Raw genomic sequence first — 288,358 nt, forward strand, 5'->3', positions numbered from 1 at the left:
AATAATTTCCAAAATACAGAGAAAAGATTAAAATTTAAATTAGCAGCTTTGGTCCAGCTGGAGAATGATAACATTGGATCGTTCTTTGTAATTATCAGGTTTTCAAATGTATCTCAAATTTTAAATGAAATCATGCACCTACCAGAAGAATACATGGATAAATCCATCATAATCTGCGAGTTGGGAAATCTTACTATGTTACTCAAAATCCAGAAGCAGCAAATAAGGAATAAAGATAGATACATTTTTTATATTTTTAAAAGATGTGTGATAAGAAACAAATACTACATGTAAGTTAAAGGGCACATTCCATATGGAAAATAAAGAGTCATACTAATAAGGCAAACAAATCTGAATTTTCTTAAAATAGAGATTCAAATATAGAAAAGAAAAAAGCCATCAACTTTGCAGAAACAGAGGCTAAAGAAATAAACAGAATTCACAGAAAAAGAAATGAAAATGACTTGTAATCATATGAAAAGATGCTCAAGCTTGTTTATACAGTGAGGGAAATGTAAATTAAAATTATAATGAGATATTATTTTCAACCACCAAAATGGCAAAAAAAAAAAAAAATCCTCCTAGTTGCCCAATATAGCCTGGTACGAATCTGTGTGGTGTAGGCACTCTCCTACAGCACCAGCAGAAAGCAAAGGGCTCATTCTCTTTGGAGGGGGACTTTGGCGATACCTAGAAAATTACATAGGCCCATTTACCCTTGGACCCAGCAATTCTACTTCTAGACTCTCTCCTGAAGGTACACACTACAGTAATTACAATTTTATAGCTTAAAGACTTGATCTTGTTATTGAATGGCCAAATAAAAAAGCAATCTACCATAATATCACAAATTAGCTTTTTACAAATATTTTAATACCATCTTTCCTCATTATTTCAAATTCAGAATAAAACAAGTATCACTCCTAAGGGTGTATGTAGCTAGTGTACTTCTTAATATCTCTGACCCACATCAACCCACAAATACAGACATTTTGAGAATTCTTAGACTGCACGTGGGAATCTATCATCGTAGGGCAAGAGAAGGAATGATCTGGGTTATGCACCACAGAAAAGTACTGTAACCAGTGAGCTGAGGACCATGGATAGAACTGAGGTTACAGGGTGGCTGGAGAACATTCATATAGCCTTTCTGAAGTGGAGGGAAAAGGCAGTATGCCCTTCTGTTAAAAGAAAAATGTATTTTTGGTCTCCATTATCAAGCATGGCTCTTATCCAAAATCAACTGAATACATTTAAATCTTATTTTGGTTGTGTGTTGTCCTAAGCATTAGTTTGGGTCATAAAAAGTTAATGCTAGGATTATGGAACCTACCTCCTTACTATATAGATGACTACAACCTGAACTTGGGCAAGTGAAGCCCTGGGGGGCAGCACTTAAGGAACCGGTGCTCACAGTATTATGAAGGTGCAGGGCCAGCCCCAAGGTGAGTGCCTTCTGTACTTCTGCACCTTGAGCACTTTATTCATCTTGCCTTAGGGTGAGCTCTAAAACGGATGCCCACAGAGACAAAAGGCTTGCTCAGCTCATAGCTCATATGGTTAACTGGTGACAGCAGAATTAACACAAGTTCTCTAAAGAAGTCTGGAGTCTGCCACCTCCACCCTTGCCCCTGTTCCAAGGAAAAGCCTGTAAGACAGAGTGGTCAGCCCCTCCGTCTGCATCAGACCACAGGCTCCTACTTGGTATTGGCAGAGTGACCAACAAGAGCACACCAAGACTTCATCTGCAGCAAGACTGTCACTCCATTCCCGTAGTAGGACAATGTCCATCAGGTGAGTCAAGTAAGCCAAAAGAATATGTGTCATCTACATTGACAGCCAAGACACTTTTTAAAGTGCTAATGAAATTATTATGAACAGTGACTTTGCTAGTGAACAAACCATTCCTCTCACTGATCGAAACACATGGAAAAATCTCCTGGGAAGAAAGTACTTTCACCTTTGAATATGGCCTTTGTTATGAATTTAAAAGAAATAGTTGTGCATTTTCAAGAATATGCTAAAACTTGGAGATCTCAAGCAAATAGATGCAGCAATCCTTATTTACCCAAGAGAAATGAAAACTCGTGTTCACACACACAAAAATCTGTATATGAATACTTATAGGGTCTTTATTCTTAATCACCAAAAAGCCTGGAAGTAACGGAACTGCCCTTCAGGGAATGAACGGACAAGCAGATTCTGGCACATTGATATACTGGAATACCACACAGAAACAAAAAGGATTGAACTACTGATGCTATATGAGACAACTTGGATGAATCTTAAGTGCAACACACAGAGTAGAAGAAAACTGACCAAAAAGATGACATTGTAGAACAGAAAAAAATTCATAGGAGAAAAGATAGACCAGTGATCACCACGATTGGAAGCTGAGGGAAGGATTGACCACAAAGAGACTGGGGAAGTTCTTGCATTGATAGAACCGTTTCTTACATCTTGTCTATAGTGTTAGTCGATGGGCTGAATGTATTTGTCAAACATCACAGAATAACAAGGATACCTTTCATTGTAGGGCACATTTTGATAACTTCTTTAGTATAACTGCTTTCTTTTGTAGTTCTGTATATTTCATTTCAGACATCTAAAACAAAATACGGTGAGGGGCAGGTGTTTGGCACACTGTTTAAGAAGGTACTTGGAATGCCTACATTCCATCTTGAAGTGTGCGGGTTTGGCTCCTGGCTCCATGTGCAATTCCAGCTTCCTGCCATTTCAGACCCTGGGAGGCAGTAGTGGTAGCTCAAGGACTTGGGTCCCTGACACCCATGTGGGAGATCTGGGTTGGGTTCCTAGCTCCTGGCTTCAGTCTAGCCCAGCACTGGTTTTGTGGATATTTGTTCAGTGAAACAATAGGTTCTCTGTCTTTTGAACAAATAAATTTTATTAAAAAAATAAAAATTTACTGTGAGAAGAGCTCCATGAAATTCACCAGACTTTCAAAAGGGTCCATGAGGGGCAAAAAAAAAAAAAAAAAAAAAAAAAAAAAAAAGTAAGAATCTCTGTAAAATGAGGCATTGTCCTTGACTGCTACCTTTGGTGGTGCTGAGCTCCACCTTCCACTCCTGTCAACTTTGCTCAAGCTGAGCCATTTCTTAAGAGATGCACAGAGGAGGAACATGACGTGTACGTGGGTGTGTGCATGCATGTTGAGGTAGATTTGTTCTGAGAGGAGAAGTGTGGTGGGGGCAAGAGGCGCGGAGTCACCACATAGACCCTGGGAGTCGGGTGAAAGCAGGCCAGAGGAGAGCAGCTTGCACACTCGTTTATTTCACTTGGCACAGCAGCTTATATAGCCAAGGCAGCCAATCAATCCAGTCAAGGGGTGGTTTATGCCCTAACCAATCACTGCCTATTGCCAGGCAGGCTCCTTTGCCAGGTGGGTTTCAAAGCCATTCCTGAGTAACTGATGCTCGCTTGCCAGTGGCCACCTTGGCATGGCCTTCTCATTCCACCACATTTCCCCCGTTTCGTTTATTTTTGAGCAATGGGAGGCATGATTTTTGGCCATACCATTGTTGACCCCGTTTCCATGTGGTCTCCGTATGCAGCTGTGCCTGACTTAGGTTGTCCCCCAGGGGATCTTACCCGTCATTGACTAACCAGCGCTCAAAACAGGAGACCACAGGAGTGCTTGCTCAGATGGGGGTAAGAATAAGGAACAATGGTAATCAGGAATAGCATGACTGCACACAGGCTATTGGCTGTTTGAATGACTGACCAGAGCTAAGTGGGGTATAAAGCAGTAGTGGAAGTGGCTATGGGCAGTCCCTCAGGGTAGGATGACAGGGCAGCAGCTTGACAATTGGTATAGGTGTGTCCACTAATAAAGCGGACTCTCAGTCTTGTTCAGCTGGTTCTGGTTGACTGTCAGTTGCAGGCTTGATGTTTCTGGCTGGTACCCAAATGGGCTGTCCCGCATTCTCCGGAAAGACACAAGCATATCCTCAGCCCTTGGTTAGCAGAAGCCTTTTTACAGGCATTGGAACCCAGGGCCTGAATTCTGCATCCGCTCCTACATTAACGGCAAACATGCAGGTGGGATGCGGTCTAGCGGCTGCCCTGAGGGCCTGGGGTGCCTGGGGACTGCCACAAACGTGGGAATCCTCACTGGGTGTGGATGGAATGACCTCGCATGGGTTATCATCTTGAGGTCGTCTAAGTTCATCCCACAGGTATTTGGGAGGTGGCTGACTAGGCATTGCTGCATTGTCTATTGTCATGTCATTTTCACTGTCAGGGCTCTCTCTCCCTAAGTCAACTGTTGCCTGTGAGGCAGAGGCCTGGAGTGACAGGCTCTTATCACTCACAGATTCATTATGTTTGGTAATCTGTGTGGGCTTCTGAGAGGGGGGTATCTTTCCCATGTTTGAGCACTGAAGACTGGCATGCCATGCCAATTCTAGCCAAAGGAAAGACACTCACAGCACTTCTGCCATAACAAAACAAATTCATAGCACCTCAGTGGCTGATGGCATTATGCAGGGAGTCCCTACGTTAGACGGACAGTGGTGTATCAGATTGTAAGTATGTCCTCTGCTTAGTGGGGGACGTCCTTGATTCATTAGGTCAAGGCCGTATGCCCACACGGTGTCTCTGGAGAGTCACCTCTCTCAAGTGAGGGAAGATGACTTGGTTCTGAATTCTGAGATGATCAGTCCCTCATGTGAATTTGCCGGGCGAACCAAAAGTAAAAGGAGGAACCGAGAAGCGGTGTTACGCTTCTGGGCAGTGTGTGCCTAACCTGGGGTCACTTCGACTGAGGATATATGGGATGCCGGCACTGCAGGTGGCAGTTTCACCCACTACGCCACAGCACTGGGCCCTCCAGTCTTCTGAGTTATTGTAAGAGAAAATTAATTTAAAACATGCAATCTGCCCTTGCATAACCATGTGTTAATGGTGTGTGAGACAATGCCACAGCTGAGAAAGATCTTCTAGGATCAGTCCCATTGATAATAGCTACAAAAAAAAATCAAATATCTTCAAATAAATTTAACCAAGGATGTCAAAGATCTCTATGATGAGAATTACAAAACATTAAAGAAAGAAATAGAAGAAGATCCAAAAAAATGGGAAAAATCTTCCATGTTCATGGATTGGCAGAATCAATATCATCAAAATGTCCATTCTTCCAAAAACAATTTACAGATTCAATGCAAAACCAATCAAAATACCAAATATATTCTTCTCAGATCTAGAAAAAATGGTGCTGAGGGGCCAGCCCTATGGCTCACTTGATTAATCCTCCACCTGCAGCGCTGGCATCCCATTTGGGTGCCAGGTTCTAGTCCTGGTTGCTCCTCTTCCAGTCCAGCTCTCTGTTGTGGCCCGGGAAGGCAGTGAAAGATGGCCCAAGTGCTTGGCCCCCTGCACCAATATCGGAGACCAGGAGGAAGCACTTGGCTCCTGGCTTCGGATTGGCGTAGCTCCGGCTGTAGCGACCATCTGGGGAGTGAACCGACAGAAGGAAGACCTTTCTCTCTGTCTCTCTCTCTCTCACTGTCCAACTCTATCTGTCAAATAAAAAAAAATGATGCTGAAATTCATATGGCAGCACGGGAGACCTCAAATAGATAAAGCCGGGGTATCACAATACCAGATTTCAAGACATACTGGAGTAGTTATAATCAAAACAGCCTGATAGAAAGTACAAAGACAGATACACAGACCAATGGAACAAAACAGAAACACCAGAAATCAATCCAAACATCTACAACCAACTTACATTTGATCAAGAAGCTAAATCAATCCCTGGAGAAAGGACAGTCTCTTCAACAAATGGTGCTGGGAAAACTGGATTTCCACATGCAGAGGTATGAAGCAAAACCCCTACCTTACACCTTACTCAAAAATCCACTCAACATGGATTAAAGATCTAAATCTATGACCTGACACCATCAAATTATTAGAGAACACTGGAGAAACCCTGCAAAACATTGGCATAGGCAAAGAGTTCTTGGAAAAGACCCCAGAGGTACAGGCAGTCAAAGCCAAAATTAACAAATGGGATTACTTCAAATCGAGAAGTTTCTGTACTGCAAAAGAAACAGCCAGGAAAATGAAGAGGCGATTGACAGAGTGGGAAAAATTATTTGCAAACTATACAACTGATAAAGGATTGATAACCAGAATCTACAAAGAGATCAAGAAACTCCACAACAACTAAACAACCCAGTTAAAGAGACAGGCCAAGGACTTAAACAGACGTTTTTCAAAAGAGGATATCCAAATGGCCAACAGACACATGAAAAAACGTTCAGGATCACTAGCCGTCAGGGAAATGCAAATCAAAACCACAATGAGGTTTCACCTCACCCCAGTTAAAATGGCTTTCATACAGAAATCAACAAACAACAAATGCTGGAGAGGATGTGGGGAAAAAGGTACCCTAATACACTGTTGGTGGGAATGCAAACTGATAAAGCCACTATGGAAGACAGTCTGGAGGTACCTCAGAACCCTGAACGTAGTCCTACCATACGACCCAGCCATGCTACTCCTTGGAATTGATCCAAGGGAAATGAAATCAGCAAATAAAAGAGCTATCTGCATCTCCATGTATTTTGCAGCTCAATTCACAATAGCTAAGACACGGAATCAACCTAAATGCCCATCAATGAATACTGGTTAAAGAAATCATGGGATATGGACTCTATGAAATACTACACATCAATAAAAAAAGATAAAATCCAGTCATTTGCAACAAAATGGATGAATCTAGAAAACATCATACTTAGTGAAATAAGCCAGTACCTAAGGGACAAAAATCACATGTTCCCCCTGATCTGTGACAACAGACCACCTAAAAGAAAACCTGTAGAAGTTACATTTACACTATGAGAAGCAGTGACTTGAACAGCCCTTGTCTTGACTGTTGAGAAACCGTTTATTATTTTTTTTACTAGTTTCTTTTTCTACTTAATACTATTGGTTGAACTATTATTTAACACAGAGGAGGAGGCCGGTGCCACGGCTCACTTGGCTAATCCTCTGCCTACGGTGCCGGCACACCGGGTTCTAGTCCTGGTCGGGGCGCATTGCCCCTCTTCTAGTCCAGCTCTCTGCTGTGGCCCAGGAGTGCAGTCGAGGATGGCCCAAGTCTTTGGGCCCTGCATCCTCATGGGAGACCAGGAGAAGCAACTGGCTCCTGGCTTCGGATCAGCGTGGTGCGCCGGCTGCAGCGGCCATTGGAGGGTGAGCCAACGGCAAAGGAAGACCTTTCTCTGTGTCTCTCTCTCTCTCTCACTGTCCACTCTACTTGTCCAAAACAACAACAACAACAACAACAACAACAAAAAGGCAGAGTTATACAGAGAGAAGGAGAGGCAGAGAGAAGAGAGAAAAAGAGAGGTCTTCCATCTGTTGTTTCACCCCCCAATTACCACAATGGCCAGAGCCATGACAATCCAGAAATGACTGCATCCCACTGGAACACGGGTCTTCACCTGATATCAGGGCAAGCCAACAGACTCCATCCATAGGCACCGGCCTGGCTTTCCAAGCTCTTTGGAGGGGCCTGGGTACATGAATAGCTGTCCAAATTGCTGTCTCTGCAAGGAGATTCTTGCTCAAGCATCTTATTCAGCCACCACCTTACTCCACCCTCCTAGAATTCCAAATTAACTGGTTTTTATTTTCTCTCTACACTTTCAACTGATGATTCTGCATTATCCTCTTTTCCATTATTTATGCTGGGACATTATCTGTTAGCCTTACTGTTGCTCCATTAATGAAAAGACTGCTATTGTAAAGATCAGTCTTTCCCATGGTTTCAGGGTGGGGTGAGGGGGCTCCACAGGGCATGGCTAAGGCAGTGAGATGCTGTGTGCTATAGCAGCAGTGCTTACCATACGTTATGTATTTGTCATAACTCAAAACTATACAAAGGGAAAACTCTAATTTAAACTATGGGCTTTCGGTCATAAAAATGTGTTGACATCTACCCACTGTTGTAACACACGTTCTACACAAATGCAAAATGTTAATCACAGGGGAACTGGAGGGAAGGAAGGGCAGTAAATGGGAACCTTGTACCTTCCGTATGATATTTCTGTAAACATAAATTTGCTCTGAAAAATATTTTTAGAGTGCACAAAAGACTTGACCAGACACTCCAATAAAGATGATATAAAGATGCTAAATAAATACACAAAACATGTTCACTGATATTAGCCATTAGGTAAATGCAAAATAAAACAATATAGACGTATAAAAATGTCTTTAAAAAAGATGTCTACTGTTCTATCTTGAAATAAGAAAAAGAAGAATCTGGAAACACTCAGGATAATGTGATCCCATCTTTTTAAAAATCTGCATAATTTATATTAATGTTATATAAGAATATACTTATAAGAATACACAATAAATTCAGCATTATCTCTGAATAGCAAATTTAAAAATGTCTTTAGGAAAAAAAATTACTGGCGATGGCAAGAGCTAACAAGGATGTGGAGCAACTGCCAGTATCACACATTGCTGATGAGCAGGTGAATGCAAAATGTTACCGGCCCTTTGAAAAGAGTTGGACAGTATTTACAAGGATAAACACACACAGTTTGTTCCCACAGCTCCCCTTCTAGGTACCAACTCTATGATAGTTTCTAAACATTTTTTAAAAACAACATTCATGTGTCTCTTTACAGAGCTTTGGTGATTATTCCCCCATGAAATTTAATACTACAGATGGACTGTGCATCAGTTTATGTACCTATACAAGGCACTTTATATATAGGAGGAGTATGATATTTTTTGCCTCCTAAAACCAATTTTCCACCTTGGGATTATCCCTTTCTTTGAGAACATGTGTTCTAGAAAAACACAAACTCATGTTTGTACAAAAAAAAATCAGTTCATGGACAGTTGTAGTAGTTCTATTTATAATTCCTAAATAATGCAAATGCTCTTCCATGGATTAAAAAGAAGTTAGGGTACATCTGATACAACAGAAGGCTATTCAACAAGTAAAAGGAACAAGCCACTGATATCCAACATGTATTAATCTCAAGATACTAGGCTGAGTGGACTAAATCAGACACAAGACTGAATCACGTATGAGTCTCTCTAGTGATCTCAGAAAGATAGAGTCACTGAGACAGAGGATGGAACACTAAGTGCCTGGGATTAGAAGTGGGGTTAAATGGACGTCCACCAAGGACACAGACACTTTGGGGTCAAGATTACCCTGCTTCCTCACCATGTTGGTGGCTTCTGTACACCACAAATCTTAGCATAGAGAAACTAAGAAAACATTTTCAACTGACGAAAACAAAAAGGATTCCACACAAATAAACTCAAGACAAAGCATTGTTAACAGGTCTAATCAACAAAAGGTATTCACAGAAGTTTTTGAGACAAAAGGAAATATCACTGGGAAATTCAGGGATAGAAAAAATGAAAAATCATTGGACATGGAATGAATATCTGTAAAATATTTTCTACTTATTTTCAATTTAAAACTTTAATTCACTTAACTTTAATTGCTTTTCTTTTACTTACTGTCATCTTAATTTATGTATATTTTTACTTTACTTTTATTTAATCATTTTAATTAATTTTAAAACATCAAAGATATCTGACATTCAAAGGTAGAAGCAGTATTAATGTAAATGTGTTTTTTTTTTTTTTTTGACAGGCAGAGTGGACAGTGAGAGAGACAGAGAGAAAGGTCTTCCTTTTCCGTTGGTTTACCTCCCCCCCACAATGGCCCAAGCACTTGGGCCATCCTCCTCTGCACTCCTGGGCCACAGCAGAGAGCTGGACAGGAAGAGGAGCGACGGGGACAGAATCCGGCGCCCCGACTGGGACTAGAACCCAGTGTGCTGGTGCCGCAGGCGGAGGATTAGCCTAGCGAGCCATGATGCTGGCCATAAATGTGTTTGTAGTATGTAAAAAAGTAAAATATATGAAAACAATACCACAACGGGTGGTGGGGTATTGGGAATACCTAAGACCCCTGCTCTAGAGTGCAGTGGATATGTTATTTTAAGGTAGACTTAGATGCATTAAAAATATACATTTTAAATATTTGAGTAACTCTCAATATACCTTAAGTGGTATAAGTAGTAAGTCAACAGAGGACATGAAATCCTCAAACAACCCAAGAGAAGTTCAAAAAAGAGGAAAAAGGAAAAAGAACAAATGGCTAAAACAGCAGCAGGAGAATAGATATGAAGCCAACCACACCGGTAATCACATTGACGGTGATTAGGATATGTGAGTTACTTAAAAGAAGAGATTGTGAAGTTGAATATAAGGAAAAACCCAAGTACTGCTATCTGTACAAAGTCTAGTTTAAGTTGCCACACAAAAAAAGTTAGAAGTAAAAGGATGAAAAAATATGCACCATGGCAACAGGAACCAAAAGCAAGCTAGAGTATCTACGGGGATTCAAGGAAAGCTTATTTAAAATCAAGGGATATTATCAAGGACAGAGATGAACATTAGTTAAAGGTATAAAAAAACCTTAATTCTCTAAGAAGACGTATGAACCCTAAAGGTATGTGCACCTAACAGAGGTCCAAACCGCACAAACAAAAACTGGGAGAACCAACATGAGAGAGAGAGAAAAAGCAGCAGGACCTCAGTGGGAACACTGCTGGGACCCGAGTGAAGGCTGTGGCTGAGTTACGAATACTGGGCCCACACTGACTTAATGGTTTGGATCAGGGCACCACAGGTGGATGAAATAGCAGCATTAGGAGAAGGGAAGTGAAAGTTATGCAGAGAGAACATTTGCAGCTCTTCTGTTAAGTCTGAAATGATTTCAAAATGAATTAAAGAAAAAAACCAATACAGAATCTAATAGTATTCTATCCTGGAAAAAAAAAGGCCCCTAGGTGGATGGCCTGTTTTGTCTTCCTGTGTTGCATTATCTCCAACCGTTCGTCAAACCTCCTGGCTTCAGTATTTGAAGATTACAGAAATCCTTCCCTCACTCTGAGTTCCTTTCTAGTAACTTCCCAGTTGGGCTAAATTCCATTTGTCAAAACTTTTACCCAGCTGCATCTAGTTGGGCTGCTGCAAACATGAATCCTAAGTCTCACCAATTTAAAAATAAAAAGTCAGCCTTGCAATGGTTTGTTACATCTGTCATGGCATTTGGGTGTCGCGCAAAACAGAGTGACTCTTTTTCCTCCTAAATCTTCCAATAGCCATTCCCTTTGTAATCCATCACACATGCCACACATGAGACACGAGTCTCATTAAAACAATTTTGTTTTGTACTACTGTGGGACGTCGTGAGACTTATGGCTTAAATGGTGTACATGTATTTACATACTGTCTTGTATACTTTATTGCATGTGTATGCTTTTTGCTTGACTTGTGATTAATCCTACAGTTAACGTTTCCAAAACGCATGCAGACAAATTCAGTGGCCTTTCTCTGTCTCCGCTTTTGAGTCCATCCAGGTCCTAAACCCCATCTTTGTATGGTTGTAGAAAAGTTCTTCCAGCAAGGAACCTTATTCTCTGAAGAAGGTACCAGATTGAAGAAACCCATGATCAAAAGGCTGAGGAAAACTAGTGCACTTTTATATTCGTTTCCTAGAGATTTTAAAGCACATTGAAGACCACAAAAAATCAACAGAAAATATGATTATTTAACAGAGATGCTAAACTTATTTTCCTCTTAACTGGGGAAGCCACTTTGGAGAATACACAATAAGGGCCAGACTGCAAAGGTACTATTTTAGGCTGGCTTGTGTGTACATAGTGACAGAAGAAGAGAAGAAGGGGCAGGCATTTGGTGCAGCACTTACAAGCCTGGCTGCTTCTGATTCTAGCAGTTGGCTAACGTGCATGCCTGTGGTGCCGGCATACCCTACGGGCACCAGGTTCTAGTCCTGGTTGCTCCTCTTCCAGTCCAGCTCTCTGCTGTGGCCAAGGAGGGCAGTGGAGGATGGCCCAAGTGCTTGGGCTCCTGCACCCGCATGGGAGACCAGGAAGAAGCACCTGGCTCCTGGTTTCGGATCGGCATAGCTCTGGCCGTAGCGGCCATTTGAGGGGTAAACCAACGGAAGGAAGACCTTTCCCTCTGTCTCTCTCTCTCACTGCCTAACTCTATCAAATAAATAAATAATAATAATAAATGTGCCTTTTATCCAAAACAAGGAGAAAGAGGAAACCGAGTAGGGGAAAAATCAGATGGGACATTTGAAAATGAATGGTATGGCAAATTTACACTGAAACATATCAATAAACACATTTGATATTAATGGTCTAAACCTGCAGCTTTCCCACACAAACAGAAAGCAGCACATACAAGATTGGAAAAAGCAAGATCAACATATAAGCTGACTACAAAAGAACTTTAAAAATACTGACCCAAATAGGTCAAAAGTAAAGGGTCAAAAAAATATGCCATGCTAAATAGAAGAAATAAAAGGAAGCCAGCTATATTAATATTGGGTAGATTTCACAGAAAAGAATTTTATCAGAGATAAATAAACTTCAATATGTTTCAGGGGTCAATTCATCAAGTATATATAAGTATATATATATGTATATATATGAGTATATATATATATATGTGTGTGTGTGTGTGTATATATATATATATAAAGCTAAATACTTACACACCTAATAAAAGTGATCCAAAAGATGTGAAGCACAAAAGCCAATGTAAATGTAAAGACAGACAAACCCACAAGTGTAGTCAGAGCCTCCGTACCCTTCTGTTGACAATGGATGAAACAGCTGGAAGAAACTGAGTGTGGAAGACCAGGGCAGCCACACCAAGAGTCTGTCCTAGGTGCATCTGTCTGACACTCCAGCCCGCAACAGCAATGCGTGATTTGTTTCCAGGCACATGGAACCTTTACCAAGATGGGACACAATCTTGGCCACAAAACTAGTCTTAAGACAATTAAAATGACCAAAGTCATGCAAAATGTGTTCTCTGAACACAACAAAATTATATTTGAAAACAATAATAAAAAATAAAATCCCCACATAGCTGAAAATGAAGGTCTAATTTCCCTCTAAGTAGTGAATGGGTGGAATGGAAATTCAAAGGGAAATTAGAGATCACTCCAAACTTAATGAGATGAGAATTTGATAAGTCAGAATGTATGGGGCATTGCAGGAGCTACTGTCATGGTATAGTGGGTCAGGCCTCTGCCTGCAGTGCCAGCATCCCATATAGGTGCCAGTTAAAGTTCAAGCTAGGCCCCTGCAACCTGTGGGAGACCCAGATGAAGCTTCTGGCTCCTGGCTTCAGCTTGACCTAGCCCTGGCTGTTGCAGCCATCTGGGGAGTGAACCAGTGGATGGAAGATCTCTTTCTTTCTCTCTCTCTCTCTCTTTCTGTAACTCTTCCAGATAAATCTTTAAAAAAAAAAAAAAGAAAGAAAGGATAGGATATTGCCAATGCTTACAGTGCTTACAGGGAAAATTGTAGCACTAAACATTTACATTAGAAATGAAGAAAGAGGGACTGGCATTGTGGCGTAGCAGGTAAAGCTGCCGCCTGCAGTGCCAGCATCCCATATGAGCACCGGTTCGAGTCCCGGCTTTTCCAATTCCAATCCAGCTCTCTGCTAATGGCCTGGGAAAGCAGTGGAAGACAGCCCAAGGCCTTGGTTCCCTACACCCACATGGGAGACCTGTAGAAGCTCCTGGCTCCTGACTTCAGATCAGCACAGCCACAGCCATTGCAGCCAATTGGGGAGTGAACCAGCAGGTGGAAGAACTCTCTCTCTCTCTGTCTCTCCTTCTCTCTCTGTGTAACTCTTTCAAAAATAAATAAATAAATAAATAAATCTTTGAAAGAGCTCAAACCAATGACTTCAATTTCTACTTTTGGAAACTAGAATAAGAAGGGGCTGGGGTTGTGGTAGAGTGAGTAAAGCCACCACTGGCAATGCCAGCATCCTATATGAGCATATATGACCTAGCTGATCCACTTCCAATCCAGCTCCCTGTTTATGGCCTGGGAAAAGCAGTGGAAGATGGACCAAGTGTTTGGGCTCTTGCCACCCATATGAGAGATCCAGATGAGGCTCCTGGCTCCTGGCTTCTGCCTGGCCCAATGTGGGCCATTGTAGCCATCTGGGGAGTGAACCAGCAAATGGAAGATCTCTCTCTCTCTGTCTCTACCTCTCTCTCTGTAACTGATTTCAAAATAAATAAAAATAAACAAATAAATACATGCTTTTAAAAAAGAAGAGAAACTAAAGTCCAAAATAAGTGGAAGAAACATTGGCAGTTTCTTAAAAAGTTACATATTCATATACATTTGCCACATGATCTAGCATTACATGAGCCACAACTTGCTCCCACCCAGAGTGTGCGTTAGTAGGAAACTGGATTCAGGACCCAGTCATTCTGACATGGCATATAGGTATCTGATCCACTAGGCCAAATCTTCCCCTAACAGTATTGGAAACATATGCTTTATTAATGAAAGCATTCATAGAAGCTTGGCTTGAAATAGCCAGAAAATAGGAACAATCCAAATGTCCACTCATAAGCTAAAAGATAAGAAGTATATAGATATCCATGTAATGGAATACCATGTAAGAAAATACATGCAATACAATGAATTACCGAAACAGTTATAAAGCTTAGATAAATCCAAAATAATTATGCTGCAGGGATGGAGCCCAAAACATCCCTACCCTCCAGAAAATCTCCACCTACTGTATTATTCCATTTACAGGACATGTAACAAATGCTAAATGCATAAGCTAACAGTGACAGAAAATAGATCAGTGCTAGAGATAAATGGTGACAGATGGTGTAAGTAGTTGAGTGTGTCTGGGAAGGTTAACGAGGAACTCAGGAAGCCCCCGGAGGTGCTGACATGTTCAAGACCGTGACTGGGGTAGTTGGTTTCACAGGTGCACACATGTCGAACCTGGTCAAATGCTGCCCTATCAACAGGGACATTTTCTCATATGCCAACTAAGCCTCAAAAGGCCTGTTATTAATATAACAACTAGAAAACAGGGAAACATCTTCAAGACATGAAAGAAGCAAAAGTATTTTTAAGACACAACATAAATCAATAAGCTTTGGACAGAGTAAAGAGTAATAGGTAGAAGCCTCAGAGTGTAAGGAAATATCACACAACAAACACAGTAACCACAAAAAGTTTATAGAAAATGGAATTAAAAGATAAATATATTTCGGTTTTGAAATGTATTTTGGAATTAAAAGATAAATTTATTTTGAAATCCATGCCTCGTTTTTTATATAATTCATTTTCCATAAACCATTTGTGTGAAAATAACTTGCCTTTTTAAAAAAAAAATCATTTGCGTGGCAGAGAGAGAGAGAGAGAGAGAGAGAAGAGAGACGCACACATAGTGAGCTCCCATCATGCCCAAGCTGGGAGCCAGGAATTCAACCCAGATCTCACGTGTGTGTGGCAGGGACCCAACTGCTTCAACTGTCGCCTGCTGCCTCCTAGGATCTGCCTCAGCGGGAAGCTGGAATCAGGAGCCAGGACTCAAGCCCAGGCACTCTGACATGGGATGTGGCTCTCTTAGGTGCTAGAAATACCCACCCCTATATTTAATTTTTAACGCCATTTTCCATGAACTTTTCAAAGCACCCTCCTCTAGTGAACAAACAGACATATCCAAAATACATGAAGAATTCCTTAAAATCTTTGAGAAAAACACTGACCATATAACAAAAATGGTGGCAAGAGGTAATTTTACTGATTCTGTGATGGCCATATAAGCTACTGCTGGAGTCACGCAGCCTGCAGATAACAAGTCTGCCTTCCTTGAAGCTTAATAGGAAAAACACAGAAACAAAATCACACAAAGGCACCGGAGAATGAAGAGAAATGCGCCGTATCTGGAAGGGACTTCAAAATTTGGGAAACAAAATAATACAACCAGAGGGAAGGGCAAAGTTGTGTGGGCAGCTAAAACTCTTAACAGTTAAGAGGATGTTTCTGTCCTACAAAGCCCAGGACAGATTGGAGTAACCACAGCCACTACGACTTGATTAGGAAAACCTACCCTCTCCCTCCACCAAAAAGAAAGCCAGAAGAGGGAGCACTTTTTCAAACAAAAAGCTAAAAAGAAGCAGTTTAAATGTTGCATGAACCAAACTCTCAACCCCAGAGGTAGAGAACAGACTCAAAGCCATAGCGATAGAAAGTTTTAGAAACTGAACTGTTGGGGCTGGCACCGTGGCTCACTTGGTTAATCCTCGGCCTGCAGTGCCAGCATCCCATATGCCGGGGGTGCCAGGTTCTAGTCCCGGTTGCTCTTCTTTCAGTCCAGCTCTCTGCTGTGGCCCGGGAGGTCAGTGGAGGATGGTCCAAGTGCTTGAGTCCTTGCACCCACATGGGAGACCAGGAAAAAGCACCTGGATCCTGGCTTCAGATTGGCGCAGCACTGGCCGTTGCGGCCATTTTGGGGGTGAAACAACGGAAGGAAGACCTTTCTCTCTGTCTCTCTCACTGTCTGTAACTCTACCTCTCAAACAAAAAAAGAAGAAAGAAAGGAACTGAACTCTTATTGGAGTCAACAAACAAAGAAACACAGTTATCAACTGAGGTACAACCTAGTTAATATTCCTCAGGGGAAAATCTAAAATCCAGCATCTCCATATTAGTACAGGATACCGTGAAAACAAAATGCAACAAAGACCAGTGAACAGTGACCTATTCTCAAGAGACAAAACAATCAGCTGAAACTTTCAGATCCCAAGATGATTTCGATACTGAAATTAGTAAACAGAGGTACCCAATTAGCTATGATAGTTATATTTCATAGATAAAGGAAAATGTGCTCATACAAGTAAAAGTTATGAAATGTAATCAGAAAATGGAAACTACACAAAGAATCTGAGAGGGCATTCTACAATAAAAATGCAGTATCTACCATTAGGGACACACTGTGTGTTTACATCAGAATAGAGATGAGGAGGACTAAGTGACCCTGAAGACAGGGTAATTGCAGCTATCAAATATCAGGGATGGGGGGAGATTTACAGGAGGGAGAGGTGGAGGCAGAAGTGTACACACACACACACAGGAGAGAGAGAAGAGAGAGAACAGGGAAGGGAAGTTCAGAATAAAAAAAATGTTGGAGATGAAGTTTTCTAAATGTTTCAAGTTTTACTGACATCTAATGAATTGTTTAATTCCATCTGTGATGTGTGATTGATACCTATTTTTAAGTCATCTTTCTTCTGTGTCCTACATCTGGATGAGCAAACAGGAAAGTCCAGGTGTGCTCTCTTTTTGCACCAGGGAGTGTTCAATCCATGCAGGATCATTCATCCTGGCCTTAATCCCTCCACACAGTAAAATACCCAAGCCAATCCCTTGCCTTGCTCTTTCACGTCATTTCATATCTGCTTGGGAAACCTGCCCTACTCTCTCCAGAGAGTTGCATTAGATGAGTAATAAATTCAAACTCCACTGGTGTGTGTTTGGCATTATCAGACTTCATACATGCACTAGTTTTGTTTTTGTTTTCAGATGGAGACTTCATTCCACTTCTGTGGGGAATGACATCATGCATTTACAGAATTAATAAGCACATTTAAACCAATACAATTTAAACTCTCCCCCTCTCTCTCCCTTCTCTCTCTCTCTCTCTCTCTCACACACACACACACACACACACACACACACAGACTCCTAGGAATACCAGCTAACATGCTGAAACAAAAAAAGGGAAAATTTTAAAGACATTCAGAGAAAAATAACACAGTACATATGGAGAATACTGATTTGATGACCACGATGGAGTTCAGAAGACAGTGTCAACACATTTTTAAATTTATGAGAGAAAAATAATATCAACACAGAATCCTACCACTTTAAGAGTAACTATAAAATACGCACATTTTCAGAGGAAAAGGTAACTAAGAAAATCCACTGGCACTGGATCCCAGCTAGAACAACTACCACAACTTTAATAGGTGTGCACCATCAACATTTAGTCTTTAGAATACCAGGGTGGTGCTAAACTCCCTACAAAGCACAGGACAGTCACAAACAAAGAATACCCATCCAAAATGCCAGTGGCAGAAACACTGGGTATCACTAAGTTGAAACCTTTGTGATGGTAGAGTGGTGGTATGAGCAATGACAGATCAATTATGTTAAATATTAGGCTTAGTATCCCACTAATCTCTATGTATGCTTTCACTGTCATGCAGTTAAAAATAGTTTCCAATGTCTTCAACATGACAAGTGGCTTCTATGGAAACCCTACTCCCCATATCATACTCAAGGATGGGAGACTGAATGTGGTCTCCCTAGGATCCACAGCAATGCATAGATTTCAGCTCTTGCCACTCTCATTCTACATTGTTCTAGAAATTATATCCAGTACTATCACACTGAAATAAGCTCTATTCACAGTGGAAAACAGATGTAAGGCTGTCTTTATTTGCATGTACAATCTCATATATGGAATGTTTTAAGAAACACAAAGTGACCAGAACTAAAAATAGAGATCAGCAAGGTCTCTGAGTTCCAAATCAGTATATAAAAATCAAGGTTAACTACATATGTGAACAATGAATAATCCAAGTGTGAAATTAAGAAAACGATTCTGTTCACGACAGCACTGAAAAAAATATATGAGAAAAATAAATACATTCCTATACAGACATCCTTTAGTAACTGTGGGGCATTGTTTCCAGGACTTCCCGAGAATACTAAAACCGTGGCTGCTGAAGTCCTTCAGTACAAGGGCATAGTCTTTGCATACAACGTATGCACGTCCTCTTGTATACTTTGTCACTTCTAGATCTTATATTACCCAATACGATGTAAATGCTATGTAAACAGTTCTTGGACCATGCTGTTTAGGGAATAATATAAAGGAAAAACACTGGACATGTTCAATACAGTGCAATTTTGTTTTGGCAAATATTTTCAGGCCTTAATTGATTCAAGTCACAACTGCAGAATCCACAGAAGTTGGAGGACTGACATGGAAAACTAAAAACATGACCAAAGGAACCTAAGAAAGACATGAATAAACTAAGAGCCACTCCATGTTTATGGATTGGGAGACTCAATATTGTCCAGATGCCATTTTACCAAAAATGATCAAAGGATTCAAACAATCCCTAACCAAATCTAGCAGAACTTTTTTTTTCTTTTTTCTGGAAAACATGGCCAGTTTGTTGTAAAATCATACAGAAATGCAAAGAACCTAAATAGGCAAAATAGGCAAAGCAGCTTTGGAAAAAAGGAACAGTTCTATGCATATAATAGATCCTACTAAAATGTGTTCTAAATTGATAATGAATTTGGATGCATGCATACGAGTAGTCTTTCATAACAAAGAAACTAAAAATAAAACAAATTCACATTAAAATTCTCCAATTCCATATATGTCTTCTGGGAATCTGCTACATGCCAGTTCATCCAGGTGCTGGAGTTACAGCTGCGAACCACACAGACTAGGGCATGGTTAATAAGCAAATAAATACCCACCACGTCAGAATGTAGGAACAACAGGAAAAATAAAGCAGTGCAAGAGAGACTGGACATTATTTTAAAGTAATCACCTGGGAAAGGTTCTCTCACAGAGAAGTATTTGAGCAGAGAGTTGATGACAATGGGAAAAGGAGCCATTCAAGTGCAAGTACAAGGAATATTCAACAATTTCAGAGCAAGTGCCTATTTATGGTAAAATTATGCATGGGCTCCAAAAACTCTATGCACCAACATTAACTTTTCTTGCATTCCACTGCTCCAAGAACATTTTGAAGGACTCTGTCTGTATGGGGAGAAGAAGCATCCCAGGCAATAGAACAGCAAACAGCCAAACGCCAGAGGTGAGCCTGCCCCTGGGGAAGGACTGCCCTGACTCTGGAAGGAAGCAGGGAACAATGGTAGGATGCAGCAGAGGAGCACATCACGAGCCTTCTGAGCTAGAGCTGAATCAGTCTCTGAGAACAGGTTATAGGTGAAATAAAATGCAATCTAGAAACTCCGATGTGTCTGTCATCTAGAAGCCAAAACCCAAGAACTTCCACTATGCTTGGTTTTATGGAAAACATATTCATTGATGTAGGATCCTCAACTTGGGTCTTATTCACTGGAAAGTCAGTAGTTTATTTATTCTAAAGACAGAGTTACAGAGAGAGAAGGAGAGGGAGCGGAAACAGGAGAGGGAGGGAGAGAGAGAGTGACTTTTCACCTGCTAGCTCACTCCCCAAATGACCACAACAGCTGGTGCTGGGCCAGGTCGAAGCCGGGAGCCTGTAACCCCATCCAGATCTTCCACGTGGGGGACAGCAGCCCAGGCACTTGGGCCATCCTCTGTTGCTTTTCTAGGTGTGTTAGCAGGGAGCTGGATCAGAAGTGGAGCATGTGGAACTCAGACCAACACGCATCTGGGATGCCAGCACTACAGGCAGAGGCTTAACCAGCTCTGCCACATACTGCCCTCCTCCCTTTCTCAACAGTCCACTCCCACCACTGCTTAGGGGAATAGGCCTAATTAATAATGCATCACACATCTGCCCCTTGCATGGTCACTGGGGCTCTGTACAGAAACACAGGACAAAGGCAATCTCCATCAGAATATAGTACAATCATGTGTTGCTTAATGATGGGGATATACGCTGAGCAATGCATTATCAGGCATTTCTTCATTTTGCTGTCATCACAGAGGGTAATCACATGAACGTGGATGGGATAGGCCAACCACATAAAGTGATCTTTTGATGCAGTAAAGAGACGTGGTAACTACAAGATGTATGAAGCTGCAACAAGCCCAACACAGCATGCTATTTTAAAGATTCCTTTGCAAGTCAAAGGAGTACACTTTAAAACAGTGTATGACATAGTACATAAATCAGTAACATGGTCGCAAATTTTCATTATCAGTATTATGCACTGTAGGGACAGGTGGTTAGCACAGCATATCAGATGTCACTTGAAACTGCATTTGATTTCTTATAATTGTACCTAGGAAACACATGAAATCTATTCTCTGTGTATTAAAAAACTTAAAAATCAGAAGAAATAAAAAGAATAAATAACTAAGTAAAAATGTAAGCCAAGGAAGGAAAAGATGGAGGGAGGGGGAATAAGCAGTGCCTGTATAATGCAATGAATCATTTGAAAAATGCTCTTGGAGAATAAAAGCAAGTCTTTAAAAGAGGATGTCCCTGGGAATGCCCACATCCCATATCACAGTGTCTGGGTTCAAGTCCCATCTCTACTCCTGATTCCAGCTTCTTTTAAATGTGCACCCTTAGAAGCAACGGGTGATGGCTCAAGTGGTTGGGTCCCTGCCACCTACATGGGAGAGCCAGACTGAGTTCCCAGCTCTTTCCTTTGGCTCGGCCCAGCCTTGATGTTGCACACATTTGAGGAATGAAAGAAAGGAGGAGATAGCTCCCCCTCTCTCAAATAGAATGTTAAAAATTGTATATACTGTACACAATTGTGCTGTACAACTGGCAGTGCAGTAGGTTTAGCTATACTGGCATCATCACACACACACGAATAATGTGTTGCATTCCTATGCTACAATGGCTAAGACACCAACAGGTGATCAGAATTGTCGAGCTCCATTATAATCTTGTGAAATCCTGGTACATAATGTGGGACTAGAATTGCTTCAGACATGAGCAAGAAACTCAAGTCAGTACAACACGACACAGGGAACACACCTTACTTGTGTGAGTGTGTGTGTGTGTGTGTGTGTGTGTGAGAGAGAGAGAGAGAGAGAGAGAGAGAGCTGGCAATCACTGGGTCACTCCTCAGTGCCTGCAATAACCAGGGGGCTGATGCCAGGAACTGTAAACTGACACCCTTTGAAGTTCCCTGAGGAGGAAGGCCCAGAGCATGGGTTCTGTCTCAGGACCCAGGACCACATGTTGGAGAAGATGCCCATAAATGTCCTTTCCAGAGAAGAGCTGTTCTGGAAGGCAAGTTGGCAGCAGGGAGTAATTCTCAAACATGTCTGGAACCACTGCTCCCCTAACTTCACTGCTGAGGACTTACTGAAAGGAAATCACAAAACTCATAAACAGAGATGTATTTCAACATTGATCTTAACAGTGAAACCTCAGAAAGTAACTAGAAAGGACAGCAATGTGGGATTAGTTAAAGAAATTACAATGGGGATAAATGATTGAAAAACTATGGCCCCATCAAAAATGACGTTTACAAAGAATCTTTAACAACACAGGAAGATGTTGCTGATGGAATTTTAAACAAATCCCAGGACATGAATCTAAAAGCACAGAGAGATCTCAACTGTTTTATCTCCCAGTTGATGTCTTCATCTCACTTAAAAACTCATTGGAGATACCTAAAAGTTGTAAATAGTGGTTCTTGCTAGATTCTGAACGTTTGGTGAGTTGAGAAGCTCTTCCGTTATTTTATATACCTTGCACATGATCTGTAAAGGAAGTGCAATGCTTTGATAACCCGAGGGGAAAGCATGCATCCTTTGGAACAAGGCGTAGGTCTCTCTCCCCTGGTGCATCTCTCACGCTGAGTGGACTTTCCTCTGCAGCCAACGCTTTCCCCAGCTCTCAGAAAAAGGCATTTAGAGGCCCTATGATGTGGCTTCTCTGAGGTTCTTCAGGACCTGGCTCATGGATTGCTCTCTGCCTTCACATGGTCAGCTCACCTGCTCACTCAAAGCACTAGCTTGCAGCGTGTTCAGAGCTACCAAGATGAGGCAGTGACACAAACCTTCTATTGAAAGTGGTCTTTAATCTCAAAATGGACACTGATGAGACAAGGGTTGCACCTCCAAGTGATGTCCTAAAAGTTAAAATATATGAAGTGTCAAGCCTGGGTCCATGGCATCAGTATCACCCAGGAGCTACTGAAATGCAAGTTCATGGGCCTCACCCCAGACCTACTGCATGAATCTGCATTTAACAAGCTTCACAGGTGAATCTGCACACATTGAAGTCTGAGAAACAATGGAGGTGGCGGTAAGGCACAGAGGGTTAAGCCTTTGACACCTGCATCCTATATTAGAGTGCCGGTTAGAACGCTGCTGCTCTGCTTCCACTCTAGCTCCCTGCTAATGTGCCTGGGGTGGCAGTGGAGAATGGCCCAAGTCCTTGAGCCCCTTTCATCCATGTGGGAGACACAGATGGAGTTCCAGGCTCCTAGTTTTAGCCTGGCCCAGCCTTGGGTGTTGTGGCAATTTGGGGAGTGAATCAGCAGATGGAAGACATGTCTTTATCTCTCTCTCTCCCTCTCTCTTTCTCTTTAATATCCTATCACTCTGCCCTTCAAATAAATAATAAATCTTTTCTTAAAAAAACTACAGTTTCAGAAACACTGCTCAGCGAGATAAGTGTGTAACAACCTAACATCCTAACACAAACACTGGGGAGATGCTAACAGCACACCTCACCGTTGATGCCAGCTCTGTAATCAAAAAGCTACACGACCTTGAAAAGTTGACCATCTTTGTCTAAGGGAGATAAACTAACTATCCAGCTTTTAAGCTTGTGCATCTGCAAAATGGGAACAATCAGATATCTCCATCCTAGGATTCATATGGATTAAGTTAGGCAGCCTAAAACCCCTAGGATACTCGGTGGAACAGAGTAAGAATTAAATGATTTTTATCATCATGGCAAAGATTACGTATGACAGCTGTAAGGATCAAATGAGCTCATGAGTACACAAGGCTGCAGATGAAGAAGATTCCTGCACAGATATGCAGAGAGATTGTCTTGCAGATGTGCAGAACCATTCTTTACCCAGAAAGCCAACTGTGAAATGACAGTTGGAATAAAGAGTGAAAATACAGGCTTCCAAGAGGATTTGGACTCCGTGAGCCTCACTCCATGGTATCAGCAAGGGCCGGAGTTCCGTTTCCCTCCTTATTCCACTTCTTCCCTCTCAGAGAGAAGGCAAAGGGATCCTTTGTTAGGAGACTTAGGGGAGGTGTGGTACATCTGCTCTGTCACTCCCCCAGGCATCATTACCAGGCAATCCCTCACCTACAGCAACTGCTGAGTCATTTTTGAAAAGTTTTCCCATTTCCAGATGTTAGGAGGCTCTGCTTTTGTGCCACTGACCTAGGAGGAAGGGAAGTCAGGGCTTTCTACCTGCAGCATCAGCTGTCAAGCAAAGTGATTGACAGCCTTTGATGGAGAAATAGGTAAGAGGAAAGCTTTCAGATGGTTCCCATCACCTTGGCCTTGAACAAATGCAGCAGGAAGATGTCCCAGGGAGACACAACTGAGCTTAAAAGGGGAAGAACAGAAGGGGCCCAGGGTGGGGAAACGTGAAGAGGGTCAGGGAAGGAGCAAGGAAGGAAACCCGTGGGGCAACAGGAACCTACTGTCCCCCTGTGGATTCGGTTCTTGACCATGTGAACAAAACTGCAGTTACGCTGATCCGAATTCTGATGATCACGAAGCAAACTGACTGTGACGTACATGGTCCTTAACTTTCCAAATTCTTAACAACATTCGGTTGTCTATTAGCCCATTTCTCATTGCTATACTGAACCACTGAGGTTGAGGAACCTTACAGAGAACAGAGAAGCACTCACGGTTCTGAGGTTCCAGGGGGCGGTGGCAGCACTGGCTTTGCTTCAGGGAGTCTCGTGGCAGATGGCATCACAATGCAGGGATGCTTGGCAGAGGGAGAAACCACATCAGGAGACAGGAAGCCTGAGAGAGAGTCAGAGGTCATGTCAGGCTTTAATGACAACTCATTCTCACAAGGACTCACTCCAGAAAACCAGCATCCTCAGGCCCTTCCATGTAGCCTCACCTGTTAAAATTCCATCGTACCCTGGGAGCTAAGCTCCTAACACATGAACACTTGGGGGAAAGCACAATCAAACCCGGGCTGACTGCTCTTCTGGTACATTCCCTAGACAGGGCCTGCTGTGGTCTCATTTAATGCAGCACACAACACAGGCTTTAAATGTACATCTGGGGGCCACGGTTGTGGCATAGCGGGGTAAGCTGCCACCTACGGGCACAGCATCCCATGTGGGTGCCAGCTCAAGCTTTGCTGCTCCACTTCCAACCCAGCTCCCTGCTAATGCACGTGGGAAAGCAGTGGAAGATGGCCCAAGTGCTCGGGCCCCTGCACCCACGGGAAGACCTGAATGGCATCCAGGATCCTGCCTTTGGCCTGGCCCAGCCTTGGGCCTTGGCAGCCATTTGGGGGATGAGCCAGCAAATGCAAGATTCTTTCTAACTCTGCCTTTCAAATAAATAAATAATAAAAATCTTTTTAAAAGCAAACCAAAATAACAATAAGCGATGCAGATAGAATGTGGCTCTCAAAAGCCTAAAATATTTTATAACTGCTTCCTGCCTGATCTTCCTCTGACATGGAACCTACTCTTCATAGCTCCCTCTCCGCTTTGTCCTGGCTGCCCTCATATCCCTTCAACTGATCTTCCGTGGACTTTTTTTCATCTGGCCTTTGCTGAACTGGCCTGGAGCCTCCTAGAGTTTCATTATCTACTCTCTTCCAGAGGTCAGACACTCCAGGTCAGGAAAGGAAAATGAATGTGGGAACAGGTCAGAGGTCAATAGGGGTTGGTATGCAGCTTGGAAAACTGAGACTAGACGTTCTGCTAAAAATAGCTCAGGTTTCTTTTTTCTGGAGCCATGTTCTGGGCCAGATTTATTCATCCCCGAAGTCTAGCCTTTGTCCCTTCAAATGTCCAACCCCAGTGCCTGTGTCTCAAAAAGGAAGCGAGCTTCGGTTTCTATGCAGGTCCTCAGGACCCCACGGGGCCTGCAGGTTGCACAGGAACAAGGGCACAGCTGTTAGATTTGTCTCCGTTTTCTTTGGCCATTGGGCTGCACTGGATGAGGCCTCATCCCAGTTTCCTCTTCATCTCAGTTGGGCCTCCTGATCATGGTGGCAATCAAGGAGAATCTAGTCCCCGAGTCACACTGTGAGCCATGGATGGCAGATGCCTTGGGGTTCTGCACTGCCCCCTCTGGCCTGTCTCTCAGGCCAGCTACCGGGGTTGGCTTCCTGCAAGCTCGGCCTCACCTTGCAGAGCAGTGCTGTCCTTCACACAGGAGCCAGCACCTCTCAGCTCTGCTGCTCCGCCAGGGCCGTGCTGCATATCACAGTTCCCTGCTGCTCAGGCCCTGTGTGCTCAGCGCATGTGGGCACAGACAGAGGCACAGGGAAAGGCGCACTTTCCACCTCCGTCTCCTGATTCGTTTCCAGGTGTCACTCAGTCATACTTGAGACTCTCCTTGGCCCCTGGAATATCAAGTCTCAGAAGCTTGTGCTTTTACCTTCCTTTCTTCTTGGTCCACCTGGCTGATTCCAAGTCACATCTCACACAATTCCCATCCAAAGCCTCTCCATTCTCGCACCTCCTTCTGCCATTCATGTTCGGTTCTGTCTTTGTGTATTCTTCCCTAGACTTTGCCAACAGCAATGCACTTTCTATTTTCTTCTCTTATAATCAATAATTTCTCATTTTCTCACACCCTATTAGAAGGTTTATAAGGGACAGAAAGCTTGCCAATCACCTCTGTATTTGCATTCCTAGTGTGACACAAACAGCGAACACAAACATTTGCTGAATGACTGAATGAAGGTACGAGTGGTTTGCAATTATGCTGAAATCCTGCTGTCACCAAATATATCATTTTGCATTCAAATATTAAAATTAGTAAATACTTTCTGAGAATTTATTTGCCACATAGAAATCATTCAATAAATGCTGAACCCTTATATAAACTTCAAAAAAGATAAATAATGGCACCAAGGGTGAAGCCACGGCTTGCGATGTCACATCCCATATTGGAGTTCTGGTTCCAACCTGGCTGGCCTGCTTCTGATCTAGCTCCCCGCTAATGTGCCTGGAAAAGCTGTGAAGATGTCCCAAGTACTTCAGTCCCTGCCACCCACGTGAAAGACCCAGGCGGAGTTCCTCACCCCTGGTTTCGGCCTGGCTCAAACCTGGTGGCTGTGGCCATTTGGGGAGTTAATCAGACCCCTTTTTCTGTCTCTCCTATCTCTGTCACACTGAATGTCAAATAAACAAATAAATAAAATATCTTTTTTAAAGCTACCCAATGAAATCCCTCAAGAGAGTGAGGGAAATGAATACAAATGCAACAAACCTGACTGTAAGGGTTTTAATTATTTAAAAAGTCAGAGAGTGCTAAGTACGTGACTGATGGTTTCATGGAACCCATGGGGTTGTGGGGGAAAGACTGGAGTTGCCTAGAGACCAACTGTATTAATTTCAGGCATACTTATGGTGTGCCTGGTTAATGTCAGGTGAAGTATGTGATAAGACTGAGCTTAAATGATGAATATCTCAGTATTCATCAGGCAGTAATTATTTTGAAATCTATTCATTTGAATAGATTTTACAACTTGTGATCTCCTAAAGCTAAAATCTGAGTTCAGGGTAGTAGGAAATTCTAGCAATCAACGGTACCCAGTTCCATCTTGGTCTTGGGGTGAACACAGGCTGCTTAAGTCTGACTTCTCTCTGCTTCATCTGAACCTTAAGTCAGACCTCTAAGGATAATCCTGATAATTAACTAGTAGGACCGATACCAATTCTGTCTGTGAATATAGAAGGAACAGGGTTAAAGCACCTAAGAACTTTTTTAATCCAAATCATGGATTTGTTACTACCTAGTCTGAGCCCTCAAATCATGTTTACAGAGGCGGATCTGCTCGTTTTCTATTTGTGATTTGGGGGAACTAGGCAGGAAGATTATGGAGAAATATGTGAGTGGGGCTTTCTGCCAGCCCTGCACTGTAACTCCATCCCTTCCCTGTCAATCTTGTACCCCACTTTCTCAGGGTGCACCTGTGTCCCATCCAGAACCAGGAAGAAGACACTATGATGACCAGGTGGAAGTTAACCTACATGTGGAGGTGCCAGCGAACTCTCAGAGAGCCTCACTCAAGCTAAACTCCACCAGCCCGATCTCAGGAAAGACACTGATACTGAGAGGGCTGCTGTTAGCCCTTTGACCGTGCCCATGTCCTCTCTGAACTCCTCCCGCCCTCTCTCCTCACAGGCAGCTCTCTGCGTGACAGGTATCTGTGTGGAGTAACCACACTCACCTGTGAATGCACGCACTCTCTCTGTTAAAGGAATCCTGCTCTCACTGGGGCACTGTATATATGGCTCTTTATGACACTTGAGTCCTTATCTCTGTAGGGTCAAGAAACTGGAATAAAGATTAAGAGACCTAGGCCTGTAACATCTTCATCACCTGTCACCTTGGGCTATGTCTGCAGAGGCAGAATGTGTAAGGGGGAAGTCATAGGCTTGGGAGCCCAATGCAGTTGGACCTTCATTTGCGTGCTTAGCAAACTTGAATAAATTGCCTTTCCTTTTTGGAAGCCAGGTTTCTTTTACTGACATACAGAGGGAAAACTGCTGCTGCCACAGAATTGCAAGAGAAAACAGAGTGGCTTGGATGGGGCCTTAGCAATGGGCCTGCCCAGTCACACCTTTTCCCGCCAACAGAATCAAGATTCCTGTGATTGGGATCCTTTACACGGACTGCTGAAGTTCCTGGCATTTCTCCTCCCTTCTGACTCCTCTGGCCAAAAGAGTGGGAGAATTAATGACACAGCAATGTGGAGCCAAGAATCCAAGAATGAGAATCCCTTGTCTCTTCCTCGTACTTCCCAGGTGCCCAGAGCTACACAGTTACTTGTGTGAGCTAAATGTGGTTTGAATAAGAGGCTGGGTGTCCTGCAGAGACCTGGAGATTCTGGAATTTTCCCTTTGGGTTATATAAAATGAGATTTTTTATAATGGATGTATAAGTGTCCATTTGTTATTACAATCTTTCACTTTATCTTCATTTCTGATTGCTGTTTAATCAGCAATAGCTTGGAACAACTGAACTTTTAGTTTCGTCCTCTGTTAAGCAAGTAATGATGTGTAAACAAACACTTAAATAAGTGCTACTTCAAGGGACCTTTTTTCCCCTTTGTAATGTTAAGAATCCTTATCTGGGTAAATGAGTCCACCCTCTAATTTGCCAGTAGGATATTTCTGGACTCCATTTAGCTATTCTGTTTCAAATTTAATTACACATGAAGGTAAATGGTTTAGACTGGGCCAGACCAAAGCCAGGAGTCTGGAATAATATCTGGGTCTCCTACAGGGGTGCAGTGGCCCAAGGACTTGGGACGTCTTCCACTCTATCCCAGGCATATTAACAGGAAACTAGGGGCCAGTGCCGTGGCCCAGTAGATTACTCCTCCACCTCTGGCGCCAGCATCCCATATGGGCACCAGTTCTAGTCCCGGCTGCTCCTCTTCCAAACCAGCTCTCTGCGATGGCCTGGGAAAGCAGTAGAAGATGGCCCAAGTGCTTGGGCCCCTGCACCCACGTGGGAGACCGGGAAGAAGCTCCTGGCTTCAGATGGGCGCAGCTCCGGCGGTTGCGACCATTTGGGGAGTGAACCCGCGGATATCTCTCCCTCTCACTGTAACTCTACCTCTCAAATAAATACAATAAATTAAAAAAAAAGAAAGAGGAAACCAGATGGGAAACAGAGCATCCAGGACTTGAACTGGCATCCATATATGATGCCAGCATTGCAGGCAATGGCTTAATACACCATACCACAACACCAGCCCCAGAAGTTTCTTAATTTAAACTGCTTATTTCTTTATATAGTTATTTATAAATTTATCTTACTTATTTATATTTAAATATTTGCTACAGCGTGTGGTAGTTGTGTAGACAAAATCTCCACTACTCATTGCAATCATTCATTTTTGGGAAATACTGAGGGTTCATCATGTGCTCAACACCGATGTGACTATGAGAGAGGCAGCAGCAGACTAGCTGTGCCCGTACCTGTATTCACAGAATTTACACTCTCCAGCCCTGGAGAGTGGCTGGAGTGGCTGAGTGGCTGCACAGGTACAGATGTCCCAAGTGTGTGACCATCAGGAGTGATGCCCACGGCAGACAGCTGCTGGACACCATGGGGCAGGTCCAGAGTTAGGTCAGGGGAAGGTGAACGCTAGGGCATCACCCCTGCTTTCCCAGGGAAAGTGCTCTGCTGCTTTCCTCAAGCTTCAGGGTTCAGTGGAGCCAGCTCTGGGAAGACAGATAAATTTAAACAGGAAGACTTAACCAGAGACATCAAGTTTTATCTAGGGTGTATATGAGCTCCATATCATTTAAAATGCATAACAAAATTCTGTCATGCATAGGACTTTGAGTAGGCTACTGACTTGAGCACAGGGGTCGAATGCCTTTCTCTCCATTAGAAGGACTGATGGGTCATAAACATGCAGAAAATTTTCATCAGCCCTGGGTTGCAATCAAAAGTGAAAAATCAACTTGAGAGATTTACAAGCTACACCTTATTGTCACTGAGGGGAAAATAAAGAGGCACGCCTGCATCTCCACAGGGGCATCACATGGCTGATACGGCATTAGTTAGAGTGAGTTGAGAACATCTTGGCTGCCTGGGATTTTCAGACTCCAAGAGAAGGGAGTCTCACACCAGAGGGAGAAGGGTAAAGAAAGGCCCCATGCCCAGAAATGAAGCACAACTGTCCTCATGAGGCTGGAGTATGTGCCCCTTACCACCTCAGAGAGAGGCAAGCCTAGGAGGCAGGAACAGCTAGAGGCAGCTCTCCTGTTCTGTTTCTTTTCTGTGCTATGCACCCCCAGGGCCATGAACTTGGAGAAAGCAGTCCGTATAGGCAGTGAGCAGCAGAACCAGCAAGGAGGACCCCCCAGCCAGCACACACTCCATAGGGACTACCAGTGATGCAATTCAAGGGAAGCCGACTGAGGCACGGACTTAAGTAACTGCCCAGTGGTCTCTAGTGAGATATTCAAGGGGTCTTCAAAATTTTCATGGAAAGTAAGTTTCTAAAAAAAAACTGTGCCTAAGCTGCAAAATTTATTTGCACCAAAATAAATTCATACTAACTTATTATACTGTGCCTGAGTACAACCTAGTTTGAGGCCCTAGGAAAGATCAAACATTTGAATCAGGCACCGAATCAGAGCAGCATGGATTCTGCTAAAATTGAGGCAAGAACAAATGCCAAGTTTATGAAGGTTGGGGAGAATGGTGAAATTAAGACAATGCTCCAGTGGAATTAGCAATTTACAAATGGTAAATTATTTCAAAAAGGGACAAGAGGATGTTGAAGATAAGCCCACAGCAGAAGACTACACACATCAATCTGCAAGGAAGCAATTAAACTTATTCAAGCCCTACTTGACGAAGACTCACAACTGACAGCAGAACCAGCAGCCACCACTGCAGACACCTCAACTCGTTCAGCTTAAACAGCTCTGGCCCCAAAAAGACAGTGCAGCAAACTTTCCACTCAACAGGTGCCAGAATGTGGCATCCAACTCGGCTGCAGACAAAAGCGGAACTTTCAGTGGAAACTTTAAATAAGCGACACCAAGATTCTGAAGCATTTCTTTGAAGAGTTTTAACAGGAGATGAAACCTGGCTTTATTACCTGAAGGACTCTGAAGACAAAGCACAGCTAGAGAAGTGGCTACCAAGAGGTGGATGTGGTCCAGTCAAAGCCAAAGAAACCACTGTGTTCTGCATCTAACAGTCCACCTTGCATATGACCACGTTTTCTATTTCCAGTCATCAGCTGATGGACATCTTGGTTGAGTCCATTTCTTTGCTATTGTGAACTGATCTGCAATTAACATGGGAGTGCAAGAGTCTCTTTCATATGCCGACTTCTGGGTGGAACTGGAGATCATTATGTTAAGGAAATAATGCAGATGCAGAAAGACAAATATCACGTTTCCTCTCCTATGTAGAGGTTAATACACACACACACACACACACACACACACACATAGGAGAAAGAAACAATTAAAACTGGGTATCATATTGTTTGGTCCATAGTTATAAATATTATCTCCATTGAATTCAACCTCTACAATTTAATAATATACCATTACTGGGGCTGGAGCTGTGGTGCAGCATTTAAACACGCCACCTGCAGTGCCAGCTGGTCTGAGTCCCAGCTGCTCCACTTCTGATCCAGCTCTCTGCTATGTCCTGGGAAAGCAGCAGAAGATGACTTAAGTCCTTGGGCCCCTGCACCCAATGGGAGACCTGGAGGAAGCTCCTGGCTCCTGGCTTTGGATCAGCACAGCTTCAGCCATTGTGGCCATCTGGGGAGTAAACCTGCAGATAGAAGATTTCTCTCTCTCTCTCTCTCTCTCTCTCTCTCTCTCTCTCTCTTTGCCTCTCCGTATTTCAAGTAAATAAATAAATCTTTTTAAAAAAAGAAATAAGGAATCTCCAGACTGATTTCCATAGTGGCTTAACCAGTTTGCATTCCCACCAACAGTGGGTTAGTGTCCCTTTTTCCCCACATCCTCGCCAGCATCTGTTGTTGGTAGATTTCTGAATGTGAGCCATTCTAACCGGGGTGAGGTGGAACCTCATTGTGGTTTTGATTTGCATTTCCCTGATTGCTAGTGACCTTGAACATTTTTTCATGTGCCTGTTGGCCATTTGGATGTCCTCTTTTGAAAAATGTCTATTGAGGTCCTTGGCCCATCTCTTAATTGGGTTGTTGGTTTTGTTTTTGTGGAGTTTCTGGAAATCAGTCTGGAGATTCCTCAGAAACCTGAAGATAACCCTACCGTTCGACCCAGCCATCCCACTACTTGGAATTTACCCAAAGGAATTTAAATTGGCAAACAAAAAAGCAGTCTGCAGCCTAATGTTTATTGCAGCACAATTCACAATAGCTAAGACCTGGAACCAACCTAAATGCCCATCAACGGTAGACTGGATAAAGAAATTATGGGATATGTACTCTTTAGAATACTATACTGCAGTAAGAAACAACGAAATCCAGTCATTTGCAACAAAATGGAGGAATCTGGAACACATCATGCTGAGTGAAATAAGCCAGTCCCAAAGGGACAAATACCATATGTTCTCCCTGATCGGTGACAACTGACTGAACACCAAAATGGAAACTTGTTGAAGTGAAAGGGACACTATGGGAAACGGTGACTTGATCAGCATAGCCCTGACTGTTAATGAACAACTTAATACATTAAAAAAAAAAAAAAATAGACCATTATTTCCTCACTTGTGACAACTGTTATGAATCCTACATCATGTGATCCTTGTTTTCAAGAAAAATAGTAGGCATGTGTATGATCTCTACATGCGAAGTGAACATGGAAAAATGTTGAAAAGATTAAGTCTAAGAACATAAATATGATATTTAAAATACATAGACACTTGAATACATTATATAACTCAAAGTAATTCTGCACCAATGGAACATTACTTCCTATAGAAAGAAGGCTAAAAAGTAAATATTAAAAACATGAAATTCAGAAAAACAAGTGGACTGATCAAAAGCAAAGATCATGGCAACAGTATTGGAGGTGCTCAAGGCACTGTGCTGTTGACTTTTTGGGGAATAAAGCGGGGTGACATCTGCTTCTTACGAGGCTGTTTCGAGAAAGTCACCCAAAAGCTTAGCAGAAAAATGCCCAGGAAGCTTTACAAGAGAATCTTCCACGATGACAAAGCTCCTACTCATGCCTCTCATCAAAGAAGGCGATTTTGTGAGAGGTTCAGTGGAAAATAGCTCTGATTTGCTCCTTCTGAATTCTTTTTGTTTCCTAATTAAAAAAAAAAAAAAAAAAAAAAAAAACATTATGGAGCCGGTGCTATGGTGTAGTGGGTAAAGCCACTGCCTGCAGTACCAGCATCCCAAATGGGCGCCAGTTGAAGTCCCAGCTGCTCCACTTCCGATCCAGCTCTCTGCTGTGGTCCAAATCCTTGTGCCCCTGCGCCCACGTGGGAGACCCAGAAGAAGCTCCTGGTTCCTTGCTACACACTGGGGCAGCTCTGGCTGTTGCGGCCATCTGGGGAGTGAACCAGTGGATGTAAAACTCTCTCTCTCTCTCCTTCTCTGTAACTCTGGCCTTCTGGCCTTCAAGTAAACAAATAAATCTTTTAAAAAAATTTAAAAGACACCAATGTTTCTTTGTTTAATAATTAAGTAAACTGAAAATAGATCTTTGTAAAAATTAAGAGTGGGAATGTGAGAAGGAAGGGTTGGAGCACAGGCAAGAGGAAGGTAGGGGGCGCAGTGTCACTACGTTCCTAAATCTGTATCTAGGAAATACACAAAATCTGTATAACTCAAATAATTTTTTAAAAAAAGATTTACTTATTTATTTGAAACTCAGAATTACAGATAGAGGGGGAACGACAGAGAGAGAGAGTCCATCTGCTGGTTCACTCCCTAAACAGCCAAGACAGCCAGGGCTGAGCCAGGCTGAAGCCAGGAGCCAGGGGCTTCTTCAGGGTCTCCCACATGGGTGCAGGGGTGCAAGCGTTTGCGCCATCCCCTCTGCCTTTCCAGGCACACTAGCAGGGAGCTGGATAGGAGGTGAAGCAGCCGGGACTCGAACCGGTGCCCTTATGGGATACTGGCACTGCAGAAGGTGGTTTAAACCCCGGTGCCACAATGCTAGCCTTCTGTGTTTCTTACACCACACTGTAAAGTCCAGTCTGCTAGTCCTCAAGGCCCAGATCAGTGCTGGCACACACAGATAATCAATGAATGTAAAGTTCCTTTGACCTCCTGTTATCAGCCCCCAGCCTCTCTCACAACTACAGCATCTCATTTCAGAAGATCTGAAATTCAGAGTTGAGTTTTCCTAACTGAAGGAGTCATACCACCCCATGCCACCCTGGCTCTTTTTAAATGCATGCATAATGTATACATTATTTAAATGTATGTATAATGCCTCTTTTTAAAATGTATGCATTTGCTGGCCAGCACCATGGCTCACTTGGTTAATCCTCTGCCTACAGTGCCAGCATTCCATATGGGCACCGGGTTCTAGTCCCAGTTGCTCCTCTTCCAGTCCAGCTCTCTGCTATGATCCAGGAGGGCTGCGGAGGATGGCCCAAGTGCTTGGGCCCCTGCACCTGCATGGGAGACCGGGAGGAAGCACCTGGCTCCTGGCTTCGGATCGGCACAGTGTGCCGGCCGTGGTGGCCATTTGGGGGGTGAACCAACGGAAGGAAGACCTTTCTCTCTGTCTCTCTCACTGTCTAACTCTGTCAAATAAAAAAAAAAAGTTTGCATTTGTTCAAAGAACTGGAGGGGAGGGACAGCATTTCACAGTTTTGTTCCAGCAAAGGCATGTTGGCTAGGTGTCTGAATGCCATACAACAACAAAACGCATGGGGCCAAAAACTGGGTTCTGTTCAAAACTAATGGATCTACTGTGCAATTCCAATTTTAGAACAAACTTGAAATGACAAAATTTTAATGATGGAGAACAGACCAGTGGTTGCCAGAGTTAGGGTCAGGGGGAAGGTGTCATTATACAGAGGTTGATTGAACGAGTTCCTTTGCAGTGATGGAGAGTTTTGTGTCTTGATTGTGGAGGTCTCAACACTGATTTACACCTGTGGAGAAACCCCACAGTATTACATACCAGCAGCAGCAACAACAAAAACTGATGAAAACCAAACAAGTGCCACAGTTTAACCAATAGTATTGTACCACTGCCAATTTCCTGACTTCGAAAATACGCTCAGGGATATAAGGTGTTGCTGGGAAAAGCTGTGTGAGGCACACATGTAAAATTCCTATGTGATTTTTGCCTCTTTAGTGGGTTTTAAATTAGCTCAAAATTTTAAAAAGTTTTAAAAATGCAAAACGGAAGTGCACTATTGGTACAAAGGTGAAGATGCTGCTTGGGATGTCCACACCCCTAGTCAGAGTGCCTGGGTCTGAGTGCAAGTTCTACTCCAATGCCAGTTCCTTGCTGATGTCCATCCTGAAGGGAGCGGGTGGTGGCTCAAAGCAGCTGGGTCCCTGCCACCGATGCGGCTGACCTGGATGGGGTTCCCAGCCCCAGCTTCAGGCTGGCACAGCCCTGGCTGCTGTGGACATTTGGGGAGTGAAGCAGCAGACGGGAGCTTTTTCTCTGTGTCTGCCTGTTTCTCTCCTCTCTCTCTCCCTCCCTCTCTCACAAATAAATAAAATAAATGAATTTAAAAATGTATATACTGTATCTGACAGACCATGAATTGAGCAAATAGGAAGAAAAGAAACTCCATAAAATTATTCAACAACTCATGGACTCACCTTCAAGCTGGCCATGAAGGGATCTGATTCTGCTGAGTGTACAAGAGATTTAGAACTAAATCAACCAACGAATCATTGCCCAAGTCTCAGACTGACCACAAGGTGGCACACATGTGGGCTAAATCTGAATCACAGTCCAAAGAAAATGAGTTGAAGCTTGTGGTAGAAATGCAGCCTGGTTATCCGCCTTTAAAAACGACCCAGAGTACAAAATATAATATTTGTAATATTCAGGAAACAATCCTGGATTATGCAGCACTGGAGAATCAGGAAACTCTCAACCTGAGTGGGAAAAGACTATTATTAACAGGCACAGACGCCAAGATAACACAGATGTTAAAATGACTTGGTAGAGACAGTGGCACAGCTATTGTGCAAATGGCCCAACAAGCAATAGTAAACACTCTTGAAAAAAAATGACAAATCAGAAGGCTAGCAAATAAGAATGTGTAGGAAGAATCAAATAGGAGTTTTGGAACTGAAAAAAAATTAACAACCAAAATGTAAAATTCGTTGGATGAAGCAGAGAATGATAACAGAGAGAAAAGAAAAGAAAAAAAAAGAGTGGGAGGAAAAGATGAACAGAGTTTTGGTGATCTGCGTGACCACAATGAAGAATTCAGGCCACTAGAATTCTAGGAATAGACAACTGACAAATATAACAGGTTTTTATTTTACAAGATTTATTTATTTATTTGAGAGTTAGAGTTACAGACAGTGAGATGAAGAGACAGAGAGGAAGGTCTTCCATCCTCTGGTTAACTCCTCAAATGGCCACAATAGCCAGAGCTGTACTGATCTGAAGCCAGGAGCCAGGAGCTTCTTCCAGGTCTCCCACACGGGTGCAGGGGCCAAGGCACCTGGGTCATCTTCTGCTTTCCCAGGACACAGCAGAGAGCTGGACCGGAAGTGGAGCAGCCAGGACTCAAACTGGCACCCATATGGGATGCCAGCGCCTCAGGCAGAGACTTAACCCATTGCACCACAGTGCCGGCCCCAAGAGGTTTATAAAATGGATTCAATGGGGGCTGGAGCTGTGGCATAGCAGGTAAACTTGCCACCTGCAGTGCCAGCATCCCATATGGGCACCGGTTTGAGACTCGGGTCTCACAGAGAACCCTGCCCTGGAGCAGGAGTATCACGGGGCATCATGGTCACTGAAAGGCCAGAGTGGCTGAAGCAGAAACTGCAGTGAAATTGTACAAAATGAGACTGGGAATTTAGAGCCAAATACAAAAGGAACTGCCTCTTTTTTAAGAATATTGGCAAGGCAGAAAGAGAGGGAAAGAGGGGAGAGAGAGAGATCTGAATTCTGAAAAAAAAAAAATATTTTGGCTGCAGAGTGGCAGCCAGCTTGGCGAGGAGCAAGGGCAGGTGCAGGGGAGGCTGAGGCAGCTATGCCAATGTCCATGGTAGGAGAGGGGGATGATCTCTTGAGTCAGTGTGCTTGGACGAGAGACAAGGCAACAGGACGGTAAGTTATTTAGAAGATAAAGTCAGCCGTGTGCTGATGTGTTGACCACGGGAGACAATGGAGAGGAGGACCTCGAATCAGATCCCCACACAGATTCCTCCTCTTGTAATTCAGTGGGTGATGCGGCCATTCACTGACTCAGAGAGCAGGGGAAGGGTATGTGATGGAGAAGAGGGTGGAGGTCTGCTCTCAGGAGATTTTGATCTCAGTTCTGGACAGATTGGTTTGCAGGGACTTGCAGGCTTCTAAGAGGAGATATGTATTGCAAGTCTGAAACTCAGAGGAGAGATGTATGCTGTCTGCCTATTGATGATAACCAAAAGTCATGTTGTGGAAGAGAATGTCCAGGAAGAAAAATCTGAGTGAGTTGAGAAATGAGAGCCTGTGATTGAATTCTGAGAACGCCAACGTCCGCTTGCTGCGTAGAAAGAAGGAGTTCAGAGAATAAACAGAGAAGACGTGTCCAGAGAAGTAGAGGAAACGCCAGGAAAATGCTGTCGTGTGGAAGCCAAGGGAAGAGTGCTTCGAGAACCACGAGTGACCATTATACCAAAGATGTTGCTGAGAGTTTGAGAAGCAGAGCAGGTGGGCGTTCGATGGGCGGGTCAAGGCACTTCTTCAGGCTCCTGTGTGCCGTATCCGAGTGCCTGCTGCAAGTCTGACGATTCCACGTCCCACCCAGCTCCCTGCTAACACACACCCACACCCTGGGATGTGGCACATGATGGGTCATGTACTTGAGCCCCTGCTACCCCCCGCAAGGGAGACCCAGAGGGAGTCCCTGGATCCTGGACTTGGCCTGACCCAGCCCCAGCCCTGGCTGTTGTAGATATTTAGGAAAGTGAACCAGCAGATGGAAAATCTACATTTTTAACATTTAATAGAAGAAAGAGGGCACTAAGAAATATCTCTCTTCAGCAGAGTTAACTGGATGTGAAATTATGGGAACCAAAACCACACTGGAGTAGTTGAGGAATGAATGGGGGATGAACAAATGAGAACATTTTGAGAAGTTCAACGAACGAAGCAGGGAGACACCGCAATTGCTAGAAGGAATTTGTGGCTAGGATTTGACTTGTACTTAATGGAAGAGCTTGAACACAATTTTAAAAGCCAATGGGAAAATCTAGTTAACAGGATGAAGCTATGGATAAGAGAGAGTACATATAATTAATGTGTTCCAATGCTCCCAGGGAAGCAGAACTGAATAGAATCTATTATTCAATATGAGCTGTGGCTTTAGCTCCTGCGAGAGACGTCTCCCATACTGCAAGGAAATTGAGACACACACACACACACACACACACACACACACAGAGAGAGAGAATGCAGATGCAAGTCACTGGCAGATCTGGGAAGACAAGCAAATTATACAGAAGCTATAATTTCAATGTGGTTTATTTCTGTGTAATGGATCTGGAATAAAACGACTTGAGCCAGGACTTCGGCTTCTACATGGCAGAGCAGATGTGCCTTCCCGCCCCCCAATGACAACTTGGAGCCCTGGATATCACATAGGGAAAATAGAAGACTCTGGAAGGTGGAGAGATGGAAGGAGACTGGCTGGACCTTAGGCTGTGAGGAACACATGTCAGATGAACCCCCCAGGTTTTCTATTTCTCTTTAATATCCTGGACTCGGAGCTGAAGAAGCACACAACTGGGCAACACCAAGGGGCACAGAGCAGCCCCTCCAGCAGAGTCCTATTCTCTGTATCCAAAGTACTAGGAAACATGCAGTCTTGCAAGACAGAAAACTGGTAATAATAACTGTTTCACTACGGCAAAAATTACAGAGAAAGGACCATGGCCCACCCTCACCTGCACCAACAAAAACCAAGAGGCAAGCTTAGACGTCCACCTTTGTGGCACTCAAGTGAGGCTTGTCTCCAACTAGGGCGCTCACAGAGAAGGGAAGGATGAAAATCAGCCCTCTCCATCCATAACTGCCAGGGCAGCGTCAGAGGCATCGTGGTGGGAAACCAGACTTTTATGACTACCCATCAGGGGTAATGAGCAACCCCCCTCCCCCTGCCCCACATCGTGGTGTCCGTTAGGACCCAGGGAGGAGCTGGAACTTCCATGTCCAAGCACAAGTAACAAAGAATTCACCAATTTTGGATCTCAATGGAGGCTGAGCAGGGAATGTGCACCTCTACCCCTTATGTAGCAGTAACCAGGCAGCATCTACACCTTTTCCGACCAGAGCAGAGAGGTCAACCACACAGAGGATTTCATAATCCAGGGCACGTTTATCGCACAGTGGGTTAAGGCACACTAGGGACACAGCCACCCCATATAAGAGGGCAGGCTTGCGTTCTGCCACCTGCACCTCCAGTCCAGCTTCCTAATGCAGCCTGGTTCAGGATGCAGTGCCCACATCCCGTATGGGCACCAGTTCGAGTCTCAGCTGCTCCACTTCTGACCCAGCTCCCTGCTGATGACCTAGGAAAGCAGTAGAAGATATCCCAGGTGTTTGGGTCCCTACACCCACATGGGAGACCCAGAGGAAGCTCCTGGCTTCTGCCTTCTGATCAGCCCAGCTCCACCCGTTGAGGCCATTTGGGGAGTGAACCAGCAGATGGAGGACCTCTCTGTCTGAAACTCTGCCTCTCAAATAAATCTTTCAAAACAAACAAACAAACAAACAAACAAATAAATAAATAAATCTGGTTTCAAGAAACAGCTAAAGTAAGAAAACTGTGTGGTGTATGTAGATGGGTACGTGGATAGACGATGAGAAGAGAATAGGGAACTAAGAAATAAAGCAAAGATGTTCAACTTATTTTGACAAAAGTGAAGAGCAAGTCGACAGCAGAAAGGTAGACTTTTTACACTTGATCTCAGTGAAAAGGCCAAGAAGCGATAAAGGTAAGATTTTTAACAAATAGTCCTGGAGCAACAGGCTACCCAGAGGAAAACAATTAAACTCAACCTAAGTCTCACAGCTTGTTTAAAACGGAGCTCAAAATGAATCACAAACTTAAATATAAAATGACAAAATGTCCAGAAAACTATAAAGCAGTAAAGAATGAGGTAGGGGCCGGCACCATGGCTCACTGGGTTAATCCTCTGCCTGCAGCACCGGCATCCTGTATGGGTGCCGGGTTCCAGTCCCTGTTGCTCCTCTTCCAGTCCAGCTCTCTGCAGTGGCCTGGGAGTGCAGTGGAGGATGGCCTAAGTGCTTGGGCCCTGCACCCGCATGGGAGACCAGGAGGAAGCACCTGGCTCCTGGCTTCGGATCGGTGCAGTGCCGGCCGTAGTGGCCATTTGGGGAGTGAACCAACGGAAGGAGGATCTTTCTCTCTGTCTGTCTCACTCACTGTCTATAACTCTACCCGTCAAATAAATTTTAAAAAATTTAAAAAAAGAATGAGGTAAATACTTTAAGACATGTATTTACAAACAACACAGATGACAAAGGACTAGTATCTAGAAAATGTAAAAGACTCTCACAACTGAACAGTAAAATAGCAATCCAGTTAGAAAACACACATTCCACCTAAGAAGTATGCAGTCGGCATATATGCCCATGAAAAGATGTTCCATGTCATTACCCATGAGGGAAATGCAAGTACAAACCACCCTGGGATGTCAGTATAGACCTATCAAATTGGCTCAAATAAAAATCACTTAAAATATGCAATGCTAGCAAGGATGTGGAGAAACTGGATCAACCCTACCTTGCTAATGAGACTATGAAATGGTACAGCTACACGGGCAACCAGCTTGGTAGTCTCTCAACACTAAATTAATAATAAATTAAATTAAAGTGCCAGAGGTTTTTATCCCTCAAAAATTAATTCCTACATTCATGTAAAATACTTCATGTCTACAGCAGCTTAATTTTTAATAGGCAAGAACTGGAATCAACCCTGATGGACCTTAGTGGGCAATACCAGACCATCCATCCCACGGATGTTAATACAAAGGATGGAACTATGGGTACACACAGTGACCTATAGGAACTATGGGTATGCACAGTGACATATAGAAACTATGGATACACAGTGACCTATAGGAACTATGGATACACACAGGGACCTATAGGAACTATGGGTACACACAGGGACCTACAGGAACTATGGGTACACACGGTGACCTATAGGAACTATGGATATGCACAGTGACCTACAGGAACTATGGGTATGCACAGTGACCTATAGGAACTATGGGTATGCACAGTGACCTATAGGAACTATGGGTATGCACAGTGACCTACAGGAACTATGGGTATGCACAGTGACCTATAGGAACTATAGTTACACACACTGACCTACAGGAACTATGAATACACAGTGACCTATAGGAACTATGGGTACACACGGTGACCTACAGGAACTATGTGTACGCACAGTGGCCTATAGGAATCTCCAGAGACCCATGCTGACTGATAAAACCCAGTCCCTGGGGCACCTACTCTGTGTGACTGCACACAAATGACATTCAGGATGTGACTCAGTCATGGAGCTGTGGGACAGACTGGAGCCTGTCAGAGGAAATGGGTGTGGCTCTACGAGGATGATGTGAAGTCTTGTGAGGTCCAAAACATTCTCTCCCTTGGTTGTGCCCATTGTGGTCTCCTGGCTTTGGAACTGTACTGTAACTCTGAAAGAGGCTGGTTCTGCAGGAGACTGGATACAGGGTCCAGGGACCCTCTCTGTACTGTGTCTCACCCCATTACGTGAACTTATAGATACTGCAAAATAAACAGGAAAGTTCGACTTTAGAATTACTGAGTGAGGGAGAAGAGGCATGCTTCCGCACATTAAAAGTGTGAAAACTTTCTAGGGATAGTAAAGGAAAAGTCAGCCCACAAGTTCTGGTAGGACCCCTGCTGTCTTGGAGATTGGTGATCAGGAATTTAGAATGCGGCAATCTGCTCTGTTGTGCGAGTTTTCATCACCTGTGCTGTGCCGTCTGGGTATAGAAACAGAGAAAACAGGTGGTGGGGTTTGTTCAGGACAGGGGCATGACAACAAGGTGCAAGAACAATAAGCAACCAAGGACAATTTTTCTCAAATCCCTCTGTTCTCTCCATGCTGCTTGGGCTCAGAATCCTGTTTGCACTTCTTATATGGGCCGAGTGTGTGCTCAGGGCCACACGGGTCCTTGGTCTCTGCCACACTGCACTGTCTGCCCTCAGCGACCGGAAACTAGCCTGGGCTCAGTCCTCCCGCCCTGTACTGCTACAGGTGCTGTGGTTAAGGATGAAGATGAAGGGGGTCACAGCGACCCAGGTTGCAATGTGGACTGAAGCAGGGAACAGAAATTCTCCTAGTCTCTACTATCTGATTTCATGGTGTAGTGAGAACTAAATGATAAAACACACACACACACACACACACACACACACATGAACACAGAGCCAATCATTATTGAGTCAGCCCCCAGTATCTATTGACCCAAAGGGCTTGAATCTGGCCCCACCCCCACTGCCACACATCCCTCCTGGGTGGCCGTTCCCTGATTCAAGTTTTACAACCAGCATCTGCGTAAAACAAAGCCCTGGTTTATAGTGCCTGTGGATCTCCATGGTGTACGTGGCCCGTACAATGTACTAAAGTGACCACACATAAACACACCATAGGCTCTTGTGAGTTGTTAGCAGCAGGTTCCAGCACTGACAGTGGAGCTACCCTGGGCCACAGGTTAAGCCCTGCCTTGGCCCTTTCCTAAGAATTCCTTACTAGCCCATGCCCAAGAGGCCACCCGAACATGATCTGTTAGAAAGCTGCCCCCTTTTCTCTCCCAGGGATGACTCTGGGTAAAGGAGGCAGTAGTGTCATCTCTAGACACAAGAGAATGCCAACAATTCTGATGGACAGAGAAACACAACCTCAATTATAGCCAGGGGTCATCTCATTACTTGGATGGCCAACACTGCCCTCTGGGCTCTTTATACCACTTCTGTTTATCTCACAGTTGCTAGGAGCACCTGTCTGCAACTTTACTTCTCATAAGTTGTCCCAGGTCTTCCCTTTCTACTAAGACCAACATTTCCAAGAACAACAACCAGAAAAACTGCATGAAACAAAAGCATCTGGTTGCAGGTTATTTGGGAGCTACTGAAAGATCCAGGAGTTGAGGGCCACAGTCCCATGGAGAATGGTGTGAGGTGCTTCCCACTGGCAGTAGCCACTTTGGTCTGAAGCAAGGAGCTGAGAAGCCAGCCAGAGAATGGACCAGAAGCCAAGGGAAGATCATTACCCAGGCAGAGCTTTCCACATATCAGAACCAGGGGAACAAAAGGTGGAGTTTGGGCCAATGAAAACATCCAGATCTTTTCAATGGTGATGTTTACTTATTTCAGGGAGCTGGGAGAACTCCCATCCATTGGTTTATTCACCAAATGTCCACAGCAGCCAAGGATGAAGCTGGGAACCAGTATCTCCATCCAAGTCTCCCTTGTGAGTAGAAAAAAAAAAAAAACAATTATTTGAGCCATTATCACTGCCTCCCTGGGTATGCCTTGAAAGGAAGCTGAAGCCAGGAGCCAGAGCCAGCAATCAAAACTAGATACCGTGACATGGGATGTGGGCATTTGAGCCACTAGGCTAACTGCCAGTTTCCAGCATCTAGACCTTGAGGGACCAAAATCCCGGAGAACAGCAGGTCACAGTAAAACACAAGCAGACCAGATGCCAGTTTTCCTACTACAACATTAGGTTAACAGACTAAGACGTAGAGGGGAAGAAAGAATGGGAAAGAGGAGTGCAGGTTTTGGTCATTTTAGTAAGAGGCCAACTTACGGTTCTGAGAATCAGCCATCAGGAGGCGTTGGTAAACGTCGCTGATTTTCACTTGGGATCCCTGGAGGTCCACAGCCTAGGGGTGGAGACGAAGCCAGACTCTTCTAAGGAAGGAAATGCAGACTCGAGACAGGGCCACCCCAAAAGATTGAGTTATGACCCTCATGCTATTTTCCTGGTCTATGATAGAGTGAATTATCTCTGGGCAATGAGATTATCATTCTGAGCCTTCATAAGTTTTTAATACAATGTCCAACTTTCAATAAGATGTTACCAGGCATGAACATAAAATAACCTCGCTGGCATCTAGTCCAGCACACTAAGGAGCTTGTAGATCATCAGTTCATATGCGTAACAAGTGAAAAAACACTGCACAAACTCAAAACAAAAACAAAAACTTTTCCTAGCCTGGTCGGAGAAAAGAGCTCACAGGGTAAATCACTCCGGACCAAAATTTTAGACAAAGCAGCAGGGGCAGAGAATCCCAACCTCCATCAGGGGCTCTGGAGAGGAGCGGGATGGGAAAAGTCTCCTCACTCTTCATGAGCTTACTTCCCAGAGTTCTACTATGTGGGCCATGAACATATTAATGATTTTGAAGATTTATTTATTTACTTATTTGAAAGTCATGGTTAGAGAGGGAGAGACTGAGAGAAAGGTCTTCCACCTGCTGGTTCACTCCCCAGATGGCCAGAATGTCCAGGCCAGGGGCAAGGGCGAAGCCAGGAGCCTGTCTCTACCCCTGTCTCCTATGTGGGTGTAGTGGCCCAGGTACTGGGGCCATCCTCCGCTGCTTTCCCAGGGGCACTAGCAGGAGCTGGATAGGAAGTGGAGCAGCCGAGACTCGAACCAGAACCCAGATTATATTAAATTTGGTGCAGGCTCTTGTCTCCTTCCAAGACAGAAACACAAAATGCAGACCGGCCCCACGTGCAAATAGGAAGGAGGTTATGTAGCACCCAGGAAACACACACACACATTCAGGCCCAGGATGGGCTGCCCCGCACAGAGAAATGCTCAACAAGAGCGGGCCAAAGAACTGCCCGTGGACAAGAAAAAGAGAAAAAAACGAAAATGGTACCTACGGTTTGGTTGGTCCATGCACACGTCGGAGATAGAGAGCAGGAAAGCACCAAGGTGGACGGCTCTGCACGGGGAAAAGCACGCACAAGCGGTCCCTGGCTCCCGGTGTGCAGCGCTCCGCGGAGAAAGAGAGAAAACGGCAGCCTTCATCCGCGCTGGAGGTGCAGCTCCTTCCGGCTGGTGCGCCCTCCGAGTAGCTCCACGAATGTGTTGGGGTGCGAGCACGCATCCTGGACCTGGATGTGACAGGTGCATTCTGGGAAGGCGGATGTCATCACACTGACAGTTAAAGACACAGCCTTCCACTGCAGGAGAGGAAGAGTTCCAGGCCCTAACCCTGACTAGTGACACCGTCTCACCGCCACGTTCTCTGAGACTTAACCCACTGCACCACAGTGCCAGCCCCAATAGGTTTTTAAAATGGATTCAATGAGGGCCGGTGCTGTGGCATAGCAGATAAAGCTGCCTCCTACAGGGCCGGCATCCCATATGGGCACTGGTTTGAGACCCGGTTGTTCCACTTCCGACCAGCTTTCTACTATGACCTGGGAAAGCTGTAGAAGATGGCTCAAGTCCTTGGGCCCCGGCACCCATATGGGGGACCTGGAAGAAGCTCCTGGCTCTTGGCTTCAGATTGGGGCAGCTCTGGCCATTGCAGTCCTCGGGGAGTGAACCAGGGGATGGAAGGATGGAAGACCTCTCTCTCTCTCTCTCTCTCTGATCTCTCCTTCTCTCCCTCTGTGTAACTGTGACTTTCAAGTAAAATAAATAAATCTTTTAAAACAAAATTGATTCAATGATTGAACCAAAAATTATAACATTCACCTGATGAATTTTTAATGTGGATTGTTGGGATATGTGGAATATGTAAGAAAACTATGACATAGAAGAGAAAAGAAAGGACCTACCTGATGGTAAAATTTCTCCCTGATACGGCAAAACTGTTACGAGCCTATGAAAAAGAAAGTGTGTGTTATAATTCTGAGGGCAGTCACTAACAATCTATAGAAACAGATAATGTATACATCACAACTGATAAATTAAAATGGAATGAAAAACCATGCAAGTCACCTGACAGCAAGAAAGGAGAAACTGAAATAAAGGAGTTCAATGTCAAAAAACAGATGATGAAATTGGGCTAAATCCAAAACTATCAATGAGTATGTTGAATGCAGCTGGCCTAAACACAGCAAGTGAAGGAGAGAAATTTTCAGAAAGGATTTTATTTTAAATGACCCCTCCTGATGCTGTCTATGACAAACTTACTTCAAATACATTGAAATAGATAAAGTAGTAAAAGGGGTAAATAAATACATCCTGTGCAACATTAATCCAAAAAATTTGAACGACTGTATTAATACTAGAGAAAGTACAATTTGGAGCAGAGAAAATTAGAAGGAGTTAGAAGGGTCATGGCATGTTGCCCAAAGGTGCAATTAAAAAAAAAACAATAAAATGATTCTACATGCATATTACATAGCAACATAACTTCACTATGCAAAGTTGACGAAAATTGAAAGAGAAATAGAAATATTTACAATTTTATTTGTAATTGTTGACGCATCAGTTAGTAACAGATAGGACTAGAAGACAATCAGTTAAGGATATTGAAGAATTGCATCAAACTTTCAATCAAATGGGTATAATTGATGTTTTTAGAATACTGCACCCAAAAATAACAGAAGACCCATTTTTTAAGTCCGTAAGGAAATTCACCAATGTAGCCCATTTCTTCATCATAAAACAGACTTTCAAAGTTTTTTAAAGAAACTAAATGCTATAAAGAATGTTATTAGATGTAAATTTATTTAATTTATAAATTAATACTACAAAGATAGCTGGAAAACTTCCAATCTTGGAGTAAAACAACACACTTCCTTTTTTTAAAAGATTTATTTATTTTATTTGAAAGGCAGAGCTACATAGAGAGAGAAGGAGAGGCAGAGAGAGAGAGAGAGAGAGAGAGAGAGAGAGGTCTTCCATCTGCTGGTTCACTCCCCTATTGGCAGCAACAGCCAGAGCTGAGCCAATCTGAAGCCAGGAGCCAGGTCTCCCATGCGGTGCAGGGGCCCAAGGACGTAGCCCATCTTTACTGTTTTCCCAGGCCAGAAAGCTGGATACGAAAAGGAGCAATCGGGACTCAAAGCGGTGCCCATATAGGATGCTGGCATTGCAGGTGGCAGCCTTACATGCTAGGCCACAGTGCTGGCCCCACGATACACTTCTAAATCCCTAAGTCAAAGAGGAAGTCTCAAGATAAATTAGAAAAGGATATAACTTTAAAAAATTTAAAATGCAGATGTATCAGAGTTATACAGATGCAACTTAAGCAGTATTTGGAGTAAAATTCATAGCAATAAAGGCATTTATTAGAAGAGAAGAAAGATATCTATTCAACAATAATTTTTAGTTTAAAAAAATAACAAAGAACAGCAAAATAAACTAAGCCAAGCATAAGGGAGCAACTAATAAGTCAAAGAGTGAAACAGATTAAAATTGAAAACAAAACAAAAAACTAGTGAACACAAAAACTGCGTCAGCAAAACTGATATATCTTTATTGCAATGATAAAGAAAAAAAGAAGACAAATTATGGAGGTGCCACACACCACATATACATTAGAAGGATAGTAAGTGGGGCCAGTGCTGTGGTGTAGCAGGTAAAGCTGCCTGCAACACTGGCATCCCATATAGGTGATGGTTTGGGTCCCAGCTGCTCCTCTTCTGATCCAGCTCTCTGCTATGGCCTGGGAAAGCAGTGGAAGATGGCCCAAGTGCTTGCACCTCTGCACCCACGTGGGAGACCCAGAGGAAGCTCCTGGCTCAAGCCTGGTCCAGCCCTGGCCGTTGTGGCCATCTGGTGAGTAAAGCAGCAGATGGAAGATCTCTCTGTAACTCTGACTTGCTAATAAATAAATAAATATTTTTAAGAAAGACAGTGAGCTAAAATTCTGCTGAGCTTTATGTACTTAACACTTTATCTGAAATAATACATTTCCCTGAAAGCTATAAACTATAAGCTTAAACAAGATGAAATGAATTAATGATTCTTATAAATATCAAAGCAATAGAATTTTTAGTTTGGCAAAATCTTCTGAAAGATAGCTCTCTACTCCCTGATGGTTTTAGAGGTGAATTATGCCAAATATTCAAAGAAATGACAACAATTATACACACTGTCTTTCAGAAACTAAAAGAAACACTTTCTAAATCATTTTCTCCCACTCTGTGCACTAACTACACAGGCACAACAGAGAAAGGAATATATTTAAGAAGTGGCAGACAAGAATACTAACATGACTTTTAACTTCAATGCTTCAATGAAGGTGCTTGCATCTCTATGCAGTAGCTGCTTAAAGCAAAGAGGTCAGGCCCACATATATGATTGTAGAATCGTTACCATAAATCAAATCTCCATTACTTTATATGTATGTTACTAAAAGCAAGGATATCATAAGTTATTTCCTGCAATCAATTTTCATGTATGGTTTCCACTCATCAAAACACAACTAAACGAAACCGCTGTCAGGGACACACATATTTACTACTCCCCGAGGTTATCATTTTCTGAAATCTTTGCGTAGCTACATTTGACAACTGAAATGTCATACTTTGAGGACACAGGCATCAGCCTCTCAAATCTAAGTTGTACAAACAAAAGGACAGCCCCAACTGTTTCAGTTTCATTAGGACAAGAAAGGCATCCACATTCACCTTGGAATCATATATTTGGCCAAATGTTCAGTGGAGTCACACTTTTCTTCTTTTATTAAATTTTAAAACCTTAACTGATTCCTTTCTTCCACTTTTTAACCTTTTTTATGGAAGAAATCTTGAAAATTATTAGAATGATAGAATACAGCAGTAAAGTACTTGGCACATTACTGAGTTAGTAACTACAGGATGAAAATGTAAGGAACTCATTCCTTACAGGCATGCACGAAGGGGACAAAGAAGAGGGGAACCATCCTTGCAGCGGTTAGCCAAACAGTTAAGAGGCTAGGAAGAGGCCTATGTAGGTCCAATAAGACAGTGCCTGGGTTTAATTCTGGGTTTCATCCTGGGATTCCAGCTTCCTACAAACATGGTTCCAGTGAGACAGCTGATGCTGACTCCAGTAGTTATCTCACATCTGCCCACTTGGGAGACCTGAACTGTGCTTCAAAGCCTTGGTTCTCAGATTCAGCCTGGTCATGTTCCAGGAGTTGCAGGAATACAGGGATTGATCCATCTATGGGATCTGTTCTTGTTTGAACTGGTACATGCCTGTTTTCTTCTTTCTCTTTTGAACAGTTTTTAAGACAGAAAAACAACCATTCCCTTCTCTGTTTTAACATCAACTAATGCTTATTTTTAAAAAATCACACACACACACACACACACACACACACATACACACACACAGAGAGAGAGAGAGAGAGAGAGAGATAAATAAATAAACATAAGAGACCATACCTGCTGGTGGCCGTGGTCCCTCAGGAGCCCATGAGGCTGTCTGCTCACTGATGGGAGGGGCGGTGTATTGCTGGAGATGCCACCATACACGGCTATGGGGGCACTGAGAAGGTGGACATGGCTGGGAGCCCACTGTTGACCTCAGCTCCATGCAGCTAGTAGTCCTTATGCTCCTAGTACATAATACCAAATGCACTGTGGCCTCAAAACCTACAACCACTGCCCATCCAGAGGGGTAGGTGGATGAGCTCCCACCCAGCAAGGGCCTGAAACCATCCTGGTCTGAGGGGCTCTAGAGCTCCAAGGAAGGGTGCAGGCTGGCCAGGTAGACAGCTGAGGAGCAGGTGCTACAGGGAGTCTTGGCAGATGGGTAGGCACAGGCATCCCTGCCTTAGTTGCCACCTAAGCTGGGATGGGGTGGGGGGTACAATGAGGAAGGAAGAACAAGTAGAATCTTCTGGACATTCTTGGGCTGTGAGCCCAGTGGCCACCTGAGGCTCTCCCCAAGGGTTCGAGGTTATGAGGAAAGTGAGTCCAACGTGGTGGGCCAGAAGGAATGGGAGGATATACAGAGAGGACAGAGTGGGAGGCAAGTATGTAGGCCCTCAAGTAGGTTGAAGCTAACATAGAGTAGGAGGGATGGTGGTGCAATGGTGGAAACTGGGTGGATGAGGGTCTCGTAGATGACTAGAAGTGTAAGGCTGCAACGGAGAAAACAGAAGGAGAATGAAGGCATACACAGATTACAACATTTTTAATGACAGATTAGAGTACGTGATGCAGTTGGGAACCAAATCCTGGTTTGAAATCCAAATTCCATACATGACCAAGCACCAGTTTCGATTCAATTTCCTGCTAATGCACACACACGGAGGCAGTAGATGTTGACTCAATCATCTGGTTCCCTTCCTCCAACGTGGGAGGCTTGGACTGAGTTCCCGGCTCCTAGCTTTGGCCTGGCCCAGCCCCAGCAGTTGCAGGCAGTCGAGCAGTGAAGCAGCAGAGGAAAGGAACTCTGTTGGGATTGCTTTACCGAGCAGGTCTGACCAAAGTGATTTTCCCAAAACATCTCCAATGTTTTAGAAATGGGCCTGATATGACCTGGCACTATGGCACGGTCAGTTAAGCCGCAGCCCACAATGCCAGCATCCCATGTGAGCACAGGTTCGAGTCCCAATGCTCCACTTCATTCCATCTCCCTGCTAATCTGCCAGTGAAAGCAGTTGATGAGGCCTAAGTGTTTGGGTCCATGCACCACTTTGGGAGACCCGGATGCAGTTCCAGGCTTCTGCCTTTGGCCTGGCCTAACGCTCTCCATTGTGGCCATTTGGGGAGTGAAATGGCAGATGGAAGATCTCCCTGTCAACTCTGCCTTTCAACTAAACAAATCTTTAATGAGATGGACCTACAAGACCTTGTTCCCCGGGACCAAAAGTTTCATGAGAAGCCAGTTTCAGTATTTCCCGATACCGATCAGCAAGTAAGTGGTATGTATGTTGAGGAAGTACTTAGTTCTATTTAATCACCTCCTTTCTGAGGATTTCATTGACAAAGACTTATACTATATCCTTCTAATAATACAAATAAAGAGAAGTTTTGTGCCAGCAGCACAAAATCAGTACTTACACATCCTTGAGCCTCCAGCATTAGATGTTGCCAAATCAGTACTTACACATCCTTGAGCCTCCAGCATTCACTTACGTGAATTTGACTGCTATTGAATTAATTTCTTCGACTGCTTCTAATTTGGCTGGAGTACAGTCTTACTATGAAGCAGCACAGACTATAATTATGTAAAACATAAAGTTATAAAGACTGTGTAGCAGTTGAATAGTTAATTTACAAGAGTGGAAAGGCAGTGAAATAGAGTAAACGACTGAAAACCAAAGCAGCTTTTACAAAAACATCTAACGTGTGTTGTCAAGTTTGAATCCTCACATGCTATCTATTCCTACAAACACGTTAACTATTCTGTTTTTAAAAACAAAGTATGAAACATCTGATATACCCAGAGTCCATTCTTTATCTCAACTTCCAAACAAATTCTCGGCTTTCCCAAATCTGTGTCACTTCCATGGGCCTTTTACTCACAACTGGGATTGTTGTCACTTCCCAGAGTTCATGACTGACATGAATAAGAAGCCCCATGACACGAAATTTGGGAAGTAAGAAACTGTCCTTTACAACTGTTTCCATAATGAAAGCAAAGTTTGGTTGCCCCACTGAAGGATCTTAAAGAGACCATCACTCTTTTCAGGCTCCTGATTCCATGCACGTCTCCATGAATGGACAACGACAACATAATACTTGGAATGACTCCTGCATCACGAATTGTCTCGAAATTTGAGTTACTAGGTTTTATAAAATACTCATTCTAAATGCTGCGTATCCTCATGAGTAATTTTCCCATCAGCAACACTGAAATGACTGTGAACGTTACTTTCAAAGCCTACACTAAGATCTTGCAGTCACATTTTTCTACCACTTCTTGTGGTAAGTTCCCACATGTGAATCTCTAGAGACAACTGTATCTGAGTACTCTGGTTGTGTTGTGTTCTATCAAAAGACTGTAATGCTCTTCATTCCACATTGGAAATACTATTCACAAGGCACCCATGGTGACCTGTGTGTACACAATTATCATTTAGATTCCTACCACTCCTCATGAATCTGGCCACAACAATGACTCTGGTCTGCTCATCCTCCTTGATGGTAACTCTCTTTAAAGGCAAAAAAATGTGGGTCAACACGGATACTGGGTGGAACGTATGGGGAGATGGGAGTAAGAACATTCACTGAGGAAGACTGAAAACGACTACAGCATTTAAAAGAACGAGGCAGGAGGAACAGAAATCACATCCTTGGTCTGAAAAACATTCACGACCAGGTGCAGAAAAGTCGATCTTCATCTCCTATAATATTCCCAGCACACCTTAAACATTTTGGAAGTCTACCTTCTTCAGAACTGGAAAACAACAACATCTATCTCCTTGCCATTGTTAAGAATGACTTGCACTTGAATGCTCTTATGAGTTTTTAAAACCTTTCATGGTTCCCTCATAATATGCCAAGAAGAAGGTGGAATACTGATGGTTATGTGAACAGACGATCTACAAGGTAGTACTAGAAAATGAAAACAGTCCTTTGATTTTTATTTCGGTGAGCCTCTTCTGACACTCCATCATTACAGAAGAATGTAGAGATAACAAGAAAAAAGATAAAAACACAGTAACGCTCAACAATCAGAATGCCTTGCTGTCTAAGATCAAGTGAAATGAAGAGAAGGCAGATCTATTAACTACCTGAAATAACCTCAGGACAAACAGAACTGATGCTTCAGCATAAGATTAGGAAATGGTCCCAAAAGCAATCTCCAAATTCTTCACTTTCACATATCCAGAAGCCAATCAACGGACCCTGCCTGGCTTCATAAGAACAACAGGTACAGGTTCTAACTTTGAAAGCCTTTACATGGTTCGGCTTCCAAGAAACCAGCATTGATTCAGAAAACTCATTCAACGTTGCATCAGATGGCTAACAGGATGAATCTGGAGTGGTAGCAGAATTCATTGCAAAGAAGTAGAATTTTCTTCAGGCTCACTGAGGAGTACACTTCTAGCATTAAAGAACAGAGATCTAAATATCAGTAAGGACTGATCTGTAATAAATTTATCTAATAGTAAACTTCAAGAAAGTCAGGGATGGGATGATTTTGCAGCATTTTTGCACCGTAATGCATGCACCCAAGGCCAAAGACAAGAAGGATCATCTCCCTACATTCCTAAAACTTAAGACCAACCAATCACTGGTTCATTCCACTTTTAGAGTTATTTAGTGGTCAAAGTGACAAGAAAAACAATATTCCAAATTAGTTTGATTATGTTAGCTTCCATGTTCCTTTTACAATGAGTCTCAAAATGTTCCACCAAAACATGCCTAATGGCAGAATAATCTAACGATGCAATTTGAATGGGCTTATTCATTATTATGGGTGAGAAACTGAACCTGAAATGGCCAAGATGTGTCAAAGAGAACTGGTGTATGGTGAAGTCAGGGCTTGCCCAAGGCAACCTAACCAGACACACCGTTTCACTCTTAATTACCGTTCAACACTATTTGCTCCATATTTTCCATGGCATTCTGTTCAGAAGGTCACTTTGTCAATAACATCATGAGTTTAACATCCTGTGAGTAGATGAATCCTTTCCTTCCTGGAACATGCATAAATGATCTTAAGGCTTCTAAGGCAGCAAGACAGCTGCCACCTGGGCCTCTCCTAACACTGGCTCTATGGGGATCCAGCTATGGTGTAAGAAATCACTCCTACTGCCCATGTTGTGAGGAAGCAGAAGTGAGCCAAGTGGAGACACCACCTGGAGGAAGAAATGGTTACTTTCTGCCAGCTTTCAACAGCCTCATGATGAAGGAACCATCAGCCCAGCCACCACCAGACTATACACACAAGAACTCCAAGTAAGAACCACCCAGCCATCCCTCAAATACTGGGAAATTAATAAGTACCATTTAAACCACAACGTCTGGGATGACTTGTTACACGAGATTAGAAAATTGGAACAAATTTCTTTCTGCACCTAGGACTGCACTGTTTTTCAATACAGAACCATCTAACTAACTGTATTTAACGCGAGGCTTGGGGCTAATTCTGTGTTTCAATAAAGCTGACAGATGTTTATGAGCACACACTATGTGCTAGGCACTTCTAACACCCTGTTGAACAAAACAAAATGTTCTGCCTTCTCAGAGAGCTTATGTTCCAACAAAGATTAAAACAATTAAAAGTACAAGAGTATTTGCTGAAGTTTGTGGAAAATGACATTTACATATTTACTTTGGTGCAATTTTTTTCACATATTGAAATATATTGCATGCTTCTGGTTTCATTCCTGAGCAATTCACCTTTTTGTTAATCAGTTTTGGACTATGACTTGAGCTTAAATTGAGTCTTTTTCTTAACTTGATTCTCTTGGGAGTTGATGTACGGCTGTTGGTGATGACATTTTGATTCAAACTTATATCTTGACTCTCCTGGTTGTTGCCAATCAGGTCATCACTTGGGGCCACTTGCAGGTGCAATTTATTTTTTAAATCCATGCATGTGAACTTCAGAAAGCTCATGGAAAAGCCCCTCATGAAAAACCATTGCCAACAGACAACATGGAATCGTTACTCCGTAACACATGGGCATACCTGTTGTCTGCTAATTCTGCTTTCTTGCAGGATATAAATTATGGCCTGAGAAACAATCTTCTGATCCCTTGGCTCAATCTTCCTTTTGCACCTTGCATTCTTGAGATCTATTTCCATATTGCTTTCCAAACACCAATTTATCAGCATTCGCTGAGACATTACTAGTGCAAATGTTGTGTGAAAAGGAGATTAATGATCAGTAATACAAAGTAGATTCTGTCTGATACTGGATAAATCTGAGTGGATCTGGAGGTGTGGTTCAGAGGGTTAAGCTGCATTTGGGACACCAGCTTCCCATATGGGACTTAAGGTTTTGAATCCTGGCTCTTTGGCTTCTGATTCAGCTCCCTGCTAATGCAACTGGGAGGGCAGAAGACAACCCCAGTGCTTGGACTCCTGCCATCCATGTGGGAGATCTGGATTGGGTTCTTGGCTCCTAGCTTTGGCCTGGCCATTGTGGTCATCCAGCGAGTGAATCAGTGGATAAAAACCTTGCTCTATTATTCATACACACACACACACACACACACACACACACACACGTAATTCAAGAAACCATTCCCGGGGCCCGCGCTGTTTCAAAACTGGTAAAGCCGCCGCCTGCAGTGTTGGTTTGAGTCCGGGCTGTCCCACTTCCAATCAAGCTCTATGCTATGACCTGGAAAAGCAGTATAAGATGGCTAAAATCCTCGGGGCCCTGCACCCACACGGGAGACCAGAAGAAACCCTGGATCCCAGCTTTGGACCGGCACAGCTCTGGCCACTGCAGCCCTTTGGGGAATGAACCAGCGTTCTCAATCTCTCTGCCTCTCTGTAATCCTCCCTTTCAAATGAATAAATCTTTTTTTTTTTTTAATTTTGTGACAGGCAGAGTGGACAGAGAGAGAGAGAGAGACAGAGAGAAAGGTCTTCCTTTGCCGTTGGTTCACCCTCCAATGGCTGCCGCGGCCGGCGCGCTGCGGCTAGCGCATCGCGCTGATCCGATGGCAGGAGCCAGGTACTTATCCTGGTCTCCCATGGGGTGTAGGGCCCAAGTACTTTGGGCCATCCTCCACTGCACTCCATGGCCACAGCAGAGAGCTGGCCTGGAAGAGGGGCAACCAGGACGGAATCCGGCGCCCCGACCGGGACTAGAACCCGGTGTGCCAGCGCCACAAGGCGGAGGATTAGCCTAGTGAGCCGCGGCGCTGGCCAAAATGAAGAAAATTTTAACAACAACAAGGAAGCCATTCTTCAGGCATGTCCCCACATATAGCTTCAGTCAATGAGTGACAAAAAGTTACAAACACTTATGCAAACACAGAGGCAGGACACATAAAGCTTCGTAAGCAAAAAATGAAACCAAGTACATTAGAAAGTTTATTGTACTTGTAAGAAAAATGCAGATCAAGTAAAAGTCAATATAAAAGCTTTATATTACATATTTATTATATAAAGACTTTGACCAATGGGCAGAGATCTCTGTGCCATCTAAAGATGTGACTATTTTTCAAACCTTTCAGTTTTCACAATTAAATTTCATTTTATCAGAGATAAAAAAGAATATGATAATCGGGAAAAGCCATGAAATTAGATTTAACGAAAGTAGATCTGGGCTTAAATAGGAGACAAATTAAAACCTAAATTACATTTAGGCTTGGGTAACAAAATGACAACTCTGCGTGAGAATCTATGCACTGTGAACAAGATAGCAAAGCTTAAAAATTTACATGCGGGCATGTATAAAACTAGTCCAGATCCAACTAAATGGGACATTTGGAGGGCTAAAATATTAACTAAAGTCATACACACTCTATTTAAAAACCATGTGAAACTTAAATCAATAATCCTAGAGCTTTAAAAAGGGAAATTGCGTGCATGAACACTCGGTAGCCTTTGTCAATTCAGTGTCTCATGATAACAGATTCAGGTACTTGTGTATTCAGCCTTAAACACAAATGCTTTTGATTATCCAAGGGCCAAGAGACAGCAGGAACAGAAACCAACAGAAAACCTCAGGAGAAGGCAGAAGGTCACAGAGAACCCTACTCCTTTCAACTTACCTCACTCTACATTCCTACTTCCCTAGCCATCCCAAACCAGAATGCATCTCTTCACAATCAACAGGTAGATACTTCCATGAACCCGGAAACTGTCTGCAAACCTGCTCCTCACTTGGGCTAGCACTGAGGCACAGCAGATGAACCGCCGCCTATGAGGCCAGCATCCCATAAGGGCACTGGTTCGAGTCCCAGCTGTTCCACTGCTGATCCAGCCTCCAGCTAATGTGCCCAGCAAGGCAGCAGATGTCTCAATAGTCGAGCTCTCCCACCAACACGGAAGACCTCAATGGAATTCCAGGCTCAAGGTTTTTGCTCTGGCGAGCCCTGGCAATGGCAATCATTTAGGGAGCGAACCAGTGGATGGAAGAACCCCAGGCCCCCGTCACTCTGTCACTATCTGTACTGTGCCTTTATGTCTTTTAAATAAATAAAACCAAAAAACCATTTTTCAAAACCCAACCATTAAGTGCAAAAAAGTTTTTTCATCACTTTGCATCCTATGCAAAACACCCCAGAGAAACATATTTTTACTAGTATTAGTCTGCTTTTTGACTATCAGCACCGCCCCCCCACACACACACACCAAACAGACTGCAGAACAGGCCAGAACCTTGCAGAAGCTGCCAAGCGTCAGGTTGTTTCTGACATATTGTCATACAAACATTGAAGTAAAGACTAAACAGAGCAGTGCCTCCTCACACTGGGCACCAAATGCAGGGGAAAGGGTGCAGATCCACAGCAGTCACAATACAAACTCACAGCCAGATCAAACTTAGTCAAAGAAAAGAAAGTCCCAGAGTTGGACCAACTGCCAGCGAGCACACAGACTGAACACGTGGCAGATGGCCCAGACCCCAGTAGGAAGGGCCTTTTTAAATCTTAGGTGGGCTAATGGTGGGTGTGGGTGGTAGCAGGTGGAGACGAGCATCTCTATACAGGTTCTTCAAGTTTGGCCTCCTGGCTTCCAAACCTAGGGAGAATGCAGGCGGTGGGGGGTGGAGGGGAGAACAACAGGATGTGAGATGAAACTGGTCTCTTGAAAGAAGGCATGAGTAACCAGGAGTTTTTTAAAATGGCTGAGACATCTGTCCTTGTTCCATCAATCCTGATTTTGAGTATAGATAAGGAAGCGGGGCGCTGGTTTCTTTCTGGCTACTTCCTGCTGATACGGGGTGTAGACGTGGGGCAGGGTATCTATACACTGGATCAGATTGATTGGAGAAGGAGAGAACAAGCAGCCTTGTATTGCTCCTGCGTGACGGCTCGAGCTACAGCAGTCACAGCCTCCTGTAAGGGCTTCTGAAACATGTACATGTTGTACATGGTAGGAATAGCAGCTAACGATTACGAGGATAAAAAGACAAACCAGAAACATTGCCCATGGTGGGAATGATGCCAAAATGAGGACAATGGGGGATATAGGAAAGAAAGAGTCCTGTCCAGTTAATGCGAAGACAGGTTTATGCCTGACCACTCCATGTGTAGGGTGTCTAACAAGCAGATTAGAAACACAAGGTGCAAGCCACAGGACACAGTCATTGTTACAGGATCTAAGAAAGGAGGGAGTTTTCCTACTGAGATGCAAATGGAAACTGACAGACGGGGTTCAGTAATAAGCAGGTGTGTTTTAAGGCATGGCCAAGGAATCTGTGAGGTCCAGACCTGCCTGTCTCTTCACATGTAGCCCTGCATGAGACATAGTAAGGGAGATGTGAATCCCCTTGGGGAAGACACCCCGTTGACTTCCATTACCTTGTTGGCCGGGGAGGAGGGCTGGCCTGAATAGGAAGTTAGTATTGAAGAAGTGGCATCTGCCTTGATTGGTGCTGACCCGAGGCTGTCCTCCTGATGGCGGTGGTTACTTTGGGAGCTGGGCAGAGGGAAACGCTTTTTAGCCTGGGGCCAACAGGGTCTGCGGTTCTGACCCAGGAGTCCTTCAACCCCGAGGGCAGTTCCGTTTTCCAGTGGCCTGGCTCTTGTCACAGCCGACAGGGCTCTTCATGACAGCTACTTGCCCAATGCCCTGACCCCTCATTTTCTAAACAGGTGCCATTCAAGGGTGGACTGGCCTGGCTGGGTCTCCTTGATGGCAGATCATGGTGTAAAGTGGCCATTAACTGGCCTGCCACCTAACTTTACATTGCTATTGCTGCCTCACTCGCTCCTCTTTCTCCTGGTCTCTGTTAAAGTAGAACCCAGAAGCAGCCTTTAGGAATGGCAGCCAAGGGGGCGCTCAATCCCGTCGCTAATCTTTGGTGGCCTGAGCTAGCAATCTACGGTCACAGGCATATTACGACAATATTCTTCCTGTGAGGTAAGATGATGCCAATGAGGAGAGCTATGTTCTTCTATGTAAGATCAAAACCTTGAGACCACCCTATCGAAACTGTCTAATATAAGGTCTGAAGATCAAACTGTACACCCTGATGGGGAGTCCTGCAGAATAGAATCAGTTCCCCATCTTGAAGAGACTAGAGAAATGAGGGAACAAGTCAGATTTCCAGACTGCTTACTGTCAATAACTTAAAATCCCGTGAAAACTTAGCAAACATTTCAGCTGTCAAATAACTTATGAAAACATTTACCGAAAGGTCCAATGCCTTCAACCAATGTTAAGAGTACATATAGTTGGAAATACTTCTCAAATGTCTAACACAAGTGTAACCCAATTGAAACAGAGAGCTGTTAATAAATTTTCCCATGTGGACATACAATACATGCACACATATGACACAGTACAGGAGAGTGACAGAACAGTTTGTTACTAGCAGAGAGATTTTTGTCTGCCACTAGACAAGGGAGGGGAAAAGATGGAAGGCGACTAGGCATGGAGCATTCTTTGGAACACAGTTGCTCAGGACTCACCCCTGCTCCTCAGTTTTTTGTTTTTTTTTGTTTTGTTTTGTTTTGTTTTGTTTTGATAGCTCTGCGAAACATATTATTAGAGATGGCTGGAAAAGAGGTTCTGTCTTTGTGCAAGAGAGAATTTAGATGTGAGAGGAGCAGTGTGAGATGCAGCTCCATTACATTAAGTTTCAGGATTTTTGGGTTCATAGGAGCAGGGAAGCGACGGGTAGAGAAGACTATTTTAATTAGGACAGAAAGGGGGGGACCGTAAAGAGAGCAGGGGCTTAGCTTGTGGGACAGAGGGTGGCATGTGGGAGTGTGGGTGGTGGTGCTGAAGTCAGGCTTCATTGCATCTGAGCAGCAGGCAGAGTCCTTTCTTAAGCTCTTGTTGGGGGAGGTGCTGAGCACCACATGGACCCTGAGAAGGTGGGCACACGTGAGAAAGGCTCCTAGTTGAAGTTTACAGTGCATTGTCTTTGGAGCTTGGCATGTCTCAGGTGCAGAGCTTTCCAGAGCCAATACACATTCTGCTAGCCTTTACACTATCTTTCTACATCCAGGGGGAGGGACTGGCAGAGGAGACTGGAGAGGAGAGATCAGAAAGAGAGGAAAGAGCCAGTTTTGGCTGCCAGTGACAGGAGTGGGGAAGAGCCAGACAGGGGGAAGGGTAAGGAGAGGGTCATGGTCCAGAGGCTGCAGCATCCCTGAGAGAACAGTGGGAGGGAAAGTCGAGGGTTCTAGGGGAGATTCCAAGTGTTTCTCTGGTTTTTGGGCTTGGAATGAGAAAAGCTGACCTCAGGGGGGCTTAATGAAGGGGAATCAGGTGGGTTGGCCAGACAGGAATCACCAGATGGACGCTTGGGAGGACCCTGGGGTGGGCAGGGAGGAGGGTCACACTCCCGGGCCAGGATCTCAGAGAGGAGGATATGAGGGAGGGGCGGAGAGCTTACAGAGAGTTTGATCTCCCTCAGGAAGAGCAGGATAAAGAGAATTCCGGGGAGAAGAGGCTGGAAGGGTGCTAACTTTCCTTGTTGCCAGTGGAGAGGGAAAAGGAGGCACCAGAGAAAGAGGGGGAATGGAGTGCGTAAAGGGTTGTGTTCCTGAAAGGCCAGCTTCTCAGGTGTGGGAGAAAGGAGGGGTGGGCAGGCTGACGATTTAAGGGGTGGCTCCAGGCCTTCTTCCTCCATGAGAAATTAGAGTGAGCAACGTTGACCCCAATGGAGGAAAAAGGCTTGGAATAGGGGCTTCTGACCATTTGCCTTTTCTCTGTGTGAAGTTATTAAAATCTTGGAGAATTTTGAGACAAAAAAAAAACACCAAATTCGTGCTGAGGTGGAATAATCGCTTTGGCTTTGTCTCCCCCTTCAGGCCCAGCTTGTGCAAGTCTGCAGAGGCAGGCCAGAGGGGAGCTGAAATTTGGAACCCATGGATTAAGCAAACTACGGTCTGAGGGAAGAGGTTCTTCTAGCAGGGTTTCCCTGGGAAAAAAAATCACCTCAACCGAGCACCTAAGTCCTGAGTCCTCTAACAGGAGGCAGCGACAGAAACCAACTAAACACCCAGGCCCTCCGAGGGGGGATGAACTGGTCACGAGCATCGCCCCAGCATGCCTGAGGTGAGAGTGACCTCTCTTACCAATCTGATGGGCTGAGAACTAGGTCCGATGTGGGCATGTAGCGATGAGATCAGGCAAAGGCTCTGGCTGTGAATTCGCTCCAAATGAGAAGTGCAAGCGGGAGTGAGAAAATGTTCTGGAGAGGCGTCTCTCAGGGCCTTCCAGGTCAGAAGGGAAAAAGGAGATTGTAGGAAAGAGAAGGTTAGGGGTGGGTGGAGGCACTAAAAAGGGGAAGTATTTGTCCAGATGAAAGGTGGGGGGGTCACAGCTCTCACCCAGAGAATACGAGATCGGCAGATTGGGACAAGATGCTGGCCCTTCCCTCTATTTCTCACATGGGGCACCAAATATAAGCAAAAGGGTGCAGATCAGAGAAAAGACAGAATACGAACTCACAGCCAGACAAAGCTTATCCAAAGAAAACAAATCTGCAGAGATGGGTGACCAACAGCTAGCACACAAGCACAAGCGCGCGCGCACACACACACACACACACACACAATACACAGCAGAGTGCCCAGACCCCAATAGGCTGGACCTTTTTATATCTTCGGTGCACTAGGGGTGGGGGTGGGGGGCAGTAAACAGAGGTAACCTTCTCCATACAAGTTTTTCAAGTTTTGGCCCCCTGGCTTCCAAACATGGGGAATAATGCAGGGGGTGGGGTGGAGAACACCACACTGAGAGACTAAATTGGTCCCTTGAGAGAAGGTAAGGGTCACAGAAACCTAAAGTGGCTGAGGCGCCTGTCCTTGTTCCATCACTACGTACCTATGTCAAATATACACACACTGAATGTCTTGCTAACAGCAGGTAGAACCGTCTCTGCTGTCAAGCGTTAGTTCTACTGCTGGGCATTAGATGGCTGGGCCCCAGGGTGTTAACTCGACTACTTAATGTATATGCAAATCACACTACTTGTGGGTCTAGGGAGATGATGGTGAGGAAAACTAAGGTAGGAATTCAAGCCAGGTATACCACATATGTGGAAGTGATCCAACCTCACCCAGCATATGGGAGTGGAACCAGATCTTGCAAAATAGGCATTCCAATATTCCAAGATTGGGTGTCAGTGTCCCAAATAATGACAAATGACTGCTCCTTGACACTGCACATCCAGTTGAGTAAGAGTATATCTAATAATTTATGGCATTAATGACCAAGCATTTAACTAACTGCTTTAAAAGTATTATATATACAGGATGTCAGTCAAATCTGTAACACTCCCAAGAAAACATATACAAAAACGCAGGAGTGTGCCCAGTGTCGTCCAAGTAGAGGTACTCAAACTTAAACCTAACTAAAAGATTACATCACATATTAGTTAAGGGTAAAGGTAAGTATTACTATTCCCTGAACACTAAAAGTACTCCTGGTCAGTCCTCTCAGACTGACACTGTCAACATCAACCTTCTGCTGAATCCACTATGTAAATACTAAATACAAGTGTATAAAACAAGTTTTATAAAGTGATCTGGAAAGGTTTTATACAACCCTAGTACTTCATGGCATAAAAATTTCCTCCTGGGGAAAAGTAGCAATTGACTCAATGACCGGATTTGATGTAATTTGATTTTTCCTCCATTCCCTGTATTGTCCAAGTCTTCTATAATGAATGTGCACTTACAAAGAATAAAATTAAAACGAGCTGCACCCTATAACTCAAGGTCCTATCAATCCCGACCTTGCTTTGCATAAATAGAGTAGAGCAGAAATGAGGCACATGAAACTTTTTTTTATAGAACCACAAGGGAGTGGCTGATCTAGATAGTATACTCCAGCACTGTACTGGCCCAGCAGGTGGCCACTACCAATCCTGGGTGACATGCTGGACACACTACACGTGACTAGTCCAAGCTGAAATGGGCTGTAAATGCAAAATATACATTGGATTTTAAACACTTTGGTCCAAAAAAACTAAAGAAATCTCTTAACAGTTTTCAGCATATCAATTAAATGTTGAAATGATAGTACTTTGGGTATATTAGGCTAAAAAAACACTGAGGTTGATTTCACATCATTGTCAAATGAGGCTACCAGAAATGAACTCACAGTTTACACTAATTCGTATATTCAAACGAAGCCAGCAGCATGGCCGTCACCTGGGATCTTGTTCAAAGGCAGAGTTTTGGGCCCCAGCCCTGGAGTGCTAAGCAGAATATGCATGTTAACAAGACCCTCAGTTGATCAACATACACACTGAATACTGAGATGCACAGTTAAAGAAAACTTGTATTTTCCCTAAGCGTGACAATCTCACTTTTCTTCAATTTACCCAATCATTAAAATGCTACAAGGCTTTTGTGACAATTCTAGACAACAAGAACCTAAGGTGCATAAAAAATGCAAAAGCGTATTTCACTACCTGTTTTGGTGGTTTCTATTCCACAGAAGATAACAAATTGAAAAATAACAATCCAGTTCTACTATGAACGCTTGTTTTTAAAAATGCAAATTTGCGCAAAAACAACTGATGCATCATGGACTTTCAAACCAACCTATTAATGCACCAAGAACATATCATAGCGTCTGTGCAAAACTGCCAGTGTCAATAGAAAAAAAGACTGAAAATCAATTAAAATACCATAGAGTGTCTATGGAGTCACAAGATGTTAGGAAAATCTAAAGGTGTCCACTTAATAATTTCACCAAAATAAGGAACTTAAAGAATACTAAAAAAATACAAGAAACATTTCAATTTAAAATGTAGGACGAATAGAAAAAAACAGCATATGACAAAAGTAGTGTAAACTTAGTGCACAAGAATACTGTGCTGATACAAACAATGAACTCATTTAGAGGAAGACACTGTTCTGGTCTCCAAAGTCCTTTCCTGTATGCCACTGCACCTGTTGATTCTACAGAGATGCATTACTCAAAACTAAAGCAAGCAGTTGCTCACGTCCCCATGCTTCTGACTGATTATAATTTAATAAAATTCTGACTGATTATAATTTAATAAAAGGAAATGCGCCCACAGGAAACTGAAAAAGAATTGATTCTCTCTGCTCCACACTCCCACTTAGTTATCCGCCACCCAAGAAAATTTATACAGAGAATCCATACTTATTCACAAGACTATACCAAAAACATCGTTTTGTGTGATTCACCTGCAAAAATGTGAATTTCTGAAGAGCTACCAGTGGAAGTGGGGTACTTAGGCCCTCAAAGATTTGCTGAATAAACGATAACGAGCCTGTGAGTTCACACAATGAAAGAAAAGCTTTATCTGATTAAATTCAGTGTAGGAAGTGCTGGTTTCCTTTTTTTAAATGAAATAAAAAATACAGCTAGTTTGAAGAATAGCTTGATGGTAAATCAGATTTTTTAAAATTTTTCAAATGCTGTTTGTATATCCTCTGTGTTTCTCCCCCATTTTTCACTGTCAAGAAGTAAGGTATAGACAAAGGGATCTGTAAGTTACATATAGGCCTTAATACTAAAGGTATACAAATACTAACACACTTTGAAAAAATAACCTCATTTCCAAGAAAATACAGAACAGATCCAACATGGCTGAATAGGGTATAGCAACAATAATATGTTGCACGTTGCGGCCATCTGGGGAGTGAACCCGGGAAAGGAAGACCTTTCTCTCTGTCTCTCCCTCTCACTGTCTGTAACTCTACCTCTCAAATAAGTAAAATCTTGAAAGAAAATTCATGTGGAATCACAAAAGGCCACAAACAGTTGGAGTGATCTGGAACAAGAAAACCCAACCTGGATGAATCATAATGCTCGATTTCAAAGTATTCTACAAAGTTACAGTAATTAACACAGCTTAGTAATGGCATAAAATCCAACGCGTAGCTCAATGGGACAGACGAGAGAGCCCAGAATTTAATCTGCATACAGACAGCCAGCTGACTTCTGACAAAAGTGCTCAGACCACACAGTGGCATTAAGGATAATATTTTCAAAATGGCGCTGGCAAAACTGAATGCATATACGTAGAAGAACCAAAGTAGATCCATATCTCTCTTCACATACAAAAATCAACTGAAGATACATCAAGGACCCAATTTAAGACCTGACATTATGGACATTATGAGGCTGCTAGAAGAAAACGTGGGGAAACACTCAAAGACGATGGTGTGGGAACAACTTCTTGGATGGGAACCCCCGAAGCACAGGCAGCAAAAGCAAAACTAAGGAAACAGGACTATATCAAACTCAGAAACAAAGCACATGACAATTAGAGTGGAGAGACGTACAGCAGAACGGAAAAAATAGTTGCAGGGGATTAATATCCCAAATACACATGCAACTTAAAAAAGTCAACAACAACAAAATCAATCCAGTTCGGAAATGGAAAAGGACTTCAAGAGACAATTCTCAGAAAGAAGAAATACAAATACAAATGGCAAACAACCATATGAAAAAATGCTCAACATCTCCAGGCTTCAGGGAAACTCAAATCAAAACCACAATGAGGTATCTCCTTACCCCTATTAGAATGGCTGAAATCCAAACAACAGAGGAACAAGTGCTGGCATGGATGTGGGGAAAGGGGAACACTTAGACGCTGCTGGGAGGAATCTCAGGGAATCGAACAGAAAGAAATGTTTGTGTGTATCAGTACTGATGCGAATACAGTTTGTAAAACTTTGTTTTATGCCTTTGTGAAACCGATGGTTAAAAATGTTATCCTACCACAGTTTCAATGATCTACAGCTACTTAAAGATTTACCACAGAGGGATGAAACGCTCATTTCTCCGTTCAATTACTGTTTACACTCGGTGTCTATAGTCTCACTAAACTGGTATAATTTTGTTTTTTACTCGCTAAACTTATCTAGTGAAGTATTAAGCCTTTTTACTGTAATGTAATTTGAAAACTGGCTCAAAATCTAAACCAAAGACAGAAAGAAAAAGAAGAAGGAAACACAGTGGAAAGGAGAAAGGGGGAGGGAGGAAGGCAATATCATGGTGTTCTTACAGCTGTGTCTACAAAACACACTGAGTCTGCTAAACACTAATTAAAAGAAAAAAAGAAAAGACATACAAAGAAAACCGACGCACATCCATTTGTTCCCCACATCACCGCTTACCCATTTGCCAAACAAACTGCAAAAACGCAGTACAGAACTAAGAAAATAAGGTACATTCAATAAGTAAGAATTATTGAAATGTATTAACTATAAACAGGATATGGTAAAAAAAAAAAAGCTACATCACGAAGCTCCACAGAGTACCAAAGTATTTACATAAAATGTGTGTACACATGAAAAAGGTAAAGAGTATATGCAGAGAAATAAATATATGAAGGAAATGAAATTAAAACACATTGTAAGTTCTTAATTTCCTTTTTTAAACTGTTGCTAAACTGTCATGGTTTTTCGAATTCAGAGGGACAAGGATTTGAAATCTTGGTTACCAAGCCAATTAAGGTCACCTGCATCCCAACCCTGAAGAACCCGGGTTCAGTATCCACCTCCGGCTCCTGACTCTAGCTTCCTGTTAAGGTGGATGGGGAAGGCAATTGTGATGGCTCAAGAAATCGGGGAGCTGTTTCTGGCTCCTGCGTCTACCTTCCTGTAATGTGGACCTGGAGGGCAGTGGATAGGACTCAGGCATTTGGGTACCCGTCACCCTTGCTGGGAACACGGAATGAGTTCTCCAGTCCTCAACTCAGCCAGGCTCAGGCCCAGTAGTTGTGGGAATTGGGAAGTCAACCAGCAGATGAGAATCCTCTTTATGGCTGTTTCTTGCCGTGTGTGTGTGTGTGTGTGTGTGTGTGCGTGTGTGCGTGTGTGCATGTACATGCATGGGTATGAATATCTGCCTCTGAAATAAATCTTAAGAATACATAGAAACCACCCACTTTGGAAGAATTTTAACTTTAGTTGGTTAAGAGGCAAAGAGATGGAGCTCTCCCATTTACTCCCCCACTCCTTAAATGCCTGCAGCAGCTAGGACTGGGTCAGGCTAAAGTTAAGAGCCAGGAACTCAGTCTCCCATGGGGCTGACAAGTACCCAGACACTTGCCATCACCTGCTATCTCCCCAGGACACACCTCAGCAGGAAAGCTGGAATTGGAAACGATCCAGAGTTCCAATCCAGACGCTGGAACACAGGCCACAGACACCCCAAGCAGAAACTGAACTCCCACATCAAACGTGCGCCCCCAAGCATCTGACAAATGACGCCCACAGGCTGTGAGCCTAAAGCCAGGGCAAGGGGCACTCTCCAAGCTAGAGAAAACCCCCTCGCAACTGCCTGCCTAGCTTCCTTCCCCTTCATTTAGTAGATTACGACTGCTGTGACGTGTCCGGACCCAACCTGTTAATCCGTACTGCCCACCTGATGCCCACGCCACGGCCAACTCAAGCCGCCACCGCGCCCTCTCTCTCTTCTGCTGCCCAACGCAGAGCCACAGCCGCCTGCTTCACTGCCGCCCCAGCGTCACTGAGGCCCCGCCGCCTTCGCCGCGGCTGCCCATCACGTCAGCACCGCCGCCCCTACCTGCTGCTTCCTTCCCGGCCGCCCGACGCCGCTGACCCCGGACTCTGCACCAGAGCCGCCCCGCGGTATCTTTCCGCTCCGCCCCGCCCGCCACCGACCTGCGCCATCCAGAGCACCACGTCCCACGGGACGCCCACACGACAGCAGCCGCTTCCTGGCTTCCTGGTTCACTGCCGCTGCAGCCGTTGCCAGCGAACACTGAGGCTTCCGGCCTAGGAAGTCCCAGGCTTCAGTTAGGCCGAGGCACAGCCGCACTTCCCCGCCCAGGACGTCCGACCCGGAGCCGCCACCGCCGCCTCTATCCCCGCCACGCCTCACCGCCGCCTCTATCCCCGCCACCCCTCACCGCCGCTGCCGCCGCCTCCTTCGCCGCACTTCCCAGGGCTACACTCACACCGTCCCCACCTACCTCTGCTTCCTCGGAGACCTCCGACTTCTCAGACCGCTGCCGCCGATGAACTTAGCTGCCACGCCCACGACGTCGAACGCGACCCCGACGCTACGCACGCTGGCGCCGACGCTGACGCCGACGCTACGCACGCTGACGCCGACGCCGACGCCGACGCCGTACAGGACGCTTTGACGCTGACGCTCACTGACACTGCATCTGTGACAGCGTCTGCGTTGTAACGTCGTGTATGGCGTCGGTGTCGGCGTCGGCGCCAGCGTGCGTAGCGTCGGGGTCGCGTTCGACGTCGTGGGCGGGGCAGCTAAGTTCATCGGCGGCAGCGGTGAGGAAGGAAGTGGCGGCGGCGGTCTGAGAAGTCGGAGGTCTGCGAGGAAGCAGAGGTAGGTGGGGACGGTGTGAGTGTAGCCCTGGGAAGTGCGGCGAAGGAGGCGGCGGTGCGGGGTGGCAGGGATAGAGGCGGCAGTGGCTGCTCCGTGCCGGGCATCTTGGGTTGGGAAGTGCGGCTGTGCCTCGGCCTCACTGAAGCCTGGGACTTCCTAGGCCGGAAGCCTCAGTGTTCGCTAGCAGCGGTGAACCAGAAGGCCAGGAAGCAGTGGCTGTCGTGTGGGCGTCCCGTGGGACATGGTACTCTGGACGGCGCAGGTCGGTGGCGGGCGGCGGCGGCGGCGCGGAAAGACTGCCGCCTCTATCCCTGCCACCCCGCACCGCCACCTCCTTCGCCGCACTTCCCAGGGCTACACTCACACTGTCCCCACCTACCTCTGCTTCCTCGCAGACCTCCGACTTCTCAGACCGCCGCCGCCACTTCCTTCCTCACCGCTGCCGCCGATGAACTTAGCTGCCACGCCCACGACGTCGGACGGGACCCCGACGCTACGCACGCTGGCGCCGACGCCGACACCGACGCCATACACGACGTTACAACGCAGACGCTGTCACAGATGCAGTGTCAGTGAGCGTTAGCGTCAAAGCGTCCTGTACGGCGTCGGCGTCAGCGTGCGTAGCGTCGGCGTCAGCGTCGGCGCCAGCGTGCGTAGCGTCGGGGTCGCGTTCGACGTCGTGGGCGTGGCAGCTAAGTTCATCGGCGGCAGCGGTCTGAGAAGTCGGAGGTCTCCGAGGAAGCAGAGGTAGGTGGGGACGGTGTGAGTGTAGCCCTGGGAAGTGCGGCGAAGGAGGCGGCGGTGCGGGGTGGCAGGGATAGAGGCGGCAGTGGCTGCTCCGTGCCGGGCATCTTGGGTTGGGAAGTGCGGCTGTGCCTCGGCCTCACTGAAGCCTGGGACTTCCTAGGCCGGAAGCCTCAGTGTTCGCTGGCAGCGGTGAACCAGGAGGCAAGGAAGCAGTGGCTGTCGTGTGGGCGTCACGTGGGACATGGTACTCTGGACGGCGCAGGTCGGTGGCGGGCGGGGCGGCGCGGAAAGACTGCCGCCTCTATCCCTGCCACCCCGCACCGCCGCCTCCTTCGCCGCACTTCCCAGGGCTACACTCACACCGTCCCCACCTACCTCTGCTTCCTCGCAGACCTCCGACTTCTCAGACCGCCGCCGCCACTTCCTTCCTCACCGCTGCCGCCGATGAACTTAGCTGCCCCGCCCACGACGTCGAACGCGACCCCGACGCTACGCACGCTGGCGCCGACGCCGACACCGACGCCATACACGACGTTACAACGCAGACGCTGTCACAGATGCAGTGTCAGTGAGCGTCAGCGTCAAAGCGTCCTGTACGGCGTCGGCGTCGGTGTCGGCGTCGGCGTCAGCGTGCGTAGCGTCGGCGTCAGCGTCGGCGCCAGCGTGCGTAGCGTCGGGGTCGCGTTCGACGTCGTGGGCGTGGCAGCTAAGTTCATCGGCGGCAGCGGTCTGAGAAGTCGGAGGTCTCCGAGGAAGCAGAGGTAGGTGGGGACGGTGTGAGTGTAGCCCTGGGAAGTGCGGCGAAGGAGGCGGCGGCAGCGGCGGTGAGGCGTGGCGGGGATAGAGGCGGCGGTGGCGGCTCCGGGTCGGACGTCCTGGGCGGGGAAGTGCGGCTGTGCCTCGGCCTAACTGAAGCCTGGGACTTCCTAGGCCGGAAGCCTCAGTGTTCGCTGGCAACGGCTGCAGCGGCAGTGAACCAGGAAGCCAGGAAGCGGCTGCTGTCGTGTGGGCGTCCCGTGGGACGTGGTGCTCTGGATGGCGCAGGTCGGTGGCGGGCGGGGCGGAGCGGAAAGATACCGCGGGGCGGCTCTGGTGCAGAGTCCGGGGTCAGCGGCGTCGGGCGGCCGGGAAGGAAGCAGCAGGTAGGGGCGGCGGTGCTGACGTGATGGGCAGCCGCGGCGAAGGCGGCGGGGCCTCAGTGACGCTGGGGCGGCAGTGAAGCAGGCGGCTGTGGCTCTGCGTTGGGCAGCAGAAGAGAGAGAGGGCGCGGTGGCGGCTTGAGTTGGCCGTGGCGTGGGCATCAGGTGGGCAGTACGGATTAACAGGTTGGGTCCGGACACGTCACAGCAGTCGTAATCTACTAAATGAAGGGGAAGGAAGCTAGGCAGGCAGTTGCGAGGGGGTTTTCTCTAGCTTGGAGAGTGCCCCTTGCCCTGGCTTTAGGCTCACAGCCTGTGGGCGTCATTTGTCAGATGCTTGGGGGCGCACGTTTGATGTGGGAGTTCAGTTTCTGCTTGGGGTGTCTGTGGCCTGTGTTCCAGCGTCTGGATTGGAACTCTGGATCGTTTCCAATTCCAGCTTTCCTGCTGAGGTGTGTCCTGGGGAGATAGCAGGTGATGGCAAGTGTCTGGGTACTTGTCAGCCCCATGGGAGACTGAGTTCCTGGCTCTTAACTTTAGCCTGACCCAGTCCTAGCTGCTGCAGGCATTTAAGGAGTGGGGGAGTAAATGGGAGAGCTCCATCTCTTTGCCTCTTAACCAACTAAAGTTAAAATTCTTCCAAAGTGGGTGGTTTCTATGTATTCTTAAGATTTATTTCAGAGGCAGATATTCATACCCATGCATGTACATGCACACACGCACACACGCACACACACACACACACACACACACACGGCAAGAAACAGCCATAAAGAGGATTCTCATCTGCTGGTTGACTTCCCAATTCCCACAACTACTGGGCCTGAGCCTGGCTGAGTTGAGGACTGGAGAACTCATTCCGTGTTCCCAGCAAGGGTGACGGGTACCCAAATGCCTGAGTCCTATCCACTGCCCTCCAGGTCCACATTACAGGAAGGTAGACGCAGGAGCCAGAAACAGCTCCCCGATTTCTTGAGCCATCACAATTGCCTTCCCCATCCACCTTAACAGGAAGCTAGAGTCAGGAGCCGGAGGTGGATACTGAACCCGGGTTCTTCAGGGTTGGGATGCAGGTGACCTTAATTGGCTTGGTAACCAAGATTTCAAATCCTTGTCCCTCTGAATTCGAAAAACCATGACAGTTTAGCAACAGTTTAAAAAAGGAAATTAAGAACTTACAATGTGTTTTAATTTCATTTCCTTCATATATTTATTTCTCTGCATATACTCTTTACCTTTTTCATGTGTACACACATTTTATGTAAATACTTTGGTACTCTGTGGAGCTTCGTGATGTAGCTTTTTTTTTTTACCATATCCTGTTTATAGTTAATACATTTCAATAATTCTTACTTATTGAATGTACCTTATTTTCTTAGTTCTGTACTGCGTTTTTGCAGTTTGTTTGGCAAATGGGTAAGCGGTGATGTGGGGAACAAATGGATGTGCGTCGGTTTTCTTTGTATGTCTTTTCTTTTTTTCTTTTAATTAGTGTTTAGCAGACTCAGTGTGTTTTGTAGACACAGCTGTAAGAACACCATGATATTGCCTTCCTCCCTCCCCCTTTCTCCTTTCCACTGTGTTTCCTTCTTCTTTTTCTTTCTGTCTTTGGTTTAGATTTTGAGCCAGTTTTCAAATTACATTACAGTAAAAAGGCTTAATACTTCACTAGATAAGTTTAGCGAGTAAAAAACAAAATTATACCAGTTTAGTGAGACTATAGACACCGAGTGTAAACAGTAATTGAACGGAGAAATGAGCGTTTCATCCCTCTGTGGTAAATCTTTAAGTAGCTGTAGATCATTGAAACTGTGGTAGGATAACATTTTTAACCATCGGTTTCACAAAGGCATAAAACAAAGTTTTACAAACTGTATTCGCATCAGTACTGATACACACAAACATTTCTTTCTGTTCGATTCCCTGAGATTCCTCCCAGCAGCGTCTAAGTGTTCCCCTTTCCCCACATCCATGCCAGCACTTGTTCCTCTGTTGTTTGGATTTCAGCCATTCTAATAGGGGTAAGGAGATACCTCATTGTGGTTTTGATTTGAGTTTCCCTGAAGCCTGGAGATGTTGAGCATTTTTTCATATGGTTGTTTGCCATTTGTATTTGTATTTCTTCTTTCTGAGAATTGTCTCTTGAAGTCCTTTTCCATTTCCGAACTGGATTGATTTTGTTGTTGTTGACTTTTTTAAGTTGCATGTGTATTTGGGATATTAATCCCCTGCAACTATTTTTTCCGTTCTGCTGTACGTCTCTCCACTCTAATTGTCATGTGCTTTGTTTCTGAGTTTGATATAGTCCTGTTTCCTTAGTTTTGCTTTTGCTGCCTGTGCTTCGGGGGTTCCCATCCAAGAAGTTGTTCCCACACCATCGTCTTTGAGTGTTTCCCCACGTTTTCTTCTAGCAGCCTCATAATGTCCATAATGTCAGGTCTTAAATTGGGTCCTTGATGTATCTTCAGTTGATTTTTGTATGTGAAGAGAGATATGGATCTACTTTGGTTCTTCTACGTATATGCATTCAGTTTTGCCAGCGCCATTTTGAAAATATTATCCTTAATGCCACTGTGTGGTCTGAGCACTTTTGTCAGAAGTCAGCTGGCTGTCTGTATGCAGATTAAATTCTGGGCTCTCTCGTCTGTCCCATTGAGCTACGCGTTGGATTTTATGCCATTACTAAGCTGTGTTAATTACTGTAACTTTGTAGAATACTTTGAAATCGAGCATTATGATTCATCCAGGTTGGGTTTTCTTGTTCCAGATCACTCCAACTGTTTGTGGCCTTTTGTGATTCCACATGAATTTTCTTTCAAGATTTTACTTATTTGAGAGGTAGAGTTACAGACAGTGAGAGGGAGAGACAGAGAGAAAGGTCTTCCTTTCCCGGGTTCACTCCCCAGATGGCCGCAACGTGCAACATATTATTGTTGCTATACCCTATTCAGCCATGTTGGATCTGTTCTGTATTTTCTTGGAAATGAGGTTATTTTTTCAAAGTGTGTTAGTATTTGTATACCTTTAGTATTAAGGCCTATATGTAACTTACAGATCCCTTTGTCTATACCTTACTTCTTGACAGTGAAAAATGGGGGAGAAACACAGAGGATATACAAACAGCATTTGAAAAATTTTAAAAAATCTGATTTACCATCAAGCTATTCTTCAAACTAGCTGTATTTTTTATTTCATTTAAAAAAAGGAAACCAGCACTTCCTACACTGAATTTAATCAGATAAAGCTTTTCTTTCATTGTGTGAACTCACAGGCTCGTTATCGTTTATTCAGCAAATCTTTGAGGGCCTAAGTACCCCACTTCCACTGGTAGCTCTTCAGAAATTCACATTTTTGCAGGTGAATCACACAAAACGATGTTTTTGGTATAGTCTTGTGAATAAGTATGGATTCTCTGTATAAATTTTCTTGGGTGGCGGATAACTAAGTGGGAGTGTGGAGCAGAGAGAATCAATTCTTTTTCAGTTTCCTGTGGGCGCATTTCCTTTTATTAAATTATAATCAGTCAGAATTTTATTAAATTATAATCAGTCAGAAGCATGGGGACGTGAGCAACTGCTTGCTTTAGTTTTGAGTAATGCATCTCTGTAGAATCAACAGGTGCAGTGGCATACAGGAAAGGACTTTGGAGACCAGAACAGTGTCTTCCTCTAAATGAGTTCATTGTTTGTATCAGCACAGTATTCTTGTGCACTAAGTTTACACTACTTTTGTCATATGCTGTTTTTTTCTATTCGTCCTACATTTTAAATTGAAATGTTTCTTGTATTTTTTTAGTATTCTTTAAGTTCCTTATTTTGGTGAAATTATTAAGTGGACACCTTTAGATTTTCCTAACATCTTGTGACTCCATAGACACTCTATGGTATTTTAATTGATTTTCAGTCTTTTTTTCTATTGACACTGGCAGTTTTGCACAGACGCTATGATATGTTCTTGGTGCATTAATAGGTTGGTTTGAAAGTCCATGATGCATCAGTTGTTTTTGCGCAAATTTGCATTTTTAAAAACAAGCGTTCATAGTAGAACTGGATTGTTATTTTTCAATTTGTTATCTTCTGTGGAATAGAAACCACCAAAACAGGTAGTGAAATACGCTTTTGCATTTTTTATGCACCTTAGGTTCTTGTTGTCTAGAATTGTCACAAAAGCCTTGTAGCATTTTAATGATTGGGTAAATTGAAGAAAAGTGAGATTGTCATGCTTAGGGAAAATACAAGTTTTCTTTAACTGTGCATCTCAGTATTCAGTGTGTATGTTGATCAACTGAGGGTCTTGTTAACATGCATATTCTGCTTAGCACTCCAGGGCTGGGGCCCAAAACTCTGCCTTTGAACAAGATCCCAGGTGACGGCCATGCTGCTGGCTTCGTTTGAATATACGAATTAGTGTAAACTGTGAGTTCATTTCTGGTAGCCTCATTTGACAATGATGTGAAATCAACCTCAGTGTTTTTTTAGCCTAATATACCCAAAGTACTATCATTTCAACATTTAATTGATATGCTGAAAACTGTTAAGAGATTTCTTTAGTTTTTTTGGACCAAAGTGTTTAAAATCCAATGTATATTTTGCATTTACAGCCCATTTCAGCTTGGACTAGTCACGTGTAGTGTGTCCAGCATGTCACCCAGGATTGGTAGTGGCCACCTGCTGGGCCAGTACAGTGCTGGAGTATACTATCTAGATCAGCCACTCCCTTGTGGTTCTATAAAAAAAAGTTTCATGTGCCTCATTTCTGCTCTACTCTATTTATGCAAAGCAAGGTCGGGATTGATAGGACCTTGAGTTATAGGGTGCAGCTCGTTTTAATTTTATTCTTTGTAAGTGCACATTCATTATAGAAGACTTGGACAATACAGGGAATGGAGGAAAAATCAAATTACATCAAATCCGGTCATTGAGTCAATTGCTACTTTTCCCCAGGAGGAAATTTTTATGCCATGAAGTACTAGGGTTGTATAAAACCTTTCCAGATCACTTTATAAAACTTGTTTTATACACTTGTATTTAGTATTTACATAGTGGATTCAGCAGAAGGTTGATGTTGACAGTGTCAGTCTGAGAGGACTGACCAGGAGTACTTTTAGTGTTCAGGGAATAGTAATACTTACCTTTACCCTTAACTAATATGTGATGTAATCTTTTAGTTAGGTTTAAGTTTGAGTACCTCTACTTGGACGACACTGGGCACACTCCTGCGTTTTTGTATATGTTTTCTTGGGAGTGTTACAGATTTGACTGACATCCTGTATATATAATACTTTTAAAGCAGTTAGTTAAATGCTTGGTCATTAATGCCATAAATTATTAGATATACTCTTACTCAACTGGATGTGCAGTGTCAAGGAGCAGTCATTTGTCATTATTTGGGACACTGACACCCAATCTTGGAATATTGGAATGCCTATTTTGCAAGATCTGGTTCCACTCCCATATGCTGGGTGAGGTTGGATCACTTCCACATATGTGGTATACCTGGCTTGAATTCCTACCTTAGTTTTCCTCACCATCATCTCCCTAGACCCACAAGTAGTGTGATTTGCATATACATTAAGTAGTCGAGTTAACACCCTGGGGCCCAGCCATCTAATGCCCAGCAGTAGAACTAACGCTTGACAGCAGAGACGGTTCTACCTGCTGTTAGCAAGACATTCAGTGTGTGTATATTTGACATAGGTACGTAGTGATGGAACAAGGACAGGCGCCTCAGCCACTTTAGGTTTCTGTGACCCTTACCTTCTCTCAAGGGACCAATTTAGTCTCTCAGTGTGGTGTTCTCCACCCCACCCCCTGCATTATTCCCCATGTTTGGAAGCCAGGGGGCCAAAACTTGAAAAACTTGTATGGAGAAGGTTACCTCTGTTTACTGCCCCCCACCCCCACCCCTAGTGCACCGAAGATATAAAAAGGTCCAGCCTATTGGGGTCTGGGCACTCTGCTGTGTATTGTGTGTGTGTGTGTGTGTGTGTGCGCGCGCGCTTGTGCTTGTGTGCTAGCTGTTGGTCACCCATCTCTGCAGATTTGTTTTCTTTGGATAAGCTTTGTCTGGCTGTGAGTTCGTATTCTGTCTTTTCTCTGATCTGCACCCTTTTGCTTATATTTGGTGCCCCATGTGAGAAATAGAGGGAAGGGCCAGCATCTTGTCCCAATCTGCCGATCTCGTATTCTCTGGGTGAGAGCTGTGACCCCCCCACCTTTCATCTGGACAAATCCTTCCCCTTTTTAGTGCCTCCACCCACCCCTAACCTTCTCTTTCCTACAATCTCCTTTTTCCCTTCTGACCTGGAAGGCCCTGAGAGACGCCTCTCCAGAACATTTTCTCACTCCCGCTTGCACTTCTCATTTGGAGCGAATTCACAGCCAGAGCCTTTGCCTGATCTCATCGCTACATGCCCACATCGGACCTAGTTCTCAGCCCATCAGATTGGTAAGAGAGGTCACTCTCACCTCAGGCATGCTGGGGCGATGCTCGTGACCAGTTCATCCCCCCTCGGAGGGCCTGGGTGTTTAGTTGGTTTCTGTCGCTGCCTCCTGTTAGAGGACTCAGGACTTAGGTGCTCGGTTGAGGTGATTTTTTTTCCCAGGGAAACCCTGCTAGAAGAACCTCTTCCCTCAGACCGTAGTTTGCTTAATCCATGGGTTCCAAATTTCAGCTCCCCTCTGGCCTGCCTCTGCAGACTTGCACAAGCTGGGCCTGAAGGGGGAGACAAAGCCAAAGCGATTATTCCACCTCAGCACGAATTTGGTGTTTTTTTTTTGTCTCAAAATTCTCCAAGATTTTAATAACTTCACACAGAGAAAAGGCAAATGGTCAGAAGCCCCTATTCCAAGCCTTTTTCCTCCATTGGGGTCAACGTTGCTCACTCTAATTTCTCATGGAGGAAGAAGGCCTGGAGCCACCCCTTAAATCGTCAGCCTGCCCACCCCTCCTTTCTCCCACACCTGAGAAGCTGGCCTTTCAGGAACACAACCCTTTACGCACTCCATTCCCCCTCTTTCTCTGGTGCCTCCTTTTCCCTCTCCACTGGCAACAAGGAAAGTTAGCACCCTTCCAGCCTCTTCTCCCCGGAATTCTCTTTATCCTGCTCTTCCTGAGGGAGATCAAACTCTCTGTAAGCTCTCCGCCCCTCCCTCATATCCTCCTCTCTGAGATCCTGGCCCGGGAGTGTGACCCTCCTCCCTGCCCACCCCAGGGTCCTCCCAAGCGTCCATCTGGTGATTCCTGTCTGGCCAACCCACCTGATTCCCCTTCATTAAGCCCCCCTGAGGTCAGCTTTTCTCATTCCAAGCCCAAAAACCAGAGAAACACTTGGAATCTCCCCTAGAACCCTCGACTTTCCCTCCCACTGTTCTCTCAGGGATGCTGCAGCCTCTGGACCATGACCCTCTCCTTACCCTTCCCCCTGTCTGGCTCTTCCCCACTCCTGTCACTGGCAGCCAAAACTGGCTCTTTCCTCTCTTTCTGATCTCTCCTCTCCAGTCTCCTCTGCCAGTCCCTCCCCCTGGATGTAGAAAGATAGTGTAAAGGCTAGCAGAATGTGTATTGGCTCTGGAAAGCTCTGCACCTGAGACATGCCAAGCTCCAAAGACAATGCACTGTAAACTTCAACTAGGAGCCTTTCTCACGTGTGCCCACCTTCTCAGGGTCCATGTGGTGCTCAGCACCTCCCCCAACAAGAGCTTAAGAAAGGACTCTGCCTGCTGCTCAGATGCAATGAAGCCTGACTTCAGCACCACCACCCACACTCCCACATGCCACCCTCTGTCCCACAAGCTAAGCCCCTGCTCTCTTTACGGTCCCCCCCTTTCTGTCCTAATTAAAATAGTCTTCTCTACCCGTCGCTTCCCTGCTCCTATGAACCCAAAAATCCTGAAACTTAATGTAATGGAGCTGCATCTCACACTGCTCCTCTCACATCTAAATTCTCTCTTGCACAAAGACAGAACCTCTTTTCCAGCCATCTCTAATAATATGTTTCGCAGAGCTATCAAAACAAAACAAAACAAAACAAAACAAAAAAAAACAAAAAACTGAGGAGCAGGGGTGAGTCCTGAGCAACTGTGTTCCAAAGAATGCTCCATGCCTAGTCGCCTTCCATCTTTTCCCCTCCCTTGTCTAGTGGCAGACAAAAATCTCTCTGCTAGTAACAAACTGTTCTGTCACTCTCCTGTACTGTGTCATATGTGTGCATGTATTGTATGTCCACATGGGAAAATTTATTAACAGCTCTCTGTTTCAATTGGGTTACACTTGTGTTAGACATTTGAGAAGTATTTCCAACTATATGTACTCTTAACATTGGTTGAAGGCATTGGACCTTTCGGTAAATGTTTTCATAAGTTATTTGACAGCTGAAATGTTTGCTAAGTTTTCACGGGATTTTAAGTTATTGACAGTAAGCAGTCTGGAAATCTGACTTGTTCCCTCATTTCTCTAGTCTCTTCAAGATGGGGAACTGATTCTATTCTGCAGGACTCCCCATCAGGGTGTACAGTTTGATCTTCAGACCTTATATTAGACAGTTTCGATAGGGTGGTCTCAAGGTTTTGATCTTACATAGAAGAACATAGCTCTCCTCATTGGCATCATCTTACCTCACAGGAAGAATATTGTCGTAATATGCCTGTGACCGTAGATTGCTAGCTCAGGCCACCAAAGATTAGCGACGGGATTGAGCGCCCCCTTGGCTGCCATTCCTAAAGGCTGCTTCTGGGTTCTACTTTAACAGAGACCAGGAGAAAGAGGAGCGAGTGAGGCAGCAATAGCAATGTAAAGTTAGGTGGCAGGCCAGTTAATGGCCACTTTACACCATGATCTGCCATCAAGGAGACCCAGCCAGGCCAGTCCACCCTTGAATGGCACCTGTTTAGAAAATGAGGGGTCAGGGCATTGGGCAAGTAGCTGTCATGAAGAGCCCTGTCGGCTGTGACAAGAGCCAGGCCACTGGAAAACGGAACTGCCCTCGGGGTTGAAGGACTCCTGGGTCAGAACCGCAGACCCTGTTGGCCCCAGGCTAAAAAGCGTTTCCCTCTGCCCAGCTCCCAAAGTAACCACCGCCATCAGGAGGACAGCCTCGGGTCAGCACCAATCAAGGCAGATGCCACTTCTTCAATACTAACTTCCTATTCAGGCCAGCCCTCCTCCCCGGCCAACAAGGTAATGGAAGTCAACGGGGTGTCTTCCCCAAGGGGATTCACATCTCCCTTACTATGTCTCATGCAGGGCTACATGTGAAGAGACAGGCAGGTCTGGACCTCACAGATTCCTTGGCCATGCCTTAAAACACACCTGCTTATTACTGAACCCCGTCTGTCAGTTTCCATTTGCATCTCAGTAGGAAAACTCCCTCCTTTCTTAGATCCTGTAACAATGACTGTGTCCTGTGGCTTGCACCTTGTGTTTCTAATCTGCTTGTTAGACACCCTACACATGGAGTGGTCAGGCATAAACCTGTCTTCGCATTAACTGGACAGGACTCTTTCTTTCCTATATCCCCCATTGTCCTCATTTTGGCATCATTCCCACCATGGGCAATGTTTCTGGTTTGTCTTTTTATCCTCGTAATCGTTAGCTGCTATTCCTACCATGTACAACATGTACATGTTTCAGAAGCCCTTACAGGAGGCTGTGACTGCTGTAGCTCGAGCCGTCACGCAGGAGCAATACAAGGCTGCTTGTTCTCTCCTTCTCCAATCAATCTGATCCAGTGTATAGATACCCTGCCCCACGTCTACACCCCGTATCAGCAGGAAGTAGCCAGAAAGAAACCAGCGCCCCGCTTCCTTATCTATACTCAAAATCAGGATTGATGGAACAAGGACAGATGTCTCAGCCATTTTAAAAAACTCCTGGTTACTCATGCCTTCTTTCAAGAGACCAGTTTCATCTCACATCCTGTTGTTCTCCCCTCCACCCCCCACCGCCTGCATTCTCCCTAGGTTTGGAAGCCAGGAGGCCAAACTTGAAGAACCTGTATAGAGATGCTCGTCTCCACCTGCTACCACCCACACCCACCATTAGCCCACCTAAGATTTAAAAAGGCCCTTCCTACTGGGGTCTGGGCCATCTGCCACGTGTTCAGTCTGTGTGCTCGCTGGCAGTTGGTCCAACTCTGGGACTTTCTTTTCTTTGACTAAGTTTGATCTGGCTGTGAGTTTGTATTGTGACTGCTGTGGATCTGCACCCTTTCCCCTGCATTTGGTGCCCAGTGTGAGGAGGCACTGCTCTGTTTAGTCTTTACTTCAATGTTTGTATGACAATATGTCAGAAACAACCTGACGCTTGGCAGCTTCTGCAAGGTTCTGGCCTGTTCTGCAGTCTGTTTGGTGTGTGTGTGTGGGGGGGCGGTGCTGATAGTCAAAAAGCAGACTAATACTAGTAAAAATATGTTTCTCTGGGGTGTTTTGCATAGGATGCAAAGTGATGAAAAAACTTTTTTGCACTTAATGGTTGGGTTTTGAAAAATGGTTTTTTGGTTTTATTTATTTAAAAGACATAAAGGCACAGTACAGATAGTGACAGAGTGACGGGGGCCTGGGGTTCTTCCATCCACTGGTTCGCTCCCTAAATGATTGCCATTGCCAGGGCTCGCCAGAGCAAAAACCTTGAGCCTGGAATTCCATTGAGGTCTTCCGTGTTGGTGGGAGAGCTCGACTATTGAGACATCTGCTGCCTTGCTGGGCACATTAGCTGGAGGCTGGATCAGCAGTGGAACAGCTGGGACTCGAACCAGTGCCCTTATGGGATGCTGGCCTCATAGGCGGCGGTTCATCTGCTGTGCCTCAGTGCTAGCCCAAGTGAGGAGCAGGTTTGCAGACAGTTTCCGGGTTCATGGAAGTATCTACCTGTTGATTGTGAAGAGATGCATTCTGGTTTGGGATGGCTAGGGAAGTAGGAATGTAGAGTGAGGTAAGTTGAAAGGAGTAGGGTTCTCTGTGACCTTCTGCCTTCTCCTGAGGTTTTCTGTTGGTTTCTGTTCCTGCTGTCTCTTGGCCCTTGGATAATCAAAAGCATTTGTGTTTAAGGCTGAATACACAAGTACCTGAATCTGTTATCATGAGACACTGAATTGACAAAGGCTACCGAGTGTTCATGCACGCAATTTCCCTTTTTAAAGCTCTAGGATTATTGATTTAAGTTTCACATGGTTTTTAAATAGAGTGTGTATGACTTTAGTTAATATTTTAGCCCTCCAAATGTCCCATTTAGTTGGATCTGGACTAGTTTTATACATGCCCGCATGTAAATTTTTAAGCTTTGCTATCTTGTTCACAGTGCATAGATTCTCACGCAGAGTTGTCATTTTGTTACCCAAGCCTAAATGTAATTTAGGTTTTAATTTGTCTCCTATTTAAGCCCAGATCTACTTTCGTTAAATCTAATTTCATGGCTTTTCCCGATTATCATATTCTTTTTTATCTCTGATAAAATGAAATTTAATTGTGAAAACTGAAAGGTTTGAAAAATAGTCACATCTTTAGATGGCACAGAGATCTCTGCCCATTGGTCAAAGTCTTTATATAATAAATATGTAATATAAAGCTTTTATATTGACTTTTACTTGATCTGCATTTTTCTTACAAGTACAATAAACTTTCTAATGTACTTGGTTTCATTTTTTGCTTACGAAGCTTTATGTGTCCTGCCTCTGTGTTTGCATAAGTGTTTGTAACTTTTTGTCACTCATTGACTGAAGCTATATGTGGGGACATGCCTGAAGAATGGCTTCCTTGTTGTTGTTAAAATTTTCTTCATTTTGGCCAGCGCCGCGGCTCACTAGGCTAATCCTCCGCCTTGTGGCGCTGGCACACCGGGTTCTAGTCCCGGTCGGGGCGCCGGATTCCGTCCTGGTTGCCCCTCTTCCAGGCCAGCTCTCTGCTGTGGCCATGGAGTGCAGTGGAGGATGGCCCAAAGTACTTGGGCCCTACACCCCATGGGAGACCAGGATAAGTACCTGGCTCCTGCCATCGGATCAGCGCGATGCGCTAGCCGCAGCGCGCCGGCCGCGGCAGCCATTGGAGGGTGAACCAACGGCAAAGGAAGACCTTTCTCTCTGTCTCTCTCTCTCTCTCTGTCCACTCTGCCTGTCACAAAATTAAAAAAAAAAAAAGATTTATTCATTTGAAAGGGAGGATTACAGAGAGGCAGAGAGATTGAGAACGCTGGTTCATTCCCCAAAGGGCTGCAGTGGCCAGAGCTGTGCCGGTCCAAAGCTGGGATCCAGGGTTTCTTCTGGTCTCCCGTGTGGGTGCAGGGCCCCGAGGATTTTAGCCATCTTATACTGCTTTTCCAGGTCATAGCATAGAGCTTGATTGGAAGTGGGACAGCCCGGACTCAAACCAACACTGCAGGCGGCGGCTTTACCAGTTTTGAAACAGCGCGGGCCCCGGGAATGGTTTCTTGAATTACGTGTGTGTGTGTGTGTGTGTGTGTGTGTGTGTGTATGAATAATAGAGCAAGGTTTTTATCCACTGATTCACTCGCTGGATGACCACAATGGCCAGGCCAAAGCTAGGAGCCAAGAACCCAATCCAGATCTCCCACATGGATGGCAGGAGTCCAAGCACTGGGGTTGTCTTCTGCCCTCCCAGTTGCATTAGCAGGGAGCTGAATCAGAAGCCAAAGAGCCAGGATTCAAAACCTTAAGTCCCATATGGGAAGCTGGTGTCCCAAATGCAGCTTAACCCTCTGAACCACACCTCCAGATCCACTCAGATTTATCCAGTATCAGACAGAATCTACTTTGTATTACTGATCATTAATCTCCTTTTCACACAACATTTGCACTAGTAATGTCTCAGCGAATGCTGATAAATTGGTGTTTGGAAAGCAATATGGAAATAGATCTCAAGAATGCAAGGTGCAAAAGGAAGATTGAGCCAAGGGATCAGAAGATTGTTTCTCAGGCCATAATTTATATCCTGCAAGAAAGCAGAATTAGCAGACAACAGGTATGCCCATGTGTTACGGAGTAACGATTCCATGTTGTCTGTTGGCAATGGTTTTTCATGAGGGGCTTTTCCATGAGCTTTCTGAAGTTCACATGCATGGATTTAAAAAATAAATTGCACCTGCAAGTGGCCCCAAGTGATGACCTGATTGGCAACAACCAGGAGAGTCAAGATATAAGTTTGAATCAAAATGTCATCACCAACAGCCGTACATCAACTCCCAAGAGAATCAAGTTAAGAAAAAGACTCAATTTAAGCTCAAGTCATAGTCCAAAACTGATTAACAAAAAGGTGAATTGCTCAGGAATGAAACCAGAAGCATGCAATATATTTCAATATGTGAAAAAAATTGCACCAAAGTAAATATGTAAATGTCATTTTCCACAAACTTCAGCAAATACTCTTGTACTTTTAATTGTTTTAATCTTTGTTGGAACATAAGCTCTCTGAGAAGGCAGAACATTTTGTTTTGTTCAACAGGGTGTTAGAAGTGCCTAGCACATAGTGTGTGCTCATAAACATCTGTCAGCTTTATTGAAACACAGAATTAGCCCCAAGCCTCGCGTTAAATACAGTTAGTTAGATGGTTCTGTATTGAAAAACAGTGCAGTCCTAGGTGCAGAAAGAAATTTGTTCCAATTTTCTAATCTCGTGTAACAAGTCATCCCAGACGTTGTGGTTTAAATGGTACTTATTAATTTCCCAGTATTTGAGGGATGGCTGGGTGGTTCTTACTTGGAGTTCTTGTGTGTATAGTCTGGTGGTGGCTGGGCTGATGGTTCCTTCATCATGAGGCTGTTGAAAGCTGGCAGAAAGTAACCATTTCTTCCTCCAGGTGGTGTCTCCACTTGGCTCACTTCTGCTTCCTCACAACATGGGCAGTAGGAGTGATTTCTTACACCATAGCTGGATCCCCATAGAGCCAGTGTTAGGAGAGGCCCAGGTGGCAGCTGTCTTGCTGCCTTAGAAGCCTTAAGATCATTTATGCATGTTCCAGGAAGGAAAGGATTCATCTACTCACAGGATGTTAAACTCATGATGTTATTGACAAAGTGACCTTCTGAACAGAATGCCATGGAAAATATGGAGCAAATAGTGTTGAACGGTAATTAAGAGTGAAACGGTGTGTCTGGTTAGGTTGCCTTGGGCAAGCCCTGACTTCACCATACACCAGTTCTCTTTGACACATCTTGGCCATTTCAGGTTCAGTTTCTCACCCATAATAATGAATAAGCCCATTCAAATTGCATCGTTAGATTATTCTGCCATTAGGCATGTTTTGGTGGAACATTTTGAGACTCATTGTAAAAGGAACATGGAAGCTAACATAATCAAACTAATTTGGAATATTGTTTTTCTTGTCACTTTGACCACTAAATAACTCTAAAAGTGGAATGAACCAGTGATTGGTTGGTCTTAAGTTTTAGGAATGTAGGGAGATGATCCTTCTTGTCTTTGGCCTTGGGTGCATGCATTACGGTGCAAAAATGCTGCAAAATCATCCCATCCCTGACTTTCTTGAAGTTTACTATTAGATAAATTTATTACAGATCAGTCCTTACTGATATTTAGATCTCTGTTCTTTAATGCTAGAAGTGTACTCCTCAGTGAGCCTGAAGAAAATTCTACTTCTTTGCAATGAATTCTGCTACCACTCCAGATTCATCCTGTTAGCCATCTGATGCAACGTTGAATGAGTTTTCTGAATCAATGCTGGTTTCTTGGAAGCCGAACCATGTAAAGGCTTTCAAAGTTAGAACCTGTACCTGTTGTTCTTATGAAGCCAGGCAGGGTCCGTTGATTGGCTTCTGGATATGTGAAAGTGAAGAATTTGGAGATTGCTTTTGGGACCATTTCCTAATCTTATGCTGAAGCATCAGTTCTGTTTGTCCTGAGGTTATTTCAGGTAGTTAATAGATCTGCCTTCTCTTCATTTCACTTGATCTTAGACAGCAAGGCATTCTGATTGTTGAGCGTTACTGTGTTTTTATCTTTTTTCTTGTTATCTCTACATTCTTCTGTAATGATGGAGTGTCAGAAGAGGCTCACCGAAATAAAAATCAAAGGACTGTTTTCATTTTCTAGTACTACCTTGTAGATCGTCTGTTCACATAACCATCAGTATTCCACCTTCTTCTTGGCATATTATGAGGGAACCATGAAAGGTTTTAAAAACTCATAAGAGCATTCAAGTGCAAGTCATTCTTAACAATGGCAAGGAGATAGATGTTGTTGTTTTCCAGTTCTGAAGAAGGTAGACTTCCAAAATGTTTAAGGTGTGCTGGGAATATTATAGGAGATGAAGATCGACTTTTCTGCACCTGGTCGTGAATGTTTTTCAGACCAAGGATGTGATTTCTGTTCCTCCTGCCTCGTTCTTTTAAATGCTGTAGTCGTTTTCAGTCTTCCTCAGTGAATGTTCTTACTCCCATCTCCCCATACGTTCCACCCAGTATCCGTGTTGACCCACATTTTTTTGCCTTTAAAGAGAGTTACCATCAAGGAGGATGAGCAGACCAGAGTCATTGTTGTGGCCAGATTCATGAGGAGTGGTAGGAATCTAAATGATAATTGTGTACACACAGGTCACCATGGGTGCCTTGTGAATAGTATTTCCAATGTGGAATGAAGAGCATTACAGTCTTTTGATAGAACACAACACAACCAGAGTACTCAGATACAGTTGTCTCTAGAGATTCACATGTGGGAACTTACCACAAGAAGTGGTAGAAAAATGTGACTGCAAGATCTTAGTGTAGGCTTTGAAAGTAACGTTCACAGTCATTTCAGTGTTGCTGATGGGAAAATTACTCATGAGGATACGCAGCATTTAGAATGAGTATTTTATAAAACCTAGTAACTCAAATTTCGAGACAATTCGTGATGCAGGAGTCATTCCAAGTATTATGTTGTCGTTGTCCATTCATGGAGACGTGCATGGAATCAGGAGCCTGAAAAGAGTGATGGTCTCTTTAAGATCCTTCAGTGGGGCAACCAAACTTTGCTTTCATTATGGAAACAGTTGTAAAGGACAGTTTCTTACTTCCCAAATTTCGTGTCATGGGGCTTCTTATTCATGTCAGTCATGAACTCTGGGAAGTGACAACAATCCCAGTTGTGAGTAAAAGGCCCATGGAAGTGACACAGATTTGGGAAAGCCGAGAATTTGTTTGGAAGTTGAGATAAAGAATGGACTCTGGGTATATCAGATGTTTCATACTTTGTTTTTAAAAACAGAATAGTTAACGTGTTTGTAGGAATAGATAGCATGTGAGGATTCAAACTTGACAACACACGTTAGATGTTTTTGTAAAAGCTGCTTTGGTTTTCAGTCGTTTACTCTATTTCACTGCCTTTCCACTCTTGTAAATTAACTATTCAACTGCTACACAGTCTTTATAACTTTATGTTTTACATAATTATAGTCTGTGCTGCTTCATAGTAAGACTGTACTCCACCCAAATTAGAAGCAGTCGAAGAAATTAATTCAATAGCAGTCAAATTCACGTAAGTGAATGCTGGAGGCTCAAGGATGTGTAAGTACTGATTTGGCAACATCTAATGCTGGAGGCTCAAGGATGTGTAAGTACTGATTTTGTGCTGCTGGCACAAAACTTCTCTTTATTTGTATTATTAGAAGGATATAGTATAAGTCTTTGTCAATGAAATCCTCAGAAAGGAGGTGATTAAATAGAACTAAGTACTTCCTCAACATACATACCACTTACTTGCTGATCGGTATCGGGAAATACTGAAACTGGCTTCTCATGAAACTTTTGGTCCCGGGGAACAAGGTCTTGTAGGTCCATCTCATTAAAGATTTGTTTAGTTGAAAGGCAGAGTTGACAGGGAGATCTTCCATCTGCCATTTCACTCCCCAAATGGCCACAATGGAGAGCGTTAGGCCAGGCCAAAGGCAGAAGCCTGGAACTGCATCCGGGTCTCCCAAAGTGGTGCATGGACCCAAACACTTAGGCCTCATCAACTGCTTTCACTGGCAGATTAGCAGGGAGATGGAATGAAGTGGAGCATTGGGACTCGAACCTGTGCTCACATGGGATGCTGGCATTGTGGGCTGCGGCTTAACTGACCGTGCCATAGTGCCAGGTCATATCAGGCCCATTTCTAAAACATTGGAGATGTTTTGGGAAAATCACTTTGGTCAGACCTGCTCGGTAAAGCAATCCCAACAGAGTTCCTTTCCTCTGCTGCTTCACTGCTCGACTGCCTGCAACTGCTGGGGCTGGGCCAGGCCAAAGCTAGGAGCCGGGAACTCAGTCCAAGCCTCCCACGTTGGAGGAAGGGAACCAGATGATTGAGTCAACATCTACTGCCTCCGTGTGTGTGCATTAGCAGGAAATTGAATCGAAACTGGTGCTTGGTCATGTATGGAATTTGGATTTCAAACCAGGATTTGGTTCCCAACTGCATCACGTACTCTAATCTGTCATTAAAAATGTTGTAATCTGTGTATGCCTTCATTCTCCTTCTGTTTTCTCCGTTGCAGCCTTACACTTCTAGTCATCTACGAGACCCTCATCCACCCAGTTTCCACCATTGCACCACCATCCCTCCTACTCTATGTTAGCTTCAACCTACTTGAGGGCCTACATACTTGCCTCCCACTCTGTCCTCTCTGTATATCCTCCCATTCCTTCTGGCCCACCACGTTGGACTCACTTTCCTCATAACCTCGAACCCTTGGGGAGAGCCTCAGGTGGCCACTGGGCTCACAGCCCAAGAATGTCCAGAAGATTCTACTTGTTCTTCCTTCCTCATTGTACCCCCCACCCCATCCCAGCTTAGGTGGCAACTAAGGCAGGGATGCCTGTGCCTACCCATCTGCCAAGACTCCCTGTAGCACCTGCTCCTCAGCTGTCTACCTGGCCAGCCTGCACCCTTCCTTGGAGCTCTAGAGCCCCTCAGACCAGGATGGTTTCAGGCCCTTGCTGGGTGGGAGCTCATCCACCTACCCCTCTGGATGGGCAGTGGTTGTAGGTTTTGAGGCCACAGTGCATTTGGTATTATGTACTAGGAGCATAAGGACTACTAGCTGCATGGAGCTGAGGTCAACAGTGGGCTCCCAGCCATGTCCACCTTCTCAGTGCCCCCATAGCCGTGTATGGTGGCATCTCCAGCAATACACCGCCCCTCCCATCAGTGAGCAGACAGCCTCATGGGCTCCTGAGGGACCACGGCCACCAGCAGGTATGGTCTCTTATGTTTATTTATTTATCTCTCTCTCTCTCTCTCTCTCTCTGTGTGTGTGTATGTGTGTGTGTGTGTGTGTGTGTGTGTGTGTGATTTTTTAAAAATAAGCATTAGTTGATGTTAAAACAGAGAAGGGAATGGTTGTTTTTCTGTCTTAAAAACTGTTCAAAAGAGAAAGAAGAAAACAGGCATGTACCAGTTCAAACAAGAACAGATCCCATAGATGGATCAATCCCTGTATTCCTGCAACTCCTGGAACATGACCAGGCTGAATCTGAGAACCAAGGCTTTGAAGCACAGTTCAGGTCTCCCAAGTGGGCAGATGTGAGATAACTACTGGAGTCAGCATCAGCTGTCTCACTGGAACCATGTTTGTAGGAAGCTGGAATCCCAGGATGAAACCCAGAATTAAACCCAGGCACTGTCTTATTGGACCTACATAGGCCTCTTCCTAGCCTCTTAACTGTTTGGCTAACCGCTGCAAGGATGGTTCCCCTCTTCTTTGTCCCCTTCGTGCATGCCTGTAAGGAATGAGTTCCTTACATTTTCATCCTGTAGTTACTAACTCAGTAATGTGCCAAGTACTTTACTGCTGTATTCTATCATTCTAATAATTTTCAAGATTTCTTCCATAAAAAAGGTTAAAAAGTGGAAGAAAGGAATCAGTTAAGGTTTTAAAATTTAATAAAAGAAGAAAAGTGTGACTCCACTGAACATTTGGCCAAATATATGATTCCAAGGTGAATGTGGATGCCTTTCTTGTCCTAATGAAACTGAAACAGTTGGGGCTGTCCTTTTGTTTGTACAACTTAGATTTGAGAGGCTGATGCCTGTGTCCTCAAAGTATGACATTTCAGTTGTCAAATGTAGCTACGCAAAGATTTCAGAAAATGATAACCTCGGGGAGTAGTAAATATGTGTGTCCCTGACAGCGGTTTCGTTTAGTTGTGTTTTGATGAGTGGAAACCATACATGAAAATTGATTGCAGGAAATAACTTATGATATCCTTGCTTTTAGTAACATACATATAAAGTAATGGAGATTTGATTTATGGTAACGATTCTACAATCATATATGTGGGCCTGACCTCTTTGCTTTAAGCAGCTACTGCATAGAGATGCAAGCACCTTCATTGAAGCATTGAAGTTAAAAGTCATGTTAGTATTCTTGTCTGCCACTTCTTAAATATATTCCTTTCTCTGTTGTGCCTGTGTAGTTAGTGCACAGAGTGGGAGAAAATGATTTAGAAAGTGTTTCTTTTAGTTTCTGAAAGACAGTGTGTATAATTGTTGTCATTTCTTTGAATATTTGGCATAATTCACCTCTAAAACCATCAGGGAGTAGAGAGCTATCTTTCAGAAGATTTTGCCAAACTAAAAATTCTATTGCTTTGATATTTATAAGAATCATTAATTCATTTCATCTTGTTTAAGCTTATAGTTTATAGCTTTCAGGGAAATGTATTATTTCAGATAAAGTGTTAAGTACATAAAGCTCAGCAGAATTTTAGCTCACTGTCTTTCTTAAAAATATTTATTTATTTATTAGCAAGTCAGAGTTACAGAGAGATCTTCCATCTGCTGCTTTACTCACCAGATGGCCACAACGGCCAGGGCTGGACCAGGCTTGAGCCAGGAGCTTCCTCTGGGTCTCCCACGTGGGTGCAGAGGTGCAAGCACTTGGGCCATCTTCCACTGCTTTCCCAGGCCATAGCAGAGAGCTGGATCAGAAGAGGAGCAGCTGGGACCCAAACCATCACCTATATGGGATGCCAGTGTTGCAGGCAGCTTTACCTGCTACACCACAGCACTGGCCCCACTTACTATCCTTCTAATGTATATGTGGTGTGTGGCACCTCCATAATTTGTCTTCTTTTTTTCTTTATCATTGCAATAAAGATATATCAGTTTTGCTGACGCAGTTTTTGTGTTCACTAGTTTTTTGTTTTGTTTTCAATTTTAATCTGTTTCACTCTTTGACTTATTAGTTGCTCCCTTATGCTTGGCTTAGTTTATTTTGCTGTTCTTTGTTATTTTTTTAAACTAAAAATTATTGTTGAATAGATATCTTTCTTCTCTTCTAATAAATGCCTTTATTGCTATGAATTTTACTCCAAATACTGCTTAAGTTGCATCTGTATAACTCTGATACATCTGCATTTTAAATTTTTTAAAGTTATATCCTTTTCTAATTTATCTTGAGACTTCCTCTTTGACTTAGGGATTTAGAAGTGTATCGTGGGGCCAGCACTGTGGCCTAGCATGTAAGGCTGCCACCTGCAATGCCAGCATCCTATATGGGCACCGCTTTGAGTCCCGATTGCTCCTTTTCGTATCCAGCTTTCTGGCCTGGGAAAACAGTAAAGATGGGCTACGTCCTTGGGCCCCTGCACCGCATGGGAGACCTGGCTCCTGGCTTCAGATTGGCTCAGCTCTGGCTGTTGCTGCCAATAGGGGAGTGAACCAGCAGATGGAAGACCTCTCTCTCTCTCTCTCTCTCTCTCTCTCTCTGCCTCTCCTTCTCTCTCTATGTAGCTCTGCCTTTCAAATAAAATAAATAAATCTTTTAAAAAAAGGAAGTGTGTTGTTTTACTCCAAGATTGGAAGTTTTCCAGCTATCTTTGTAGTATTAATTTATAAATTAAATAAATTTACATCTAATAACATTCTTTATAGCATTTAGTTTCTTTAAAAAACTTTGAAAGTCTGTTTTATGATGAAGAAATGGGCTACATTGGTGAATTTCCTTACGGACTTAAAAAATGGGTCTTCTGTTATTTTTGGGTGCAGTATTCTAAAAACATCAATTATACCCATTTGATTGAAAGTTTGATGCAATTCTTCAATATCCTTAACTGATTGTCTTCTAGTCCTATCTGTTACTAACTGATGCGTCAACAATTACAAATAAAATTGTAAATATTTCTATTTCTCTTTCAATTTTCGTCAACTTTGCATAGTGAAGTTATGTTGCTATGTAATATGCATGTAGAATCATTTTATTGTTTTTTTTTTTAATTGCACCTTTGGGCAACATGCCATGACCCTTCTAACTCCTTCTAATTTTCTCTGCTCCAAATTGTACTTTCTCTAGTATTAATACAGTCGTTCAAATTTTTTGGATTAATGTTGCACAGGATGTATTTATTTACCCCTTTTACTACTTTATCTATTTCAATGTATTTGAAGTAAGTTTGTCATAGACAGCATCAGGAGGGGTCATTTAAAATAAAATCCTTTCTGAAAATTTCTCTCCTTCACTTGCTGTGTTTAGGCCAGCTGCATTCAACATACTCATTGATAGTTTTGGATTTAGCCCAATTTCATCATCTGTTTTTTGACATTGAACTCCTTTATTTCAGTTTCTCCTTTCTTGCTGTCAGGTGACTTGCATGGTTTTTCATTCCATTTTAATTTATCAGTTGTGATGTATACATTATCTGTTTCTATAGATTGTTAGTGACTGCCCTCAGAATTATAACACACACTTTCTTTTTCATAGGCTCGTAACAGTTTTGCCGTATCAGGGAGAAATTTTACCATCAGGTAGGTCCTTTCTTTTCTCTTCTATGTCATAGTTTTCTTACATATTCCACATATCCCAACAATCCACATTAAAAATTCATCAGGTGAATGTTATAATTTTTGGTTCAATCATTGAATCAATTTTGTTTTAAAAGATTTATTTATTTTACTTGAAAGTCACAGTTACACAGAGGGAGAGAAGGAGAGATCAGAGAGAGAGAGAGAGAGAGAGGTCTTCCATCCTTCCATCCCCTGGTTCACTCCCCGAGGACTGCAATGGCCAGAGCTGCCCCAATCTGAAGCCAAGAGCCAGGAGCTTCTTCCAGGTCCCCCATATGGGTGCCGGGGCCCAAGGACTTGAGCCATCTTCTACAGCTTTCCCAGGTCATAGTAGAAAGCTGGTCGGAAGTGGAACAACCGGGTCTCAAACCAGTGCCCATATGGGATGCCGGCCCTGTAGGAGGCAGCTTTATCTGCTATGCCACAGCACCGGCCCTCATTGAATCCATTTTAAAAACCTATTGGGGCTGGCACTGTGGTGCAGTGGGTTAAGTCTCAGAGAACGTGGCGGTGAGACGGTGTCACTAGTCAGGGTTAGGGCCTGGAACTCTTCCTCTCCTGCAGTGGAAGGCTGTGTCTTTAACTGTCAGTGTGATGACATCCGCCTTCCCAGAATGCACCTGTCACATCCAGGTCCAGGATGCGTGCTCGCACCCCAACACATTCGTGGAGCTACTCGGAGGGCGCACCAGCCGGAAGGAGCTGCACCTCCAGCGCGGATGAAGGCTGCCGTTTTCTCTCTTTCTCCGCGGAGCGCTGCACACCGGGAGCCAGGGACCGCTTGTGCGTGCTTTTCCCCGTGCAGAGCCGTCCACCTTGGTGCTTTCCTGCTCTCTATCTCCGACGTGTGCATGGACCAACCAAACCGTAGGTACCATTTTCGTTTTTTTCTCTTTTTCTTGTCCACGGGCAGTTCTTTGGCCCGCTCTTGTTGAGCATTTCTCTGTGCGGGGCAGCCCATCCTGGGCCTGAATGTGTGTGTGTGTTTCCTGGGTGCTACATAACCTCCTTCCTATTTGCACGTGGGGCCGGTCTGCATTTTGTGTTTCTGTCTTGGAAGGAGACAAGAGCCTGCACCAAATTTAATATAATCTGGGTTCTGGTTCGAGTCTCGGCTGCTCCACTTCCTATCCAGCTCCTGCTAGTGCCCCTGGGAAAGCAGCGGAGGATGGCCCCAGTACCTGGGCCACTACACCCACATAGGAGACAGGGGTAGAGACAGGCTCCTGGCTTCGCCCTTGCCCCTGGCCTGGACATTCTGGCCATCTGGGGAGTGAACCAGCAGGTGGAAGACCTTTCTCTCAGTCTCTCCCTCTCTAACCATGACTTTCAAATAAGTAAATAAATAAATCTTCAAAATCATTAATATGTTCATGGCCCACATAGTAGAACTCTGGGAAGTAAGCTCATGAAGAGTGAGGAGACTTTTCCCATCCCGCTCCTCTCCAGAGCCCCTGATGGAGGTTGGGATTCTCTGCCCCTGCTGCTTTGTCTAAAATTTTGGTCCGGAGTGATTTACCCTGTGAGCTCTTTTCTCCGACCAGGCTAGGAAAAGTTTTTGTTTTTGTTTTGAGTTTGTGCAGTGTTTTTTCACTTGTTACGCATATGAACTGATGATCTACAAGCTCCTTAGTGTGCTGGACTAGATGCCAGCGAGGTTATTTTATGTTCATGCCTGGTAACATCTTATTGAAAGTTGGACATTGTATTAAAAACTTATGAAGGCTCAGAATGATAATCTCATTGCCCAGAGATAATTCACTCTATCATAGACCAGGAAAATAGCATGAGGGTCATAACTCAATCTTTTGGGGTGGCCCTGTCTCGAGTCTGCATTTCCTTCCTTAGAAGAGTCTGGCTTCGTCTCCACCCCTAGGCTGTGGACCTCCAGGGATCCCAAGTGAAAATCAGCGACGTTTACCAACGCCTCCTGATGGCTGATTCTCAGAACCGTAAGTTGGCCTCTTACTAAAATGACCAAAACCTGCACTCCTCTTTCCCATTCTTTCTTCCCCTCTACGTCTTAGTCTGTTAACCTAATGTTGTAGTAGGAAAACTGGCATCTGGTCTGCTTGTGTTTTACTGTGACCTGCTGTTCTCCGGGATTTTGGTCCCTCAAGGTCTAGATGCTGGAAACTGGCAGTTAGCCTAGTGGCTCAAATGCCCACATCCCATGTCACGGTATCTAGTTTTGATTGCTGGCTCTGGCTCCTGGCTTCAGCTTCCTTTCAAGGCATACCCAGGGAGGCAGTGATAATGGCTCAAATAATTGTTTTTTTTTTTTTTCTACTCACAAGGGAGACTTGGATGGAGATACTGGTTCCCAGCTTCATCCTTGGCTGCTGTGGACATTTGGTGAATAAACCAATGGATGGGAGTTCTCCCAGCTCCCTGAAATAAGTAAACATCACCATTGAAAAGATCTGGATGTTTTCATTGGCCCAAACTCCACCTTTTGTTCCCCTGGTTCTGATATGTGGAAAGCTCTGCCTGGGTAATGATCTTCCCTTGGCTTCTGGTCCATTCTCTGGCTGGCTTCTCAGCTCCTTGCTTCAGACCAAAGTGGCTACTGCCAGTGGGAAGCACCTCACACCATTCTCCATGGGACTGTGGCCCTCAACTCCTGGATCTTTCAGTAGCTCCCAAATAACCTGCAACCAGATGCTTTTGTTTCATGCAGTTTTTCTGGTTGTTGTTCTTGGAAATGTTGGTCTTAGTAGAAAGGGAAGACCTGGGACAACTTATGAGAAGTAAAGTTGCAGACAGGTGCTCCTAGCAACTGTGAGATAAACAGAAGTGGTATAAAGAGCCCAGAGGGCAGTGTTGGCCATCCAAGTAATGAGATGACCCCTGGCTATAATTGAGGTTGTGTTTCTCTGTCCATCAGAATTGTTGGCATTCTCTTGTGTCTAGAGATGACACTACTGCCTCCTTTACCCAGAGTCATCCCTGGGAGAGAAAAGGGGGCAGCTTTCTAACAGATCATGTTCGGGTGGCCTCTTGGGCATGGGCTAGTAAGGAATTCTTAGGAAAGGGCCAAGGCAGGGCTTAACCTGTGGCCCAGGGTAGCTCCACTGTCAGTGCTGGAACCTGCTGCTAACAACTCACAAGAGCCTATGGTGTGTTTATGTGTGGTCACTTTAGTACATTGTACGGGCCACGTACACCATGGAGATCCACAGGCACTATAAACCAGGGCTTTGTTTTACGCAGATGCTGGTTGTAAAACTTGAATCAGGGAACGGCCACCCAGGAGGGATGTGTGGCAGTGGGGGTGGGGCCAGATTCAAGCCCTTTGGGTCAATAGATACTGGGGGCTGACTCAATAATGATTGGCTCTGTGTTCATGTGTGTGTGTGTGTGTGTGTGTGTGTGTGTTTTATCATTTAGTTCTCACTACACCATGAAATCAGATAGTAGAGACTAGGAGAATTTCTGTTCCCTGCTTCAGTCCACATTGCAACCTGGGTCGCTGTGACCCCCTTCATCTTCATCCTTAACCACAGCACCTGTAGCAGTACAGGGCGGGAGGACTGAGCCCAGGCTAGTTTCCGGTCGCTGAGGGCAGACAGTGCAGTGTGGCAGAGACCAAGGACCCGTGTGGCCCTGAGCACACACTCGGCCCATATAAGAAGTGCAAACAGGATTCTGAGCCCAAGCAGCATGGAGAGAACAGAGGGATTTGAGAAAAATTGTCCTTGGTTGCTTATTGTTCTTGCACCTTGTTGTCATGCCCCTGTCCTGAACAAACCCCACCACCTGTTTTCTCTGTTTCTATACCCAGACGGCACAGCACAGGTGATGAAAACTCGCACAACAGAGCAGATTGCCGCATTCTAAATTCCTGATCACCAATCTCCAAGACAGCAGGGGTCCTACCAGAACTTGTGGGCTGACTTTTCCTTTACTATCCCTAGAAAGTTTTCACACTTTTAATGTGCGGAAGCATGCCTCTTCTCCCTCACTCAGTAATTCTAAAGTCGAACTTTCCTGTTTATTTTGCAGTATCTATAAGTTCACGTAATGGGGTGAGACACAGTACAGAGAGGGTCCCTGGACCCTGTATCCAGTCTCCTGCAGAACCAGCCTCTTTCAGAGTTACAGTACAGTTCCAAAGCCAGGAGACCACAATGGGCACAACCAAGGGAGAGAATGTTTTGGACCTCACAAGACTTCACATCATCCTCGTAGAGCCACACCCATTTCCTCTGACAGGCTCCAGTCTGTCCCACAGCTCCATGACTGAGTCACATCCTGAATGTCATTTGTGTGCAGTCACACAGAGTAGGTGCCCCAGGGACTGGGTTTTATCAGTCAGCATGGGTCTCTGGAGATTCCTATAGGCCACTGTGCGTACACATAGTTCCTGTAGGTCACCGTGTGTACCCATAGTTCCTATAGGTCACTGTGTATTCATAGTTCCTGTAGGTCAGTGTGTGTAACTATAGTTCCTATAGGTCACTGTGCATACCCATAGTTCCTGTAGGTCACTGTGCATACCCATAGTTCCTATAGGTCACTGTGCATACCCATAGTTCCTATAGGTCACTGTGCATACCCATAGTTCCTGTAGGTCACTGTGCATATCCATAGTTCCTATAGGTCACCGTGTGTACCCATAGTTCCTGTAGGTCCCTGTGTGTACCCATAGTTCCTATAGGTCCCTGTGTGTATCCATAGTTCCTATAGGTCACTGTGTATCCATAGTTTCTATATGTCACTGTGCATACCCATAGTTCCTATAGGTCACTGTGTGTACCCATAGTTCCATCCTTTGTATTAACATCCGTGGGATGGATGGTCTGGTATTGCCCACTAAGGTCCATCAGGGTTGATTCCAGTTCTTGCCTATTAAAAATTAAGCTGCTGTAGACATGAAGTATTTTACATGAATGTAGGAATTAATTTTTGAGGGATAAAAACCTCTGGCACTTTAATTTAATTTATTATTAATTTAGTGTTGAGAGACTACCAAGCTGGTTGCCCGTGTAGCTGTACCATTTCATAGTCTCATTAGCAAGGTAGGGTTGATCCAGTTTCTCCACATCCTTGCTAGCATTGCATATTTTAAGTGATTTTTATTTGAGCCAATTTGATAGGTCTATACTGACATCCCAGGGTGGTTTGTACTTGCATTTCCCTCATGGGTAATGACATGGAACATCTTTTCATGGGCATATATGCCGACTGCATACTTCTTAGGTGGAATGTGTGTTTTCTAACTGGATTGCTATTTTACTGTTCAGTTGTGAGAGTCTTTTACATTTTCTAGATACTAGTCCTTTGTCATCTGTGTTGTTTGTAAATACATGTCTTAAAGTATTTACCTCATTCTTTTTTTAAATTTTTTAAAATTTATTTGACGGGTAGAGTTATAGACAGTGAGTGAGACAGACAGAGAGAAAGATCCTCCTTCCGTTGGTTCACTCCCCAAATGGCCACTACGGCCGGCACTGCACCGATCCGAAGCCAGGAGCCAGGTGCTTCCTCCTGGTCTCCCATGCGGGTGCAGGGCCCAAGCACTTAGGCCATCCTCCACTGCACTCCCAGGCCACTGCAGAGAGCTGGACTGGAAGAGGAGCAACAGGGACTGGAACCCGGCACCCATACAGGATGCCGGTGCTGCAGGCAGAGGATTAACCCAGTGAGCCATGGTGCCGGCCCCTACCTCATTCTTTACTGCTTTATAGTTTTCTGGACATTTTGTCATTTTATATTTAAGTTTGTGATTCATTTTGAGCTCCGTTTTAAACAAGCTGTGAGACTTAGGTTGAGTTTAATTGTTTTCCTCTGGGTAGCCTGTTGCTCCAGGACTATTTGTTAAAAATCTTACCTTTATCGCTTCTTGGCCTTTTCACTGAGATCAAGTGTAAAAAGTCTACCTTTCTGCTGTCGACTTGCTCTTCACTTTTGTCAAAATAAGTTGAACATCTTTGCTTTATTTCTTAGTTCCCTATTCTCTTCTCATCGTCTATCCACGTACCCATCTACATACACCACACAGTTTTCTTACTTTAGCTGTTTCTTGAAACCAGATTTATTTATTTATTTGTTTGTTTGTTTGTTTGTTTGTTTTGAAAGATTTATTTGAGAGGCAGAGTTTCAGACAGAGAGGTCCTCCATCTGCTGGTTCACTCCCCAAATGGCCTCAACGGGTGGAGCTGGGCTGATCAGAAGGCAGAAGCCAGGAGCTTCCTCTGGGTCTCCCATGTGGGTGTAGGGACCCAAACACCTGGGATATCTTCTACTGCTTTCCTAGGTCATCAGCAGGGAGCTGGGTCAGAAGTGGAGCAGCTGAGACTCGAACTGGTGCCCATACGGGATGTGGGCACTGCATCCTGAACCAGGCTGCATTAGGAAGCTGGACTGGAGGTGCAGGTGGCAGAACGCAAGCCTGCCCTCTTATATGGGGTGGCTGTGTCCCTAGTGTGCCTTAACCCACTGTGCGATAAACGTGCCCTGGATTATGAAATCCTCTGTGTGGTTGACCTCTCTGCTCTGGTCGGAAAAGGTGTAGATGCTGCCTGGTTACTGCTACATAAGGGGTAGAGGTGCACATTCCCTGCTCAGCCTCCATTGAGATCCAAAATTGGTGAATTCTTTGTTACTTGTGCTTGGACATGGAAGTTCCAGCTCCTCCCTGGGTCCTAACGGACACCACGATGTGGGGCAGGGGGAGGGGGGTTGCTCATTACCCCTGATGGGTAGTCATAAAAGTCTGGTTTCCCACCACGATGCCTCTGACGCTGCCCTGGCAGTTATGGATGGAGAGGGCTGATTTTCATCCTTCCCTTCTCTGTGAGCGCCCTAGTTGGAGACAAGCCTCACTTGAGTGCCACAAAGGTGGACGTCTAAGCTTGCCTCTTGGTTTTTGTTGGTGCAGGTGAGGGTGGGCCATGGTCCTTTCTCTGTAATTTTTGCCGTAGTGAAACAGTTATTATTACCAGTTTTCTGTCTTGCAAGACTGCATGTTTCCTAGTACTTTGGATACAGAGAATAGGACTCTGCTGGAGGGGCTGCTCTGTGCCCCTTGGTGTTGCCCAGTTGTGTGCTTCTTCAGCTCCGAGTCCAGGATATTAAAGAGAAATAGAAAACCTGGGGGGTTCATCTGACATGTGTTCCTCACAGCCTAAGGTCCAGCCAGTCTCCTTCCATCTCTCCACCTTCCAGAGTCTTCTATTTTCCCTATGTGATATCCAGGGCTCCAAGTTGTCATTGGGGGGCGGGAAGGCACATCTGCTCTGCCATGTAGAAGCCGAAGTCCTGGCTCAAGTCGTTTTATTCCAGATCCATTACACAGAAATAAACCACATTGAAATTATAGCTTCTGTATAATTTGCTTGTCTTCCCAGATCTGCCAGTGACTTGCATCTGCATTCTCTCTCTCTGTGTGTGTGTGTGTGTGTGTGTGTGTGTGTGTCTCAATTTCCTTGCAGTATGGGAGACGTCTCTCGCAGGAGCTAAAGCCACAGCTCATATTGAATAATAGATTCTATTCAGTTCTGCTTCCCTGGGAGCATTGGAACACATTAATTATATGTACTCTCTCTTATCCATAGCTTCATCCTGTTAACTAGATTTTCCCATTGGCTTTTAAAATTGTGTTCAAGCTCTTCCATTAAGTACAAGTCAAATCCTAGCCACAAATTCCTTCTAGCAATTGTGGTGTCTCCCTGCTTCGTTCGTTGAACTTCTCAAAATGTTCTCATTTGTTCATCCCCCATTCATTCCTCAACTACTCCAGTGTGGTTTTGGTTCCCATAATTTCACATCCAGTTAACTCTGCTGAAGAGAGATATTTCTTAGTGCCCTCTTTCTTCTATTAAATGTTAAAAATGTAGATTTTCCATCTGCTGGTTCACTTTCCTAAATATCTACAACAGCCAGGGCTGGGGCTGGGTCAGGCCAAGTCCAGGATCCAGGGACTCCCTCTGGGTCTCCCTTGCGGGGGGTAGCAGGGGCTCAAGTACATGACCCATCATGTGCCACATCCCAGGGTGTGGGTGTGTGTTAGCAGGGAGCTGGGTGGGACGTGGAATCGTCAGACTTGCAGCAGGCACTCGGATACGGCACACAGGAGCCTGAAGAAGTGCCTTGACCCGCCCATCGAACGCCCACCTGCTCTGCTTCTCAAACTCTCAGCAACATCTTTGGTATAATGGTCACTCGTGGTTCTCGAAGCACTCTTCCCTTGGCTTCCACACGACAGCATTTTCCTGGCGTTTCCTCTACTTCTCTGGACACGTCTTCTCTGTTTATTCTCTGAACTCCTTCTTTCTACGCAGCAAGCGGACGTTGGCGTTCTCAGAATTCAATCACAGGCTCTCATTTCTCAACTCACTCAGATTTTTCTTCCTGGACATTCTCTTCCACAACATGACTTTTGGTTATCATCAATAGGCAGACAGCATACATCTCTCCTCTGAGTTTCAGACTTGCAATACATATCTCCTCTTAGAAGCCTGCAAGTCCCTGCAAACCAATCTGTCCAGAACTGAGATCAAAATCTCCTGAGAGCAGACCTCCACCCTCTTCTCCATCACATACCCTTCCCCTGCTCTCTGAGTCAGTGAATGGCCGCATCACCCACTGAATTACAAGAGGAGGAATCTGTGTGGGGATCTGATTCGAGGTCCTCCTCTCCATTGTCTCCCGTGGTCAACACATCAGCACACGGCTGACTTTATCTTCTAAATAACTTACCGTCCTGTTGCCTTGTCTCTCGTCCAAGCACACTGACTCAAGAGATCATCCCCCTCTCCTACCATGGACATTGGCATAGCTGCCTCAGCCTCCCCTGCACCTGCCCTTGCTCCTCGCCAAGCTGGCTGCCACTCTGCAGCCAAAATATTTTTTTTTTTTCAGAATTCAGATCTCTCTCTCTCCCCTCTTTCCCTCTCTTTCTGCCTTGCCAATATTCTTAAAAAAGAGGCAGTTCCTTTTGTATTTGGCTCTAAATTCCCAGTCTCATTTTGTACAATTTCACTGCAGTTTCTGCTTCAGCCACTCTGGCCTTTCAGTGACCATGATGCCCCGTGATACTCCTGCTCCAGGGCAGGGTTCTCTGTGAGACCCGAGTCTCAAACCGGTGCCCATATGGGATGCTGGCACTGCAGGTGGCAAGTTTACCTGCTATGCCACAGCTCCAGCCCCCATTGAATCCATTTTATAAACCTCTTGGGGCCGGCACTGTGGTGCAATGGGTTAAGTCTCTGCCTGAGGCGCTGGCATCCCATATGGGTGCCAGTTTGAGTCCTGGCTGCTCCACTTCCGGTCCAGCTCTCTGCTGTGTCCTGGGAAAGCAGAAGATGACCCAGGTGCCTTGGCCCCTGCACCCGTGTGGGAGACCTGGAAGAAGCTCCTGGCTCCTGGCTTCAGATCAGTACAGCTCTGGCTATTGTGGCCATTTGAGGAGTTAACCAGAGGATGGAAGACCTTCCTCTCTGTCTCTTCATCTCACTGTCTGTAACTCTAACTCTCAAATAAATAAATAAATCTTGTAAAATAAAAACCTGTTATATTTGTCAGTTGTCTATTCCTAGAATTCTAGTGGCCTGAATTCTTCATTGTGGTCACGCAGATCACCAAAACTCTGTTCATCTTTTCCTCCCACTCTTTTTTTTTCTTTTCTTTTCTCTCTGTTATCATTCTCTGCTTCATCCAACGAATTTTACATTTTGGTTGTTAATTTTTTTTCAGTTCCAAAACTCCTATTTGATTCTTCCTACACATTCTTATTTGCTAGCCTTCTGATTTGTCATTTTTTTTCAAGAGTGTTTACTATTGCTTGTTGGGCCATTTGCACAATAGCTGTGCCACTGTCTCTACCAAGTCATTTTAACATCTGTGTTATCTTGGCGTCTGTGCCTGTTAATAATAGTCTTTTCCCACTCAGGTTGAGAGTTTCCTGATTCTCCAGTGCTGCATAATCCAGGATTGTTTCCTGAATATTACAAATATTATATTTTGTACTCTGGGTCGTTTTTAAAGGCGGATAACCAGGCTGCATTTCTACCACAAGCTTCAACTCATTTTCTTTGGACTGTGATTCAGATTTAGCCCACATGTGTGCCACCTTGTGGTCAGTCTGAGACTTGGGCAATGATTCGTTGGTTGATTTAGTTCTAAATCTCTTGTACACTCAGCAGAATCAGATCCCTTCATGGCCAGCTTGAAGGTGAGTCCATGAGTTGTTGAATAATTTTATGGAGTTTCTTTTCTTCCTATTTGCTCAATTCATGGTCTGTCAGATACAGTATATACATTTTTAAATTCATTTATTTTATTTATTTGTGAGAGAGGGAGGGAGAGAGAGAGGAGAGAAACAGGCAGACACAGAGAAAAAGCTCCCGTCTGCTGCTTCACTCCCCAAATGTCCACAGCAGCCAGGGCTGTGCCAGCCTGAAGCTGGGGCTGGGAACCCCATCCAGGTCAGCCGCATCGGTGGCAGGGACCCAGCTGCTTTGAGCCACCACCCGCTCCCTTCAGGATGGACATCAGCAAGGAACTGGCATTGGAGTAGAACTTGCACTCAGACCCAGGCACTCTGACTAGGGGTGTGGACATCCCAAGCAGCATCTTCACCTTTGTACCAATAGTGCACTTCCGTTTTGCATTTTTAAAACTTTTTAAAATTTTGAGCTAATTTAAAACCCACTAAAGAGGCAAAAATCACATAGGAATTTTACATGTGTGCCTCACACAGCTTTTCCCAGCAACACCTTATATCCCTGAGCGTATTTTCGAAGTCAGGAAATTGGCAGTGGTACAATACTATTGGTTAAACTGTGGCACTTGTTTGGTTTTCATCAGTTTTTGTTGTTGCTGCTGCTGGTATGTAATACTGTGGGGTTTCTCCACAGGTGTAAATCAGTGTTGAGACCTCCACAATCAAGACACAAAACTCTCCATCACTGCAAAGGAACTCGTTCAATCAACCTCTGTATAATGACACCTTCCCCCTGACCCTAACTCTGGCAACCACTGGTCTGTTCTCCATCATTAAAATTTTGTCATTTCAAGTTTGTTCTAAAATTGGAATTGCACAGTAGATCCATTAGTTTTGAACAGAACCCAGTTTTTGGCCCCATGCGTTTTGTTGTTGTATGGCATTCAGACACCTAGCCAACATGCCTTTGCTGGAACAAAACTGTGAAATGCTGTCCCTCCCCTCCAGTTCTTTGAACAAATGCAAACTTTTTTTTTTTATTTGACAGAGTTAGACAGTGAGAGAGACAGAGAGAAAGGTCTTCCTTCCGTTGGTTCACCCCCCAAATGGCCACCACGGCCGGCACACTGTGCCGATCCGAAGCCAGGAGCCAGGTGCTTCCTCCCGGTCTCCCATGCAGGTGCAGGGGCCCAAGCACTTGGGCCATCCTCCGCAGCCCTCCTGGATCATAGCAGAGAGCTGGACTGGAAGAGGAGCAACTGGGACTAGAACCCGGTGCCCATATGGAATGCTGGCACTGTAGGCAGAGGATTAACCAAGTGAGCCATGGTGCTGGCCAGCAAATGCATACATTTTAAAAAGAGGCATTATACATACATTTAAATAATGTATACATTATGCATGCATTTAAAAAGAGCCAGGGTGGCATGGGGTGGTATGACTCCTTCAGTTAGGAAAACTCAACTCTGAATTTCAGATCTTCTGAAATGAGATGCTGTAGTTGTGAGAGAGGCTGGGGGCTGATAACAGGAGGTCAAAGGAACTTTACATTCATTGATTATCTGTGTGTGCCAGCACTGATCTGGGCCTTGAGGACTAGCAGACTGGACTTTACAGTGTGGTGTAAGAAACACAGAAGGCTAGCATTGTGGCACCGGGGTTTAAACCACCTTCTGCAGTGCCAGTATCCCATAAGGGCACCGGTTCGAGTCCCGGCTGCTTCACCTCCTATCCAGCTCCCTGCTAGTGTGCCTGGAAAGGCAGAGGGGATGGCGCAAACGCTTGCACCCCTGCACCCATGTGGGAGACCCTGAAGAAGCCCCTGGCTCCTGGCTTCAGCCTGGCTCAGCCCTGGCTGTCTTGGCTGTTTAGGGAGTGAACCAGCAGATGGACTCTCTCTCTCTGTCGTTCCCCCTCTATCTGTAATTCTGAGTTTCAAATAAATAAGTAAATCTTTTTTTAAAAAATTATTTGAGTTATACAGATTTTGTGTATTTCCTAGATACAGATTTAGGAACGTAGTGACACTGCGCCCCCTACCTTCCTCTTGCCTGTGCTCCAACCCTTCCTTCTCACATTCCCACTCTTAATTTTTACAAAGATCTATTTTCAGTTTACTTAATTATTAAACAAAGAAACATTGGTGTCTTTTAAATTTTTTTAAAAGATTTATTTGTTTACTTGAAGGCCAGAAGGCCAGAGTTACAGAGAAGGAGAGAGAGAGAGAGTTTTACATCCACTGGTTCACTCCCCAGATGGCCGCAACAGCCAGAGCTGCCCCAGTGTGTAGCAAGGAACCAGGAGCTTCTTCTGGGTCTCCCACGTGGGCGCAGGGGCACAAGGATTTGGACCACAGCAGAGAGCTGGATCGGAAGTGGAGCAGCTGGGACTTCAACTGGCGCCCATTTGGGATGCTGGTACTGCAGGCAGTGGCTTTACCCACTACACCATAGCACCGGCTCCATAATGTTTTTTTTTTTTTTTTTTTTTTTTTTTAATTAGGAAACAAAAAGAATTCAGAAGGAGCAAATCAGAGCTATTTTCCACTGAACCTCTCACAAAATCGCCTTCTTTGATGAGAGGCATGAGTAGGAGCTTTGTCATCGTGGAAGATTCTCTTGTAAAGCTTCCTGGGCATTTTTCTGCTAAGCTTTTGGGTGACTTTCTCGAAACAGCCTCGTAAGAAGCAGATGTCACCCCGCTTTATTCCCCAAAAAGTCAACAGCACAGTGCCTTGAGCACCTCCAATACTGTTGCCATGATCTTTGCTTTTGATCAGTCCACTTGTTTTTCTGAATTTCATGTTTTTAATATTTACTTTTTAGCCTTCTTTCTATAGGAAGTAATGTTCCATTGGTGCAGAATTACTTTGAGTTATATAATGTATTCAAGTGTCTATGTATTTTAAATATCATATTTATGTTCTTAGATTTAATCTTTTCAACATTTTTCCATGTTCACTTCGCATGTAGAGATCATACACATGCCTACTATTTTTCTTGAAAACAAGGATCACATGATGTAGGATTCATAACAGTTGTCACAAGTGAGGAAATAATGGTCTATTATTTCTTTTTTTTTTTTTTTTTTTTTTTTTTTTAATGTATTAAGTTGTTCATTAACAGTCAGGGCTATGCTGATCAAGTCACCGTTTCCCATAGTGTCCCTTTCACTTCAACAAGTTTCCATTTTGGTGTTCAGTCAGTTGTCACCGATCAGGGAGAACATATGGTATTTGTCCCTTTGGGACTGGCTTATTTCACTCAGCATGATGTGTTCCAGATTCCTCCATTTTGTTGCAAATGACTGGATTTCGTTGTTTCTTACTGCAGTATAGTATTCTAAAGAGTACATATCCCATAATTTCTTTATCCAGTCTACCGTTGATGGGCATTTAGGTTGGTTCCAGGTCTTAGCTATTGTGAATTGTGCTGCAATAAACATTAGGCTGCAGACTGCTTTTTTGTTTGCCAATTTAAATTCCTTTGGGTAAATTCCAAGTAGTGGGATGGCTGGGTCGAACGGTAGGGTTATCTTCAGGTTTCTGAGGAATCTCCAGACTGATTTCCAGAAACTCCACAAAAACAAAACCAACAACCCAATTAAGAGATGGGCCAAGGACCTCAATAGACATTTTTCAAAAGAGGACATCCAAATGGCCAACAGGCACATGAAAAAATGTTCAAGGTCACTAGCAATCAGGGAAATGCAAATCAAAACCACAATGAGGTTCCACCTCACCCCGGTTAGAATGGCTCACATTCAGAAATCTACCAACAACAGATGCTGGCGAGGATGTGGGGAAAAAGGGACACTAACCCACTGTTGGTGGGAATGCAAACTGGTTAAGCCACTATGGAAATCAGTCTGGAGATTCCTTATTTCTTTTTTTAAAAAGATTTATTTATTTACTTGAAATACGGAGAGGCAAAGAGAGAGAGAGAGAGAGAGAGAGAGAGAGAGAGAGAGAGAGAAATCTTCTATCTGCAGGTTTACTCCCCAGATGGCCACAATGGCTGAAGCTGTGCTGATCCAAAGCCAGGAGCCAGGAGCTTCCTCCAGGTCTCCCATTGGGTGCAGGGGCCCAAGGACTTAAGTCATCTTCTGCTGCTTTCCCAGGACATAGCAGAGAGCTGGATCAGAAGTGGAGCAGCTGGGACTCAGACCAGCTGGCACTGCAGGTGGCGTGTTTAAATGCTGCACCACAGCTCCAGCCCCAGTAATGGTATATTATTAAATTGTAGAGGTTGAATTCAATGGAGATAATATTTATAACTATGGACCAAACAATATGATACCCAGTTTTAATTGTTTCTTTCTCCTATGTGTGTGTGTGTGTGTGTGTGTGTGTGTGTGTGTATTAACCTCTACATAGGAGAGGAAACGTGATATTTGTCTTTCTGCATCTGCATTATTTCCTTAACATAATGATCTCCAGTTCCACCCAGAAGTCGGCATATGAAAGAGACTCTTGCACTCCCATGTTAATTGCAGATCAGTTCACAATAGCAAAGAAATGGACTCAACCAAGATGTCCATCAGCTGATGACTGGAAATAGAAAACGTGGTCATATGCAAGGTGGACTGTTAGATGCAGAACACAGTGGTTTCTTTGGCTTTGACTGGACCACATCCACCTCTTGGTAGCCACTTCTCTAGCTGTGCTTTGTCTTCAGAGTCCTTCAGGTAATAAAGCCAGGTTTCATCTCCTGTTAAAACTCTTCAAAGAAATGCTTCAGAATCTTGGTGTCGCTTATTTAAAGTTTCCACTGAAAGTTCCGCTTTTGTCTGCAGCCGAGTTGGATGCCACATTCTGGCACCTGTTGAGTGGAAAGTTTGCTGCACTGTCTTTTTGGGGCCAGAGCTGTTTAAGCTGAACGAGTTGAGGTGTCTGCAGTGGTGGCTGCTGGTTCTGCTGTCAGTTGTGAGTCTTCGTCAAGTAGGGCTTGAATAAGTTTAATTGCTTCCTTGCAGATTGATGTGTGTAGTCTTCTGCTGTGGGCTTATCTTCAACATCCTCTTGTCCCTTTTTGAAATAATTTACCATTTGTAAATTGCTAATTCCACTGGAGCATTGTCTTAATTTCACCATTCTCCCCAACCTTCATAAACTTGGCATTTGTTCTTGCCTCAATTTTAGCAGAATCCATGCTGCTCTGATTCGGTGCCTGATTCAAATGTTTGATCTTTCCTAGGGCCTCAAACTAGGTTGTACTCAGGCACAGTATAATAAGTTAGTATGAATTTATTTTGGTGCAAATAAATTTTGCAGCTTAGGCACAGTTTTTTTTTAGAAACTTACTTTCCATGAAAATTTTGAAGACCCCTTGAATATCTCACTAGAGACCACTGGGCAGTTACTTAAGTCCGTGCCTCAGTCGGCTTCCCTTGAATTGCATCACTGGTAGTCCCTATGGAGTGTGTGCTGGCTGGGGGGTCCTCCTTGCTGGTTCTGCTGCTCACTGCCTATACGGACTGCTTTCTCCAAGTTCATGGCCCTGGGGGTGCATAGCACAGAAAAGAAACAGAACAGGAGAGCTGCCTCTAGCTGTTCCTGCCTCCTAGGCTTGCCTCTCTCTGAGGTGGTAAGGGGCACATACTCCAGCCTCATGAGGACAGTTGTGCTTCATTTCTGGGCATGGGGCCTTTCTTTACCCTTCTCCCTCTGGTGTGAGACTCCCTTCTCTTGGAGTCTGAAAATCCCAGGCAGCCAAGATGTTCTCAACTCACTCTAACTAATGCCGTATCAGCCATGTGATGCCCCTGTGGAGATGCAGGCGTGCCTCTTTATTTTCCCCTCAGTGACAATAAGGTGTAGCTTGTAAATCTCTCAAGTTGATTTTTCGCTTTTGATTGCAACCCAGGGCTGATGAAAATTTTCTGCATGTTTATGACCCATCAGTCCTTCTAATGGAGAGAAAGGCATTCGACCCCTGTGCTCAAGTCAGTAGCCTACTCAAAGTCCTATGCATGACAGAATTTTGTTATGCATTTTAAATGATATGGAGCTCATATACACCCTAGATAAAACTTGATGTCTCTGGTTAAGTCTTCCTGTTTAAATTTATCTGTCTTCCCAGAGCTGGCTCCACTGAACCCTGAAGCTTGAGGAAAGCAGCAGAGCACTTTCCCTGGGAAAGCAGGGGTGATGCCCTAGCGTTCACCTTCCCCTGACCTAACTCTGGACCTGCCCCATGGTGTCCAGCAGCTGTCTGCCGTGGGCATCACTCCTGATGGTCACACACTTGGGACATCTGTACCTGTGCAGCCACTCAGCCACTCCAGCCACTCTCCAGGGCTGGAGAGTGTAAATTCTGTGAATACAGGTACGGGCACAGCTAGTCTGCTGCTGCCTCTCTCATAGTCACATCGGTGTTGAGCACATGATGAACCCTCAGTATTTCCCAAAAATGAATGATTGCAATGAGTAGTGGAGATTTTGTCTACACAACTACCACACGCTGTAGCAAATATTTAAATATAACTAAGTAAGATAAATTTATAAATAACTATATAAAGAAATAAGCAGTTTAAATTAAGAAACTTCTGGGGCTGGTGTTGTGGTATGGTGTATTAAGCCATTGCCTGCAATGCTGGCATCATATATGGATGCCAGTTCAAGTCCTGGATGCTCTGTTTCCCATCTGGTTTCCTCTTTCTTTTTTTTTAATTTATTGTATTTATTTGAGAGGTAGAGTTACAGTGAGAGGGAGAGATATCCGCGGGTTCACTCCCCAAATGGTCGCAACCGCCGGAGCTGCGCCCATCTGAAGCCAGGAGCTTCTTCCCGGTCTCCCACGTGGGTGCAGGGGCCCAAGCACTTGGGCCATCTTCTACTGCTTTCCCAGGCCATCGCAGAGAGCTGGTTTGGAAGAGGAGCAGCCGGGACTAGAACTGGTGCCCATATGGGATGCTGGCGCCAGAGGTGGAGGAGTAATCTACTGGGCCACGGCACTGGCCCCTAGTTTCCTGTTAATATGCCTGGGATAGAGTGGAAGACGTCCCAAGTCCTTGGGCCACTGCACCCCTGTAGGAGACCCAGATATTATTCCAGACTCCTGGCTTTGGTCTGGCCCAGTCTAAACCATTTACCTTCATGTGTAATTAAATTTGAAACAGAATAGCTAAATGGAGTCCAGAAATATCCTACTGGCAAATTAGAGGGTGGACTCATTTACCCAGATAAGGATTCTTAACATTACAAAGGGGAAAAAAGGTCCCTTGAAGTAGCACTTATTTAAGTGTTTGTTTACACATCATTACTTGCTTAACAGAGGACGAAACTAAAAGTTCAGTTGTTCCAAGCTATTGCTGATTAAACAGCAATCAGAAATGAAGATAAAGTGAAAGATTGTAATAACAAATGGACACTTATACATCCATTATAAAAAATCTCATTTTATATAACCCAAAGGGAAAATTCCAGAATCTCCAGGTCTCTGCAGGACACCCAGCCTCTTATTCAAACCACATTTAGCTCACACAAGTAACTGTGTAGCTCTGGGCACCTGGGAAGTACGAGGAAGAGACAAGGGATTCTCATTCTTGGATTCTTGGCTCCACATTGCTGTGTCATTAATTCTCCCACTCTTTTGGCCAGAGGAGTCAGAAGGGAGGAGAAATGCCAGGAACTTCAGCAGTCCGTGTAAAGGATCCCAATCACAGGAATCTTGATTCTGTTGGCGGGAAAAGGTGTGACTGGGCAGGCCCATTGCTAAGGCCCCATCCAAGCCACTCTGTTTTCTCTTGCAATTCTGTGGCAGCAGCAGTTTTCCCTCTGTATGTCAGTAAAAGAAACCTGGCTTCCAAAAAGGAAAGGCAATTTATTCAAGTTTGCTAAGCACGCAAATGAAGGTCCAACTGCATTGGGCTCCCAAGCCTATGACTTCCCCCTTACACATTCTGCCTCTGCAGACATAGCCCAAGGTGACAGGTGATGAAGATGTTACAGGCCTAGGTCTCTTAATCTTTATTCCAGTTTCTTGACCCTACAGAGATAAGGACTCAAGTGTCATAAAGAGCCATATATACAGTGCCCCAGTGAGAGCAGGATTCCTTTAACAGAGAGAGTGCGTGCATTCACAGGTGAGTGTGGTTACTCCACACAGATACCTGTCACGCAGAGAGCTGCCTGTGAGGAGAGAGGGCGGGAGGAGTTCAGAGAGGACATGGGCACGGTCAAAGGGCTAACAGCAGCCCTCTCAGTATCAGTGTCTTTCCTGAGATCGGGCTGGTGGAGTTTAGCTTGAGTGAGGCTCTCTGAGAGTTCGCTGGCACCTCCACATGTAGGTTAACTTCCACCTGGTCATCATAGTGTCTTCTTCCTGGTTCTGGATGGGACACAGGTGCACCCTGAGAAAGTGGGGTACAAGATTGACAGGGAAGGGATGGAGTTACAGTGCAGGGCTGGCAGAAAGCCCCACTCACATATTTCTCCATAATCTTCCTGCCTAGTTCCCCCAAATCACAAATAGAAAACGAGCAGATCCGCCTCTGTAAACATGATTTGAGGGCTCAGACTAGGTAGTAACAAATCCATGATTTGGATTAAAAAAGTTCTTAGGTGCTTTAACCCTGTTCCTTCTATATTCACAGACAGAATTGGTATCGGTCCTACTAGTTAATTATCAGGATTATCCTTAGAGGTCTGACTTAAGGTTCAGATGAAGCAGAGAGAAGTCAGACTTAAGCAGCCTGTGTTCACCCCAAGACCAAGATGGAACTGGGTACCGTTGATTGCTAGAATTTCCTACTACCCTGAACTCAGATTTTAGCTTTAGGAGATCACAAGTTGTAAAATCTATTCAAATGAATAGATTTCAAAATAATTACTGCCTGATGAATACTGAGATATTCATCATTTAAGCTCAGTCTTATCACATACTTCACCTGACATTAACCAGGCACACCATAAGTATGCCTGAAATTAATACAGTTGGTCTCTAGGCAACTCCAGTCTTTCCCCCACAACCCCATGGGTTCCATGAAACCATCAGTCACGTACTTAGCACTCTCTGACTTTTTAAATAATTAAAACCCTTACAGTCAGGTTTGTTGCATTTGTATTCATTTCCCTCACTCTCTTGAGGGATTTCATTGGGTAGCTTTAAAAAAGATATTTTATTTATTTGTTTATTTGACATTCAGTGTGACAGAGATAGGAGAGACAGAAAAAGGGGTCTGATTAACTCCCCAAATGGCCACAGCCACCAGGTTTGAGCCAGGCCGAAACCAGGGGTGAGGAACTCCGCCTGGGTCTTTCACGTGGGTGGCAGGGACTGAAGTACTTGGGACATCTTCACAGCTTTTCCAGGCACATTAGCGGGGAGCTAGATCAGAAGCAGGCCAGCCAGGTTGGAACCAGAACTCCAATATGGGATGTGACATCGCAAGCCGTGGCTTCACCCTTGGTGCCATTATTTATCTTTTTTGAAGTTTATATAAGGGTTCAGCATTTATTGAATGATTTCTATGTGGCAAATAAATTCTCAGAAAGTATTTACTAATTTTAATATTTGAATGCAAAATGATATATTTGGTGACAGCAGGATTTCAGCATAATTGCAAACCACTCGTACCTTCATTCAGTCATTCAGCAAATGTTTGTGTTCGCTGTTTGTGTCACACTAGGAATGCAAATACAGAGGTGATTGGCAAGCTTTCTGTCCCTTATAAACCTTCTAATAGGGTGTGAGAAAATGAGAAATTATTGATTATAAGAGAAGAAAATAGAAAGTGCATTGCTGTTGGCAAAGTCTAGGGAAGAATACACAAAGACAGAACCGAACATGAATGGCAGAAGGAGGTGCGAGAATGGAGAGGCTTTGGATGGGAATTGTGTGAGATGTGACTTGGAATCAGCCAGGTGGACCAAGAAGAAAGGAAGGTAAAAGCACAAGCTTCTGAGACTTGATATTCCAGGGGCCAAGGAGAGTCTCAAGTATGACTGAGTGACACCTGGAAACGAATCAGGAGACGGAGGTGGAAAGTGCGCCTTTCCCTGTGCCTCTGTCTGTGCCCACATGCGCTGAGCACACAGGGCCTGAGCAGCAGGGAACTGTGATATGCAGCACGGCCCTGGCGGAGCAGCAGAGCTGAGAGGTGCTGGCTCCTGTGTGAAGGACAGCACTGCTCTGCAAGGTGAGGCCGAGCTTGCAGGAAGCCAACCCCGGTAGCTGGCCTGAGAGACAGGCCAGAGGGGGCAGTGCAGAACCCCAAGGCATCTGCCATCCATGGCTCACAGTGTGACTCGGGGACTAGATTCTCCTTGATTGCCACCATGATCAGGAGGCCCAACTGAGATGAAGAGGAAACTGGGATGAGGCCTCATCCAGTGCAGCCCAATGGCCAAAGAAAACGGAGACAAATCTAACAGCTGTGCCCTTGTTCCTGTGCAACCTGCAGGCCCCGTGGGGTCCTGAGGACCTGCATAGAAACCGAAGCTCGCTTCCTTTTTGAGACACAGGCACTGGGGTTGGACATTTGAAGGGACAAAGGCTAGACTTCGGGGATGAATAAATCTGGCCCAGAACATGGCTCCAGAAAAAAGAAACCTGAGCTATTTTTAGCAGAACGTCTAGTCTCAGTTTTCCAAGCTGCATACCAACCCCTATTGACCTCTGACCTGTTCCCACATTCATTTTCCTTTCCTGACCTGGAGTGTCTGACCTCTGGAAGAGAGTAGATAATGAAACTCTAGGAGGCTCCAGGCCAGTTCAGCAAAGGCCAGATGAAAAAAAGTCCACGGAAGATCAGTTGAAGGGATATGAGGGCAGCCAGGACAAAGCGGAGAGGGAGCTATGAAGAGTAGGTTCCATGTCAGAGGAAGATCAGGCAGGAAGCAGTTATAAAATATTTTAGGCTTTTGAGAGCCACATTCTATCTGCATCGCTTATTGTTATTTTGGTTTGCTTTTAAAAAGATTTTTATTATTTATTTATTTGAAAGGCAGAGTTAGAAAGAATCTTGCATTTGCTGGCTCATCCCCCAAATGGCTGCCAAGGCCCAAGGCTGGGCCAGGCCAAAGGCAGGATCCTGGATGCCATTCAGGTCTTCCCGTGGGTGCAGGGGCCCGAGCACTTGGGCCATCTTCCACTGCTTTCCCACGTGCATTAGCAGGGAGCTGGGTTGGAAGTGGAGCAGCAAAGCTTGAGCTGGCACCCACATGGGATGCTGTGCCCGTAGGTGGCAGCTTACCCCGCTATGCCACAACCGTGGCCCCCAGATGTACATTTAAAGCCTGTGTTGTGTGCTGCATTAAATGAGACCACAGCAGGCCCTGTCTAGGGAATGTACCAGAAGAGCAGTCAGCCCGGGTTTGATTGTGCTTTCCCCCAAGTGTTCATGTGTTAGGAGCTTAGCTCCCAGGGTACGATGGAATTTTAACAGGTGAGGCTACATGGAAGGGCCTGAGGATGCTGGTTTTCTGGAGTGAGTCCTTGTGAGAATGAGTTGTCATTAAAGCCTGACATGACCTCTGACTCTCTCTCAGGCTTCCTGTCTCCTGATGTGGTTTCTCCCTCTGCCAAGCATCCCTGCATTGTGATGCCATCTGCCACGAGACTCCCTGAAGCAAAGCCAGTGCTGCCACCGCCCCCTGGAACCTCAGAACCGTGAGTGCTTCTCTGTTCTCTGTAAGGTTCCTCAACCTCAGTGGTTCAGTATAGCAATGAGAAATGGGCTAATAGACAACCGAATGTTGTTAAGAATTTGGAAAGTTAAGGACCATGTACGTCACAGTCAGTTTGCTTCGTGATCATCAGAATTCGGATCAGCGTAACTGCAGTTTTGTTCACATGGTCAAGAACCGAATCCACAGGGGGACAGTAGGTTCCTGTTGCCCCACGGGTTTCCTTCCTTGCTCCTTCCCTGACCCTCTTCACGTTTCCCCACCCTGGGCCCCTTCTGTTCTTCCCCTTTTAAGCTCAGTTGTGTCTCCCTGGGACATCTTCCTGCTGCATTTGTTCAAGGCCAAGGTGATGGGAACCATCTGAAAGCTTTCCTCTTACCTATTTCTCCATCAAAGGCTGTCAATCACTTTGCTTGACAGCTGATGCTGCAGGTAGAAAGCCCTGACTTCCCTTCCTCCTAGGTCAGTGGCACAAAAGCAGAGCCTCCTAACATCTGGAAATGGGAAAACTTTTCAAAAATGACTCAGCAGTTGCTGTAGGTGAGGGATTGCCTGGTAATGATGCCTGGGGGAGTGACAGAGCAGATGTACCACACCTCCCCTAAGTCTCCTAACAAAGGATCCCTTTGCCTTCTCTCTGAGAGGGAAGAAGTGGAATAAGGAGGGAAACGGAACTCCGGCCCTTGCTGATACCATGGAGTGAGGCTCACGGAGTCCAAATCCTCTTGGAAGCCTGTATTTTCACTCTTTATTCCAACTGTCATTTCACAGTTGGCTTTCTGGGTAAAGAATGGTTCTGCACATCTGCAAGACAATCTCTCTGCATATCTGTGCAGGAATCTTCTTCATCTGCAGCCTTGTGTACTCATGAGCTCATTTGATCCTTACAGCTGTCATACGTAATCTTTGCCATGATGATAAAAATCATTTAATTCTTACTCTGTTCCACCGAGTATCCTAGGGGTTTTAGGCTGCCTAACTTAATCCATATGAATCCTAGGATGGAGATATCTGATTGTTCCCATTTTGCAGATGCACAAGCTTAAAAGCTGGATAGTTAGTTTATCTCCCTTAGACAAAGATGGTCAACTTTTCAAGGTCGTGTAGCTTTTTGATTACAGAGCTGGCATCAACGGTGAGGTGTGCTGTTAGCATCTCCCCAGTGTTTGTGTTAGGATGTTAGGTTGTTACACACTTATCTCGCTGAGCAGTGTTTCTGAAACTGTAGTTTTTTTAAGAAAAGATTTATTATTTATTTGAAGGGCAGAGTGATAGGATATTAAAGAGAAAGAGAGAGGGAGAGAGAGAGATAAAGACATGTCTTCCATCTGCTGATTCACTCCCCAAATTGCCACAACACCCAAGGCTGGGCCAGGCTAAAACTAGGAGCCTGGAACTCCATCTGTGTCTCCCACATGGATGAAAGGGGCTCAAGGACTTGGGCCATTCTCCACTGCCACCCCAGGCACATTAGCAGGGAGCTAGAGTGGAAGCAGAGCAGCAGCGTTCTAACCGGCACTCTAATATAGGATGCAGGTGTCAAAGGCTTAACCCTCTGTGCCTTACCGCCACCTCCATTGTTTCTCAGACTTCAATGTGTGCAGATTCACCTGTGAAGCTTGTTAAATGCAGATTCATGCAGTAGGTCTGGGGTGAGGCCCATGAACTTGCATTTCAGTAGCTCCTGGGTGATACTGATGCCATGGACCCAGGCTTGACACTTCATATATTTTAACTTTTAGGACATCACTTGGAGGTGCAACCCTTGTCTCATCAGTGTCCATTTTGAGATTAAAGACCACTTTCAATAGAAGGTTTGTGTCACTGCCTCATCTTGGTAGCTCTGAACACGCTGCAAGCTAGTGCTTTGAGTGAGCAGGTGAGCTGACCATGTGAAGGCAGAGAGCAATCCATGAGCCAGGTCCTGAAGAACCTCAGAGAAGCCACATCATAGGGCCTCTAAATGCCTTTTTCTGAGAGCTGGGGAAAGCGTTGGCTGCAGAGGAAAGTCCACTCGGCGTGAGAGATGCACCAGGGGAGAGAGACCTACGCCTTGTTCCAAAGGATGCATGCTTTCCCCTCGGGTTATCAAAGCATTGCACTTCCTTTACAGATCATGTGCAAGGTATATAAAATAACGGAAGAGCTTCTCAACTCACCAAACGTTCAGAATCTAGCAAGAACCACTATTTACAACTTTTAGGTATCTCCAATGAGTTTTTAAGTGAGATGAAGACATCAACTGGGAGATAAAACAGTTGAGATCTCTCTGTGCTTTTAGATTCATGTCCTGGGATTTGTTTAAAATTCCATCAGCAACATCTTCCTGTGTTGTTAAAGATTCTTTGTAAACGTCATTTTTGATGGGGCCATAGTTTTTCAATCATTTATCCCCATTGTAATTTCTTTAACTAATCCCACATTGCTGTCCTTTCTAGTTACTTTCTGAGGTTTCACTGTTAAGATCAATGTTGAAATACATCTCTGTTTATGAGTTTTGTGATTTCCTTTCAGTAAGTCCTCAGCAGTGAAGTTAGGGGAGCAGTGGTTCCAGACATGTTTGAGAATTACTCCCTGCTGCCAACTTGCCTTCCAGAACAGCTCTTCTCTGGAAAGGACATTTATGGGCATCTTCTCCAACATGTGGTCCTGGGTCCTGAGACAGAACCCATGCTCTGGGCCTTCCTCCTCAGGGAACTTCAAAGGGTGTCAGTTTACAGTTCCTGGCATCAGCCCCCTGGTTATTGCAGGCACTGAGGAGTGACCCAGTGATTGCCAGCTCTCTCTCTCTCTCTCTCTCTCTCTCTCTCTCTCTCACACACACACACACACACACACACTCACACAAGTAAGGTGTGTTCCCTGTGTCGTGTTGTACTGACTTGAGTTTCTTGCTCATGTCTGAAGCAATTCTAGTCCCACATTATGTACCAGGATTTCACAAGATTATAATGGAGCTCGACAATTCTGATCACCTGTTGGTGTCTTAGCCATTGTAGCATAGGAATGCAACACATTATTCGTGTGTGTGTGATGATGCCAGTATAGCTAAACCTACTGCACTGCCAGTTGTACAGCACAATTGTGTACAGTATATACAATTTTTAACATTCTATTTGAGAGAGGGGGAGCTATCTCCTCCTTTCTTTCATTCCTCAAATGTGTGCAACATCAAGGCTGGGCCGAGCCAAAGGAAAGAGCTGGGAACTCAGTCTGGCTCTCCCATGTAGGTGGCAGGGACCCAACCACTTGAGCCATCACCCGTTGCTTCTAAGGGTGCACATTTAAAAGAAGCTGGAATCAGGAGTAGAGATGGGACTTGAACCCAGACACTGTGATATGGGATGTGGGCATTCCCAGGGACATCCTCTTTTAAAGACTTGCTTTTATTCTCCAAGAGCATTTTTCAAATGATTCATTGCATTATACAGGCACTGCTTATTCCCCCTCCCTCCATCTTTTCCTTCCTTGGCTTACATTTTTACTTAGTTATTTATTCTTTTTATTTCTTCTGATTTTTAAGTTTTTTAATACACAGAGAATAGATTTCATGTGTTTCCTAGGTACAATTATAAGAAATCAAATGCAGTTTCAAGTGACATCTGATATGCTGTGCTAACCACCTGTCCCTACAGTGCATAATACTGATAATGAAAATTTGCGACCATGTTACTGATTTATGTACTATGTCATACACTGTTTTAAAGTGTACTCCTTTGACTTGCAAAGGAATCTTTAAAATAGCATGCTGTGTTGGGCTTGTTGCAGCTTCATACATCTTGTAGTTACCACGTCTCTTTACTGCATCAAAAGATCACTTTATGTGGTTGGCCTATCCCATCCACGTTCATGTGATTACCCTCTGTGATGACAGCAAAATGAAGAAATGCCTGATAATGCATTGCTCAGCGTATATCCCCATCATTAAGCAACACATGATTGTACTATATTCTGATGGAGATTGCCTTTGTCCTGTGTTTCTGTACAGAGCCCCAGTGACCATGCAAGGGGCAGATCTGTGATGCATTATTAATTAGGCCTATTCCCCTAAGCAGTGGTGGGAGTGGACTGTTGAGAAAGGGAGGAGGGCAGTATGTGGCAGAGCTGGTTAAGCCTCTGCCTGTAGTGCTGGCATCCCAGATGCGTGTTGGTCTGAGTTCCACATGCTCCACTTCTGATCCAGCTCCCTGCTAACACACCTAGAAAAGCAACAGAGGATGGCCCAAGTGCCTGGGCTGCTGTCCCCCACGTGGAAGATCTGGATGGGGTTACAGGCTCCCGGCTTCGACCTGGCCCAGCACCAGCTGTTGTGGTCATTTGGGGAGTGAGCTAGCAGGTGAAAAGTCACTCTCTCTCTCCCTCCCTCTCCTGTTTCCGCTCCCTCTCCTTCTCTCTCTGTAACTCTGTCTTTAGAATAAATAAACTACTGACTTTCCAGTGAATAAGACCCAAGTTGAGGATCCTACATCAATGAATATGTTTTCCATAAAACCAAGCATAGTGGAAGTTCTTGGGTTTTGGCTTCTAGATGACAGACACATCGGAGTTTCTAGATTGCATTTTATTTCACCTATAACCTGTTCTCAGAGACTGATTCAGCTCTAGCTCAGAAGGCTCGTGATGTGCTCCTCTGCTGCATCCTACCATTGTTCCCTGCTTCCTTCCAGAGTCAGGGCAGTCCTTCCCCAGGGGCAGGCTCACCTCTGGCGTTTGGCTGTTTGCTGTTCTATTGCCTGGGATGCTTCTTCTCCCCATACAGACAGAGTCCTTCAAAATGTTCTTGGAGCAGTGGAATGCAAGAAAAGTTAATGTTGGTGCATAGAGTTTTTGGAGCCCATGCATAATTTTACCATAAATAGGCACTTGCTCTGAAATTGTTGAATATTCCTTGTACTTGCACTTGAATGGCTCCTTTTCCCATTGTCATCAACTCTCTGCTCAAATACTTCTCTGTGAGAGAACCTTTCCCAGGTGATTACTTTAAAATAATGTCCAGTCTCTCTTGCACTGCTTTATTTTTCCTGTTGTTCCTACATTCTGACGTGGTGGGTATTTATTTGCTTATTAACCATGCCCTAGTCTGTGTGGTTCGCAGCTGTAACTCCAGCACCTGGATGAACTGGCATGTAGCAGATTCCCAGAAGACATATATGGAATTGGAGAATTTTAATGTGAATTTGTTTTATTTTTAGTTTCTTTGTTATGAAAGACTACTCGTATGCATGCATCCAAATTCATTATCAATTTAGAACACATTTTAGTAGGATCTATTATATGCATAGAACTGTTCCTTTTTTCCAAAGCTGCTTTGCCTATTTTGCCTATTTAGGTTCTTTGCATTTCTGTATGATTTTACAACAAACTGGCCATGTTTTCCAGAAAAAAGAAAAAAAAAGTTCTGCTAGATTTGGTTAGGGATTGTTTGAATCCTTTGATCATTTTTGGTAAAATGGCATCTGGACAATATTGAGTCTCCCAATCCATAAACATGGAGTGGCTCTTAGTTTATTCATGTCTTTCTTAGGTTCCTTTGGTCATGTTTTTAGTTTTCCATGTCAGTCCTCCAACTTCTGTGGATTCTGCAGTTGTGACTTGAATCAATTAAGGCCTGAAAATATTTGCCAAAACAAAATTGCACTGTATTGAACATGTCCAGTGTTTTTCCTTTATATTATTCCCTAAACAGCATGGTCCAAGAACTGTTTACATAGCATTTACATCGTATTGGGTAATATAAGATCTAGAAGTGACAAAGTATACAAGAGGACGTGCATACGTTGTATGCAAAGACTATGCCCTTGTACTGAAGGACTTCAGCAGCCACGGTTTTAGTATTCTCGGGAAGTCCTGGAAACAATGCCCCACAGTTACTAAAGGATGTCTGTATAGGAATGTATTTATTTTTCTCATATATTTTTTTCAGTGCTGTCGTGAACAGAATCGTTTTCTTAATTTCACACTTGGATTATTCATTGTTCACATATGTAGTTAACCTTGATTTTTATATACTGATTTGGAACTCAGAGACCTTGCTGATCTCTATTTTTAGTTCTGGTCACTTTGTGTTTCTTAAAACATTCCATATATGAGATTGTACATGCAAATAAAGACAGCCTTACATCTGTTTTCCACTGTGAATAGAGCTTATTTCAGTGTGATAGTACTGGATATAATTTCTAGAACAATGTAGAATGAGAGTGGCAAGAGCTGAAATCTATGCATTGCTGTGGATCCTAGGGAGACCACATTCAGTCTCCCATCCTTGAGTATGATATGGGGAGTAGGGTTTCCATAGAAGCCACTTGTCATGTTGAAGACATTGGAAACTATTTTTAACTGCATGACAGTGAAAGCATACATAGAGATTAGTGGGATACTAAGCCTAATATTTAACATAATTGATCTGTCATTGCTCATACCACCACTCTACCATCACAAAGGTTTCAACTTAGTGATACCCAGTGTTTCTGCCACTGGCATTTTGGATGGGTATTCTTTGTTTGTGACTGTCCTGTGCTTTGTAGGGAGTTTAGCACCACCCTGGTATTCTAAAGACTAAATGTTGATGGTGCACACCTATTAAAGTTGTGGTAGTTGTTCTAGCTGGGATCCAGTGCCAGTGGATTTTCTTAGTTACCTTTTCCTCTGAAAATGTGCGTATTTTATAGTTACTCTTAAAGTGGTAGGATTCTGTGTTGATATTATTTTTCTCTCATAAATTTAAAAATGTGTTGACACTGTCTTCTGAACTCCATCGTGGTCATCAAATCAGTATTCTCCATATGTACTGTGTTATTTTTCTCTGAATGTCTTTAAAATTTTCCCTTTTTTTGTTTCAGCATGTTAGCTGGTATTCCTAGGAGTCTGTGTGTGTGTGTGTGTGTGTGTGTGTGTGTGAGAGAGAGAGAGAGAGAGAGAGAAGGGAGAGAGAGGGGGAGAGTTTAAATTGTATTGGTTTAAATGTGCTTATTAATTCTGTAAATGCATGATGTCATTCCCCACAGAAGTGGAATGAAGTCTCCATCTGAAAACAAAAACAAAACTAGTGCATGTATGAAGTCTGATAATGCCAAACACACACCAGTGGAGTTTGAATTTATTACTCATCTAATGCAACTCTCTGGAGAGAGTAGGGCAGGTTTCCCAAGCAGATATGAAATGACGTGAAAGAGCAAGGCAAGGGATTGGCTTGGGTATTTTACTGTGTGGAGGGATTAAGGCCAGGATGAATGATCCTGCATGGATTGAACACTCCCTGGTGCAAAAAGAGAGCACACCTGGACTTTCCTGTTTGCTCATCCAGATGTAGGACACAGAAGAAAGATGACTTAAAAATAGGTATCAATCACACATCACAGATGGAATTAAACAATTCATTAGATGTCAGTAAAACTTGAAACATTTAGAAAACTTCATCTCCAACATTTTTTTTATTCTGAACTTCCCTTCCCTGTTCTCTCTCTTCTCTCTCTCCTGTGTGTGTGTGTGTACACTTCTGCCTCCACCTCTCCCTCCTGTAAATCTCCCCCCATCCCTGATATTTGATAGCTGCAATTACCCTGTCTTCAGGGTCACTTAGTCCTCCTCATCTCTATTCTGATGTAAACACACAGTGTGTCCCTAATGGTAGATACTGCATTTTTATTGTAGAATGCCCTCTCAGATTCTTTGTGTAGTTTCCATTTTCTGATTACATTTCATAACTTTTACTTGTATGAGCACATTTTCCTTTATCTATGAAATATAACTATCATAGCTAATTGGGTACCTCTGTTTACTAATTTCAGTATCGAAATCATCTTGGGATCTGAAAGTTTCAGCTGATTGTTTTGTCTCTTGAGAATAGGTCACTGTTCACTGGTCTTTGTTGCATTTTGTTTTCACGGTATCCTGTACTAATATGGAGATGCTGGATTTTAGATTTTCCCCTGAGGAATATTAACTAGGTTGTACCTCAGTTGATAACTGTGTTTCTTTGTTTGTTGACTCCAATAAGAGTTCAGTTCCTTTCTTTCTTCTTTTTTTGTTTGAGAGGTAGAGTTACAGACAGTGAGAGAGACAGAGAGAAAGGTCTTCCTTCCGTTGTTTCACCCCCAAAATGGCCGCAACGGCCAGTGCTGCGCCAATCTGAAGCCAGGATCCAGGTGCTTTTTCCTGGTCTCCCATGTGGGTGCAAGGACTCAAGCACTTGGACCATCCTCCACTGACCTCCCGGGCCACAGCAGAGAGCTGGACTGAAAGAAGAGCAACCGGGACTAGAACCTGGCACCCCCGGCATATGGGATGCTGGCACTGCAGGCCGAGGATTAACCAAGTGAGCCACGGTGCCAGCCCCAACAGTTCAGTTTCTAAAACTTTCTATCGCTATGGCTTTGAGTCTGTTCTCTACCTCTGGGGTTGAGAGTTTGGTTCATGCAACATTTAAACTGCTTCTTTTTAGCTTTTTGTTTGAAAAAGTGCTCCCTCTTCTGGCTTTCTTTTTGGTGGAGGGAGAGGGTAGGTTTTCCTAATCAAGTCGTAGTGGCTGTGGTTACTCCAATCTGTCCTGGGCTTTGTAGGACAGAAACATCCTCTTAACTGTTAAGAGTTTTAGCTGCCCACACAACTTTGCCCTTCCCTCTGGTTGTATTATTTTGTTTCCCAAATTTTGAAGTCCCTTCCAGATACGGCGCATTTCTCTTCATTCTCCGGTGCCTTTGTGTGATTTTGTTTCTGTGTTTTTCCTATTAAGCTTCAAGGAAGGCAGACTTGTTATCTGCAGGCTGCGTGACTCCAGCAGTAGCTTATATGGCCATCACAGAATCAGTAAAATTACCTCTTGCCACCATTTTTGTTATATGGTCAGTGTTTTTCTCAAAGATTTTAAGGAATTCTTCATGTATTTTGGATATGTCTGTTTGTTCACTAGAGGAGGGTGCTTTGAAAAGTTCATGGAAAATGGCGTTAAAAATTAAATATAGGGGTGGGTATTTCTAGCACCTAAGAGAGCCACATCCCATGTCAGAGTGCCTGGGCTTGAGTCCTGGCTCCTGATTCCAGCTTCCCGCTGAGGCAGATCCTAGGAGGCAGCAGGCGACAGTTGAAGCAGTTGGGTCCCTGCCACACACACGTGAGATCTGGGTTGAATTCCTGGCTCCCAGCTTGGGCATGATGGGAGCTCACTATGTGTGCGTCTCTCTTCTCTCTCTCTCTCTCTCTCTCTCTGCCACGCAAATGATTTTTTTTTTTTAAAAAGGCAAGTTATTTTCACACAAATGGTTTATGGAAAATGAATTATATAAAAAACGAGGCATGGATTTCAAAATAAATTTATCTTTTAATTCCAAAATACATTTCAAAACCGAAATATATTTATCTTTTAATTCCATTTTCTATAAACTTTTTGTGGTTACTGTGTTTGTTGTGTGATATTTCCTTACACTCTGAGGCTTCTACCTATTACTCTTTACTCTGTCCAAAGCTTATTGATTTATGTTGTGTCTTAAAAATACTTTTGCTTCTTTCATGTCTTGAAGATGTTTCCCTGTTTTCTAGTTGTTATATTAATAACAGGCCTTTTGAGGCTTAGTTGGCATATGAGAAAATGTCCCTGTTGATAGGGCAGCATTTGACCAGGTTCGACATGTGTGCACCTGTGAAACCAACTACCCCAGTCACGGTCTTGAACATGTCAGCACCTCCGGGGGCTTCCTGAGTTCCTCGTTAACCTTCCCAGACACACTCAACTACTTACACCATCTGTCACCATTTATCTCTAGCACTGATCTATTTTCTGTCACTGTTAGCTTATGCATTTAGCATTTGTTACATGTCCTGTAAATGGAATAATACAGTAGGTGGAGATTTTCTGGAGGGTAGGGATGTTTTGGGCTCCATCCCTGCAGCATAATTATTTTGGATTTATCTAAGCTTTATAACTGTTTCGGTAATTCATTGTATTGCATGTATTTTCTTACATGGTATTCCATTACATGGATATCTATATACTTCTTATCTTTTAGCTTATGAGTGGACATTTGGATTGTTCCTATTTTCTGGCTATTTCAAGCCAAGCTTCTATGAATGCTTTCATTAATAAAGCATATGTTTCCAATACTGTTAGGGGAAGATTTGGCCTAGTGGATCAGATACCTATATGCCATGTCAGAATGACTGGGTCCTGAATCCAGTTTCCTACTAACGCACACTCTGGGTGGGAGCAAGTTGTGGCTCATGTAATGCTAGATCATGTGGCAAATGTATATGAATATGTAACTTTTTAAGAAACTGCCAATGTTTCTTCCACTTATTTTGGACTTTAGTTTCTCTTCTTTTTTAAAAGCATGTATTTATTTGTTTATTTTTATTTATTTTGAAATCAGTTACAGAGAGAGAGGTAGAGACAGAGAGAGAGAGATCTTCCATTTGCTGGTTCACTCCCCAGATGGCTACAATGGCCCACATTGGGCCAGGCAGAAGCCAGGAGCCAGGAGCCTCATCTGGATCTCTCATATGGGTGGCAAGAGCCCAAACACTTGGTCCATCTTCCACTGCTTTTCCCAGGCCATAAACAGGGAGCTGGATTGGAAGTGGATCAGCTAGGTCATATATGCTCATATAGGATGCTGGCATTGCCAGTGGTGGCTTTACTCACTCTACCACAACCCCAGCCCCTTCTTATTCTAGTTTCCAAAAGTAGAAATTGAAGTCATTGGTTTGAGCTCTTTCAAAGATTTATTTATTTATTTATTTATTTTTGAAAGAGTTACACAGAGAGAGAAGGAGAGACAGAGAGAGAGAGAGTTCTTCCACCTGCTGGTTCACTCCCCAATTGGCTGCAATGGCTGTGGCTGTGCTGATCTGAAGTCAGGAGCCAGGAGCTTCTACAGGTCTCCCATGTGGGTGTAGGGAACCAAGGCCTTGGGCTGTCTTCCACTGCTTTCCCAGGCCATTAGCAGAGAGCTGGATTGGAATTGGAAAAGCCGGGACTCGAACCGGTGCTCATATGGGATGCTGGCACTGCAGGCGGCAGCTTTACCTGCTACGCCACAATGCCAGTCCCTCTTTCTTCATTTCTAATGTAAATGTTTAGTGCTACAATTTTCCCTGTAAGCACTGTAAGCATTGGCAATATCCTATCCTTTCTTTCTTTTTTTTTTTTTTAAAGATTTATCTGGAAGAGTTACAGAAAGAGAGAGAGAGAGAGAAAGAAAGAGATCTTCCATCCACTGGTTCACTCCCCAGATGGCTGCAACAGCCAGGGCTAGGTCAAGCTGAAGCCAGGAGCCAGAAGCTTCATCTGGGTCTCCCACAGGTTGCAGGGGCCTAGCTTGAACTTTAACTGGCACCTATATGGGATGCTGGCACTGCAGGCAGAGGCCTGACCCACTATACCATGACAGTAGCTCCTGCAATGCCCCATACATTCTGACTTATCAAATTCTCATCTCATTAAGTTTGGAGTGATCTCTAATTTCCCTTTGAATTTCCATTCCACCCATTCACTACTTAGAGGGAAATTAGACCTTCATTTTCAGCTATGTGGGGATTTTATTTTTTATTATTGTTTTCAAATATAATTTTGTTGTGTTCAGAGAACACATTTTGCATGACTTTGGTCATTTTAATTGTCTTAAGACTAGTTTTGTGGCCAAGATTGTGTCCCATCTTGGTAAAGGTTCCATGTGCCTGGAAACAAATCACGCATTGCTGTTGCGGGCTGGAGTGTCAGACAGATGCACCTAGGACAGACTCTTGGTGTGGCTGCCCTGGTCTTCCACACTCAGTTTCTTCCAGCTGTTTCATCCATTGTCAACAGAAGGGTACGGAGGCTCTGACTACACTTGTGGGTTTGTCTGTCTTTACATTTACATTGGCTTTTGTGCTTCACATCTTTTGGATCACTTTTATTAGGTGTGTAAGTATTTAGCTTTATATATATATATATATACACACACACACACACACACACATATATATACTCATATATATACATATATATATATATACTTATATATACTTGATGAATTGACCCCTGAAACATATTGAAGTTTATTTATCTCTGATAAAATTCTTTTCTGTGAAATCTACCCAATATTAATATAGCTGGCTTCCTTTTATTTCTTCTATTTAGCATGGCATATTTTTTTGACCCTTTACTTTTGACCTATTTGGGTCAGTATTTTTAAAGTTCTTTTGTAGTCAGCTTATATGTTGATCTTGCTTTTTCCAATCTTGTATGTGCTGCTTTCTGTTTGTGTGGGAAAGCTGCAGGTTTAGACCATTAATATCAAATGTGTTTATTGATATGTTTCAGTGTAAATTTGCCATACCATTCATTTTCAAATGTCCCATCTGATTTTTCCCCTACTCGGTTTCCTCTTTCTCCTTGTTTTGGATAAAAGGCACATTTATTATTATTATTTATTTATTTGATAGAGTTAGGCAGTGAGAGAGAGAGACAGAGGGAAAGGTCTTCCTTCCGTTGGTTTACCCCTCAAATGGCCGCTACGGCCAGAGCTATGCCGATCCGAAACCAGGAGCCAGGTGCTTCTTCCTGGTCTCCCATGCGGGTGCAGGAGCCCAAGCACTTGGGCCATCCTCCACTGCCCTCCTTGGCCACAGCAGAGAGCTGGACTGGAAGAGGAGCAACCAGGACTAGAACCTGGTGCCCGTAGGGTATGCCGGCACCACAGGCATGCACGTTAGCCAACTGCTAGAATCAGAAGCAGCCAGGCTTGTAAGTGCTGCACCAAATGCCTGCCCCTTCTTCTCTTCTTCTGTCACTATGTACACACAAGCCAGCCTAAAATAGTACCTTTGCAGTCTGGCCCTTATTGTGTATTCTCCAAAGTGGCTTCCCCAGTTAAGAGGAAAATAAGTTTAGCATCTCTGTTAAATAATCATATTTTCTGTTGATTTTTTGTGGTCTTCAATGTGCTTTAAAATCTCTAGGAAACGAATATAAAAGTGCACTAGTTTTCCTCAGCCTTTTGATCATGGGTTTCTTCAATCTGGTACCTTCTTCAGAGAATAAGGTTCCTTGCTGGAAGAACTTTTCTACAACCATACAAAGATGGGGTTTAGGACCTGGATGGACTCAAAAGCGGAGACAGAGAAAGGCCACTGAATTTGTCTGCATGCGTTTTGGAAACGTTAACTGTAGGATTAATCACAAGTCAAGCAAAAAGCATACACATGCAATAAAGTATACAAGACAGTATGTAAATACATGTACACCATTTAAGCCATAAGTCTCACGACGTCCCACAGTAGTACAAAACAAAATTGTTTTAATGAGACTCGTGTCTCATGTGTGGCATGTGTGATGGATTACAAAGGGAATGGCTATTGGAAGATTTAGGAGGAAAAAGAGTCACTCTGTTTTGCGCGACACCCAAATGCCATGACAGATGTAACAAACCATTGCAAGGCTGACTTTTTATTTTTAAATTGGTGAGACTTAGGATTCATGTTTGCAGCAGCCCAACTAGATGCAGCTGGGTAAAAGTTTTGACAAATGGAATTTAGCCCAACTGGGAAGTTACTAGAAAGGAACTCAGAGTGAGGGAAGGATTTCTGTAATCTTCAAATACTGAAGCCAGGAGGTTTGACGAACGGTTGGAGATAATGCAACACAGGAAGACAAAACAGGCCATCCACCTAGGGGCCTTTTTTTTTCCAGGATAGAATACTATTAGATTCTGTATTGGTTTTTTTCTTTAATTCATTTTGAAATCATTTCAGACTTAACAGAAGAGCTGCAAATGTTCTCTCTGCATAACTTTCACTTCCCTTCTCCTAATGCTGCTATTTCATCCACCTGTGGTGCCCTGATCCAAACCATTAAGTCAGTGTGGGCCCAGTATTCGTAACTCAGCCACAGCCTTCACTCGGGTCCCAGCAGTGTTCCCACTGAGGTCCTGCTGCTTTTTCTCTCTCTCTCATGTTGGTTCTCCCAGTTTTTGTTTGTGCGGTTTGGACCTCTGTTAGGTGCACATACCTTTAGGGTTCATACGTCTTCTTAGAGAATTAAGGTTTTTTTATACCTTTAACTAATGTTCATCTCTGTCCTTGATAATATCCCTTGATTTTAAATAAGCTTTCCTTGAATCCCCGTAGATACTCTAGCTTGCTTTTGGTTCCTGTTGCCATGGTGCATATTTTTTCATCCTTTTACTTCTAACTTTTTTTGTGTGGCAACTTAAACTAGACTTTGTACAGATAGCAGTACTTGGGTTTTTCCTTATATTCAACTTCACAATCTCTTCTTTTAAGTAACTCACATATCCTAATCACCGTCAATGTGATTACCGGTGTGGTTGGCTTCATATCTATTCTCCTGCTGCTGTTTTAGCCATTTGTTCTTTTTCCTTTTTCCTCTTTTTTGAACTTCTCTTGGGTTGTTTGAGGATTTCATGTCCTCTGTTGACTTACTACTTATACCACTTAAGGTATATTGAGAGTTACTCAAATATTTAAAATGTATATTTTTAATGCATCTAAGTCTACCTTAAAATAACATATCCACTGCACTCTAGAGCAGGGGTCTTAGGTATTCCCAATACCCCACCACCCGTTGTGGTATTGTTTTCATATATTTTACTTTTTTACATACTACAAACACATTTATGGCCAGCATCATGGCTCGCTAGGCTAATCCTCCGCCTGCGGCGCCAGCACACTGGGTTCTAGTCCCAGTCGGGGCGCCGGATTCTGTCCCCGTCGCTCCTCTTCCTGTCCAGCTCTCTGCTGTGGCCCAGGAGTGCAGAGGAGGATGGCCCAAGTGCTTGGGCCATTGTGGGGGGGAGGTAAACCAACGGAAAAGGAAGACCTTTCTCTCTGTCTCTCTCACTGTCCACTCTGCCTGTCAAAAAAAAAAAAAAAAAACACATTTACATTAATACTGCTTCTACCTTTGAATGTCAGATATCTTTGATGTTTTAAAATTAATTAAAATGATTAAATAAAAGTAAAGTAAAAATATACATAAATTAAGATGACAGTAAGTAAAAGAAAAGCAATTAAAGTTAAGTGAATTAAAGTTTTAAATTGAAAATAAGTAGAAAATATTTTACAGATATTCATTCCATGTCCAATGATTTTTCATTTTTTCTATCCCTGAATTTCCCAGTGATATTTCCTTTTGTCTCAAAAACTTCTGTGAATACCTTTTGTTGATTAGACCTGTTAACAATGCTTTGTCTTGAGTTTATTTGTGTGGAATCCTTTTTGTTTTCGTCAGTTGAAAATGTTTTCTTAGTTTCTCTATGCTAAGATTTGTGGTGTACAGAAGCCACCAACATGGTGAGGAAGCAGGGTAATCTTGACCCCAAAGTGTCTGTGTCCTTGGTGGACGTCCATTTAACCCCACTTCTAATCCCAGGCACTTAGTGTTCCATCCTCTGTCTCAGTGACTCTATCTTTCTGAGATCACTAGAGAGACTCATACGTGATTCAGTCTTGTGTCTGATTTAGTCCACTCAGCCTAGTATCTTGAGATTAATACATGTTGGATATCAGTGGCTTGTTCCTTTTACTTGTTGAATAGCCTTCTGTTGTATCAGATGTACCCTAACTTCTTTTTAATCCATGGAAGAGCATTTGCATTATTTAGGAATTATAAATAGAACTACTACAACTGTCCATGAACTGATTTTTTTTGTACAAACATGAGTTTGTGTTTTTCTAGAACACATGTTCTCAAAGAAAGGGATAATCCCAAGGTGGAAAATTGGTTTTAGGAGGCAAAAAATATCATACTCCTCCTATATATAAAGTGCCTTGTATAGGTACATAAACTGATGCACAGTCCATCTGTAGTATTAAATTTCATGGGGGAATAATCACCAAAGCTCTGTAAAGAGACACATGAATGTTGTTTTTAAAAAATGTTTAGAAACTATCATAGAGTTGGTACCTAGAAGGGGAGCTGTGGGAACAAACTGTGTGTGTTTATCCTTGTAAATACTGTCCAACTCTTTTCAAAGGGCCGGTAACATTTTGCATTCACCTGCTCATCAGCAATGTGTGATACTGGCAGTTGCTCCACATCCTTGTTAGCTCTTGCCATCGCCAGTAATTTTTTTTCCTAAAGACATTTTTAAATTTGCTATTCAGAGATAATGCTGAATTTATTGTGTATTCTTATAAGTATATTCTTATATAACATTAATATAAATTATGCAGATTTTTAAAAAGATGGGATCACATTATCCTGAGTGTTTCCAGATTCTTCTTTTTCTTATTTCAAGATAGAACAGTAGACATCTTTTTTAAAGACATTTTTATACGTCTATATTGTTTTATTTTGCATTTACCTAATGGCTAATATCAGTGAACATGTTTTGTGTATTTATTTAGCATCTTTATATCATCTTTATTGGAGTGTCTGGTCAAGTCTTTTGTGCACTCTAAAAATATTTTTCAGAGCAAATTTATGTTTACAGAAATATCATACGGAAGGTACAAGGTTCCCATTTACTGCCCTTCCTTCCCTCCAGTTCCCCTGTGATTAACATTTTGCATTTGTGTAGAACGTGTGTTACAACAGTGGGTAGATGTCAACACATTTTTATGACCGAAAGCCCATAGTTTAAATTAGAGTTTTCCCTTTGTATAGTTTTGAGTTATGACAAATACATAACGTATGGTAAGCACTGCTGCTATAGCACACAGCATCTCACTGCCTTAGCCATGCCCTGTGGAGCCCCCTCACCCCACCCTGAAACCATGGGAAAGACTGATCTTTACAATAGCAGTCTTTTCATTAATGGAGCAACAGTAAGGCTAACAGATAATGTCCCAGCATAAATAATGGAAAAGAGGATAATGCAGAATCATCAGTTGAAAGTGTAGAGAGAAAATAAAAACCAGTTAATTTGGAATTCTAGGAGGGTGGAGTAAGGTGGTGGCTGAATAAGATGCTTGAGCAAGAATCTCCTTGCAGAGACAGCAATTTGGACAGCTATTCATGTACCCAGGCCCCTCCAAAGAGCTTGGAAAGCCAGGCCGGTGCCTATGGATGGAGTCTGTTGGCTTGCCCTGATATCAGGTGAAGACCCGTGTTCCAGTGGGATGCAGTCATTTCTGGATTGTCATGGCTCTGGCCATTGTGGTAATTGGGGGGTGAAACAACAGATGGAAGACCTCTCTTTTTCTCTCTTCTCTCTGCCTCTCCTTCTCTCTGTATAACTCTGCCTTTTTGTTGTTGTTGTTGTTGTTGTTGTTGTTTTGGACAAGTAGAGTGGACAGTGAGAGAGAGAGAGAGACACAGAGAAAGGTCTTCCTTTGCCGTTGGCTCACCCTCCAATGGCCGCTGCAGCCGGCGCACCACGCTGATCCGAAGCCAGGAGCCAGTTGCTTCTCCTGGTCTCCCATGAGGATGCAGGGCCCAAAGACTTGGGCCATCCTCGACTGCACTCCTGGGCCACAGCAGAGAGCTGGACTAGAAGAGGGGCAATGCGCCCCGACCAGGACTAGAACCCGGTGTGCCGGCACCGTAGGCAGAGGATTAGCCAAGTGAGCCGTGGCACCGGCCTCCTCCTCTGTGTTAAATAATAGTTCAACCAATAGTATTAAGTAGAAAAAGAAACTAGTAAAAAAAATAATAAACGGTTTCTCAACAGTCAAGACAAGGGCTGTTCAAGTCACTGCTTCTCATAGTGTAAATGTAACTTCTACAGGTTTTCTTTTAGGTGGTCTGTTGTCACAGATCAGGGGGAACATGTGATTTTTGTCCCTTAGGTACTGGCTTATTTCACTAAGTATGATGTTTTCTAGATTCATCCATTTTGTTGCAAATGACTGGATTTTATCTTTTTTTATTGATGTGTAGTATTTCATAGAGTCCATATCCCATGATTTCTTTAACCAGTATTCATTGATGGGCATTTAGGTTGATTCCGTGTCTTAGCTATTGTGAATTGAGCTGCAAAATACATGGAGATGCAGATAGCTCTTTTATTTGCTGATTTCATTTCCCTTGGATCAATTCCAAGGAGTAGCATGGCTGGGTCGTATGGTAGGACTACGTTCAGGGTTCTGAGGTACCTCCAGACTGTCTTCCATAGTGGCTTTATCAGTTTGCATTCCCACCAACAGTGTATTAGGGTACCTTTTTCCCCACATCCTCTCCAGCATTTGTTGTTTGTTGATTTCTGTATGAAAGCCATTTTAACTGGGGTGAGGTGAAACCTCATTGTGGTTTTGATTTGCATTTCCCTGACGGCTAGTGATCCTGAACGTTTTTTCATGTGTCTGTTGGCCATTTGGATATCCTCTTTTGAAAAACGTCTGTTTAAGTCCTTGGCCTGTCTCTTTAACTGGGTTGTTTAGTTGTTGTGGAGTTTCTTGATCTCTTTGTAGATTCTGGTTATCAATCCTTTATCAGTTGTATAGTTTGCAAATAATTTTTCCCACTCTGTCAATCGCCTCTTCATTTTCCTGGCTGTTTCTTTTGCAGTACAGAAACTTCTCGATTTGAAGTAATCCCATTTGTTAATTTTGGCTTTGACTGCCTGTACCTCTGGGGTCTTTTCCAAGAACTCTTTGCCTATGCCAATGTTTTGCAGGGTTTCTCCAGTGTTCTCTAATAATTTGATGGTGTCAGGTCATAGATTTAGATCTTTAATCCATGTTGAGTGGATTTTTGAGTAAGGTGTAAGGTAGGGGTTTTGCTTCATACCTCTGCATGTGGAAATCCAGTTTTCCCAGCACCATTTGTTGAAGAGACTGTCCTTTCTCCAGGGATTGATTTAGCTTCTTGATCAAATGTAAGTTGGTTGTAGATGTTTGGATTGATTTCTGGTGTTTCTGTTTTGTTCCATTGGTCTGTGTATCTGTCTTTGTACTTTCTATCAGGCTGTTTTGATTATAACTACTCCAGTATGTCTTGAAATCTGGTATTGTGATACCCCGGCTTTATCTATTTGAGGTCTCCCGTGCTGCCATATGAATTTCAGCATCATTTTTTTTTATTTGACAGATAGAGTTGGACAGTGAGAGAGAGAGAGACAGAGAGAAAGGTCTTCCTTCTGTCGGTTCACTCCCCAGATGGTCGCTACAGCCGGAGCTACGCCAATCCGAAGCCAGGAGCCAAGTGCTTCCTCCTGGTCTCCGATATTGGTGCAGGGGGCCAAGCACTTGGGCCATCTTTCACTGCCTTCCCGGGCCACAACAGAGAGCTGGACTGGAAGAGGAGCAACCAGGACTAGAACCTGGCACCCAAATGGGATGCCAGCGCTGCAGGTGGAGGATTAATCAAGTGAGCCATAGGGCTGGCCCCTCAGCACCATTTTTTCTAGATCTGAGAAGAATATATTTGGTATTTTGATTGGTTTTGCATTGAATCTGTAAATTGTTTTTGGAAGAATGGACATTTTGATGATATTGATTCTGCCAATCCATGAACATGGAAGATTTTTCCCATTTTTTTGGATCTTCTTCTATTTCTTTCTTTAATGTTTTGTAATTCTCATCATAGAGATCTTTGACATCCTTGGTTAAATTTATTTGAAGATATTTGATTTTTTTTTGTAGCTATTATCAATGGGACTGATCCTAGAAGATCTTTCTCAGCTGTGGCATTGTCTCACACACCATTAACACATGGTTATGCAAGGGCAGATTGCATGTTTTAAATTAATTTTCTCTTACAATAACTCAGAAGACTGGAGGGCCCAGTGCTGTGGCGTAGTGGGTGAAACTGCCACCTGCAGTGCCGGCATCCCATATATCCTCAGTCGAAGTGACCCCAGGTTAGGCACACACTGCCCAGAAGCGTAACACCGCTTCTCGGTTCCTCCTTTTACTTTTGGTTCGCCCGGCAAATTCACATGAGGGACTGATCATCTCAGAATTCAGAACCAAGTCATCTTCCCTCACTTGAGAGAGGTGACTCTCCAGAGACACCGTGTGGGCATACGGCCTTGACCTAATGAATCAAGGACGTCCCCCACTAAGCAGAGGACATACTTACAATCTGATACACCACTGTCCGTCTAACGTAGGGACTCCCTGCATAATGCCATCAGCCACTGAGGTGCTATGAATTTGTTTTGTTATGGCAGAAGTGCTGTGAGTGTCTTTCCTTTGGCTAGAATTGGCATGGCATGCCAGTCTTCAGTGCTCAAACATGGGAAAGATACCCCCCTCTCAGAAGCCCACACAGATTACCAAACATAATGAATCTGTGAGTGATAAGAGCCTGTCACTCCAGGCCTCTGCCTCACAGGCAACAGTTGACTTAGGGAGAGAGAGCCCTGACAGTGAAAATGACATGACAATAGACAATGCAGCAATGCCTAGTCAGCCACCTCCCAAATACCTGTGGGATGAACTTAGACGACCTCAAGATGATAACCCATGCGAGGTCATTCCATCCACACCCAGTGAGGATTCCCACGTTTGTGGCAGTCCCCAGGCACCCCAGGCCCTCAGGGCAGCCGCTAGACCGCATCCCACCTGCATGTTTGCCGTTAATGTAGGAGCGGATGCAGAATTCAGGCCCTGGGTTCCAATGCCTGTAAAAAGGCTTCTGCTAACCAAGGGCTGAGGATATGCTTGTGTCTTTCCGGAGAATGCGGGACAGCCCATTTGGGTACCAGCCAGAAACATCAAGCCTGCAACTGACAGTCAACCAGAACCAGCTGAACAAGACTGAGAGTCCGCTTTATTAGTGGACACACCTATACCAATTGTCAAGCTGCTGCCCTGTCATCCTACCCTGAGGGACTGCCCATAGCCACTTCCACTACTGCTTTATACCCCACTTAGCTCTGGTCAGTCATTCAAACAGCCAATAGCCTGTGTGCAGTCATGCTATTCCTGATTACCATTGTTCCTTATTCTTACCCCCATCTGAGCAAGCACTCCTGTGGTCTCCTGTTTTGAGCGCTGGTTAGTCAATGACGGGTAAGATCCCCTGGGGGACAACCTAAGTCAGGCACAGCTGCATACGGAGACCACATGGAAACGGGGTCAACAATGGTATGGCCAAAAATCATGCCTCCCATTGCTCAAAAATAAACGAAACGGGGGAAATGTGGTGGAATGAGAAGGCCATGCCAAGGTGGCCACTGGCAAGCGAGCATCAGTTACTCAGGAATGGCTTTGAAACCCACCTGGCAAAGGAGCCTGCCTGGCAATAGGCAGTGATTGGTTAGGGCATAAACCACCCCTTGACTGGATTGATTGGCTGCCTTGGCTATATAAGCTGCTGTGCCAAGTGAAATAAACGAGTGTGCAAGCTGCTCTCCTCTGGCCTGCTTTCACCCGACTCCCAGGGTCTATGTGGTGACTCCGCGCCTCTTGCCCCCACCACACTTCTCCTCTCAGAACAAATCTACCTCAACATGCATGCACACACCCACGTACACGTCATGTTCCTCCTCTGTGCATCTCTTAAGAAATGGCTCAGCTTGAGCAAAGTTGACAGGAGTGGAAGGTGGAGCTCAGCACCACCAAAGGTAGCAGTCAAGGACAATGCCTCATTTTACAGAGATTCTTACTTTTTTTTTTTTTTTTTTTTTTTTTTTTTTTTGCCCCTCATGGACCCTTTTGAAAGTCTGGTGAATTTCATGGAGCTCTTCTCACAGTAAATTTTTATTTTTTTAATAAAATTTATTTGTTCAAAAGACAGAGAACCTATTGTTTCACTGAACAAATATCCACAAAACCAGTGCTGGGCTAGACTGAAGCCAGGAGCTAGGAACCCAACCCAGATCTCCCACATGGGTGTCAGGGACCCAAGTCCTTGAGCTACCACTACTGCCTCCCAGGGTCTGAAATGGCAGGAAGCTGGAATTGCACATGGAGCCAGGAGCCAAACCCGCACACTTCAAGATGGAATGTAGGCATTCCAAGTACCTTCTTAAACAGTGTGCCAAACACCTGCCCCTCACCGTATTTTGTTTTAGATGTCTGAAATGAAATATACAGAACTACAAAAGAAAGCAGTTATACTAAAGAAGTTATCAAAATGTGCCCTACAATGAAAGGTATCCTTGTTATTCTGTGATGTTTGACAAATACATTCAGCCCATCGACTAACACTATAGACAAGATGTAAGAAACGGTTCTATCAATGCAAGAACTTCCCCAGTCTCTTTGTGGTCAATCCTTCCCTCAGCTTCCAATCGTGGTGATCACTGGTCTATCTTTTCTCCTATGAATTTTTTTCTGTTCTACAATGTCATCTTTTTGGTCAGTTTTCTTCTACTCTGTGTGTTGCACTTAAGATTCATCCAAGTTGTCTCATATAGCATCAGTAGTTCAATCCTTTTTGTTTCTGTGTGGTATTCCAGTATATCAATGTGCCAGAATCTGCTTGTCCGTTCATTCCCTGAAGGGCAGTTCCGTTACTTCCAGGCTTTTTGGTGATTAAGAATAAAGACCCTATAAGTATTCATATACAGATTTTTGTGTGTGTGAACACGAGTTTTCATTTCTCTTGGGTAAATAAGGATTGCTGCATCTATTTGCTTGAGATCTCCAAGTTTTAGCATATTCTTGAAAATGCACAACTATTTCTTTTAAATTCATAACAAAGGCCATATTCAAAGGTGAAAGTACTTTCTTCCCAGGAGATTTTTCCATGTGTTTCGATCAGTGAGAGGAATGGTTTGTTCACTAGCAAAGTCACTGTTCATAATAATTTCATTAGCACTTTAAAAAGTGTCTTGGCTGTCAATGTAGATGACACATATTCTTTTGGCTTACTTGACTCACCTGATGGACATTGTCCTACTACGGGAATGGAGTGACAGTCTTGCTGCAGATGAAGTCTTGGTGTGCTCTTGTTGGTCACTCTGCCAATACCAAGTAGGAGCCTGTGGTCTGATGCAGACGGAGGGGCTGACCACTCTGTCTTACAGGCTTTTCCTTGGAACAGGGGCAAGGGTGGAGGTGGCAGACTCCAGACTTCTTTAGAGAACTTGTGTTAATTCTGCTGTCACCAGTTAACCATATGAGCTATGAGCTGAGCAAGCCTTTTGTCTCTGTGGGCATCCGTTTTAGAGCTCACCCTAAGGCAAGATGAATAAAGTGCTCAAGGTGCAGAAGTACAGAAGGCACTCACCTTGGGGCTGGCCCTGCACCTTCATAATACTGTGAGCACCGGTTCCTTAAGTGCTGCCCCCCAGGGCTTCACTTGCCCAAGTTCAGGTTGTAGTCATCTATATAGTAAGGAGGTAGGTTCCATAATCCTAGCATTAACTTTTTATGACCCAAACTAATGCTTAGGACAACACACAACCAAAATAAGATTTAAATGTATTCAGTTGATTTTGGATAAGAGCCATGCTTGATAATGGAGACCAAAAATACATTTTTCTTTTAACAGAAGGGCATACTGCCTTTTCCCTCCACTTCAGAAAGGCTATATGAATGTTCTCCAGCCACCCTGTAACCTCAGTTCTATCCATGGTCCTCAGCTCACTGGTTACAGTACTTTTCTGTGGTGCATAACCCAGATCATTCCTTCTCTTGCCCTACGATGATAGATTCCCACGTGCAGTCTAAGAATTCTCAAAATGTCTGTATTTGTGGGTTGATGTGGGTCAGAGATATTAAGAAGTACACTAGCTACATACACCCTTAGGAGTGATACTTGTTTTATTCTGAATTTGAAATAATGAGGAAAGATGGTATTAAAATATTTGTAAAAAGCTAATTTGTGATATTATGGTAGATTGCTTTTTTATTTGGCCATTCAATAACAAGATCAAGTCTTTAAGCTATAAAATTGTAATTACTGTAGTGTGTACCTTCAGGAGAGAGTCTAGAAGTAGAATTGCTGGGTCCAAGGGTAAATGGGCCTATGTAATTTTCTAGGTATCGCCAAAGTCCCCCTCCAAAGAGAATGAGCCCTTTGCTTTCTGCTGGTGCTGTAGGAGAGTGCCTACACCACACAGATTCGTACCAGGCTATATTGGGCAACTAGGAGGATTTTTTTTTTTTTTTGCCATTTTGGTGGTTGAAAATAATATCTCATTATAATTTTAATTTACATTTCCCTCACTGTATAAACAAGCTTGAGCATCTTTTCATATGATTACAAGTCATTTTCATTTCTTTTTCTGTGAATTCTGTTTATTTCTTTAGCCTCTGTTTCTGCAAAGTTGATGGCTTTTTTCTTTTCTATATTTGAATCTCTATTTTAAGAAAATTCAGATTTGTTTGCCTTATTAGTATGACTCTTTATTTTCCATATGGAATGTGCCCTTTAACTTACATGTAGTATTTGTTTCTTATCACACATCTTTTAAAAATATAAAAAATGTATCTATCTTTATTCCTTATTTGCTGCTTCTGGATTTTGAGTAACATAGTAAGATTTCCCAACTCGCAGATTATGATGGATTTATCCATGTATTCTTCTGGTAGGTGCATGATTTCATTTAAAATTTGAGATACATTTGAAAACCTGATAATTACAAAGAACGATCCAATGTTATCATTCTCCAGCTGGACCAAAGCTGCTAATTTAAATTTTAATCTTTTCTCTGTATTTTGGAAATTATTCCTGTATCATATACTTGATTTCCATGTGCAATTGTTTCTACTTACATATTTCCTATTGTTTCACTGGCCTGCCAGTACCTCACTGTTTTAATCATAGAAGTTTTAGGACACGTTTTACTGTCTGATTAGGCTGGAATTCACTCATTGCTCCTTTTTCCATGTTTATAAATTTGGAGAGAGGGAGAGGGAAAGAGAGAGGAGAAAAAGAGGAAGAAAGAGAGAGAGAGAGAGAGAATCTCCCATTTTGCTGGTTCACTCCTGAAATGTCCCAGATATCAGGAAGTGACCCAGCCAAAGCCAGTAGGCAGGAATTCAGTTCAAGGCTCTCACGTAGGTGGCAGTGAACCAAACTCTTGAGCCGTTACCTGCTGCCTTCCATGGTGTGCATCAAGAGTGGAGCTGTGACTGCATCACAGACACGCGTATGTGGGATGAGGGCATGCAGTGACTTACCAGCTAGGCCAAATGCCTGTCCCACATGATTCCTTCGGAAGAAGAATAAAATGGGAAGCATCAGTCTGCTTGGTTTTAGAATTTGTTATATAGCCATGGAAATCAAGACAGCATGGAATAGTATTGGCAAAGGGAGGCACACAGATGAAGGGAACAGAGTAGAGATCCAAGAAATAGCTCCTCACAAATACGGCTAACTGATTTTTGACAAAGGAGAAACAATAATTCAGGGCAGAAGGACATCCTTTTAACAAATGGTGCTGGAACAATTGGACAGACATAGGCAAAAAAAAAAAAAAAAAGGAAAAAATCTTAACCTAAACTCACATCCTATCTACAAATTAAATCAAGTGGATCACAAATTTAAATAGAAAACATAAAAAGTCTTCTAAAGGAAAACATAGGAGAAACTCTTCAGGACACATGGCAAGAAAAAAACATCCTATACACCCCAAAAGCATGACTGTAAAAGGAAATAGTGTTAAAATGGGCTTCATTAGAATGAAACATTTGTCTGCAATTGGCCCTGTTAAAAGATTAGAAAGACAGACTACATACTCCGAGAAATAATCTGCAAAGCTGAGATCTCACAAAGGACTCATGCTTAGACTACAGATGCTGTTTGGGTTATGATGTTACCTCTGGATAAACCCATACATCATAAGTTGAAAATACCATGTTGAAAATGCATTTAATTTATTTACCCTACAGAACAGCCTAGCTCATCCTTGCCTGTCTTAAACATGCTCCAAACACCTATGTGAGCTGTCAGTTGAACAAAAACACAAGTCCTGGCCGGTGCCGCGGCTCAATAGGCTAATCCTCCACCTGCGGTGTGGGCACACCGGGTTCTAGTCCTGGTCAGGGTGCTGGATTCTGTCCCAGTTGCCCCTCTTCCAGGCCAGCTCTCTGCTATGGCCCTGGAGTGCAGGGGAGGATGGCCCAGGTCCTTGGGCCCTGCACCTGCATAGGAGACCAGGAAGGCCGCCTGGCTCCTGGCTTCAGGTCAGCGCGATGCGCTGGCTGCATCGCACCGACCGCGGCGGCCATTGGAGGGTGAACCAACGGCAAAGGCGGCCATTGGAGGGTGAACCAACGGCAAAGGGAGGACCTTTCTCTCTGTCTCTCTCACTGTCCACTCTGCCTGTCCAAAAAAAAAAAAAAAAAAAAAAACAAACCACAAGTCCTGTTTTATCATACAGTGTTGAGTATCTCATGTAACAGACACAGATGGACATTTTATAGACATGATGGGATGGGAAAACACAACATGGGGGCGTGATTACTGTGTCTATACTTAGTTTATAAATATGCTCCATTAGTTTTCTATTCCTGCCAAAACAAACTTAAGAAACTCAAATGCCGCAGACTTACTCTCTTGACATCTTAGTGTTCATGGGTCCAGAGTGGTCACACAGGCCAACACAGTGAATGGTCACACAGACTACAAGAAATGGCAGTAGGGCTCTTTCTGGAGACTCTAGGTAAGAATTATTTCCTTGACTTTTCCAACAGGAAGTACCTGTCTTCCTTGGATTATGACTCCATTCAGCCATCTTCAATGCCAATAATGTCATCTCTCTCCAACCCGTGTTTTCTCCCTAGTCTCTCTCTCTCTCTCTCTCTCTCTCACACACACACACACACACACCCACCCACCCACCATACTCAGAAAAGATTCTTTGCTTCTGAGGACTCAAGCATTAAGAAATGGATTATCCAGGATAATATGCTTACCAAGGTTTTTAATTATTTTTGAAACGAATTTTATTGATTTGTTTGATAAGCAAAGTGGCAGAGAGAGAGAGAGAGAGAGAGAGAGATCTTCCATCCATTGGTTTACTCCCAACATGGCCACAACTGCTTGGGCTAGGAGGGGCTAGGCTGAGGACAGGAGCCTGTAACTTCATCCAGGTCTCCCACATGGGGGAAAGGGGGAGCTGGATCAGAAGCGGGACAACCGGACTGGCACCAACACTCCAATATGGGATGCTGACATCACAGGTGGCAGCTTAACCCACTGTGCTGCCACTACGTAGGCCCCAAGGTCTTTAACCTTGAAATCACATGTACAAGGTCACTCTTGCTAGCTAAGGAATGTTCAAAGCAGTTTATTTGTGATAACCAAATATTGGAAAGGGCCCAAATGCCCTTTGGCGGGTGAATAGCTAAACCATGCTACACTCACACCATGCAATACTATGCAGTAATGAAAAGGGGACAGGCTGTGCATAGATCTCAAGGGCACTATGGCTAGTGGAAAAAGTTAATCTGAAAAGGTCATTGCCGGCCTGTGCTGTGGCATAGTAGGTTAAGCCTCTGCCTGTGCACCAGCATCCCAGATGGGCACTGGTTCGTGACCCGGCTGCTCTACTTCCCATCCGGCTCTTTGCCATGGCTTAGGAAAGCAATGGAAGATGGCACAAGTCCTTGGGCCCCTGCATCCACGTGGGAGTTCAGAAGAAGCTCCTGGCTCCTGGCTTCAGATCGGCTCAGCTTCGGCCATTGTGTCCAAATGGGAAGTGAACCATCGGATGGAAGACCTCTCTCTGCCTCTCCTCTCTCTGTGTAACCCTTTGGAATAAATAAATAAATCTTTACAAAAATACACTTGGTTTCGTCCAGATTTTGATGTAAATTGACTAAGGTGGGGACTGGGAATGGACACTTATTAGAACTCTCCAGATAATTCAAGGGCAGAGCTGAGGCTGAGAGCTACATCTCTAATCCTTGTTATTCTAAGTGTCTTCTTTGGGCCAGCAGCAACAGCACATGACCTAGGAACTGCTACAGTCTCCAAATCCCAGGCCCTACCTCGGGCTTCCTGCATGAGAAGTGCATTTTCACAACATCCCTGGTTGATTCTTAGACACATGGGGGTTTGAGAAGTACTGCTCTCGAGCAGGGTTTAATGCTGAGGAGCAGAAAACAAGAACAAAAGGAAAATTTTCAGGTTTAGACAGCAACTGTAACGAGAGCCAAAGACAAGGCTGCTGATGAACAGGTGGTTCCTTTTGTCTGCATTGTCAAGATGAGCTCCCGCATTGATCAAATCATGGGCTAATTGCCGACCTTCCTCCCTGTGCCCGTGGCTACAGATGAACTCAGTGATGGGAGCCGGGTTAACTGGCTGCTCAAAACAGTTCTCATTCCCTTCCTGGAGTGTGGATGGGACATACTAATGAGCCTCATCTGTGCCCATCCTAACGCGGCCATGCTGGGATTTCTCCAGCAGTGTCTTGCCTGCATGGCTGAAGCTGTGTGGAGTCCATGGCACCGCAGCATATAAACCAGATTCATTAATCCAGTTGTGTGTAGCCGTTTATTTGTGTGAGCCGATCTTATTGCGGGCATGGTTAAGAAGGCATTAGGGTATAGAGATGAAGAGGGCCTCCTTGGAGAAACTTGATGGACTAGGGGGTCAGAGGCTCTGAGAGACACTTAATGCCCAGTGTGAGGAGAGTGGTGGAAACCCCAGAAGGAAAGCCCCAGGACCACATTCGGAGGAGGTTCACAGTCAGAGAAGGTGATTGTCAGGATCATGTCAAGTCATTCCTGTTAACTCCCCAGGCTGTGAGGATGAGAAAGGGCAAGGGGGCATTAAGCAGACAGGGGGAAGAGAGAGAGCAAAGTCAGGAGGCATGAAATTTCTGGAAATCTTGCTTCTCTTTTTTTATATTCGGGGTTTGTAAAAAAAAAAAAAAATTGGACCTAGAAGCTCAAATTGTTTTCTTTTGTGGAGAGTCAGGAGGGTGATTTATGCTTAATTTTGGGCTTGAAGCCCAAAATATTTCCAGTGTGGACAGAGACCCTAAAGGCTGCTACAGTCTGAACAGAAAAGCACAAAGCAAAAAGCAAATGAATGCACTGTTTTGAGTCTGGGGACTCCTGGCACATGGAGGTCTACTCAAGGTCACTTCTGATTTTTTCACCCAGGACAAGCAGTCAAACAACCTGCCCCTGGAGCCTTGTGACATAGGGATACACATGGAGGAGGCTGATAGCCAACAGGATGGAGAGTCCATGTCTCAGGAAGCAAACAGACCCAAAAGGCAAAAGGAGACCTTACAGGGACTAGACTCACTCTAGATGTCAGTCTCTGGAGCTCTGTATCAGAGATGGAGTCAGAGACATGGGTTCATATCAGAGCCTTGAAACCCAGCAACCATGAGAAAGAGAAAAAGTCTGAGTAAAACACCAAACACAAGGCCAAGTTTGATATAGGTGATCAACACCAATTCCCCTCCTGGCCACAGCTCCCTTTCCGTGCTAACGCTCTGGGAGCCAAACCCAGATTTCAGTGGTAACTAGCACTGTTTGCTTCTCTTTGACTTCTTGTCTTTAGTGAGAGCCTCTCTTACTGTTGGGTGAAGATCCATGGGACAGTCAACAAAAGCATTGAAATATCCCCCTCTCTTCCTTCCTTTCCTTCCTTGCTCCCTTCCACATTAAATGAACGCATTGCAGCTGTCTGCATTCTGAGGGCTGAAACACATTCAGAACGAATGCAAGGAATTAACATTCAAGGGATTATCTCCTTTCAACCCTCAACATAGCTCTATGAAGTAGGTAATAGCATACTATTCCCATTTTACAAGTTTAGAAACACTGAGGCATGTAATCTTGCCCAAGACCACTCAGCTCCCAAGTGTTGGAACTGATCTGTCCAAGTTTACCCTGGACTGGGCTGCTTTTAGTGGGGCTGTTTCTTATGCCTGTGGCTCAGTAGACACTGCAGAGACGTCTATATGACCTCAGATGCCCCAGTTGCCGTGGTGTCTGGGTCACCACCCGTGGAAACAGACTCCGATGATCTTGGAACAGTCCTGAGATGGGGAAATGTTGCCTTGGGTATGGGTTCTGTGACCTGAGACCAGATAGCCTAGGGCTGCCCGGAGAGGGTTCATGTGATGTGTCCATGTGTCTCATTTAGAGTGTGTGTTGTATCATGGGATCAACGCAGGACTCGGATCCAGGGAAGGGCACATGAGTCACAGCTGCAGAATGACTCCATTCTGTTGGATGCTAGCAGGCGAGTTAGCCTGAAAACAAGTTATGCTTACAGAAGGGTTGGATGAGTCCGTTGTGGACAGCCCTGAGTGTAGCGGGTCATTTCTTGTCCGTAATTACTCTGGCCTCTGTTGGGGATGGAAAATAAGGTTAATCCATTACAGTCTGTCCCTAGGGCCAAGACCCCCTTGGTTATTTCCGCTTTTAAAATCCCTTGTTTTATTCAAACGAATGCAATTATTGTTTTAAATTTGTAAATGAATATAATTAACAAAGAAATTCTAACTCAAGTACAGGATTACATTTATTTGGCATCTACTCCATTAATGTCTAGTGTTGAAAAACCATTGTTAATTGTGTGCGCACTGTTAATTAACTCAACATGTTTAATGGTTGTTTTCTTAAATAACTAGTAGGCCACATGTAAATGATCTTTCAAGCATTCACATTTCATTTTGTAGAAGAGTAAAGCACAGGACAGATTGCTCGACGCATTAGGTTGAACGCGGCCCATGGCTCCCTTGTGCTGTCTTAGGGAAATGGAAAACCCTCCTCACCACCTCAAGCGAATGCCCATACAAACCCAGAGGGGCCAACATTCCTACACTTGGAAATATTACCACATTGTCAAAAGAGCAGCAGATCTGCAATGTAAATTGTGAAACATATGTTGATTCCGTTTTTCCTGTAACAGTAAACTCAGCATTCTTTTAAGCTCAGAAACAAAAATCGTGACATCTAGCACTACCTGTACACGGGATGGGTGCTGGGGCAGTGCTGCCTGCAGTGTGGGCATCCCATATAGGTACCAGTTCATATCCTGGATGCTTCATTTCTGATCCAGCTCTCTGCTAGGGCCTGGGAAAGCAGTAGAAAGATGGCCCAAGTCCTTGGGCCCCTGTACCCGTGTGGGAGACCAGGAAGCTGCTCCTGGATCCTGGCTTTGGATTGGCACAGCTCCGGCCATTGAAGCCATCTGGGGAGTGAACCAGCAGATGGAAGAGCTCTCTCTGTCTGTCTCTGTCTGCCTCTGCCTCTGCCTCTTTGTAACTCTGCCTCTCAAGTATAGATACATCTTAAAAAAAATAAGGGGGGATGGGTGCCTTTTTCCATTTCACTCTCATAAAGGTCCTACAATTAATCTGTTTATCATCCCATTTTATATACCCAGGCAGGTAACATTCAGTTTCCCATGGTCACACACCTAGTGTAGTAGCCACTAGGGACACTTGGTGAACATTTCTTATTTCCTATTCATCTAAGTGGGATGGCCAGCAGTCTCCTTTTGTGGTCATAGCTTAAAACAACTAATTACCCAGGCTGAAACTGTGGTGCACAGAGTTAAGTTGCAACCTGTGGTGCCAGCATCCCATGTGGGAGCCGGTTTGTATACCAGCTGCTCCACTTCTGATCCAGCTCCCTGTTAATGCACCAGGGAAGGCAGCAGCAGATGACCCAAGTCCCTGGACCCCTGCGCCCACATGGGAGACTAGAAGAAGCTCCAGGCTCTTGGCTTCGGATTGGCCCAGCTCTGGCCGTTGTAGCCACTGGGGGAGTGAACCAGTGGATGAAAGGTGTCTCTCAGTCCCTCTCCTTCTCTTAAAAACATTACCCCACTTCTTGCTTGTTGAGCATCTGTCGGAGACAGAAGATTCATTCTTCAGCACACCTGGAAAACTCCTTCTGTAATCTTGCTTGGCATCATGTGTATTGAAACAGATGTTTTAGTCTGCTCAGGAGACAGGAGGGTGTGTTTTTGACTTTTGTGGTTTTTTTGTTTTGTTTTACTTATGATGCAGGGAGGCACCATGGTGAATCTAGAGGAAGGAAAGAGGGTGTGTGTGTGTGTGTGTGTGTGTGTCGAGAAAAAGATGAGCAAGTGCATGAGCAGGACCAAGTCAGAACTAGAGATGTGTAGAGCAGCACGTAAGAAAAGAACTGCACTACGATATGAGGGCTCTTGGAAAATGAATCTAATGAGAAAACTATGCATGGAAATAATAAAAGGTTCTGTAGCAAAACAAAAGAAACATCTAGGTATACTTGCAACAAAATATGCAAAATCTCTATGAGGATCACCACAAAGCTCCTAAAAAAGTCTCAAGGAAGAATTAAACCTTTGGAGACACATTCTATGGTCATGGATTGGAAGACTCATTCTAGCCCAGATAGCTGTATTTCTTCACTTGATAGACCAACGCAGTCTTAATCAAAATCCTATCAACAGGGCCAGTGCTGTGGCGTAGTGGGTGCTGGCATTCCATATAGGCGCTGCTTCAAGTCCTGGCTGCTCCTCTTCCAATCTAGCTCTCTACTATGGCCTGGGAAAGCAGTAGATGGTGGCCCAAGTGCTTGGGCCCCTACCATCTGTATGGGAGAATCAGATGAAGGTTGGGGCTCCTGGCTTCAGATCAGCACAGTTCCAGCTGTTGTGGCCAATTGGGGAGTGAACCAGCAGATGGAAGACCTCTTTCTCTCTCTCTCTCTCTCTCTCTCTCTGCCTCTCCTTCTCTGTGTAACTCTTTGAAATAAATCTTTAAAAAAAAATCCTATCAACATGTTTTACAATTACCAAACTGATTTTAAAATGTATGTGGGGATGAAGATACCCCGAAGATCCCACCTCCCATAATTGAAGATGAACATATTGGAGGATTGACGTGTCACAGCTTCACTAACTTAAGAGACAGCCAGTCATGGCATTGTGGGACTGGTGAGAGTCAGAATGGTAACCCCGGAAGAGACCTTCAGGAATACAGTTATCAGATCTTTGACAAGAAAGCAAAGTGATACAAAGGAGAAAATCTTAAGAAAGAGCACCAGGTTTGTGAAATCTCCATTCCAGGAGAGGGCAAAGGACTGTCACCAAAGGCAGGTGGCTTTCAATGGAGACGGATGCCTGCAGGTCACCCTGCACATGGCTGACCAGGGGAGGATGGTTCGAGGCCATAGGCACCAGGAAAGTCTCTAGGTGTGCGTTCCCATTAGTAACACTGTTTAGGGCATGCGCCTGGACAGGTGGATGCCTGCACATCTCTGAGTACACTGCGGTCCACCCAGGAAGCCAGGGCAGAGCAGGGAGCACAGGACAGGCTTGACCTGGACAGGGGCCTTCCCATCCACTTTGCCTGCCCTGTAGCAACCTTGCCTGCAAGCTCATCAGGCTCACATCTTCCCCCAGATAAGGAGCAGAAGAAGCAGGTGAAGACTCCAAAATATGGCCTTATGGTTCCCAGGAACAAGAGGACCAGCCTCGAGCACTGGAGAACAGGAGCAGGCTCAGGACTGGCCCATGGCTGTGGCTCCCCACCCTGGAGAGATGAGTCATCAGCACAGTAGCCACTTGTCACCCTCTATCTCGTCAGCTTCTGGCCTCAGTGTGATTCTGCAAAAAGCACCCTGTGGGGACCAGCGATTCTGAGCCCTTGGGGTCCTGCCACTGACACAGCCATGGCTCATTCAAGAACGGAGTACAGAGTGGTCAACTCCAAACCAGACTCAACAGCTAGAGAATCCTAGGCCTTCCAGACCCAGGGGAAAATGGCTATGACCTAACCTGCCCGATTGGGATGACCCAGGTGGCTTCTGATGAACAGGGCCTAGTCGCCTTTTGGAGGTCGTGTGGGTTGAGGAAGAGGCTACAAGTGTCAGGGACCCTTGGAGAACTGGGATGCTCTCTCTGCCCAAGGTAGGGTTCCAGACTCCTTCCCTGTGGAGCCTCCAGGCCAGGAGCCTCTGAGCCAGGAGTCTCTTCTCCCAACGTCAGGGGACACATTCTCCATGCTAATGACCCCTAGTGACAGCATGACCTGGAGAAGCTGAACCCACTGTGACAGCAGCCCAGGAGGCCTGAGCTGCTAGAGGGCATGTGGGCATCTGGCCAGCCAGGTGTGCCACCAGGACCACCTGGACATTCTGGGGCTGCCTCCACCCACTGGCATCCTGGTCTGTGGTCAGAAGTGCCCTGGGGTCCTCTTGCAGGCTCAGGCCATGAGATGCTGGATTGTGAGATGGGGCAGGGAGGAAAGAAGAGTGGGAACCTGGTGCCCACACACCCAGGACAGTGCACAGAGGTGATCATGGGCCTGGTCCCTTGGCTGGGCCCACACTCCTGAACTGTCCCAAAGACCACATGTACCCAGCCACTGCTGCTCCTCCAGTTTTCCCCTGGTCCACGCTGGGCACAGGTCAATCTCAGGAAGTGATGGAGCACCCCGAGCCGGGTCTCTGACTGCATCTGGAGGCTGTGGCACCTCCAGCCTCTTGCAAGGGACTCAGGGACCCTGTGTGGCAGCTCGGCTCCAGGGGTCACAAAATCAAAGGCATTCTGAAACAATTTAATACACAATCAACAAGGGGCAGAAGTTCCCGAGGGTTCCTTCACAAAGGCGGGAGGGGTATGTGGCAGCCCACAGGTGCCTGGGTTCATGTCCTATCTCATCTCCTGCTCTGAGGGTGCCCATAGCAACTGTGGCAGTGGACTGGCTCCTTGGCCGAGATGAGCCAGCGTGAGGCCACTCAGGGAGGGGGAGAGGAGCTCCAGAGAGGAGCCTTGTCAATTGGGGAGGCCACCAGGCATAGAGAAGCTAGATGCTGGCCGAGTTGAGCTAGGGTGAGGAAGCTCAGGGAGGGGTGAGGAGCTGCAGAGAGGAGCCTTGTCAGGCGGGAGGTGCTGGGCATAGAGAAGCTAGGCTTCTGGCCGAGTTGAGCTAGGATAAGGCCTCATGGTGAGGGAGTGGAGCTCCAGAGAGGAGCCTTGTCAATCAGGGAGGATGCCAGGCAAAGAGAAGCTAGATGCTGGCCGAGTTGAGCTAGGGTGAGGAAGCTCAGGGAGGGGGAGAGGAGCTCCAGAGAGGAGCCTTGTCCATCAGGGAGGCCGGCGGGCATAGAGAAGCTAGATGCTGGCCGAGTTGAGCTAGGGTGTGGAAGCTCAGGTGGGGGAGAGGAGCTCCAGAGAGGAGCCTTGTCAATCAGGGAGGATGCCGGGCAAAGAGAAGCTAGATGCTGGCCGAGTTGAGCTAGGGTGAGGCAGCTCAGGGAGGGAGAGAGGAGCTCCAGAGAGGAGCCTTGACCATCAGGGAGGCCGGCGGGCATAGACAAGCTAGCCTCCTTGGCCGAGATGAGCATGGGTGAAGCCTCAGGATGGGGGAGAGGAGCTCCAGAGAGGAGCCTTGTCCATCGGGGAGGCCGCTGTGCTCAGACAGCCTAAGCTTCTGGCCCGTCTGAGCTGGACACCTGGTGGGCTGTTCTTCCCCTCCAGGTGCCCACACACATCCAGCTCCTCCATGGAATGGGCAGCAAGGAGGCCTCGAGCCAGGGAGGGCACACAGGCCTGGTCTCCCAGTGCAGAGCTGGCTCCTGCAGGCTGCAGCCCGTGAGTGTCCCCAGAGTGCATGGGGCTCCCATGCAGGGAGGGCGTCTTCAGCCCTGCTCCCAGGGCTGGCACAGCCTGCATGGGCCCGGGATCCAGGGGCTCTGAGGCAGGTGGGGGAGGGGCCCTGAGACCCTGCTGGCCACCCAGCTCCAGGGGCCAGAAATCAGCGCCTTTGACAGGCGGGCTGAGATTTGGGAGGCCCCCCCATCGGGACAGGTCTCCCCTGCTCTGCAAGCTCTGTGGGGCCAAGAGGCCTGGGCCATGCAGAGACTCTGAGGACTTCACAGACAGGGCTGGGGACGAGGGCTCTGGGGAGGCACCCTCTTCACAGCCTCCCTCCTCGTCCTCTTCAAAAATTGTCTCGGGCAGGACGAATCTCAGGTCCCGAAGCAGCTTTGGCCAGGGAGACGCAGGACACTCAGCAGCCTGGTCTTCCTCCCCTTCCTCCTCCTCTTCGTCCTCTTCCTGCTTCTCCAGGCCGCTGTAGTACTCCTCGTCCTCAGAGTCGGAGTCATCTTGGAAGGTTACGTTGAGTTTGGTCAGGGAAGTCCAGCGCCGGAGGGGGCCTGGCTCGTCTAGCCAGGAGCACTGTGGGCCCGAGAGGTGGGCGGCGCCCCCTGACCCTGAGGCCCCCGTGGAGGAGCCCTGGCCGCGGGGCTGGGTGCTGCTCTCGCCACGACTGCCCTTCTCCTCCTTGGTGTGTTGCTTGGAGTCGGGCTGGACGGCAGATCCGAGAGGACCGGTCTCCCCGGGGACAGAAGCTGAAGCCCCCGCTGGCTCCTGGGGAGCTGCAGCAGCAGGGTGACAGCCTTTGCGCTCAACGATGGTCTTGATGGACACTGGTGGGGGAGCGCGCTCCTGAGAGCCAGGCGGCACCTGCAGGGCTGGGCTGCCATCTTCGGTTGGCTTATCTGGAAAAAAAACAGATGGGTTTAATTTCTCCACGGCCACCATCTGGCCTGCAGGGTGCCTGCCCTGACCTGACCCTTGGGGTCCCCATTACTCGGTGTGATGCTCAGGACACCTCCAGCCTGCTGGCCGCAGAAGGAATGGTGCATGCAGCCTGGGCCATGGGAATGACAGGGACACCTCTGGTTCTCCCCTCAAAGCCCACAGACTGGACAGGCCTTGAGCCCCCCACCTCACTCTCTCATCTCTGGAGACTGCTGGCACCATCTCAGGACCCCATTACCTACCCCACCTGAAATCCTGGGCCCTAACAGTGCATTGGCTGAGTTACCCGCATCTGAGTCCCTCCTCAATTGTAGGAAGGGAACTGAGCCTAAGATGATGGGGGTGAGAGCTGGGGGTGTGTGGCAGACATGGGGTCTGGCCAGGCCCTCGGGGACAGGGAATGTGGTTTCCAAAGAGGTGGCAGGGGTTCCCTGTGTCCTCTGCCCCTGGGCCACAGTCCCTTTCCCGGTGAAACTGGGCTGTCATTGCTTCTGTCTCACGAGCACCCAGGGGAGGCAGCACCTGGAAGCACAGTGGGGACTTCCCAGTGTCTGAACAGGCTGCCCCTGGGCCCCCACTGCCAGCCTCTAGAGCTGGGACAAAGCCATCTCTGCTCTGCATGGGGACCCAGGTGCTCAGGTCCTTGTCAGCAGGGGACAAGAACGGGGACCCCTCTGCACCAGAGCCCAGAGGCCACTGCTGCTCCGGGTCCTGCTGACTTCTGTTGGCCCAAGGCTAGGACTGCAGAGCCCACACTCAGCTGAACTTGGGTTCTGCCGTGGGGGCCCCCAGCGCCTGCCTCTGTGCCCACCCTGCTCACAGGAGTGGACTCGGCCCCCACTACTGGGTTCAGGGCACGTGGGCCTTCCAGGGGTCCTCAGATGGCTGAAGGAGATCCAGTGCCGGCTGGACCACCCCGCAGGAGGATCCAGGGAAGCTGCCCGAGGCCCCGCCAGGCCATGCTGTCAGAAGCTCCTGAAAGCAGAACTGCTGAGCCCAGGGAGGACAAGGAGGACTAGGAAGAGGTGAGTCCCTGGGTGGGGCTGCCAGGGCCTGGCACTCCCACTACTGACTCCCCCAAGGGAGCATGGGACGGGGCCGTGTGCTGGACTCACCTTCGGGAGGCAGGAGGCACTGCAGCTTCCCCAGCTCACGCATGGAGGCCCGCAGCTGCCTGATGACTGCATCCTCGCTCAGTGACCAGGCCTGCTTCAGGGTCACCTGCAGGAACTCCCGGATGTGGTCCCTGGACATCTTCATCAGGCGCTCTAGACATGGGGGTGGGTGTCAGGCTAGGAGGAGCCCTAGGCATGGCGCAGCCACCATGGCTGCTCCAACCCTTGTTTCTGCTGCAACCCCTGACCCTGGCCCTGTCCCCCACTTGCTGGCCCTGAGGCTCAGCCTCAGCTTGGACCACCCTCAGCAGGACAGGGCCTGCCTGGTCTGCACAGCAGGCTCCTTCCTGTGTCTGCTGGGCCTGGGGAAGCTCAGCTCTGCTCAGAGTCACAGGCCACCAGGTCAAGAGAGCCAGGCAGTGGGGAAGGAGCGCATGCAGGAACTCCTGGATGTGGTCCCGGGGCATCTTCAACATGGGCTCTGGACATGGGGGTGGGTGTCAGGCTGGGAGGCGCCATTTTTGGGGGTTGGGGATGAAACGGGATTCGCAATGCCCCCTAAGCTGGCCAAGAACTCAGAAAACTCGTCCCTCCCCTAGGTTCTGCTCACCCGGGCCAAGCATGGGACCCCCCCAACTCCTCCATCCCCAGCACCCAGGCCTCTGTGGGCCCTGAGGACTTACTTCGGTGGACCTTGAGGACGGTGTACACCATGCCGGTGAGTACGTGCGCGCCCTCAAGGATGTAAATGTCGAACATCCGAAGTGCCAGGGGGAACGGCACCTGGGGAACAGAGGCATTGGAGGACCCCGCGCGTCAGGGCCTCAGTAGGACCCACAGTGGGTGGGTGTGCAGTGTCATAGGGCATCCTGGCTGTGCCCTAGAAGCCCAGAGAGAAAGAGCACCAAGGCCTATCCAGGACCCTGGTGCCACGCGGACTGCTCTGCACACTTTGGAAGCCACCCTGGAGATGCCAGACAGCCCAGGGACCTGGGGGAGGGGTCAGCCCTTGGGCTGTGCTGAAACCAGCCTGTGGCACCCAGGGTCTATGGATCTGCTGCCTCTCACTGTAGGGCTCTGGCCTTTGCCAGGCTCTCAGGATGGGTCCTGGTGGGACCTGTCCCCTCCTTGCTGTCCCTGAGGCTCAGCCTCAGCTTGGACCACCCTCAGCAGAGCAGGGCCTGCCTGGTCTGCACAGCAGGCTCCCTCCTGTGTCTGTTGGGGCTGGGGGAGCTCAGAGTCAGAGGCCACCAGGTCAAGAGAGCCAGGTACTGGGGCAGGAGCTTCCCTGGGCAAGGGGTCCCTGGGGCACTTACCCCATCCAGGAAGCACTGGATGTACCAGTGGGCGGTGTAGTCCTCAAGGCACACACCCTCCTTCTCCTGAGAAGAGGCAGAGGGGGCTCAGGGCCCAGGGCCCAGGGCCCAGGGCCCAGGCCTGACTCCCTCTAATCTGAGCCCTGTGGCAGAGCCCCTGGGTGCAGGAAGCCCAGCAGCAGGTGCATCCCCCCTCCCAGCGATGCAGATTCCTGAAAGGACACAGGTCCCTCAGTCCACTCTACCCTGGGGACAGCATCTCCCTTCAATCTACACAAACTCTGGGGGAACAAGTGGTGGAAAACACACCAACACCCAAGCTGCCACAGACCCCAGTAACAAGGAAAGTCTTGGTGAGGACGTAGCCTCCCCTGGCCCAGGAAGCAGTCAGGACCCCTCTCTGTCCTCCGCTCCCTCAGCACAGAACCCCTGAGGGGAGAAAGGCGATGTTTACTTACCAGGTGTTTCTCCAGGGAGGGGAGCACGCGACGCATGATAGCTCCCAGGTGGTGCTGGAATCGCTCCAGTTTTGGGGAGTCCGGTGTGTAGAAATCTGAGTAATAGCAACCCCCCGGCCCTCACTTCAGAGTGTCTTCCCGGGAAGGCTGGAAAGTCAAAGGCTTGGGGCGGGTTCTTTCTGAACATGGAGGGTCAGGGGAAGCTCTAACAGGCAGGGGAGCCTCAGGGGAAGGGGGGGTACAGCTGACAGCCCAGGGCAGGCTGCCTAAGGTGACCTCTGGGCTGACTGCAGTCACACTGGGTGCCTCAGGGCCATCTGGACACTCAGGGTGAGGAGGGGTCACCCTAGAATGGATGCTCCTTCTGCAAGGGTGTGGCTCAGTGGGTGGGAGTCTGAGTAGAGATGTGAAGCAGTAAGGCCAGTAGAGACCTAAGGGTCATTTGTCAAAGACAAGGCACAGGACCTTTGTGTGATGGGAAGTGAGGGGTATGGCTTGGTATTGGGTCCTCTGCCGGCCCTGGCTTCTAAGAAAGCATTCTGAGGGAGACTGCCCTATGCAAGAAGCAGCCAGTGAGGGACAATGTCCCAGTCACTTGTCTGCATGCCCATCCCTGCACTTGCAGGACCACGCCCACCACACCCATCACCCACCATGCATCGCGTGCTGGCTGTCCCCCATGAGCTGGACTAGTGCCCAGAAAGCATCCTCTTCACTCAGCCACATCAGCAGCAGGGCTGCCACGTGGCTTAGGCCCTGGCTGTAGCCCAATTCCTGGAAGAACACAAAACACATCAGAGGGACCTCCCTGGCTGGGATGATCTCACGTGGCAAGGGTGACCTCTCCTGGGAGAGCTGAGCATTACCACCAGGCCCCACTGCTGCCCCTTGGGTGTCAGGATCTCTCAAAGTTCCTGGAGAGAATCCTGCAGGGTCTGAGCGCAGGCTGTGCAGGGTTAAGAAGAGGTATGAGCCCCACCCCAGATGTCAGGAAGGGGAAGACTGTTGTGGGAGTGCAGACTGCACACCCGTGATGGCCTCTGGAGCTCTCTGCTGCACAGGTGCCCTGCTGGGCCCCACTGCAGACGTGAGGAAGAAGCACCATAGTAAGGTCTGCCTGGGCCAGAACAGAGCCCAGCCCAGGAGAAGGCTTCCGTTCTGCCCCAGAACTTGAGGTTGGGGCCAAGGAGGCCATGAGCTTGAACTCTACCCCTCAGTCTCTGCCTTGTGGATTAGAGAGGCCCCCTCAACCCAGGCTAGGATTTCTGTGACCAGGGGCACCCTGCATGGACAGCTCTGGATATGACCTTGGAACGTTATCGCAGAATACTCACGGGGTTGTACATTGAGTATGCGAGGAGCACCTCAAATAAGGAGCGTTGTCTGGAAGAGAGAGGACAGAGGCTGTGCGTCCAGTGCTGCCGAGGCTCTCAGTGTGGCTCTGCCTAACAGAGCCTGACAGCCACACGCAGGGCCCTTGATACTCTGCTCATGAGCAGTCCACCGTGTGGGTGAGTGCTGCCTGCAGGGACATGCACATCTCCCAGGGTGCAGTCATGTGCAGTTTCGTTTCCCCAGGTGGGTGTTCATTGCAGAGGTGAGCGTCCCACTGTGGGAAGTGCAGTCCCGTGGGTCTAAGCCATGGAGAGTCAGCCTCCCATGCACGTTCATTCTGATAGGGAGCAGCTCCTGTGGCCTATCTGTTCCCCATGAGCCTCTGTGGCCAAACTCCCCACCTCCCCCAGCCCGTGGACACCACTGCCCTGTTGTGTGTCCTGGAGTTTGGCCTCTTGCAGACGTCCTGTGAGTGGATCATAGCACGTGTAGCCTTTGAGGGATGCTTCCTCTCTTAGCAGGATGCACCTGAGATGCATCCAGGTGAGCCCAGGGCCGAGCCTCGTCCTGCCTCTCACTGAATCCCGTTCTCGGATTCAGCTGTGACACGGGTTGCTTATCCGTTTCCCCACTGAGCATCGTGCAGGCTAGTCCTGCGTCCAGTGACTGTGAACACAACCCTGAATCTTGCGTGAGGGTTTTATGCACTCAGCTGTTCTGGTGGTTGTGTAAATGTGCATGTGTGCTGGGGGTTCATGTGGAAGGTGTGTGTCTCTCATTGTGAGAAATGGCCCTGGGTGCTGCTGGGGGCCTGGGCACTGTGCTCTGTTCCTGCAACGAACCGGAATTGCGCTCACCTCACGTTTTCCCCAGCACCCGGTGTTCAGTGGTCTTAGTTCCCCCATTCTCACAGCTGTGCGCTGGTGCCCCGTTGTGGTTTAGGTGCTAAGCATGTTTTCACGCGTTGAGTAGGAGAGTTGTGTGTGCCATCATGCAGGGGCCCTCCTGAGCCTTGGCCCATGTCAGGGCAGGGAACCCTCATTTGCTTTCTTATTATTGAGATTTACAAACTTCATTTTCTGTATTTTGCAAATACTGTCTCCCCTTGTGTTCCTTTTCATTTCATTCCCACCAAAGTGTCTTTGGGAAAGCAAACTGTTCAGTATAAATAGAAGGCCATGGATCCATTTTCTGTCCAAGAGGAATTATGCTTTAGGCTTGAGCCCACGTCTCTCCTAGGACCCCATGTGTCCCAGGACCCTTGCACCTCCCTCCCCCAGGGCCCCTCCAGCCCAGAGGCCTCACTTGGCTCCGTATCGCTCTCGAAACATGATGTGACTTCTGAACGTGCGTGCTACATCTTCATCGATCTGTTGGACTTGATCTGAGCACAACCTGGCCCGTTCCTTCATCTCCTGCAGGGCAGGGCCAAGGGGGAGGGGCCAGCCTCAGGACGAGCCAACCCCCACTGTCACACAAGCACCCCAAAGCCACATCAGCTCTTCTGGTTGGCAGGGAGAGTTCCCCTTGAGGGAAGCTCATTCCCCTGATCCACGGAGGGTCATGGGTTCCCCACTCACCTTAGTGTCCACGCCACCCCCAGTGCCCAGCAGAGGGGCCACTGTGGACCCGCTACAGTCAGCCTGAGGCCAGGGGCTCTGCCAATGTCCTTCTGTGCTACCTCTGCCTTCCCAGAGCAGGAGAGACTGAATCAGGCCTCCGAGCCTCCTCACTGGGCTCTCAGGCCCCACAGGACAGGAGTCAGCCTCACCCTGACCAGCCTTCAGGGCTGCCCCCTGCAGGAGAGCCCCAGCTCCATCAAGAGAGTGGACACCCTTCTTGGACTTGGAGCTGGCCCCAGGGGCAGCCCCCACTTGAAGACTTGGGCGAGGGCGGGGCTGGCGGCTCAGTTGCTCCTTGCTCCCTGATGTCAGCCAGGGAGGTGACAGTCAACCCAGGGCCAGCCCTCTGATGGATCAGCCCTCATTCCCAGAAGCAGTTGAGAGCTGACTCTGACCGATGGAACCAGCAGGCCAGGTGGGGGCTGGGTGAGCTGAGGCCAGGCCAGGCATGAGAAGGCCCAGGTGAGGGCAGGGCCCGGTGAGCATAAGAAACGCACAAGCAGGGTCAGGTGTGGGGAGGGCCGTTAGGGACAGAGCCAGCTGAGGGCCCTAGCACACAGGACTTCCACCTCATTCCAGGCCGTCTCTATCCATTCAGGACCCAGCACAATGGCACTGGGCAGTCCTGGGCCTAGAGGCAAGGCAGGACCCCAGGGATGAGGGCTGTGGCCCTGACCGGATCCTTGTGTCCAGGCCCATTTGTGTGTGGGGAGACATGGAGGAGGCTTCTGGGGAGACGTGGATGAGGCAGAGGGGAGGGCCGGGTGGGGGCCCCAACCAAATGACCACTCCTCCTTGGCATTACTTGTCCACCACACGGGAGCCTTGCGCTCCTGAGCAGGCCCGAGCGGGTCGGCCTGCCTCAGATTGCACGCAGAGCCATACCTCGAATTTGCCAGGGTTCTGGGCCTTCCTGGTATCCACGGAGAGCATCATGGCCCACACCTTGCCGCGCACCTGGGCAGGGATGCCTTTCTCAATTCTCCGGTGGAACTACAGGAGAGAGGAGGCGCTGGTGAGACCCGCCCCAGGCCCTCTGTGGGGGGGGAGCGTAGGGTGAGACAGCAGGAAGGGGAGCCCTGGGCTCTGTGCTGTGTCCCCAGATCTGCCTGGACCTGGGCCTCCTGACCCAACAGTGAGAGGAGGGCCGAGGGCTCAGTGCAGGCTCTGTGGTGCACTCACTGCCCACACAGGGCACCAGGAACTGTGCCTGCCCTGCATCTGGGAGTGGCCCCAGGGGAGACTGGATCTTCTACTGCGACAGTGTCCTGGGTGCAAGGGCATTGGGCTGAGATGACCTGTGTCCTTTCAGGGCAGGACAGTTGTGTCTGAGAGGCACAGTGATGGGTACCGTGCATCCCAACTCCACCCCCAGTGGTCCCCAGGGGCCCTCAGGTCCAGGTACCTTCTCACTGCTGCGGTACTTGGTGAAATTTCGCAGCATCTTGTTCCATTTTTGCAGTCGGCGGCCCTCCTGATGTTTATGCTGGGAATGGAGACAGGATGGTGTGAGCCCAGCAGTGTCCTCTGGAGAAGCCACGGATGCAGCTCAGGAGGCTGTGGACAACTCAGCTGGGAGGAGCCAGCAAAGGGGCAGACCACGGCACCCAGACCTTCCAACTAGGGGAGCCTCAGGGGCTTGGGCTCTGCCCACAGGACAAGCCATCCTCAAGCCAGTCCCATCTCATCCAGGAAAGTGGGTCACAGTGGCCCACAGGCGGGGACCTCAGAGCTGCAGGCCTGCTCTGGGGCATGTGGGCCTCAACAGATCTCCTGGGAACTGCTGTCCCTGGAGGACCATATGGCACTCCCCTAAGCACTGCCTATACCCACAGGCCTGCTAGTTCTGCCTCCTAGATGAAGAGTCCATGGCCAAGGTCAGCTTACCCATTGCACTGCCAGGCATCCATGCCTGGGCGGCTTCTGCTTACTGAAAGGCAAGAGAGACAACACCATGAGAATGGGCGCTGAACCACGCATGGTCCACTTCCCAGCAAGGCTGGGACAGGACCTGTGTCCTCCTCACCCTGCTGAGGTGCAGCCCAGGGCACAGAGAAGGGCAGGGAGGGGGCAGCCATGCTGCAGGCAGACACCCAGCAGGGGCTGTGACCGTGAGCATAGGGAGCCCAGGGCCAGGGAGGAGCCCTTGCTGCCAGTGCTGTGAGTGTGCAGCTGGGACTCGAAGCACCTGGGACCACCACACCTCCCTGGGTACCCCCCTGCCCACCCTCCTCCCTATGCACTGGCTGCCTGAGGTGCCTGCTCCCCACCTCACCCTCCTCAGCCCGGACCGTGGCCATCTCTCCACCACTCGGCTCCTGCTTTTTCTCCAGGTTCTGGCACAACATGGAGCCAGAACCCCCATCCCCGAGAGCTAAGGTGGCCGAGACGGCTCCATCCCTCTAGGTCACCGGAGCCCACCCTCCAGCCACGGGGCCTCCAAGTCTGTCTCTTGCCCTCAGGTCCCACTCCTCCCAGCACAGTGCCCTCCGCTGCAAACCCCTCTGTCCCGGTCTGTACTGGGGAAGCCTGCAGGCAGGTTCGGAGCCTTGAGGTCACATCCCTGGCCGTCCCTCAAGCCAGGCCTTTAAGCCTTTAGCTTGGCCCCTGAGACCCAGGTACCTCCTGGACAACTGCCACCTTCTAGGCTGGTGCCCCAACCCTGTGGCCACAGCTCTGGAATGCTGATGGCCCGGTTGTGTCCCCTAGGAGCAGGGCAAGACCCTCAAGCCACCCCCTCTACTTAGCATGAACAGAGGCCTCAGAGGCAGTGTGCCCCGTGCTTGCCCCATGTCCAGTTCTGTCCCTGCCTGCAGTTTGGATTCACTCACTGGGTCATCAGCTCTGGCCACACGCTGACCTGTGCCTGCAGTGTGACAACAGCTTGGATCAAGGAGGGGGCCTGGGGACAGGTGTGCTACCTAATGGTGGGGTTTCTGACCCTGGTCCCTCCCCTGGGTGGATCGGGGTGCAGAGGACTCACCGCAGGAAGCCAAGTTTGTCTGGGACAAGGGCTCCACTCTCGTTGTCCTCTTCTCCCAGGTGAAACTGGGGCCCTTTACGGGGACCCTGCAGGGGAGAGGGGACCCAGGTGAGAAGTCCGGGTCTCAGTCACTGAGGGAAGCTGAGCCACCCTCCCCACTGTGTCCCCAGGGAGGTGGGGTCTGGCTCTCACAGGCACAGTACTTGAGGCAGGGTCCTACCTCCTCTCCCAGCACCCTGGCCCGTACCTGCTCATATTTCAAGATGATCCCTGCTCGCTCCTGGGCCCTGCCGGACCTCAGGGCGTCCATATCCAATCTGTAAGACACACACGCACATGTGAGCCAGCACAGGGAGCCCACGGGAACTGCTGCCCTGAGGGCTGTCCCCCTGGTCAGAGGGGGGACAGCCACACAGCCAGGTGGGCGGGCACCTGGTGGTCGGGTCCCAGGAGGAAGACTTGTCCAGAGCACAGGGACTAGGGACGGTTGGGGAAGGACAGCCCCCACCTTGCCTCCCCTGCCCTGGGAAAGGATGCTCTTCTCCCAGCCTGGCATCCACGTGTCCTCCAGGGAGCCCAAGTCCAAGGGTCTCCCTGGCCCTCTCCCAGCCCCCGCGTCTCTAGGGCTCTCAGAGCCAGCCTCGCTGCCCCACCTGATACCAGCTGATCCAACACCTAGTCTTGAACCTGTGTCTGACACAGACTCACACCAAGGCCCATTCGACACTGATGCCCAGCAGAGTGGGAGGAATGAGACGACTGTATACACGCTCTGCACACAGGGGCCCACTGAGAGCTCAGCCACATCACTCATGGAACCTGGCGTGGGAGACCAGTGCCACCCACCTGGCGTGACCTTCCCCATGTCACAGCTCATGCACAGAGCAAGTCCCACTCACCTCCATCGCGAATCCATTGGATTCTAGCAAAAGTGCCTCCTGCCTACGCTACCAACATCTGGTCAGTTGGGCAGTAGATGCACTACTGACCGCTGGTTGCCGACAACCCAGAGTGCACAGTTCTCAGTGACTGTGATGTCACAGAATCCTGCCAGCCAATCCCAAGTGACACACAGCTCTGGCAAGGGGTCAGGGTTCTCATCCCGGCTTCATAAAAAGTCACCCGAAGTGGGGCCTGTGTTCTCCCCAGGGCCCAGGTGAAGAGGGCAGGGCTCTGGCAGAACTGCCCCAGAACCAGGGGTGCCAGGGCCCTCTGCCACCTGCCGTAACGGTCCCAAGTCTCAGGCAACCTGCACCTCCTGCCCTCCTTTCTTCCTCTGCAATTTTATTACAGCACAACTGTGAAAGCCTTTCTCTATGAACACAAGGTGGCACAGGGAGCCCCATCATGGCCTGTCCATCTCCCTGAGGTCCCCACACTCGGGACTGCCCTTGCAATGACCTGAATGGAGACTCCCAAGGCTGCAGCCTCCTGTCCTACCACAGGCCCCACCCCAGCACTCCCAACCCCTGCCGACCCCTCCTGCTCTGTTCCAGCCCTTCTTCCCAGGAGTTTTAGGAGGTAGACACCGGCATCCTCCTGGGATGGGGGGAGGGGAGCAGCCCGCTGAGCACCACCTGCATAGGACCTCAAGCCAGCGTGGTCCAGACTGTCCAGAGCGGGAGCCAGGGCCCTGTCCTGACACTGACCATGGCTTCAGGCACAGAGCACTGAGAACTCCTGGGCACCAGCTCCTGAGCCGCACGCTGGTAACACCGGGCTGCTGCTGACCATAAGGACAGGGACAGCATGCATCGGGCAGGAGCAGCCACAGGCCCACAGTTCCCCGGGGTGCTGATCACCGGGACACCCACCCCTGAGGGATGCAGGGGTCACTGCCAGCAGCAGCTCAGCCCTTCCAGCCCCTGGGCTGCTCGTGGTCAGCACGGGCTCTGCAGAGCTCAGGGACCCTAGCAGGGTTGGCCCAGCCTCAAGGCTTCCAGCTTTGGCTGCCTTCCTGCTGCTTCCTCGCTGCTTACTCCGGGGAGGGGGAGCTGTCTTCTACTGTGGGGTGCGCATGTATTTCTCTATGTGCATCATACGTGTGTGCCTAAGGTGGGTGTGCTCCAGGCCTCCCCCAGGACTAGAAGCTCCACGCCTGAAGCACCCGGTCCTTGTCACTGTCACCTCATGGCATGCAGGCTACACTGAGATGGCACCAAGTGTCCCCCCATTTTCCCACCCCGCCTTGCTGGGCTGCTTTGGTGCAGTCAGGTGGGCTTGCAGCGGGCACAGCCCCATGGCAAGGCGGGAATCTGCACTCCTTCAAGAACTCTTGTTGCCTTCAGAGCAGTGCTCATTGGTGAGGCTGACACGATGGCCCCAGGCTGATGGGTTCAGGAGGCACCCGGGATGAATCTGCTCTGGGTGACAAGGCAGCTGGCTGCACAGCCCCTGCCAACCTGGCCCAGCATGGAGGACACCCGGGGGGAGGGATGAACTCACCTCTGCAACGTGGCTTCTGTCCCCTACTGTCAGGTGACATCCCACCTGTTGGCCATCTCCTCCTCTGTCAGGACCCTGGAGGTGGATGAGGAACAAAAGATGCACCTGTCTCCAGCCCCTCCCTGCCCTGCCTCAGGCCCCAGGACAGCCTCTCCTGCTCACCCCATCATGGTCAGGGCAGTGACAACCCAAGTCTCATCTGCAGCCTGCCCGGTACCACAGAGTCCAGCGTCCCCATCCCCTGCACATGCACCACAGCACTCTCTGTTCCACTTCCTCGTTGTAAGGAGCCCCTCCTGTGCCCAGGAACCCATGCAGGTGTCCCCCTCTGCTGTCCTGCCCTACCTTGACGCAGCACTCACCAACCCCTGGAGAAACTTCTCCCCAGACACGGGGGCAGGAGGCCTCCCTGCACCCCTTAAAGCCATGCGGCCATGGCGTTGTCCTGCCTGTCAGTTTCTTCCCAGTCCTCATGGCAGCCTTGTTCGCCTCATCACCTGAAGGTCACGGGCGTGGGCAGTTTCTCTTTAGTCTCCCTGCCCTGCAGACTTGCTAGCAAACAATAGAATGCAAATAAATACCAATAAGTTGAAAACCATGGGATTCTCACACATTCGGTGTGGAGTTGATGGCCTGTTTAGTCCAGAAAGAGACCGAGGGTGATAAATGCTCATCCCCAGACCTCCTCTTCCACAGCTATCAGGGGACAGAAGAGTTACTGAGCCAGCAGGAAACACCTCTCACACCTGGGGGCCCTGCTCAGGGGCAGGAGCCAAGACTCGGGAGTGGATGCTGCCTGGCCCACAACGCTGTGCCTCCGGGAGAGTTGGAGAATGAACCAGATGGACGATTCTCTCTCTCTCTCTCTCTTTCTCTCTCTCTCCTGCTCTCTTTATGTAACTCTTACTCTCAAATAAACAAATCATATATATGTACATATATAAAAACATTAATTAGTGGAGCTATAGAGCCTTTCTATTACTATATATATATATATATATATCACTACACTGTTACACTGTATACATATTTTTTTTTCTAGTGAGCACTTGTAGTCTTCACCAAAACAAACTGCTCATGGGCCTTAATACCACTTGTTCAAATTTGAAAGGTTTTTTTAAAAAAATATTTATTTATTTATTTGAAATTCAGAGTTACACAGAGAGAGGAGAGGCAGAGAGAGAGGTCTTCCATCTGCTGGTTCACTCCCCAGTTGGCTCAGCTGCACCTATCTGAAGCCGGGAACCAGGAGTTTCTTCCAGGTCTCCCATGTGGGTGCAGGGGCCCAAGGACTTGAACCATTTTTCTTCTCTATAATCTTTTTTTGTGGCTAAATGATCTTACCTAGTTGTGTATTTTAATTTTCCACTTATTGGCTTTGGTTATTATATTATAGAGTTTTGCTTTGTGTTTACCATGAGTCTTACTAAAACATTTTTGGCTTATCAAAAGCTTGTTTGACATGTAGACATCTTGGCATAAGGAAAAAACAAGGGGCTTGGTCCATGGCATGTTAGGTTAATCCTCTGCTTGCGGTGCCAGCATCCCATATTGGTGCCAGTTCTGGTCCCGGTTGCTCCTCTTCCAATCCAGCTCTCTGCTATGGTCTGGGAAAGCAGTAGAAGATGGCCCAAGTCCTTGGGCCTCTGTACCCACTTGGGAGACCGGCAGGAAGCACCTGGTTCCTGCCTTCAGATCCGCGCAGCTCTGCAGTGCAGCCACTGGGGAGTGAACCAACGGACAGAAGACCTTCCCCTCTGTCTCTTCCTCTCACTGTCTTTTACTCTACCTCTCAAATTCTTCAAAAACAAACAAACAAAAAAAAACAAGAGATACATACTAATAAAGAACACTAAAATTATACTCCTTTCCTTCCTACATTTTGAATTTTTGATGTCTACTTTTAAATCTATATTATCTATTATTTTTAGTGGAATTATTATTCTTAATTCTTTTGCTTGTTATTCTTCATACTAAACATATGGATTGTGGATGTCCTTGTTTACAATATGGGAGCATTCTGAATTTGTGTATTTAGTGACTTGTACCAGTGAGTTTTCCACATTCTAATATTTTTTCTTACTCATTAGCATCTCTTTCTTCCAGTTTAAAAAACTTCCTTTCTTGTAGGACAGATCTATAAGACAATAACCTCTCTCACCTCTTGTTTTTCAGAGAATAACATTATCTGTCCTCCATAACAGAATGATAACTTTGCTAGATCCAATATCCCTGGTCAGCAGGTTCTCCAAGAACATTGTGAGAATCACATCTCTTTTCGTGCCATCTGTAAATCCTGCCCTATCACTCTAGAAGTGAACTGGGACAGTCTGGTGTGTCATTCACTTCCTTTCTCTTGCAATGTTGAGACTCATCTTTTCCCTGGAGACAAATTTGATTTTAATACATCCCGGGATGGACTTGGTTGAATCAAATCTAATTGGTGACCCCATGCCTTCCTGTCACTTGGATCACTGTACCTTTCTGCAGACTTCAGGATGGTTCTGTATTATCTAGTTGTGTGTACTGACTACCAATTTAATATTCTCAGTTCCTCTTGACCCACAATAATGTAGATATGTTTGTTTGTTTTTATTGTTTGAAGGTAGAGAGATCTTTTATCAGCTGGTCCACTCTGCAGATGCCCACACAGCTGGAGCTGAGACAAGTGAAAGCCAGGAGCCCAGAGCTCAATCCAGGTACCTCACATAGGTGACAAGGGCCCAAATACTTCAGCTATCATCTGACACCTCCCAGGGTGTACATTATCAGGAAATTGGATTCAGAAGCAGAGCTAGTGCTCAAACCCAGGCACTGCAATATGAAATGTGAGTATCCTCGCCAGTGTCTTCACCACTGCACTGAAGAGATACACCAGATGTGTGTACCTTTCAAAGAATCCTAAAATACACGTAAGCCTTTTCATACTTGTTGGAATTTTTTTATTTTTTGCTCCTCCATATGTTCATTTTCAAATAGCCTATATTTGAGTTTACTGCTTCTTCTGTTTGATATAGTTTCCCATTGATACATTCTATCATATTCTAAGTTTTGGTTAGTATAATTTTAGCTTAAAGATTTCTGTTTGGTTTTTGAAAATTACCTTCATTTCTTGAGGGCCGGCACCGTGGTGCAGTAGTTTAATTCTCTGCCTGAGGTGCTGGCATCCCATATGGGCGCCAGTTCTAGTTCTGGCTTCTCCTCTTCCCATCCAGCTCTCTGCTATGGCCTGGGAAAGCAGTAGAAGATGGGGCAAATCCTTGAGCCCCAGCACCTGCATGGGAGACCTGGAAGAAGTTCCTGATTCATGGCTTCGGATCGGCACAGCCCCACCATTGCAACCATTTGGTGAGTGACCAATGAAAGAAGACCTTTCTCTCTGTCTCTCCCTCTCACTATCAGTAACTCTACCTCTCAAATAAATAAATACTTTTTAAAAAAAGAAAACTACCTTCATCTCTAGTAAGCCTCCTCCTCTGAGTATTGAATAGTTGTGCCATCTTCTCTTGAAGCTTAGTGAGTTGCAATACAGCAGCTCTTTTTAATTCTACATCTGAGAATCTGTACATGTCAGTTGCCGTCTGTCTGACCTCTGAAAACTTACTTTGTTCCTTAAGTGAGGTTGTGGTTACTTGAAAGTTCTTGATGCTTGTAAGTACACTACATCATCTTCAACTTGAGGGATTGTTTCCTTGAGCCTTCAAATTGTGGCTTTGTTTTTGACTTTCCTTCCAGAAATTCCAAGCAGTCTATTTTCAGAGCATATGGACACTTGGGCTGTTTCAGCTCTAGATTGCAACATAAGTCTGCTGTTGATGTGTTGTCACTGTTTTAGCACTAGAGAGTGCTCCAAGCCCAGGTTTGTCCTAATGCTGCGGTTGGTGTTTTGTTCAAAGTTAACTGAGGAAGTGCCTAAGTAGGGATAGTCTATCATTGCAGTCCTGTTCCTGGTGCTGAGCCAGATGCCAAGTACCACGCCACCAATGCCAAAATGGCAATCACTGCTGGAGCCCAAGACCCATGCTTCCGGTCCTGAAGTGGACTCACTTCCATCATCCATCAGTGATGCTGTTTGGAATGTAAGTCTGATTAACGTGGGTCACAGGTCTCCACCTGGCACTCCTGGCACTGGGGTCAATCAAGAAGCAGGGGCTTGGGGAAGGGAAATGTTGGGATAGGAACAGTGTCAGGTATTTATCAGATGGGCACTGAGTCACAGGGCACAATCCTGAAATCACTTTGTTTCTCAGTGGCTGGGGTCTTGTTCTGTACTCTTTCCAAGATTGAGAAAGGGATGGTTGAGGCAGTCCCCTTGACACCTCACTAAAGAGGACACTTGGGCTCAGTCTGTAGCCACTGGCTTGGGAGCAATGGCCCTGGGGCCCTGTCTGGCACCATGTTTCATAGTAGTGAGCCTGGTACTGGGTTTAACATCAAAGGTCTGGGTGCAATTCCTCCTCTCTCCTCCAAGCAGAAAACCAGACACCCCTTTCCCTGCTACTTGGATCTGAGAGGTGGGTATGGCTGTCCTCTTTTCTTCCTGCATTCCTCAGAGTGTCTTTTCTTCTTGTTCTCACTGTGGTCACTCACCTGCTTCCTTAGATCCTGTGGTGTGGTGTAGGAATAGCTGTTCTCATCAGTGTCTGAGTGCAGTGCTGACAGCCAGAACATCTTAGCTCCCTCCTGCTGCACCTTCTAGATATTATTTGCTGTACAAACACTACCAAGTTTCAGATTATCAAAGAGGCGAGCAGTGTCAGTGCGATTGTGTCATACACAGGAAGGTTTCCCCCCATGAAGTGATCAGGACTTGTCCCTACCATTCCTTGGAGATCATCTGTAATTTCAGAGTATGAAAAAGATGTCAAGGCCGGCGCCGTGGCTCACTAGGCTAATCCTCCGCCTTGCGGCGCCGGCACACCAGGTTCTAGTCCCGGTCGGGGCACCGGATTCTGTCCCGGTTGCCCCTCTTCCAGGCCAGCTCTATGCTGTGGCCAGGGAGTGCAGTGGAGGATGGCCCAAGTACTTGGGCCCTGCACCCCATGGGAGACCAGGATAAGTACCTGGCTCCTGCCGTCAGATCAGCATGGTGCACTGGCCGCAGCGCCCTGGCCATGGTGACCATTGGAGGGTGAACCAATGGCAAAGGAAGACCTTTCTCTCTGTCTCTCTCACTGTCCACTCTGCCTGTCCAAAAAAAAGAAGAAGTCAATATAAAAATATGAAAGATATGACAATATACATGTGATTGTGATGTGTAATTCTGGTGGACATTCAGGCTGGATAAGGGTGACTAGATAGCTTACTGAACATTATTTCAGAGTGTGTGTTGATGGTGGGGGGGATTTCTGGATGATGTAGGTGAATACATAGGTGCTGCCACCAGGGACCACAGCCTGGTCTCATCCAATATTTTTTGTAAGATTTATTTATTTATTTAAAAATCAGAGTTACACAGAGAGAGGTAGAGGCAGAGAGAGAGAGAGAGAGAGAAAGGTCTTCCATCCACTGGTTCACTCCCCAGTTGGCCACAATAGCTAGAGCTGCTGTGATCCGAAGCAGGAGCCTGGAGCTTCTTCTGGGTCTCCCATGCGGGTGCAGAGGCCCAAGGACTTAGGCCATCCTTCACTGCTTTCCCGAGCCATAGCAGAAAGATGGATAGGAAGTGGAGCAGTCATGACTCAAACCAGTGTGCACATGGGATGTGTGCACTGCAGGCAGTGGCTTTACCTGCTACTCCACAATGCTGGCCCCTGGCTTCTTTCTTACAGAGGTGTTTCCAAAGTGTGCCTGTGTTGTGCAATGTGTCAGTGCTTCTCTTTATTGCTGAATACCACAGTGTATGAATATGTTGCACTTTGCCTAGCCATCCATGGACATCTGGTTAGCTTCTACCTTTTACTTAATATGCATAATGCTAGTATAAACATTTGTGTTTCAGAAGGGTATGTTTGGTATCTGTTTTCAGTTCTCGTAGGTGTATATTTAGGAGTGGAATTGCTGGGGTAAATGATAACTTGGTGCCTACCTTTTTAAGAAACTGCCATGCAGGTCCAGTTTCTCCAAGACTGTATCAACAAGGGTTGTCTATATTTTTGACAATGGACTTCTTACAGGGTGTCCCCTTGTGCTTTGCATTTCCCTAATGTCTGATGGTGCTGGACAGTTCTTCATGTGCTTGCAGACCAGTAATAAGGCTCTTTAAAACCTTTTGATTATGATATAGTTTTTGCACTTACAGAGGAGTTACAGAATAGTTTGAAAAAGTCCTGTAGTTCCTTCACTCAGACTCACCAGACATTAACATTTGCCCTATTGGAGTTGCATTCCCATTCGTATTCTCTCCCTTTTCCCTCTCTCTGGTCTTCGTCTTTCTCTACACACATCCATACAAACACACACACACACACACACACACACACATTTTTATTTAATAATCTGAAAGTAGCTGGACTCATCATGTCCCTTTATCCATGAATACTTTGGCATAGATTTTCTGAGAACACGGATTCTTTTCATGTAATTTCAGTACACTTCTCAAAATCAGAACACACGGCATTGATAACCAGTAATATCCAATCTGTGTTCAGACTTTATCAATCGTCCCCATATGCTAGACCCACAGCTTGCTCATCAGATTTCCTTAATCATATTTATTATTTTTTGAAATATTATTTATTTGAGAGATCAATGGATAGAGAAAGAGAAGAAGACAGAAAGACAGAGCTACTATCCATGGGTTCACTCCCCAAATGCCTGCAACTGCCAGGCTGGACCAGGGCAAAGCCGGGACCCCAGAACTCCATCTGGACCTCCCCCATGGGCCATTGTCTGCTGTCTCCCAGGTGCACTGGCAGGGGGCTGGATTGGAAGCCCAGGAGACGGGACTCAAGTCGGCACTCTGATATGGGAGGCGGGAGTGCTGCGTGGCGGTGTAACCTGCAGCGCCACAGCATTCACCCCATCCTTGGCAGGTGCACAACCTTGCCTGTCCTGGAGAGTTTGCACCGTGATTTGGTAGAAGAGTTGCCCGCTGTTTCGTGACAGTTTGGGAGAGTTTGCCTGCTTTTCCCTGGGGCTCTATTAAAGCACACGTGTTTAACACTCAGGAACAACAGGCAAAACGTGCTTCCCAGGCATGGTGGGCAGGGACTCATTCCTGCCCCATCGTTGACGATCAGCTCTGTCACTTGGCTAAGGTGCGGCCTATGGGTTGAGGGGTTAAGCAGCCAGGACAAAAGGCAGTACAAAAAATTATTGTAGTTAATAAGAAGTTTGGGGGGTGGGTGTTGCGGTGCAGTGAGTTCAGCTGCTGCTTGGGATCCCTGCATCCAACACCAGAGTGCCCCTCCGGCTGCTCGGCTTTGATCCAGCTCTCTGCTAATGCTCCTGGGAAGAGGGGGATGACGGCTGAAATACTGGAGGCCCTGCCACCATGGGGGACACCCAGATGGAGTGGCAGGCTCTTAGCTTCGGCCTGGTCCAGCCCTGGCTGATGTGGGTATTTGGGAAGAGAATGAGGAGATGGAAGGTGTCTCTCTCTCCTTTTCTTATCACTAGGTTCAGCATAGTGTGTGTGTGTGTGTGTGTGTGTGTGTATTTAAATCAGACCTGAGGTGCGAGTTACATGGAAGAAAATTCACCCAAGTGTCTCTTAGATGAGTTTTGCCAAATGTGTAGAGCCAGGTCCACATCATTGACAAAAACTCAGAATGGGTTGAAAAGGGCACACACTTTTTTTAAAAAATATATATTTATTTGTTTACTTGAAAGTCAGAGTTACATAGGAAGAAGAGGAGAGACAGAGAGAGAGAGAGAGAGACAGAGAGGTCTTCCATCCGCTGGTTCACTCCCCAATTGGCCACAATGGCCAGAGCTGTGCTGATCGGAAACCAGGAGCCAGGAGCTTCTTCTGGGTCTCCCACGCAGGGGGAACACACTTTTAAATCATAATTCAGGACTACATACATAACCAGACATGCATCACTCTAATCTTAAGGGACTTGGTCTCCTTCCTCTTGGACACATGCACCCCTAGGAGCCCAGGAGACAACGCTGGTGTCTCCTCTGTTGCTGTCACGGTGAGCTGTGGGCAGTAGGGGGACCCACAGAGAAGTCACTTTCCTGGGTACCGCAAGAAGGGAGCACAGTGTCCTTTTCCTTGCTCGACGACCCCCCTACTTACCTGGGGGTTCTGTTGCCTGCCCCCATTCCTGGGGCACCACCCTGGTGTGGTCACAGGCAGGGCATGCACTGTGTCTCTGGGACCCACTCCCCCAGCTGCCTCTCCTTTGCCCTGGCCCTGGGCTGGATGTTGAGTCTGGCTGAATGGTGGCTGTTCTTTCATGCCATCTTCTTCAAAAGCTGCCATCCCTGCCATGAGCTGGGAAAAGTCTGTTTGGAAGTTAAAGGCTGAGCCTTGAGTCCTTTCTTAATCAATGGCTGTAGAAAGCCCCATCCCTCAGCCCAGGGTACCAGGCAGAAGAGGAAGGTGGGGGAGAAACACACCTCCCTAGCTAATACTTACCAATGCCTTCCCATGGTCGGACAGGTGATTTGGGAAGAAAAAAACACAGAATTGGCCCAGCATCCCATATGGGCACTGGTTCGAGTCCCGGCTACTCCTCTTCCAATCCAGCTCTCTGCTGATGGCCTGGGAAAGCAGTAGGAGATGGCCCAAGTCCTTGGGCCCTTGCACCATGTGGGAGACCCAGAGGAGGCTCCTGGCTTCAGATCGGCCCAGCTCCAGTCATGGTGGCCATCTGGGGAGTAAACCAGCGGATGGAAGACATTTCTTCTCCATCTCTCTGTAATTCTAACTCTCAAATAAATAATACATCTTAAAAAAAAAAAAAGAACTTAATGTTGACCTACCTTAAATGTTATCATTCTTTGTCTACCTTAATCATTCTTCCTTTGGAAACAGGACAGATTAAATATTTATTAAGTATTTCTCTACATTGGTCTCCCCTGTTTTGGCCAAGAGGCAAATTAAATATTTGTCTACCTTAATCCTTCATCCTTTTGAATGTAAGACAAACAAGATAAGGGCAAGTTCTTGTCGATTTTTTTAATCTGATTGTTTTTGGTAGTGCAGCAGGTGAGAAGGTCAAGACAAGGTCAAGATGATTGGAGAGGGTGTAGGAGCTTAGATCCTGTCCTGGGGCGTGCACATGGGCTTCAGGGAAGGGAAGGTATGTTCCGGGCAGCGTGGGGGATGGCGCAGGTGCTGGCTGGGCCGCGTGAAGGTAACGGGGTAGGGGTATGGGAAGGGGCCATGTCTAACCTTCACCTCAACCTAGGGTTGTTTAAGATGCAACAGAGAGCTGGTCTCTGAGCAGACAAAGTTTCCTTTCCAACACCATTTGTGCTTCTCCCAGCATGCTGTGGGTCGGTCTCAGAGACCCCCGGTGTGCGGGCTGAGTCCTAGCCACTGTGGTGGCTTCACTTTTGCACCGTGAGATTGGAGACATGGCTCCATGCAGTCCGCAGAAAGTGATCTCCAGGCACTCGGGTGTAGCAGATGAGAAGCAGGATGGCACTCTGGAGAAAGGACAGCTGCCCAGGATTCCCTCAGTGGCTCGGACAGTCCAAGGTCATCAGCAGAATGGAGCCGGGAGTTTCTTCCAGGTCTCCCACATGGGTGCAGGGCCCAAGGACTTGGGCCATCATCCACTGCTTTCCCAGGCCATAGCAGGGAGCTGGATCGGAAGTGGAGCAGCTGGGATTCGAACTGGCGCCCACCTGGGATGTGGGTGCTGCAGGCAGAGGCTTAACTTTCTGTGCCACAGCACTGGCCTCCACCTCTGCTTTTGATCCAAATCCTGCTGCATGTGCCTGGGAAGACAGTAGTTGATGGCTGAAGTACTTGGGTTCCTGCCACTTATGTAGGAAACCCGGATGGAGTTCCTGGCTCCTGGCTTTGGCCTGGTCCATGCATAGCATTTGAGGAATAACCCAGTGAATGGAAGATCTGTGTGTGTGTGTGTGTGTGTGTGTGCGCGCGCACGCACCCCTCTCTGTCACTCTTTCAAATAAAAAAATAAAACATCAAAAATTAATAAAAGAGACAGTTCATCCCCCCAAAAGAACTTTGATCCCAGTTGTGTCTGATGAACCTAGGCCATTTTCTTTAAGCTTCTGAACACTGACCAGCTAGACATCTAAACTTAGAGTAAGCTGTATTTTCTCTCTATGTCTATTTTCTTACAAAAATAGTAATACCTAGGGCTGGTGCTGTGGTATAGTAGGTTAAGCCTCTGCCTGTGGCACCAGCATCCCATATGGGCTCTGGTTCAAGTCCTGGATACTCCACTTCTGATCCAGCTCCCTGCTAATGTGCCTGGGGAAGCAGAGGAAGATGGCCCAAGTGCTTGGGCCCTGTATCCACATGGGAGACCCAGAAGAAATTCCTGGTTCCTAGCTTTGGCCTGGTCCAGCCCTGACTGTTGCTGCCATTTGGGGAGTGAACTAGCAGATGGAAGACTCTCTCTCCCTCTCTCCCTGTAACTCTTTCAAAATAAATAAAAAATAAATCTTTTTTAAAAAACCAGTAATACCTTCCCTCCAATGCAATCATTTCAATATGAGACTCAAAGGAGTCAGGTTTATGTGAAAGCAATACACAGGGTCTCTAATTATGCTCCCCCAGAGGATTCCCAGGATCTACTGGATCCAAAGAAATTCTAGAGACACAAGAGAGAAAACTGGATTATGTCATATATTGGTCTATTTTGCTTACTATCACAAAATACCCAAGGCTGGATAACTTTATAAAGGAAAGGGGTTATTTAGCTCACAGGTGTAGAAGTTCAAGGGCCTGCGTCTGGTGACAGATTTCTTCCAGGCAGGGAGACCTGAATGTCTGCACCTGCACCTGCTGCCTCCTTGTGCATCTCCCTCTCCCTCTCCCTCTCCCTCTCCCTCTCCCTCTCCCTCTCCCTCTCCCTCTCCCTCTCCCTCTCCTTCTCCCTCTCCCTCTCCCTCTTCCCTCCTCTTCTTCCCCCGCCCCGCTACCAATTATCCACCAGTATTTTAGTCCTAGTAGCTCTATGATTTTGTTTAATCCTAGTCACCTTCCAAAGATCTGACCTTTAAATACCAGGGTCAAATTGAATTTCCACCCTCCTAACACCTGACAAGGGCATCAAATTTCAACCCATGAGCCTTTGGGGAGCACGGACAAACCAGTGTGGCAGAAATGAATTCTTCACACAGCTCCGGCCATTGTGGCCATCTGCAGAGTGAACCAGCAGATGAAAGACACCTCTCTCTCTCTCTCTCTCTCTCTGCCTCTGCCTCTCTATAACTCTGCCTTTCAAATAAATAAATCTTAAAAAAAAAAAAGAAATGAATGCCTCATTCATTTGGCAAACATCTGTCTGGTGTCTCCTTTATGCAGCCTGGAGCTTGAAGGAATGGATTACAGGGGTGACAGGGGTGCCTCTTCCTCCCATTGTTGAAATCGGTCTACATTTTCATTGAAATCGCCCTGCTGGGGGCCAGCGCTGTGGTGTAGCAGGGTGAGCTGCTGTTGTTGGCAGTGCCAGCCTCCCATGGGGTGGGGGAATGGTTCAAGTACCAAGAGGCGCTGCTTCCAATTCAGCTCCCCGCTAAGGCTCCTGGGAAAGCAGGGGATGATGGACCGGGTGCTTGTCCCTTGAGCCCATGGGGGAGACCTGGAAGAAGCTCCTGGCCCTGGCTTCAGCCTGGTGCAGCCCTGGCGTTGAGGCCATTTGGGGAGTGAACCAGTAGTAGATGGAGAATCTCTCTCTTGCTCTCGCTCTCTGCCTTTCACATAAAATTAAAAATAAAAAATTCTGTAAGAAAAAAGAGTTTCCATAAAAGAATATGCTATAAAGCAAATCTCCTGGACCAGAAAGCATTTGTCCCCAAGTTCCACACTGTGGCTCGCTCCTGCCTGCTGAGGACTCAGAATACTGAAAGCCCAGGAAGCTAAGAATAAGTTTCCATCACTAACTCAGCAGCCCTAGACCAGGAGCAAGGGAGACCACCCAAGTGGCCCATCAGAAGCGGCCACTCGCCCTCTGTGCCATTTTCGTGCCATCCCAGGGGGAAAGTCAGAAGTGCTCTACAAAGGAAAGCTGTGTGGTTGCCAGCAGCCATAACTAAACCCGCCTTGGGATCTTAAAAGCTGGCTGTGCCAGATGCAGTAACGGTCCAGGAAGCTTACCTGCCCACTTCCTGTGGACGCTAGGGGACTGGTGTTCTCCCTGGTGGTGGTGGTGGTGGTGTGTGCTGGGGTCACCATGGCCAAGTGCAATGCACATGGGCATCCTCCAAGGCTGAGTCTCCGATCAAGGGACTCGAGGGGGCCGCTCCTCCTGAGATCCCTCCTCTGGGTTTGTAGGTGGTGAGTGCCACCTCCCTGTGTGTTCACAGAGCTTCCTCATGAAAAGAGCAGGCAGGGGGCCGTGACTGTGGCATAGTAGGCTAAGCCTCTGTCTGTGGTGCCGGCATCCCATATAGGCACTGATTCAAGTCCTGGCTGCTCCTCTTCCCAGCCAGCTCTCTGCTTATGGGCTGGGAAAGCAGTAGAAGATGGCCCAAGTGCTTGGGTCCCTGCACCTGCATGGGAGACCAGGAAAAAGCTCTTGGCTCCTGGCTTTGGATTGGCTCAGCTCTAGCTGTAGTGGCCATTTGAGGAGTAAACCAGCAGCTGGAAGACCTTTCTCTCTCTCTCTGCCTCTCTCTATCTGTAACTCTGCTGCTCAATAAATAGAATATTTAAAGAAAGGGAAGGCAGTAGATGGCAAATAGAGAAAGAGAAGGAGTTGTCTGGTGTCTGTTTCCTGTTAAAAAAAAAGTATTTGAAAGACACACGAGAAAGAAACAGACAGAGGCCTCCCATGTGCTGGTTCACTCCCCAAATGCCCACAACAGGTAGGGCTGGGCCAGACTGAAGGCAGGAGCCAGGAACTCCATCCGGGGTTCCCACATGGGTGCCAGGGATCCAGGCACTAATGCCAGCACCTGCTGTTTCCCAGGGTGTGTGATGGCGCCTCTTTTTTAAGATTTTGTTTACTTTTTTCAAAGGCAGAGTTTACAGAGGGACCCACACACACCCAGAGACCTTCCATCCTCTGGTTCACTTCCCAAGTGACTGCAATGGCTACGGTTGGCCAGGCCAAAGCCAGGAGCTCCTTCCAAGTGTCCCACATGGGTGGCAGGGGCCTAATCCCATTTGGGCCATCCTCTGCTGCTTTCTCAGGTGCATTAGCAGGGAGCACAGTTAGAAGTGGAGCAGCCAGGACCCCAACCAGGGCCCTATGGGATGTCCCTTTCACAGGCGACAGCTTTATCCACTGTGCCACAGCACTGGGCCCTGATGGGTCCTCTTTTAAACACATTAATTCTGAGGTCAGAAACTGGATTGGGAGGAGGGAGCAGGTGTGATTGCTCTGGGTAGCTAAGAGAAAGTTCTGGAGGCCAGTGCTGTGGCATAGCAGGTAAAGCTGCCACCTGCAGTGCTGACATCCCATATGGACACCAGTTCAAGTCCTGGCTGCTCCATTTCTGATCCAGCTCTCTGTTATGGCCTGGGAAAGCAGTGGAAGATAGCCCATGTCCTTGGACCCCTGGAAGAAGTTCCTGGCTGCTGGCTTCAGATTGGCCCAGCTCTAGCTGTCACAACCATTTGGGGAGTGAACAAGTGGGTGGAAGACCTCTCTCTCTGCCTCTGCTTCTCTGTAAATCTGCCTTTCAAACAATAAATAAATAAACATTTAAAAAGAAAGTTCTGGAAAATGTCAAGGGCTCTGCAGGAAGATTAGTGCCCCAGTTAGGGATCTGCTCATTTACTGGGGGCTACGAAGCCGCCACCCTGAGACTGAACCCCAGGGGCAGAAGGGCATCACCCCCTCCCCTTCCTCGGCCCACTTCTTACTGGCCTGGTGACTGAAAGGAATTCAAAGTGTGTCAGGAGCTCCAACTGCAGCAGGGCCTGCACATAATCATCTCCAACCTGCTGGCCATGGAGAGGCTCTGGGGAAAGAAAGCCACAACCTTTCCAGCTGGCTGCAAATCAAGGCCGAGCAAGCAGTCTGTGCTGGGGGTGGGGGGCATGCACCTAACCAGTCCCTAACCAGTGCCCAACACACAGTAGGTGAACGAACGAATGAACAGTAAGAGCAGCACCATTGGGGAGGGGAGAGCTGGAGCACAGAGAGGTGGGGGCTTTATTTTTTCATTTCTTTTTTTCCTAAGATTTATTTATTTACTCAAGAGGCCAAGTTAGAGAGAGAGGGAGTTACATCATTCAACCTCCCCTCATCTCCTCACAATGGGGCATTATCTCACATCAGTCCAAGAAGGCTGAGTGTGGTGCAATTAGAGAGAGGGAAATAGAGGGAGAGGCCACATTGCATAGCTTTTATTACTTTAAATCATCATAATCATTCTATTGTGTTGTGAAGTTGTTGTTGTAAATCTACTGTGCCTGATACACTTCATCATAGGTACGTATAGGAAGAAGAAGTGCCCACAGGGTTTGACATTATCTCCAGTTTCAGGGCTCTGCTGAGGGATCTTGGAACAGATCCCCTGTGGAAACGGGGGTACCTGCTATATGCACAGTAATTTGGGGGATGACAAATGCTGTGAGTAAGAAGCAACAGGAAGGAAGGGAGTGTGGGCGTGGATGCTGCTCTGAGCGATGGCCTGGAGTGGGGGATGAATCTCTCAATCTGCAGACACTCAGATAGCTGTGGGTGCACCAGCCAGGGTGGGAGGATTTTCCTGGTGTGGTGAGGAATAGCAAAAAGGACAAAGTGACCCTCTCTGAGTAATGAAGGGGACAATGTTAGGACCTAGACATAGCAGGACATGGGGCGTAAGCAGGAGGCCAGCTCCCCGAGAGTTTGGTGAGGGCTTTGTTCTACAAGTGTGGTATGCAGCTGTGGGTGGGGGCAGGGTGGGGATAGCAAAGGTGCACCTGCTCTGTGTATGGGGGTCACGGTGAAGGTGACTGTGCTGGCTGTTCTGCAAACAATTGACAGCAAGAGGTTTTGAAGTGGGCGTGAAAAGGCCACCACCAGGTTCCCCCTACACACACACACACACACACACACACATACAAACACAAAGAGGCTTCAACAAACACTAGCCTAGCTTCTCACAGCTCATGGCCGTGAACTCAGGATGATGAGCTGTATGCTGACCTCAGCCCCATAAAGGCCCTGCCCACGAGAGCTCAATGCCATGGAGCATGGGCCCCGAACCTCCCTTCGGTTCTTAGAAAACTCGTCCTTGGGACTCCTTTCTTTGTCTCTCTGAAATGTGTCCGTGCCAGTACAGAGCTGGATACATCCCTTTGAAAAGCAATCATCCCTCAGTCTTCCAGCCCTTGATAGGAGGGTAGGCCCCCACCTGGTTAGCAAACCCGGATACCAAGATTACCTTTACCCAGCCTCCCCCTAGAGAGTGTCCTCAAACACGCTTCCCTTGGCATGGCTCGGCGTTTAAAACATCTCCTGCCTTTGGGTGGAGTAGAGCCCAGTTCAGACCACAGGGTCCCTCTCCAACCACCGGTAGTCTGAATACAATCTGTCTTTGAAAATTTTTTTAAAGAATTTCTTGGAAAGAGTGACACAGAGAAGAGAGGCAGAGAGAGAGAGAGAGAGAGAGAGAGGTCTTCCGTCCGATGGTTCACTCCCCAGTTGGCCGCAATGGCCGGAGCTGCATTGATCCAAAGCCAGGATCCAGGAGCTTCTTCCAGGTCTCCCATGCGGGTGCAGGGGCCCAAGGACTTGGGCCATCTTTTGCTGCTTTCTCAGGCCATTACAGAGAGCTGGATTGGAAGAGGAGCAGCTGGGACTAGAATGGGCACCCATATCAGATACCAGCGCTTCAGGCTACGGCGTTAACCCGCTGAGCCACAGCGCCGGGCCCTGTCTTTGACATTTTTTAACAAGTGCCTGGGACAAAATTTAACTTTTTTTTCCAAAATTTATTTATTTGAAAGAGTTGCACAAAGAGAGAAGGAAAGGCAGAGAGACAGAGAGAGAGAGAGAGACAGAGAGAGAGAGAGAAAGAGATCTTCCATTTGCTGGTTCACTCCTCAATTGGCCGCAATGGCTGGTGCTGTGCTGGTCCAAAGCCAGGAGCCAGGAGCTTTTTCTGGGTCTCTCATTCAGGTGCAGGGGCCCAAACACTTGGGCCATCTTCTACTGTTTTCCCAGGCCATAGCAGAGAGCTGGATTGGAAGTGGAGCAGCCGGGACTTGAACCGGTGCCCATATGGGATGCCAGCACTGCAGGCGGCAGCTTTACCAGCTAAGCCAGAGTGCCAGCCCCAGAATTTAACTTTTGAAATTGGCTGGTGTAACCTCTTTCATCTTGTCCTGTTTAGAAAGTATTTTGGCTATTCTAAATTACTTGTATTTCTATATAAATGCTAGCCGAAGTTTGCCAATTTCTCTAGGAAGTCTGATGCACTCTTTATTTACAAATGACTTTTCTTTAGGAATGGCATTGGATAAATTTGAGAAGAACTGTCATGTTAGCACTATAAAGTGAACGTGGGTGTATTTAGATTAAGGGTTGGCAAAGTTTCTATAAAGGGTCAGAGGATAAATATTTTTGGCTTCCTGAACCATTCATGTCTACCATTGTAAGTAATATGCCAATAAGTGAGTATAGCTGTGTTCCAATAAAACTTTATTTACCAAGCATGCAGGGGGCCAGATTAGTCCGAGAGTCTGTAGTTTGTTGTCCTGATTTAGGTCTTCTTTAATCTCCCTCAGCAAAATTTTGTAGTTTTCAGAGTAAAATCCTGCCCTTATTTTGCTAAAGTCATCCCTAAATGAATATAATTGTTTCCTGGATTATATTTTCAGATTGTTCATTGATTTTATTTATTGGTTTTGTATCCTGAACCTTGCTCAGCTCTCTTACTAATACCAGTGAGAATGGTTGGCAGATCCCCTGTGATTTTCTGCATGCGGTCAGGCACTCTGCAGGGCCAGTTTTTCTTCCTCCTCTTCTTTCTTGATGCTCCAATGTGAGCCCTTGGATACCACACAGCTCTCTTGTGTCTTGTTTGTATACAGGAAAAGGTGTATCCGAAGGATCCTGGGGTAACACAATGAACAGATGGCGAGGAAGAGGAAAATGGCCTTTTTTTAAGAGCAGAGTTGTAATTTTGATGCTGAGGAGTGATCAGTCTCATGCTGAATTGTTTGATAGCTGAAGTGGACATCATGTTCACATGGGCCCTGACCTGCTTTCCCACCAGCCCCCAGGAGTTGCCTGTTACCCTCTACCAGGAGAGAGCCAGGCCCTCTCAGTATCTCCATAGAGACCTGGGCTTCCTCAGATGCTACCTAGGCAGGATGAATGATGCAGCCCAGGGGTTGACTGTGGTATGGGGTAGATCAGAACCAGTAGGATAGAAGAGATGGGAAGAAACTGGCATTATTCCTATTACTCACCCTTCCCCCATGCCTTCCTTCTCAACACTGCACAGGACTGTTTCCTAAACCCTCCATGAAGACATCCCATGGGAGTACACCCTCACTGCCTGCAGGGCAGCAGCCAGCTCACAACACACTCCTGTGCCCTGCACGCCTCTTCCCAGCCTGCCTCACTTTCAGTACCCCCTACTCTTTTATTTCCCTGGGATTGCACCCCCAAGAAAATGTGAACATGACAGCCTTTTTTTCTTTGATTTCTAAAGAACCAGGCAGACAGGGCCTTAGAGATCATCTAAGAGCAAGATCACAAAGTCACCACCTCCCAAGCAGGATTTAGCCTACAGACATATCTGATTTAATTCAAGAGAGATGGGGCTGACCTTGTGGTGCAGTGGGTTAAGCCACAGCCTGCGATGCTGGCACTCCATACGAGCACCAGTTCAAGTCCAGGCTGCTCCACTTCTGATCTAGCTCCCTGCTAATGCACCTGGGAAGGCAGCAGGAGATGTGCTTGGGCCCCTGCACCCGTGTGAGAGATCCAGAAGAAGCTCCTGGCTCCAGATTGGCGCAGCTCTGGTTGTTGCGGCCAATTGGGGAATGAACCATAGGACGGAAGACCTTTCTCTCTCTCTGCCTCTCCTCTCTCTGTGTAACTCTGACTTTCAAAAAAAAGAAAATCTCAAAAGCGATTTTTTAAACAGCTATTATCTTTTAGTGGGAAGACTTCCAAAGCATCTGCATTTCCTGCTTGTCAGGGACAGAGGCCTTGAAACAATTGGCTGCTGAGGGGCTGCCTACCGGGCCTCTTGTCTTCCCCAGCTGGGCCCAGCATTCAGCAGGCATTTGCCTCCACACTCAACCAACTACCTACCTAAGGGTTCTCGGACATACATCTCCATCCAAATCAGGATGAAGCAAAACAGGCTGGGAATAACGTGTGTCAAGGTCACATTCTCCAGAGCCCCTTTGCCAGCAACAGGGTCTGTATCAAGTCATCCGTGGGTTAACTGAGGGTCTACTTGTAAGTTCATGGCTGAATTTCCCCAAGCTGGGGCACAGCTTGTGAGTTTGTGGCCCAGCCTATCAGGGAATACAAAATGCATGTTTTTGCTTGGACCTGAAATGAGAATTGCACCATGCTGAGCTGGGTCACCTTGACATTCAGCACGAGGGCCAGGCTGGTCTCTGCTGGCTTCCTGGGACACTGGACTCTCTGGGGGCTCTGAGGAGGCAGACTCTTCACCTCTTCATTGCCAGGCTTGTGTAATCTGCGCCGTCTACATCAGTGGGATGCTTGGATGACTGAGAGTGACATCTGCTTCCCCTAGGGAACTCTGGGGGAGTTGGCCAGATCTTCTGCATCTCCCTTGCAGATGTGGTCCAGGAAACACTGCATGAAAACCCCCACAGCCCAGAGCTGAAGCGCATTGGCTGTGGCAGCCCCCAGGGTCTCCCAGCACTCAGGGTAAACTGACCGCAGGCCAAGCCTGCACCGCCATAGGCCTGTTGTTGACTAGGGTGGAGATGGCCATCATATCCTCTGTCTGAGGCTGCAGACACAGTCCACTCTCGGGCCATATTTCTTTCTTTGAAAAATGTTATTCATTTAAGAGGTAGAACAAGAAGGAGAGAGAGAGAGAAAGAGAGAACCAGCATGGAAATCTGCAGGTACCCCAAATGCCCAGGAGTATGGGGAAGGGCCTGGGCCAGGCTGAAGTCCAGAGCTGGGAACACAACCAGGCCTCTCACGTGGGTGGCAGGAGCCCAGTGACTTGAGCTGTCACTGCTGAAAATGCATCAGCAGGAAGCTGGAGTCAGGAGCCAGAGCCAGGTACCAAACCCAGGCGCTGTGATGTGGGACCCAGCATCTGAACTGGCATCTTAACCAGCAGGTCAAGGACCCACCGTCTGCTGGAGCTCCCTCGTGACAGTGGTCATGAGGGAATGTTCCCAGTGCATTGTCGAGGTTAGGAAGGAGGGCTAGGAAGAGGGTGGGCAGGCACGTCCCCTGCTCCGAAGGCCCCGGCGGGGTGGCGGCTGCCCTCCTGCTGCTGTTCTCCGTGCTTGGGTCCCTTCTCTTGAATTCAGATGCAGGGGCAGGTGTGTGAGGGAGGAAGCATCTGCCCTAAGAGAAGCACAGGCCTGGGTACAAATCCTGCCTTTGTCTCACTGCCTGGAAACCCTGAATAGATTCCTCCCTCCTCAGCTACCCCATGCCTGCCATGGTCCCCCTTCCCATTGCTGCACCTGGGTGACATGGATCCAGCATGGATGGTGTGGCTCAGTCACTGATGTGATCCTTTGAGGGGACCAGGAGATGCAGCAGACACTGGATGGGTGAGGTTTGCTGCCAGCGTTACACACAAAACACTGGTTTATGGTGAACTTTTACATAAGGAGGAGTACACTGTAAAAGAAGGCTGACGTGTCAGTATGGTAAACAATAAACCAGGAACATAGGTGTTGATTTTATTATCAAGTATTATGTACTGTGCATAATTGTATGCAGTTTAGTTTTCTTTTTATTTTAAAGATTTTATTTATTCACTTGAGAGGCAGAGTTACAGACTCTTCCATCCGCTGGATCACTCTAAATGGCTGGAGTGGCTGGAGCTGGGCCAATACAAAGCCAGGAGCCAGGAGCCTCCTCCAGGTCTCCCACGTGGGTGCAGGGGCCCAACACTCGGGCCATCTTCTACTGCTTTCCCAGGCCACAGCAGAGAGCCAGATTGGAAAAAGAGCAGCCGGGACTTGAACCAGTGCCCATGTGAGATGCCGGCAGTACTCCATTATAGCCTTGTGGGACTGCTGTCTTTGTGTGGTCCATCGCTGCCTGGGACATTGTGGTAACTGTATATGTCGCGACTCATCCATGGGTCCAGAGCTTTCTGGAATAAAGTCCAGAAGAAAACAGACAGGTTCTTGTCCTAAAAGAGCTGATATTGTAGTCAAGGGAAGGCAGACAATGAACGGGGAGCTGTGCCTCCAGTGAGTCCAGGGTTAGTGTCGAGAGAGAGAGAGAGAGAGAGAGAGAGAGAAAAGCAAAGAGGACAGGAAGCAAGGACTGTGAGAGCAGGTGCATGGTGAGAGGTTGTTCAGGTCGTTCAAGGCAGGATGTATTGAGAAGATGGCATTGCAGTAGCAGCTTGGGGGAGCACAGGAGTGATGCCTGCCGAGGCTTGGGGAAAGGTCTGTTCATGCAGAGGAAATGACTCCGGGGCAACTCGGCTCTCTGGGGACAGCAAAATGGCCTAGAGCAGCTAGGATGGAGCACAGTGGAGAGAGCAAGTGCAGAACCGTGGGCATCGTGCTAGGGGGCTGTCTTGCAAAGAGCACAGGCATGTAAAAGAGGGTACATCCAGGATCTGGTGGAAGAGCAGGCCTGTCTGAGTATCCGGCCACTCCAACTCCTGACTCCAGCTTCCTCCTAACAGAAGAATGGGTAATGAATACCAACAAACAGGCAACTTGCGAAAGTTGGTTAATAAGTGCTCAAAACTGTCTGAACCTTGCCAACCACCAAAGAAAAGTTACTAGAACAAAATAGTGTCCACCTATCAGAATGACAGGTGATGGGCTGGTCGAGGGCAGATGTCAGGAGCCAGGAACTCAATCCAGATCTCCCCCATAGGTGGCAGGAACCCAGTGACTTGAGCCATCCCTGCTGCCTCCCAGGGTTGCTGCCGGCAGGAGGCTGGAATCAGGAACTGGAGCTGGGAATCGGACCCAGGCACTCCAACGTGGGATGTGGGCTTCTTAACCTGCATCTTAACTATGAAGCCGAACGCCCACCCCCAGGAGCTTTTCTGAATGGGAAGAGCAGACTGTACAACAGTGCATGTGAGACCCCGCGTTTGGAGAGACAGCTCTCGACTTCCACTTCTCCTGAATGCAAACACACCCAGAACACTCTCGAGGGAAATTCTCCACAATGCTAACAGTAGCTCTCTTGGAACAGTCCGACCATGATATTTTTTCTTTGCCTCTTTACATGTTCCTTTTTTTTTCTACAATGAAGGTGGATTGGTTGGGGTGGGTGCTAAGTTTCTTAAACATCAGCCAATACATGCAAACATGTATGATACATGAATATACTCATGGGAAAAAATAAGGCCTGGTCTATTTGTAAAGATGACAGTGGAGATGGGATAAAAGCTGCACATCAGTCAGGCAGAGCTGGCCGCCACACACTGGGCGGTGGCCCTCATTCCATCTTCCTGCCCCCCACCCTGCATGGGCACCTGCACACCCCTGCTCCAACATCCATCTCCCCTCACAAGTGCCTGCCTGGGCTGCTCTGGGGCAGCTGGCTACTGCCTTCCTGCTAGTGCCTGCTGAGAGGCAGATGGGCTCCTTGTAGCAAGGCTATGGGGCTGATACCTTGGAGACCTCTCTCCTGCTTGAGAACCTCTGCACTAACCCAGAAGGCAGCCTATCCCACACAGCTGTGCTTCACTGGGCAAGGTGCCAATTACCGGAGGGACACCAGCAGGGAGAACTTGATGGTCACAGGGTTGCACACAACAGAACCTGCTGGAATTTTATTAAAGAATGCCAGGGAGCTCACAGGCTCTGAGAAAGGCAGGAGACCCTGGTTTGGTTGCCAGAAGGCCGGGTAGATCACTGAAACCCCACTGCCACATGGCTCTGGCAGTACAACCCTGCTACCATGTCCGTCATTGGACTCCCACAAACGAACTGAGTGCCAGAAACCCCCGTTTGAGGAGCCAGTGCTCCACTCACATTTAGCTTTGATCCTATCTCAACTTCCATCTTTACAGAGGCAACCAGCTCCCCTCCCCTTTCCTCCCCTCCCCACCTCTCCCTTCTCTCTCTCCCTTCTCTCTCTCTCTCTCTCTCTCTCTCTCTCTCTCTCTCTCAGAGGCAGCCAACTCTGCAGCTCTGCATGAGAGCAGGGAGTGAACCTACCCTGCATTGGGTGCTGAGCTTGGATTTGGGGGGAGTTGAGGCTGGCACTGGGGCAGATCCCCTGGCCAGCTCTACAGACCTCTGTGGAGCCACTGGCTGAGTCTGAGCTCTCATCTGTGGACAGAGGGGAACCAGTGATTGGATCTCAGACACTAGGGAGCTCCAGGGGTGGGGGTGGGGGATCACATGGTATCATGGCCTCCACTGTGTCCACCCAAAATCCATGGATTGAAAAGTAGCCCTCAGGACCTCAGAATATGATTGCATTGGACATATGGCTGCCTCTAAGCAGGTGATTAAGGAGCGATGAGATAGTCAGGGTGGGCCCTAATTCGATAGGACCAGGGTTGCTATAGGAAGAGGGAATGGGTACCATGGGAAGAGACAGCAAGAGGGCGAGCCTCTGCAGACCAAGAACAGACCCGCATCTGCCTCACTGCCTGACTCTGGATTGATTCCCAGTCCCCAAAACCATGAGCAAATAAATGACTGTGGTGCAAGCCGCCTAGTCCATTCTATTCTGTCCCGGCAGCCTGAGCAATACATAGCTAATACACCAGGTGGTTCTGCCCGTCGCCACTCCTGAAAGGCCATCGTGAGGGTGAGCAGGGATTCTTCAAAGGAGATCATTCTTGAGCAGCGCGAAAGAAGGCTGGGATGACACAGCAGGGAGCCAAGACTGAAGACTCTGGGCCAGCATTGTGGCTCAGCATCAAAGCTGCTGCCTGTGATGCCAGCATCACATAGGGGCACTGGTTCAAATCCCAGCTTCTCCACTCCTGATCCAGCTCCCTGCTAATGCACCTGGAAAGGGCTGGGCCCCTTCCACCCACATGGGAGGGACAGATGGAGTTCTAGGCCCCTGGCTTTGACCTGGCTCAGTCCTGATTGTGTGGTCATTTAGGGGAGTGAACCAGCACATGGAAAATCTCTTTCTCCTCTCTGTAACTCTGCTTTTAAAATAAATTAAAAATAATAAATTTTTTTTTTTTAAAAAAAGAAGACTCAGCAAGAGCTTTAGAAAGTTCAAATGGACTAGGCTGGTGCCACGGCTCAATAGGCTAATCATCCACCTGTGGCACCAGCACCTCGGGTTCTAGTCCCGGTCGGGACGCCAGAATCTGTCCCGGTTGCTCCTCTTTCAGTCAAGCTCTCTGCTGTGGCCAGGGAGTGCAGTGGAGGATGGCCCAAGTGCTTGGGCTGTGCACCCGCATGGGAGACCAGGAGAAGCACCTGGCTCCTGGCTCTGGATCAGCATGGTGCGCTGGCCGCAGCACACCGGCTGCAGGGGCCATTGAGGGGTGAACCAACAGAAAAGGAAGACCTTTGTCTCTCTCTCTCTTACTGTCCACTCTGCCTGTACAAAAATTTAAAAAAAAAAAAAAACTTTAGAAACTTGAACTTTAGAAAGGTCAAGGCCAAGTGGACAGAGCCACATGGCTTGTCAAGGGGAAGCTGTGCTCCCGGCCCTGGAACACTGCTGCTCTCTCCTGCCACACTCTAAAGGCAGTGCCAACTGGACCATAGCTGCAGGCCTGGTGGGCCAGGGTGGGGGACCGCGTTGATTCCTTGGGCTGTTCTTACTCCTTCACAAAACCCAGCTTCATGACCTGGCTCTCGGGGCTGGCATTTCTGGACTTCCATTTCTTTGTGCATAAAATCAAGTAAGAAGGTGTCACATGCCCAGCACAGAGTGACGGCTCTGTGAAGGGCAGTGCTCTCCTCCCCCACCCTTTCAGGTCAAGGGGAAATGCAGTTGGGGTGGGGACAAAGGTAAACACTTATTTGGGGTGGAGGCTTGCTTTATGAATCATCGTAACTCAGCTGAACGCAGCCCTCTGCAAACACTTGAGGTGTTCTTGGCGTGTTACTTTCTTGAATGATGTTGCGTGGTGCTGGTGGCAGGGCGGCGGGTGTGTGTGTGTGTGTGTGTGTGTGTGTAATTGTCCCTTCCTATATAAAAGTGTGGCCTGACTTGTCCTGGATGCACCTGTCTGTAAGGAACCCTGCTCACCACAATGGTAGGTAACTGAGTGGGTACATAGAGACCAGAAAGGAGGGGGGAAGTGTCTTCCTTATTTCACTTCTACTTGTACTGGAGCTCACGGGGTGCATTTAATGGTGAGTGGATCTAGTTAGGAATCTTCCGCATGTGACTTGCAGTTCAACGTGTAGAGTAGAAAAAGGGTCTGGGGACTCTGGGAAATCCTAACGAGTTCCCTAAGATCTGAGTTGCTCTAGAAACTCTGGGGTTCAGTGAGGTCTCTGGTGTCTCTGATTCTTGGGGCCTATTTGAGTGGCTGGTGAGATGGAATGCAATGCCGGACCAATCATTGCACCATTTTATAGATAAACTGAGCCTGGGGACTGGAAGAGACTACAAGCCTATAGGGGAGCTGAGTGCAAAGCCAGGGGTTGCTCTCTGCAGCAGGATCGCCTGGGAAACCTCGAAAAATACTGACAGGAGCTCCCAGACACTCGGATGTAATTGGTCTGCAGTGAGAACAGGGTTTTTGTTTTTTAACATTTATTTACTTATTTTAAAGGTCAAGGTCTACAGAGAGAGGGAGAGGGAGAGAGAGAGAGAATCTTTCATCTGCTGTTTCACTCCCCAAAGGGACTGGGCCAGGCTGAAGCCAGAAGTCTGGAACTTCATCCGGCTCTCCCATTGAGTGGCAGGTGCCCAACTACTTGAAGGGCCACCCTCTGCTGCTTTCCCAAGCACATTAGCAGGGAGATGGATTGGAAGTGGAGCAGCCGGGACTCAAACCATGACCCTATGTGATGCCAATATTGCAGGTGGAGGCTTAACCCCCTGCCCCACAACACCAGCTCCTATCTTATTAATTTGAAAGGCAGAGTGACAGAGAGAAGTGGAGAGACAGAAAGAGCTCTTCCATCCATTGGCTCACTCTCCAAATATCTGCAGCAGGCAAGGCTGGCCCAGGCAAAGCCAGGAGCCTGGAGCTTCATCTAGGTCTACCTATGTGGGTGGCAGGAACCCAGGCACATTAGCAGGGAGGTGGATCAAAAGTGGAGCAGCTGGGATTCAAACCAGCACTCTGATAGAGGATGTCCCAAATAACACCTTAACTTACTGCACCACAGTGCCAGCCCCCAGATCCCTTAGTCTGTGAACTCATGAATGCTCCACCCACATGACCTAATCACCTCTGGGGGGGGGGGGGTCCTACCTGTTAGTGCCTTCCCATCTGGGTTGAATTGTTACAGGAGTTTGGGTGACGGCATTCAAAGCATAGCATGCATGCAAGACAAACTAACTTTTGGGTGGGGCCGGGGAGCGGGCTGTTTCTGAGACACTGTCACCTGGGTAATGCACCCTCTTAGTAAGATGATCTCCCATGGGTCACTGTCATTCAGTCTCGTGCATCTCCAGCACCCCCAGGAGTCACATCCTGCAAAGTCTTCATCTCCCTGAGTGCCCCAGGTCCTGCCACCACCAGCCCCGCCCACTTGCCAGGTGCTTTTCTGAATCATCCCTGGTTCTTAACCAGCTCTGTTCTTGGGCGAGTAGTGTTTTTCCATTTCCCACTGCTATGGGGAGGAGTCTTTTCTGAAGATCAAGTCTGGGAAGTGAAGAAGTGAAGATTGGCATTGTAAACGGTGTTAAGGAGTTTGATGCACGCTCTCAAATTGCATGCCCTAACCATTGTTCCAGCCGACTGGCCCTTGTGCCTCTCACATCTCACCCATGTGTCTGTTTCCCTCCGGGTGTTATAAATTAAATGGTTATTCTCGCCATACCATTATGGTTCTATTTTATACACATTTTACATTTGTTTTGTTTTCAGTAAGTTGAACTTTTTTCGTGCTTGCTCATCATGTTTCATTGTGTCTATGCATGGGTGTGAAATGCCTTTTTTTTAAAAAAAAGATGTATGTATTTATTTGAGATGTGGAGTTACAGTGAGAGAGAGAGACAGAGAGAGAGGTATTCCATCCACCGGTTCACCACAAATGGCTGCAACTGCTGGAACTGGGCAGATCTGAAGCCAGGAGCCAGGAACTTCTTCCAGGTCTCTCACGTGGGTGCAGGGGCCCAAAGATTTGGGCCATCCTCCACTCTTTCCCAGGCCACAGCAGAGAGCTGGATCATAAGAGGAGCAGCTGGGACTCAGACTGGTGCCCATATGCGATGCTGGCACTGCAGGCGGAGCTTAGCCCACTACGCCACAGCGCTGGCCCCAAAATGCCATTTTTATACTAAAATGTTTTTCTTTTTCTATGAGATGACAGTCTTCCTGTAATGATACTATTTTCCAAATCTGATATCTTTTTAATTTTATTTATATTTTTGCAATTTTTTACATACTCAAATCTATTTTTTTCATACTGCATAAGATAAATATTTGCCAATATTTTCTGTGGTTATTTTATTATCTTGTAAACATTTGAGCCTTGAATCCTTTTCAAGCTTCTTACATTGTGGGAACTAAAGTAAGAAACTTATTTCTTCCCCACACAGTGCCTCACTTGTTCTAAAACCATTTAATGAATCATTACTCTCCTCAAAGACCATGCTTATTTTATAACAAACTTTCATACAGATTTATGAGTACTTTCTGGGTTCTCTATTTGGTTATGTATATTTGCACTTCTATTCTTTTTAATTTATTTTATTTTTTATTTTTATTATTTTTTAAGATTTATTTATTTATTTGAAAGGCAGAGTTACAGAGAGGCAGATGGGGGGAGAGAGAGAGAGAGAGAGAGAGAGAGGTCTTCCATCTGCTTGTTCACTTCCCAGATGGCTGCAACAGCTGGAGCTAGGCCAATCTGAAGCCAGGAGCTTCTTCCAGGTCTCCCACGTGGGTGCAGGGGCCCAAGTTGGGCTCAAGGACTTGGGCCATCTTCTACTGCTTTCTCAGGCCGTAGCAGAGAGCTGGATTGGAAGTGGGGCAGCTGGCACTCAAATTGGCCCCCATATGGGATGCCAGCACTGCAGGCGGTGGCTTTACCTGCTATGCCACAGAGCCAGCCACAGGCTAACAACTTTTAAGTGTCACAGGTTTTAAGGATTCTGCAGAAACAACAACAAAAAAAAAAAAAAAAAGAAGAAGAAGAAAAAAACCCTGTAGTTTAGAATGCACAGAAGTTTGTGCATTTTAGTTAATGTACTTTGTAACCTAAGTTATTGCAGGATAATTCTGTCATGTATCCTGTTTGTATTTGTTGGTGTAGTTCTCATGACATACTACACACATTTTTGTCAATCTGTACTTTTTTCAAATATTGAAAACCTTATTTTTTAATTCTTTGCATTTTTCAATTACAGAAAAGCACTTCAAGTTTTTTATGTGTGAACATTACATATAAAGCCTTTAAAACACATAACTTTAGTGCAAAAAGAGAAAGTACAAGGTGGGAGTTGTGGCACAAGAGGATTCAACTGTGGATTACCAGGCCAGTGTCCCGTGTCCAGTGCTGGCTCGGGTCCAGGCTGAGAGCAGCTTCCTGCTAACGCTCCTGGGAAGGCAGTGGAAGGTGTCTCAGGTACTTGGGCTCCTGCCACCTATATGGGAGACCCAGGTGGAGTTCCTGGCTCCTGGCTTCAGCCTGGCCCAGCCCCTGCTGTTGGGGCCGTGTGAGGAGTGAACCAGCAGATGGAAGGTCTCTCCCTCTCTCTCTCTCTCTCTCTCTCTCTGTCACTCTGCCTTTCAAATAAATATTCTTAAGTACTCTCACCCCATCTTTGTTTTTAGAAGATTCCTGGGGATTATCATTTTAAAGTTAGTTTGTGCAGTTTATCTAGGAACGATGACAAGCGTAACCTGATCCTTCTCCTTGTCCTTGATTTCAGCCTAGATCCCTTGGTCTGTTCATATGGTCGGCAGCGATGCCTTTGTCATCTAGAAAATGAAAAAAATCATCTGATCCTCATGCTCACAGCTTTGCTTGCACCTGTCTTTCCTCTGGGACCCCCAGCTGACCCAGCTAGCCCAAGAAAGCCCCAGCCAGAGTTTCTTCCCCTTTATCTCTTCCTGAAACTCCTCCACCCCTTCACTCTTGCAGATTCTTGCTAAAAACGACCCTACCCAGAAAGGTTTCCCTGACCGCTCTGTGATAAGTAGCACATGGGCATCATAGCTCCAGGACCTTGAACTCACAACTCAGTCTTTCTTTGGCTCATGCTCTGGACTTGCACAGGTCTTGCTCCATGAGGGTGGCAGCTCCATCTTCGCACACCTGCCAGGACCCAACCCTCTGGGTTCATTCATTCTCCGTCCTCACTCCTCTTCATGTTACAGAACACTCTGCTGGGCAGCCTTGTGGTCTTCGCCAGCCTCTTGGTGTTGTGCAACACGCAGTGCTATGTCGAACTCTATGACAAGAACCCGGAGGATCCCCCTGATGGTGAGTCCCCATTCTCCAGCGTTGATTATGTCACTGCAGCCTGGGAGATGTGACCTGTGCACTGGTGCTGAACACCTTTGAATCTGCATAAGAAAGAGGGTCAGGGCAAATATAGAGATGGTGTCAAAAGGATTCCAACTTAACCCTAGCTGGGTGAGAGTTGACTTTGTTCTTCTTTTGAAACTTACCAGCGCTCAAGTCCCATCCAATCTAAAACCAGGTAGGCAAATGAGAATCACTGGGGTATGAGCTGCACATTAAAAGCTCCTTGATGGGGTGAGCATTTGGCTTAATAGTTACACTGTGGCTTGGGACCCTGTATCCCATACTAAAGTGCCTGGGTTCAAGTCCCAGCTCTGCTACCAATTCTAGCTTCCTGCTGTTGTGCGTCCTGGGAGGCAGCAGATGACGGCTCAATTCATTGGGTCCTTGCAGCTCATGTGGGAGACCTGGATGGAGTTCTGGGCTCCCAGCTTTGGCCCTGGGCCACACCAAGGTTGCTGTGGGCATTTAGGGAGTGAATCAGCAGATGGGAGCACCATATGTTGCTCAAAAATAAAATAGAATAAAAGCTCCTTATTTGACTATGAAGTGGGGCACAGCCCTGGGTCAGTGGCTCTGCAGGCAGATGTGGGAGTCTGCGTGTCTCATGCCACCCCAGGTGATGTTGCAACTGGTCCTTCCGGGACACTGGGACCACATGGATGCAAAGCAGAGGATTGTACCCTTGGTTAAACATTTGAATTCTTGGGGAGTTTCTTTTTTTTTTTAAGATTTATTTATTTTATTTGAAAGAGTTACACAGAGAGGAAAGGCAGAGAGAGAGAGAGAGAGAGAGAGAGAGAGAGAGAGAATCTTCCATCTGCTGGTTCACTTCCCCAATGGCTAAACTGGCTGGAGTTGGGCTGATCCAAAGTCAGGAGCCAGGAGCTTCTTCCAGGTCTCCCACGTGGGTGCAGGGGCCCAGGGACTTGGGTCATCTTCCACTGCTTTCCCTGGCCACAGCAGAGAGCTGGATTGGAAGGGGAGCAGCTGGGACTCAGACTGGTGCCCATATGGGATACCGGCGCTTCAGGCCAGGACATTAACCCGCTGCACCACAGCGCCAGCCCCGGGGAGTTTCTTAAACATGTGGTGGCCTGGGCTTCACACCCGGAGACTCTGATTTCCTTGCTCTGGGGTGGGTCCCAGATGTAAATTTTTTTATTTCAAATTTTCCATTATCTATTTTGTTTATTTGATAGGAAATGGAACAGGGAGAGAAAGAGACGGAGACAATGAGCTTCCAAACCCTGACTGGTCCACTCCTGAGATAGCCCAAATGCCCACCTCCAAGTGTTCAATTAAAAAAAAAATTATCTTATGTATTTTAAAGGCAGAGTTACAGAAAGAGAGGAAGGGACAGAGAGAAAGTATGAGAGTGGGGAGAGAGAGACGTTCCATCCACTGAGTTTCCCCATGTTGAGTGCCAGGGGCCCAACTAACTGAGCCATCTTCCACTGCTTCCCCAAGCACATTAGGAGGGCACTGGGTAGGAAGTAGAGCAGCTGGGACTCAAAGTGGCACCCATGTGGGATGCCGGCCTCTCACAGGTCCCTGTAGGTGGCTTTGAAGTGCCCCGTATGTGTCACATGTTCACCCAGGGTTAGGGACCGCCGATGCAAAACATAGGGAGGTGCTGTGCTGAGGTATTTCTGCAGAGAGAAGCCAGCAGGAGAGAACTTGGTCCCACAGAGCCCATGTTTGTCCTAGCTGTCTGATTAAAGAGGAGGGCTTTATATCTCCAAATGTCTGTCCGGAAATAAAACCTGCAGGGATTCAAGCTTTGTGACAAAACGTCACCAACGGCAGGTTCTGCACGGCAGCACCTTTCCCGGACACCATGGTCACATGGCAGGGGGCTGGCCTTCCTGTCCTCATGTGCCCTGCTCCCGCCAATGCTCCCGATGATGTCGCTTGTGTTGTCTTAGAATGCAGGGACCTTGATGGAGTCACACACAAGCTGAACGTGGAGTGGAAGACTGAGAACTGTTACACATGTAGTTGATGAGACTGGAATTCATTGCTGCAACACGTGAGTCACGCGGGTAGTGGCGGAGAGAGGAACAGCACTGCTCCTTCTTTGAAAACCCTGTATTTTGGGGCATCCTTGTTTGTTTTAAATAGGCTTTTTTATAGGCATTTTTAAAGAGCCTCTTGGATTCCCAGCAAAATTGAGCAGAGCTAGAGCGATTTCTCATACACCTCTGCCCCCATACATGCACTGTCTCCCTGTTAGCAGTGTCTTCCACCAGCGGTGCATTGGTTACTGACCTCACATGGACTCATCCTTGTCACCCAATGGCCACAGTTCACATTCACTCTTGATGTGGTGGTGGGGGTTGAGGGATGGAAGTCATTTTTAGTCCTATTTCTTTTATTCTTTATGTAATTAATTGCACACACACACACACAGAGACAGAGAGAGAGACAGAAAGAGAGATAGAGATCTCCCACGTGTCAGTTCACTCCCTAAATGCCTTCCTGCCAAGACTGGGTCAGGGAGCCAGGAACTGAATCCAGATCTGCCAGACTCCCATGTGGGTGGCAGGGACCCAAGGACTTGAGCTCTCACTTGCTGTTTCCCGGAGTGTGTATTAGCAAGAAGCTGGAATCTTGAACTGGGACCCCAACCCATGGACTCCAACATGGAATGCAGGCAATCCCAGGGGTATCTTAACCACTAGGCTGAATGCCCACTCCTCTCTTCCTTCTTTGGCTTGTGGTGGAATACGTAGCACATTAAACGTACCGTTTCAGCCATTTGTAAGTATACACTTCAGTGGCGTTAAATAAATTCATGTGGCTGCCACCCCCCTGCCATGCCCTTCATCCTGAAGAACTGGGATTCTGCACCCAGTCAACACTGCCCTCGCAGGGGCTGGTGCTGTGCTGCAGAGGGTTAACACCCTGACCTGAAGCGCTGGCATCCCATATAGGCACAAGTTCTAATTCGGGCTGCTCCTCTTGCAATCCAGCTCTCTGCTATGGCCTGGGAGAGCAGTAGAAGATGGCCCAAGTCCTAGGGGCCCTGCACCCATGTGGGAGACCTGGAGGAGGATCCTGGCTCCTGGCTTCAGATTGGCGCAACTCCGGTGGTTGTGGCCGGCCATCTGGGGAGTGAACCAGTGGATGGAAGATCTCTCTCTCTCTCTCTGTGTCTACCTCTCTGTAACTCTGTCTTTCAAATAAATAAAATAAATCTTAAATTAAAAAAAAAAAACACTGCCCTTGGGGCTTGGCAAACACCATCTGTCTCTATGAATTTGACTGTTCCAGGCTCCACATGTAAGTGGAATCATGCACGTGTTTGTTTGTCCTCTTGAGACTGGCTTCTTCACAGAGTGTGGTGTCCTCCGAATTCACCCATGTTGTGGCCGGTATCAGAATTTCCTTCCTATTTGAAGGTGGACTAACACTTCATTCTGCACATTTTGCTTAGCCATTCGTCTGCTGGTGTACACTTGGCTGCTTCAGTTTTATTTCCTTTATGTTGCTTTTGGAACTTGGTCAACGCCTTCTCTTTAAAAAGTATCTGTTTTATTTATTTGAGAGACAGGTAGGGCGAGCTGCCGCCTGCTGGTTCACTTCCCAGATGTCTGCTACGTCTGGGATTAGGCCAACAGATGCTGGGAGTGGGAACCAATCCATGTTGGTGGCAAGCCTCAACCACTTGAGCCACCGCTGCTGTCTCCCAGGGTGTCCATTCTCGGGAAGCTGGAATTGAGAGCAGAGCTGCCTTCAACCCACTACTCAAATGTGCGATGAGGCCACTCAGCCAGCAGCTTAGCCTCTAAGCCCCCAAATGCCCACCCCAGTTTCCTTATTCTTTGTTTAAAAGATTTATTTATTGGGGCTGACTCTGTGGTGTAGGAGGTTAAGTCTCCACCTGCCATGCTGGCATTCCATATGGGCGCCAGTTCAAGTCCCAGCTATTACACTTCTGTTCCAGCTTCCTGCTAATGGCCAGGGAAAGTAGTGGAGGATGACCCACGTGCTTGGACCCCTGCACGCACATGAGAGACCTGAATGAAGCTCCTGGTTCCTAGCTTCGGATTGGCCCAGCTCCAGCCCTTGCGGCCATTTGGGGAGTGAACCAATGGATGGAAGATCTCTCTGTCTCTCCCTGTAACTCTGCCTCTCAAATAAATAAGTATTTTTAAAAATATTTATTAAAATATAAAATATATAATATAATTTATATTATTATATTTATTTATTTGAGAGGCAGAGTTACAGAGGGGAGGGAAGAGAGAGAGAAAGAGAGAGAATCATCCCTTGGTTCACTCCCCAAATGATTACAATATCAAGGGCTGGGCCAGGCCAAAACCAGGTGTCTGGAACTTCATCTGGGTCTCCCAAGCACTCAGGTCATCTTCTGCTGCTTTCCTAGGCCATTAGCAGAGAGCTGGATGGGAAGAGGAACAGCCGGAACTTGAACCAGATGCCCATATGCAGGTGTCACTTTTCCCTGCTGCAGCACAGCGCTGGCCACAGTATCATTAGCCTTAAATCTCTGTATCCAGAGGGGTTCTTGGAGACAGGAAAGCCTATGCAGTGGTCGATGTTATTGGAGAAGCTGGCCCAGCCATCGGTGCAGCCTTGGCCTTGGCCACTAGGAGGAGCAGGCGGTGCTGGATGTGAGGTGTAAGGAATGAGGGCGCAGCGTGTGTACCTTGTGCTGTCAACCCTATGTTGTGCTGCTGGGAGTTCTACCCACCCACGTCAGCTCAAAGGTCATGCAAATGTGTTCTGCTGGGGTGCTGTGGACACCAAAGTCTAGACTGGGGAGGAGACAACACAAAATACCCACAGGTCTGTCCACACCAGCCACCCTACTCCTAGCCCCCTGCCCCAATCCATCTGCCATCCACATCAGCTCTGGCCTGTGGTGTTTCACAAGCACGTGAGTGGCCTTGACGGGAGCACGTGTGTAAAGCAGCTTTCCCACGCTTGCTGGTCACAGAGTCCTCTGGGAGGCCAGGTGAAATGCAGATTCCTGGGCCCTACCCCAGAGCCTCTGATCAGAATCCATAGGGGAGAGACCACGGAACCTGAATTTTTTAAAAAATATTTTTATTTATTTATTTGAGAGGTGGAGCTACAGACAGAGAGAAGGAGAGACAGAAAGAAAGGTTTTCCATCCGCTGGTTCACTCCCCAGATGGCCACAATGGCCAGGATTGGGCAGATCTGAAACCAGGAGCCAGGAGCTTCTTCCAGGTCTCCCACATGGGTGCAGGGGTCTAAGCACTTGGACCACCTTCTTTTGCTTTCCCAGGCATATTAGCAGGGAGCTGGATCAGAAGTGGAGCAGCAGGGACTTGAACTGGTGCCCACATGGGATGCTGGCACCACAGGCAGAGGTTTAGGCTACTGTGCTGCAGCACCAGCCCAGGAACCTGCATTTTAACCAGGGCTTCCAAGAATCTGATGACAACTCCAGGGAGTAGGGGAGTGATCTTCTGACCCAAACCAGAACACTTGAATCTCATTAAAGTTCGCATGGCTGGCAAGTGCCACTCACATTTGTGAAGCAGGTGCCAATGCTAAGTACCTACTGGAACAAAAGGCATATGGAACCGGGCCTCCAGCTGGCTGCCCGCCCAGAGCAGGCTCCCAGGCATCTACTGGCTGGGTCACTGTGTGTTCCATTTGAATCTTGATGTTGTGGCCCCAGAACCTTGAATTCTCCCTTGTGTCGAGTGTCAGTGGGACCCTGGTGTGCCTGGCTGGGTTAAGGGCTGGTGAACTGTGCCTTACTCCCACCGAGGGCACCTCCGTGGTGGCATCCCCATCCCATCAGTGCTGTATCATCACGTCCCATCCATGGGACCCTCTTCTAAGGTTCCCATGGACCCCGAGTAGAAATCAGCCAGGGCTGCCCCAGGCAGTGAGGTGGGAGGAGCCTCGATGCAGGAGTCTCAGTGAGCTTACTCAGCTCTGGCTTGTTGCATGCATTTGGGAAGTGAACCAGCAGGTGGAATCTCTCCCTCCCCCCATATCTCTGCCTCTCAAAAGATAAAAATCCATTTGCTCAGCAAACACGTCAGGCCTTCTCTGTGTCAGTTCTGAGCGCCCTGAGCCTGGAATGGCAACTAGCACGTGGTTGGGGTGAGGGTGCCCTCTCCCTCTCTGCTGCTATGTTGCCTGTCCACAGGAAGTATGCTCACTTCTCTCTGCTGCTCAGAATCAACCCCTTCCCTGGAATTGCTCCATTGCTTACCAAGTTCGTTTTTCTCATGAACTCCTCTCTCTCCCTCTCCTGACCAGAGCAAAATACAGATTTTGATTAAACTTTCTTTGGGAGAATTTCCTGGATCCTTGCACCTTACTTGAGACACAGGTAGATTTCCAAGTGGCAGTAGCAGTGGAGCCTGCGGCTGGAGGCCCAGGCAGAGGCTGCCCCCATCAGGGGGTGGGAGATCTCCTGGCCTCCCCACCTCCCAGCCCCTGCTGTATGACCGCAGTGAAGGAGTGAGCTGTGGAGGCAAAGGCCCAAGGTCATCCAGCCCCCAGCGCTGAGACACCCCTAATGTTCCAGTTTTCCCTTCTCATTCTCTCTTTAGCTGTTTCAGCTACAGAATTGGGTCTGATTTAAATGAAAATATGCATCCAGTAATATGCCCTTTGCCACTGCAACTTGTACCTGCACGCAGACAACAGAATTACACAATTTCATTTCCTACTAAAAACTTGTAAAAAAAAAAAATCTCACCTAGGGGCCAGCATTGAGATGCAGCAGGTTAAACTGCCACTTGGGACACCCACATTTCATACTGGAGTGTTGTTTCCAGTCCTGGCTGCTCTAGTTCCAGTACACTTGGGAGAGAGCAGATAACAGAGCAAGTGCTTGGGATCCTGACTCCCATGCGAGAGACCCAAATGGAGTTCCAGGCCCCTGGCTTTGGCCTGGCCCAGATCTGGCTGTGGGGGCATCTGGGGCAGTGAATTGGCAGATGGAACATCTCTCTCTATCTCTGTGTTGCTCTGCCTTTCAAGTAGATGAAAACCAACAGACTTTAAAAAAAAAAACTAAGAATATCTCTTGAACAACAACCACTTTCCTTTTTAATGTTTTTTATTGTGGTAAAATCTATATGACCAAACATTTGCCAGTTTCACCACTTCAAAGCGTACAGTTCAGGGCCGTGAAGTTCATGCACAGCCAGAGGCACCCATCACCGCCATTTCTAGAACTTTCCAGGGACTCCAAACCAAAACTCCCCGTGTATGCAGTCCTACCTCCCCCTCCTCCTCCCCCAGTCCCTGAGAACAACTAATCTACTGTCTCTGTGGATGTGCCTAGTGTAGATCTTTCTTGGAACAGAATTGCACATTTATCTTTTGCACTCTGCATATTTCGCTCAGCAGCACGTTTGCAGGGTTCATCCGTGTTGCAGCCTCTTTCAGTAATCCCTTCCTTTTGAAGCCTGAAAAATATTCTGTGTTATCAGAGTAGCCTATTTTACTTCCGTTCCTGTGCTGACGGACCTGTGGGTTGCCTGCACCTCTTGGCTGTAGTGGGTGCTGCTCTACAGTATGGTTGAGTCCCTGCTGTCAGTTATTTGGGAGCGTGTACCTGGGGTGGAGTGGCTGGGTCTCATAGTGTGTATTTTTTTTAACTCTTTGAGAAACTGCCCATCTGTTTTCCACAGTGGTCACAACATTCACATTCCATCCTGTAAGCAACCATATTTTTTAACTTAAAATATTGTTGGATTCAATTTTATCAGTAAGCATTCTTTTAAAAAAGTTATTTATGTATTTGAAAGGCAGTTACAGAGAGAGAGGGAGAGAGAGCGCAAGAGAGATCTTCCATCCAATGGTTCACTCCCCAAATGGCCACAGCATCCAGGCTGGGCCAGACCAAAGCCAGGAGCCAGGAGCTTCTTTCAGCACTCAGGCCATCTTCCACTGCTTTCCCAAGTGCATTAGAAGAAAGCTGGATTGGAAATGGACTTTGAACTGGTGCCCACATGGGATACTGGCATCACAGGTAGCGGTTTAACCCTCTACGCCACAACACTGGTGCCCAAACAACCATTTTTAACATTAAAAGTTTCAGTAATAATTTCCCAAGTTTTCAGTATAAAACATAGTAATTATAGCACTATTGGAAAGTATAGGAATAAAATATATTTATAATCTCACTGCTTGAAGGTAACAACGATTAGTATCTTATCCTGATTTTCTTCTAGCTCCTTTTTAGGTTTTGTTTTAAATATTTATTTATCTGAAAGGCAGAGTTATAGAGATGGAGAGAGAGGAGGGAGAGGAGAAAGAGAGAGAGAGAGGTCAACCATCCACTGGTTCACTCCCCAGATGTCCACAACAGCCAGAGCTGTGCTGATCCGAAGCCAGGAGCCAGGAGCTTCCTCCGGGTCTCTCACGTGGGTTCAGGGGCCCAAGGACTTGGCATCTTCTACTACTTTCCAAGGCCACAGCAGAGAGCTGGATCAGAAGTAGAGCATCCAGGCCTCCTGGCTTCAGCTGCAGCATACCGGCTGCAGCGGCCATTGCAGGGTGAACCAACAGAAAAGGAAGACCCTTATGTCTCTCTCTCTCACTGTCCACTCTGCTTGTCAAGAAAAAAAAAGAAGAAGTAGAGCATCCAGGACTCAAACCGGCACCCATATGGGATGCCGGCCCTGCAGGTGGTGGCTTTACCTGCTATGTCGCAGCGCCAGCCCCCCAACTCCTTTCTACACTTTTTTTTTTTTTACATGACAGATACCAAACTCTAGGTTGCAATTGTGTAGTCTGGGTTTTCCACTCAATAGTCTAGCATTAACACTCTCGCACCTCATCAAAACTCTTGCAAACATTCAAGCTAGTCATTCCTTATTCTTCAAACAGATTCAGTGCTGAACCCCAGCACTGAAGTCAAGTCTCGAGCGTTTGCTTCCACTCGCGTGCAGCATGAGCCAGCAGGAGATTGGTGTGCGAGTGCCCTGACACCACTGGCCCAGAGGGAGCGCCATCCTCAGGTGTCTTGGGAGGAGTCAGGCAGTTGAGATAGAAGAAAGACCCTGGCTTTGTTGGTGGCCAGTTGAAAGGAAAGTGAGGGTCATCTTTTGTCACAGAGGGTGGTGGGGAGCGGCTGTGTGTATGCACCTTTTGGGCAGAGACAGTTTAAATTTAGGGTTTACGCATGAGCTTCAAGGGACCAATGGGCCCCCAAATTATTTGCCCCACTGAATGTGGGGGTGAATATTCTGAGGGAGATGGTCCCCAGTCTTCAACTCCTTCCTGGGCCCCATGATCCCAGCCTGGAGTGGCTCTCTTTGCTCCTGTGGGTTGAGATGGCTCCTCTTCTAACTTCCTTCCTGCCAAGCTTGGGACAACCTGACCACTTCCTGAACAGGGACACCAGGGACAGCCAGGCTGGAGCCACCTGCCTGGCCCCAGAGCAGCCCAGGCCTGCCTCTGGGGCTATCAGAACTCCGGGCCATCCTGGGCAGGCCAGATGGACTGCATGATGGATGGCAGGGATGGTTTGTATGACTCTGCAGAATGGGCAGGTGCAGGTGCCCCGGGGGCCACGCTGTGGGGCTGACAGCAAAGGGTGCCATCCCGTTGATGATGGCGGTTGCAAGGTGGGGGGAGAGGATCCACTGTAGTGTGGCCCTGGCTGGGCTGGGGTGGGGGTGGCATGGGGGGGTCTTTTCCTAACAGGGCTTGGTTTTTCTCGATGACAGTGCTGCCATCCCCGGAGGTTTTGATACCACAAAGTGCAAGACGATCTTCCACAAGAACACTTGCAGCTACTCCGTGGTGGAGCTGGAGAACCCGGACAAGGAATGTCCAGTCAGCTCGTGGATCCTGTGAAGAGCTAGCGGCCCCAGGTCCTCCCGCGGGCCCGGACAGCCCGATGTACAGCCCTGCTTATCAGTAAAGCATGTGTGGAGCAATCACTCGGCTGTGTATGCATTGATTGCGCATTTTAAAGCATGTGAACTGAAGAGAAGAAAAGTGGAATAAAGGTTATGCCCATGTGCCCGCACCCAGCGTCCCCCGTCCCAGCGCCGGGCCACCCCTGTGGTTTCTGCCTGCGGCCTGCTCTCTGCTGGGCAATGAACACAGTCTATGAGTCTTTGGGATGAGATGGATCCTTTCCCTGTTTGGGGGTGTTTGTGTTTATCCTCCCTTCCCCTTCATGGGCGAGGGGCCTCTCTCTCTGCTGTGGCTCCCCACGAGCTGCTGTGTTTGCCTGAGGATAGAACAGGTCAGAGCAAGGCAGCCGGGAGAAGTGTCCAAGTCCTGGTACAGCACAGGGTTAAAGAGGCCAAGGCTGAGAGGGCGTGGCCTGAGGGAGCCAGGGCTGATGGGTTGTGGCCTGGGGAAGCCTGGGCTGAGGACCTGGCCTGGGGCAGCCAGGGCTGAAGGGGTGTGGCCTAGGAGCAGCTGGGGCTGAGGGGCATGGCCTGAGGAGTGAGGGCTGAAGGGCGTGGCCTGGGGCAGCCAGCTCCCCTCCCAGACCACTGAAAACAGTGACTTAAAAATGCACTGTCAACTTCTGTTCAGCTGGGCCAGGCAGTGAAGGGGCACTGGCTGGGTATACGTGACAGGTCACCAACAAGCCACTGGCCATCGGCCTCACAGCGTGTGGGCAGCTGATAAAGAGCATTCTCTCCCCTCTGGCCCGGCCCCATCTATGCAAACAGGCCACGTGGACGCGCTGAGCAGTGCAGCCGGGCCCCTCGGCGTCTTTGTCCACTCTAGATCGTGACTTCAGTTATGTCCAAGCCTTCCTGCAAACTCCGCGCCTGCGTCACGGGCATAGCCGTGGGCTTCTGGAACATTCCCCTACTGAGCCCCTCTCCACAGCTCACCTTCTGTATCCCTGCCGGTGCCTCCGCCACTTTCTACTCGGGCTGCCTTGCCCCTTGTTGAGTGGGACCCATAAGACCCCCTTTGGGGGCCGTCATTGTGGTGTGCCGGTTCGAGTCCCAGCTGCCCCACTTCCTATCCAGCTCTCTGCTATGTCCTGGGGAAGCAGTAGAAAATGATCCAAGTCCATGGGCCCCTGCACCCACTAGGGGGACCCAGAAGCTCCAGGCTCCTGGCTTCATCCTGGCTCAGCCTTAGCCATTGAAGCCATTTGGGTAGTGAACCCGCAGGTGGTGGACCTCTCTCTCTCTCTCTCTCTCTCTGTAACTCTGCCTTTCAAATAAATGAATTAATTGTTTTAAAGCTCCTATTACGATATTCCACTTGGCTGGGAAAAGTGGAAGCAGTTGTCAGTGAGTGTGGAGCCCCCTCAGGTATCTGGCTACAAACACACTCAGAATCCCAACGTGGTAACGCGACCCTGGGAAGCTGGTGTGAGGAGGCACCACAGGGCAGGCAGGGTGTGCAAGATGGCCCTTAGGGAGCAGCTAAGTGTGCCTTGGGAGTGGTTCCAGGGAGTTGGAATCTGGGTTGACATTAGCTATTTACCCTATGCCCTTATAACAATGGGAAGAGGTTTCACTTGAGTCTTTCCAGGGATCGCTCCTCAGTCTGTGTGTATACCGGCCCGAAATGTCAAACCCTGGACCCCAGTCTCCAAAGGCCGACCCTCTAACAGCCAACCTGAGCACCTTTCCCTAAACAAGCCACCCATGAAGAGACAAGGAAGAGGCCTGCCTCCTCCCAACATCGGGTGACATGGAGGACCTCAAGGGTCTGGTGGACCAAGCCCAACACCTGTCCCTGACCCCTAGTCCAATGGGCCCGCTGCTGGTGGTGCTGATCTGTGCAGCCCTGATGTTAAACTCAGGCCGCCGGTTACCAGGCTGGGTTCCAGGATGGGCCCAGTGATTTGGCTTTCTGTCCGGGCACACAGTAACTGGACTGGACCCTGGGACCAGCCCTTCAAGGATGCAGTCAGGCAGCTGGTAGAGCAGACTAAGAGGACCCTTCGACTGATCATCGCTCTGTTATACCCATTGTCGCTGCGGTAGCTGGTGCGGCTGTCGCCATCGTTTCCCTCGTCCAAAGTGTTCAAACAGCTGACTGGTGAACAACGTCACTCAGCTAACGGCCACTCCCCTGTTTACCCAAAACCAAGCCACCAGTCAGATCAAAACAGCGATCCTGGCCTTGGAACAGGGGTTGGATTCACATCAGAAACAGATTGAACTGCTTTGGCAGACCATGCACCCCCAGTGTGACGTTGGCTTCACAGATGGTTCTGTCGCCAGCGTGCCTGTCTTAGACTGGGAAACTTGGTCTCATACCTTGTCAGCCTGTATTGGGGCTCTTGGATGGGCAGTTTTCTCAGGCGCTCTTCAGTTTAACCCAACAAATTCTAAAGCTTGACGCTACCCACATTTCTGCCCTGGTAGTCACCACCTTTACATAGGGCCTGGGTGATAACTGGTGGGGACCCGTGAAGTTTTGCTTACATCCCAACATGTCGATTATTGCAGAAGGGGGCAATAAAAAAAGTCTCAAGAAAGTGCAATTTCTTGTTTTTTTTTTTTTCATTTGTAATGTTTTTAATGAAGATTTATTTTATTTTATTCGAAAGGCAGAGCTACAGAGAGGGGGAGAGAGAGATATTCCATCCACTGGTTCACTCCCATATGGCCACAGTGGCCTGATCTGGGCCCAAGCCCAGAGCTGCTACCGGGTCTTGTATGCTGGTGCAGCGGCCCAAGCACTTGGACCATCCTCCGGATGGCTTTCCCAGGCACATTAGCAGGGAGCTGGCTCAGAAGTGGAGCAGCTGGCTGTGCTTTAACTGCTTTGCCACAACACTGGCCCCAATTTACAATTCCTTTTACTGAAGATTTGTACAAACTGCCTAGTGTAGGTTGTTGCATGAAAGAAAACCAAATTGACAGTATTTCGAGTTTACTAAGTCCTACATTGATTCTGACCAACTTGGCCTTTTACCAGTAAGTTGGATGCCAGGAAAAGAAGTACAGATTGGAGATCTTGGTGGGGGGGGGGTGCTGGTGGGGAAGGAACAGACAACAAAGAGTGTGAGAGCTGGAAGGTGGAGCTACAGATGACCTAGTCCAAGCCTTCATTCCACAGTGCCGATACTGGATCGTGGGCTCCTGCACCTGTCCTAACCACTTGGCACTGGTAAATGGCAATGGTTCTTTTCTCTGAGCCTATCATGGTGCTCCGTGGCCCTTGTTAGAGTTATCCAAGGTTCTGATACTTTGTGAGTTATTGAGGAGTGTGAATGTGGACTGAGGATCTTCAGGGAAGTTACTCCATTAGAACGTTCATTTTAAGATGGAGTGTTGGCAACTGAAAATTTATTAATACAGTACAGGAAGACTGTCGCTCCCCCTCTTCGTGGAGGATCGACACTAGACCCTGTGTTGTTCTTTCATCTGCTCGGCCCTCCCCAGGTTTGCTGCTGGTTCTTCCCGGGTTGGCTACCGACCCTTCCACCTCCGTGGAGGGGCGGGCCCCCTGCCACTTTCCCCACTTCCGCGGGGGAGCGGCACACCGCCAGCCGGCTCTCTTGGGGGCTGCTCAGGTGTTCCTTCAGATAGATGTTCCTGGTGCATGTTGTCTCTCTCCTCCTTTATAGTCCTCTTCCACCAATCCCAACTCTGCTACCCACACACCGAGTACGCTGCTCTCCTCCAATCAGGAGCAGGTCCTACAGTTTATTGGTTGAACTGGAGGCAGCTGTGTAGAAGCTGTTACTCCCTTCTCAGCGCCATATTGTGGGAGAGCAGATGCATAGAATAAGTCTTAATTCCAGTAACAGTCTAGTCCGAGTTGCTCCCCACAGAAGACCACGCCGGTCTTGGCTTCAGAACCTGGGACTAGACATTGGGAGCCTTAGTTCAAAGCCCCAATGTTACCCATGGCAGCTCTTGCCCTTTAGAATGGTCAGTTAAGCTGTGTGGGCCTTTGTGGCTTCATTTACGAAATGAGGGTGCTTCAATCAACCGATACTCAGGTTTTCAACTTCAAATTATGGTGTGTGTGGGTCACAGGTGGTTAGAGATCTTTGGAAATTTTTTGGTTAAACCATATGATAATAACTTAGCTTGCTTTGTGGTTAATTGCTCAATTTTGGTTCCATGATGTTTGAACTTCGGAATTGTATTCATGCAAACCATAGTATAAGTATGGTATATGTTGTTTATAGAACTCCTCTTTGAGGAGATATTAGGTTCTGTTTGAGGGTGTGTGTTTTTCTCTCCCTCTTTTTTTTTTTTTTTTTTTTGACAGAGTTCTCTCTCCCTCCTTTTAACAACCACCCCCTGCCCCACACTGAAACAATGATCATGGATCTAGAGGCAGGGAAGTTTTAGAAAGCACTAAACTTTCTAATTTCTTCTAAAAAAAATAAACATTTAAGACAACCCTCACTTGGAGGTGGTAGGAAGTAGTTTGGATTATTATTTTTTAAAGATTTACTTATTTATTTGAAAGTCAGAGTTACATAGAGAAGGAGAGGCAAAGAGAGGGAGGTCTTCCATCTGCTGGTTCACTCCCCAGTTGACTGCAATGCCTGGAGCTGTGCTGATCTGGAGCCAGGAGCCAGGAGCTTCTTCTAGGTCTCCCACATGGGTGCAGAGGCTCAAGGACTTGGGCCATCTTCTACTGCTTTCCCAGGCCATTGCAGAGCACTGGATAGGAAGTGGAGCATCTGGGACTTGAACAGGTGCCCACATGGGATGCTGGCACTGCAGGTAGCAGCTTTACCCACTGTGCCACAGTGCTGACCCTGAATAGGTTGGATTATAAATGTGAAGATAAGTAGAACTTTAAGTTTTTATTGATTTGAGTTTTTTAGATACAATTTGGTCCAATTTTACAGGTAGCAGAACTGGCAAAAGTATGTATGCTTGGGTTATAGTAGAGTGTTTTGACTATTGAGTTTTTTATTGTTAAGTGGAAGATTGGAGAAAAAGCTGATATTTATCAAAGCACCACCTCTTCCCCATAAGTGTGTGAGTCTATATTAATATCCTCACTGAATGGATTCGGAAGTTAGGATCAACAGGAGCAAATGGTGGTCCAACGTCAGAGCTCTAAGTAGTGACTAAAGGACGCTAACTCAGGGCCTTCTCGTTTCAGACCCCCTGACCTCCTGCTCCCAGTTTCTGTGCTGTCTTTTATACTCCTTTTTTTTTTTTTTTTTTTTTTTGACAGGCAGAGTGGACAGTGAGAGAGAGAGACAGAGAGAAAGGTCTTCCTTTGCCGTTGGTTCACCCTCCAATGGCCGCCGCTGCAGCCGGCGCACCGCGCTGATCCTGGCAGGAGCCAGGAGCCAGGTGCTTTTCCTGGTCTCCCATGGGGTGCAGGGCCCAAGCACCTGGGCCATCCTCCACTGCACTCCCTGGCCATAGCAGAGAGCTGGCCTGGAAGAGGGGCAACCGGGACAGAATCCGGCGCCCCAACCGGGACTAGAACCCGGTGTGCCGGCGCCGCAAGGTGGAGGATTAGCCTATTGAGCCACGGCGCCGGCTCAATACTCCTGAGGGGGAAATTCCTAAGCCGCCATCGTTGACCCAAACCCTCAGTGTTCAGATGGGCGAAGTGCTCCTAGACGGGGAGTGGCTCACGTCACCCTCGCTGCAGCCCTCTGTGGCTGCCGCTGTGTCAAAGTCACTGGAGGCCATTGTTTTTGACCAGTCTCCGGCACTAGGCCACAACAGACAAGGCCAAAAATCAACATGTAGTCATCCCTGCTAAAGTTCCATTTTCTCAAGCTGAAAGGATGTTGCTTGGCCTGCCAAGAAATGAGAGTTAGGGAGCATCCAAATGGACCAGTTTTCTTTGGTACAGTAGTGAAGTTCCCTCTGCTTGAATCCTTAGATCAGAGAGGTAGCCTGAAATAATCTGCTGTTAATTAACCATTGTTTTCTTGCTGGTGTAGTGCTCTCTCCTTTTCTACAAGGAAAGTAACTTGGAAATGATCAGTCTTTTCGTTCTTTTCTGTTTGCTGTCTTCAGCCTCTCCCAGCCCATAAAACCAACCTCTTCTGCTCAGCCCATCAGAGAGCTTCCACTTTATGTGATGAAGTGGTGCCTGAATCTAATTAAGGACTTCAGATGGTTCTAATTTGGTCCTTTGGCACTACTCTTGTCTCCATTGTTCAGAAGAAGTTGAGGTCCAGAGAGGTTAATTGACTGGCTCAGGGAGTCTCGAGCTTGCAGACGTAGACAGAACTCAGGCTTATCAGACTCCAGAGTGGTCTCCTGACCACCAGGCCTGCCATGCTGGCTGTGAGCCTGCCACAGTCACGTGAACCAGTTCCTTGAGAGAGGGACTCAGCTGCAGCTCATTGTCCTGGGAGTTTTTCTGTGTGATGGGGTTCTTGCTTCCAGCTCTGAAGGCTTCCTCCTCATCACAGGACAGGAGGGCCAGCCTCTACACACAGCTCTGGTCTCAGGAGCTGGGCTATAGGAGCCCTCTTTGCCCCACAAGGAAGGAGGAGGAAGCTAAGGACCGCGGAGACCCAAGCAGATGGGACTGGCCATGAAGAAACACTGAATGGATTACAGAGACCCTTATTCTAACAATGTGACTGTTTTGAAGGATAGCACTCATTCCAGCTTAAAAATGTTTGCTAACTCTGTGGAAACAACAGTTGGGTAACTTTAATCTCATCCTACATTCTGCCCATAGCTGATAAGGGAGAAAGCCAGTGTGTGTGCCGTGTTCTACCCTTCCCAGTGTGGAGTGGAGTTCCTGTGATTGAATGGAGAGGGCTGCTTTGGGGACCTGGAAATGCATAGGCACTGTATGCCTGTTTGGCTCCCATACTACAGCTCTGGGGTTCTTTTTTTTAAGATTTATTTCCTTGAAGGTCAGCGTTACACACACACACACACACGTCTTCCATCTGCTGGCTCACTTCCCAGTTGGACACAGTGGCCGGAGCTGTGCCGTTACAAAGCCAGGAGCCTCTTCTGGGTCTCCCACGCACATGCAGGGAAGGACCTGGGCCACCTTCCACTGCTTTCCCAGGCCATAGCAGAGAGCTGGATCAGAAGTGGAGCAGCTGGGACTAGAACCGGCACCCATATGGGATGCCTGCACTGCCGGCGGCAGCTTTCCCACTACACCACAGCACCGGCCCCATGTGTTGGGTTTCTTAACATTGTGAAGCAGCACTCAGATTTTGTTGGTTAAATGTTGCATCTGTCAGCCTTTGTGGCATTCCACATAGATGCCGAAGACCCAAGAAAGGGAAATCTGTCATAGATGAAGAAGGTTGTCTCACACGTTTGACCCAGGCTTAGACATAGTTTGCATGGCTGATGCGAGTGCAGAGGAAGCAGCTTGCCCAAGGAGGTGACCCTCCTGCTGCACCTCGGAGGCTGCCTCTCACCTGTGTTGTGCAGGTGGTGATCAGACTCCCTGTAGTGTGTGCCCAGTGCACACCCATGGGACACCTCTGCTTAAAACAGGTGCTGACAGTGTGAAAAAGGAAGCTGCTGAGTCACCCAGCTGGTGTGGGCGGCCTGGGGTTGGAAAACATTTCCACAGGGCTTCCAGCAGAGCCGATTAGGGAACCCTGTCCTTGATAGACCTTCTGAGCAAACAAGCTGAGGGCACAGAACTCAGGAGGGGGAGTTACAAAGTGTCCTGAGTCTACATTTCTTGGTGTCTGTGGGAGCTCCCCAGTTCCTGGTTTTGAATGTTTCGCTGAGGCAATGGTTGGTTTTAGTTACTTGATCAAATATAAGTTGGCTGTAAATGTTTGGATTGATTTCTGGTGTTTCTATTCTGTTCCATGGGTCTATCCATCTGTTTCTGTACCAGTACCATGCTGTTTTGATTATAACTGCCCTGTAGTATGTCCTGAAATCTGGTATTGTGATGCCTCTGGCTTTGTTTTTGTTGTACAAGATTGCTTTAGTTATTTTAGGTCTCCTGTGTCTCCATATGAATTTCCAGCATAATTTTTTCCATATCTGAGAAGAATGTCTTTGGTATTTTGATTGGTATCACATTGAATCTATAAATTGCTTTTGGGAGAATGGACATTTTGATGATATTGATTCTTTGAATCCATGAGAATGGAAGATTTTTCCATTTTTTGGTATCCTCTTCTATTTCTTTCTTTAACATTTTGTAATTATCATCGGAGAGATCTTTAACATCCTTGGTTAAGTTTATGCCAAGGTATTGGATTGTTTTTGTGGCTATTGTGAATGGGATTGATCTTAGAAGTTCTTTCTCTGGCCAGCACCGTGGCTCACTAGGCTAATCCTCCACCTGCAGCATTGGCACCCTGGGTTCTAGTCCTGGTTGGGGCACTGGATTCCGTCCCGGCTGCCGCTCTTCCAGGCCAGCTCTCTGCTGTAGCCCGGGAGTGCAGTGGAGGATGGCCCAGGTCCGTGGGCGCCTGCACCCACATGGGAGACCAAGAGAAAGCACAAGGCTCCTGGCTTCGGATCAGTGAAGTGCACTGACTGCAACACGCCAGCTAGAGCAGCCACTTGGGGGGTGCACCAAGTCACTGTCTAACTCTGCCTGTCAAAAAAAATTTTAAAAACAAAAAGAAGTTCTTTCTCAGCCATGGCATTACCTGTGCATACAAAGGCTGTTGATTTTTGTGCATTGATTTTATATCCTGCTACTTTGCCAAACTCTTCTATGAGTTCCAATGGTCTGTTAGTAGAGTTCTTTGGATCCTCTAAGTAAAGAATCATATCATCTCCAAAGAGGGATAGTTTGACTTCTCCCTTCCCAATTTGTATCCCTTTAATTTTAAATAAACTCTAGTAGTAGGCCTTGATGTAGTACTTCATTTATAGCTATGTCTTCCTTTTTTATTTTTTGCTTTCTTTAAAAAGGCTTTAATTATTGATTTGAACTTCAGAGTCACACAGAGTGGCAGAGAAGCCGCCTACAGTGCCGACTGCTCCACTTCTGATGCAGCAATCTGCTGTGTCCTGGGAAATACCAACAATATAAAGTCCACATAGGAAATGTCAACAGTGACCCCAGATACTAACTTTATGTGTTCTATTTTGTTTGTGGGACACACAATTTGTCCTATGTAAATTATGGTCCTTGTGCAAGTGGGTACATAAGTGTTTGAATAAGTAGATGACAAAGATTTCTTCATGTGTAAGTCAGAAATAATCCCACACAGAATGTTTGTAAGGAAGAAGAGAATGAATGGGTAGTAAAATGTTTTCTAAGACTGAGTTAAATTCTTTTTAAAAATCTGTGGTAACAGTGTATATTATGTATATAGTATCAAATTTTAAATAAACTCTAGTAGTAGGCCTTGATGTAGTACTTCATTTATAGCTATGTCTTCCTTTTTTATTTTTTACTTTCTTTAAAAAGGCTTTAATTATTGATTTGAAGTTCAGAGTCACACACAGAGAGGCAGAGAAGCCGCCTACAGTGCCGACTGCTCCACTTCTGATGCAGCAATCTGCTGTGTCCTGGGAAAGCAGTGGAGATGGCCCATTGCTTGGGCCCCTGCACCTGTGTGGGAGTCCTGGAGGAAGATCCTGGCTCCTGGCTTCAGATCAGCTTATCTCCTGCTGTTGGGTCCATCTGGGGAGTGAACCAGCAGATGGAAGACACCTCTCCCCCTCTCTATTTCTCACACACACCTCTGCCTTGCCTCTCTGTAATTCTGCCATTCAAATAAATAAATCTTAAAAAAAAGTGGAACAGGCAGGAAGCCAGTTGGCACCTATGGGGAAATGACATTGTCCCAGGCAGTGTTGTAACCTGCTATGTCACAACGCAGGTCCCTGTAAATACTTCTATTCCCACTGTTTATTTTTAGCTGAGCAGAAACAGGATATGCAAATTCCATAACTAGTAACTTTAATAATTTTTATTATACTTTGTAATTCTGTTGCTATAATTATCATAAACTATAACTTACTTAGTAATTATGGAACCATTCAAGTTATCCATTTTGCGCTTTGTGAATTTTGGTATATTCTATGCTTCAAGGAATTCATGCAGTTCATTATCTTATGAAATGTTTGGTCACAGAGTAGTTTATAGTGTTCCTTTACAGTTCTCTTACCCATCAAGTCAGTCCTGGTGTCACTGCTCCATTAGTAATTTGCACCTTTTTTCCTGGTTGGTCCTGGTAAGAAGTTCACAAATTCGGTTGATGTTATCAAAGAACCAAATTTTAGTTGTGTTGATTTTCTCTGAGTTGTACTTTGTTCAGTTCCATTGACTTGCACTTCTAACTTTCATGATTTATTTCACCTTGCTTTCTGTGTTGAAATTTCTGTTCTTCCTCTGATTTCCTAGGGTGAAAATGTAACTCATTGGCCTTGGTTTTTTTTTTGTTTGTTTGTTTGTTTGTTTGACAGACAGAGTTAGACAGTGAGAGAGAGACAGAGAGAAAGTTCTTCCTTTTTCCGTTGGTTCGCCCTCCAAGTGGCCGCTACAGACGGTGTGCTGTGGCCGGCGCTGTGCCAATCCAAAGCCAGGAGCCAGGTGTCTCTCCTGGTCTCCCATGTGGGTGCAGGGCCCAAGCACTTGGGCCATCCTCCACTGCCTTCCCGGGCCACAGCAGAGAGCTGGACTGGAAGAGGAGCAACTGGAACAGAATCTAGCGCCCCGACCGGGACTAGAACCTGGGGTGCTGGCTCCACAGGCGGAGGATTAGCCAAGTGAGCCACAGCACCGGCCCCTTGGTTCTTCTTTTCTAAAATATGTATGCATTGATATAAATTGGTAGGATACATTTTTACTTTAGTTTGAAATATTTTTCATTTGAGTTTTATAAACATGTTATTTTGAGGTTTGTTCATTGTTCTCCAAGTGTTTGGGATTTTCTAGCTTTTTCGTACTGACTTCTCAGGTACTTGCATTGTGATCTGAGAGCTTACATTGTGTGGTTCCTGTCCTCATGAGCTGACATCTGCTGTACACCCACAAACATGGTCAGAGTGGATGTGCTGCGTGGGTCTGAGAAGAGTGTGTATTCCATTACTGTGGGTGGAGTACCCTCTAAAGATCCATTTGATGCTTGGTTGATTTAGGTGCCTTTCTGGTCAACTACATCCTTCCTGATTTTCTAACTGCTGATCTGTTAATGAGAGAGATGTCTCTACACCTGTGGATATAATGGTGGATTTGTTTATTTTTCTTTGTAGTTGTAACAATTGTTGTTTATGTATTTTGGCATGAGCTTTATTTTTGGACTCACTATCATACTCCATTGAAATGTGATCTATTCTTTCATGAATCCCAAACGGTCTTGGTTGTTGTAGGTTTATTGTAAGTCTTGAAATACAGTTATTGGGATATCACCCAGTTCCTTGTTGTTCATGATGGACTTGATAGTGGATTGTCTTGGGTTTCCCTAATTACAGAAAGCTTTGTTGATTTCTCAAAAACCTCTTGCTGGAATTTTTATTTAGATTGTGTTAACCAATAGAACCATTTTAGAAGAAATGGTATGTTAATAATATTCAATCTTGCAATCCTACACACAGCGTAGTTATGTAGATCTTCTTTCGTTTCCTTCATCAGCATTTTAGTCTTCAGCCAATAGATTTTGTATTTTATTCAAAGAGCTTATGAGTTTTCATTTGTTATGCTATTTTAATTTTTTATCAGTATCTACTTGTTCATTGATGATAGTATACAATTGATTTGCTGTTTGAATGTCTGTGTTTGTGTATTGTCTAATATTTCTTCCCTTTTATTTTGCTGGGCAGGTTGATGCCAATAGTGGGAGCCAGAAGAGGAATCCAGGTGTCCTCCAGGGTGGCAGGAACTCAGTCATTTGAGCCATGACCAGTGCCCCCCAGTGCCTGCATGAACAGGTACTGGAAGTCAGGAGCCAGAGCCGGGTATCAAACACATGCTGCAATCCGGGATGCAGGCATCTGAACTGGTGAGTCCCCTGCCAGGCCGACCACCTGCCCCTCGTGTTCTATCTACATACTGAGAGAGAGAGATCAAGTTCATTCCTTCACTGGGTCAGTCTTCCATTGCCTGTAGTGTCTGGAATTTGGATCAAAGCTGGGAAGTAGGAGCTCACTCCAGCTCTCCCACTGGGTGGCAGAAATGTATTCACTTGAGCAATCACTGCTGCCTCCCAGAATCTGTACTGTCAGGAATTAGGAGTCAAGGGTGGAGCCAGGTTTTCAAGCCAGGCACTTCCCTATGGGGCCAGCTGTCTTACCCAGCCTGTTAACCAAATGCCAGGTGAGATACCCACCCTCGACAGTACATTGTGGAGCTGTAGTGTCAGTTCTTACTCTTGGTTTGCCTGCAGTGTGATACAGATTTCTGCATCCTTTGCCCTTCTGTTTGACATTCAGTCACTTTGTTGACATCCACAGAAGAACATGCTGACACTGGTTAGGATTAGAGTAAACCTGTAGGTCAGTGTGGAAGAAATGAAAACTTCACAGAGTGATTTCACATTTTCATGGTTCATTGTTTCTGGTGTTCTGTCGATTTTAAGGATTTACTTATTATTTGCAAGGCAGAGTTATAGAGAGCGGTCGATCATCTATCTGCTGGTTCACATCCCAAGTGGTCACAATAGTCAGGACTGGTCCAGGCCAAATCTATGAGGCCAAACTCCATCCTGGTCTCCCTCATGAATGGCAGGGGCCCAAGAGCTTGAATCAACTTCTGCTGCTTTCCAAGGCACATTTGAAGGGAGATGAATCAAAAGTGGAGCAGCTGGGATCAAATCCAGTACTCACAGGGAGGTGCCGGCATCACGGGTGCTGGCTTAAGCCACTTAACCCAGTGTACCAGAACCCGATGTTGTTCATTGTTGTTAATATGGAAAATTGACTTTATATTTTATTATTTTTAAAAGATTGATTTGTTTATTTGAAAGGCAGATTTACAGAGGGAAGGAGGGAGGGAGGGAGAGAGAGAGGTGTCTTCCATCTTCTGGGTCACTCCCCAAATGGCAGCAATGGTGGAATCTGGGCAGATTCAAAGCCAGGAGCCAAGAGCTTCTTCCGGGTCTCTGATGTGGGTGAAGGGGCCCAAGGACTGGGGCCGTCTTCTATTGCTTTTCAGGCCATAGCAGAGAGCTTGATTAGAAGTGGAGCAGCTGGGACTCGAACCAGTTCTTTTATGAGAAGTTGGCACTACAGGCACGGATTTACCTGGTACGCCACAGAGCTGGCATTACAATTGACTTTTTCCTCCTAGCCTGGTACCCTGGCACCTTCTTAGAATAGCATATTAATTCCAAGAGTTTCTTTGCCTTTCTCCTCCCTTCCTGTTCTGATTCTTACAGATTTATAGTGTATGCTATCATTTCATCTGTGAACGAAGATCATTGTGTTTCTCTTCCCCAGTTCATACAGCTTTCATTTTTTGTTCTCAGATTGCATTAGGTAGAGTGTCCAGCAGGTGGTGCTGAATCAGTGGTGAGAGATGACATTCTTGCCTTGTTCTGATTTTAGAAAGTATAATGTAAAATTTACATTTTGTAGACATTCCCTATCAGATTGAGAAAGTTCCATGCTGGTCCTAGTTAGCTCAGTGTTGTGTCATGAGAGAATGTTGGATGTTGTCTGATGTTGTCTCAGCCCACCACGTGATGATGGTGTTCTTTAGCTTGTTGATGTGGTGTACTTCACTGACTGGTACTTGACACATTGATGTAGCCTTGGATACCTGGAATAAGCTCTGCTGGTTGTGGTGTATGATTCTTTTTTTTAAAGGTTTATTTATTTGTTTGAAAGTCAGAATTAGAGAGAGAGAGAAGGAGAGGCAGAGAGATAGAGAGAGAGGTCTTCCATCCACTGGTTCACTCCCCAGTTGCCTGCCACAGCTGGAGCTGAGCCAATCCAAAACCAGGAGCCAGGTGCCTCTTCTGGGTTTCCCATGTGGGTGCAGGTGCCCAGCATTTGGGCCATCTTCTACTGCTTTCCCAGGCCATAGCAGAGAGCTGGATCAGAATCGGAGCAGCAATTCGAATGGGACTAGAACTGGCACCCATAAGGGATGCCAGCAATGCAAGCGGTGGTGCCAGCCTCAGTGTATGATTCTTTATAAATGTTATTGGCTTCAATTTGTGAATATTTTAGTGAGGACGTTGCTATGCATGTTTGTGAGAGATACTGGTCTGGAGTTTTTTGGTATATGTTTTTACTTTGTTTTGATATTAGAGTATTTTTGGCATCATCAAATTAGTATTCCTTCCACTATCTTCTGGAACAGATCATAGAGAATTAGCCTTTTTTAAAATGTCTGATGGAGAGGAAGCATGTGGGTGTAGTGTTAACACCACTTCGATGTCTGCATTCCATTTTGGAATGCCTTGGTTTGATTTCTTTTCTGTTTTTTTTTTTTTCTTTATTTACTTGAAATAGTTAGAGGCAGAAGCCAAGGCAGAGAGAGGGAGGGAGGGAGGGAGGGGGAGAGAGAGAGAGAGAGAGAAAGAGAGAGAGAGAGAAGGAGGTGTCTTCCATCCTCTGGTTTCCTCTCCAGGTGGCTACAATGACCAGAGCTATTCTGATCTGAAGCCAGGAGCCAGGAGCCTCCTCTAGGTTCCCACACTGGTGCAGGGGCCCAAGGACAGAGAGCTGGATCGGAAGTGGAGCAGCCAGGTCTTGAACTGGTGCCTATATGGGATGCTGGTGCTTCAGACCATGGTGTTAACCCACTGTGCCACAGCATCGGCCCCAGTAATGTTTGTTTCTGTCACTTGTTTGGAGTAATCTGATGGAATTAAAAAGGCAAGAGAAAATCTGTTTTATTTTTGTATGTCCATATGCAGTGGTTTATTTTCCCATTCCTGTTGACAGAACCTGTACGTGGATTGACCTCTGCCTTACCTGATTGGCTCGAAGCTGTTCATGGAGCAGGAAGATGTGGGGGAGCTGTCCAGCGAAGGTGCTGTTCCGCCATGGGTGCCTGGGGTGCTCTCAGCTGCCCTATCTTGCTTGACTTGTTGCCTTTCAGTCATCTCCAATATTGCACCAAGTTGTAAGAAATGTGTAAAGAATTCCCATTTACTATTCAACCAGGATTCTTTTTTTATGTTTTTTTTTTTTTTATTTGAGAGGCAGAGTTACATACAGAGGGAGAGACAGAGAGAGAGGTCTTCCATTTGCTGGTTCACTCCCCAAATGGCCTCAACAGCTGGGGCTGGGCCGATCTGGAGCCAGGAGCTTCCTCCATCACCTGGGATTCTAAGTTGTTGACATGCTACCTTTATTTTATCATTCTCCCCATGTGAACATAAATGTCTCTCAGGTCCTGATTGAGACACATCATGCCCCATTACTCTTAAGTGTTGGTTTATTTAATTTGTTTTATTTATTTGAAAATCAGAGTGGCAGAGATTTTCTGTCTGCTGGTTCACTCCTCCCAAATGGCCATAGCAGCTAGGTCTGGGCCAGACTGAAGCCAGGATCCAGGAACTCCATCTGGGTCTCCCACATGGGTGGCAGGGGTGAAAGTACTTGGGCCATCTTCCTGTGCCCTTTGAGACACGTTAGCAGGGAGCTGTATTGGAAGCAGAGTATCCAGACCCGAACCAGCACTCCAGTGTGGGGTGCTGGCTTCACAAGCAATGGCTTAACTTGCTGAGCCACAGTGCTGGCCCCATTTCTGTGTTTTCTAAAAACAAAGATATTCTCTTACCTAACCTAGGGTAGTTGTCAAAAACAGGACATTTTTCTGGCTGTCATACTACTACATCATCTTTATTCATATTCAGATTTTGCCGGTAATGTCCTTTGTAGTCTCTGTTTCCACTGGTCCAGACCCCAGTCCAGGCCTACTCCCAGCATGTAGTAGCAAGTCTGTCAGTCATCCTTCATCTGTCCAATTCTTAGGCCATCTTGGTTTTTTATGATGCTTTGGAAGAGCACAGACCAGTTTATTTTCTTGGTAAGGAAGCATCTGGTAGGGAAATAACATTGAGACCATGTAGATGTCGTGACACTTTCGATTCCAGCAAATGAGTATAGACATCTTTGTCAGAATCTCGGATGCCCTTGCGCGGTGGCTTGCATTTTTCCGTGAAGCAGAGGACATCTCTGGTGACCGTGCCATTAATCCCGACCTCTCTTCTGGACAAAAGGTTCTGTGGGCAGCGATTGCGGCAGTATTGTGGACAGCGAGGAAGAGAAGGAAGAGGAGGTAAGGACGCCGTGATGTGAACGCATCTTGTGAGCAGAAGCCTGTCCAGCAGGCTGAGCAGGTACCAGATTAATTAACTGGCGGTCTGTTTTCATCAAGCTGAGCACGTACCATCTTAGTGAGCTAGCGCTCTGTTTGCATAAAGCTGCTCGGTAGAAGCCAAAGTCAGGAGTTTTCTCCTTGGGTTAGATTTCTTTTTGGTCTAGGGTCCAAAAACATTGGAAACTGCTGTAGTTTTTTCAGCCATGACCCTTCCTCCCACCACAGCACCTAACCTTTCCTCCTCCTGGGATATTTTGAGGAGGGCAGCGCAGCTATTCCTGTGGAATCCCGGCCTGAGACCCAGTCTTGGAATGCGTTCCATTTTCACATAATTCTAGGGCAAAGAAATCTTCATTTAAAACTTTCCTTACTTTCAAACCATAAAATCTACACCAGAGGATGACTAGAGCATTTAGTTTTGCTTTCATCTCCAATGTCTTCATATCCACATAATTTTTCTTAAATTTAATTTTAAAGTTTGTTTAAGGAAAGCCAAGGGAGATGGGGGGGTGGAGGGGAGACAGACAATGAGATCTCCCATTTGCTGTCCCCTCTCCAAATGCCTGTGGCAGCTGAGGCCAGGGCAGACCCAGCAAGGCTAAAGCCAGGAGCCAGGAATTCAATCCGAGTCTCCCACACATATGGCAGGGACACAGGTGCTTGAACTGTGACCTGCTACCTCCGGGGATGTGCATTAGCAGGAAGCTGGAATGAGGGGCAGAGCTGGGACACGATCAAGTCACTCTAATATGGAATGCATATGCCCCAAGCAGCGGCCAAACACCTGCCCCCACAGAGCGTAATCTAACTCATAGTCCAAGGTCCTGGAGTCTGTGGGCCCTCACCACACGTATATCTGGCTGGAGTTGTCCCTTAAACAGAACGCTGCTCACTGGCCGGTGATCAGTGCTTGTACAATTTCTTGATGTCTCAGCAGACTCTGCTTTGTGCCTGTGCCTGTTTTCTCATCACTCTCTGTGTCTCCTCTCCTACCATCCCTGCTCCAGCCTCAAAACCTAGCTTTTTCCAGCTAACCTTGCTGGGATAGATGGCCATTAGCTGAATCATTTGTTTTTGGCTGTTGCCATTGTTTGTGGCCCTTTTAGCGAATCCCTGGTAGCAAATACCATTGATCCTTTCTTGGGCCTGAGGAAGCAGCTACCTTAGCTCTTCGGAATATGCAGAGCAGTTTCCAAATGTAAAATAACACAAAGCAACTTTAGGTGTTTTCATTAATTTTTTTGACAGGTAGAGTTAGACACACACAGAGAGAGAGAGAGAGAGAGAGGTCTTCCTTCCATTGGTTCACCCCCCAAATGGCCGCTACAGCCAGCGCTGTGCTGATCTGAAGCCAGGAGCCAGGTGCTTCTCCTGGTCTCCCATCTGGGTGCAGGGCCCAAGCACTTGGGCCATCCTCCACTGCCTTCCCAGGCCATAGCAGAGAGCTGGACTGGAAGAGGGGCAACCGGGACAGAATCTGGTGCCCCAACTGGGACTAGAACCTGGGGTGCCGGCACCACAGGTGGAGGATTAGCCTAGTGAGCCATGGCACCAGCCAGCGCATATAGCTTTACAGAGGGCTGTGACACTGGGGACTTCATGTGCAGGGCACCCCAGGCCAGCAGAAAGCAGGGGCGTCTCTCGGCAGAGAGACCCGGCACCAGGCAGAGGAAGCGCTGCTCTCCCCCTAAGGCTGGGAGGTGCAGGTTCTTCACTGAGGCAGCTCTATTCCGGCCTTAGAGGCTGGTCCAGGTCTCCAAGGCGGCTCTAGGCTCCCTGGCCCTCCAGAGGGGATGCTGAGAACCAGGTTGCCCATGGGGGCCCCTGTGGCTAAATAGTTGCCAGGACCCTCGAGATATTAATCTTAGAATCATTAACAATTTTAAAATAAAGGTGTAAGATTTCTGAAGGACATGGGCTGAGGGCTCCTGCCTTGCGCAGCCTGTTGGCAGCTCCTGTTAGTCCCGCTGGAGCCCCCGAAGTGGTGAGGGTGGGTGCGTGCCCGGCTCCCAGCATCCACTCAGATGCCAGCCCTGGGCCAGGGGACACCTGCAGCCCCACTCCCCACTGGGGTTGTTCTGGGCCCGCACCTCTGACTCGGGTGAAGGAGGCTTCCTGGCAGCCAGCTGGCAGGGCCCTGGATATTGGGGCCTCCACAGGGGGCCTCATGTCCTGGGGCCCCTTCTGGGCTGGGCATGGCACCAGGTCAGGGGTGAGCAGAGTCCATGTGAAGGTGGTGGTGCCCACCTGGGACAGCAGCCCCCCAGAGTTTGCCCCCACCTTGCTTGTATGCACAGTGGCCCCCAAAGCCTGTGCCCCTCTCTGCAGTGCAGGCTCCCACATGTGCAGCACAGCACAAGGCCACAGGGCTGCGTGGCAGATTCCCAGGACCTGCAGGTGTCCTGTCCCTGCGGCCCCTGCTGGGAGATGAACACTGTTCAGCTGCATTAAAATTAAGAACTTCCAAGGGGCGGCCGCCTGTGAAGATGGGGAAGCCCAAGGACAAAGTACTTGGAGTCCCTGATGCTCCACTCCTGGCCCCCTCCCTACAAAGGCATCTGGGAGAACAGCCCCAGGTGCCCCAGGGCTCGGCCATTGTCACCATCCTGGGAGACCCTGATGGAGCTCCTGGTTCCTGGCTTCCGCCTGGCCCTGCCCAGCCTGTGCGGCCATTTTGGGAGTGAACCAGGAGATATCACATGCTCTCCCTCCTCCCCTCCTTTCCTTCCTCCCCCTTCCAAATAAAACACATTTTTTAAATGTACATTTAATAGGCACAGATAGAAAAACCTGACCGGCCAAGCGTTCTGAAGGAGGCGGAGCCGAGAGCCCTTGGTGCTGCTGGGAAGGAGGCTGGACCCCCTCAGTGGTGAACGCCTCTGACAGCAGACAGGCCGTGGTTTCAGACACTGCACAGCACAGAAAGCCAAGCACCAAACTCCCAGTGCCCACGCCCGATGCTGGCCGAGCCGTGTCGTGTAGTGCTGCACATTCTGAGACGTCTATTTTAGATTTGCTAGGAAAGAATCTTGAGTATCTCACTCCTGTTAAAAAAAACTCAGGGACCCCGCCCACTCTCCTGCCAGCCACTCCCCCTCCCAGCTGCCAGCCAGCTGCCCTCTCATGGTCGGCGAAAGCCTGGCTCCCTCTCAGTGTTCTGAGGGCCACCCAGGAGGGGCTGGAGTGGGACACTGGGCACCTGGTCTCCCACCCCCTCCAAAGACCCTACAGCTCCCACTTGCCATTGCCACGTGCAGGGCCCTGAGCAGAGCCGCAGGGCACAAAGACACCATGTCAACCCTCCATCAGTCATAACCCCTGGGAGTTCTGCCCGCTGGGTGGGGCAAGGGCCGTGCGGGCAGCTGGCAGCAGGTGGCCCAGGAGCCAGCTGCTACCCCTGTTTCTGTGCTCTGAGCAGGTGCCACGAGGAGGACGCAGAGCACATTGGTGCCAGGCAGGGGGGGCCGGGTCCCTGGGGAGCAGGTGGAGGTGGCTGAGATGGCCATAGCAACCCAAGGGGGTCCTAGGGAGAGCCAAAAAAATGGGGAGCCATGGTTCCCAGGTGCCTGGATCCCCACTCTTCTTCCTGCTGTTACTGGTACTGCCCCTAACACCGTTTGGTGTGGGGAGCCTCCAACGCTGTGACCCTGGCTGGACAGCTCTTCATGCACTTGGCCTTGGCTCCAGAAGCCTCCAGGAGCCCAAAGATGGGAACCTCGCCCGCCAATGGTACAAAAGGGGGCAAGCATGCAGTCAGTACTTTGACCTCTACTTCAACCTGGAAAAGTGAGTGCCCTCCCAGTCCCGGTCCCAGGAGGTGCTAGCAGAGCCGAGCTGGCTCCCAGGCGCTGCTGCGGGGAAGCCGGTCTGGCTGCTGATCTGACCCTAGGAGCAGGCCTCCGTGGCTGAGCTCCAGGTAGGGGTGGCCATTGCTAGAGGAGCAGACTCGCTGCCCACTCAGCAGAGGGCTGGTTTCTCTGGCTCCGTCATGCTCTGTACTCTGTTGCCTGGGAGAGGGCTCCAAGCAGTTAAGCAACTTGTCTGAGATCCTCAGCAAAAGCCCATAATGGGTTTCCAGCTACTGCTTGCTTGGCTCCCCAACCCATACATGGAGATTTGGGAGAGGGGCTTGTGGTTTTAGGAGCATACGGGGTTTTTTTTCTATATATAGAGGTAAAATACCCATAACACAAAGTTGACCCTGTGGAGTGTGTGTTTTGGTTTGTGTGAAGCGTGTGTTGCTATATGTCTGTATGGTGTGTGTGATGTGTGTGTGTGGCCTATGTATATGTGTTCTGTGTGTCTGAGGTTTGTTGTGGGGTGTGTGTATATGGTGTCTCTTTTTGGTGTGTGTCTGTGTTCCGTGTGATGTGTGTGGTCTGCAGTGTGTGCGGTTTGTATCTATGTACTCTGTGTGTGTATGTGTGATCTTTGTATATGGTATGTGGCATGCGTGACATGTGTGTGTCTGTGGTCTGTATGTTGTCTCTATGCTGTGTCTGGTTCATGTGTGTCTGTAATCTGTGGTGTTTTATGTCTGTGGTGTATGTGTGTTGTGTGTGTGGTATATATGTGTGGTGATGTTGTGGATTCATTCTGAGAGGAGGAGCGTGGTGGGGGCAAGAGGCGCGGAGTCACCACACAGACCTCAGGAGTCGGGTGAAAGCAGGTGAGAGGGGAGCAGCCCGCAGACTCGTTTACTTCAGTTGGTACAGCAGCTTATATAGCCAAGGCAGCCAATCCAGTCAAGGGGTGGTTTATGCCCTAACCAATCACAGGCTGTTGCCAGGCTGTCCCCATTGCCATGTGGTTTTGGAAGCCATTCCTGAGTAACTGATGCTCGCTTCCCAGCAGCCATCTTGGCATGGCCTTTTCATTCCACCACATGGTATGTGCAGCATGTGTGTGGTACATGCAATCTGTACATAGTACATGTATGTGTGGGATGTGTGGTGTGTGTAGTATGTGTGGAGTGGGTGTGTGGTGTATGGGGAATGTGTGTGGTATATATATGTGTGTAGTACATGTGTATGTGGCATGTGTTTAATATGTGTGTGTGGATATATGTGGGATGAGTATGTGCAGTATGCAGTGTGTGTGTATGGCATGTGTGTGTTGTACGTGGTGTGTGTGGTATGTGGAATGTGTGAGTATGGTATGTGTGTGCAGTGTGTGTGTGGTACATGATGTGTATGTGGTATGTGTATGTTGGTATGTGTAATGAGTGTATATGGTGTGTGTATGTGTGTGTAGATATGTGTGGTCTGTAGTAGGTGTGTGTGGGGTATGTGTATGTGTGATATGTGGAATGAGTGTGTGTGGTGTGGAGGGTGTGTTTGTATATGTGTTTGTATATACTACCTCTGTAGTAGGTGTGTGTGGGGTATGTGTATGTGTGGTATGTGGAATGAATGTGTGTGGTGTGGAGGGTGTGTGTGTATATGTGTGTGTGTGTAGTCTGTAGTAGGTGTGTGTGGAGTATGTGCATGAGTGGTATGTGGAATGAGTGTGTGTGGTGTGCAGGCTGTGTGTAGTCTGTAGTAGGTGTGTGTGGGGTATGTCTATGTGTGGTATGTGGAATGTGTGAGTATGGTGTGTGTGTGTGTGCGGTGTGTGTGTGGTATGTGATGTGTATGTGGTATGTGTATGTTGGTATGTGTAATAAGTGGGTATGTGTGGTATATGGAATGAGTGTGTGTGGTGTGGAGGGTGTGTGTGTATACATGTGTGTGTGGTCTGTAGTAGGTGTGTGTGGGGTATGTGTATGTGTGGTATGTGGAATAAGTGTGTGTAGTGTTCAGGGTGTGCATGTATACGTGTGTGTGTGGTCTTTAGTAGGTGTGTGTGGGGTGTGTGTGTGTGGTGTGCAAGGTGTGTGTGTGTATACGCGTGTGTGTGGTATTTAGTAGGTGTGGGGGGTATGTGTGTGTATGTGGAATGAGTGTGTGGTTTTGAAGGTGTGTGTGTGTGTATATGTGTGTGTGTGGTCTGCAGTAGGTGTGTGTGTGTATACTTGTGTGTGTGGTCTGTAGTAGGTGTGTGTATACGTGTGTGCGTGGTCTGTAGAAAGCGTGTGTGTGTATACATGTGTGTGTGGTCTGTAGTAGGTGTGTGTATACGTGTGTGTGTGGTCTGTAGAAAGCGTGTGTGTGTGTATACATGTGTGTGTGGTCTGTAGTAGGTGTGTGTGTGTATACATGTTTGTGTGGTATGTAGTAGGTGTGTGTATACATGTTTGTGTGGTCTGTAGTAGGTGTGTGTGTGTATACGTATGTGTGTGGTCTGTAGAAGGCATGTGTGCTGTGTGCTGCTGTGGGTGTCTTGGGGGCATCGTTGACACGGGGACAGGGGAGGATGCATTCTTGGCGCTCTGTCCTCCATGGGCCCCATCCCCATCTCGTAGGCCTCAGAATCCTCCAGTAATTCACCCAAAGTCCAGATGCTGACAGGCACCGCGGAGCAGACCCGCCCGGGGATGCAGGGAAACGGCCGCCCCTGCAGGCAGGCCCCGGCCTCCGCGCAGGGGAGAGGGAGGCACCTCTGGCTGTGCACAGCCTTCCAGCCTGCCAGAGTCCATGGCCCAGGACGCAGGGGCACTGAGGGAGACGAGGCAGGGAGGAGGAGGAGGAAGGCGTGGGCGCCAGGGGGCGCTGCCCCTCAGCTCGCTGCTTCCCCCAGCCCTGCCCTGCGCATGTCCTACATCATCTACTCCACAACATCCCATGTCAGGATGCCGCTCACCGGGAACAGGTGAGTGCCGCTCCGCACTCCCAGGCAGGCCTGGGGTCCCCAAGGCATGGGTGGGGTCCCCATGCACGCAGAGGGTGGCCTGGACGGGGGCCCCTCTAATTTACACTCCCAAACCACGGCCCACGTCCTGGTCGTTGTCCCCCAGGACACCCTGGGGCCTGCAGCCGCAGCCCCCCCACCGCCACCGCCCTCAGCACCCACAGCTCCCATAGCTCCCAGGGGAGGAGGGGGAGGCTCCGGGGCCTGTGCACAGGTCTCAGCCCTGCCGTGGTCTCTGCCCACAGCGCAAAGCCCCCCTCAGGCCCCAGTTGGCTTGGTTTTGCCTGCTCAGCTGTCACCTTGGACGAGCCTGATCCTAGGGACCCCTGCCTGTCCCATTCCTGCCAGTCCAGCCAGGCCGCCCACCCCGCCCCAGCCTGCTTTCTCAGCCCCAGCCAGGCCGCCTGCCCCCACAGAGCTGCGCTAGGCTCCCTGGTGCTCAGCCTTTGGACCAGGCTCCTGACGTGGGTCTCCCTGTTTCAGCACAGGGGACCCCAAACAGGAAAAAAGCTAAAGAAACTCATAATCAGACCACATCACAATCAAACTTCTGAAAACTAGAGACCAAGAAAAAAAAATCCTGAAAGCAATCAAATCTATACATAATAGAATGCTCTCCTCATTAGTGGGTAGCTGAAGGTGAAAATTACATAGTCTCAGAGAGTTTTTAATCTGAGTAAAGGGAACTAAATGGTGGTGGCACGATGTTTATATTCCACTTGAAATGGTAAATTACTGATTTTTAGTACATTGTGAAGAGCTAAGTATGCATACTGTGACCACCAAAGCAACCACCATAAAGCATCAAAGAATTATAGTAAAAATCACAACAGATACATCCAAATGAAACCCTAAAAAAATTCCAAGTCAAAACAAGGAAAATAGAAACAGAACATAAAATAGAGTGAAGAATATACAACAAAACAAAACAACAAAAGGCCTAAATGCAAATGGAACAGTAAGAAAATTCAAACCCACAAAAAGAAAAAAAAACAGAAGAACATAAAACAGAGTGAGGAAATATAAAACAAAAAATGAAAGACCTAAATCCAACCAAAGCACTAAATGTAAATGGCTTAAATATACCAATCAAATGACAGAGTGAATTTTGTAGACACACACACACACACACACACACGTGCCTATAAGAAACTAACTTCAAATATAATGTTATAGGTAGATTAAGTTCAAAAGGATGGAGAACTGTATCATGCAAACACTATTCAAATAAAAGCTGTAGCAGTTATATCAATAATAGTCAAAGAAAGCACCAAAACAAAAAAATTACCATATATAAGGAGACATAAAACACAATGAAAGAGTCAGTGCTCCAAGAAAATATTATAATCCTAAATGTTTGTACACATAAAAACAAGTACAAATATATGACAAAAAAATTGGAGGGATTTAAATGAGATAAAAAATTCATGATTATAAACATTCCAATACAACTTTCTCAATAACAGAATTAGTAGACAAAATCAGCAAGACTGTAGAAAATCAGGAAACACCATCAACCTTCCAGATCTTACTGACTTTCATAGAACACAGAACAGTGGAATACAATTTATTATCAAGTGTAGACAAAATATTCCCCAGGATACACCATATCCTGTTTCATAAAACAATTTTTTGGGAGGATAGCACTGTGGTGTAGTTGGTAAAGCCACCACCTGCAGTGCTGGCATCCCATATGGGAGCAGGTTCAAGTCCCAGCACCTCCACTTCTGATCCATCTCTCTGCTATGGCCTAGGAAAGCAGTGGAAGATGGCCCAAGTCCTTAAACCCCTGCATCTGTGTGGGAAACCTGGGAGAAGCTACTGGCTCCTGGCTTCGGATGGGCACAGCTCTGGCCGTTGTGGCCAATTGGGGAGTGAATCAGCAGATGGAAGACCTCTCTCCCTCTCTATGCTTCTCGTTCTCTCTATGAACCTTTTTTTTTTTTTTTGACAGGTAGTGTTAGACAATGAGAGAGAGACAGACAGTGAGAAAGGTCTTCCTTCCATTGGTTCACTCCCCAAATTGGCGCTGCGCCAATCCGAAGCCAGGAACCAGGTGCTTCCTCCTGGTCTCCCATGTGGGTGCAGGGCCCAAAGACTTGGGCCATCCTCCACTGCACTCCCAGGCCACAGCAGAGAGCTGGACTGGAAGAGGAGCAACTGGGACAGAATCCAGTGCCCCAACCAGGACTAGAACCTGGGGTAATGGCGCCGCAGGTAGAGGATTAGCCTAGTGAGCACCAGCCTTCTTTCTTTCTGATTCCTTCTTTCCTCCCTTCTTCCCTCCCTCCCCACCCCCATCTCACTAAACAAGAAGTCTTAGGCAAGTAAGCTAGATGGTAAGACTTTTTTTTTACACTTCTGCCTGCACCATTGCAAGCAGCATCCTGTACCTTTCTGAGAACTGAGCTCTTGTGCGTACCCAGCATTGTTGCTGAGAGACAACCTCCACACAGGGCTCATACCCTGCCTATCTGCCTAACTGTAAACTTCCTATCTCCTCTCTTAGCATTCTCACCTTACTACTCTACTGTTTAGAGGTGTGATCTCTATCCTCTCTGTCAGTCCAAATGGAATATTCATAAATCCCTTTCCCTTAAGATGTAGAGCCTTGCTGGTCTCTGCCAGTAGCTCCCAGTAATCTTGGCCCTTGGCTCTCTCTCCATCTTGGAATGAGATTTGTTGCATACTAGGACCCAAGAAATGGGAGTCTAAGTGTATGCATGGTTAGGGGCTGCCAAGGTGTGATGCTGAGACGCCAAGTCAAAAACGAGAGAGCAGGTGGTCACTGCTAGAAAGAGAAAGAAGCATAGTTGTTCCACATTTTTGCCCTTCCCAGAGTATTTTGTTTGCATTCTGGTTCCCAAGGAGGAAAGTTAATTCAGTCTGTAGGTAAAAGTGCACAGAGAGAGGGGTTGAGGCGGAGGGAGTGGATGAAGGGGATTATTCTTTGATGGCTGTGTATGGTAATTGCACCGCCCAGTGCAAACAGTCACTGGCTGAGTGATTTTTGGGTAATGCTAAATGAGTTACGATGATTGTTGCAATAATTTAATCAGTTTATTATTCGTATGTTCTGAAACCATATATTTTTCCTCCACCTTCTGCCCTTGCAGAGGCTCTCCCTATAGAGAATCTCCTTTGGATCATTTTGAAAGCTGTGGAGGGACCCCCATTTTTCCAGGCTCAGAAGATGTTTGTGGATGTACCAGAAAATACAGTGACACTGGATGAGATGACCCTGTGGCACATGGTCCAGGATTGCACCGCTGTGAAAACTCAGTTACTCAAACTGAAACGTCTGCTGCATCATGTGAGTGCAGAGCCAGCATTTTGAGTGCTGACATTTTGATTGTAAAGTGGACTGACTTGTCTTTGTTTAAAAAAAAATGGTCTTTCTGTGAAAACAATGCTTGTAAATAGTACTTAATACAAACTTGTTGGAGGAAAAAACATGGGAATTTATATGTGTTGGTCTCACTACACAGTACCTAGCATGTATGAGATGCATGATACTCAGGAAGCCAGTCTCCTCTGTTGCCTTATTTTTATAGTGCCAATATTATCAGGTTGTTGAGGAAACTTAGAACTAGTAGTTGTAAATTGAGCAACGTAATACATGAGACATAGATGGCATTCAGTAATCAGTGAGTGCTATCATTTCAACTAGGTGGGAAACAGAGCAATTTCAATTTACATAATGATAATGTATAATTATTCTTTGAGGCCTTTAAGTTGAATTTTCCCCAGTCTTCTCCCTCCTTCCCTCCCTCCCTCTCTTTCAAGAAAAATCTAGCTTGACAATGGCAATGTGACTTATCTGAAGTCACACAGTGAGCTCATAGTAGAACCTAGCTTCAGAGTGATGAGCACCTTTTTTATTGAAGTGTTTAATGCTTAAAGATAAGGTCAGATGCATGGAAGAAAACCAAGTAATAAAGTATTAGTTTTAAATTGTGACTACCCTTTTTGGTTGTATATCTGTATTTGTAATTTGTGTGCTAGCCACATTTAGCTTCAAATTATGATTATGACAGACAACCTGACTTCTCTCTGCTGGTCAGTTTTCTTTCTGAGTCACCTTCCTCAGGTTGTATGTTTTAGTTTCATGCAGGTGGCTGCCAAAACCAAATCTCATACTATCTCTATGGTAAAGTCTAGATGAAGTATAAAAAATGGGTTTTGCATTAATAACTATGGTAAGTGTAAGTATTTTGGCCAAGTCATAAAAATTGGTTCGTATTACTTGGATATGGGTTTTCCACACCACTTCTCTCCATTCTTGTGGATATTGGACTACTTTTCTGGGCTAAGATGGGAACAAGAAGGTAGAGTCACCTTCTCAGATCTGGGATACTTGGACTCCTCTGATGAATGAAATATGGGGGGTGTACAAGGCTACAATTAATATAACTACAAACTTGGAGTCAGGATTTGGTCTCTAGTGTTTCTCTGCTGGTAGGTTTGGGGAAAAGGTTTTCTGATTAGGAGCCAGCATCAAAGGAATGGGGTAAGAAAGGGTGAGGAATAGTTAAAATGTGTTGAATATCTATTGTGCACCACTCATTGTGCTAGCTATGTCAGTAGCATCTTTTGTAACTGGGTGTCATGGCCCTGAGTCATGAGAAGCATGATTAAATATCATCTATGAGATCAGAGCACCTGTCAAAATGAAAGAAATAGCATAATTGAGGAGGAAACGGGTAAATCGGGAACCAATGATTAATTATTAAATAAAAAATGAAAAAATGCTTTTTGAGGTACTTTACATGAAATTGTAATTCTATTGATCTTTTTTTTTCACTGTCATTATGAACTCCAAAAATTTAGGTAGTACACACTGACCCTAGTTTTGGTTTAAGCTGTGGGAAAAAGAAAGTGAAGGAAACTGGCTGGCGCCGCAGCTCACTTGGCTAATCCTCCACTTGTGGTGCCGGCACCCTGGGTTCTAGTCCAGGTTGGGGTGCCAGTTCTGTCCCGGTTGCTCCTCTTCCAGTGCAGCTCTCTGCTATGGCCTAGGAAGGCAGTGGAGGATGGCCCAAGGGCTTGGGCCCTGCACCCACATGGGAGACCAGGAGGAAGCACCTGGCTCCTGGCTTCAGATCTGCGCAGCACCAGCCATGGCAGCCATTTGGGGGGTGAACCAATGGAAGTAAGACCTTTCTCTCTGTCTCTTTCTCACTAACTCTGCCTGTCAAAAGAAAGAAAGAAAGGAAACTGTGGAATTGTTTCTAGAGAATCTTTAAAGTTTCCCAAATACTAACAGAAGTTAAAAGCTGAATGAAGAATGAATCCAATATTTCATTCATTCATTTTAATTGTTTTCCTTTTTAATTTTACTAAATTAAAAAAATTATGTGGCACATATACATAGTTTTTTAAAAAAATTATTATGCCATCTCAAGGGCTTACTGAAAGGTAGTCTCTCACTCACACACTAACACACCCACCCACACATACACACCCAGGCCTCAGTCAACTTTCTGTAATTTGAGTAGGTTATTGGTAGTAGGTTACTGTCCACCACACGGGGATATCCTTTTGCTGTAATTGGAATTGGACCCATTATTTCCTGGGAAGCATATTTTGTTTCTTACTTATTTATTCCCTGAAGCATATCCTCAGTTTTCCTGAAGTGTATTTTTAACTTCCCAAGAGAAACTGGGTGGATGGTGTACTTTCTTAGTTATTGTATTATAGTAAATCTCTGTATTCTACTCTCATGTTACATATGATTAATAGTTTAGCTGGGGTAGAAGTGAAAAAACTTCCTTAGAAATTTGAAGGTATTGCTTTCCTAAGATTCTTTTTAGCCATTGGGAAGCCCACGACATTGTGTTCTAATTTACATTGTGTTTTGCCTGCTTTTCTCCATCTGGGATGTTTTTAATCTTTTATTTTTTGGCATTCTGCAGTTTTACAGTGATGTCCTGAGATTTGAGATTTGTTGGGGTTATTTGTTTTCCACTTGATGTTTGGTCAGTTAGTGAGCTTTTGGAAGAATCAAGTAGTGTGAAACTTTCTTAAGCTATTTCTGTTATTATTTTTTCCCTCATTTTCATATTCTTTCTAGAATTTTTGTAGTCAAAACTAGAACTTCTGAACTGAATCTTTCTTAAAAAGATTTATTTATTTACTTGAAAGTCAAAGTTACACACAGAGAGAAGGAGAGGCAGAGGCAAAGAGAGAGAGAGAGAGAGAGAGAGGTCTTCCATCTGCTGGGTCACTCCTCAGATGGCTGTAACTTCAGGAGCTGTGCCTATCCAAAGCTGGGAACCAGGAGCCTCTTCTCAGTCTCCTACAAGGGTGCAGGGGCCCAAGGTCTCGGGCCATCTTCTACTGCTTTCCCAGGCCATAGCAGAGGGCTATTGGAAGAGTAGCAGCCGGGACTCAAACTGGCGCCCAAATGGCATGCTGGCACTGCAAGTGGTAGCTTTACCCACTACGCCACAGAGCCTGCCCGTAAACTGAATCTCATAACCTGTTACATTTTCTTTCACATTTTTCTCTTTGGATCTCATTACAATTTCTGATACATTTCTTACACTTTATATTCCAGCTTTGTATTTTTTAAAATATTTATTTGAAAGCCACAGTGAGAGAGAGAGAGACATCCTGTATTCACTGGTTCACTCCCCAGAGAGAGAGAGAAAGGGGGTGAGGGAGTGACATCTTCTATTCACTGATTCACTCCCAAAATCCCCACAACAGCCACAACTGGGCCAGGCTGAAACTAGCAGCCAGGAATTCCTCCCAAGTCTCCCATATCAGTAGTAGGGATCTAAGTACTTTAGCCATCATTTGGTACCTCCCAGATTATGCATTCACAGGAAGCTGGACTAGAAGCAGAGTAGCCAGTACACAAAACAGGTACTCTGGTATGTGATGTGGGCACTCCAAGTGGTGGCTTAACCTGGTGGAACACAGTGCCTGCCTCCCAGCTTCATTTTTAATTATTTAACTATTTATTTTTAAATTATATTTATCATTTTCTTTGGCAATATTAGATTAAGTATTCAAGAACTCTTCATTGGGGCAGGTGTTGCAGTGCAGTGAATTAAGCCACTGCTTGGTGTCGTTCCCCCTCTTCATGGAGGAACGACACAAGACTCTGCATTGTTCTTTTGTCTGCTCAGCCCTCCCCGGGTTTGCTGCTGGTTCTTCCCAGGTTGGCTGCCGTCCCTTCCACCTCCGTGGAAGGGCGGTTCCCCCTGCCACTTTCCCCACTTCCATGGGGGAGCGGCACACCGCTGGCCGGCTCTCTCGGGGGCTGCTCAGATGTTCCTCAGGTGTTCCTGGTGCATGTTGTCTCTCTCCTCCTTTATAGTCCTCTTCCACCAATCGCAACTCTGCTACCCACACGCTGAGCACGCTGCTCTCCTCCAATCAGGAGCAAGATCAGCTCCTGCAGCTCCATCAATCAAATTGGTGAGAGGCAGCTGTGTAGAAGCTGTTTCCCTTCTTAGCGCCATATTGTGGGAGAGCAGATGCATAGAATAAGTCTTAATTCGAGTAACTTAGTCTAGTCCGAGTTTCTCCCCACAGCTTGGGAAACCCACATCCCATACCAGAGTACCTGTTTTGAGTACTGGCTACTCTGCTTCTAGTCCAGCTCCCTGCTAATGTGTGTAGGAAGCAGCAGATAATGACCCAAGGATTTAAGTTCCTGCCTCTCACATGGGAGATCCAGATGGAGTTCCTGGATTCTGGCTTCAGTCTCTGTTGTGAGCATTTGGGGAGTGAACCAGTGGATGGAAGATCCATCTCTCTCACTCTACCTTTCTTCTTCCTTCCTTCCTTTAATTTATTTTTAAAAATTTATTTGAAAGAAGGAGAGAGAGAGAGAGCGCGTGATTCTCCATCTACTGTTTCACTCCCCAAATGGCCACAATGGTCAGGCTGAAGCAGGAGCTAGGAGCCTCTTCCAGGTCTCTCATGTGGGTGCAGGGCCTAAAGACTTGGTCCGTCCTCCATTGCTTTCCCAAGCGCATCAATAGTAGCTTAATTGGAAGTGGGGCATCTGGGACAGGAACCAGTGGTTATATGGGATGTAGGCTCTGCAGGCCGGTGCTGTAACCCATTGCACCACAGTGCCAGCCCCATCTCTCTTCTTTTCCAATAAATAAATCTTAAAGTGAACTCTTCATTATGTACCATTCCTAATTAATATTCAACTATTACTTTTTAAGCATCTTTTTATTTATTTATTTGAAAGATAGAGCGACACAGAGAGAGGGAGAAACCTTCCATCTGCTGATTTACTCCCTCAAATGCCTACAACAACTAAGGCTGAGCCAGGCAGGAGCTGGGAGCTCTATCTGGGTCTCCCATGTGGGTGGCAGGAGCCCAAGTACTTGAGCCATCATTTACTGCCTCCCAGGCACATTAACAGGAGGTTGGATCAGAATCAAGGTGAGACTTAATCCCAGGCATTCTGGTATGGGATGTGAGCACCCCAAGTTGTGATTTAAGCTACTCAATGCCCAACACTATCTTTCTTATTAAAGAATCATTTAGTTTTTTGTTCTTTGGTTTATCTTTATTTTGGAATCTCTTCAAATGTGTAATGATTCTTTGTTGTTGTCATTGTTAAATAAATATTGTAAGTGGTGAAAAGATGATGGGGGTAGGTGAGATAACCATCTTGAAATGTGAGTGAGTATAAGGAAGGGGTACGGGTGAAGACTAGTGGTTAAGATGCTGTTTAGGACATCAGTATTCCACTGGGAGTGTCTAGTTTGTCTCCTGGCTCCAGATCCTGAATCCTGCTCATGCAGCCTCTGGAAGTTACTGGTTATGGCTCAGGTAGTTAGATTTCTGCCACCTGTGTGCAAGACCTGGATTGAGTTCTTGGCTTCATGCTTTGGTCTCTCATCTGTTGGTAGACATTTCTGTCTCTCCCTCTCACCCTTGCTCTGTCCTCCTTGCCTCCCAAATAATTTTTTAAAAATGTTAAGAAATGTAAAGGACTAGATAGATTGTGAGATTCTGAATTAAATATTGGCTTGGACAGGTCACCTATAAAGGACATTTTGGGACAGAAGGGGAATTTTTAATTATATGAAATTTGCTGAAATGGAAAATTGGAAATTGTCAACTGAAGATAACAGGTTATAAGACAGTATGTGCCTTATGATCACATATCTATACAAATCTATCTCAGAAAGATATGCCATGTCCTGTGTGTGATGTATGGGTGATGATATCTTTTTGTTTGTTTTAAAATTAATCTACATTCTATAATTTCTAACTTTTTACAGTACACATTTACTGTTGCTGAAAATAAAAGATTATTTGTGGCATATATCCTATTCAAAGACCACTTAATCATTGGCTATGTTACTGTGGAAGGTGCTAGAGAAGAGGTAGGAGTGATAGATAGGCTTAGGACAAATTGAAAAGGGCCTTGTGCCACAGCAGGGGCTTGGACATTATTCTGTTGACAGCCCTAAGCTGGATGGTGCCTTGGCCACATTGGTATTTTGAAAATACTGCTTGAAGGAATTTCTTTGGAAAATGAATAGCAGAAAGAATGACTTAATCTTAGAATTTCGGGGATATTGCAGATATCCACATTTTAGGCTAAATTGTTAAGTCCAGTTGCTTTCGAAAGTAGTTGAATTTTAGTATTCATTTACGTGCATTATGTGTTTCACAGAGTTGTATATATTAATTTTTTATAGAGGTTAGGTATTACATTTGGGACATTTTTCTAGGTTCATCTCCAATCTTTGAAAAACAGCTGGTATTATCTTCATGTCATAGTTGAAGAAGATGAGTCTCAGGAAGCAAATTGGTGATAAAGCCAGGATTTTTTTTTTCATCCCCATGGGTATGACTCAGACCTGTTGTATACAGTCGTGTTCTAGAAAGATGTGGGGAGAGCAGGGCTAGAAGGGTGTGAGAGTAGCTTCCAAACTCTTAACCACCACTTGATCCTTTCACCAAATCCAGTCTACAGATCTTTATTAGGTAGTCTGGTATTTAGGAAGTCACTTGAGCAAAGTACTCCCTGCACATAAAATTTTAAAAATGATGAACTTTTATTTTGCCTTTGTTACACTTTTACAGTGTGGTACTTTTGGATACTAAATTCCACATATCACATCACTGCTGTGAGATAGGAAGGGCAGCTGAGATCCTTTTTATTGCTGGGCAACATTCCATTCTACATCTGAGTACCTTTATCCATTCACCTGTTGATAAACTTTCAAGTTTTTTTTAATTGAGATAATTGTGATTATGTTGAATCTCCATATATTAATGATGAAAGTTAATAATGAATAGGTGTAATTTCAAAAATCAAAATAGACCCAGTTTACTCTCTGGTAATCCCAATTTAGTGGTCAGAAAACTAAGACTGATTTAATTTTTTCTCAGGGTCACCCAGTTACATGTCAAGGCAGAGTACATTTTACAACCAGAGCTTTTGAATTAATTTATCTTAGTATCTTTGCATATTGTTCAATTTAGAGAATTGCAGTAAAAATTTTAATCCTGATCTGAACAATGTGGGGACATAATGAACAAACCAGGTGTTAGTGGTATCTTATCTCCTTATTTTAATTTCCTTCCCTGTTCACAAACTTTTTATTGAAGCATAATGTACATATAGAAAGGAGTATAAATCTTTTTTTAATGCAGAAAAGCAATTTGTTAAAGGATTGAGAGGTCACTGCATTGTACTGCAGGGGTTAAGCAGAGGCTTCGGACACCTGCATTCCATCTTGGAGTGTTTGGGCTTGAGTCCTACTCCCCTTCTGATTCAGCTTCCTTTTAAAAAAAAAAATTTATTAATACAAAGAGAACAGATTTCACCTATCATAGGTACAATTCTAAGAAGATAACTATACTTCTATCCCCTCCTCTTTTCCCTCCCTTAATGCCCCTCCTTCCTTTTTTCCTTTAATTTTTGCAAATACGTAATTTCAGTACACTCTATAATCATAGGCTTAAGCACCACTAACCATAATATGCAACAACTAAAAAGTAGAAAGACCACAGTTCCACAGGGGTGTAAAAAAGGACTAAAGACAACTGTAAAGTCACAAGGTGTTTATTTCACTCTTATACTTTTTTGTGTGTATTCTGTTTGAATTACCACATGTCAGAGGAGACAGGGTATTTGTCTTTTGGGGACTGGCTTATTTCACTAAGCATCATGATTTCCAGTTACACGGGATGTAATTCTGAAATTTGTCTGTCAATAAATTTTCACAAAGTGAAAATACCTGTGTGGACAGCACCCAGAAAGAAACAGAGCAGAAGCCCCCTGGTTGCTAATGCTGACCACCCGACTTTGGAAACCATAGATGAATTTGCTTGTATTTGAATTTGAACTGAACTGAATTCATATGGTGTATTTACTCAGATGTAACTTCTTTTACTTGGCATGTATTTATGCCATCCATTTTTCACATTCATTCTCAAGCTTTGGAGTATCCATTCCATTGTGTGAATATACCAAAATTTATCTCATTTGTTCTACAGTCGATTGGCATTCGGACTTGAGTTTCCATTTTTTGGTACTGCTATCCCATTCATAATACTCTAGCATATGTCTTTTGGTGAACCTGTGTATGAGTTTTTGCTGTAATGTGTTATCTGATTGGGATTGCTGGTTAGTCATTGGTATACAAATAGTGAGTTTTAGTAGATATTACAGACAGTTTTCCAAAGTGATTCTGCCCATCCATTTTTCTCCATCTCTGTTCAAAATTTTCCATGTTTGCTTTTATCCTGTTACCACATCCAGTATCTTTTGACTTTGGAGTAGGAAATGAAGACTGTAGAGTAAGGGAAGAACATTCTGACAACTCCTTCTGTCATTTTATTTATTTTGCAAAATATTTGATCCCTGTAATTTGTGCATGCCTGTCGCTCCCCGTCTTCGTGGAGGAACGACACAGGACCCTGCACTGTTCTTTCGTCTGCTCGGCCCTTCCCGGGTTTGCTGCTGGTTCTTCCCGGGTTGGCTACCGTCCCTTCCACCTCCGTGGAAGGGCGGTTCCCCCTGCCACTTTCCCCACTTCCGCGGGGGAGCGGCACACCACTGGCCGGCTCTCTCGGGGGCTGCACAGGTGTTCCTTCAGATAGATGTTCCTGGTGCATGTTGTCTCTCTCCTCCTTTATAGTCCTCTTCCGCCAATCCCAACTCTGCTACCCACTCACCGAGTACACTGCTCTCCTCCAATCAGGAGCAGGTCCTGCTGTTTATTGGTTGAACTGGAGGCAGCTGTGTAGAAGCTGTTTCCTCCTCTCCCAGAGCCATATTGTGGGAGAGCAGATGCATAGAATAAGTCTTAATTCCAGTAACTTAGTCTAGTCCGAGTTGCTCCCAGTTGCTCCCCACACATGCCTTGTCTACTTCAGGATATTTGGTTTGGAGAAAAAAAGGACTATATACATATATATATATATATATATATATTAGTGGTTTTTGATTTGTCAAATGTGTTATATAAATATTTTGTTTCATCAGTCCCTCTCACCTTCAATGGTCAGACTAAACCAATAATTTTTCCCCTCCCTGATTGTCCGGTTCTCCCCCTGTGTGTGCATGCATGCATATTGATGGTGATGGGTGGATGGGATATAGAAAGTGGCAGCATCCTGGGTAGGAACCCTGCAAGTTTAGGAGTTGCTGAATGGTTGCCACGTGGTGACAGAAAGCCACAGAAAATCCAGTGCACTTGTGCTCCTGTATCCCCACAGTCTTCTCGTCACTACAGGGAAAGACGAGTTTATGCAATGTACATAAAGAGTGTCTTTGGAACACAAAATCTGACTTAATGAGTAGTGTGAATCAACTTTGTGCTTGTCAGCCAGGTTAAGAAATGAGACATTAATAGCTCCCTGTGTGTTCCTCCTTATTGCAGTGCCTCCTTTTACCGAAACCTAGAGTTCTCCTTTGCTTTTTCTCTGAGTTTTGCCATCTTTAATTGTACCACTATGAATATTAGTTTTGCCTCTCTTTGAACTTCATTTAAGTGAAGGTATATAGTACTTTTGTGCAGCCTCTTTAATTCCCCATTTTCTTTACAGTTCAGCATGTAAATATGTAGCTCTCCCTCATCATTCTTCATTTCTGTTGGTGTTCTCTCCTATAAACAAACATGGCATTTGTCCATTATACTTTTGATGCCCATTTTTCTGTTGTTTCCAGTTTGTTTGCTCTGATAAATACAGTTGCTATGGACATTGGCATAGTATACATATACAAAAGTTCCTCTGTGGTGTCTAATTAGGAGTGGGATTTCTGAGTCATGAGGCATGGAAATATTCTACTTTAGAAAGACCAAATTCTTTTACTTGCCTTGAGTAGTAGATGTTGTTGCCTACTCTTCCACATCTGTGCAGACTTACTATTACTCAACTTCTTCATTTTTGTCATGTGAATAGAAAATAGGAATATTTAATTGTGGTTTTAATTTGCATTTCTCTAAATACCAATAAAGCTGAAGCTCTTTGTATGTTTGTGGAATGTTTGTTACCTTGTCATGTCTTTGTGTGTAAGAGATTTAGAGGTTTTTGCATATTCTAAATGTAAGTGTTTTGTTGGATACATATGTTATAAGTGTCTTCCTGGATTCTGTAGCCTGCTTTTTCACTCTGGTGTGCTTTTGAAGACTAGAGGTTCTTAAGTCTAATGCAGTTGAACTTATCAGACTTTTTCTTTTTCAGTTTGTGCTTTTAGAAATATTTGTTTTGAGAAATTCTTTCTTTCCCTGTGGTCATAAAAATATTCTCTAGTCTTTTCTAAGAATTATTTTGTCTTTCTGAGTTTTGACAGTTCAGTCTCAAGAAACCTTAGAACTGATTTTGGCATACCTAAGGTGTGAGGTAAAGATCTGCTTCCATTTGTTTTCATCTGATAATCAGTGGGTTTGGAGTTGAAAGTATTGAGTCCCTTCCTTGCCCTCTAATACTCACTGCCTGCTCTTTAAAAAATCAGGTATTCATCATATAGAACACTGTCTTGGTGCCAAAGTATACAGTCTAAGTGCTGCTTACCTTTACATCATCATAATGTCCTATCTTAGTCTTCCTCAGCAGTGTCCTGACTATTCTTAGTCCTTTGCTTTTCCCTAAAATGCTGGAATTACTTTCTTGTGTCCTGTGACAAACACTTTTGGGATTTTGATGGGCATAGCATTAAACCAAGAGATCAATGTCAGGGAGAATTGTCATCTTATAGTACTTGGAATTTGTGTCCAAGAACGTGGTATGTAAGTATTGGTGTTGTTTTTAAATAAGTTTTTCAGTGAGATTTTATACTTTTTTCCATAAAAGACTGGTATTGTTTTGTTATATTTATATCTGATACTTGAAGATTTTGTTGTTGTTACAAGTGCTACCATTTTCTAGTGGGCTGTTTTGATGTACAGACATGAAATAGACTTGTGTATTCTATTTGAATCCAGCAGCTTTGATAAAATTATTACTCTAATAATTTATCCATAGATTTTGGGGGAAATTTTTATGTAAATAAGTATACAATCTGCAGTAATGATAGTTATGGTTTTTCCTTTCCATTGATTGTATTTTTCTTGGCCTCATGCACTGGCTGAGAATTTGAGTGAAATATTGAATTATTCCTGTCTTGCTCTTGAAGTTGACAGGAATGCTTTCAATATTTGATTGATAAATTTGATACTTCTCTTTTTGTGAATACATTTTGTGAAGGGAAGAAAATTTGTTTTACTTATCTTTCTATTACATTTTTGGAGACATTCTCATTCTTACAATGACATTCCAAGCACAGTTTCAATAATGTTTTTCTTGAGTATATTGAAGTGAGTTGCCTGCATCACTTTGAAACACTTAAGTGTGCGTTTCCTACCAGTAAGGATATTCTGTGGTAGAACCACAGGGAAGTCATCAAAATCAGAAAATCCACACTGATATATCACTAGCATATAACCCCCAGGGACTGTTAATGAACGGTCTTGCCGTTTGTTCCGGTAGCATCCTTTTTTGCAAAAATCCCCATTTTAGAATCATGTAGTGCACTTAGGTATCATGTCTCTGTAGCTTGCCTCAGTCTGCAGCTGACCTTTTAGTGTTCCCTTGGCTTTGGTGACCTTGACAGACACTGTGTAATATTATAGAGCTGCTATTCTGCAGACTGCTCCTCCATTTGGGTTTGTCTGTTGTAGCAACAAGATTGGATTCAGGTTCTGCATTGTTGACAGAAAAGGCACAGCATCCATGCTGCTCCGTTCTCAGTTCATCCCATCAAAAGGCACATGTCCAAAAGTGCTGGTAACTTTGAAGGTGCTGACTGCTAGCCCTCTCGACTGTAAAATTACTCTTTGCCCCTTCATAATTAGAGGATACACCGGCTAAGTGAAGAGAGAACATAGTTAGATCAACTGAGGCTCCTGCATGCGCTGAGTTGCCAGCTAATGGTGGGTAAACAGTTCAGCCTGTGCCTGCACCGTTTCTACTATTGATGAAGCAAGCAGAAGAAAAGACGGTGGGAGGAGTCAAAAGCTTATATTGTTTATACAGGGAAAAGCTATATCAGGGGCCCCAATTATTAATGGGACTAATCAGTTTCTGAAACCTCCAATCATGATAGGTATTACTATGAAGAAAATTATTACAAAGGTATGTGTGGTGATGATTACATTATGAATTTGGTCTTCTCCAAGTAAGGTTCCTGGTTGGCCTAATTCTGCTCAAATCAATAGACTGAGGGCTGTCCCTACTATTCTAGCTCAGGCCCCGAATAAAAGGTATAGAGTTCTGATGTCTTTATGATTGGTAGAGAATAATCAACGGTTAATGAACATAAGTAGGGATAAAGTGGCTGAGTGAGCATTAGACTGTAGATCTAAAGACAGAGGTTGAGCCCTCTTTTTACAAAGCCCTGAGGTGAAATTTTCATGTTGAATTGCAAATTCAAAGCAGCAGCTTCAATTCTGCCAGTGCTTCTCCTGCCCTTTTTTTACTTAGGGCGGGAGAAGTAGATTGAAGACAGTTGATTAGGGTATTTAGCTGTTAACTAAAATTTCATGGGGCTGGATCCCACCATTCTAGGGGGACTTGGTTTAATTAAAGCACCTGATTTGCGTTCAGAAGATGTGAAGTTGATTTGCAGTCCTTAAGCAGGAGTTAAGTATAACTTACTTGCTTAGAGCTTTGAAGGCTCTTGGTCTGTGTAACCTAAACTCCTCCTGGGCTTAGTTTAACACTGAAAATACTGGTGTTAGGGGAAGGAGTATTGACAATAGAATAATTAGTGGAGCTATGAATAGTATGCATTTCATTGACTCAAATTGTCATTTTATTTTTAGGTTGTTGGGAACATTGTTAGTGAGGAAGAGTAGATGAGGCGCAAATAGAAGTATAAGTTTAGAAGAGCCAATATAGCTATTATGGTTGGTATGATGATATTGTCATTTTCTGTTAATTCTTGAATGATAATTCATTTAGGAATAAAACCTGTTAGTGGGGGTAAGCCTCCTAGTGATATTAAGGTAACTAGGATGGCTGAGACTATTAGTGGGGTCTTATTTCATATTTGTGACAGTGAAAGGGTTATTGTGTTTGTGTGATAAATAAATATTATGAATATGGGAATTGTTAGCAGGATATAAATAGATTTAGAATTATGGTATTTGGATTGAATGTAATGATGGCTGCTATTCATCCTATGTGGGCAATTGAGGAGTACGCTAAGATTTTGTGGAGTTGAGTCCGGTTAAGTCCCCCTCAGCCACCAGCTATAATTGATAGGATAGCTACTAGTATTATTATGGTTGAGTTGATTGATGGGGAGATTTGGTATAGGGGTGCCAGTTTTTGTCATGTTTGAAGAATGAGGCCTGATTTCAGGGGGGACTCCTTGGGTGACCTCTGGTACTCAGAAGTGGAAGGGGGCTATTCCTAGTTTAATGATTAGTGCCAGTGTAATTAGGACTGGAGTAAGTTGATTCTGTGGATTAATTAGGGTTCATTGTCCGGAGTCAAGGATATTAAGTGTAATAGCTATTATTAAGATTATTGATGCTGTGGCTTGCGTTAAGAAATACTTAGTTGTGGCTTCTGTTGATCATGGGGTGGCTTTGTTGATTAGAATAGGGATAATTGCTAGTATGTTTATTTCTAATCCGATTCATATAGTTAGTCAGTGGGAGCTAAATACTGTGATTATCGTGCCTAGGAATAGGGTGAATAAAATGATAGGATGAGGGGGTTAATTAGTACGGGAAGGATATAAACCAACATTTTCGGGGTATGGGCCCGATAGCTTATTTAGCTGACCTTACTAAGTGGTTTAGAATTTGGTGTACATGGTAGCACGAAGAATTTTGAGTTCTTGAGAGTGGGTTCAAGTCCTATAGCTCTAGAAATAAGAGGGCTAAAATCCTCTATTATTTACTCTATCAAAGTAACTCTTTTATCAGACATATTTCTATATCTGAGGAGGGATACTTGAAAGTATGATAGGCATTGAGATATGTCATATGCACAGGGCTAATGTGAGGGGTAGAAAACTTTTTCACAAGAGGTGTATGAGTCAGTCGTAATGAAATCGAGGGTAGGATGCTCGAATTCCTAAGAATGATATTGTTAGTAGGAGGGGTTTTACAGCAAAGTTAACTGTGAACACTTCTGGGTTAGTGTGGCTGTGAAATGAGCCTAGGAATAGGATGGCTGTAAGGGCATTTATAAGGATAATATTAGTATATTCAGCTAGAAAGAATAGAGTGAATGGGCCGCCTGCATATTCTACCTTGAATCCTGAGACAAGTTGGGATTCACCTTCACTTAAATCAAAGGGGGCTCAGTTTGTTTCTGCTAGGGTCGAGATAAATCATATTATGGCAAGTGGTCATGCTGGTAGTAGGATTCATATATATTCTTGTGTTGTGATTAGGGATGATAATGTAAATGAGCCATTTATTAGAAGAATACACAGGAGAATAATCGCTAACATTACTTCCTAAGAGATAGCTTGTGCTACTGCCTGGAGGGCTCCAAATAATGCATATTTTGAGTTGGATGCTCATCCTGATCATAGGATTGAGTAAACGGCTAAGCTGGAGGTTGCTAGGATGAATAGTACTCCTATGTTTAGGTTGATTAAGGGATATGGTATGGAGATGGGTAGTCACATTGAGAGAGCTAGGGACAGTGCTAAGGTTGGGGTAATAATGAAGAGGAGAGATGAAGATGTAAGGGTCCTAGGAGTTCTTTGAGAAATAGTTTAATGGCATCTGCAATTGGTTGAAGAAGGCCATATGGACCTACAATATTTGGGCCTTTTCAGAGTTGTATATAGCCTAAGATTTTTCATTCTACTAGGGTAAGGAAGGCTATAGCTAGAAGTACAGGCAGGATCAGTAGGAGACCATTAATTAGGAATATGCTGTTAAGGAGAGGAATTAAACCTCTGATTATAAAGTTTTAAGTTTTATGCAATTACCAGGCTCTGCCACCTTAACAAACCCTGTTCTTGGGTGGTATATGGCTAAGTGTACTAGATTAAGATTATTTCATCTTTTAAACTTAGAGCTCTGCAGAGCGGTAGGCTCTATTTCTCTTGTCTTTTCATACTGGGAGAAATACTTAATAGATAGAAACCAACCTGGATTTCTCCGGTCTGAACTCAGATCACGTAGGACTTTAATCATTTAACAAATGAACCTTTAATAGCGGTTGCACCATTGGGATGTCCTAATCCGGCATCGAGGTCGTAAATCCTATTGTCGATGGGAACTCTAAAATAGGATTGCGCTGTTATCCCTAGGGTAACTTGTTCAGTTGATCAAAAGGTTTTGGGGTCAATTTATGATTTTAAGTGCTTTGACTTGTTGGGTCTAGGCTTAAATCATTTGGAGGTTAGTTTATGCTCCAAGGTCACCCCAACCAAAACTTTTAACCCAGGATTTCCTTGTTAGGCTCTTGTTGAGTGAGGTTAAGGAAATTTGGGGTTAAATAATAAAGCTCCATAGGGTCTTATTGTTTTATCCCTGCCTCTTCATGGGGAGGTCAATTTCACTGATTAGAAGAAAGAGACAGTTTAACCCTCGTGTTGCCATTCATGCTAGTCCCTAATTAGGGAATGAGTGATTATGCTACCTTTGCATAGTCAGGATACTGCAGCCGTTGAACGTGTGTCACTGAGCAGGCAGTGCCTCTAATACTAGTTATGCTAGAGGTGATGTTTTTGTTAAACAGGCGGGGTTAGGGTTTGCTGAGTTCCTTTTCCTTCTTTTAATCTTTCCTGTGCTGCACACCTGTGTTGGGTTAACAGTAAAAATTAATAGAGCATCAGTTTGTGAGTTTTTCTCTTATAATTTTTAACTATCAGTGGGCATCCGATCTGATATAAGCTTGTGCAAGGAGAATAGTATTCTTGTTACTTATATTAGCATTATTTCTTCTATAGATTTATAGATTAGTCCAGTTAGGGTTTATAAGAGTTCGTTTTAAAATATTCTTATTAAGTTGGTTTTTAGTTGTTGAGCTTTAACGCTTTCTTAATTGATGGCTGCTTTTAAGCCAACTATGGGTACTAAATTACTTACTCTTTATAAAAGTTGTATCCTTGTTTCTAAAGAGCTGTCCCTCTTCAGACTAACATTTAGATTTTCATTAGGGTTGGATGTCCTTTTGGAAAAATCTGAAGTTGAACTAAAATTCTGTTCTGGACAACCAGCTATCACCAGGCTTGGTTAGCTTTTCATCTCTATCTACAAGTCTTCTCACCATTTTGCTACATGGACGGATTCGTTCTTATAACTGCTCATAGATAGCTCATCTGGCTTCGGGGTTTTTAACTAAAATTCTTTTTGCTAAGGGTTTTCTAGCTAATTAGTTATGCAAAAGGTAAGAGTAGTAATCTCTGCTTTTTTTGTGCTATTAATAGTTCTTTCATCTTTCCCTTATGGTACTTTATCTATAGCGCCTAAAATAAATTTCTATCTCCTATACGTTAAATGTAAGGTAAATGGTTTGTTTAATGGATTATTTTAGTTTTGTGTAAGTTATATAGGGCTAGTGTTGGCTCAGAGTGGTCAGTAAATGAAATCTCTTGGGTGTAAGCCAAGTGCTTTAAGTTAAGCTACGCTCTGAAATGTCCAAGCACACTTTCCAGTATGCTTACCTTGTTACGACTTATCTCCTCTTATACCTATTTATTTTGTAATTATGGATAATAAATGTTTAGTGTTTGAGGAGAGCGATGGGCAGTGTGTGCGTGCTTCATGGCCTTGTTCAATTAAGCACTCTATTCTTAATTTACTACTAAATCCTCCTTTGGCCCTTAGAGTTTCATAAGGGCTTTCGTATATTCTGAAGTAGAAAATGTAGCCCATTGCTCTCCACTCTATGGGCTACACCTTGACCTAACGTTTTTACGGTGGTAATTGAGCTTACTTTTGCTCCTTTTTAGGGTTCGCTGAAGATGGCGGTATATAGGCTGAGTTGGCAAAGAGTGGTAGGGTTTATCGGGGTTTATCGATTACGGAACAGGCTCCTCTAGGTGGGTATAAAGCACCGCCAAGTCCTTTGAGTTTTAAACTCTGGCTTGTAGTTCTCTGGTGAATAATTTTGCTATGGAATTATTGAGGTTTAGGGCTAAGCATAGTGGGGTATCTAATCCCAGTTTGGGCCTTAGCTATCGTGAGTTCGAAGAGTATAAAATCACTTTCGTTGTTTATTTTTGTTTGCAACTATTACTTTCTACAGCTTAGTTGTTATTTGATTTTATTTTGTTGTTTATTCTAATCACGCTTTACGCCGGATATTTATTAATTCGAGTTAATCGTATGACCGTGGTGGCTGGCATGAAATTTACCATTCCTTAAAGTCAAACTTACGTTCATTGCTAAATATTTATCACTGCTGTATCCCTTGGGGGTGTGGTTAAGCAAGGCATCTTGAGCTACTGATTAGTGTGCTTAATGTCCGCTCCTCTTGATCTAGTTTGATGTTAAGGGCATTCTCACTGGCGTGAGGAGTCTTGCATGTGTAAGGTTGCTACAAAACAATAAAAAGGCCAGGACCAAACCTTTATGTTTATGGAGCCGGGAAGGCTCATCTAAGCATTTTCAGTGCTTTGCTTTGTTGTTAAGCTACATTAACTTTTCACTTAGGCCTGGGTTAGAGGTATTTTTAGTGGAGACTCTAATTAATTTTAGTCTTGACAGGCCTAGCCTGTCAAAAGGGAAATAAAATGTAGAGTGTTATGTCAGTATTGTAAAGGTGCTTTTTAAATTGAAAAAAAAAATGAAATATCTAGTTCATTAAGCCTAAAAATTTTGTTAAAAATTTAATTGCTTTAATTGAGACTTTGGCTTGAGGTATTTTTAGTTGAGACTAATTAATTTGCAGGGTTAAATAATTTAAGGGTTATGCAATGACTCTTGTTCTTTGGGTTTGGCAGGAATCGAAATATGTATAACTGTATCATTGTTTTTGGGCAATGAATTTACTTAATGGGTAAGGGGAGCGTTGTGGGTATATTCAATTATGTAAGAACAACTCATGTATACGTGTACGTGCATAAGCGTACATGAACGTGTGTACACATGGGTGTGGTGAAATTTTCTTATGTCCATCAAGCATGGAAGGATAGACCCGGCTCATAATTATGAGGATGGAGGGTCTTCATTAGGTGCTCGTCTACAATAAGTGTCCCGGGTCAGGGCCCACCGCGGCCATGTTGAGTCCAAGCATAACCCAAAAAATTAAAAATACCAAATGCATGACATCACAGTTATGTGTGAGCATGGGCTGATTAGTCATTAGTCCATCGAGATGTCTTATTTAAGAGGAACGTGTGGGCGATCTTAGGTTCATGGCCCTGAGGTAAGAACCAGATGCCAGTTATAGTTTCATATTAGAAACCCCCAAGTTTTATGGGCCCGGAGCGAGAAGAGGGATCCTTGGTGGGCGGGTTGTTGGTTTCACGGAGGATGTAGATCATGGGATTCCTAAGGGAAGGGGATAGTCATATGGATGAGAAATGATTTGACTAAGATGGTCTATGTCCAGTAATGGAATGGATGTGCTATGTTGATAATTCAATTGAAGTTGTTATGGATATTCGTGTTGAGAGTAATTGTATGTGCAGGTTGGAATGAATGTGGTATGTTCTGTTAAGCAGTTATGTACTAGCTTATATGCATAGGGCAAGTAGGTTAATGTACGATGAAACATAGGATGTCCTATGTACTTTATGAACTTATGGTACTAATACATGCTAATGTGGAGGAGCACTAATGCACGAAATACATAGGAAGTAAGAAAGTTTTATTGATACTGACAAGGCACTTGAATTTTGTTCAAGTACTAGACAGAGAGTAGTTTAAGTAGAATTTCAGCTTTGGTGCTGATGGTGGGGCAAGGGCCTCCTCTCTGATGTCCCAGGGAGAGTTGATCTCCATTTCTGATTTACAAGATCAGGGTAATAATCTATACTATGGGGGCCTTCATTTGAGAATTTTATTTTCAATTAGGCTTGCAAGGGGTATGAGGATAAGAATAGTGGAGAAGTAAAGAATGGATGCTACTTGGCTGATAGTAATAAATGGGTGTTCTACTGGTTGTCCTCCAATTCATGTAAGTGTGAGGAGGTCTGCGATGAGAACTCAGAACAGGATCTGGCTGATGGGTCAAAATACTATGCTGTGTTGTTTAGAAATGTGGAGTAGAAGAATAATAGCTAGGACTAGGATTGAAATGACTAGTGCTAGCACTCCTCTCAGTTTGTTTGGCATAGAGCGTAGGATGGCATAGGCAAATAAGAAATACCACTCAGGCTTAATGTGAGGAGGAGTGTTAAGGGGATTAGCAGGAGTATAGTTATCTGGATCTCCAAGTAAGTCAGGGGAGAATAGGGCTAGAAGAAGGAGAAGTAAAATTAGTATGAGAAATCCTTGGGCATCTTTAATTGTGTAATAAGGATGAAAGGGGATTTTGTCTGAGTTGGAGGGGATTCCTAACGGGTTGTTAGAGCCGGTTTTGTGAAAAAAGAGTAAGTGAGTTATGACTAGGGCTGTGAAAATAAATGGTAGAATCAAATGAAATGCGAAAAAGCAGGTGAGTGTGGCTTTGTCTGCTGAAAAGCCTCCTCAGATCCATTCAACTAAGTTTGTTCTGATGTAAGGGATGGCTGATAAGAGGTTGGTAATTACTGCTGCCCCTCAGAATGATATTTGGCCTCATGGGAGAACATAGTCTATGAATGCTGTTGCTATTTCTTAGAATAATAGAATAATGCCAATGTTTCAGGTCTCTAGGTATGTGTATGATCCATAGTAGATTCCGCGGCCTACGTGTATGTAGAGGCAAATAAAGAATATAGATGCTCCATTGGCATGGAGATATTGAATAAGTCAACCATGGTTTATGTCTCGGCAAATACGAGTTACCAATGAGAATGCTGTTGTTGTGTCAGAGGTGTAGTGTATGGCTAAGAATAGGCCAGTGAAAATTTGAATTATAAGGCACAGGCCTAGTAGAGAGCCAAAGTTTCATCAGGCAGAGATGTTTGATGGAGCAGGAAGGTCAATTAGGGAGTGGTTAACAATTTTTAATAGGGGGTGGGTTTTGCGAATGTTGGTCATTAGGTTCTTATAGTTGAAAACAACGATGATTTTTCATGTCATTAGTCATGGTTCAAGTCCATGTAAGAACTATGACATACGTAGTGTTTTTATTAAGTGTAATGTTTGTGGTTGGTTTTGTGGGATTCTCTTCTAAACCACCTCCAATTTATGGTGAGCTGGGGTTAATTGTTAGTGGTGGAGTAGGCTGCAGAATTATTTTAAGTTTTGGTGGTTCATTTTTAGGCTTAATAATATTTTTAATTTATTTGGGAGGAATGTTGGTGGTGTTTGGGTATACAACTGCGATGGTGACTGAGGAGTATCTTGAAACTTGGGGGTCTAATGTCATGATTTTGAGTATGTTAGTGTTGGGGGTGATGTTAGAGTTAGGATTAATTATGTTTATCATGTTTAGTGATGGGGTTGAGATTGTGGTTGATTTTAAAAATATGGGGGATTGAGTCATTTTTGAGGGGGATGAGATGGGTTTAATTTGAGAAGATTCTGTAGGGGTAGCAGCATTGTATAGCTATAGGAGCTGATTAATGTTGTTGCTGGTTGATCTTTATTTGTGAGCATTTTTATTGTTACTGAAATTACTCACTGGGGTAAGGCTAAAATGAATAAGGCTAAGAGCAGAGAGATTAGAAAGATAAAGAATAGAATTTGATGAGGCCTTTTTGTGTAGATAAGGAAGTTGATGTGGAAATTTGAATGCCTAAAATAGTTTTGGGGATTGCTTTTTCAGTTCATGACATATCTAAGAGTAGTGTGGCTACTGTGTTGGCTCGCTGAAAGATTAAGGTAGGGTATTAGGCGGTGTATTGTTGTAGGGAAAAATCCTAGTATGTTTGAGAAGTTGAATGAGGTAGATTGTGTGCTCATTTTTAGGTGAAGGCTTAGTTGATTAAGTTCTATGGCATATACCCTAGAATGGTAACAAATAAGGTGGCTATTTTTATATATAGGGGTATAGTTATTTGAGGGACATTGTTTGGTGTAATAAGGTTGGAAATTAAGAATCCTGCAAAAATGCTTCCTAGTGCAAGGCGTTTAATAGAGTTAATGAGTAGAGGGTTATTTTCGTTAATAACAATAAGGGCTGGGTAACGGGGTTGACCCAGGAGGGCGAAGAAGATAATTCGAGTGCTATAGACAGCTGTTAGGGATGTGGCAATAAGAGTGATGATAAGGGCTCAGGCGTTGGTATTAGACGTGTTTGCTGATTCAATAATTAGATCTTTTGAGTAAAAGCCTGTTAGGAATGGTATACCTGTGAGAGCTAAACTGCCAATTGTAAGAGCGGAAGATGTTAAAGGTAGTGTTTTGTACAGACCTCCTGTTTTTTGGATGTCTTGTTCATCATTGAGGCTGTGAATAATTAGTGGGAGGATTGTAATATTGTTATCTGTAGTAAATATTTGTTGAAACTCTCATGTGTTGAGGTTAATAACAAATCAGGCTGTGGCTATATCTCCAATGTGATTATATAAAATTGCTTGTAAGGCTGCAGTATTGGCATCTGTTCGCCCGTGTCATCAGCCGATGAGGAGAAATGATATGATTCCCACTCCCTCCCATCCAATAAATAGCTGAAATATATTATTAGCGGTGACTAAAATTAGTATAGTAATAAGAAATATGAGTAGGTATTTAAAGAATTGGTTGATTTTAGGGTCTGAGTGTATATATCATATGGAAAATTCTATGATAGACCATGTAACAAATAGTGCAATTGGGGTGAATAGTATAGAGAAGTAATCTAATTTAAAGCTGGTTGTTAATTTTAAGGTGTGAATTGTTATTCAGTGTCAGTTGGATACTATTTTTCTTGATTTGTTTCAATAAAGATTAGTGTTGGGATAAGGCTAATGATAAATGTGTAGGATACCGAAGTTTTTACGTAGAAAAGATAGTTAGTATTATTAAAAATGCTGGTGAATGAGGCTACAATTGGAAGGACTAGGATAATGATTGAGACAGCTGCTGAAGTGGAGAATGAGTTAATTATTTTATTTGGAGTTGCACCAATTTTTTGGCTCCTAAAGCCAATGGATTACTTCTGTCCTTTAAAAGTTGAGAAGGCCATGGGGTTAAGCATGGGTGCATGAGTTAGCAGTTCTTGAAAACATTCTCGGTAAATAAGGAGGGATGATCTTCTATTATTAGATTCACAGTCTAATGTTTTTGTTAAACTATATTTACAGAACATTGGGCCTAAAATGATCTTTGGATTAATAGCTAAGAGGAGAAGTGGGGCTAGGTGAAGTATTATCAAAGTATTTTCTCAAGTGAATGTTGGGGAAAGGTTGTTTCTATGATATGTAAATTTGCCTCTTTGAGTGGTTGATAATATATAGAAGGAGTAGAGTGTTGTAATTAGAACATTAGTCCCTATTAAAATAATAGTGAGATTAGATCATGAAAAGGATGATGAGAAGCTCTCCTAATAAGTTGATGGTAGGTGGTAGGGCTAAGTTAGTTAGGCTGGCAAGTAATCATCATGCTGCTATTAGTGGCAGGATGGTTTGAAGCCCCCGGGCTAATAATATAGTTTGGCTATGAATGCGTTCGTAGTTAGAATTAGCTAGGCAGAATAGTAGAGAGGAAGTAAGGCCGTGAGGGATTATTAGAGAGTGGCTCCTATAAAACTTCATGGGGTTTGAATTAGAATTGTGACAATTACTAAGGCCATATGACTTACTGAGGAATAACCGATAAGTGATTATAAGTCTGTTTGTCGAAGATAGATGGAGCTGGTTATAATTATGCCTCTAAAGGGAAAGTATAAGGAATGGGTAGGCGGCCAGCGCCGTGGCTCAGTAGGCTAATCCTCCACCTTGTCAGCGCCGGCACACCGGGTTCTAGTCCCGGTCGGGTCACCGGATTCTTTCCTTGTTGCCCCTCTTCCAGGCCAGCTCTCTGCTGTGGCCCTGGAAGTCAGTGGAGGATGGCCCAAGTGCTTGGGCCCTGCACCCCATGGGAGACCAGGAGAAGCACCTGGCTCCTGCCTTTGGATCAGCGTGGTGCGGCGGCCATTGGAGGGTGAACCAACGGAAAAGAAAGACCTTTCTCTCTGTCTCTCTCTCTCACTATCCACTCTGCCTGTGGGGGTGAAAAAAAACTTCCTGGTAAGTGACCAAAAAAAAAAAAAATCTAAAAACAAAAAAAAGCCCAGCACCACAACAGAAACCACACAGCCAACCAACCAACTGAAAACAAGCATCAAGAAAATGAGTCTAGATTCACATATGTACAAACTAAATATTTAGGTTTAATTAACAACATTCTAATCAGTTTGAATGCCACGTGGATATTTTTGGATTTTGCTCTAAAATTCCTTTGCCCTACTATTGTGATCACCTCTTCTCTGAAGTGCTTATTGAAAATCAGGCTGTATGGGCTGGCGCCGCGGCTCACTAGGCTAATCCTCCGCCTAGCGGCGCCGGCACACCGGGTTCTAGTCCCGGTCGGGGCGCCGGATTCTTTCCCGGTTGCCCCTCTTCCAGGCCAGCTCTCTGCTGTGGCCAGGGAGTGCAGTGGAGGATGGCCCAGATGCTTGGGCCCTGCACCCCATGGGAGACCAGGAAAAAGCACCTGGCTCCTGGCTCCTGCCATCGGATCAGTGCGGTGCGCCAGCCGCGGCGGCCATTGGAGGGTGAACCAACGGCAAAAGGAAGACCTTTCTCTCTCTCTCACTGTCCACTCTGCCTGTCAAAAAAAAAAAAAAATCAGGCTGTATGATATAAAAGTCTGGATTTTTAAAATCCTCTTAAATGTAGCTTGACTCACTAGATTTAAAATCCCATAGGTAAATAATAATACTCAAAATTTGAATTTTCGTTCACATTCTTGAATGTATGTGGTATGATGTGTTGTGATTATTCATCCATATCAAAATGATATGTCTGACACCTGGCTTTGCAGGCAAAACAATGGAAGCCTGATGCTGGTGGAAAGGCAGCTTTAGTCTGCTGAGAGAAAATGAACTCCACATCAGAATTCTGTAATACCTGCAGAGAAAGAAAGAATATATTTTTAGAGCTTTATAAAAAGGATAGAAGAAGAAGTTCCAATGACTAGCAAATATATGAAAAAAATGCTGAATATCACTAGCCATGATGGAAATGCAAATCAAAATCACAATGAGGGGCCTGCACTGTGGCACAGCAGGTTAAAGCCCTGGTCTGAAGCACCAGAATCCCATATGGGTGCCGGTTCTAGTCCCGGCTGCTCCTCTTCCAATCCAGCTCTCTGCTATGGCCTGGGATAGCAGTAGAGGATGGCTCAAGTCCTTGGGCCCCTGCACCCACTTGGGAGACTCAGAGGTTCCTGGCTTCAGATTGGCGCAGCTCTGGCCATTGCAGCCATCTGGGGAGTGAACCAGCAGATGGAAGACCTCTCTCTCTGTCTCTACCTCTCTCTGTAACTCTGTCTGTCAAATAAATAAAATAAATCTTTTTAAAAAATCACAATGAAAGAAGCTCCTAGCTCCTGGCTTCAGATGGACCAAGCACAGGCCATTGCAGCTATTTGGGGAGTGAACCAGTGAGTGGATGGAAGACTCTCTCTCTCTGTCTCTTTCTGTCTGTCTGTCTCTCTCTCTCTCTCTCTGCCTCTCTGTAACTCTGCCTTTAAAAATAAATAAATTTTAAAAAAAGAAAAAAAAACCTTTAGAAAAGGAAAAGAAGACCTCTCTCTTCTCGCTCTGCTCCCTTTGCTGTGAGGCCTCTAGTGGTTGTGTGGTCTCTCTGAAACACAAGGCAGCTTTGTGGACATCACTGATGATGCTTGTCAGCAGGGATTGGGCCACACTGCCAGACTGCTTTGTTAGTCATCTCAACTGTCCATGTCCATTGCAGCTGCTCTGGAACTCATAGGAAGATCTCAGTTTTTGCAAACTAATGGAAGAACCACTTGGGTAAGAGGGAGTTTGTTACAGGGTTTTCCGACAAGTTAATGCGTGGAAGTTACATCATTAGAACAAAAGAATGCCTTAATTCTATGTTGAAAAAGAAGAGTGTAAAGTGGTTTTCTGACAGTAGTCCTCTACTGTCCTTAGACTAGAGGAAGGTTTTTCCATCTTTAATATTAATGAATGTGTTAGCATTCTAATTGCGTTTAGAATTCAAAGAGTAAAAGTCCTAGAAATTGCTAAGATGCTTTACTCAGTAAAGATGCCTAGAATACTTGGAAAATCAGAAAACTGAACTTTTTTTCAGTTGGTGTGAAATTTTTCATGTGATTTTTGCTTCTGTGCATTTATTAAAAATATTTATGCAAAATGTTTATACAGTGCCTGGCACTGGATAAATGTTGGCTCCTTCGTGTCATGTGAAGCATAAAAATTGCATGCATGAAATTATTTCTTCAGTAATCTTTAAAAAGAGAATCTTTGCTTTCCCATTTCATGATTTTTTTTTCACCCTAATGCTTAAAGAAGCATTTCTCAAACTGTTCAGTAATTTTGATGTGATTGGACACTTTTATCTTAGTCCAGGTTTAATAGACAGCACAGTCAGTGCTCAATGTCAACGTTATTTGGGAGGGTGGTTTTATTAATCAATTCAGTTAATGATTATATTCACAATCCTTAAAACTCTTGTGCTTTGATAGAAATAGTTTTTCCCCTATTTGAGCTGGGACTTACACAAAGAAATGAGGTAATAGGTATGCCAATTACTCTGATCATATTATACACATTTATGCACTCATAGCAATGTCACATTGTACCCCAAAAATATGTATGATTACTACATGTCAGTTAAAAATAAAAATATATTAAATTTTAGAAGTAATTTTTTGTTTCTACAAAAAGAAAATGCTGTTGGAATCTGTAGTGGAATTTAGGAGTTGTCTCCAACAATAGTGAGCCTTTGAATCCATTGTTATTGAGATTCACAGTTGTGAAGAAAAGGATAGCTCTCCATTTAATTCCTTCTGATTTCTTTCATATATATGCATGTGTATGTATAAATATATATACATATATATATATTGTTTGTACTTTGGATTATTAAAAATGGCAGCTTTTAAAAATTAATTTCCAGTAGTTCCTTGTCACAAAAATAGTTGATTTGCTGAGCTGAAGGAAAAGATTGATCGTCGTTCTGGAAAGAAGTTGGAAGATGGCCCTAAATTCTTGAAATCTGGTGATGCTGCCATTGTTGATATGGTTCCCGGCAAGCCCATGTGTGTTGAGAGCTTCTCTGACTATCCTCCTCTGGGTCGTTTCGCTGTCCATGATATGAGACAGACGGTTGCTGTGGGTGTGATCAAAGCAGTGGACAAGAAGGCTGCTGGAGCTGGCAAGGTCACCAAGTCTGCCCAGAAAGCTCAGAAGGCTAAATGAATATTACCCCTAATACCTGCCGCCCCAGTCTTAATCAGTGGTGGAAGAACGGTCTCAGAACTGTTTGTCTCAATTGGCCATTTAAGTTTAATAGTAAAAGACTGGTTAATGATAACAATGCATCGTAAAACCTTCAGAAGGAAAGGAGAATGTTTTGTGGACCATTTTTTTTGTGCGTGGCAGTTTTAAGTTATTAGTTTTTAAAATCAGTACTTTTTAATGGAAACAACTTGACCAAAAATCTGTCACAGAATTTTGAGACCCATTAAAACAAAGTTTAATGAGAAAAAAAAAAGTCGATTTTTAAAATTCATTTGTTTATTTGAAAGGCAGAGTTTACAGAGAGATGGAGGGAAATGGGGAAGGTAGAGAGCTTCCACCAGTTCACTCCCCAAATGGCCACAACAGCTGGAGCTAGGCCAGTCTGAAGCCAGGAGTTGGGAGCTTCTTCCTGGTCTCCCATGTGGGTACAGGGGCCCAAGGACTTAGACCACCTTCCGCTGCTTTCCCAGGCACATTAGCAGGGAGCCAGATTGGAAGTGGAGCAGCCAGGACTCAAACCACCACCCATGTGGGACACCAGCATAGCAGGTGGAGGCTTTACCTGCTACACCACAATGCTCACCACCAGTAGTTGATTTTTGTATATTGCTCTCATATCCTTTGACTTTCTTAACCTCATGTATTCTAGTAGTTTAAAATTCTTTTTGTTAATATAAAGAGAATAGATGTTATGTATTACATAGGTACAGTTCTAAGAAGGTAAACATACTTCCCTCCCTCCACTTTTCCCTCCATCAGTCCCCTCCTTCCTTTATTTTTTTCTTTAATCTTTGCAGATGCATGCTTTCAATCCACTCTGTAGTCATAGGCTTAATTCACACTAACCATAATATTCAACAAGTAAAAAATAGGAAGACCAGAGTTCTACAATAGTATAAACAAGGACTAAAAGCAACAATCATATCACAAGATGTTTGTTTCATTCCTATAAATTTTTGATATTCTATATTAACAGCCACATATCAGAGAAAACATGATATTTGTCTTTTTCGGACTGGCTTAGTTCACTAAGCATGATGGTTTCTAGTTGCATCCATTCTGTTGTGAAAGGCAGGATCTCATTCTTTTTTATGGCTGAGCACCATTTCATAGTGTACACACACACACACACACACACACACATATCACATTTTCTTTATCCAGTCATCAGTTGATGGATATCTGTATTGATTCTAGTAGTTTTATACTTTGGGATTATCTGCACCAAAAATTTTAGCATCTGAGTGAAAACAGTTTTCTTTGTTTTTTCCTATTTGTCTTTTATTTTTACTTGCCTTGCTGTTATGGTGACTAGAAACTCCAGTAACTACTGAATAGGAGTATCTTGTTCCTAGTCTTAGAGGTAGAATATTGTCTTTTACCATTAAATATGATGCTAGAGTAGTTTTTTTTTAGCTTTGTTATTTTAAGTTTAATTTCACTTTATTGGAGACAGAGAGAGAGACAGGTACCCATCTTCCATCTCCTAGTTTACTCCTCAAGTGCTCACAACAGTAGGAGTGGGTCAGACTGAAGCCAGGAGCGTGAAACTCAAGCTAAGTAAACTCAAGCTGAGTCTCTCATATGGGAGGCAGGAACCCGAGTCCTTGAGCCATTATCTGTTTATTATCAATCATATTTATATCATGACTAGATGTTGAATTTTGTTAGGAACTTCATCAGTATCTATTGAGATAATTATGTTTTATTTCTTGATGTGGTAAATTATATTGCTTTTTGACCACTGAACGAGCCTTGCTTTTCTAGGATCAACCTCATTTGTTGAGGATGTTTCATTTTTATATATTGATGAAATTGAGTCTCAGATACATTTATTAAGGACTTTTGTATCTTTGTGAGGGATGTTAAGCTGTGGTCTTTTCTATATTTGTTAAGATCAGGATAATGCTAGTCTTATTTGATTTAATTAATTTCTAATTTAATTGGGTTGATTTTTATTTTCTTTAAGAGAATGTATCAAACTGATACATGTTGATCCTTTAAATGTTGGAAGAACTTGCTGATAAAATATCTAAAGCCTTAGGTATTTGTTTCATGGGAAGTTTTAAATTATGGATTCATTTTCATTAGTAGTCAATAGGTTTGCTTAGGTCATCTACTTCATTTTTGAAGAGTTTGGAGAGTTTATGGTTATTAAGGAATTTCTCCATTTTATATAAGTTGTCAAATTTGTATACATGGAGCCATTAACAGTATTACTACCTTATTTACTCTTACCATCTTAAATGTCAGTAGTAATATTCCTGCTTTCATTCCTGGTATATGTCTTGATTTGTACTTTCCATCTTTTTTTTTCTTTTTGACACTGAAACTACTGAAAACTATTTTTACACTGGAAGTTGTTGAAACATTCTGTATCTTTTTGCATCCAATTAGGTGGTATAATTCTAGCAATTCTAAGAAAAATAAACCTTCCATCTTTTTTTGCCTTTTGGCAGTTTTTCACAGGAATATTTATTAGTTTCATTGATTTCTCTATTTTTAATTAATTTCCACTGCATTGTTTTCTTTCTGTTTTTTCTAGCTTTACTTTGCACCAGTTACTGATTTGACTTTTGTTTCAATGGAAGCCATCTGTACCACAATTTTGCCTCTAAGCACTGTTGCATCCCACAAATTTACAAACATGATGTCTTCATTTTCCTGCAGTTCAAAATATTTTCTTACTCACTTTGACATTTATCCATGGATAATTTAGAGCTGTTTACTTTTCAAATGGTTAGAGATTATCCTTCTGTTACTGATTTTTAGTTAAACTTGCCTTATATTTGGAGAGCACATTTATTTTCTTTTTTTAAAAGTTTATTTGAAAAGCAGAGACAGAAAGAGAGACAGACAGACATACAGAGTTCTCCCATCTACTAGTTCATGCTCAGTTCTCCCATGTTGGGGGCAAGACCCAACCACTTCAACCAATCACCTGCTGCCTTTTAGGTTGTGCAAGAGTGAAAACCTGAAATTGAGGGTGGAGCCAGAACAAAAACTTACTTGCTCTGATATGGATATGGACATATATTTTTATTGGACAGGCAGAGACAGAGACAGAGATCATCCATCTACTGTTTGATTTCCCAAGTGACTGCAACCGCTGGTACTGGGTCAGGCCAGAACCAGAGAGCCAGGAGTCAGGAACTCAGTCCAGGTCTCCCATGTGGGTGCCAGGGGTCCAAGTACTTGAGCCAACACCTGCTGCCTCTCAGAGTGGGCATTTGCAGCAACTTGGAATTAGAAGCCAAGCTGGGACTTGAACCCAGGTACTCATCTATGGGATGCAGGTGTTCTGAGCAGTGTCTTAATTGCTGTGCCAAATGCCAGCCCCAGCCTGCCCTTTTTCTGTTCTTTTAAATCGAGTTTCTTAAATCTGTAGGTTCATGTCTTTTACCAAATTTGGGATAAGTTCAGTTTTATTTATTCAAATATCTTTTCTGCCCTACACCCTTCCTTCTGTGACTTTAATGACAAAAAAGTAAAATCTATTAATTGTCCCACAGATCCTTGAATGGACTATGTTAATTTCTTTTCTTTTCATCAATCTTTTTTCTGTTTATCATTCAGATTGATTGGTTTCTGTTGATCTGTGGCCAAGTTAAACCTATTATCTCAAATATTGGTATTTAGATTGATCTCATGTTTTTAAAAATTGTGGTTATTGAATCTTTCCAGTTCTAAAATTTCCATTTCATTCTGCCTTTTTTTTTTTTTTTTTTTTTTTACAGGCGGAGTGGACAGTGAGAGAGAGAGACAGAGAGAAAGGTCTTCCTTTGCCATTGGTTCATCCTCCAATGGGTGCCGTGGCTGGCACGCTGCGCTGATCTGAAGGCAGGAGCCAGGTGCTTCTCCTGGTCTCCCATGGGGTGCAGGGCCCAAGCACTTGGGCCATCCTCCACTGCACTCCCGGGCCACAGCAGAGAGCTGGCCTGGAAGAGTGGCAACAAGGAAAGAATCCGGTGCCCCGACCGGGACTAGAACCCGGTGTGCCGGCGCCGCAAGGCGGAGGATTAGCCTATTGAGCTGTGATGCCAGCCTTCATTTTTCTTTAAATGTGCTTTTCCTTGATAAGACTCTCCCCTCCACCTCAGGTGTTTGCCCTTACTTTTTGGAGATTTTTTTGGTGCATTCTCTTAAAATCTTTTCCTATTAACTAACTTCTGTGTCATTTTTCCATTGGTGTCTGCTGTGGGTGAATTGAGGTTTCTCCCTAGGTGTTGAGTAAGTTTGAATCGTGTCTTAAACACTTGAACAGTGTTATGAGATTCTAGATCTTGTTTAAAACCTGTGGAGAATACTGAGTTTCAGACCGCTAGGTTTAACCAGCTGCCTTTGGATTGTGTTTTCAGTGGCACTTCTGCTTCCAAAGCCTTGCTGTGCCGTGCTGTTCAGATCTGTTTCGAGTGTGTTCCTGCCAGAGGCTGGTTTCCGACCTGGTCATTGGTCATCATTTATTTTTCAGTCTTTGCAGTGCTATTTAGCAGCAAGTAAGTGCTGCTCAGCTGTGGCCCCTGGAATCGCCATACAGGTTCATGGAATCACTTTCCTGAGTCCTGGTGGTTGACCGTTTTCCTGTTATCTTCTGTTGTGTTGGGCCCCTTTTTTCTTTTCTTCCACCTCTAAGACTGATTTTTCATTTTTCCTGTTCTGTTATATACTTCCTAAAACTAATGCAAAGCAGTGCATGTTTGCATTGTCTGTGATTCTGTGGAGTTCCTGCTGTCCAGTGCCAGGTGTACCAGTCTTTTGCATTCATTTGAGAGGCAGAGAGGAAAAGAGAGGGGGAGAGAGAGAAAGTGAGAGAGTTTTTGTCTGTGTTGTTCCCCAACTGTCCACAATGGCCTAAGCTGGGGCCAAAGCTCAGAGTTGGTAATTCAGTCCCTGTCTCTCATGGGGGTGGCAGGAACTAATCAGTTGAGACATTACTGTTGCCTGCCCCAGAAGTTTGGTTATCAAACTCAGGTACTCAAATATGGGATGCAGGCATTTTAACTAATAGCATAACTGCTAGGCTGAGCGCATGCCCCAGATGTACCAGTCTTAAATGTAGACCCTGAAATGTCCATGATGTGGTTTATGTGCTCACCAGTCAGTGCAGACAGAACATTTCCAGCTTCCTGGTAAGTTCCCTCATGTCCCCCCCTCCCTACATCAGCCGCTCTTCTGATTTCTAGCACCATGTCTGTTCTCAGACTTGACATAAACAGATCCTGAAAAGGGTGTTCTCACGTATCTAGTATTTTAGTCAAGGGATTTTGTGGCCCAGCCTGGTGTATTATTTAATATGACTGTTTCAGACTCTGTTACACTCAAAACACCTAAACCAAAGCAGATTCAGTTTTTAATTTATATTTTTCTTAGCTGTGAAAGTCTTAAAATTCTTTGAAATTTTCCATATTCCTTTTCCCAGTCATTCAGTGAGTGTCTCCCTCATTCATTTACACTGTGTCTGTTACTTATTCTCACAGGTTCATCTTCTCCCAACTTCCTTTTCCTTCTTCCACATTTCCTTCTGCCAGCACAGAGATGAAAAGGAGAGTAATAACTTCTTATATCCTATTTGTTCTTTGCCATGCTAGCATTTAGTTTGGGAAAATTCAGGTTGAACCGAGTGTCTGTAGTTAGGGTACTAATGGGGTGTTTTTCTCCCTTCTTTCTGACAGCATGATGGAAGTGGTTCATTACATGACATTCAACTATAATTGCCATCCAGTCCAGAACCAGAAGATGGTGATCAAATATGTAAGGTAATCAGGCTAAATATTTCAAATGTTTTGAATATTAAAATAATAAAGCTATAACAATGAAAGTGTTTAATAATAAGGATGTTGAAAATTTAGAGATTTACTTTCTGGAGTATTTCAAGTGTACATATAAAAACTTAGGGATTTGCATTTTTTAAAAGATGTATTTATTTATTTAAAAGGCAGAGTTAGAGAGGGGGAGAGCAAGACTTCCATCTCCTGGTTCACTCCCCAAATGGCCTCTTCAGCCAGGACTGGACTAGGAGCTTCATCCAGGTCTCCCATGTGAGTGGGAATGGCCCAAGTACTTGCACTGTTTTTACTGCCTTCCCAGGTGTATTAGGGAGCTGGATCAGAAGTACAGCAGCCAGGACTTGAACCTGCACCCATAGGGGGATGCCAGTACTACAGGCAGTGCTGTTAACCTGATGTACTACAGCACCAGCCCTGAAATTTGCTTTCTTGAGACTTGCCCTTAACTTTTGCTACTTTGTTAAGTTAAAATCCCTGTGTTGTTTAATTTGAATTTATCTGTTGGATAATTAGTATTGATTCAGAATCCTTTTCCAAAAATCATCACTTTTTACAATTTTTACATACAGCTTCCAAGAAAAATTAAAGTGGCAATTAAGTTTCACTGTGTATCTCATTTATCACAATGTTGAAAGATACTAGAAAATACTAAAAATTAGATTAACTTTATTAGGCTCATGTTTTCCCTGTGTTTCTTATGTAGATTTCTCCTGCCTTTGAATATTAAGTTTATAACTTTATTTCATTCCTCTGTAATTTTTACTGTCATGATTTCACATGTGACATATATACCTGATAACATATAAATTTTCTTTCTTTCTTACTTGGTGATCCATCTGCCCACTAGACATATTCCTACACTACCTGCAGCTACCTCCAACAATGTATTTAAAACTCACACATATTCCTCTTTGAACATCTGTGTCCTCCTGTACTTGCCATTTCTTTTGGTGGCACAGTTTTTCACCGTGTCCCTAAAGTAGTAAATAGGAGTGTCTTGACTGCTCCTCTGTGCCTTTCTCTCTCATGCCGTGAATTGTCAAAATCTCCACACTTTGATTTCCCCACTTCCATCTCTGTTATCACTCTTTTCGGTTAGATTCCTTCTGTCATCTGGAATAATAGAGTATTTTGATGACACGTTCCTAGCCCAGTTTTGTTGCTTTTGTTGTCAAATTTGTTCTCCAAATGCTGTCAGTGCTGTCTGAAATGTAAATCTACCACTCCCTGGCTAAGTCTGTGCCCCATCGTTATAGCCCTCTGTGCTGTGTGGCCCTTGCCTGGTTCACAAACCTACTTGTGCCTCACTCGTCACCAGCCTTTGTGTGACCACATCACTGCTTCTATTTCCCCAGATGTGCTCTGCTTGTCTTCCCCTCTGTATTTTTGTAGAGCATTCAGAATCCCTTCCTGCTGCGTCCTCAGAACCTTCTGCTCATTCCTTTAAGACCCCACTGGAGTCACGCATTTCCTGACATGTCCTCCCCTGCCCAATTTTATGTGTAGTCTTACAGCAGTGCCTGCATGTAGTAAGTGCTGCGTAAATTTTGTCTATTAATATTCTTACCACATTGTATTTTGATCTCATATTTTGAGTCCATTTCTGTAACGTGGGTAGAATCCACAACTATAGGAATGTTGGCTATGTAGTGTTCCATCAGTTTGCTCTATTGGGTTTCACTTGTTCCCTTATGGGACAGTTGTAAACTTGTAAACTTTCAGGTAGTATCTTGTTGATCTTTTCACACTTAGAATCATTTCTTCAGCATAGATTCCTAGAAGTGGAATAACTGAATCAGAATTGCAGATATTTTTGTGATTTTATACATATAGGCATATGTTTGTCTAGAAAGGTTGGTTGCTTTGTCTATTGAGTTGCTACATTTTTTCTCTAATCTTCTTAATCACAATGATAACCCCCCTCCAATTTAATATCTGTAAAATAAGTGCTTCCAGTATTTTGTTTTTCTAAAACAAGTCAAATAGAGCATTTTTCAGATTACATGTGTTTGTGAGAACTATTTGTTGGAATCTTGACAGTGATCTTAGGTGTTTGAGCTAGCTTCTGGTAGAATTGCGATATAAAACTTTTGTCATGTTTGCATAGGTTTTACAAGGCTTTAATCAGAAAATTAATTGTATAGATGATGAAAGTTTTATATAAGAAATACATTTATGATTTCTTAGTAAGTTTGCTACAGAATTTAAACATATTCTAGATAAATCCTTGAAAATGGGTCTTTTATGATCTGTAATCCATCTTTTGTCTAATTTATGAATTTTTAGAATTCTTAAACTCTTTCAGGTCTTTTTTTTAGTGATATAAAAGCTGTCTTTCCCAATTATACTGTCCATAACATTTTAAAATATTTTCTGACATGTTAACACCTTTGTAGGATGTCTGTTTCTGAACTTTTGTTTAGAGACTGCATTTTTTGAGGTTATTCCCTGTGTGTCTGGAGAAGATGACATAACTTTGCTTAGTAACTACACCATTGCCATTATTTGCTTGCATGTTTCTCTGCCTGGAAAGATGTGGTGTATCATCTATATATAAAAAATCTAATCCCTTGCTTAAACTACTTCCTATTCTGAATAAGTGAAGAGAAGTTCTGGATAAGTGAAGAGAAGTACTCAAAATGGGCTGCCTGTAGGGTAATGATACTTCACACTTGTAAAGGTGACCAGATTCCTGTTTAGCTTGACAAAGGTTTCCATTTCACAGCATTGGGCATTTCTCGTTGATGAACTTGACAGACTATTTTTTTCTCTTTGACTCAGGCAGCGCTGTTCAGGAAAGTGGTTCATGGTCAACTCATCACGTTTATTACTCTTCAGGCATATTTATCTCTTTGCTGATTGCTGAACCAGCCATGAAATTCTACTGTGTCTTTAATTATACTATTTCCTCTGTCTGTTGTGCCCTTCATTTTCTCTGAGAGGCATCCTTTGAAATGTTAGCTAAAGTTACAGTTCTGTATGTGACAGATTGATTCTATGACCAGGATCCCAGTTTCCTCATGTGTAAAAGGAGATAGTGGTGTATACCTCAAGTGACACAGTTAAGATCAAGTGCCTAAATACTTTCAAGTGCATAGTTTCTAACACCCAATAATTACTGAGTGAATGTTAGCCTTTACTTCTGTTGCTGTTCATCGTTTACATGTCAGACTCCATTAGACCATTAAATGATGATTTTGTTTTATTCTTTCTTTAGATTTATTTATTTGAAAGGCAGAGTTACAGAGAGAGAGAGAGGGAGAGACAGAGATAGAGAACTTCATCAGATGGCTCACTCTCCAGATGGCTGCAATGGCTGGAACTGGGCCAGACTGAACTCAGAAGCCTGGAACTCCATCCAGGTCTTCTGTATGGTGCAAGGGCCCAAGCACTTGGTCCTTCCTCTGCTGTTTTCCTGGGCACATCATCGGGGAGCTGGATTGGAAGTGAAGCAGCGGAACTTGAACCAGCACCCATGTGGGATGCTGGCATTGCAGGGAGTGGCTTAAAACACTATACCACAACACCGGCCTCCTATGACATTCTTTTTAATAAAAGATTTTTCCCCTTAAATGAACAAATAGATCATTTTCTAGTCTTTGTCATTGATGTAGTGCTCTTTAATAAGGTATTTTAAATGCCTTATCTTAAATTTTTTTAATATTTCAGAATGAAGATTAATTAAATGAAATTAAACAACTTAAAGAAGAAAGAAAGAAAAAAGATGAAAAAATCCAACTATTAGAACATCAGCTTGTAAGTATGATAGTGTAATATATAAAATGGAGACTTTTCAAACTGGGAAATACATCCTTTTCATAAGACTGTGATCCAGAATTCAAGTTTGACTTTATTTTTGGCTCTCATACTTTCACTATTGCATTATTTGTAGATTATATGCATTCTAACAAAAGTATGTGCTGTAACCTTCATTCTAAATATTAAGTGTTCAGTGTTAAAAATTCTTTGTTGTTCCATTTTCAGTGGCATCTGTTTTGGGGATTTATAAATTTACCAAATATGTTCATTTACTAATACAGGGTAGACGACTTTGCTTTAGAGATAAGGTTAAAGAAACAAATCCTGGGAAGTTGAGAACAGGACATTTCCTTTCTCTGTGAGCAAAATGAGACTGAGTATTCAGGCTTAGGCATCGGGATAGCTATCAAATATTTATTCCCTGTGGGTGATGTTGAGTGATCCCTTAGAGTTTGTCTGAATCTTTGTACAATATTCAATGTTAATCCCATGTAAAAACAGTATATATACTGTCTTGAATTTAATTTAGTTAAGCTTGCAATAATTTAAAAAGCTAGGATAAAAAGAACGTAAATCAGAAAAATCATAACCATCAAGAAGATCTTTATTAGTCATCAAAAAATATCTTGGAACAATGAAACAATTCAGCCATTTGAGGGGTTAATCTCACTTAGAACATAAAGTATATATGATACTCCCTCTGAGCTGCTGAGGCCATGTAGTTATTTCAGCTATTATGATTAAGAATACAAAGAAAATATGTGAGTCCAAGTGAAGAACATCTAATATTTCAGATTGAAGTCCTACCGATACAGAATTAAAAAGGGGAATAATAAGACCTAATGTTTATGTCTCAGTGGTAAAGACAAGGGAGCAGGTGTTTAGCCTAGCAGTTAAGACTCCTGCATCTTACACTGGAACACCATGATTCAATTCTGGACTTAGTTTCCTGTCAGTATATACCCTGCGAGGCAGCAGAGATGGCTCAGTTAGGGTCCTGCCTCCTGTGTGGAAGACCCTCATTGTGTTCCCAGCTCCCAAATGTGGGTCCAGTCCATCCCCAGCCATTGCACACATTTGGGGAGTGAACCAGTAGATGGAAGCTTCCTCTATGTGTCCATTTTTCTATGTCTCTCTGCATCTCAAAAACAAAACAAAAAGCTATAAACTAAGAAATAATCCAGTTTTTAGGGAGAAAGTAAATATGTAAATTAGGAAATTAAGTTAGCTTCAACTTTTGCAAAAAATGTATTACAGAGCACAAGAAATTGTTAGGTCTAGTACACTTCAAAAACAGGTCATAATCCTCGTAATTAATTTCCAGATAGTTTTATCTATAAACAAAAGTACATTTTCAGTCCTTTAACATCTTAAAAAGTATGCCACATAGTTATCTGTCTAAAAATTACTTAATGCATTGCAAATACTTGAGAGAGAAATTGGAAAATAACTCAAGAATAGGTAGCAAAGATTTAAATGAATACGTGGTGTAATGAAATTGTCTTTAGAGAAATTAAGTGGGCTAAACCTCTGAACCATTGATTGGAGAAAATTTACTGCTCATTATTTTATCTGATGCAATTATATATCATTTGAATGTTGGAATTTAGAAATCTTTTAAGTTCTGAAATTAAAATAATTTTTACTTAAAAAATTTGAGTTGCTATTTTTGAGAATATATTTAGAATAAATTGTAAAAGTTTAAGGTAGCAGATAAGGAATAAACTGAAGGAAGTCAGAAGTATTGAATGTTTTATCATCTACAAATGAACCCTTAGATATTCTTTTTAAAATTATAGTTAGATAAATTGTAATAAACCTTGTGACATAGTTTTTTCTTTTAAAGATTTATTAATTTATTTGAATGGCAGAGTTACAGAAAAGGGAGCAGGGAAAGAGAGAGAGAGAGAGAGAGAGAGAGAGAGAGAGAGAGAATCTTCCATCCACTTGTTCACTCCCTAAATGGCTGCAACAGCCAGTGCTGCTCTATGCTGAAGCCAAGCCAGTTGCCAGGAACTTCATCTAGTTCTCCCATGTGGGTGCATGGGCCCAAGCACTTGGACCATCTTTCCAGGCATATTCCCAGGCATATCCCAGGGAGCTGGATAGGAAGTAGAGCAGTCAGGACAAGAACTGGTATTCACATGGGATGCCAGCATTGCACACAGAAGCTTTACCCCTTACACCACAACACTGGACCCTGTGACATGCTTTAAAGTAACTACTAGTAGGTTGAAAGACTCTGTCTTGGAGGATACATGAAAAATTAGAGAAAACAGAAAAATGAGCTCATTTAAATAAACTGAAGGGGAATTGTGGCCTCACATGCACAGCAAACTTTGTGAAACTTGGCAGTTCCTGTTCTTGATTCTAGAGACTAATGTTGGTACAGTTTGTCTCCATAGATTTACAGGGCTGGAGAGGATTTACTGCTAGTCATTAACAGCAGTGACGTGCTGAAGCAGACATCTGATTAAATGAGTTTTAAGGAGAAACATGTCCTTTTTGCAGTAGGGCATTGGAAGTCATTCAGGAAGATTATAAAGGTATAATGTTTACCTCTGAAACTCTAGAAAATCACTTGTTCAAATCAGAAGAATTTAAAAGTTATAAACCATTGAAAGTAGAGATTTGTAATAGCATTTTTTTTTTTATTTTTTGACAGGCAGAGTGGACAGTGAGAGAGAGAGAGACAGAGAGAAAGGTTTACCTTCGCCGTTGGTTCACCCTCCAATGGCTGCCGTAGCCAGCACTGCAGCCGGTGCACTGCGCTGATCCGATGGCAGGAGCCAGGTACTTATCCTGGTCTCCCTTGGGGTGCAGGGCCCAAGCACTTGGGCCATCCTCCACTGCACTCCCTGGCCACAGCAGGGAGCTGGCCTGGAAGAGGGGCAACCGGGACAGAATCCGGCACCCCGACTGGGACTAGAACCCGGTGTGCCGGCGCCACAAGGTGGAGGATTAGCCTAGTGAGCCACGGCGTTGGCCGAAATGTAATAGCATTTTCACATGATCAAAAATAAAATTGCCATTCTATTTAAAATTTCTTTCTTTACATCTTTAGGTTACATTTTGTAAATGGGGGAAAAGGCACAAGAAAAGCCATTAATAGGAGTCAGATGACATTTCTTATCTCTAATATTAATTTTTTAATGACTTTGGCAAATTCTGTTACCTCTTTAGTGCTTTATCCAGAATGCAAAGGTTTTCTTGATGATTTAAAAGTTTTCTCCTTCCAGTTCTATACTTCTATACTTTCTTGTCATTTATAAGGTATACATTCTTTTTTTAAACTTTTATTTAATAAATATAAATTTCAAAAGTACAACCTTTGAATTTTTCCCCCCATAACCTCCCTCCCACCCGCAACCATCCTATTTCCCACTCCCTCTCCCTCTCCCACCCCATTCTTCATCAAGATCAACTTGGTACATACTAAGTAAACATTTCAACAGTTTGCACCCACACAGATACACAAAGTATAAAGTACTGTTTGACTAGTAATTTTACCATTAATTTGTTTAGTACAACACATTAAGGACAGAGATCCTACATGGGGAGCAAATGTACAGTGACTCCCGTTGTTGATTTAACAATTGACACTCTTATTTACAATGTCTGTAATCACCCGAAGCTCTTGTCATGAGCTTCCAAAGCTATGGAAGCCTCTTGAGTTCACAAACTCCGACCTTATTTAGACAAGGCCATAATCAATATGGAAGTTCTTTCCTCTCTTCAGAGAAAGGTACCTCCTTCTTTGATGGCCCATTGAGTAGTCTTGGTGGGAAAGGTATACATTCAACTGTAACCTATGTTTGCATGCAAACTTTTGGAAAAATAAAATGACAGTATAAAGTGTTGAATTCATGTTTATGTGATGCAAGCTGATATAAAATTATATTACAATGCTCTGAGAATTTAACTGAAAGGTAGAGAGGTTTGACTATTCAAATCTTATTCCAAAATGCTAAGGATTCTTGTTATTTTCTCCTCAGAACACTAATTAAATAATAATTTAGATGTATTTGTACATTGAAACCAGCATAATTTTGTGAAATTACTAGTGTATAATTTTAATTATGGAGTCATAGAAAGTGAAACTCAGGTTAAATAGGCTAGAAGTATCTTTGAAAACCCATGCTAGACTTTGGTTCTAATCTTGCTTTTGAAACATAGCTGTGTTCTCTTAAGGAAGGTATATAGTCTCTCTTGAGCCTTTCCTGTAAATGGAAATAATAAAAATACTGATGCTAGAGGGTTGTGGGAGTTAAATGAACCATGGCCTAATGCCTGGCCCAGGGGTGTGGGATAATTACTAACTCTTATTTAATGGCTTGTTCCAAATGACCCAGCATAAATCAATGCATGTCTTAGAATGTTTTAAATCCCTAACTAAAAGTGACTTAAGATACAAGAACATTTGTAAACTAAAATAACAAGAAAGTGTATAGGTCCCATCCATTTCCATGGTTACTTATTGGTCATTTGGTTAATGGTTGAAGTTCTAGATTGGCTTTTCTAGAATCCTTGTGGCTTTCTCTTCCTTTGTAGAAAGTCTTTTTAGCTGTAGGTGTCATATTCTCACAGGGTAATACCCAAAGGTGGGTGCAGAACCCATTTTCCCTAGTAGATCTGTTTAATACTTGTGTTCAAAATGGACATGCTATTTCTAAGAAATCCCTCAGACTTTCCTCCTGTTTTATTAGCTACATTTGAGTTCCTTATCCCTTCCTAAGCATACATTGGTTCAGAGTAATCAAGATCTATTTCCTTGGAACAAGAGGAAAAATGTACTTCCTCAAAGAATATCGTGTGAATACAATCTGTCAGCTATTACAGAAAGCAGGTGGAGAAGGAGTGATTTGGGCAGTTGGTTTACATCTATTGAAGTGTTACTAAAAACTAGGTTTTTCCAATTATGGAAGATTCAAATGTCTAGTATAACTCAAATATTACTCTCCACATGTTAGCAAAAAGGATATTATCTCTGGAATTGTCATAATCAGGATGCAATAAGTCATGAACCTGCATTCTGATCCGTGTTTTATACTTCTTCTCCTCTTTACATACCTCCCCTATATGTTACAAATTAAGTCCTAATACAATGAATTCCAAGAGACTTAGTTGACTTGCATTTGTAGTAGTGAGTTTGGTTTCAGCTTAAGATGGAAACTGTGTAATGTAGAGATTTTTGTTTATAATTGGATTTTATTTTCCATAGGAGATTGGAATAATATGAGTACAATTATGAAAATTTTTAATATTGGTAAATATTTTTAAAATACGAATGTGTAATTTCAACTTGATGTAGTAATCAAGGATTTCTTAGGTTTTTCTATGAGAAAGTATATTTACCTTCAATGGGGTTGCTTAACAAATAATTTGGTTACATTTCAGCTTTACATAACAGTGAATTCTCATTTTCCATCTTTTCATTGTATTTGATGATGATTTGAAAGCACCAAAGTTTACACAGTATGTACACTGTGTGTTGTATAACTGAGTATACTTTGAGAGGCATCACATATAGAGAATTCATTTGAGAATTGAGAGGGACAGACGGTCTTGTGGTCTTGTCAAAGGGTAGAGATGCTTCAAAAAATTATTGTCCAGTAAAGAGAACACATCATTTTTTTTGACAGGCAGACTGGACAGTGAGATAGACAGAGAGAAAGGTCTTCCTTTTCCGTTGGTTCATCCCTCAATGGCCGCTGCAGCCGGTGTGCTGCGCTGATCCAAAGCGAGGAGCCAGGTGCTTATCCTGGTCTCCCATGCAGGTGCAGGGCCTTCCCGGGCTACAGCAGAGAGCTGGACAGGAAGAGGAGCAACTGGGACAGAACCAGCACCCCGACTGGGACTAGAACCCAGTGTGCCAGCACCACAGGCTGAGGATTAACCTATTGAGCCGCAGCGCTGGCCAAGAGAACACATCATTAAAGAGACTTGGCAACATTGCACATATGAATAGGTAGTCTGACTTATGGATTGGTGGTATTTAGTAGCAAGTAGATTCCCATCAAAAATGCATTCAAGGAGAGTGTACAATAATGACTACATAGCAGTATAATCATTTAGAAAACTATAAAATTTGCATTTGTATTCTTTATATACTGTGTATCACTATATATATATATATATACACATAATACTGTATATATTTTTAGCACATAAGTACACACTGTGTGAATTTTATATAATATGCTTTTAAACAATTTAAGAGATTGTCGAGGGTAGTTGGACTGTTTGAAATTCTGCTCTCACTGGTTGACTCAAATCCAGTCCCTGAATAAGATGAGAGACTACTGAGTAAAGACTGATATTTGCTATAAAAGTTAAGAACCATTTTGTAATGTGTAACTTTTTTCTTGGTTTGTTTTTTTTTTTTTACCCCCTAAGAGAGCCCCTAATGACTTTGTGTGTGTATGCAGAATGAAACCAATGTAAAAATGTGTGTTTTTGTTCAGGCAACTCGGTGTAACTGCCACCAAAAATCTAAAGATTTTTTGCACTTACGCTGACAAATACACCCAGACTCCCTGGAGAAGAATTCCTGTGAGTAACAAATGCTCTCACCCTCCTCTCCTGTCATTTGCTATTTGATGTTTTGTTTGCTCTTCTTACTCTTAATCACTAATAATTTTGAATCTGCTTATTGCTTTTAGTTTTGTTCTTAGGCAAGTTGTTGTTTTTCTAGTCTCTTAGATGTGAATATGCTGCTTTCTAAAGCTTCACTTGTATGTCCTGCACAAGTGAATGTGCCTTTAATAACTTCCATTCTGCACACCATAGCTCATTTTATTTGAATGTCTTCTCTCCTGTCATTGCATGTATCTATGAGAGTAATATTTGTAGAAGCCCTACAATAAACAGAAGTCCCATATGCAGCTGTTGCACCTCAACAACATGCCACATTTTAAAAATATATTATGTTAAACTTGTTGAAGTGAAATGGACACTATGAGAAACAGTGACTTGATCAGCTCTTGTCCTGACGGCTGATGTACAATGTAATACTTTATCCATTTTAGTATTTTTTTTTTGTTCTAGTACCATTGGTTGAACTCTGTAATTAACAAACAATTGTTCTTAGGTGTTTAAATTTTAACTGAAAAGTGATCCCTGTTAGGAATTTGGAAAACATTATGCTGAGTGAAATAAGCCAATACCAAAGGGACAAATACCACTTGTTCTCCCTGATAGGTGACAACAAACTGAGCACCAAAAAGGAAACCTGTTAAAATGAAATGAACACTATGAGAAATGGTGACTTGATCAGCCCTCACCCTGACTGTTGATGAGCAATTTAATATGTTATCCCTCTTAGTATTTTTTGTTTGTTTGTTCTACTTAATACTTTTGGTTGAATACTGTAATCAATACACAATTCTTCTTAAGTGCTGAAACTTAACTGAAAAGTGATCACTGTTAAATATAAGAGTGGGAATAAGAGAGGGAAGAGATGTGCAATTCGGGACATGCTCAAGCTGACTTATCTCAAACGGTAGAGTTAGAAACATACCAGGGGATTCCAATTCAATCCCATCAAGGTGGCATGTACCAATGCCATCTCACTAGTCCCAGTGATCAATTTCTGTTCACAATGGATCATAATGATAGGACTAAGAACCAAAAGGATCACAGAAACAAGACTAGTGTCTGCAAATACTAGCTGATAGAATAAAAAAGGGAGAGAACGATCCAACATGGGAAGTGAGATACACAGCAGACCCATAGAATGGCAGATGTCCTAAACAGCACTCTGGCCTCAGAATCAGCCCTTAAGGCATGTGGATCTGGCTGAAAAGCCCATGAGAGTATTTCAGGCATGGAAAGCCAAGACACTCTGTCCAAAAAAAAAAAAAAAAAAACCTAAATGAAAGATCTCTGCGAGTGAGATCCCAGTGGAAAGAATGGGTCATCAAAGAAGGAGGTACCTTCCTCTGAAGGGAGGAGAGGACTTCCACTTTGACCATGGCCTTGTCTAAAAATGATCAGAGTCGGTGAACTCAGGGGGCTTCCATAGCCTTGGCAACTCATGACAAGAGCCTAGGGTGATTACTAATGCCATAAACAAGAGTGTCAATTTGTTAAGTCAACAACAGGAGTCACTGTACACTTACTCCTCATGTAGGATCTTTGTCCTTAGTGTGCTGTACATTGAGATTTAATGCTATAATTAGTACTCAAACAGTATTTTTCACTTTATGTTTCTGTGTGGGAGCAAACTGTTGAAATCTTTACTTAATGTATGCTAAACTGATCTTCTGTATATAAAGAGAATTGAAAATGAATCTTGATGTGAATGGAAGGGGAGAGGGAGTGGGAAAGGGGAGGGTAGCAGGTGGGAGGGACATTATGGGGGGGAAGCCATTGTAATCCATAAACTGTACTTTGGAAATTTATATTCATTAAATAAAAGTTAAAAAAATATATTATGTCAGCAAAGTTCTTTTTTTGCTGAAACTTTCAAAGTATGTTTTAATATTTAGTCAAATGAATGTTGACGGTATCAGGAAATAATGAATGGGAAGATATAGGCAGTAAAGATTGTGGTTTAGAAATAGTTGGCTGGTGCCATGGCTCACTAGGCTAATCCTCCGCCTGAGGTGCTGGCACCCCAGGTTCTGTTGGGGCGCCAGATTTTGTCTCAGTTGCCCCTCCTACAGTCCAGCTCTCTGCTGTGGCCCAGGAGTGCAGCAGAGGATGGCCCAGATCCTTGGGCCCTGCACCCGCATGGGAGACCAGGAGGAGCACCTGGCTCCTGGCTTCAGATTGGCACAGTACGCCACCCACAACATGCTAGCCATAGCGGCCACTTGGGGGGTGAACCAAGGGAAAAAGGAAGACCTTTCTCTGTCTCTCTCCCTCACTGTCTAATTCTGCCTATCCAATGTGTGTGTATATATATATATATAAGTGTGTGTGTATATATATATATATATATACATATATATATATACAAAAGATTGCAAAGTAAAAATAAACAAAAATATACACCAATATATATATATATATTAAAAAATAAATAGGGAATGATTTCTCCTAAAATGTAGAGAGTCTCGCATTCCATACTTTCTTGGTGTTTTTCAAAAATGTTCTATAAAAATGATTTAGGACTAATGAATAACCTGACTGTCATTTAATCTGAGTTCTTCAGAACTTAGTTTGAGATATGCTTAAGCCAGAGAATCATTGTCTAGTCAGTCATCTCATTTTATTATATGGAGCCAGGTAATAGACGTCTATTTCTTGTTAAGAAAATGCCTACTAAGCCAGCCTTTTTACCCACTTGTATTTAGCAATGCTTCCTAGCATCATACATGAAAAGGGAAATATAATGTTTTATGCAATCAGCAAACAAGTTTATAAAACTCAGCTACTAGCTTTCAAAATCTATGAGCTATTTTGTTTCTTTTTATCTATTAAGTATTTATTTGTATGCTCGGTACAAGGTAGGAATGTAAGAAATTATTCAACAGAAGTTCAGTGATCCTGTCTCATCCCCAATTTTTAGGCTCTTGAAGTAGAACTGGGCAGGGAACTATGCAGACAAACCAGAGTTCCATTCACAAGTACATTTAAAATGAAGTGGTAATGCATTGATTCGAAGTGCTGCAACTTGCAGAAGCTTCAAAGGGTGTGGAAGTCTAGTTGAAACAAGGAGCTGGATGAGAAGGTGAAGGCAGTGTTTGAATACGTAGAAAGCAAAAGATGCCCACAGAGATGATGTAATATCAGATGTGGAAATGGATCTGCTTGGAGATAGTTGCAAAGTAAAAGATTGTGACTCTTGTTTCTGTACCAGGAGTGGGAAACGTTTTTCTGCCAAGGCCTATTTGGATATTGATAGCATCATTTGTGGGCCATACAATATGATCAACTTAAACTCAGGCTGCTACAGATTTGTGAATTTCAAGTTCTGCCTACAGCTGCCTTGGCAGGGCTAGACCAAGTGATTCTGCTTGCTTTATGTGGCCCATGGGTCAGATGTTCCCCACTCCTGTTCCCAGATGGAGATTTGGGCTTTCTGTGTTTCTCTTTTTTCCCCACACAATAGTTTGCACCTTTGGCTGTATTGCCAAGTATGTGGCTGAGAAGTTCCATTTTGCCATTCTCCGTGGAAGTCTTTATAACCCTCTGTGATTCCTTCAGCCTCATTATTCTGGAAACTGGGTATTAGTCTACCTCTTCCCTAGCCAAAAGTGACTGGTTTAAAACAACCCTAATACCTATGAAATATAATCATCGTGGGTGAAATATTTGATCATGGGTGAAATAAAGATAATTTCTCCAGCCCACCACCCATAAATTAAAAGAAGAAGGGAAGAAGCAGACAGAGTGAGAACAGAGGAAGAACACACAGCAGGCTCATGAACTAGCATTCTGCTAACATCTGATAGGTCCAGGAGGACAAAATTGGTAGAAGGAGTGTTCGGGGCCAGCGCTATGGCGCAGTGGGTTAACACCCTGGCCTGAAGCACAGCATCCGATATGGGTGCTGGTTTGAGATCCGACTGCTCCACTTCTGTTCCAGCACCCTGCTAATGGTGAAAAACAGCGTGCATGGAAGACGCCTGTGGAACCAGAGGTGGCCATTCACCAAATTAGGATCACCCTGACCAGCCGCAATGTCAAGTCCCTGGAGAAGGTGTGTGCTGACTTGATCAGAGGAGCAAAGGAGAAGAAAAGCACCAGTTCGGATGCCTACCAAGACACTGCAGGCTGGTGCCGCAGCTCAATAGGCTAATCCTCCACCTAGCGGTGCTGGCACACCGGGTTCTAGTCCGAGTCGGGGCTCCAGATTCTTTCCTGGTTGCCCCTCTTCCAGGCCAGCTCTCTGCTGTGGCCCGGGAAGGCAGTGGAGGATGGCCCAAGTGCTTGGGCCCTGCACCCCATGGGAGACCAGCACCTGGCTCCTGCTTTCAGATCAGTGCAGTGCGACAGCCGCAGCGTGCCAGCCATGGCGGCCATTGGAGGGTGAACCAACAGCAAAGGAAGACCTTTCTCTCTGTCTCTCTCTCTCACTATCCACTCTGCCTGTGGAAAAAAAAAGACACTGCAAATCACTACAAGAAAAACCTCTTGTGGTCAAGGTTCTAAGACATGGGACTGGTTCCAATATGCTTGTGTCTTTCCAGAGAATGCAGGACAGCCCATTTGGGTACCAGCCAAAAACATCAAGCCTGCAACTGACAGCCAACCAGAACCAGCTGAACAAGACTGAGAGTCCGCCTTGTTAGTGGATGCACCTGCCCTATCATGCTACCCTGAGAAACTGCCCATAGCCACATCCATTACTGTTTTATACCCACTAGTTCTGGTCAGCCACTCAAACGGCCCACAGCCTGTGTGCAGTCATGCCATCCTGATTACCATTGTTCCTCATTCCTACCCCCATCTGAGCAAGTACTCCTGTGGTCTCCTATTTTGAGTGCTGGTCAATGACAGGTAAGATCCCCTGGGGGACAACCTAAGACAGGCACAGCTGCTTATGGAGTCCACATGGAAATGGAGTCAATAATGGTATGGCCAAGAATCATATCTCCCATTGCTCAAAAATAAACAAAAAGGGGGAAATGTGGTGGAATGAGAAGGCCATGACAAGATGGCCACTGACAACAGAAACTGCCTGGCAACAGACTGTGATTGGATGGCTTTGGAAACTGGCTGGCAACAGGGTGTGATTGGTTAGGGCATAGACCACCCCTTGACCAGATTGGCTGCCTTGGCTATATAAGCTACTGTAGCATCTGAAATAAACGAGTCTACAGGCTGCTTGCCTCAGGCCTGCTTTCACCCAATTCCCAGGGTCTGTGTGGTGACTCCGCACCTCTTGCCCCCACCATGCTCCTCCTCCCAGAAACAAATCCACAGCAACAATCGTGGGTGAAATATTTGATCATGGGTGAAATAAAGATAATTTATCCAGCCTGCCACCCATAACAAACTCAGACTTCAGCTTTCCATGTTATCTGTTACTATAGGAACCACCTTGCTAAATGCTTTGAGGCAATAATATCCAAGGAAAGTAAATGGCATATTAAAATTTCTGTAATTAGTAGCTCAGCTAGCATTTTAAATTTAGGACTTCTGACAGCTAGTCCCAGATCCCCTTCTGCAAAAGCATCCTGAAAAGCTTCCAGGATGAGAGGTTTGTGGATTGAAACGGGATGACTTTCCATGTAAAGGAGCAGGACCAATAAAGAACAAGTAGGAATATACAGATGGGCAATAGTAATTATCTGATAGTGGCTGGAACACAGATGTGTGTTTAGGGAGAGTGGAAGTTAGTGTTAAAGCTAGTTGTTGTTGTTGTTTTTAAGATTTATTTATTTGAAAGGCGGAGTTACAGAAAGCCAGAGGCAGAAAGAGAGAGAGAGAGAAAGTGAAAGTCTTCCATTCCACTGGTTCACTCCCCAGTTGGCCACAACAGCTGGAGCTGAGCCAACCTGAAGCCAAGAGCCAGGAGCCAGGAGCTTCTTCCAGGTCTTCCATGCAGGTGCAAGGGCCCAAAGACTTGAACCATCTTCCACTGCTTTCCCAGGCCATAGCCGAGAGCTGGATCAGAAGTGGAGTAGCCGGGACTCAAACTGGTGCCCATATGGGATGCTGACATTGCGGTCAGTGGCTTTACCTGCTATGCCACAGTGTTAGCTCCTAAAGCTAGTTTTTAAAAACATTTATCTTATTTATTTGAAAAGTAGGGTTACAGAGAAAGAGACATAAATTTTCCATGTATGGTTCACTCTCCAAATGGCTGTAATGATTGGGACTGAGCCAGGCCAAAGCCAGGAGACAGGAGCTTCTTTTGGGTCTCCCACATGAGTGCAGATCCTTTGTTGCTTTCCCAGGTTCATTCACAGAGAGCTGGATCAGAAGTGGAGCAGCCAGGACTCAAACCAGTGCCCATGTGGAATGCTAGTGTCATAGATGGTGGCTTTACCAGCTGCCTTAGAGTGCTGGCCCCTAAAGCTAATTTTAAGGTAGAATTCAGATGTTTAATCCAGGATTTACTGGAAAAGTAGTTTTGCTGTTGTATTGAGTTAAATAAATTGTTATATATTTAATTATTTAAATGGTAATTATTAAATATTGGGCATATTCTCTGATTTTTTCTTCTGTTCCTTGGGCTTTTGGGATCAGTGGGATTAATTTTAATGACATCATTTTCGAAATGACTTACTAATTTTACAATGATTTTCTTTTCCCATTAAAAAAGTTACTCTTTAAAAAATATTATTTTTAGCAGTATTCTTTGTTAGCAGAAACCCAACATACCTTAAATATGCTCACGATGAGGGGAATGTGGAGATGCAATGTCATTCTTTATTGGCAATATTTAGTAATTTATGGGATTAAAACATGTTACAGTGAAAGTCCTGAAGTATAGTTTGTGTAAAATGTTGAATTTTGAAACTCTAGCTTAAGCCATGGAGGAAGTTGAAAATTATTATCTCAGTCTTGGTTGTCACATTTCCTATACTATACTGAAAAATTTGAGAGGCTGAGTTACAGAGAAAGAGAGAACGACAGAGAGAGAGGTCTTCCATCTGCTGGTTCACTCCCCAGTGGCCACATCCAAAGCCAGGAGCCAGGAGCTTCTTGCGGGTCTCCCACATGGTGCAGGAGCCCAAGCACTTAGGCATCCTTCTGCTACTTTCCCAGGCCATCAGCAGGGAGTGGGATCAGAAGTGGAACAGCTGGGACAAACCAGCACCCATATGGGATGCCAACGCCACAGGTGGAAGCTTAACCTACTACTCCACAGCACTGGCCCTTAAATGTCTTTCTTGACACTGTCTCAGTCATATACTGTAGAATCTTCCTCAGAGATTTGTGGGGTGTATTTGAGCATTTCCTCTGAACAGCTTGTGGACACAAAAAATTCAGTTTGCGATGGAAGATAGTAAAAAATGGTGGAAAAGAGTTATTCCCTATAACATTTGTTGTCAGCCATTTAAGAGGTAGAGAGACATACTGAGAAAGAAAATAAGACTTGGCAGTCAGAGCCTGCCAGTGGAAGCAGAGTGGTCTACCGACAGCCAGAGGATGGTATACTGAGCCCAGTGTAGATTTGCATAGATTTATCCTTCCTTCTGTCCTTTTAAACACAGATAATCAGGGTAGGCATTTGGCCTGGCATTTAAAACACTGGTTATGATGCCTGTATCTCATATCAAACTATCTAGGCTTGATATACATAGATCCAGACCCAGCTTCTGGTCATTTCCTGCTAACACAGACCCTGGGAAGACAGTGGTGGTAGTAGTTCAAGTAGTTGGGTTCCTACCATCCATATGGCAGACCTGGATTGAATTCCAGACTCTTAACCCTCCCCTTCCTTCCCATCATTGTGGGCATTTGGAGAGTGAACCAGTTCATAGGAGCTCTTTCTGTTTGTTTCTGACTCTGCCTCTTGAATAAATAATTTACCAAATTTTAAAATACATGAATAATCAGGTTAACTGCAAGCTTACCAGATAAAATCGCCTCCGCCCTGTTATCAGATTGTTCATCAGTGTTGTTTTTAGACTGGTTACTGTTTAATGATTAATACTTTATCACTGATCTAATAGGAAAGCATCACTTTGATAATTTTATGGCTAAACAAGAAATTCTTAAATATGCAACAAATATTCATTCATTTATCTAGCAAATATTTAATACCCACTATGTGCAGGATACCAGGCAAGACAAAAATGAATAAAACCTGGAACGTGCCTGTGAGAAGCTCATGGGCTCTGGTTGTCTCTGTAAGCAGCCCCAAATAGACATTTAAGATTCTTATTATAGATGACTACCAGGCCTTTGCACATCTGCCCATTTGACCTTGACACGTAACCATGTACTCTGAGAGTTCTCAGGTGTGTTGAAGTTGTGTGTTCAACTAAAGTAAGACTTGAGGTTGTCGAGTCCAGCCAGAGGTACCTGGCTCTTTAAGTCTGGGGATGGAATCTGAAGTCTCAGTCACCAGCCCCTGCACAGGCTGTGAGGGTAGTGCACCGAGAGCTCTGTTCGTTGGTGACTGCAGGGAGTTCACTGAAACCCTCCAGTGTGTGTGTGTGCGTGTGTGTGTGTGTGTGTGTTAGGGGGGCTTTCTTTTGCCTTCTGGTCTTGTGGGCTGCTGGGCAACTTCTCCAGAGGCATTTGTTTCATTTTGAATGAATGTAGGACAGTACTTCATCTTGTCTGCCCTACCTTCAAACCTCTTTCAGTCCTCTCCTGTTTTCTGTACCCAGTATCCTAATTTTAGAACCTTAAAGTTTATCTCTTGGGCTGTTAGCAGTAGCTGCTACCTGGCTGTGCTGCTTCAGAAGCTCATCCTCTCTGGGCACATTCCTCACTGACTACCCCAGGGTGTTCATTCTAAAACACATTGTATGTTACAGTTTCTCTGGTAACGTAAAATTCACCAGTGTCAGCCATCAGTTAATGGCCATCAATCCCTCAATGAGCTGGCCCTGTTTTCCTACCAACACTGGGTTCTCCAAATTCAGTCTGACAATTTGAAGTGACTAGAATAAGCTGTTTATTATTACTATTATTATCATTAGCCTCTGTGCCTAGCATGTGCTGGCCTGCTACCCAGAAGGTCTTCATCTGCTTGGCAAACTCCACCTCACCCTGCTAAAGTAATCTTTGATATTCCTTTCTATTAGCCTTATTGGTCTTGGGAATTTGAGATCTTTTCCTCTTTATATTTAGTATTCATTCTAAAGATGTGTAAGGACTTCTTTTTCTTTTTTATGGCCTTTGAAGCAGTAGTAGATGTCGACATGATGAATTGTTAGCATCTTTGCCTTTAAATTAACACAGATGAGTGCTTGGAGTTTGGGGAAATTATAATGTAACAGCCATTAAAACACACATCTGTTCTGCTTGATGTCGAGAGCTTAAGAAGCAGCTTGTCCAGCTTGCCGGCAGGTAGCGGCACTCCAGTCCTCAGTGGCTAACCACTTCCACATAGTCTTCCACGTATGCACAGCAAGTGATTTCCTTGGTTCTTGCGTTATAGTCACTTTTTATTCTTAAAAGAGATGTTTTGCTTCGTGGTACAGGAATTGATTTTCTAAACCAAGTTCTCAAATAACAAACCAAAATATTTATTTGGGGATAGGAAAATTACACCATTAAAAAGATAAAAGTACAAAGCGACATTATTTATTTAGTAAATAAAAGCCACTGATTTATTTAATGTAATTAAGACAAAGTTTAGGCTTTTATTTGCCTGACTATTCAGTTGAACTCCTCTCTGTTAAAAGACTCAACACTTTATTATTCTTGGTCATTTCTCTCTTTAATATTTGAAATGAAGGCTTCTTACACTTATATGATCAGTGTGTCTTTCTGACTCTGCTGTGTTTCCAGTTATTTCTCAGATGAGCAGTGGTCAGCTGAGTAACGTGAGCACTCAGAAGAGTGCAGATGGGTCATTCAGTGCAGGTCACAGTGAGCCTTTCTGGTGGTTTGGTTAATAATCAATTCTTTACTATCTGCATTGGAAAATCATACCTTTTTATGCCTTAAGCTGCTAGCACATTTATACCTTTTTTTTCCTTGATAGAGATAGACATTAGGGAAAAACACAATTTTAAAATTTTGCTGATATATTTATTTTTAAAGATTACTTATTTAAAAGGCAAGACTAAGAGGTGGGGGGGAGAGAGAGAAAGAGAGAGAGAGAGAGATCTTCATCCACTGGTTCACTCCCCAAATGACTGCAACAGCCAGGTCTGGGCCATACCAAAGCCAGGAGGCAGAAAGTCCATCTGGGTCTCCCAGCTCGGAGGCAGAAGCCCAAGCACTTGAACTGCCATCCATTGCCTTCCCAGGCACATTCTCAGGGAGCTGGATCAGGCTCCAGCGGATGCTGTGATACAGGATGCTGGCATCAAGTGGCAGCTTAATCCTCTGCACCACAGTGCTCGTCTCTGTCACTGGTATTTTTAGACTTTTAACTTGAGACAAGAATTTCTTACTCTCTTTGAAGGTGAAAAGGGAAAACAAATACCCACTCAATCAGCTATTTGCTGCCACTCTTCTCCCTGATTACTTTTTCCCTCTGGTAGATTTTGGTTTCCTTGATATGGTCCTGCCCTATTTTCCCACTAATCCTCCTAAGGTTTGTGATCACTTTGGTGTGATCTTTTTCTGGGAACCCCAAGGAGCATCTGTTGAATCAATTATGTGATGATTTTAGTACCCTCTTCTTTTATTCATTGATTTATCATAAAATGCCCAGGGACTTTAGAAGTCTTGGACATTTAGCTTAAAAAGAACAACTAGATGATTTGTTTATTTTAAACATATCTTTGCATAATTTTCAGTTGTGATTGTCTTTAAAAAAACATTTATTTGAAAAGTAGAGTAGGCAGAAAGAGAGAGAGAGGTCTTCCATCTGCTGCTTCACTTCCCCAAATGGCTGCAACAGCTGGAGCTGAGCTGATCCAAAGCCAGGAGTCAGGAACTTCTTCTAGATTTCCCATGTGGGCGCAGGGGGCCCAACCACTTGGGCCATCTTCCACTGCTTTCCCAGGCCTCTAGCAGAGAGCTGGATTGGAAGGCAAGCAGCCGGGACATGAACCAGCACCATATGGGATGCTGGCACTGCAGGCAGAGGCTTAGCCTAGCATGCTACAGTGCTGGCCCCAAAATTCTTTTTTTTTTTTTGACTGGATGTCCATCAGTAATGGAAATCATGTTTTTTTTTTTTTTTTTTGACAGGCAGAGTGGACAGTGAGAGAGAGACAGAGAGAAAGATCTTCCTTTGCCGTTGGTTCACCCTCCAATGGCCGCCATGGCCGGCGTGCTGCAGCAGGCACACGGCGCTGATCCGATGGCAGGAGCCAGGTACTTATCCTGGTCTCCCTTGGGGTGCAGGGCCCAAGTCCCTGGGCCATCCTCCACTGCACTCCATGGCCACAGCAGAGAGCTGGCCTGGAAGAGTGACAACCGGGACAGAATCCGGTGCCCTGACCAGGACTAGAACCCGGTGTGCCGGCGCCGCAAGGTGGAGGATTAGCCTAGTGAGCCGCAGCACTGGCGAAATCATGTATTTTTCCTGGTATTTGTGGAATGGACCCACACAGTGAACTTCATAGGAGTACTTGTGAGGCACACTGGCCCCAAGAACTCTTCTGTCTTAGGTTTCTTTCTGTGCTTTTGTCCCTGCTAGAGGCAAGTTCACATTTGTTTGACTCTTGGTTGTCATTCAGAGCTGCTCATGTTCATTTTACTACATGGATCTTCCCTCTTGAGTGTGGTGCATGCTGTGCACGTGTCAGCTGTGCTGGCGATGACACAGAGCAGATAAGCCTTGGAGTATTTGTCCTCCGACTTCTCCATGAGAATGGTAAAGGTAGGCTAGCGTGTGCCAAGTGTATTGGCCTCTTTCTGGAGCATCACATAAACCGAGAATATAAAGCATATTTCTCTGCTGGAATTTTAATTTCTCACACACAGGAATTCTTCACCACTGCCCCTTTGTGTGTGTTCACATTGCTACTGGGTAAATTTTGGAGAGTGAGCTATGTCTTGAAATTGTAACATATGTTAGTGCAGGAATTTGATTCAGTGTTGAACTCCATAGGCTTATGGATTCATGTAGCTTTTTAAAGGTTCCACAGCATGTATCATGAATTAAGTCTTTATTATAATATTTATGTTTATTGACTTTCTGCCAATATCTGAAGACTGGAATAATGGACTTGAAATATTTGCCCAAAACTTGGATGGGGTGTAAATATCCCATACATAGGGATTTAAAACTTATTTTCTGTAGCAAAACAAGTGAAAATATTTTAAGAATAATTATAAATTTAAAAATTATGCATTTGAGAAAGCTAGACTTCATAATGGTTTAGTTCTTCTGGGTTTCCTAGGTTTCCCATTTTGGTTGGTGTACATTTAATTGAGAATTTCTTGAAGAGTAGATTTGGGAAGGAGAACAGAATTCAAGATAGGAATTGTGTTTTATTAAATGGTGTTTCAAAGGCACTATGCTTATTTATTCCATTGTGCTGCAGAAGGCAGCTGTGGGACCTCCAGGCAACCATGTGCATGAACTTAACCATCCTGCAGGCCGCTTGTCAGACAGTGTAGTGAACGTGTCTTCCTGTCCTTCACATCATGCCACATTTAGGGTGTACCTCTGCAGCTGCTTTAATCAGCATGAATTGTTTTCAGACAGATCACCGTATATGACCAATTTTTGTTTTGCTCCGGGGGCCAAAAATGTACTGGAAAGAATGAAGCCAAGAAAGTGACTCATTCAAATTTCTAGGGATTCCTTTGTGACGCGTGTCTTTAAGATGGTGGACTTGGCTGTCCCTTTGTGAGAGAGGAACAGCAGCAAGTGCTTGAGTGGGAATTTCAAAGGAAGTGTGTGCTGCCATTGGATGCAGTCTTCCCTTACCTGTCAGAGCACCAGTCATCCAGTGACTGTGCTGTTCGGTAGATAGAAATCATTGTTAGATTTGGTAAAAAGTGCTCAGCGCCGCAGTAGGCTCTCAGCCTTGTGCAGCAGCGCTTCCACAGGAGAGGCCCCGCAGTGCAGCGGGTCCCTCACATAGTGCAGATGAGTCCTCCCTCGGACATAGCAGCTAATACTTCCTTGTCCACAGAGGGGGCCACAATGGCTGCAGCTAAGAGTGGGCACATGGGTGGTCTTCCATTTCAATGGAGAAAGAAAGCTGACCCCATATTGCATATAGGATACTATCATTCTTGATTTCCCCAAAGTAAAACAGTCTAATGAATTAGTAGATTTTCGGTTGATTTAGAAGTTGATACAGACTCTTAATGAGTTTAAATTTCAAATTTGTTTTTAACTCCCTAGGCTGAGGGAAATGTCTTTATTGTCCATTACATAACCATCTGTTGACTCCAGTCATTGATTTATTCTGACGTCTTTCCTGCTCTTTTTTCCTCCCTGAAGAACTTACAGACATGTTAAGCATGTCAGTTTAACTTCTCTGTACTTTTGTTGAGCCTTAATCTCAGCAGAAGATAGGCTCATCAATATTATTATGAAGCATAATGTATCTAAGAGAAAAATATCTAAATTGCTTGCACAACAACATGAAGTATTGGCCTGCAGTTTCCTTTAAAAACTGAGTATCCTGCTGATCTGCTCCTTAGTCAGTGTTAAGTGAGAGGTGGAAGTGAGGCCCTGGCTCTGCTGAGGAGTCGGAGCTCACCGCAGATCTGCGTCTGTAAATCAGCGCTGCGCCAAATGCGTCTCCACAGGAACTTGGGTCGCTTATTGTCTTAGCTTTGTGATCATGGTGAAGATGTTCACATGAGGGTTTTCAGTCTGGAGGGGGACGTTTTCTGGGGTTGGTTGAGTTTCCTGTTGTGGAAGAGAAAGTTTAGTGATGTATGCAAAGTGATGTATTTGGCTGTTCATGGTTTGCATATCAAATTTTTTAAGGAGAGCTTGGCCTAAGGAGTTGATTGGTATAGTTGCACATGATTTAAGGCATTAACAAAGGATTACAGAGTTACATCATTCAGAATGTTCATAGTAATTGGGACCACCTAGCATTTTTTTTCTTTTGGAGTCGTGTTTTGTGCAATATTTTTAGACATATAGGCTACTGTTCATTGTATTTATATAGATATTAGGGAGCGGAGCCAAGATGGCGGAATAGTGAGGGCGCGCACCGATAGTCCGGGAAAATTTAGTTTCATAAAAGGGGAGTTACGGTAGCCGCAGAAAAAAGAACCAGGAAAAAATTGCACGGGAATCGTGAATCGGAGGACCTACTGGGAGAACAAGGTCGCCCACCGCGCGGAAGCCAAGTCGCGGGACGGAGCTGCAGAAGCCCCAGTGCTCCAAGGGGAGTGCATGCCACACAGACAACAGCGGGGAGACTTGGGACGCTCCACACATCGGCGCTGGAAGGGGAGGTGAGCTCAATAACCCGAGACATTGGTGGGGAAACGGGGGTCAGAATCTAGAGGGGGGCCGGAAAGTGCAGCAAACTCACTACCGGAAAGAAGGAAAAAAAAAGTTTCGGGGTTTCTCTTCCCCCTAACCTTGCAAAGGTTACAAGGCTGGAAGGCTAGAATTCCCAAGAGACAAAGAGCAGGCCTGCGCTCTGGATTTACATATCAATGGGGGAGAGCTAAGGAACTGAGTCACTACAATTCAGTAGCCTAGGCAACCCAGTGGGAGTCCAGAGGAGCCAAAGACTGGAAGCTAAATACCATCAATTCTGCACAGCCGTGCCCTGCGGTGTTACTTACCCCCTGAATAAATAAAATAAATAAATAAATAAAAAGAGAGAGATTTACCACTCATAACCTGAGGGTGTCACCTTTGCACACCCTTAACCTGGAAGAACCAGGCAGAGCTCTCAGGCCGCACCCATCTCAAGCCTCCAAGGCTCCTCCAACAGCAGGCAGTCCACTTAACACGGACACAGTATAAATAAAAAAAAAAAAGAAAAGAAAAAAAAAAAACGCACAGTGACGCAAGAAGAATTAACTATGCCGAGTAACAAACACAGAAATAGAGGGAGCAAGATCAACGATGACACTATGATGCCTCCAAATAAGCAAAACACCCCAAGCCAAGAGTATGAAGATGATGAGATAGAAGAAATGCAAGATACGGATTTCAAAAAATTTATGATAAGAACATTTAGAAGTTTTCAAAAGCAAATCCTTGAACTACAGAAATCCTTAATGGACAAGATTGAAAATCTCTCTCGTGAAAACGAAATTTTAAGGAAGAGTCAAAATGAAACTCAGAAACTAGTAGAACAGGAAAGTGTTATAGTGAAGAGAAATCAAAATGAAATGAAGAGCTCAATAGATCAAATGACAAACACATTAGAAAGCCTTAAAAACAGAATGGGTGAAGCAGAAGAGAGAATATCGGACTTAGAAGATAGAGCACAGGAAAACATACAGTCAAACCAAAGAAAAGAAGAGGAAATTAGAAACCTAAAAAATATTGTTGGGAATCTACAGGATACTATCAAAAAAACCAACATTCGAGTTCTAGGAGTTCCTGAAGGCATGGAGAGAGAGAAAGGATTGGAAGGCCTTTTTAGTGAGATACTAGCAGAGAACTTTCCAGGTTTGGAGAAGGACAGAGATATCCTAGTACAGGAAGCTCATAGAACCCCCAATAAACATGACCAAAAGAGATCCTCACCACGACACGTGGTAATTAAACTTACCACAGTGAAACATAAAGAAAAGATCCTAAAATGTGCAAGAGAGAAACGTCAGATTACTCTCAGAGGATCTCCAATCAGACTCACAGCTGACTTCTCATCAGAAACCCTACAAGCTAGGAGGGAATGGCGAGACATAGCACAGGTGCTAAGAGAGAAAAATTGCCAGCCCAGAATATTATATCCTGCCAAGCTCTCATTTGTGAATGAAGGTGAAATAAAGACCTTTCATAGCAAACAGAAATTGAAAGACTTTGTGGCCACTCGTCCGGCCCTGCAAAAGATACTTAAAGATGTGCTACACTCAGAAACACAGAAACACGGCCATCAATATGAAAGAAGGGAAGGGAAGAACACCTACCAGTAAAAGAGCATGGGAAGCTCAAAGCATATACTAGAAAATATTTCCGGGAAAATGGCAGGGCAAAGTCACTACGTATCAATAGTCACATTGAACATTAATGGTCTGAATTCTTCAGTTAAAAGACACCGTTTAGCTGACTGGCTCACAGAACACAACCCAACTATTTGTTGCCTACAAGAAACACATCTCTCTAACAAAGAGGCATGCAGACTGAAAGTGAAAGGTTGGAAAAAGATATTCCATGCCAACAGAAACCAAAAAAAAGCAGGTGTAGCCATATTAATATCAGACAAAATAAACTTTAATACAAAAACTGTTAAGAGAGACAAAGAGGGACACTATATAATGATTAAGGGTTCAATTCAACAGGAAGATGTAACTATTATAAATGTATATGCACCTAATTACAGGGCACCGGTCTATTTAAAAGATATGTTAAGGGACTTAAAGGGAGATTTAGATTCCAATACAATAGTACTGGGGGACTTCAATACTCCACTCTCAGAAATAGACAGATCATCCGGACAGAAGATCAACAAGGAAACAGCAGATTTAAATGACACTATAGCCCAAATGGATCTAACAGATATATACAGAACTTTCAACCCTACATCTACAGACTTCACATTCTTCTCAGCAGCGCATGGAACCTTCTCTAGGATTGACCACATACTAGGCCATAAAGCAAGTCTCAGCAAATTTAAAAGAATTAGAATCATACCATGCAGCTTCTCAGACCACAGCGGGATGAAGCTGGAAATTAGCAACTCAGGAAACCCCAGAAAGTATGCAAACACATGGAGACTGAACAACATGCTCCTGAATGAACACTGGGTCATTCAAGAAATCAAAAGAGAAATCAAAAACTTTCTGGAAGTAAATGAAGACAACAACACAACATATCAAAACTTATGGGATACAGCAAAAGCAGTATTGAGAGGCAAATTTATAGCAATAGGTGCCTATACCAAGAAATTGGAAAGGTACCAAATAAATGAGCTTTCAGCGCACCTCAAGGACCTAGAAAAACTGCAGCAAACCAAACCCAAATCTAGTAGGAGAAGAGAAATAATTAAAACCAGAGAAGAAATTAATAGGATTGAATCCAAAAAAACATTACAAAAAATCAGCCAAGCGAGAAGCTGGTTTTTTGAAAAAATAAACAAAATTGACACCCCATTGGCCCAACTAACTAAAAAAAGAAGAGAAAAGACCCAAATCAATAAAATCAGAGATGAAAAAGGAAACGTAACAACAGACACCACAGAAATAAAAAGAATCATCAGAAATTACTACAAGGACCTGTACGCCAGCAAACAGGAAAACCTATCAGAAATGGATAGATTCCTGGACACATGCAACCTACCTAAATTGAACCATGAAGACATCGAAAACCTAAATAGACCCATAACTGAAACAGAAATTGAAACAGTAATAAAGGCCCTCCCAACAAAGAAAAGCCCAGGACCAGATGGATTCACCGCTGAATTCTACCAGACATTTAAAGAAGAACTAATCCCATTTCTTCTCAAACTATTCAGAACAATCGAAAAAGAGGGAATCCTCCCAAATTCTTTCTATGAAGCCAGCATCACCTTAATCCCTAAGCCAGAGAAAGATGCAGCACTGAAAGAAAATTACAGACCAATATCCCTGATGAACATAGACGCAAAAATCCTCAATAAAATTCTGGCCAATAGAATACAACAACACATCAGGAAAATCATCCACCCAGACCAAGTGGGATTCATCCCTGGTATGCAGGGATGGTTCAACATTCGCAAATCAATCAATGTGATTCACCACATTAACAGACTGCAGAAGAAAAACCATATGATTATCTCAATTGATGCAGAGAAAGCATTTGATAAAATTCAACACCCTTTCATGATGAAAACTCTAAGCAAATTGGGTATAGAAGGAACATTCCTCAATATAATCAAAGCAATTTATAAAAAACCCACAGCCAGCATCCTATTGAATGGGGAAAAGTTGGAAGCATTTCCACTGAAATCTGGCACCAGGCAGGGATGCCCACTCTCACCACTGCTATTTAACATAGTTCTGGAAGTTTTAGCCAGAGCCATCAGACAAGAAAAAGAAATCAAAGGAATACAAATCAAGAAGGAAGAAGTCAAACTATCCCTCTTTGCAGACGATATGATTCTGTACTTAGAGGATCCAAAGAACTCTACTAAGAGACTATTGGAACTCATAGAGGAGTTTGGCAAAGTGGCAGGATATAAAATCAATGCACAAAAATCAACAGCCTTTGTATACACAAGCAATGCCATGACTGAGAAAGAGCTGCTAAGGTCAATCCCATTCACAATAGCTACAAAAACAATCAAATACCTTGGAATAAACTTAACCAAGGACGTTAAAGATCTCTACGATGAAAATTACAAAACCTTAAAGAAAGAAATAGAAGAGGATACCAAAAAATGGAAAAATCTTCCATGCTCATGGATTGGAAGAATCAACATCATCAAAATGTCCATTCTCCCAAAAGCAATTTATAGATTCAATGCAATCCCAATCAAGATACCAAAGACATTCTTCGCAGATCTAGAAAAAATGATGCTGAAATTCATATGGAGGCACAAGAGACCTCGAATAGCTAAAGCAATCTTGTACAACAAAAACAAAGCCGGAGGCATCACAATACCAGACTTCAGGACATACTACAGGGCAGTTGTAATCAAAACAGCATGGTACTGGTACAGAAACAGATGGATAGACCAATGGAACAGAATTGAAACACCAGAAATCAACCCAAACATCTACAGCCAACTTATATTTGATCAAGGATCTAAAACTAATTCCTGGA

At 45.1% G+C, this 288,358-nt stretch overlaps 2 protein-coding genes, 2 long non-coding RNA genes and 1 pseudogene across 12 annotated transcripts; 4 read left to right on the plus strand and 1 right to left on the minus strand.

Moving 5' to 3' along the window:
• Positions 1-68,586: 68,586 nt before the first annotated feature.
• LOC149122095 (uncharacterized) lies at positions 68,587-142,899 on the plus strand. Of its 9 annotated transcripts, none has more exons than XR_016221052.1 (8): positions 70,188-70,313; positions 70,483-70,596; positions 88,170-88,870; positions 92,376-92,419; positions 93,072-93,325; positions 94,335-94,410; positions 114,118-114,238; positions 141,613-142,887. XR_016221052.1 is itself a non-coding variant. In XM_089313614.1 (6 exons), the coding sequence occupies exons 2-5, from the start codon at positions 70,588-70,590 to the stop codon at positions 94,397-94,399; spliced, it is 372 nt and encodes a 123-aa protein (XP_089169740.1). In that variant the 5' UTR covers positions 70,185-70,313; positions 70,483-70,587; the 3' UTR covers positions 94,400-94,410; positions 114,118-115,990. The 9 variants fall into 9 exon arrangements, 2 of the variants coding, with proteins under 2 accessions (XP_089169740.1, XP_089169741.1); XR_016221050.1 differs by having other exon boundaries at positions 70,189-70,313; positions 93,092-93,325; positions 141,613-142,885; XR_016221051.1 differs by lacking the exon at positions 141,613-142,887 and adding an exon at positions 115,998-135,639 and having other exon boundaries at positions 70,189-70,313; positions 93,092-93,325.
• A 5,671-nt stretch (positions 142,900-148,570) lies between these two features.
• LOC138843250 (uncharacterized) lies at positions 148,571-155,259 on the minus strand. Its single transcript, XM_070067844.2, has 7 exons — positions 154,771-155,259; positions 154,090-154,210; positions 153,437-153,531; positions 152,979-153,044; positions 152,346-152,445; positions 151,663-151,815; positions 148,571-150,504 (listed from the first exon to the last, which is right to left on the minus strand). The coding sequence occupies exons 1-7, from the start codon at positions 154,780-154,782 to the stop codon at positions 149,357-149,359; spliced, it is 1,695 nt and encodes a 564-aa protein (XP_069923945.2). The 5' UTR covers positions 154,783-155,259; the 3' UTR covers positions 148,571-149,356.
• On the plus strand, positions 150,518-200,594 carry LOC149122096 (beta-microseminoprotein-like; annotated as a pseudogene).
• Positions 200,595-205,718: 5,124 nt separating this feature from the next.
• Positions 205,719-215,846, plus strand: LOC149122097 (uncharacterized). Its single transcript, XR_016221063.1, has 3 exons — positions 205,719-207,154; positions 212,230-212,408; positions 215,299-215,846. It is a non-coding gene; the product is annotated as an uncharacterized LOC149122097 (long non-coding RNA).
• A 15,567-nt stretch (positions 215,847-231,413) lies between these two features.
• Positions 231,414-269,534, plus strand: LOC149122098 (uncharacterized). Its single transcript, XR_016221064.1, has 4 exons — positions 231,414-231,883; positions 259,105-259,188; positions 262,888-262,974; positions 269,442-269,534. It is a non-coding gene; the product is annotated as an uncharacterized LOC149122098 (long non-coding RNA).
• Positions 269,535-288,358: the final 18,824 nt, after the last annotated feature.

The sequence above is a fragment of the Oryctolagus cuniculus genome, chromosome 15, assembly GCF_051225735.1.
Source record: "Oryctolagus cuniculus isolate XC-2025 breed Fujian yellow rabbit chromosome 15, ASM5122573v1, whole genome shotgun sequence".
NCBI classification, from domain to species: Eukaryota; Metazoa; Chordata; class Mammalia; order Lagomorpha; family Leporidae; genus Oryctolagus; species Oryctolagus cuniculus.

Bases quoted from the DNA above. Each gene is read 5' to 3' on its own strand.
- LOC138843250 (XM_070067844.2), bottom strand. The intron at 152,446-152,978 runs GTAAGTGCCCCA...TCTGTTCCCCAG, and splicing joins TCCAGTGCTTCCTGGATGGG to GTGCCGTTCCCCCTGGCACT. The intron at 151,816-152,345 runs GTAAGTCCTCAG...CCCCATGTCTAG, and splicing joins CGTCCTCAAGGTCCACCGAA to AGCGCCTGATGAAGATGTCC.
- LOC149122095 (XM_089313614.1), top strand. The intron at 92,420-93,071 runs GTAGGTCCTTTC...CCGCCTTCCCAG, and splicing joins GGGAGAAATTTTACCATCAG to AATGCACCTGTCACATCCAG. The intron at 93,326-94,334 runs GTAGGTACCATT...CTCCACCCCTAG, and splicing joins GTGCATGGACCAACCAAACC to GCTGTGGACCTCCAGGGATC.